Consider the following 284,074-nt stretch of genomic DNA (forward strand, 5'->3'; position numbering starts at 1 on the left):
CTTTCGGTGTTCACCTGTCTGCTGCCCCACCGAGGTCCTCACCTAAGTTCTTGGCAGCAGAATTTGTTTGCAACTTCGGTCTCTGGTGAGCTGGCACACAAACCATTCTTTCCCGCTCGCTGCAGCCCACTCATGCACAGTGAATTTCCACCTGCGGATCCAAACTCGACACTACCCACCAAGATAGATGCTGTGCCAATATCTGAGCTGGTGGCTGTGAGTGTCAGATCAAGTGATGGAATCTGTTTGTTAATGCTATACTGTTGCTGTCTCTCTCCTCCTCCTCCTGGGGCTGCTGTGGCTGAGCAGGTGGTAATTCTTGTGTGTCTGAAAACAAAAAAATCTAAGTCAGGGTGTGGAAAGGTGGGGCGTGTTGGAAAGCCGCTTGCTCTTCATGTCAGGTAGCAGGATGGGGCTGCTAGGAGTTGAGAAGTGGCATAAGGCAGGAACATATCATCATCCTCAATGTTCTCACCATTCTGGGTGCCATGGGCTTTGTCACAGCTGGCCCGAGGATGAAGAGAACTTCTCCAAAGAGCTCAGGATATGTAGGCATCCTTGTTCCTTACTTGTCCTGTAAGAGGGAGAGCAGAATGTCAGTGACAGTGTTGCTCTGTGTTTGGGTGATGTTCCTCTCACAGTTAAATAGCTGGAAGTATGTGGAAGCAACAGAAGCTACGTGTGAGGATGGCACCATTGAAGGTGAGGGTGAGGTGGAGTATTTTGATGTCAGGCATAAAACCTGAGGATTATGGGCTGGTGCTGGGTGAGTGAAGGGGCTGTGCATTGAGAAGCATGAGAAGATGGTGGTGTAGTGGGTAGGAGTTGTCATGTGCAGATACTTTCACTGACTTTGATCACCTGGATGAGGTTATTAAGCTTCTTGTAGCACTGCAGCCAGATCCTCGATGCCAGATGCTGGGAACTGATCTACCTGGCAACCTGCTCCTGATTCCTTCTGAGGGTGGTCCTTGACAGCCTCCTGGTCCCTTGCAGAACCATGGCGCCTCTCCTCCGGTCTGTAGTATAAAGGGTTAATGGATGGAATATGCTAATGGTGATGATGTACCACTGACACTAGTCAGTTATGTATTAGACTCGAGAGAGAGAGAGAGAGGGGTTAGAGTCATGCCTAGGAGTTATGTGTCTACTCTGTAACCTGTTTAGAAGTAGTACTAATAAACATGTGCTAAGCAGATACCAGAGTATGTCCATAATCTGTCTAAGAACTAAGTCCTATGCCTAGTGTCGAAGACAGAAGGACCAATCTCAGAACACTGTCCACTTCCACCACTAAGACTAGAGAAAAGGCATTAGCTATGTTCAGCAGCAGCCTCCTGTAACAGTGTAGCTTCCATGTAAGAAGTACAGAGTGCCTGTTAGACTCTCCCCTGATGAGCATTCACACGGCCAGTGACAAAAGACCCACTTAGCCCAATGAGTGGCTAGCTAGGCCATTTCAGAGGGCATTTAAGAATCAACCACATTTCTGTGGGTCTGGAAGCACATATAGGCTAGACCAGGTAAGGACAGCAGAAAGGCTGTAAAACCTGAGACTTCAGTGAGGGAAGATTGGGGGTATAAAGAGCAAGGTTTCCAGGAGGAGAGCGGGGTTTAGAAGGTGAGACTTCAGAAAGTATAAAGGGCGAGACTTCAGTGAGGACAGAGTGGGAATGTAAAGAGCGAGGCTTCAGTGAGGACAGAGTGGGAATGTAAAGAGCGAGGCTTCAGTGAGGACAGAGCAGGGTGTAAAGAGCGAGACTTCAGTGAGGATAGAGCGGGACTGTAAAGAGTGAGACTTCAGTGAGGACAGAGCAGCGCTGTAAAGAGCGAGACTTCAGTGAGGACAGAGCGGGGCTGTAAAGAGCGAGACTTCAGTGAGGACAGAGCAGGGCTGTAAAGAGCGAGACTTCAGTGAGGACAGAGCAGGGCTGTAAAGAGCGAGAATTCAGTGAGGATAGAGCGGGACTGTAAAGAGCGAGACTTCAGTGAGGACAGAGCAGGGCTGTAAAGAGCGAGGCTTCAGTGAGGACAGAGCAGGGCTGTAAAGAGCAAGACTTCAGTGAGGACAGAGTGGGGTGTAAAGTGAGACTTCAGTGAGGACAGAGTGGGGTGTAAAGAGTGAGACTTCAGTGAGGACAGAGCGGGGTGTAAAGAGCGAGACTTCAGTGAGGACAGAGCGCGGTGTAAAGAGCGAGACTTCAGTGAGGACAGAGCGGGCTGTAAAGAGCGAGGATTCAATGAGGACGAAGCGGGGTGTAAAGTGTGAGACTTCTGTGTGCACAGAGTAGTGTTATGAAAACATAATAATTCTCATAATATTATTGTGATTTATCGTAAAAGTGGGTTAATAGTGGGGATTGGATAGTTTCTCTCTGTGTGTGTGGGGGGGGGGGGATTTAATTGAATTGGAGACATATGGTCTGGAGGCTTTGACTCATCAAGATAAGCTAGGTTTGAAATGCTAAATATGTAAACATGGCTGAAGTTTTAGGTTGTGAGGTGTGGAGAATTTGCATTTTTAGATAAATCAGGGCAGTTTGAATTTCAAAGAGAGGGTAGGATGTTACACCTAGCCAGAGAAGCTAGGCCAAGCAGTGTGCCTATTTTTCCCAAAGGTTACTGACAATATTAGCATCATGAAAAGATTTATATTGTAAGAAAGGTAAAGTTCCAAAGATATATGGGAGCAATGGAATTTAAATTAAAAGGGAGAAACATGCATAAAGGTGAATGAGTCTATGTGTCAGCAAAGGCATTGTAAGATCTAACAGAAGTGTGAGAAGTCAGTATTTGTGCATAAAGCTGCTGTCTACAGAAACCGAAGCTAGAAAAAACCACTTTGAATTCTACTGTCCAGGGTCTTGTGTTGACATGTCTGGATCTGTTTAAAACCTTTTCTTTTACTGTTGCCTTAATGGGGGTGTAACTGAAAGCCAGATTAATTAGGTGTCTTAGGAGTTATTATAGCAGTAATTTGTAGACCTATGTAAGTGCTTGAAATCTTTTCTTTTGTTAATGTTTAATTTAGTTTTCCAAAAAAATCTCTGAAGTTGAACTTATTATTTCTGAGTTCAGGGCACGCATCGTGAAATAAATACAAATTGCAAAACCATTGTGATTAAGTTTCCCTCGTGGATTTGATCTGCCTGCACACATCACCTGCTGCGTCATAACAGCGGGGCTGTAAAGTGCAAAGCTTCAGTGAGAACAGAGAGGGGCTGTAAAGAGCGAGAATTCAGTAAGGACACAGCGGAGCTGTAAAGAGCAAGACTTCAAGGAAAGCAGTGTATACAGGAGGAGAGCGAGGGTATACAGGAGTAAGGTATACAGGAAGAATGTGGGGGTAAACAGGAGCGGAGGTATAGAGGAGTGGGGTTTTTTTTATTTATTCATTCATTCATGGGATATGGGCGTCACTGGCCGGGCCAACATTCCTTGCCCATCCTTAATTGCCCTTGGGAAGGCGATGATGAGTTGCCTTCTTGAACCGCTGCAGTCCATGTGGTATCGGTACAACCACAGTGCTGTTAGGAAGGGAGTTCCAGGATTTTGACCCAGCAACAGTGAAGGAACGGTGATATATTTCCAAGTCAGGATTGTGAGTGGCTTGGAGGGTAATTTCGAGGTGGCAGTGTCCCCATCTATCTGCTGCCCTTGTCCTTCTAGGTGGTAGTGGTCATGGGTTTGGAAGGTGCTGCCTAAGGAGCCTTGGTGAGTTCCTGCAGTGCATCTTGTAGATGGCACACTCTGCTGCCACTGTGTGTCGGTGATGGAGCGAGAGAATGTTTGTGGCTGGGGTGCCAATCAAACAGGCTGCTTTGTCCTAGATGGTGTCAAGCTTCTTGAGTGTTGTTGGAGCTGTACTCATCCAGGCAAGTGGAGAGTATTCCATCATACTCCTGACTTGTGCCTTGTAGATGGTGGAGAGGCTTTGGGGAGTCTGGAGGTGAGTTACTCGCCACAGGATTCCTAGCCTCTGACCTGTTCTTGTAGCCACAGTATTTATATGGCTAGCCCAGTTCAGTTTCTGGTCAATGGTAATCCCCAGGATGATTGTAGGGGATTCGGCGATGGTAATGCCATTGAATGTCAAGGGGTGATGGTTAGATTCTCTCTTGTTGGAGTTGGAATTGCCTGGCACTTGTGTGGCACAAATGTTACTTGCCACTTGTCAGCCCAAGCCTGGATATTATCCAGGTCTTGCTACATTTGGACATGGAGTGCTTCAGTAACTGAGGAGTCATGAATGGTGCTGAACATTGTGCCATCATTAGCGCGCATCCCCATTTCTGACCTTATGATGGAAGGAAGGTCAGTGATGAAGCAGCTGAAGATGGTTGGGCCTAAGGAACTCCTGCAGTGATGTCATGGAGCTGAGATGACTGACCTCCAACAACCACAACCATCTTCCTTTGTGCTAGGTATGACTCCAACCAGTGGAGAATTTTCCCCCTGATTCCCATTGACTCCAGTTTTGCTAGGATTCCTTGATGTCACACTTGGTCAAAAGCTGCCTTGATGTCAAGGGCAGTCATTCTCACCTCACCTTGGGAGTTTAGCTCTTTTGTCCATGTTTGAACTGAGGCTGCAATGAGGTCAGGAGCTGAGTGGCCCTGGCAGAACCCAAACTGGGCATCAGTGAGCAAGTTATTGCTAAGCAAGTGTCGCATGATAGCACTGTTGATGGCCCCTTCCATTACTTTACTGATGATGGAGAGTAGACTGATGAGGTGGTAATTAGCCGGGTTGGATTTGTCCTGCTTTTTGTGTACAGGACATACCTGGGCAATTTTGCACACAGCCAGGTAGATGCCAGTGTAGCTGTACTGGAACAGCTTGGCTAGGGGCGTGGCAAGTTCTGGAGCACAAATCTTCAGTACTATTGCCAGAATATTGTCAGGGCTCCATAGCCTTTGAGGTATCCAGTGCCTTCAGCCGTTTCTTGATATCACAGAGGAGGCCGAGATGGATCATCCACTCACAGTTCTGGCTGAAGATTATTGTGAATGCTTCATCCTTATCTTTTGCACTGCTGTGCTGGGGTCCTCCATCATTGACGATGGGGATATTTGTGGAGCCTCCTCCTCCAATGAGTTGTTTAATTTTCCACCACCATTCATGACTGAATGTGGCAGGACTGCAGTGCTTATATCTGATCCGTTGGTTGTGGGATCGCTTAGTTCTGTCTATCACTTGCTGTTTATGTGGTTTGGCACGCAAATAGTCCTGTTTTATAGCTTCACCAGGTTGACACCTCCTTTTTAGGTATGCCTGGTGCTGCTCCTGGCATGCCCTCCTGCACTCTTCATTGAACCAGGGTTGATCCCCTAGCTTGATGGTAATGGTAGAGTGGGGGATACGCCAGGCTATGAGGTTACAGATTGTGTTCGCGTACAATTCTGTTGCTGCTGATGGCCCACAGCACTGCATGGATGCCCAGTCTTGAGTTGCTAGATCTGTTCAAAATCTATCCCATTTAGCACGGTCGTAGTGCCACACAGCACGATAGAGGGTATCCTCAATGTGAAGGCAGGACTTAGTCTCCACAATGACTGTGCGGTGGTCACTCCTACTGATGCTGTCATGGGCAGATACATCTGCGGCAGACAGGTTGGTGAGGATGAGGTCAAGTATGTTTTTCCCTCTTGTTGGTTCCCTCACCACCTGCTGCAGACCCAGCCTGGCAGCTATGTCCTTTAGGGCTCAGTCAGATCGGTCAATAGCCACTCTCAGTGATGGACATTGAAGTCCCCCACCCAGAGTACATTCTGCGCCCTTGCCACCCTCAGTGTTTCCTCCAAGTGATGTTCAACATAGAGGAGCACTGATTCATCAGCTGAGGGAGGGCAGTACGTGGTAGTCAGCAGGAGGTTTCCTTGCCCATGTTTGACCTGTTGCCATGGGACTTCATGGAGTCTGGAGTCGATGTTGAGGACTCCCAGAGCAACTCCCTCCCGACTGTATACCACTGTGCCACCACCTCTGCTCTGACTGTGCTGCCCATGGGACAGGACATACCCAGGGATGGTGATGGTGGTGGTGGTGTCTAGGACATTATTTGTAAGGTATGATTTCGTGAGGATGACTAATCTGTGAAATTGCTCTCCCAGTTTTGGCACTAGCCCCCAGATGTTAGTAAGGAGGACCGGAGGACCTTGTAGGCCATTTCGTTTCTGGTGCCTAGGTCAATGGTGGGTGGTCCATCCAGTTTCATTCCTTTTTTGTGTCTTTGTAGCGGTTTGTTACAACTGAGTGGCTTCAAAGGGCCTTAAGAGTCAACCAATTACTGAGAGTCTGGAGTTACATGTAGGCTAGACCGGGTAAGGACTGCAGATTTCCTTCCCTTAAGGGCATTAGTGAACCAGATGGGCTTTTACAACAATCGACAATGGTTTCATGGTCATCATTAGACTTTCAATTTCAGATTTTTATTGAATTCAACTTTCACCACTTGCCGTGGTCAGATTTGTACCCAGGTCCCCAGAGCATTACCCTGGATTACTAATCCAGTGACAATACCACCACGCCACCGCCTCTCCTGGGTATACAGGACCAGGGGTATACAGAGCGGGGATATACAGGAGGAGAGTCGGAGTGGAAAGCAGGGTATACAGGTGCAGGGGTATACAGAAGCAGGGGAAACAGGAGGACAGCAGTAGTATACAGGAGCTGTGGAATACAGGACTGGGCTGTACAGGACCAGGGGTATACAGAGTGAGATTATACAGGAGGAGAGCAGGGGTATACAGGAGTGGGGTATACAGGAGGAGAGTGGCAGTATACAGGAGCTGGGTATATAGGACAGGGCTACACAGGAGTCGGGGTATATAGGAGCAGGGATATACAGGAGGAGAGTGCCAATATATAGGAGCAGGGGACTTACAGGAGCAGGGGTATACAGGAGCAGAGCGTGGGTATGCAGGAGCAGAGTGTGGGTATACAGGACCAGGCTACACAGGAGTGGTATACAGGAGGAGAGCAAGGGTATACAGGACCAGGGATATATAGAGCAGGGATATACAGGAGGAGAGCGTTAATACATAGGGGTGGATTAAACAGGAGCTGGGTATACAGGAGCAGGGTATATAGGAGTGGGGTATCCAGGGGCAGAGCGGGAGTATCCAGCAGTAGAGCTATACAGGGGCAGGGTATACAGGACGAGAGCAGGAGTATACAGGAGACAGTTATACAGGAGCAGGGTATACAGGAGGAGAGCAGGAGTATACAGGAATAGGGTATACAGGAGGAGAGCAGGAGTATACAGGAGGTAGGTATACAAGAGCAGGGTATACAAGAGGAGAGCTGGAGTATACAGGAATAGGGTATACAGGAGGAGAGCGGGGGAATTCAGGACCGGGCATACAGAAGCGGTGTATACAGGAGGAGAGTGGGGGTATACAGGAGCAGGGGTATACAGCAGTGAGGTATACAGGAGTGAGGGGTATACAGAAACGGGGTATACAGGAGGAGAGCAGGGGGTTTACAGGAGCAGGGGTATACAGCAGGGAGGTATACAGAAGCAGGGCTATACAGGAACGGGGTATACAGGAGGAGAGTGGGGTATACAAGACCGGGGGTATACAGGAGATGGGGTATACGAAGGAGAACAGGGGTACACAGGAGGAAAGTGGGGGTATACATGAGCAGGATATACAGGAGCAGGGTATACAGCAATGGGGTTTACAAGAGCAGGTGTATACAGGAGAGTTGGCGTACTCAGGAGATTGGGGTATACAGGAGAACATAAATTGAAACAATAAGAATATAAGCACAGACAGGACTAGAGGCATTAATTAAAATTTAGTTAGGAAAATAATTAATTAATTTGTTAATTAAAACATAATAAAGGTGGCTGGGTAGGTGTTGTCTTGCAGCCGTGGTATGTGGGGCTGGTGGATGCCTGTGTGATCCAAGGCAAACAAGTCTGCAATAAGTGTGTGCAGCCTGAGGAACTTCAACTCGAGCTAATGAGGTGCATGCTGAGCATCGGACACTGTGATGCATCGAGGGGAAAAGTTACCTGGACAGTTTGTTCCAGAATGCAGTCACATTCCTTAGGGTAGGGTCTTCTGATTTGGTCCGTGGTCAGGGAATGAGGGGCGTAACTATGAGTAAGGCAGGTATGGAGATCAAGAATGTTTAAGTGGAGAAGCCTCAGCCTTTGCAATTGTCCAACACATTCAAGGCTCTTGAAGCCTGTATGGATAAAAGCAGGGCTGAAGGGTGGATGACCATGGTACAGGAAACCATTCAAGAAGGGGGAGTAAATAAGAATTTAGTGGTAGTAGGGAACGGTATAGTCAGAGGGACAGACACAGTCCTCTGCAGCCGAGAGCATGAGTCCAGAAGGCTGTATTGCCTGCCCGGTGCCTGGGATTTTGGGCATCTGCTCTGGACTGGAGAGGAACTTGCAGTGGGAGGGGGAGGATCCAGTTGTTGTGGTCCATGTAGGTAGCAAAGACATAGATAGGACTACTAAAGAGGCTCTGCATAGGGAGTATGAGCAGCTAGCGGCTAAATTAATAGGCAAGACCTCAAAGGTAATAAACTCTGGATTATTACCTGAGCCATGAGCAAATTGGTGTAGGGTAAATAAGATTAGAGAGTTAAATGTGTGGCTCAAAGACTGGGGTGGGAGAAATGGGTTTTGATTCATGGGGCACTAGCACCAGTACTGTACCGTTGGAACAGTCTTCACCTGAAATGTGCTGGGACCAGTGTCCTGGTGAGTTGTATAAATAGGGCAGTAGAGAGGGCTTTAAACTTAATAGTGGGGGGGGGGAAGGGATCACATGATGAAGATGTGCTAAATTAAAGGGAAAGGACAAGGCAATAGAGCAAGGTAGCAATAAAGTAATGATAATCAGAGTGCGGCAGGAAGGGACAGGGCATAGGTACGCCAGCAGATAATGTCAGAGGTTGCAAAAATAGTAAAAAGACAAAACTAAAGGGTCTGTAGCTGAATGCAAGTAGCATTCATAAAACAGATGAATTGTCAGCTCAAGCATAAATAAATATGTATGACTTGATAGTCAATATAGAGACGTGGCTGCAAGATTGACGAAGGCTTCATCAATGACCTTCCCTCCATTCAGAAATGGGGATGTTTGCTGATGATTGCACAATGTTCAGCACCATTCATGACTACTCAGATACTGAAGCTCTCCATGAACATATGCAACAAGACCTGGACAACGGTCAGGCTTGGGCTGAGAAGTGGAAAGTGACATTCACATCACACAAGTGCCAGGCAATGACCATTTCCAACAAGAGAGAATCTAACCACTTCCCCACACATTCAATAGCATTACCATTGCTGATCCCCCTCTACCAACATCCTGGGGGTTAACATTGGCCAGAAACTGAACTGGACCAACCATATAAATACTGTGGGTACAAGAGCAGGTCAAAGATTGGGAATTCTATGGTGAATAACTCACCTCCTGACTCCCCAAAGCCTGTCCATCAACTACAAGGCTTAAATCAGGAATGTGATAGCATATTCTCCACTTACCCAGATTAGTGCAGTCCCAACAACGCACAAGAAGCTTGACACCTTCCAGGGCAAAGCAGCCCGGCAGATTGCACAACGTTCAATCACCCCATCCATAAACATTCACTCCCTCCACCACTGACGCACTGTGGCGGCAGTATGTACCATCTATATGATGCACTGCAGGAGCTCACCAAGGCTCCTTCAACAGCGCCTTACAAACCCGTGACCTCTATCACCTAGAAGGGCAAGGGCATCAGATAGATGGGAACACCACCATCAAGCCACACACCATCCTGACCTGGAACAGTATTGCCGTTCCTTTGCTGTTGCTGGGTCAAAAACCTGAAACTCCCTTCCTAACAGCACTTTGGGTTCACCTACATCACATGGACTGCAGCAGTTCAAGAAGGCAGCTCACCACAACCTTCTCAAGGGCAATTACAGTTTGGCAAGAAATGCTGGCCCAGTCAGTGATGCCCACACCATGTGAAAGAATAAATTTTTAAAATTCAAGGGTAAATGATATTTCAGAAGGGCAAGAAGCTAAGAAAAGGTGGATAACATTGGTACAGTAATGAGAGAAAACCTTAGTTCTAAAGATCAAGATGAAGAATCAATTGGGTAGAGATAAGAAATAACAAAGGTAAGAATTCGCTTGTGAAAGTAGTTTAAAGGTTCCCTAACAGTAATTACACTGCAGGACAGGCTATACAGGAAGAAATAATGGGGCACGGCAATAATCATGGGTGATTTTAATCTACATATAGATTGGACGAATCAGATTGACAAAGGTAGCCTGGAAGACAAGTTCATAGTGTGTTTTCTGGACAATTTCTTAGAGTAGCACGTTCTAGAGCCAACCAGAGAGTGGGCTATTCTGGACCTGGTAATGTGCAATGAGACAGGAATAATTAATGACCTCATAGTAAAGGAGCCCCTAGGTAGCAGTAAACATAACACAATTGAATTTTGCATTCAGTTTGAGCAAGAGAAGAGTGGGTCAAAGACTAGTGTTTAAAACTTATATTAAGGTAATTACAAGGGTTTGAAGAAAGAGCTGGCTAAAGTGAACATGTTGATTGACAGTTTTAAGATGCTGTTAAAGATTAGCTGCCTTTCATGTAGTTTCTGAAAAGGTGTTTGTTTTTATATCAGATTGACAACTTGAGTTTTGAATGGGTTTTTTTCTTTATCAAGTGTGTATGAATGAGATCTGTGTGAGATTGTTAGAAGTGTATATCTTTTTCATCTCCACAAGGCTCCACAGGTTTGCTCATGGTGGATACTGGGTGAGTGGCTGTGGAGGTGGCATGGGAGTGGAATGGGGCACATGAGATGGCATGGAGTGTATGATGGGGCATGGAGGTAGGTGGAGGTATGAGGAATGAGGGCTACAGGGTCTAACAGCCTTTTATAAAACTAGCCCAAAGTCTTAGAGAACTGAGGTGGGCCTTCTAGCCAACTCATCTTGGCACTAGCCTTCTTCTGAGCCACCTCTGGAGGCGGCAGGTATGATTCGATTATGCTTCTGCCCCGCATCACCCCCAAGTGAAAATTGTGCCGGGGGTGTCGCTTTCATGGGGACAGGTCTGCCAAGTTGGCAAATTTTCTGTCTCAAACTTCCCACCTCCATGGCGTGTCTCTGGATCATTAGTGCAGACCTTTGCATTACTAATCCAATAGAATGTTGCTGGGATGTTACCAGAGTCCATAATCAGTGCCGAACAGACCTGATTGAATGGTCTTGAAGAATTGACTAAGGTTGTCTACAGGGGAATGCCTATGCATGGGATTTATATGGACTTCCAGAAGGTGTTTGATAAAGTCCTCCATAAGAAATTGTTAGCTAAAGATGAAGCTCATGGAATTGACGGCAAATTATTGATCTGGTTAGGAAATTGGTTGAATTGGTGTCCTGCAAGGATCTGAACTGGGATCTTAACAATTTATCATATTAATTAGCGACTTAGATGTTGGGATGAAAAGTTACATATCCAAGTTTGCCAATGACACAAAGATAGGTGTGTTGATGGCAGTGTAGAAGGATGCATAAAATTACTAAGATATTAATAGATTGTGATTGAAATCCATTTACCATAACTTTGCACAATGTATTTCAACGATCACTCATGCTGGACCTAAAAAGGATAGAACAGGGTACTTTCTAAATGGTGAAAAGCCGGAAGCTTGAAATTTAGGGATCCATGTATGTAGATCATTACAATGTCAGTGGGCAAGTGCAGAAAATAATCAAAAAGGAATGCTGGCTTTTATATTTAGAGAATTGGAATACAAGGGGGTAGAAGTTAAGTTACAGTTATACAAAGGTCTGATTAGACTACTCCTGGAGTACTCTGAGTGCTTCCGGGCACCACACCTTAGGAAGGCTATACTGACCTTGAAAGAACTGCAAGTGTCGATCTACCAGAGTGATACCTGGACAAGGATTAAATTGAGGGGAAATTACACATACTAGGGTTGTATTCCACAGAATTTGGAAGGTTAAGGCATGATTTGATTAAAGTTTTCAAGATATTAATGAGAGTTAGGGCTAAGGGGAAAAAAATCTAATAATTAGAGCCAGATCTTTCAAGAGTGAACTCTTTACATACAAATATAGGTAGCAATTTGGAACTCTCTTCTGCAAAGGGAAATTGATCTAAATCAATTGTTAATTTTAAATCTGAGATCGACAGATTCTTGTGAATCAAAGGTTTTAGGGAACAATGGGACGAAGGTGGGTGTGTGGAGTTAGGTCGTAGATCAGCCATGATCTCAGTGAATTGCAGAACAGGTTTGAAGGGCTAAATGGACTACTGCTGTTTCTATAAATCCCCCATCCAAAACATATTTAAACCTTGAAAGAGTAGTTTGCATAAAGATACAGGTGAAGTAACTTACAAAAGAAACAATCAATGAAGATGAACATATTTGGTTGGCAATGTAAAATTGCACAAATTATCAGTGGGCTATGATGGAAAGCATTACACAATACAAATTAGATCTAAAATTGAGAATCTTGGTAGCAAATTATTTGTCATGCCACCATTCTATGCAAAAACAATGATTGGAATGACCTCAGGACAACCTGACGTGTTTCACAAACAATTAACTATTTTGGAAGTGCAGTAACAAGTGTATACTACTACACGGCTTTTTAAATTGAATATCAAAGCTTTCATAAATTATTTTTCTGTCATTTGACTCAGAAATGTTTTACTAACATAGAAATTACCAGCGAGAGCTACATTCCAGGATTTATGCTTTTAAAGTACCAGCATGCTCTCTGATGCTCCTCTAGGGTATTTCTGTGATTTTGTCTTTGTGGTTTTGGCCTTGAAACGTCACAAAAATCACTTCAATAAGCATGAATGCATTAGTGCCACTACTTGCTTCTGTTGGATGCTTCGGGTTTTTAACTCTTTAACATCTCAGAAACTGGAGTCACAAGGTTTACAAGATTCATTTACTTTCTAAGAGATATTTTCATAATCCTAAAGTACGTTGGTTTTCTGAATGCTTTTATCACTAAAGATTCATTTAAGAATCATCCATTTGTGTTTGTAAAACACCTTTAACAATGCCTCAAGGTGCTTCCAAGGGGTGGTGGGAGTTGGAAACAGAGTAAAAGAATAGAGGAATAGAAAAGGAGTCATGGTGCAAGACTTAAGACAAATTTTCTGTTGGGTTTTGAAGATGGAAAGAGCAGGGAGGAATCTGAGAAGCTTAGTAATAAAAAGTAGGCAAAATAGCAACATGGAAATTGTTAGATAAAGAAATGAATTGGTTCACCTTCTACAACCCTGGAAGTTGCAAGGTGCAACAATAATGGAGTTGTTGACTAATCACAACAATCAAGTAGTCTACAATTCACTCACACATGTTGCAAGAAAAACCCCAGCCACAAGGAGCCCTGGACTTTATCGGCATTCTAGGTCCTGTTGATGCTCTGACAAATAGTGAAAGATTGTTTCCACTGGTCGGTAAATGGTGAATAAGGGAAATTAGCACTTTGCACAGGGAGTTGCATACTGATTTTACAAGACAATCTCCAATTGAAGGAGGAGTTGCAGGGGGGTACCAGAATGGGATGGGAGCACCCTACAGTAGTGCCTGCTCCTCCAGCTCCACAGTAGAGGAAGTAGAAAAAAACCTTCCATAAAAGGCTTCCAACCTGATAGTCGCCCAACCTCGGACGGCCCGCTTCTACCTCCTACCCAAAATCCACAAACAGAACTGTCCTGGCAGACCGATCGTGTCAGCCTGTTCCTGCCCCACGGAACTCATTTCTCGTTATCTTGACTCCCTTCTCTCTCCCCTTGTCCAGTCCCTTCCCACCTACATCCGTGATTCCTCTGACACCTTACGTCACATCAACAATTTCCAGTTCCCTGGCCCCAACCACTTCCTCTTCACCATGGACGTCCAATCCCTCTACACCTCCATCTCCCACCAGGATGGTCTGAGGGCCCTTAGCTTCTTCCTCGAACAGAGGCCCCAACAATCCCCATCCACCATTACTCTCCTCCGTATGGCTGAACTTGTTCTCATACTGAACAATTTCTCCTTTAACTCCTCTCACTTCCTCCAAATAAACGGTGTGGCTACGGGTACCCGCATGGGCCCCAGCTATGCCTGTCTCTTTATGGGGTATGTGGAACATTCCTTGTTCCAGTCCTACTCCGGCCCCCTCCCACAACTCTTTCTTCGGTACATCGATGATTACTTCGGTGCTGCTTCATGCTCTTGTCGGGACCTGGAAAAATTTATTAATTTTGCTTCCAATCTCCACCCCTCCATCATTTTCACATGGTCCATCTCTGACACTTCCCTTCCCTTCCTTGACCTCTCTGTCTCAATTTCTGTGATAGACTGTCCACCAATATCCATTACAAGCCTACCGGCTCCCACAGCCACCTCGACTACAGCTCCTCACACCCCGCTTCCTGTAAGGACTCCATCCCACTCTCTCAGTTCCTTCGCCTCCGTCGCATCTGTTCTGATGATGCTACCCTTCAAAAACAGTTCCTCTGACATGTCCTCCTTCTTCCTTAACCGAGGTTTTCCACCCACGGTGGTCGACAGGGCCCTCAACCGTGTCCGGCTCATCTCCCGCGCATCCGCCCTCACGCCTTCTCCTCCCTCCCAGAAACATGATAGGGTCCTCCTTGTCCTCACTTATCACCCCACCAGCCTCCGCATTCAAAGGATCATCCTCCGCCATTTCCGCCAACTCTAGCATGATGCCACCACCAAACACATCTTCCCTTCACCCCGCCCTGGTGGCATTTCGTAGGGATCGTTCCCTCCGGGACACCCTGGTCCACTCCTCCATCACCCCCTACTCCTCAACCCCCTATGGCACCTCCCCATGCCCACGCAAAAGATGCAACACCTGCCCCTTCACTTCCTCTCTCCTCACCGTCCAAGGGCCCAAACACTCCTTTCAAGTGAAGCAGCATTTCACTTGCATTTCCCCTAACTTAGTCTACTGCATTCTTTGCTCCCAATGTGGTCTCCTCTACATTGGAGAGACCAAACGTAAACTGGGCGACCACTTTGCAGAACACCTGCGGTCTGTCCGCAAGAAAGACCCAAACCTCCCTGTCATTTGCCATTTTAACACTCCACCCTGCTCCCTTGCCCACATGTCTGTCCTTGGCTTGCTGCATTGTTCCAGTGAAGCCCAACACAAACTGGAGGAACAGCATCTCATTTTCCGACTAGGCACTTTATAGCCTTCCGGACTGAATATTGAATTCAACAACTTTACATCTTGAACTCCCTCCTCCATCCCCATCCCATTTCCGTTTCTTCCCCCTTCCTTTTGTTTTTTCCAATAATTTATATAGATTTTTCTTTTCCCACCTATTTCCATTATTTTTAAATCTATACCTTTAATGCCCTGTTAGTCTTTCCACCCCACCCCCACTAGAGCTGTACCTTGAGTATCCTGCCATCCATTCTTAATTAGCACATTCGTTTAGATAATATCACCACCTTCAACACCTCTTTGTTCTTTTGTCTGTGACATCTTTTGATTATCTGCTCCTATCACTGCTTGCTTGTCCCTACAACCACACCACCACACCCCCCCCCCCACCCCACTTCTCTCCCCCCACCTTAAACCAGCTTATATTTCACCCCTCTCCTAATATTACTCAGTTCTGTGAAGGGTCACGAGGACTCGAAACGTCAACTCTTTTCTTCTCTGCCAATGCTGCCAGATCTGCTGAGTTTTTCCAGGTAATTCTGTTTTTGTTTTAGAAAAAAACTTGCCTTACCATTTCTTTGATGGAAAGGGATGGCTGTTTAACAGGAAAAACTGAAACATAGCCCTTCTGTAAAATGCATACTGAAATTGATGTAACTCTGACTTCAGACAGCTACCAATTTATTTATGTCTAAAAATAGTGAGGACCAATATATTTTTGTCCAAATGAAATTTAATCTGCCACCATGCAGATTAGTTGCAGCACCTCACATCCAAAAATTGGTATACATTGCACCCATTTTACACACAAAAAATGGGAACAATGGATCCAATTTCTAAGCGGTGTATTCAAATAACTTTTGCTGAATTTGGTCCACGCCAAGTGTCAGGATCAGGCCCACCATGTAAACTGACCTTGACATCTCAGTCTATGCTCAAGCCCTTTTCTATCTGTCTTAACACTGTATTTCAAAAGCTGAAAAGTTAAGAAAATTATCTACCCGTTTAAACAGGAGCAGCATGCACTCCATCGGCAACCAGCTGAAATAAAAGAGCATAACATTTTAATATGCCTGAAATGCATTCTAGCACTTTGCCCATTCCAAGTGTTAGTCTATTATTCTATTAGTCCCAAATCATACTTCAATATTTGAATATTGGTTTTACATTACCTCACTGGGTCAGACAGTTAGACTCCTAAAAAAGTACTGTCAAATATAGGAAGCTGTCTAAAATTAGCAGTCAAATACAAGCAGTAAAAAACACACAAAACAGCACTGAGTCTTGAAGCTGTTGCACACCTTAAAGATCTTTGGAAGCACACAACATTCTTCACCCTAATAAGCATGTGCCTAGTTGGAGGCCGCATACTTCACAAAATGAAAATCACCTAACATGGAGATGTGGGTGAATTCACCTGTGCTTAGGTAGTGGGTTGAGTAGGGGTGAGGTGAGGAATGGAAAGAGAAAAAAATCAGCCTTGAGGATGTATCTTAACACAGAGTTTTGAAAGTTATATGGATTATCAATTTGGAACCAAACAACAGTTTTGAATAGAACGTGTTTATTTTGAAGATATATCTAAGATGAACTAGAAATGCATACAATTGTTACAAAATCCCCTCACACAAGTATTGAAAGAAGACATAACAGAAATAATGCAAAAGTTAGTTAACATCGGAACATAATGCATTGATTTGCAAATGTTATTGTAAACTAAAGGGTTATTTTACCACAAAATATGCTTGATACTTTTAGTACTTGCCAAGCACTTGAAATAGATGCTTTTCTTACTGTTACATTCATCCATTATTGATATGCCAGAAATTTGATTGCCCATCTAAGCTAAATATTCACATCATGTTTCAGAAAATTCAATGTCAATTAAAAGCAATTTATATAAGTCTTCTTAAAATTTAACAAACTCATTATTGATTATGAACTTGAGCAAATGCATAGATGTAACATTTCCTCCTTGGTTAGTGTTGAAGGATATGAATCATTACTAATAAACATTGTTGCATCTAATTTATTGATTTTACTTCATTTAGGAGGCACATTCAAGTTGAAGTACAAAATATTTACAGATATACTTTGCAATTCACTGACAATTCCCATCATACTCATTTGCCCACTGTCCAGTGGAAAACTAAGTCTTTGAATGGCTGCAAACATCCAATAAACCTGCTGAAAATCTGGATAATTTTAACTAGAGGTGGCAGGACGTATTCAGGGATAAATACCATTATAATATAAATAAAGCAGTGAAAGCAAGTATTTTTATAAGACTTTTTTTTTAAAAAGCTTAATATGAAGTAACTAGATAATCATTGTTAGTACAGGCAAAACATTTCTTTTCAACAAGCATATGAGGGGAAAAAACATACATTGTTACAATTATGAGGCTGATAAGATTGCTATATTTTGGAATTTTGCCTTTAAATTTAATGTAAATTGAACAGGGCTATGTGATCAGTTCTGAAGTCTGCCTGACCAATCAGAGTGGTCTGATTGTTAGAGATCGAAGGAAGGCTTAGATTGTTTTACTGGGAAGAAGTTGCAAGGTATATAAGCTTGGAGACAATGGCAGCAGCTTGTGTGTTAACAGTGGAGACTGTGGATTTCCAAAGATTCAGAAGAATATTCAGAATGTCCAGGTTGTAAACAGTTGTGCTTTAAACTATCCATTTACTTACAAGATGAAAGAAAGTTAACCTCTCAAGGATAGATAATTAGCATTTCTACCTAGATTACAAGGCCCACGTGATTCAAGTTGCCGTGAGGAAGGATGCATCAGAAGCCACCGAAAAGATCAGGTTACAGGTCTTCCTAGAATATCACAATCAGTGTTTTCAGTCTGTTTGGATCTGAGAGGGAGCAGCTAGAAACCAACAGGTTTCTATGATTCACCATGCAGGAATGTGGTTGGAAGCTTGTGCTCGGATTGAAAAGACCAAATTCGTGGGGAGTTAAAACAAGGTTGGAAGAGTCATCTAGCTTGGGCTGGAGGAAGAGTCTCAGAGAAGAAAACCTCACTGTGAAAGAAAGTTCTAAGATTGCAAGTTATCAGGCCGAGAAAAGAAAAGGATAAGAGAAAGCCCTCAGGAGCTAAGAATCACTTTGGGTTGATTCAGGGAAAATCGACTATCTACATTAAAGCACAGTGTAAATATACCTGTGAAGTGTCTTTTTTTGGTTGGCCTAAGAATAAGAAGGGGGATATTCTTTTACGTTGTTTAAATTATAAATTGCCTTCAAAAAGAAAATAGGGTTTAATCAATAGATTTTTTTAGTAATTCGTTACAGTATAAGCTTAGAAACTTGAAATCTTGCCATGCTATTCTTTAAGGTTGATTTTTTTTTGTTATCGGCCAATGGAGATTAGAACAACATTTGCAGGAATAATAAATTTGAAAACGTCAATGGTGATCATATTAAGAGTAGAAATCATGCTCATTTTTGTCACTTTCATCAGAGGAGGCAATTTGTTGTTGATCAGAGTCAGACTCAAACATTGGGCTCTTGACACTTTTTTCTCTGGGCTTTTGCTTTTTTTGTTGAATGATTGCACAATCTCCACTTTCAGCCACATGATGAGGCAAACGCTTATTAATGTTTGGCCGCAGGTAATTTTCATGTGTCCTTCTATCATCTACCCTTCTAGCAGAGGAGAGCATTACATCACAGTAGCTGAATGCTCTGAAATCCGACTGACTACCTAAATACCTGCGAGGGTTTTCTTCTACATCTGATCGATCAAAGTTGACAGTGTCCAAGAGATTACTTTTATGTAAAGTGCCATATAAAAGATTTTTTATGCGCCGATTTTCTTGTGTTGTTGATTCCCAAACAGTCTCGAGCTCAGATTCTACTTGTCTAAAGGAAACAGACAGTTAAATCTATTAGCTTTATTGAACATTCATCTGCATGACTAGGAATTAAATAATGTAAAGATTCATCTAGTACTAGTCCTTCAGTCTTCTTGGTACGAATTCTTCACATTGTTAGGAGGGTTCTACAATTAGTCTGTTTTGGACAAATGACCCATATGTGTGCTCAGAAACAAAGAAGAATTTAACAAATGCTACAAAAGGCCTTTTGAGAATTATTTTTTAAAAACTACTCAAAGCTGTTTTTCCAGAATGTTGCCATGTTTTGTCTATAGTATTAACACAGTCCATGGTTGAGCACAAAATTACCACAATGGAAGAGTTCAACTGAAATGAAAAGTTACTCTACAGATTTCAAGAGCAATAATAATTTACTGTAAAAGCTGGTTAGTATGAAGTGTTCCGACAAAAAAAGCACAAATCTGCATAATCTTTCCACTGGATGGAGTTGTCTTTCATGGTGATACCACACAATTTATAACTCATCACTTTGTACTGTTCTATAAGTTTAAATAGGGCTTTACTGATGACATTGATTAAATAAGTGGAACTTAGAAATACCATATTAGCTACTGTACACCAAAAAAATGAATTTCTCAATAAGAAATCAGAAAATGAAGGTTAAATTTAGATATAAACACTCTGGTTGTTGCAGGAATACTAGTTTGTTCTATGATCTAATATCCAGCTCATTTTAAGGAGGCAGAAAAAAATAACAGGTTTCCAGCATCTGATCATTATCCTGGGATCCCTCTTGGAAAGTACATGTATTCTTATAACAGGTGAAAATAGGCTCAGGCTTGGCTACAAAAGTGTAAGTACCCATCAAACTCATTGTCTTAACTGACACTTGCACAAAATATTGGATATCAGCAGTAGAAAACCACAACTAGCATTGAGGCAAAGGAAAGGTATTGCTAGGAGGAAATTAGGAGAGAAGTGGAGATGTTGAGAGAGGGAGCAAGGTGGTTGTAGAAGAGCCATCAATGGATGTGCAGTGAACGAGAAATAAATTGGTGTTGGAGAACTAGAGGTTGCATATAGGATTGCAGGCCTTGAGGGAGGGAGTAAAGCAGAGGCCATGGAAGGTCATTTCTCCAGGGGTTCTGCTGATTTTCCAAAGTTACAACGGGAGATCAGGAAAGCCACAGCAGAAATTCCAGGCGTGAGTAACGAAAGTCTTCTGTCCTAACTATAGTTTCTCATCTTTGGTAATACCCCGGTGAATCTATATTGTAAGGTCTTTAGTTTTAGTATATTTTCTATATGTGGCATCCAAAATAACACACACTACTCTAACTGTGGCTGAACCAATGTTTTCTTCAAATTTATTATCTCTTTGCTCTTCTATTCCATGTTCATAATTATAAAATCCAAAAACTTTTTGGCGGTAGGGTTTTATCTTATGGGGTGCATGATTTTATACTACAGATGCAGGAAATCTGAAATTAAAACAGAAAATTCTGGAAAAACTCAGCAGGTCTGGCAGCATCTGTGGAAAGAGAAACAGAGTTAATGTTTCGAGTCCATATGACTCTTCTTCAGAGCATTATAAATTACTGTTTATGCCTCAACTGGAGTATTGTGTCCAATTCTGGACAGCGCATCAGGAAAGATGTCGTGGCCTTGGAGAGGATGCAGAAGCTATATACCTAAATGATACCGTACATGAGGTACTTCAATTATGTGGCGAGATTAGAGAAGTGGGATTATTCTCCTTTGGGTAGAAAAGTTTAAGAGTAGCTTCACTAGAAATGTTGAAATTTGTGAGGGATTTTGATAGCGTTTTGATTGGCAGATTGGACAGTACCGGCGGACGCAGATTTAGAAAATTGGCAAAAGAACAAGGCGGGAGACAAGGAGAATTTTCTTTGTGCAGTGATTTATGATGATCTGAAATGTACTGTGTGAAAGCTGACTCAATAGCAACTTTCAAGACTTTACATTTAGGTAAGGCTGACTTCAATGTGATGAGACAGAGGCTGTCCACAGTAAACTGGGCAAATCTGTTAATAGGTATAAAGACAGGAGTTCAGTGGGAGGTGTTTAAGAAAGCATTTGTGATATAGAACCAATTTATACTCCTAAGGGGCAAGAGCTCTACTTGCCAAAAAAACCAAAGACTAAAGAGGGAAGAGACAGCTAAAAGAGAACTAAAAGGAAAAAAATACAAAAATGCATGAAGTAGCACAGATCTGACAAATGGGAGAAATACAAAGGACACCAACAGATATGGTACAGGCAGGCATTCAAGTGGGGGGATGAAATAGGAACATAGTGGTAAGGGACAGTATAATTATGGGGGTAAATGCTGTTGTCTACAGCCATGAGCATGAGTCCCGAAGGCTGTGTTGCCTGCCCGGCACCAGGGTTAACGACATCTCCTCAGGGCTGGAGAGAAACTTGGAGTGGGAGGGGAGGGATCCAGTTGTCATTGTCTGCATTGGTACCAACGACATTATAGGACTGGAAAGGAGGGCTGCAGAGAGGGCTTTAAACTAAATAGAGCTGGGGGGGGTTCTGGAGAGGGGATACATGGGATTACAAAGCAAAAGGATATGGCAGCATTGCAGGGCAGCTATTTAGGCAATGATACCCAGAGTGTGACGGGAAGGGACAGAGTGTACAAACACAAGAAAACAACTACAAATAGGGTCAAAGGTGGTAAAAATGGTAAAAAGTCTAAATTAATGGCTCTTTACTTAAATGCACGTAGTATTCAGAACAAAATAAATGAATTAACGGCACAAATAGAGATTAATGGGTATGGCCTTATAGCCATTATGGAGACATGGTTACAAGGAGATCAAAGCTGGGAACTAAATATTCAGGGGTATATGACTTTTCGGAAGGACAGGTAGGAAGGAAAGGGTGGTGGGGTAGCTTTGTTAGTACAAGATGGAATAAGTACGATAGCAAGAAATGATCTTGGATCGGAAGATGTAGAATCCATCTAGGTGGAGGTAAGAAATAACAAGGGGAAGACGACACTGGTGGGAGTAGTCTATAGGCCCCCTAACAGTAGCTATACTGTAGGACCGAGAATAAATTAGGAGATAATGATGGCATGTAAAAAAGGCAGTACATTAATCATGGGCGACTTTATCTTCATGTAGATTGGCAGAGGTAGCAAGAGTTCAGAGTGTATTCAAGACAGTTTCCTAGAACAATATGTCGTGGATCCAGCCAGGGATCAGACTATTTTGGATCTGGTAATGTATAATGAGGCAGGTTTAATAAATGATCTCAGAGTAAATATCCCCTAGGGAACAGTGACCATAACATGGTAGAATTTAGCATTCAGTTTGAGAGTGAGAAACTTGGGTCAGAAACAACTGTGGTAAACTTAAATAATGGTAATTACAAAGGAAGGAGGGCAGAGTTGGCTGGAGTGGACTGGGAAAGGAATTTAGCAGAAAAGACGGTTGATGAACAAAGGAAACGTTTAAGAAAATAGTTCATGACTCACAACAAAGGTATATCCCAGTGAGGAGGGAGGATTCTAGGAAGGGGATAAACAAACCATGGTTAACCAAGGAAGTTAAGGATAGTATCAAATTGAAAGAAAAAAACATACAACGTGGCAAAGATTAGTGGTAAACCAGAATTTTGGGAATGTTTTAAAAACCAACAAAAGATGACCAAAAAATAATAAAGAGGGATCAGTGCTGGGGCCACAATTATTTACAATATATATTAATGACTTAGATGAGGGAAGTGAATGTACTATCGCCAAGTTTGCGGATGACACAGATAGGTGGGAAGGCAAGCAGTGAGGGTGACACAGAGTCTACAGTCAGATATGGACAGGTTAAGTGAGTGGGCACAAACTTGGCAAATGGAATATAATGTGGGAAAATGTGAGGTTATGCACTTTGGCAGGAAGAATAGAGGAGCTGAATGTTATTTAAATGGAGAAAGGCTGCAGCACAGAGGGATTTGGGGGTCCTCGTGCATGAATCACAAAAAGCTACTTCAGCAGGTGATAAGGGAGGCAAATGGAATGTTGACCTGTATTTCAAAGGGAATGGAATGTAAAAACAGGGAAGTCTTGCTAAAACTTACAAGGCATTAGTAAGACCACACCTAGAATACTGCGAACAGTTTTGGTCCCCTTATCTAAGGAAAGATAGACTGGCATTGGAGGCAGTCCAGAGGAGGTTCACTAGGTTGATCCCAGGTATGGAGGAATTTTCTTATGAGGAGAGGTGAGTAGGTTGGGCCTGTACACATTGGAGTTTAGAAGAATGAGAGGTGACCTTATTGTAACATATAAGATTCTTAGGGGGTTTGACAGGGTAGATGCTGAGTGGTTATTTCGACTTGTGGGAGAGTCTAGGACCGGAGGGCAAAGTAAGGGGTCACCCATTTAAGACAGAGATGAGGAGGAATTTATTCTCTCAGAGGGTAGTGAATCTGTGGAATTCTTTACTGCAGAGGGCTGTAGAGGCGGGTCATTGAGTATATTCAAGGCTGAGATAGACAGGTTTTTAATCAGTAAGGGAATCAAGGGTTATGGGGAAAAGGCAGGAAAGTGGAGTTGAAGATTATCAGATCAGCCATGATCTCATTGAATGGTGGAACACACTCGATGGGCCGAACAGCCTACTTCTGCTCTTACATCTTATGATCTTATAGGTGTCAAAAAATAGTAAGAGCTGCAAAAAGGGAGAATGAAAAGAAACTTTCAAGGGTTATCAAAATCAATGCAACATATTCACAATTATATTCAGAAAGAGGGTGGTCATGAGCAAAATGGGCCCCTTGAAAACTGATAACGTGATATTGTCAATAAAAATAAGGAAATGGTGGACATGTTCAATAATTACCATGCATCAGTATTTACAATTGAATAATAAATCAGCATGTCATACATCTCAAGGAAACGGATAGTGAATCTAGGACAGGATCTCACCAAAATTAACAGAAGCAAACAAAAGTAATTAAGAAAATAATAGCACAAAGGATGTCATAATCTACCGAATTGTACATGTAACTCCATTATTTAAGAAAGGCGAGAGGGGAAAACCTGAGAATTAGAGACCAGTTAGCCTAACATATGTTGTTAGGAAATTACTAAAGTTTATATTTAAGTATAGAGTGACTGAGCATGGATCTTCAAAGGGCAGATCATGGCTGACAAACCTGATAGTCACCTCTTCAAGAAAATTCTTAAACTGTGGACAAGGGAATGTCTAAAGACTTCCAAAAGGCATTTGATAAGGTCACTTAAGAAATTATTAGCTAACGTTGAAGGAATGGGAAGCAAATTATTGATCTGGTTAGGAAACCAGCTGAGTGGCAGGAGACAGAGAGTAAGGGTAAAGGCAAGTACTCTAATTGACAGGATGTGACTAGTGGTGTCCCATAAGGATCAGTGTTGGGGCCTCAACTATTCACCATATTAATTAATGACTAAAGGGATGGAAAGCCACATATCCTAATCTGCTAATGACAAAAAGATAGGTGGCATTGTAAGAAGTTCAAATGGAAGCTTAAAATTACAAAGTGATATTGATAGATTAAATGAATGGGCAAAACTGTGGCAACTGAATTTGAATATCGGTCATCTGCTTTGGACCTAAAAAAGGATAGAACAGAGTACTTCCCAAATGGTAAAAAGCTAGAAGCAGTAGAGGTTCAATGAGACATAATCACAGAATTGTGACAGCACAGGAGATCGTCATTCAGCCTAGTGTGTCTGCACCGGAGACTCGGGGGCCCAGGAACATAGATCCTTAAAAATGTCATGGACAGGTATAGAAAATAATCAAAACAGCTAAAGGAATGCTGGCCTTTATATCTAGAGGGCTAGAAAACAAGGTAGGAAGGAAGTTATGCTACATTGATACAGAGTCTTGATTAGACCACACCTGGAGTGCTTTGAGCACTATACCTTAGGAAGGTTATATTGTTCTTGGAGAGTGTGCAGTATAGATTTACCAGAATTATGTCTGGGCTTCAAGGGTTAAATTAGGAGAAGGGATTCCAAAAAGCAGGGCTGTATTTCCTGGAATTTGGAAGAGTAACGGGTGATTTAAATGAAGTTTAAGATATTCAGGGAAACAGATGGACTAGATAGGGAAATCATTTCTGCTGTTTGGTGAGTTTAGGACCAAGGGGCCATAGTCTATAAGTTAGAGCCAGATCTTTCAGGGATCAACTTAGGAAACATTTCTGCGTCAAACAGCAATCAATTGTTAATTTAAAATCTGAGATTAACAGACTCTTGTGAACCAAAGGTTTTAAGGAATATGGGGCAAAGGTGGGTATATGGAGTTAGGTCATAGATCATCCATGATTCCATTAAATGGTATAACTGGCTCAAAGGGATAAATGGTCTAATTCCATTCCACATTCTATTTGCATTCAGACTTTCAGGGAATTATGTATTTTAGCCACAGCTGACAGCTCACAATTGAATCTGACAATTATACTTTATTACTTATACAAATATATAATCCAGCTTCTTGGAAAAATGCTCTACAAAGTATATAAATATTTTTCACTCTGCATTACAAATCAAGTATTTGTGTTTAATATTTCTATGCACTGTTCTTTTAAAAAATAACAGTACTAGTAAGTTTGTAGAGGTTAAAATGGCCTAAATACACAAATAACTTCAGTAACTCCCAAAGTGCTAAATATATCAAAAAATTATTGGTTATTATCCATTGTGCTGTTTTTAAACTTCATTTAATTCCTATAAACGGCTCTGCAGGCAGTGGCTGCTGCTTGAACTACTAAATGGTTCAGTAACTACAGCAACCTGGCAGCTTGGATTCAGCTCTGGAAATATTTTAACCGATTATCCCAGAAAAACAATGAAGAGCTATGAAAGATGATGGTGATTAGGTTTGTTTCATTGCTCGCTCTCTCCCTCCCTCTCACTCTGCAGATAATGGGACTGCACTGCACAGCTGCCAATAGAATGCAAATCGATGCTGACAAGTATTGCAGGAAACAGGATTGCATTTTCCTCACAATCATAACCTCTCTTATGCAAGGACGACTTCAGCTCTTAGTCTCAGCTTTCCTTTCCATATCCTAGACACTGCCAACATGTATTATATGAATGACGTTTGGTATTTGTCTCTCTTCCTCCTCACCCTATCCCAACTGAGAGGATTAACTGAATATTTTCATCATGCGGTGCTTCAATCAACATTACAGAGCTGACAACATTGAACAATCAGATAATTTTACTGAATCAGAGTATTATTAACTCAAAGGAAAATTCACCATTTCAAGCAACAGTATAAAACTTGAGCCTATAGGTCGGATTATGTTGTTGCTGCTCTTAGTTCACAAAATAATATAAATTATATTTCTAACAATCAATCAATCTATTTGGTGCCAGCAGGAAGCACCCAGAAACAAGTAGCTACAAATCTTGAAACAGGTAATGTAGTGGTTTCTGGCATCAAAGAAGGAAAATTTTATTCAAACCAAGATAACTGAATTTTGACTTCTGCCTCTTGTTTATGTGTGTTTATGTCAAATTTAATGTGTATAAGGTAAACCATCCAAAAAGGCGCCAGATGGGAACATTGGAATACAGGAGCTTGCAGCTGTGCATCTTTCTATCTACCAGTCTGCTCTAATTGGCTTGCTATGCCTATGACTGCTTTACCTTTGCTGTTCAAGCAATCCGTCAAGGGTTTCCTGCTTGTCCTTCAGTAGCTGCTGGAGATGCCGTATTTCCCGCTGGTACTGAGCAGTCCTTCTGGCAAAATCCTCCTCTTGTTTCTTCATACGGTTGTTGATGTCTCCTAGCTTCACTGCAGCTTTTGTTTTGTACATCTGTGTGAATTAATAGAATGATACTGTTACTGTCCTTTCACTGCTGTACAGTAAGTGCTTGCTTATACAATGATAAACTACTGGCTTGTGGATTACCCATGGAAAAACATTTTCCCAGTCTGAAATGAAAGCTTTTGAAGATGATAAAGACATGATCAGGTATGTTTTTTTTAATTTCAAATAGAATATTCACATGGAGGTGTTTAGCCAACAAAGGTTTCATAATGTAATTAAATCTGATATCTTTCTTTAAACTTATTTTCTTTAACCTTTTCAGGTTTAAACATTCTTGTTTTCCACAAACTGCTATATAGAAGCATTTATGGTGATTTGTTTGCCTTGCTGTATCTGTGATACAATATATGATTTTTCTACATTATATAGAAATGAAATTAGATGGAAGAGATGCATCAAAAATAAGATTCTTTAAAAACAATGTAATGCTGCTTTTATGCAGATTAAAGACTACTGATGAAAAGATATTAAAACCATTAGGACTACAGGTTAAAATATTAAAATATTTTAATTTCATAATAGCCTAATAGCTAAATCTACATTCTGCATAATTCATATATCCCATCAAGAATGCAACAAAATGCTAATACTTAGAATGTTTATTTATCACTTAAGAACTAACATAAAATCGTATTGTATTCAAACTCATGATAAATGCAGTAGATTGATGTAGCCCATGAGATCTGTCTCCAACAAAGTTGTTTCCACATATATGGAACTGACCCTATACAATTTGCTCTCCGGTGAGGTGCAGTCACCAAGTACTATCACAGACTACAAACAAACAATTATGCATTGTTATGTAATAAGGCAGCCACATAAAAATAATTAGAAACATGAAAATACCATGTTAACTTGTTTTGGATCTATTTTGGATCCTGAACTGTTCGCTAGCCTTGGTAAAGAAACAACTGTAAACAAGCTGAACTGAAATGTATCAACCAGAAGGTCAAAAGGCTATGAGCCAGTTTAACAGGTTTGCCTCGGTTGAGAGATTTCAGCTAGTTCTCAATTCAGGCATTGGTTGGAGCGCTACTTAGAAGGAAGAGATCTTTCAAAGGAGGGAACGAAATTAAGATCCAGCTTTAGGAGCTGCCTCCTGACGGTCAATGAAAAAGACTAAAGAGGAGTCAAAGATAATTTTATAGCTCTAACCTAGGGCTGATAGCAATCGAAGGCAGCAAAATGGTAAAAAAAAGACAGCAGTGACTTGATATAAAAAATACATATTCAGTAGTGATAAAGAATTTATAAAGCAACATTTCCAGTCTTGAGGACAATTCGCTGCTTCACAGCCAATGAAGTACATTTTTCAAGCGTGATCAATATTGTAGTGTAGAGAAACATAGCAGCCAATATGCGTGCAGCAGAGTCCCACAAACAGCAATGAGCTAGCTGACTGGATAATGTTTTTGGTGGCATTGGTTGAGGGATAAATGTTGCCAGTTTAACAGACTTGCCTAGGTTGAAAATTCAGGTAGTTGAGGGCACCTTTTCTTCCAACAGTGTCGTAGTGATCCGAAAAACAGCACCTGCAACTGTGCAGCACTCCCTCAATACTGCACTGAAATATGAGCCTAGATTTTGTGTTCCAAGTCTCTGGAGTGGGATTTGGACCCACAAACTTGCAACTCAAAGGTGAGAGTGCTACAACAGAGACATAGGAACATAGGAATTTGCAGGAACAGAAAATACCTTTTTTTTAAAATCATTCTGTGCACCCTGGGGTTTCACCAATACACTGTTACCTATATACCGCAAGTGATTTTCTTCCCAAATGCCCATCCAACTGTTTCTTAAAATTGTTACCAATCATAACTGTCTCCCTGAGCCAGTCCATTCCAAACAATGGGGCCAATTTTCTAATGCTCCTCCAGGCCCCACAAAAATAAGTTCCTACATCCTGGATGCCCAATGGCCCTCCCACTTCACTTCCCTGGAGCAGCTGTGTTCCATGATGGAGCTGCCAAATATCCCACATCAAAAGTACTAACAAATCACCAGTGAAATTCAAATGAGGACTGAACTTGAAAATGGACTGGCGTCAGTGGGTTTGCTCTACCTGCCTCCCAACCAATGGAAGGGATCACATCAAAATTCAACCGCTGTGTGAACTAGCTATACCAGATCTTTTTGTTCTTTGTGCTCCATTCCAAACCCTCTTGTCATAGGGTAAACAGTTTCTCAGGGCTCAATTTGTTAATATCTTTAAGGAACTTCAATATTTAAATAAGATACCCTCACAATCTTCTCTTCTAATGTGCAAATAAATTTGACTTCTTCAGTGTCTGTTATTGCTCAGGTGTCTGATGGCAAGAGTAGCCCTTTGCTGCTCTTGTTCCAATGCCATGATATCCTTCCTGTCATGGTGACTAGAACTACTTGCAGTATGAGGATGAACCAATGGCTTGGATGGGCTCAATATTACATTCTTCAATTTATGTTCTCAGCCAGTGCATTATACAATTCAAAGTCCTGTTCACCTAATCGAATGCTGCTCAACCGTGCAGATAGTTTCAATAATCTGTTCGACACTTTCACATCTTCCTTGTGCTGTTGACTAACATTATTTAGTTTACAGTTCCAATGTTCATTCCACACTGAATTTCATTTGTTATTTCTCAGTTCAATTTCTTAATCTATTCAGATTCCTCTGCACCTAATCTGCCAGTCCATAACTGTTTAGTTTCACCTTCCACACTTCAGTGTCTTCAGCAAATTTTGAAACCTTTGTCTTCATCTCCATTTAGAATCTCAGAATGGTTACAGCACCAAAGGAGGCCATTCAGTCTGCTAAATCTGTACTGCCTGTACATGTCAATTCACTCCATGTGATATCAAGAAACGGCTGAAGGCACTGGATACTGCAAAGGCTATGGGCCCCGACTCCAGTAATAGTACTGAAGACTTGTGCTCCAGAACACAAGTTGTTCCAGTACAACTATAGCATTGATAATGTGGAAAACTGCCCAGGTATGTCTTGTCCAAAAAAAAGCAGGACAAATCAAACCCAGACAATTACCACCTCATCAGTCTACTCGTAACCATCAGCAAAGTGATGGATGGGATCATCAACGGTGCTATCAAGTAACACTTACTCAGAAATAGCCTGCTCACTGACACTCAGTTTGGGTTCCGCCAAGGCCACTCAGCTCCTGACTTCATTACAACCTTAGTCCAAACATGGACAAAAGAGCTGAATTCAAGAGGTGAGGTGAGCGTGACTATCCTTGACATCAAGGCAGCATTCGACTGAGTGTGGCATCAAGGAGCCCTGGCAAAACTGGAGTCAAAGGGAATCAGGGGGCAGACTCTCCACTGGTTGGAGTCATACCTAGCACAAAGAAAGATGGTTGTGTTTCTTGGAGGTCATTCATTTTAGTCCCAGGACATCACAGCCGGTGTTCCTCAGGGTAGTGTCCTAGGCCCAACCATCTTCAGCTGCTTCATCAATGACCTTCCCTCCATCATAAGCTCAGAAGTGGAGATGTCCGCTGATGATAACGGGGCCAGCCATATAAATACTGTGGCTACAAGAGCAGGTCAGGTAATTCTGGAGCGAGTAACTCATGTCCTGACTCCCCAAAGCCTATCCACCAGCTAAAAGACACAAGTCAGGTGCGTTATGGAATACTCTCCACTTGTCTGGATGAGCGCAGCTCCAACAACATTCAAGAAACTCGACACAATCCAGGACAAAGCAGCCCACTTGATTGGCACTCCATCCACAATCTCCAACATCCACTCCCTCCACCACTGATGAACTGTGGCAGCAGTGTATACAATCTACAAGATACACTGCGGCGGCTCACCAAGGCTCCTTTGACAGCCCATTCCAAACCCATGACCTCTATCATCTAGAAGAACAAGGGCAGATACATGGGAACAGCATCACCAGCAAGTTCCCCTCCAAGCCTTACGCCATCCTGACTTGGAAATATATTGCTATTCCTTCACTGCTGCTGGGTCAAAATCCTGGAAGTCCCTCCCTAACAGCAATGTGGGTGTACCTACACCACATGGACTGAAGCGGTTTAAGAAGGTGGCTCACCATCACTTTCTCAAGGGCAATTAGGAATAGGCAATAAAAATGCTGGCCTAGCCAGTGACACCCATGTCCTATGAAAGAAAAAAAAAACTGGCTCTCTGCAACAGCAATTTTGCTAGTCCCCCTCCCCGCCCTTCCCCATGGCCCTGCAATTTTTTTTCTCTTCAGGTGCTTATCCAATTCTCTTTTCAAAGCCAGAACTGAATCAGCCTCCACCAGGCTTTCTGGCAGTACATTTCAAATCCTAACCATTCGCTATGTAAAAATGTTTTTCCTCATGTCACCATTGGCTCTTTTGCCAATCATCTTCAATCTGTGTCCTCTGGTTCTAGACTCTTCTGCCACCAGGAACAGTTTCTCTCTATCTGCTCTGTCTAAATCCCACATAATTTTGAATATCTCCATCAAATCTCCTCTCAACCTTCTCTTCTCAATCCCAGTTTCTCCAATCTATCCAATGACAGTCCTCATCCCTGGAACCATTCTTGTAAATCTTTTCTGAACCCTCTCTATAGCCTTCATATCCTTCATAGGAACATAGGAGCAGTAGGCCATTCTGCTTGTCAAACCTGCTCCAGCATTCGATTAGATCATGGCCGACCATCTACCTCAACGCCCCTTCCTGCACCATCTCTTGATGTCATTAGTACTCAGAAATCTATCGATTTCCGTCTTGAACATGCTCAATGATTGAGCTTCTATGGTGTCATGCCCAGAAATGGATACAGTACTCCAGTTGAGGCTGAACTAGCGTTTTAAAAAAGGATCATACCTTCTTGCTTTTGTACTCTATGCCTCTATTTATGGAGCTCAGAATACCATATGCCTTTTTAACCATATTCTCAACTTGCCCTGCAATCTTCAATAATTTGTGCACATGTAGAGTCATACCTCTGTTCTTGCACTCCTTTAGAACTGCACCCTCAATTTTGTATTGCCTCTTCTTATTCTTCCTACCAAATTGTATCATTTCACACTTCTCTGCATTAAATTTCATCTGCCACATTTCCATGCATTCCACCAGCCTATGTCCTCTTAAGGTCTATAGCTATGCCCCGCACAGTTCGCAATTGTTCCAAGTTTTCGATCATCTGGAAATTTTGAAATTTCACCCTGAACATTCAAGTCTAAGTTATTAATATATATCAAGAAAATCATAGATATAATATTGACCCCTGGGGAACCCCAGTGTATACTGTCCTCCAGTCTGAAAAACTACTGTTCACTACTACTCTCCATTTCCTACACTCAGCCAACTTCATATCCATGGTGGCAGTGTCCCTTTCATTCCATGGGCTTCAAATTTGCTGGGAAGTCCATTAAAGTAAAATTTCTGTTATCCAGGACTCTACCAACTGGAGTTCTCCATTAACTGGATTCCTAGGGTAGGATCTGTGTCTAGTGGTGTCAAACTCTCTGGTAGTTGTTATCGGCAGCCTGTCTTCGCTCTGGTCTCAACCTTGCCCTGCTCTGCAGCACCACGTTCCCTCGCACTGCTCACTAGATTTGTGTGCTCCTGAGCCTCTCTCGAAACCTCACCATCCATGCGATCACCCTGGAGCTTTCTGATTGGATGAAAACACAGAACCCACATTACATCTTACCATCTACAAGATGCACTGCAGGAACTCACCGAGCCTCCTTAGACAACACCCTCCAAACCTACGACCACAACCATCTAGAAGGGCAAGGGCAGCAGATACATGGGAACACCACCACCTGGCAGTTCCCCTCCAAGCCACTAACTTGGAAATATATCGCTGTTCCTTCACTGTCGCTGGGTCAAAATGCTGGAACTCCCTCCCTAACAGCACTGTGGGTGTACCTACACCACATGGACTGCAGTGGTTCAAGAAGGCAGCACACCATCACCTTCTCAAGGGCAATTGGGGATGGGCAATAAATGCTGGCCTAGCCAGCAATGCCCACATCCCATGAACGAATAAAAGCAAAGGATTCTTGGGATTTCCAACTGATTACTCAGCACCATCCTGAACCCTCCAACTTCTTTTATGCAACCTGCTTTAAACAATTTCAATAATTGACTGCCTATTCTGTGCTTTTTCTACCCTGTGGACAAACTAATGGTATTGCATCCATAGCCTTGTTCAAGCCTAGATAAACAATGACCATGGAATTCCCTAGATCCATGAACACCAAGACAGTGACTAGAAAAGGAAGCTTCATGGCCAGGATATTTGGCAAGTAGGCAGAACTCTTTTACTTAGACATGAAAAAAATCCAAGCTAACCCAGTGGGCCAGTTTCTTGTGATTAAGGATAATTGCAACCAATTATAAAGTGACAGAGCTAATTTTGCCTGACAAGTTTGCAATCAAAGCAGCAGAGTGAAACACGCAACAAGCTGGGTTGAAAGAAAGCTACTAATGCTCACCCCAGGGCCAAGCCTTGAACCCAAATGCAGGCAATCATTAAGGCCCCTAACTTTATAAACAGCCATAGAATTCCATGGCCTACTTTGGGTCATAGGAAATAGTAGTAGCTGGGCCCAGGGCACCCACCTTTAGAGGTCTGAACTGTGGCAATACCTGGCTAATCATTTCCTTCAGATCAGGAAAGTCTGTGCTAGCTTCTGAAACAATAACAATTACACATATTCAGACTTCAAGCACTTGGCATTGGCTCACAGAGGTCTCAGAAGCTAGTCAAAGATCTGTTGCAGCAGATCAGACCAATGTTTCCATTCCGGTCTAGCAAAGCAAACAGGTTCCAAATGATTGCATGGGTCCTGCTCAAGGCAAACACTGTTCCTATTACACTTGAAGCTCATGTCATAAAAGGTTAATCCCAATTTATATGAACATTCAAGCATGCAACAAATTGGCAAAACTTTTTTTCTAATTTGGGGGATTGCCTGATAGATAGTACAGTCATGTGAAGGTTACATTTCAATGCCTTTGCATATTTGAATAAAACAAAGCAACCGATTGTCTACCAAAGAAGTGCCATTAAAGGAAGCGCATTTACATTTGTTAAACAATGGTTCAACAGCTTAAGTCATTTTTACTAGACAAGGGCATGAATTGAATGTTTTACACTGCCAGCATCAATTCGGAATAATCATCAGAATATGAATCAAGTTGCAGAAAGCCATTTAGAATATAGGGGTTTGATGCAAGTATTTCTAAATATAAATAAATAGCAATATAGTTCATCTCTATCTACTTCCAATTTAATAATTTCTGCTTAATGTGGCGCATGTTAAGTGCCAGAATATCAGATCAGGCGCACCATATAAAAATACTGGTTGTTTGACTCTCCTGTTCTAATAAGAGGCAGAAAGGGTGCTTGAAAGAAAGACACAGAAAAGTTGCTTTACTAGGCGACTTTAATTAACCTCCTATAATTTAGGGAATCCTAAGTAGTTTTGAGTCACAGCTGGTAAATATAATGCATAAGCGTTTCATGATTCCATACATCAATGACCTGAATGGAAAAGAAAATCAGGACAGGTATTTGTGAGCTGTTGATTTGCCATCACCCGTTTCTCACGCAGTCACAAAAGTTACAATTACAATCGCTATGTCCAACCAATAGATAACAACAATCAACAAAGCCAACAGAGTATTGAATTATAGACAAAACAGTAGAACACAAGTCAAAGAAAATCATAATAAATTTCAATAGTGTGCAAGTCTTGAGCATTGTAACCAGCTCTGATGATCGGAGCACAAAGGAAAGTCAAGTGTTGGAGGCAATACCAAGAACAATCACAAGAAAGATCTCCTTGTGTTAGATATTAAAGTTATTAAGAGACACTGGAGGGTGTGAGGTAATGTATTTGAGGAGGGCAAACAAAGCAAGAGAATACTCAATAAACGGGAGGTTACTGAGAGGAGGTGAGGAACTGAGAGTCCACAGGTCCCTGATGGTGGCAGGACTGGTGGATAAAGTGGTAAAGAAAGCATATGGAATGCTTTCCTTTATTGGGTGAATACAAAAACAGGGATGTAATGATGGAACTGTATAAAATGTTGGTTAGGCCACAGCTGGAATTTTGTGTACAGTTCTGGTCACCACATTACAGGAAGTCTTCTCCCTGCCTGCCATAAGGATCAGCATTTCCATAAGCAACCAAACTCCAGAGCTATGGAAAACACTGAAGCCTGTAAACAAATTAGGATTCTGCACTTCTTGGATGGCTCTTTTCTGATTCTGGTATGCCTCAGCACCTGATTTGCCATGTGCTAAAATTGCCTGGCAACTTGTGACACTAACAGGCAGGAAGGACTTAAAGGGATCATACTGCACTTTGCTTTTTGTCATTCATTCAAGGGATGTGGGCTTTGGTGGCTGGGCCAGCATTTATTGCCAACCCCTAACTGCCCTTGAGAAGGTGGTGGTGAGCTGCCTTCTTGAACTACTGCAGTCCATGTAGTGTAGGTACACCCAAACTGCTGTTAGGAAGGGAGTTCCAAGATTTTGACCCAGCAACAGTGAAGGAACAGCGATATATTTTCAAGTCAGGATGGTGAGTGACTTGGAGGGGAACTTCTAAGTGGTGGTGTTCCCATGTATCTGCTGCCATTGTCCTTCTAGATGGTAGTGGCCATGGGTTTGGAAGGTGCTGCCTAAGGAGCATTGGTGAGTTCCTGCAGTGCATCTTGTAGATGGTACACACTGCTCCACAGTGCTTCGGTGGTGGAGGGAGTGGATGTTGGAAATGGTGTATGGGTACCAATCAAGCGGGTTGCTTTGTCCTGGATGGTGTCAAGCTTCGTGAGTGTTGTTGGAACTGCACTCATTCAGGCAAGTGGAGAGTATTCCACCACACTCCTGATTTGTGCCTTGTAGATGGTGGGTCAGGAGGTGAGTTACTCGCCGCAGGATTCCTAGCCTCTGACCTGCTCTTGTAGCCACAGTATTTATATGGCTAGTCCAGTTCAGTTTCTGGTCAATGGTAATCGCCAGGATGCTGATAGTGGGGGATTAAGCAATGATAATGCCATTGAATGTCAAGGGGCGATGGTTAGATTCTCTCTTGTTGGAGATGGTCATTGCCTGGCACTTGTGTGGCGCAAATGTTACTTGCCACTTGTCAGCCCAAGCCTGGATATTCTCCAGGTCTTGCTGCATTTGGACATGGACTGCTTCAGTATCTGAGGAGCTGCGGATGGTGCTGAACATAGTGCAATCATCAGCAAACATCCCCACTGCTGATCTTATGGTGAAAGGAAGGTCATTGATGACGCAGCTGAAGAAGGCTGTTGGTTAACTTCTGGGAGTTTTCAGATCTGTTTTCTGAGTGTAGAAAATTCACTTTGACTGTTGGTGATTTTGCTGGTGTTGCACTGCTACTGGCTGTCTTCTTTGCAGTCCTAGGTGGTCTAATGGGCCTGCCTTTGAGCTTGGAAGAGATAGGCAGCAAAGAGGTCGACACAAAGCAGTAATAGCTGCTACGTGAGGTCAGAGGAAAATGGCATTTTATGCAATGTGCCTTACGCACAGTGGGTATTCAGGAAGCACTTCTACATTAACTTTACTTAGGAGCAATTTACAAGGTGACTTTGCTTCGCAAGGATGCTATAACTGAGCTATGTAACCTGCTGCAGCTAGAACTTTAGCCTTGGAACCAGGGCATGGACAGCACTGCACCTGTGCCCGTCAAGGTCACCATGTCCCTTAACTATTATGACACACGCTCCTTTCAGGCTTTAGCAAGTGACGTCAGCAATAATTCCCAGTTTGCAGTATCAGAGAGGTCACTAATGCTCTCTACACCAAAGAGGAACACCTACATCTCACTAACCATGGAGAGAACAAAGCAGAATGAGAGCACTAGTCTATCTGCATGGCATGCTTCCCCAGGCTGCAAGGTACCATAGATTGCACCCAAATACCCTTGTCTGCTCTCCATCTAGAGCCTGCTCCAGACCCAATCCCCGACAACAATAATATGAAGGGCGCTGACACTAACAGTGGCCCAAGCTTGGGACTCCTTGAGATCAGTGGACTCTTCATGCTGCACCAGCATACCAAAATGAGGCCCAATGTCTGGAAAACTTTGGGCCTCACTAATCAAAGGCAATTAGGTGTGGGCAATAAATACTTGCCAGCAATACTCATTTCCATGAAAAATTTTTAAAACAGGTGTTGGGGGGCAGCAGGGGGAAACTCTAAAATTATTTAAAATCCAGTTGGATGCTTCAATAGGAGGGAACATTGTGGATGGATGGACTAAGATAGACCAAAAAGCCTTCCTCATCTGCAATTATCTGGTGATCTCAGTTTGAAAGGCCATAAAGATGGATAATCTGTCGGGTTAAAAAGCAAACTGAAAAACTTGAATAGGGGGCCCTCTGAAGTTTTGTTCAAAAATGTTATTCAGGCAGAGTAGGTGATGTTTTGATCTGGATTTAGCATGCGCGGTATCTTGATATGAACTGCTGGATGTACAGGTGCTGCCTGCTGGAGTAGTTCTTATTAGAACACAGCATTTGTTGTTAATTCCAAGGTTGTTTGAAAAAGCTCTGAGATTTCAATCTCCAGTTTCTTTCACAGGTTTTTGTCAAAGCAAAGAAATTCTCAAATGCTTGTAGACTGAAGGATGCACTTTCTACCTTTCAAGCCATGTTGATGCACAGTCTACGTGCTGGGAAGTTCTGCAAACTGCACATGCTTAGAATGCATAGCTTTGGTTGAAGGGTCCAAACTACTATTGTAAGGTAAAAATATTTTTTGTTTGAAACTGTATTTTGGACATAGAAATTGAACATTAGAAAAGATGTCAAATTTTGAATTATTTGATATGTCAAAAATATATGGCAAAATATTGCTATAATTGATCCAATTTTAAGTATTGTTTCAACATAAATGTTGATAAGATTTGTATATATAAAAGATTTTTAAATATATAGAAAAGGTTTAAAAATTAGGATATTTTACGTTTTCTTAGGAACTTAGCCACTCAAAATTATTTTATTTTTAATAAATCAACAGCTCTCTCAAATACTGCAAAAGTTGCAGTCATTCTCTAATTTAAGTTTAGAGATCAACAAAACAAGATATATCTAGTTATGAAATAAAACATTGCCCTTGTTTCTCATGCAAACTTTTCTCATTGTCTTTGCTGCTGCTGCTTTGAGGACTGACTAAAAATCTAACCTCACAATTCTTTTTGAGACTCCAAAATTTTAAATTAAACTTATATACTTTTTCACCAGGTGACTTAATCTGTTCTAATTCCAGGAATTAACCTGGATTTAAAACAAACTCTCACAATAAAGAATACTTGTAGCTAGACTATTAATCCAAAGTCACATTGGTTCAGCTTTGTTTGAGGATAATGTACCAAAACATCACTTGCTTGCACTATAACGCAACTGCTCTGCAACATTAAATGAGAAAACAAAAAATCATGCATAAAACTCTTAAAATATATAGCTCCCTTTCGCCAGTGCTAGGACAAAACTAATACATAAGACGAAAACTACACCTAGCTCAATTCAGTATGTATCGCAACACCCAAGTACTTTGTAAACCCACCTAATCTCAATTTAAGCGTTCAGACAGTAAGGATGCTTCCCTCACCACTTAGTAAGTATTTATATGTTTAACTTTTGTGAGAAACTTTTATCTATGCCTGTACTCACCATGCACAGGTAGACAAAACTGTTGCAGTTCGAACAAGCAAAAACCAGGAAATGAATGCAGCTCAGTCTAGCTGGAACCTAAATTGCAGGTGTCAGTAGCTGACTGGCAAAGACTGCATAACGGGCCTTTAAAATGCCCCAACTTGTCTTGTGGGAGTGTTGGGCAATAGCAACAACCATGACCCTTTATGTATTAGCATTTTTAAACAGTTAGCACAACCTGCACCTCCTTGTAGATCTTTGAAGAAAATTAGTATTTGCTTCCAATGCACATGAGCTCAACTGACAATTTTATATTTACGCATGGCTTGGTCCTGGACCACAAATTTTCATTCAAGGTGGCTATTTCGTTGTCATGTTTGATCATCAGTTCTATCTAGCTGCAGAAACTAATTTCTGTTCGCAGCTCCAGGAGGGAATAGATTTAAGGGTGCCGATTGGATTGCTTTGCACTGGAAGGTGTTGAGCTTCTTGAGTGTTGTTGCAGCCACACCCATCCAGGCAAGTGAGAGTATTCCATCACACTCTGGATTTGTACCTTGTAGATGGTGGGCTGGCTTCGGGGAGTTGGGAGATGAGCCATTTGGTGCAGAATACTAAGCCTCTGACTTATTCTATTCCAGTGACCTCCCCCACCCCAACCCAGTATGTTAATATTAGTGAACTAATAAAGAATTTACATGAACAGGCCATTTGGTCCAAATAGCCTACGCCAGTGTTTATCCTCCAAATGAGCCTCCTGCCGCCCTATCTCATCGAACTTTTCAGCATAACTTTCTGTTCTATCTTCTTTGTACTTATCTAGCTTCCCCCTACTTGATGGTGATGCCTTTGAATGCCACGGGAGGTAGTTTGATTCCCTCTTGTTGAGATGGTCATCATCCAGCACTTATGTGGCGCACATGTTTATTGCCACTCATCAGGCCAAGCCTGGATGTTGTTCAGATCTTGAAGCATGCAGGCATGGACTGCTTCATTATCTTAGGAATTGTGAACGGAGCTGAACACTATTCAATCATGCATGGACTGCCCCACCTCTAACCCTATGACAGAGGGAAGGTAATTGATGAAGCAGCTGCAAATAGACCATTGCCTTGAGGATATCCTAGGGCTGAGATGATTGGTATTCAACAACCACAACCATCTTATTTTGTTCCAGGCACAGCAATTTCCCCATATCTCTTATTAGGGTTTCTTGGTGCCACAATTGCTAAAATACTGCCTCTACATTAAGGGCAGTCACTCTCATCCCATCCCTGGGCTTCAGCTCATGTCTACGGTTGGACCAAGACTGTAATCAGATCTGAAGCCAAGTAGCCCAGGCAGAAAACAAATGGGTTTATAAAATCTTGCATCTAGTGTGTGTCCATCTAGACCAATTATTACAACTCATTATAAATGCAAAACAATCTTAAACCAATAGAAATATAGTCAGGCAGTTCATTTCAGAGCCTTACATTTGCAAACAATTTACTGACTTCTAATTGATCTATGGGATTTACAAGCACCTAAAAATACCAGGATCCCCACAGTTACTAGTTTAGCAATGGTCTTAAAGGGCATGCCAGGTAACCTAAACATCAAAATTGCACACAATTCTTGAGTTACATTACGAGAAACATGAAAATTCTTAAAGCCTTTTCAATTCCTTATTTATGGACAGACAGAAAGTAATCTAATAATAAACTATGTATTCATCGTTATTTGAAAGAAAGGTCAAGACATTCAGCTGACATGGTCAGAAACATACCTGCAGGTAAAATAGCAGCAGAAATTAACTTTTGCTTGAGAAACCAGCACTTTGCTATATTATATTAATGTACAGATAAAAATATTCAAATAGAATTGAAAAACTTGCTTCAGTTTGGAATTAGTCAATTTGAGCTGTGCGGACATATTTTCATCAAATTCAAGCCCAGATACAAATCAGTGAATTTTGAGTACCATTGTGTACACGATGCAAGTAAAACCCAGGCTCACTGGTAGGGAGCTATCTTTGAAGCAGCTGATTTCTTAAATACCAAAAATTATTATTTTTTTTAAATTCAAGCCATCATGTTTAGTATGAGTAAACTAAATAGTTTGTGAGGTCAACTTCATGTTTAGCATTACATTTACCTCAAGTTAGGGCATACTAATATAATTAAATAAAACTACTACATTCTAACTGTAATATTAGTCAGTAACCTGGTGCAATAAAAAACGATTTTGATGCTATAGCCTATCAGTGTCATAGCAGGACTTATTTTAACAATTAATAAACAATACAAGTTGTGTCACAGCTCTTGGGGAAAAAAATTAAGGGACACTTTGGTATGGTGGAACTTGGACAGTGCTAGTGAGGCTGAGAGAGTAGAGGGGACGGGGACGAAAAACATGATGCCGTCTGATTTGCAAATCATGCATCAAAAATAGGGGACATAACAGCATCCCGGCAGCAAACAACACAGGACATGGGACAAATGCCTAAAATCCAGGACGGCGGGATCTAGCTAAACCGTTGATTAATCCATCTTCTGATTAGCCACAAACATCCTGACAGGCTATGTTTATTTTGGCACAGGTAATATTTTAGGTAAATGGAAATATTGATATTTCTTCCAAATCAGGTTCTTCCACCATTTTCTTCAGAGAAAAGTATAATCAAAGAACAGAACAGTGTGCTGTGGTAGGGAACCAAGAACAGATCAAAGTTCAGAGCCATAGTTTCCAAATACAGTATACGTGCAGAATATATTGCTTACTTAAAAGGTTAAATGTGGATCAGTATCTATGATGAACCAATGAATATGAATCTATGTATTATTTCTCTAGAATGTAATTGTTTTTTTCTCTATTACATGGCTTTTTTCTTTCCCCAGTGTGTCTGATTTAAAGATGAGCTGCTCTCACATAGAAGGAGACAAAAGCATTTCAAGTGCTGATCTGGAATGTAAAATCTGTTACCAAAAGTACAACAGCCATAGCCGAAAGCCTAAGATTCTGGACTGTTTACACAGAGTATGTGCAAAATGTCTGAACAAAATCCTAGATATCAACGATGGCTTCCACTACATTAGTTGTCCCTTCTGTCGCCATGAGACAGAGGTCCATCCGGATGAAATTGCAAGTCTCCCTGATGATACAGACATTATGTGCAAACTTACAGCAAGAGACAAGACAACATGGAATTCAGGTTGCAAAGAGGTAGTGTTAACACCAAAGAATTTAACTTCCTCCAGTTCAACCCTTGGTTCTTCTAACTGCTTAGTTATTACTATAAGGGAGGTACAAAGGAATTCCCCGAGGACTCCAAGCAGACATACCACCTCTGACTATTATGCAGATCACAGTCTTGACACTATGTCTGTTACATCCCAAAGCAGAATCGATCAAGATGTGTTCTCTAAAATTTGTAACCGTGTGCCAAGAATACTCGTGTGGCTTTTGGGTTTCTTCTATTTCAGTTCATTGCCACTTGGAATTTATCTTCTGGTAATCCAAAAAGTGACTCTGGGAGTTGTGTGTGTCAGCCTTGTTCCTTCCAGTCTGACTGTTTGTTTGGTCTATGGTTTTTGTCAGTGCCTCTGTCAGGGTATATGTGATTGCTCATCCAGGAGCTAACAGGCATTACCTGATACTACAACAAAATTATAGATTTAGCCAGGACACCCTAACTAATTTGTCTGTGACTATAGGTATTCAGTTGACCAAGCATCCAGACTTCTGGGGAGATCGATCCAAATTTCAGTTATCTTTTGTGTGGAAAAATGCTTTCTGATTTCACTCCTAAATATCCCAGCTCTAATTTTAAAGAAAGAGATGCACTTATATAGCACCTTTCCTGGCCTTAAGATGTCCCCAAGAGATTTACAGCCAATTAAGTACTTTTTAAATACAGGCACTGTTGTAATGTAGAAAATACGACAGCCAATTTGCACATAGGAAGGCTCCATAAAATTATGCTCCCTGGTCTGGAATCCTCCATTGGAGGGTATTTCTCTTTATCTATCCTATCATTATCATTTTATCTTTTTCCCATTATTACCTTTATATCATTTTAAACACTTTGATTAGGTCGCCCCTCAATTTTCAAAACTCAAGGGAATATAACCCCAGTTCATGCAACCTATCCTCACAAATTAACCCTTTCAGCCCTACTATCAGTCTGTTGAATCTACACTGTGCCCCATCTAAAGCCAATATATCCTTCCTGAGGTGTGATGCACAAAACTGAATGCAATACTCGAGATGGGTTCTGTACAAGCATTACTTTCTTGCTTTTGTATTCCAAACCCCTTTGAGAAAAAGGTCAATATTCAGTTCACCTTTTTGATTATATTTTGTACCTGTTCACTAGCTTTCAGTGGTTTGTACACAATGGATACCTAAATCCCTATGTTCCTCTACAGCTCTCACTATTTTAAAAAAATTCGATTTGTCTTTCTCAGATCCAAGTTGGATGACCTCACACCCCCAATTGAATTCCATCTGCCATAGTTTGTCCCCTCACTTAGTCAGTCTATGACTTGTTGTAAGTTCCTGTGCCTCCTAACTTAAGAGTCATCTGCAAGCTTTGATATATAATGCTCTAATCCTTCATCCAAATCATTAATACACATGGTGAAATGCTGGGGCTGCAGTAGAGATCCATGGGGAACACCAACATGACATTCAACCGAAGAATTTTTCCTTTATCCCTACTCTCAGTTTCTACCTCCCAACTACCCAGCAGTGGAAACCAATAGGTCTGGGAGATTTGTTCATCTTAAATCCCATTATTTACCCCACTACCATTTTACATCTGTATTAAATCCATTAAGTTCCTTACCTTAATGCATTTTTAGGTTCCCACATACCCATGGCACTTTGTCCTTCTCCTCCATTGGGAAAATGAGCACAAAATACTCATTTAACAAGACTGCTTTCTTCTCAACATGGATGTGGCCTCTGAAGAAAAGGTCAATTTTTTAAAAATTATAACAGCCACAGCTGCTTGGCTGTGGTTGCAGAGGTGCAACCCCTTCATGGAACAGCCAGCCACGGCAACTGTGGCCCAGTGGCAATGATGGATGCGATGGGAGGTTCCTTGCCGGATTAATCGTGGCCCCCGTCCTTTCCCACCATGAGTCCTCCTTATATTGGCCATTTTTCGGGCCAATGTACAAATCCCACATGCTGACTCGGAATCATAGTCAGCACAGGAAAGAGGCCTTATTAAGCCCCTTAATTGCCCTCAATTGCCTACCCACCACTTGCGGCCTCTATAAAAATGGCTTGGGTCAAGATTGTGGCGTCAACGACAGCCGATGGTGCAAGATTGCAGGCCCGGCCACCTCTGATCCTGACCCCATGGCCTACTGAAAATCGAGCTGATAGTCTCACTTCCATCTGTGGTCCACATTCTCCTTAAGGGCGTGCTTCATTTTAATACTCAGATTTTAAAAAACTTGCAACTTTAGGTTAGGGTGTCAAAGGATATAGAACAAAAGGGGGTTAATGGAGTTGAGGTTGCAATCTAATATAATTGAGGGGAAGCTACAGCAAGCTCGAGTAACTGACTGGCCTATTCTGTTCCTGAGCCCTAATTTATTTAAATGAATTGTTTGCTTCAAATTAGGTTTTACATTTTATTTCTCCAATATTTCCACATGGTGTGCACTTACCATTGATCGAAAAAGTAGAAAAAATACTTTTTGAATTAATTTTCTAAATTAATTTCCTATGTTTTAGATTGGTAAAAGATTACCATGTTTAACAAGAATATTACATTCCATTTATACAAATTTCACAGAGATGCTACTGAATGAATGCCTGGAACATCTTTTCACTCCATGAACGAGGAAGATGGGTTGAGTTATGAGTAAGGTATTATGAAGGTGTTCCTCACAAGTGGGAAAAAAATAATATTGCAGTTGCCTATTTTGTACTTGATTTATACCATTAGCACTGGTATACACATTTACAAACTGCAAAATTAAGTAATCTGTGTGTGTGATTCAAATGGCAACACATTTTTGTTAATCAATTGATCAAATGTTAAGATTTGCAACCCAACAATACCAGACGTAATTATTTATCCCATGTAAGTAACTGATCTTCTATACTTTCTTTTACAATGTTTTGTGTCCCCAACATTTAATTCATCACATTTCTCTAGTTTAGGGAAATATTGATAGGGAGTCAACAAGTGATCTTTGATGCCTACTAAATAAATATACATTTTCAAGAAGTAAAAATAAACCTAGATATAAACAGTACAACAAAGCCATATCTCCTCCAGTTTATAACACAGCTTATTAGTCAGTCGATAGATTTTCATGCAACATCATAATCTTACACAGCACTTAATTTTTAAAAAGATTTTGTTAATAATCTTGTAAATGAATAGTTTTAGGATTATTAACATTTTCTGTAGGTTTAAACTTTTTCATGCAATACCTGCTTTTAATAGTGAATTTTCTCTAATAAAGAAAAATCAAACTGAAGAGGGCTTACTTGTGATGATTATATACATCATTTTCTAAAAAACAGCAAATGGCAATTTTTGAAATTCATTCACGGGATGTGGGTGTCACTGGTTAGGCCAGCATTTATTGTCCATCCCTAATTGCCCTTGAGAAGGCGGTGGTGAGCTGTCTTCTTGAACCACTGCAGTCCCTGTCATGTAAGTGCACCCACAGTGCTGTTAGGGAATAAGTTCCAGGATTTTGACCCAGCAACAGTGAAGGAACGGTGATATATTTCCAAGTCAGGATGGTGAGTGGCTTGGAGGGGAACTTCCAAGTGGTGGAGTTCCCATGTATCTGCTGCCCTTGTTCTTCTAGATGGTAGTGGTCGTGGGTTTGGAAGGTGCTGCCTAAGAAGCCTTGGTGAGTTTCTGCAGTGCATCGTGTAGATGATACACACTGTTACCACTGTTCATTGGTAGTGTAGGGAGTGAATGTTTGTGGAAGGGGTGCCAACCAAGCGGGCTGCTTTGTCCTGGATGGTGTCAAGCTTCTTGAGTGTTGTTGAAGCTGCACTCATCTAGCCACACAGACAGTATTCCATCACACTCCTGACTTGTGCCTTGTAGATGGTGAACAGGCTTTGGGAAGTCAAGAGGTGAGTTACTCGCTGCTGGATTCCTAGCCTCTGACCTGCTCTTGTAGCCACAGTATTTACATGGCTAGTCCAGTTCAGCTCCTGGTCAATGATAATTCCCAGGATGTTGATAGTGGGGGATTCAGTGAAGGTAATGCCATTGAATGTCAAGGGGCGATGGTTGGGTTCTCTAACCATTGTTTGGCACTTGTGTGGCACGAATGTTATTTGCCACTTGTCAGCCAAGCCTAGATATTGTCCAGGTCTTGCTGCATTTAGACATGGATTGCTTCAGTATCTAAGGAGTCGTGAATGGTGCTGAACATTGTGCAATCTTCAGCGAACTTCCCCACTTCTGACCTTATGTTGGAAGGTCATTGCTGAAGCAGCTGAAGATGGTTGGGCCTAGGGCACTGTCCTGTAGAACTCCTGCAGTGATGCCCTGGAACTGAGATAATTGACTGCCAACAACCACAACCATGATTATTTGGTCATTGAATACTCAAGCCCCAAATGGCATTTTTATACCACATATTGTCATGTGTTTGGGATACATATATCATTTACTTGACCAACATATTGAAAATCAAGTTACAAGCAATGTTCCCTTTGTAAGTTCTGCAGCAACCCAAAATTCCCAATGCAGCCTGCGGACAAGTCAGCCCCTATAAGTTCTTCTTCTTCTTTAATTCTCTGCCCGAAGGCAGGTCCGGCCCACAGCGCCGCAATCTCGACCATGGATTGGGCAAGGGTGCAGGACCAAATTCACACCTGCCAGGACAGGGATCAAATCCCGTGCTGCTGGCATCAAACTGATCCACACTGACCACCAAGCCAACTGGCCCTGCAAGGAGTCTGAGTTGCTGTGGCAACATACACTTTTACATGCCTGTTGTAGGCTGGAGCTATGGATAGTGATGGTAGAGGCTCCAATTTCTTTCCATCACATGGCTGGCCAGGAATCTCTCCCGCTCCTACTGCCTGCCATTGGCGTATGTTGAAAGGATTTACAAGTTGATACTCAACCTGTTCGGCCATATTATGAGCACACCTTCCTTGGTCATTAAGTCCTGGAGTAGGACTTGGACCTGGAGCTTCTGGTTCAGAGGTAGGGAAGCTACCTACTGTGCTACAAGACCACCTGTTCCCTTTAAGTTACCGCACGCCAAAAAAGAAATTAGAGGGAACACTGGTTGCAAATGTTAACTATTAAAAAGAGTGGTGTTGACAATCAATGCATCTGTCATGTTTCTAAGAAATACGTACATACTAAAATTTGCTCTTTTTATGGATTCAACACTTGTTTTGGAATTGCTCATCCGATTATGGCATAAAACAACTTAGAGATGAGAAAACAGAATAGATCTCTATTGATATACATTAGCACATTAATTAATATTTTAAAATATATACATATGAATATTTATGGACAGGAAAAGACCATTTTATACATCAAATCTTTGTTACACAACTGCAATGCCTTATGCATCACAATATGTACACTGCCCACCCTACCTGAAAACCATGTGATCCCCTAGGGAGCTGAAAAACCAAATAAAAAACCCGGCTCAATCTGGGACAAACAAATCTGGGAAATCCTCCCTGAACTCCTTCGGTGATCCAAACTAGTCCAAGATACCCCACTGACTCTGATTAATATCAAGCAGTAACTACCTTTTGTACAAGGCGATCTCTGGCCAGCCCGAAATAGTCCAAAAAGAATAAAAAAAGACTTGCATTTATATTACACTTCTCATGATCACAAGACACCCCAAAGTGCTTTATAACCAATGACGTACTTTTGAAGTGTAGTCACTATTGTAATATAGGAAATGTGACAGGCAATTTGTACATGTCTCCCACAAACAACAATGTGACCATGACCAGATAATCTTTTTGTGTAATGTTCACTGAGGGATATATACTGGTCAGGTCACGAGGGATAACTTCTCTGCTCTTCTTCGAAATAGTGCCTTGGGATCTTTTATGTCCTCCTGAGAGGGCAGATAGTGTTAATTGTTTATCAATTGTCTTTAATTAAATGCAGGTGAGGGGCATTAATTGGGGTTGAGTAAGGAAGTATATGCTCATCATGTTTCACTCTGTAAATAAAATGTAAGATTGAGTAAAGATTGGCTCCAGTATCATCCTTCACCAGCCGGCTTTGCAGAATAGTACAAACAGAACCTTGGTTTAACATCTCATCTGAATGCACCACCTCCAACAGGGTTCGAAATTCAAGGGGCCTGTGGGCAAAAACTTCAAAATATTGAAAGAACGGTCACCCCTGTACACATACTGTAACATTTCCAATCTGGAACTCCAAAATCAGGAAACACCAATTGTATGGAATTTTTACAGACTGCCCCAAAGTTCTCAGACTCGTCACTTGTGGCGCTGCAACAGTCCTGGACCCACTGGGTCAATGCCAGGAAGACAAGTGGCTACTTCATTGTGTTTCTGCTCCTTGCACTTTGTATCCAATCAAATATAACCAAATTGGCCCCTCTCGAAGAATCTTTGCACCCTTGCAACCAGGTGACTGTACTGTGGTGCTGTTTCTGCATCTTAATGTATTGCCCTCCTCAGGTCTGGGCTGTGTTATTTTCATCTCATTGTGAGCTGCTCTCTCACCCTGGTTTGTTACCAGGGTTTTGTAGGTTACAGAACATGAGATCAATATGGAATAAAAAGGACAGTAGCAACGTAGATACAAAATTGGCTGAGGGATAGGAAACAGAGAGTAATGGTTAATGGGTATTTTTCGGGCTGGAAGAAAGTTTGTAGTGGAGTACCCCAGGGGTTGTTATTGGGACCCTTGCTTTTCCTGATATATATAAATGATCTAGACCTTGGTGTGCAGGGGACAATTTCAAAGTTTGTAGATGACACAAAACTTGGGAGAATTGTAAACTGTGAGGAGGACAGTGTAGAACTTCAAAAGGACTTTAACACATTGGTGGAAGATGAAGTTCAATGTGGAGAAGTGCGAGGTGATAAACTTTGGTACAAAGAACATGGAGAGACAGTATAAAATAAAGGATACTTTTCTAAAGGGTCTGCGGAAGCAGAGAGACCTGGTTATATATGTACCATAAGTCATTAAAGGTGGCAGACAGATAGAGAGAGCTGTTACTAAAGCATACAGTATTGTAAGCTTCATTAATAGGGGCATAGAGTGCAAGAGCAGGGAGGTGAAGATGAACTTATATAAGACCACAGCTGGAGTATTGTGTATAGTTCTGGGCACATTGGAGAGAGTGCAGAAGAAGTTTACGAGAATGGTTCCAGGGATGAGACACTTCAGTTATGAGGAAAGATTGGAGAAGCTGGGACGGTTTTCCTTGGAAAGGAGAAGGGTAAGAGGAGACTTAATAGAAGTTTTCAAAACATGATGGGTCTGGACAGAGTAGATAGGGAGATAAAAACAAAAAGCTACTGCGGATGCTGGAAATCCAAAACAAAACAAAAACAGAATTACCTGGAAAAACTCAGCAAGTCTGGCAGCATCGGCGGAGAAGAAATCAGTCAACGTTTCGAGCCTCCATGGCCCTTCGGCAGAACTGCAGCATAGTTTCAACAAGGGAGAAATATAAATTGGTTTAAGGTGGGTGGGGGGCGGGGGGGAAGAGACACATTGAGGGTGTGGTGTGAGCAGATAATAATCAAAAGATGTCACAGACAAAAGGGTCAAAGAGGTGTTGAAGGTGGTGGTCTTTGTCTGAGAAAGGTGCTAATTAAGAATGGAATACAGGATATTCAAAGTACAGCTCTAGTGGGGGTGGGGTGGAAAGACTAAAGGTTTTAGTTTTAGATTTAAAAATAATGGAAATAGGTGGGGAAAGAAGAATCTATATAAATTATTGAAAAAAAAGCGGGTGGGGGGGGGGAAAATAAACGGGGTGGGGATGGGGGAGGGGGAGTTTAAGATCTAAAGTTGTTGAATTCAATATTCAGCCCAGAGGGCTGTAAAGTGCCTAGTCGGAAGATGAGGTGCTGTTCCTCCAGTTTGCGTTGGGCTTCACTGGAACAATGCAGCAAGCCAAGGACAGACATGTTGGCAAGAGAACAGGGTGGAGTGTTAAAATGGCAAGCGACAGGGAGGTTTGGGTCTTTCTTGCGGACAGACCGGTGTTCCGCAAAACGGTCGCCCAGTTTGCATTTGGTCTCTCCAATGTAGAGGAGACCGCATTGGGAGCAACGAATGCAGTAGACTAAGTTAGGGGAAATGCAAGTGAAATGCATTTCTATTCCGCTCGTAAATGGATCGAGAACCAGAAGGCACAGTTTTGAAGTGTTTTGCAAAAGAGGCAAATGTGAGGTGAGAAAAAACTTTTTCACACAGCAAGTAGTTAGGGTTTGGAATGTACTGGAAGTGTGGTGGAGGCAGGTTCAACTGAGGCATTCAATGGGGGGATTGGATGATTATTTAAATAGAAATAATGTGCAAGGTTATTGGGAAAAGGCAGGAGATTGGCACTAAGTTAAAATGCTTAGACAGTTGGTGCAGACATGATGGGGCAAATGGCCTCCTTCTACATCGTAACAATTCTGTGATTCTGTGATATCAGCCATCAGTCAAAGTGCTGCTTCCTCCATGACAATGCATGTGGGGAGAGAGCACATTCTTTGCAATTTTAAACATGTATGTGTTTGTGTTCGGGGCTTTCTCTCACTCACTCCAGGATTGCCATGAAAGTACTGATCTGCAAATAACTGAGGAATTTGGGTATTCTGAACCACTAGCTGCGATTCTTTTAGCTGCCTGCTCTCCTACCTACTTTTATTTCTTTTAAAGTTAAAAAATTTGTTTCCCCCAACAGCAGATGCCGTGATCAAGCCCATTCCACCAGCCCATCTATGTCCTCTTGAAGTCTATCACTATCCTCCTCACAGTTCATTATAGGTCCAAGTTTTGTCTCGTCTTCAAATTTTGAAAGTTGTTTCTGATAGTGAAGGATAGAGTTGAAGCCTAAGCTTTAATTTGTAGACATTAGGGATCTGTTGGCTCAGTTAGCTAGGTGGTTAGCGTGGGTTCAATTCCCAATCTGGCTCTGGTCGACTTGGGATCTGCCTCTGCATCCTGCCCAAGAGTGGAAGGCAATGGCAAACCACCGCTGAAAAAAAAAAACAGCCAAGGAAATGACTCAAGATGAAGCATCAGCAGACAATGAGTCAAGGTCCTGCCTTTGAGTAGCACATACATGAATGAATGAACATTGCAAATATGCACCACCAAGTCTAACAGCCACAGTTTAAACCTGCTATTTTAGCACAAGTGAATGCTCCAGTTAAGGTCCACCATCTGAATATAATTAAAGACTGACTTAATATACAATTAACACACTGCCACTCTCTGATTCCTATCACTCAGCCAATTTTGTATACAGTCTATCACTGTCTATTTTATTCCATGGGTTTCACCTTTGTTGGCAGACCTATTAAGTGGTACTTTATCAAAAGCCTTTTGGAAATCCATTTATACCACATCAACCTCATTACCCTCATCAATCCTCTCTCTCTCTGTTACCTCATTAAAAAACTTAGTAAAATTAGTTAAATATGATATGCCTTTTACAAATCTGTGCTTGCTTCCCTTAACTAATCGGTACTTCTCCAAATGACTATCAATGTTGTCTGGGCCTATAGTTGTTGGATTTATATTTACGTTCTCTTTGAACAAGGGTATAACATTTGCAATTCTTTAGTCCACTGGCACCACTCCCATCAAAGGAGGATTGGAAGATTACAGTCAGTAGCTCTACAATTTCCACCCTTACTTAGCTCAGCAACCTCGGATCCATCCTTACCAATGCTGGTGATTTATCAGCTTTAAGTACAGACAGTCTTCTACTGTCTCTTCTTTATCATGTTTAGCCCATCCAGTAAATCAACTTTCTCTTCTTTTACTATGACTTTGGCAGCATATTTTTCCTTGTTAAAGACAGATGCAAAGTACTCAGTTAGTACCTCAGCCATGATCTCTGCCTCAAAAGGTAGGTCTTCTTTTTGGTCGAAATTGGACCTACCCCACTTCTTACTACCCTCTCACTATTTATATGCCTATATAAGACTTTTGGATTATTTTTTTGTTGGCTGCCAGTCTCTTCTCGTACCTTCTTTTTGCCATTCTTATTTCCTTTTTCATTTCCCCTCTCAACTTTCTATATTCAGCGTTGTTCTCACTTATATCATCAATCTAGCATGTGTCACTGACATCCTTTTTCTGTTTCAATTTACTCTCAATCGCTTCAATCATTCAGGGGCTCAGGCTTTGGTTGCCCTAACTTTCCTCCTTGTGGGAATGTACCTTAACTGTACCTGAATCAATTCCTCTTTGAAGGAAAACCCATTGTTCAACTAAAGTTTTGCCTGCCAATCTTTGATTCAAATTTACCCAGGACAGGTTTCTTCTCAAACCACTCCCACTGAAATAAGCCCTTCTCTAATTAAGTATTTTTATTCTAGGTTGCATCTTGCCCTTTTCCGATGCTAATTTATACCTTATAATACTATGATCACAATCAAGGTTGACACTTCAGTGTTGTACTGAGGCAGTGCAGCATTGAAGGAGTGCTGCACTGCTGGAGGTGCTAGCTTTCAGATGAGGTGTTTATCTGAGGCCCAAACTGCCTTCTCAGGTGGACTAAAAGATTCCATGGCACTATTCCATAGAAGAGCAGGGGAGTTATCCTCAATGTGCTGGCCAATATTTATCCTTCCATCAACATCACAAGAACAGATTATCTGGTCATCACATTGCTGCTTGTAGGAGTTTGCTGTGTGCAACTTGAGTGCCACATTTCCTATGCTACAATAGTGACTACACTTCAAAAGTACTTCATTGGCTGCAAAGCGCTCTGAGACCTCCAGTGGTCATGAAATCACTAAATAAATGCATGTATTTTTCTTTCTAAACTGAGGTCCTGTCTGCTCTTCAAAGAAGAGCAGGGATGTTATCCCTGCTGTCTTGGCCAATATTTATCCCTCAATTATAACATCACCAAAACAGGTTATCTGGTCATTATTACATTGCTGCTTGTAGGGGTTTGCTGTGTGCAAATTGGGTGCTGAGTTTCCTACATTACAATAGTGGTTACACTTCAAAAAGTACTTCATTAGCTTCTGGCAGCCTAAATTTTATAGGCATTATAAAAATGCAAGTCTTTTTTATATTTGACAGCATAGCTCAGTGCTTTGCTTGTTCTTAAGCTTGGGAGGGTTCCAACTTTAACTATGTTACATTCATGAAACATCCGTAAATGTTAGGCAATAAATCAGTCATTTTCTTTTTTTTGTGTGTGATGCTCCTCAAACAGTGAGACACACTCTGGAAACTACCAAAAGAGGTACTCTTGGGGGGCCCTCAATCATTCAAACTAAAACAATGCTAACATTTCAGAAAACTTGATTAGTACATAGCAAAAGAAGTAACATCAGAGCAAGTCAATTTGAAAAAAGCTAATATGCAGAATTCTCTACATAAAAAACTGTTAGAACTGTAGAACCAGCATCAACCAGACAGAAATTTGAATATGTCCAAGATCCATTTGGATATCTGCATTTGACCAAAGGTCTCAGTTTGTAAATCTATGCAATAAGTTAAAATTAGGTACTTGAACAGCTGTGGAAAGTTTAACAGGAAAATTTATAAATGTAGAGAGGTTATCAGGAAACAAGAATGCAGCAGCATTCACATAACCAATTTACACCAGATGAGCTCAGGGAAACATGAAGGGCTCAAGTGCAATAGATTGATATGAAATGGAAAGAAATGCGGTCCAACTCACTGGCAGTACCATGCATTCTGCATTTAATTTTTATTCAGTCAAGACAATACATTCCAATGCTCTTGTGAAAGTCAGAAAGAATGACAACTCAAAATAACCTTTACTTCCCATCTTGCACTCAAGAATCAAACTAACTCAACTACAGGTTATAATAACTTTTGCTAATGAAACTGATAGCTTGTAAAGAAAAGAATGGGTTTTTCTTATGGAATCCTCAACTCTCAGTTGAGGACCAAGGCCGAGGGTAACACAAGACACTGGAATACCAACATGTGGCATAACAGTCATGGATCTATGTTCACAATGTCTACAATGCTGAGTTTCATAATCTTAGTTAGATCACCGTGGAGAAAAACAAAGGAACAAATGTGATAAAATTACTGTTTAGAATACCTTGAGATGAACTATTCTGTTAAGGTGAATGGGCCTTGACCATATTGGAACTGTAGTACAATTCAAGGAAGGAGTACTTCTTATATAAGTACTTGCCCACCCTGCCACTGTATTCTTCAAAGATAAATTTAAGATCATTTCTAAAAATTGTTAACTTTGCTGGTTTCTTTTGCCACATCATTTCAAGTCTTCATTTCTCTTTGTGGTGCTCTAGTGGCTCATGTTAATGTTGTAATTTGTGGAGGTGGTTCAGTAGAACAACAATATACAGGTCCTCCTCAATGTGATGAAGAAATGAGCTGGAATTATTTTGGCAGTGTAGGAAAGATAGAAATAAGGTTTCAGAATGGAAGAAAGCAGTTTCAAGGGGCCAGAGTCTTGGTTGGTGGGATAGGTTTCAACAAGGACTAGGATATAATTTTGCTGTTGAGGATGGGGTTATAGATGGTTAGAGCCTTGCTTGTGAAAGAGGGGACATTTCATACTCAGTACAGATGGGGAGATGAACTGGAGATTTGATTATGAAAAATTTGCTGGGATGTGATTGGAGTAAACTCACCAGTGTACAATGGGAGCCAGGTTAAAAAGATTTCCCCAGAATGGCAAGACATCAGCCAAACATCTGGACAGGTCCAAGCTAGCTTGAATGACTACTGAAGTGTAGTGGCACTTCATGTCGTAGAAGGCAATCTGAGCAGTGAAGTGGGGCCAGATTGAGGCACAGGCAACCTGTGAGCCAGCTTAGAAGGGCTAAGTGCCTGAGGTGATGATACTTTATGACAGGTTTACAAGAATGCATAGTACAGTATTCTCTGAACAAATTAAAAAATATTTATCTTGCCATATTATTTTTGTGTTGTCCTCGAAGGGCTATATTTTGTCAACTTTTAAGTTAACGGCACAAGGAGAGTGATAAATTGTCCCTCTACACTGCTACTTTCAAGGATGTTTTTATTTAAAAAAGGTCCAGATTTTGTGGTCACTGGCGAAGCAACAGTGCTCACCACTGACATCAAAAAATGCTGCCTGCAAAGACATAAACTCTGTGGCGTAGATTTCTTCTTTCCTGATGTTACTTTGAATCTGGTGCAAAGTCAAGGGGATCGCCAGACGCCAACAACAGTGAAGTCATCAACCAGGGTAAGCAACCGATCACATTAAAGCATTCTCACAGTCAGCAAACTACCATGTAAAATGCACTGAGTTTTTCACTTTTAGTTAAAAAAATTGGCAGAGAATGAAATAAATGATGGCTGCATGGATATATGGAATTAAAGTGAAGTGGAAATATTATAAACAAACTTTAAAATATTTTTTAAAACATGCGTTTTTTTAAATATCATAATGGGTAAATTTGACATTCCACAAATGTAAAATTCGCTTTTCAGGGACAGTGAGGTCGTACAGCAGTAATTATGAACTTGACACTTGATTTAAAACCCAGTTACAATGCGTAACTTATTCAAGAATTTTTACAGTGAGACTAATAGTGTAAAAGGGCAAATTTTCATCAGTTCAATGATTTCTACCTGATTGCAGTCTGGGGGTACTTCAATAACACACCCCATAGAGAGATGTAGAATCACTGGCAGCAACTTCTCAATCTCTGCATTTAACTGCACATGTACAGACTCCAGAGGTTGCTGTCCATTTCAGAGGAGTAATGACAGTAAAAACTGACAGTTTCAATGTCATTCCTACTGCAAAATCCAAGCCAAAGAGTAGATTAAAAAGTGCAAATATCTGATAGTATTAACATACTGTTTAAAGTTTATATTAACTCCTAAAATTCCAATCTAAATAATCTAATAATAACTTCATTGCAATTTCATCCAGAATGGTCACATTTTTCACCTGTTGTCAGAAGTAAAATTAACTGACAATTTATATGGAAATTATGCTTAGCATAAAGATTATTATAGATGGAAAAAGATATATCACATTAGTAACAATACAATGAAACTCAATGTCACATCCATTTGGGACACTATTTCCTCCCGTTAAGGAGCTCATCAGTGTAACTTTAAATTAACTTGTACTGTTGGATTGAAAACTGAAGGCAATCATACCTTTACTTGCTCCTCCAGCTTGCCCAAACGCACATTGCCTGCAACAATCCTGTTTAAAACTCCATGTTTCTCATTCGCTAGGCTTTTAGTCTGCAGCAGAAAGGGCAAAAGAAATTTTAAGGCTTGAGAACAAAAAGTTTTGAAAGAAAGGCAAAGAAGAGTGACGAGAGTGAAAAAGCCAAGGTTAAGGCAAGGAAAGTTATTTGAAAAACAGTCTACCATTTGTGCTAAAAACAAAAAGCTAAAAGCTACTGCGGATGCTGGAAATCCAAAACAAAACAAAAACAGAATTACCTGGAAAAACTCAGCAAGTCTGGCAGCATCGGCGGAGAAGAAATCAGTCAACATTTCGAGCCTTCATCGCCCTTCGGCAGAACTGCAGCATAGTTTCAACAAGGGAGAAATATAAATTGGTTTAAGGTGGGTGGGGGGGGGCGGGGAAGAGACACATTGAGGGTGTGGTGTGAGCAGATAATAATCAAAAGATGTCACAGACAAAAGGGTCAAAGAGGTGTTGAAGGTGGTGGCCATTCTCTCAGTTCCTTCGCCTCCGTCGCATCTGTTCTGATGACGCTACCTTCAAAAACAGCTCCTCTGACATGTCCTCCTTCTTCCTTAACCGAGGTTTTCCATCCACGGTCGTTGACAGGGCCCTCAACCGTGTCCGGCCCATATCCCGCGCATCCTCCCTCACGCCTTCTCCTCCTTCCCAGAAACATGATAGGGTCCCCCTTGTCCTCACTTATCACCCCACCAGCCTCCGCATTCAAAGGATCATCCTCCGCCATTTCCGCCAACTCCAGCATGATGCCACCACCAAACACATCTTCCCTTCACCCCCCTTGACGGCATTCCGTAGGGATCGTTCCCTCCGGGACACCCTGGTCCACTCCTCCATCACCCCCTACTCCTCAACCTCCACTTATGGCACCTCCCCATGCCCACGCAGAAGATGCAACACCTGCCCCTTCACTTCCTCTCTCCTCACCGTCCAAGGGCCCAAACACTCCTTTCAAGTGAAGCAGCATTTCACTTGCATTTCCCCTAACTTAGTCTACTGCATTCGTTGCTCCCAATGCGGTCTCCTCTACATTGGAGAGACCAAACGCAAACTGGGCGACCGTTTTGCGGAACACCTGCGGTCTGTCCGCAAGAAAGACCCAAACCTCCCTGTCGCTTGCCATTTTAACACTCCACCCTGTTCTCTTGCCAACATGTCTGTCCTTGGCTTGCTGCATTGTTCCAGTGAAGCCCAACGCAAACTGGAGGAACAGCACCTCATCTTCCGACTAGGCACTTTACAGCCCTCTGGGCTGAATATTGAATTCAACAACTTTAGATCTTAAACTCTCCCTCCCCCCATCCCCACCCCTTTTCTTTTCCCCCCCACCCACTTTTTTTTCAATAATTTATATAGATTCTTCTTTCCCCACCTATTTCCATTATTTTTAAATCTAAAACTAAAACCTTTAGTCTTTCCACCCCACCCCCACTAGAGCTGTACTTTGAATATCCTGTTTTCCATTCTTAATTAGCACTTTACTCAGACAAAGACCACCATCTTCAACGCCTCTTTGACCCTTTTGTCTGTGACATCTTTTGATTATTATCTGCTCACACCACACCCTCAATGTGTCTCTTCACCCCCCCCCCACCCCCCACCCATCTTAAACCAATTTATATTTCTCCCTTGTTGAAACTATGCTGCAGTTCTGCCGAAGGGCCATGGAGGCTCGAAACGTTGACTGATTTCTTCTCCGCCGATGCTGCCAGACTTGCTGAGTTTTTCCAGGTAATTCTGTTTTTGTTTTGTTTTACCATTTGTGCTAGCTGCTTGAGTCACAAAGACTAGGAGATTCACAGGTTTGCAAGCTATACAAACTATCTAATCTCAGGCAGGGCAGGGGTAAAAGTTAGGGAAGGATAAGAAAATCATCCGCATATCCCTTTCCATTCACTGTCCAATAACTCTTTCTCCAAGTTTGTGTGCGCACGTGCATGGGGAGAGGGGGGAGGGGCACAGTTGTTGCTCAATCAAGGGTCAGTCCCTCCTTTCTATAGCCTGTCAATATTCAATGTTAAGGCTCAAACATGAATTAAAAACTACGTTGAGGAGATACCTACTAAGAAATCAATTCAACCTCCTTGGAAGGGAAGGGGCGAAAAAGATAGCAAAAACTAAAATAGTTTTAATATTCGAACAAATCTAAATCATCCGTTTTTTTTTAAAAACTTAATTTTTCTTCAATAACTGGTTAGAATTTCTTCCAACTGCAAATCAATTATATTAAAAGTACCATAAGAAAACAGAGGTGTGATGTTCTATACGCTAACATTGAAGATAACTGAGCACGTCAGAGTACCAAAATTGATTTAAACAGGAAATTAGAGATGCATGTAACAAGAGTGCTACAGTAAACATGAGTGACTTTAATCTACATATAGACTGGTCAAACCAAATTAGCAATAATACTGTGGCGGATGAATTCCTGGAGTGTGTATGAGATGGTTTTTTCAACCAGTACATTAAGGAACCAACTAGGGAACAGACTATCCTAGATCTGGTATTATGTAATGAGAAAGGATTAATTAATAATCTTGTTGGGCGGGGTCCTTTAGGGAATAGTGACCATAACATGATGGAGTACTTCATTAGAATGGAAAGCGAAGTAATCTAACATGAAACTAGGGTTCTAAATCTAAACAAAGGAAACTACGAAGGTATGAGCGGTGGGTTGGCTACGATAGACTGGGGAAGTTCATTAAAAGACATGACGATGGATAGGCAATGGTTAATAAATAAGGAATGAATGCATTCATTGCAGCAGTTATATATTCCTTTCTGGAGTAAAAACACAACAGGAAAAGTAGCCCAACCATGGCGAACAAAAGAAATTAAGGAAAGTAATAGATCCAAAGAGAAGTCATATAAAGTTGCAAAAAAAGTAGCAAGCCTGAGGATTGGAGCAGTTCAGATGTCAGCAAAGGGGGACAAAGAGGTTGATCAAGAGGGGGAAAGTAGAGTATGAGTGTAAACTTGTAAGGGGTGTAAAAGCAGACTGTAAAAGCTTCTATAAGTATGTAAAAAGAAAAAGATGAGTGAATTCAAATGTAGGTCCCTTACCGTCCACAACAGGAGAATTTATAATGGAGAACAAGAAAATGGCAGAGCAGTTAAACAACTACTTTAGTTCTGTCTTCATGGAAGAAGACACAAATAACTTCCCAGAACTACTAGGGTCTAGTAAGGAGGAAGAATTGAAGGAAATTAGTACTCGTAAAAAAATAGAGGTGGAGAAATTAATGGAGCTGAAAGTCGATAAATCCCCAGGACCTGACAATATACATCTTAGGGTACTAAAGGAAGTGGCCATGGAAATAGTGGATGTATTGGTTGTCATCTTCCAAAATTCTATAGATTCTAGAATAGTCCCAGCAGATTGGAAGGTGGCAAATGTAACCCCACTATTTAAAAAAGGAAGGAGGGAGAAAACAAGGAATTACAAACCAGTTAGCCTAACATCAGCAGTAGGGAAAATGCTAGCGTCTATTATAAAGGATGAGATAACAAGACACTTAGAAAATATCAACAGGAATAAACAAAGTCAACATGGATTTATGACAGGGAAATCACGTTTGACGAACCTACTGGAGTTTTTTGAGGACGTAACTAGTAGAAAAGATATGGGAGAACCAGTGGATGTGGTGTATTTGGATTTTCAGAAAGCTTTTGGTAAAGTCCCACATAAGAGGTTAGTGTGCAAAATTAAAGCACATGGGATTGGGATAATATATCGGCATGGATTGAGAACTAGTTAGTAGACAGGAAACAGAGAGTAGGAATAAATGGGCCTTTTTTGGAGTGGCAGACGGTGACGATATATCAATGATTTGGATGAGAGAACCAAATGTAATATTTCCAAGTCTGCCAGTGACGCAAAACTAGGTAGGAATGTGAGTGATGAGGAAGATGTTAAGAGGCCTCAAGGTGATTTAGACAAGTTGAGTGACCGGGCAAATACATGGCAGTTGCTGTATAACGTGGTTAAGTGTGAAGTTATCCACTTCGGTGGGAAAAACAGAACGGCAAAGTGTTATTTAAATGGTGATAGATTGGGAAATGTTGATGTACAAAGGGACCTGGGTGTCCTTGTACGCCAGTCACTGAAAGCAAGCATGCAGGTGGAGGAAGCAGTGAGGAAAGCAAGTGGTATGTTGGCCTTCATTACAAGAGGATTTGAGTACAGCAGCAAGGAGGTCTTACTGCAGCTGTACAAGGCCTTGGTGAGACCACACATGGAGTATTGTGTGCAGTTTTGGTCTCCTTATCCAAGAAAAGATATACTTGCCAGAGAGGGAGTGCAGCAAAGGTTCACCAAACTTGTTCCTGGGATGGCAGGATGTCACATGAGGAGATATTGGGTCAACATGGCCTTTATTCACAGGAGTTTACAAGTATGAGAAGGGATCTCATTCAAACGTATAAAGTTCTGACAGGGATGGACAGACTGGATGCAGGGATGATGTTTCCCCTAGCTGGGGGTCCATTTTCCTCTCCCTTCAGTCTCAGGATACAGGGTAGGCCATTTAGGACTGAGATGAGGAGAAATTTCTTCATTCAGAGTGCGGTGGACCTGTGGAATTCTCTACCACAGAAGGTTGTGGAGGCCTAGTCACTGAACATATTTAAGAAGTGAATAGATATACTTCTAGACACTGAAGACGTCAAGGGGTATGGAGAGTGAGTGCGAGTACGGCATTGAGATAGAGGATTAGCCATTCAATATTCATATTGAATGGCGGAGGAGACTCATAGGTCTGAATGGCCTGCTCCTATTTTCTATGTTTCTATGATGACTGAAGGATCAGCAAAAGGCAAAATAGGGTTGGATTTTATGGCCCCAGCAGCATATTTGAAGGCTGGGGGACTGGGAGTGGGGGCGTGGTGGGGTACCTCATAAAATAAAATGGGTGGCCTTCCTAACATCTTACTGCCCACCTTGACTTGTCTCCCAAAACAAATATGGGTGGGGAAGACGTCATGCAGCCTTCTTGCCCTTGGGCCTATTAGCGGCTAATTAATAGCCCTCAAGGGATTCATTCTGCCTATGGCACTATTTTACATGCAGCAAGAGAAGCGGAGGCAAGGCTTTCAGCATGGGCTGCTGTCGGGCAGGAAGGCAGGGATGCCTCCTTTGGCCAGTCCCCTGTGCCCATTGGAGGCACTGCAAAATCATACCTTCCCCCCTTTATCCTTTCCCCTCCCCCAGCCTCTAAAACCTGGTCCCCCATCCCCTCACTGGGGTCTCCCAGGTTGGCGTGTCCAAATTCCTGGACTTACCTGGAAATCTGGGCTCCATGACACTTCTTTATGGAGGGCTGCCTGTAGTCCCAGCAGTGGCCACCACTTGATCCTGATGCTGCTGGGGCAACAGAGCTGCCGCCAGTCAGATTGGAAGTGCCACTCTGAATCAATTAAGGCTACTCCCAGCATATTATTATTGTGGGGCAGCAGGATTCTGAGTAGGCAGGCTCAAGCCTGACTTTTCTGTCGAGGGGGTGAGGAATACTCCCCATGCAAAATCCAGCCCGTAGTTTTGTAAGAGATATCTGCAGTGTATGGCTAGGTGTCTGAAAGAATGCATTCAAATGGTGGAATGCAAGAAAAAGGGGGGTGGGGGAAAAAGAGCAAATCAAAGTGAGAACAGTAAGAAGTTATTAGCTATCAGGTAGGGTATAGGAGTTACACAGGCTAGAGGAAGCACAACCATGGAGAGATTTGTAGATGTTACATTTGATTTCCTGAGGACAGAAATTAATGGTTAAGTGGGACCTTGTGCAAGAGGCTACTCATGTAATTTGAATTTTATGAAGTTGGTGTAGAGAGAATTGTAGTAATCTATCCTAAATGTGACGCTCCCCTGACATATAGGTACTGACAAGAACTGACTAAAATAGCTTCAGTCTATTTAATAATAATTCAAGCTGGTTTTGATGCTGCCTGGGGAGTCCAAAAGTACATGGTTCTCAAATCATGGATGATGGTAGGGGCAGGATTTGGCACTGTTGACACACACATGGAAGCTAGCCAGATAGCCAGCATACAAGTAAGGAGTAGGATGAAACAGAGGCATACCCATAGGAAATCATGCAGCCACAGTACAAAAAGCCACTGGAGAAAATGTCGAGATAGATGGAATTGAAATCAAGGAATAGTACCGTCAGCAAAGGAAAGGAGAGGGAACAGTGGCAAAGACAGCAGAGAAAAACAGTAGGTGTAAAACATGACAGCAGAGAATATTGTCTTAGAGGTAGCTCAGTAAAGCAACCTGCAATGCTTCAAAAGTAAAAAAAAATTGACTGTATTAGGTCACTGATGTTGACATCAAGGTGGGGCAGGTGTGAGAAGCCTGGTAGTGGGTCAGGAACAATGTCAGGAACATAAGGCCTTACTTAACAGCAGGGGCTCACTGGAATAATTCTAAGCCGAATAACAGCTGGCCAGGTTGACTGTCCAAGTGGTAGGTAGAGGCAGGGGGGCCCAACTCGGCAAGGAGACAGAGATTGGGGTTAGATGTTGGGGTATGGTGCAAGATCAGAGACATCATCTAAGCGGGGTGGGATGGCAAGGAGGGAGGAAAGGTTTCAGGATTGGGCCCATAATCAGGGCTGGGGGAGACTGAACTGATTCTGCTCCTTCTGGCCTACAAAGGGTACTTAAAGCAGTCAGCTTCTCCAGCCTCAGATCTGCCACCAGGTCACTCCTTAACATGCAGTTAAGTTTAAGTTGTGGCTCTGACAATGTCTTGATTTTTTTTTAAGTTTAAACACCAGGAATGGGGTCAGGTTGCTGAATTCCGATATCTTAATCACCGCTGATCCTCACCTGCCTGTTATCAAGATAACAATTGACAGGAGTATCACCACTAGAGGAAGAATCTTTGATATTACTCACCACATATACAAGCTGGTCACGTTCATGGGCTGCCTTTTCAGCAAGACTAATCAAGTTTGCCAGATACTGGTGAGCTGCTACTTCTTTCTCCATAGCTTCTTCCATCTGTGTTTTCAGAAGACCAACCTTTTTCTGTGCTAGCCTGTGAACCAGATTATTTTTGTTGGACTACCCATGTAAAATTCCATGATTGTATTTTTCACATGCAAATTTTTTACCCTTTCATATACCTGCAGCAAATAAGAAGTGTACATAGCCACATTTGAACCATAGAATATTAGTGGTGAAAAATGTAAATTAGATAATTATGCCTGTTTATTATTAATTTGGACAGAAATTTTCTCTGTCCTAATTTAACTGTCCAAATTAATAAAGGCAAGTGCTCAATTAACTTAAGTTGATATCTTCATGTTTGATAAATTCTGAAAATAAAAGTAATGATGAGTAAAAGGAACATGTTTGTATAACAATTTATCACGATTTCAGGATATCCAATGGTGCTTTCCATGTTTTAGTGCAGTTACTGACTCCTCATCATCTCCATCACGAATACCTCCCAGGTCCACCTCTGTAATATCACCCAACTCCATCCCTATCTCAGGCAACATTTTGCTAAAGCCCTCATTGATGCTGTTGTCACTACCAGACTCAATAATCAAATGTTCACCTTTCTAGTCTCACATCCTCCACCCAACATAGATTTCAGCTTATCCAATATTCTGCTCTTCATACCCATAAGACCATAAGACATAGGAGCAGAAATTAGGCCATTCGGCCCATCGAGTCTGCTCAGCCATTCAATCATGGATGATAAGTTTCTCAACCCCATTCTCCCGCCTTCTCCCCGTAACCTTTGATCCCCTTACCAATCAAGAACCTATCTATCTCGGTCTTAAATACACTCAATGACCTGGCCTCCACAGCCTTCTGTGGCAATGAATTCCATAGATTCACCACTCTCTGGCTAAAGAAGTTTCTCCTCATCTCTGTTCTAAAAGGCCTTCCCTTTACTCTGAGGCTGTGCCCTCGGGTCCTAGTCTCTCCTACTAATGGAAACATCTTCCCCACGTCCACTCTATCCAGGCCTTTCAGTATTCTGTATGTTTCAATCAGATCCCCCCATATCTTTCTAAACTCCATCGAGTATAGACCCAGAGTCCTCAAACGTTCCTCATATGTTAAGCCTTTCATTCCTGGGATCTCGTGAACCTCCTCTGGACCCTCTCCAGGGCCAGCACATCCTTCCTGAGATACGGGGCCCAAAATTGCTCACAATATTCTAAATGTGGTCTGACCAGAGCCTTATAAAGCCTCAGCAGCACAGCCCTGCTTTTATATTCTAGTCCTCTCGAAATAAATGCCAACATTGCATTTGCCTTCCTAACTACCGACTCAACCTTGATCCAACTTCCATTCGGCTATCTCACTTGGCTGTAAGCTCCTCAATCCCTCAAGTTTAAAATTTATTTTCTATGTTTAAATCCCACCATGACCTTGCCCCTCACAATCTCTATAACATCCTTCAGCCTTACAACCTCCCTGAACTCTGTTCCTCTGACTCTAGCTTCTTGTGCTTCCTTCCTCCCTTCACAGCAATGGCAACTGTGCTTTCAGCTGTCTAAGCCTCAGCATCAGGAATTTTCTCCTTTAGACGCTGCTAGTTTCCATCTTCGCTTCTTAGCGGACCCTCCTTCCACTTAAAAAACATAACTATTTAATAAAGATTTTGCCATCAATCCTAATCTTTCGTTCTTTCACTCGACGTTTGCTCTTCCTCATGCCTTTGTGATGCATTGTAGAAGTTTTTATTACATTAAAGACACTGCATAAATGCATTTGATTGTTCCTGCTTCTAACTCAGAACTGCTGCCAAAACCTTAAGCTTGACAATAACCGACAGGCAGTTTTTGAGAGGGGCAATAGCAGGCGTAAAATCCAGAAGAAATTTCGACATGTTGGTTTTGGCGCAATTTCAACATTACTTCCAATATATGACAGCTGAAGTGGTACATCCCACATGACATGATCTCAACTCGACTATTAAAAGGTTGATTCAAAGGTGGCATTTGGTAAAGTTAGAAGTTTATGCAAAGAGGTCATGAATATTAAAAGGTGAACTCAGAGGACAGTCAAGGACTACATCGCAGTTTAACTAAATATCACTCAATGTATTGCTGGGTGCAGTGAGGAACTGGAAGGAGATTATTGCCCCCAACAATGGGAGGAAGAACCTCCTGTTGTCACCAAGTAAGTATGGTTGAAGGTGGCTGAGGACATCAGCAACAGGACCATTATTTCCCATTCCTGGATCCAATGCAGGGAGCACTTTAACGACATAATCAAGTCAGAAAAGGCAAGTGCAGTTGCATCCTGTAGTGCACACTCTCTTTCACTCTGTTTTGTCAAGTATAATTGTAAAAAAATATATCTTTTTATTTTCTATTGGAATGTAAATTAAAATTACAATAGCTGCAGTTTGAAAGACATGTCCACTGGAACAGGATGGAAGATATATACAATGTTGCAGTCCTGGAACAGAGTGTGCCAAGAAAGACAGGGTGGTGCTGGAAAGGAGTCCTGGACCAAAGGAGCTGCCTGGCAACAACATTTTAATTGGTTCCTGACCAGGTGACCAGGATTTGTGAGAGAGCAGTGCAGCAGAAAGCTCCTAGCCTGAAAGGAAAAAGATCTAAAGCCTCCCTCTCCTGTGTGTGTAAGATTCCAGTAATTGTACAATTGTAGCTAGTTGGCTTTTTCCTGCTCTCTCTCTCTCTGAAGACCCCTGTCAAGAGGCAAAGAGGAAAATCACTGTTAGAGACATTGAAAAGCAAGTGCTCAACCAGTGAACTAAAGATTGAAAGTGCTGGAAGACCATCTTGTGTCATCAACAAAGAACTGAAAGGGATTTGGAAGACATTGATCAAAATCAACCCATTGAATCTTGTACTCCGGAACTGGTGCTATTGAATTGTTTTATCCCACTCTTAAAATCCATGTTTTTATGTATCTTGTGTCTTGTATGTGCGTGTATAGAGATTTAAGAAGGGGTACAGTTTAGGTTATAGAGTTAGAAATTAGCAGTTCATATTTCTTTCATTTACCACTGGTTAAAGACAATTTGTTCAATGAACAGTTATTTACTTATTAAGTTTAAAAACCTGGTGCTTGTATTCTGTTAACCTAAATTAAACAATTAGGTGGGTTGATCAAAGTTTTTCAAATTTGTCGCAGCTTGGGGAGCAGTGGGGCTTGATATCGGGGTGCAATATCCCCAGTGAGTCGTGACATACTCCATTATATTACGCCTTGGTGCCACTTCAGTTTCAAGAGCACCCATTGTTCAGTTTCTATGCATTTTTTTGCATCTTATTTATCCATCCAAGTCTACAACTCACCACAAACCTTATGCAATGTGATGCATCATCCTGATGGCTACCCTCATAGAATTCATTGATTCCATCTGAACATATATCCTTACAGCCACTCATAGGTCTCTTCTTCTCCCCATTGCAGGAGAAGAGAGAACAAAACACAAGGGAAAGGGAGAGCATTAGGCATGGCCTGCCACAGATTGTGCAGCTAACACAATGTAGATCAGTGACATCTCTGCATCCCTGGCAACTGGAGATGGAGAAACTGAGATTTTGCAGCTGCCTGGTGATACAATTAAATACCCCTGACCCACAGAGACTGAAACATGGTGACTTGATTTCAACAATAAGTGAAAAATGATAAGAGAAACTATACCATACTGGCTACATTGTTACATTACCAATAATAATTCATATCCTTTTCTTCTCATTTCCAGGGCCTTCATGTGTAAACAGTCACAATTCAATGGTTCCTGTTAGGCAGACACATGGGCTCTCACATGGTGAGTCATAGTTTGAGTGAGCGTGAACAAAACTGGTGGCAGGAAGAGTCTACATTGATGGACATACACCTCTTCAAGCTCTGCTCAGCTTGACAGAGATGCTAAACCCCAGGAGTCATTGATGAAAAGAGAATCAGAGAGGGGAAGCAGCAAATTTGTGATTTATTGGCAGACGTTGCGATACTCTCCAAAATAGCAGAGAGGATGGAGGAAAGCAGCACAAACATTTGTTGATGGATATCACAGAGTGTTACGATGATATTTGCCATGGAGAAAGCGCCTGCTTCCCTGGAACTTCAAGCACAGCTATGAAATCAGTTCAAGCAGACCATCACAATGATTATGTAGACTTGTCTCAGGTCAGCGGTTAAAGAAATGTCTGTTTGTCTATCCCAACTATCAAATTCCCTGTGACCACTGCATTTACATACTTTGCTGTGCCCCCCGATTCCCTCAAGGTGCTGTCACCTTCTGTAGTATTCATGCTGAAAAACAGTTTAATTTAAGGATGCCACACTCCTGGAGGACTCCTGAACTGCCTTCAACTTCCTACCATGCCAATGACCACGCACTTTGTAGGTGTGGGTTGACCTTGCCCTGGAATGTGAGTTCCAGGAAATTCTCAGCATCCAGCTTTCATATGGGGTTCTTAGTCATTTACAGTTACTTCAAAATAGGTACAAATAGCAACAGACAAACTATGGTGGTTGGGTTAGGAGGTGCATATTTGTAACGTGTATCTCTGTAAATAAAAGCCAATAAAAGTTTGTAAAGATTGGCTCCAGTCCTATGTTTCACCACCAGGCATTCAGGAATATAACAATGGGTGCCAGGATGAAATATTAATGAGCAGAAACAAGGTGCCCGGAGAAACAGGGAGAGGGAAATATCACAGGAGTAAAGAACAATTCAGAAATAGGAGGAATCAGTCAGGGGGCAAAAGCAAAGGAGGCTAAGATGGATTTCGAGTACATGTACGTAAATGCATGGAGAGCGGTTAATAAAGTTGGTGAGGTACAGGCAAAAGTCGCCACATGGGACTATGGTTTAGCAGCAAAACAAATATGGCTCAAAGAATGGCAGATTCAGAACTTGGAAATCTTGATTACACAGTATCTAGGAAAGATAGGGAAGGAACAAAAAGGAAGGACGAGATGGCAGTATTGATTAAAGAAATTATTATTGCACTGGAGAAGGATAATAGTTGAGCCAAAGTCAGAAATTAGAATTAAAGAACAAAAGAGGAGCTATTACGCTACTGGGTGCATACTATAGGCCACCAAATAGTGAGAAAGATATAGAGGGGCAAATTTGAAGGCAGATCACAGCAAGAACCATAGAGTAATGATAATGCAAATTTTCCTCACCCTATATTAGCGAGCTTGGATAATGTTTCCTAACATTGATTGGGATAGTGACAGTGTAATAGGTAGAGGGGAGGAATTTCTGAAGTGGGTACAAGAGACCTTTCTTAACCAGTGTGTTTTCATCCAATAAGTAAGGAAGCAATGTTGGATCTAGCTCTGGGGAATGAAGAGCGGCACATTTCAGTGGGAGAACATTTGGGGGAACAGTGATCATTGTTCCATCAAATTTAGAATATTTAAAGAAAAGGACAGGTACAAGCAAGCATTAAAGTGGGAATTCAACTGGTAAATCTTTTTCAAGTTTAATTTTGGAGTATGAATCAGATTCTGACCGAGAACTAACAACCCAGAATTAACAGCCTTTAAGTTAAGTAGCCTAGTTAAAAAAAAAAATTCTTTCGCGTTATCAACAGTCACAGATTGCAACTCTTTCGAGTACAATCACAGTTCTTGGTTTCCGGGAGTGGGACATGAACCCACAACCCTCTGATTCAGAGGCGAGGGTGCTATGAACTGAGCCACAGCTGACACCTCCATCAGGCACTGTCTTAGTGGCAGTTAACTGTCAATCACCTGAAAGCGATTTAGAATCGAGTGCTGGGAGTTGGGTAAGGAAGGGAAAGAGGTGCTTCTTTTGCTTTCTAATTTTCTCAGCCTTCAGGAAGTGGTCATACTCTGCTACAGGAGAAGCAGCTAGTTATTTGGTAAGTATTTGGTAAGTGACAAAAGTTTATTCTATTCCTAAGATTCAAATAGTCTAGCAACTGTGGTGAGGTTAATAAACATAGAAAAACAAGAGTTAACAAAGTGAGCGTTGATCCTATAGAATGAGAGTCTGGAGAACTGATAATGGAAAACAAGATGATGGCAGATAAATTGAACAGGTACTTTGTATCCTCTATAGTGAAAACTGGTGCATGTAACGTTCCAGAAGCAGCTATAAAACAGGAAATGAAAGTGGGAAGGAAGTCAAGAAAATTACAATCACCAGGGAAGTGGTACTGAGTAAATTATTGGAGCTGCGGGCTGAAAAGAGCCCGGGTCCTAGGGTCTTAAAAGAAATGCCCAGTGAGATAGATGATGCATTAGTTTTAATTTTCAAAAACTCCCTAGATTTGGGGAAGGTCCCATTAGGTTGGAAGATAGCAATTGTAACTCCATTATTCAAAAAGGGAGGGAGGCAGAAAGCACAAAACTACAGGTCAGTTAGCTTAACATCTGTCATAGGGAAAATATTAGAAGCTATTATTAAAGAAGTTATAGCAAGTCACATGGATAAGCTCAAGGTCATCAGGCAGAGTCAACATGGTTTTGTGAAAGGGAAATTGTGTTTAACCAACTTATTGGAGTTCTTTGAAGAAGTAACATGTGCTGTGGCTAAAGGGGAACTGGTGGATGTACTATACTTAGATTTCCAGAAGGTATTTGATAAAGTGCCACATCAAATTTACTGCGGAAAATAAAAGCTCATGGTATAGGGGGTAACATATTGGCATGGCTCGAAGATTGGCTGGCTAACAGGAAGCAGAGAGTAGGCATAAATGGGTCTTCTTCAGGTTGGCAAGATGTAACGAGTGGTGTGCCACAGGGATCAGTGCTGGGGCCTCAACTATTTACAATTTATATAAATGTCTTGGATGATGGGATTGAAGGAATGGTTGCCAAATTTGTTGATGACACAAAGATAGGTAGGAAAATAAGTTATGAAGAGAACATAAGGAGGCTACAAAAATGTATAGATAGGTTAAGTGAGTGGGCAAAGATCTGGCAAATGGAGTATAATGTGGGAAAATGTGAAATTGTCCATTTTGATAGGAAGAATAAAAGAGAAGCATATTATCTAAATGTTGAGAGATTGCAGAGTTCTGAGGTGCAGAGAGATCTGGGTGTCCTAGTTTATGAATCACAAAAGGCTAGAATGCAAATGCAGCAAGTAATTAGGAAAGCTAATAGAATATTATCATTTATTGCGAGGGGAATTGAATACAAAAGTAGGGAGGTTATACTTCACTTGTACAGGGCACTAGTAAGACCACATTTGAAGTACTGTGTACAGTGCCTTATTTAAGGAAGGATGTAAATGCATTGGAAGCAGTTCAGAGAAGGTTTACCAGACTAATATCTGGAATGGGTGGGTTGTCTTATGAGGAAAGGTTGGACAGACTAGGCTTGTATCTGCTGGGGTTTAGAAGAGTAAGAGGCGACTTGATTGAAACATATAAGATCCTGAGGGGGTCTTGACAGGGTGGATGTGGAGAGGATGTTTCCTCTTATGGAAAAATCTAGAACTAGGGGTCACTGTTTAAAAATAAGGGGTCACCCATTTAAAACAGATGAGGCAACATTTTTTCACTCAAAGAGGGTCATGAGTCTTTGGAACTCTCTTCCTGAAAAGGTGGTGGAAGCAGAGTCTTTGCATATTTTTAAAGCAGAGGTGGATAGATTCTTGGTAAGCAAGGGTGATAGGTTATCGGGGGTAAGTGGGATGCAGATTTCAGGTTATTGACATATCAGCCATGATCTTATTAAATGGTGGAGCAAGCTCGAGGGGCTGAACAGCCTACAGCTGCTCCTTGCTCGTAAAAAAAATTTAATCAGAAGTGGGTGTGTTAGGTCAGGTTGCAGCTTTGGTGGTTATAGCTGGCTAGCAACCTGGAGTCCATGAGTTCAAATCCTTTCATGGCATTTTGTACAAAATCCCAAATGGTTCAGTCGTATACTTCAGGGAATAGAACCTAACATTTTTATCCTATCGGGCATACGTGTGACTCTCAATGTCCTCTTTACATGGTTTAGCAAGCCACAAATTATACAAACAATAGGTGGTTGGTCAGGTCAGAACAGTACCACATAAAACCATAATGGCCTACAATATTATGTCAAGAAAGGCTACTTCGGCAAGGTGTAATAAGGTTACCTGCACAAATGAACAATACTCCATCTGGAGTGAGCACCTTTAGGGAAACAGAGGACATGTAAAAGATGAAACTGAGAAAACAAAATCGGATATACCAAGGATATAAAAATTTCATTTCAAAATATTTACCACATGAATTAGAATCAAAATTTAGAAATTTTAATTGTCTCAGTAGAATGCATTTATAGTTCAAAATAAATGTATTGGTTACCTATTTATCTATTGTACCTGTTTGACTTCTGTGATACTTGCAGCTCTGCTTCTAAAGCCTTATTGTCAGCTATTAATTCTGTCTTTTCAAAGAGTAGGCTCTTTTTCTCAGCTTGCAAAGATGCAATTCTTCCCATCAATTCCTCCATTTCGGCATGCTGTTTCTCTCGTTCCAGCTGCAGTTTTCTAACAGAAAGAAACAATAACCACACTACTGATAGTACCCTGGAGATTGAGGTAATAACTGATAGGCTGCCTCAGGTCACACACCAAAGCACATTTACTAAATACACAATTTGTGGCAGTTAAATGGCTGGGCCATAAAAATAAACATAGGTTCTTTAATTTTACTTTTTATCTGGGGTTTAAGTGCGAGCCTGATGGCAAATACCTTGAAAATGTGGCCACCAACGGTAAATACTTGTGTGGACTATCACTTAGTTGAACTATGCTCTTTTTTCAAGTTCCTTACTTAATTTCTTAAGCTTTAAAAATGCAAAAAATAAAAAAATACTTTTATTAATTTTCTTCAAATTTACCTGTGTTTGTTGGAATTCAGTTTTTCCTATGATTTTTTTCAACAAAAAAAAGATTCAATTTTTTAAAATTGATACTTCGAACTTGATTTCAGTGGTTCTACACAGGAATTTTCAGCTCCAAATTGTGCCCTAACCTAAGCTATTTCTCTGGTAATATTACTATGTCCCATTACAATTTTTGCTTTCAGCTCAATTCTTTTCCCTCAAAGTATTTTTTACATTTTTATACACACTACCCAAACCTGCAACCCTCTGCTCAATAGTCTTATTCATTTTACACCATCCCCTCTCTGATGTGCTTTTCTATTCCTTCCTCCACTTCCTGTTCTTTTTACATTCTATTCTGCTCCCTCATCACATTTTTTTTATTCATTCATGGGATGTGGGCTTCGCTGGCTGGGCCAACATTTATTGCCCATCCCTAGTTGCCTTGAGCTGCCTTCTTGAACCACTGCAGTCCATGTGGTGTAGGTACACCCACAGTGCTGTTAGAGAGGAATTTCCAGGATTTTAACCCAGCAACAGTGAAGGAACGGCAATATATTTCCAAGTCAGGATGGTGTGTGGCTTGGAGGGGAACTTCCCTGTGGTGTTCCCAAGTGCCTGCTGCCCATGATGGTAGCAGTCGTAGGTTTGGAAGGCGCTGCCTAAGGAGCCTTGGTGAGTTCCTGCAGTGCATCTTGTAGATGGTATACTCTGCTGCCACTGTGTGTTGGTGGTGGAGCAAGTGAATGTTTGTGGTTGTGGTGCAAATCAAGCAGGCTGCTTTGTCATGGATGGTGTCAAGCTTCTGGAGTGTTGTGAGTAGGCAAGTGGAGAGTATTCCATAACATTCCTGACTTGCGCCTTGTAGATGGTGGACAGGCTTTGGGGAGTCAGGTGATGAATTACTCATCACAGGATTCCTAACCTCTGACCTGCTCTTGCAGCCACAGTATTTATACGACTAGTTGAGTTCAGTATCTGGCCAATGTTAACCCCCCGGCTGTTGATAGTGGGGGATTCAGTGATGGTAATGCCATTGAACGTCAAGGGGCGATGGTTAGATTCTCTCTTATTGAAGATGGTCATTGCCTGGCACTTGTGTGGCATGAATGTTACTTGCCACTTGTCAACCATAGCCTGGATATTGTCCAGGTCTTGGTGCATTTGAGAGGAGTATGAGAGGAGTTGCAAATGCTGCTGAACATTATGCAATCATCAGCGAACATCCCCATTTCTGACCTTATGATGGAAGGAAGGTCATTGATGAAGCAACTGAAGACGGTTGGGCCAAGGACGCTACCCTGAGGAACTCCTGCAGTGATGTCCTGGAGCTGTGATGATTGACCGCCAACACCACAGCCATTTTCCTTTGTGCGAGCTACGACTCCAACCAGTGGAGAGTTTTCCCCGATTCCCATTGACTCCAGTTTTGCTAGGGCTCCTTGATGTCACACTCAGTCAAATGTGGCCTTAATGTCAAGGACAGTCACTCACCTCAACTCAGGAGTCTTTTGTCCATGTTTGAACAAAGGCTGTAATGAGGTCAGGAGTTGAGTGGCCCTGGCAGAACCCAAAATGGGCATCAGTGAACAGGTTATCGCTAAGCAAGTGCCGCTTGACAGCACTGTTGATGACCCCTTCCATTACTTTACTGATGGTCGAGAGTAGACTGATGAGGCACTAATTGGCCGGGTTGGATTAGTCCTGCTTTTTGTGTTCAGGGCATGCCTGGGCAATTTTCCACACAACCGGGTAGATGCCAGTGTTGTAGCTGTACTGGAACAGCTTGGCTAGGAGCGCAGCAAGTTGTGGAGCACAAGTCTTCAGCACTATTGCTGGAATGTTGTCAGGGCCCATGGTCTTTGCACTATCCAGTGCCTTCAGCCGTTTCTTGATATCATGTGGTGTGAATTGAACTGGCTGAAGACTGGCATCTATGATGCTGGGGACCTCCAGAAGAGGTCAAAATGGATCATCTGCTCGGCACTTCTGGCTGAAGATTGTAGCAAATGCTGCGGCCTTATCTTTTGCACTGATGTGCTGGGCTCCCCCATCATTTGAGGATGGGGATATTTGTGGAGCCTCCTCCTCCAGTGAGTTGTTTAATTGTCCACCACCATTCACGACTGGATGTGGCAGGAGTGCAGAGCTTAGATCTGATCCACTGATAGTGGGATCGCTTAGCTCTGTCTATCACTTGTTGCTTATTCTGTTTGGCACGCAAGTAGTCCTGTGTTATAGCTTCACCAGGTCGGCACCTCATTTTTAGGTATGCCTGTGCTGCTCCTGCACTCTTCATTAAACCAGGGTTGATCCCCTGGCTTGATGGTAATGGTAGAGTGAGGGATATGCCGGGCCATGAGGTTACATATTGTGTTCAAGTACAATTCTGCTGCTGTCGATGGCCCACAGCATCTCATGGATGCCCAGTCTTGAGTTGCTAGATCTGTTTGAAATCTATCCTATTTAGCACAGTGGTAGTGCCACACAACACAATGAAGGGTATCCTCAATGTGAAGGTGGGGCTTCAACTCCACAAGGTCTATGCGGTGGTCACTCCTACTGATACTGTCATGGACAGATGCATTTGCGGCAGGTAGGTTGGCGAGGATGAGGTCAAATACGTTTTTCCCTCTTGTTGGTTCCCTTACCACCTGCCACAAACTCAGTCTAGCAGCTATGTCCTTTAGGACTTGGCCAGTTCGGTCAGTAGTGGTGCTACCGAGCCACTATTAGTGATGGACATTGAAGTCCCCCACCCAGAGTGCATTTTGCACCCTTGCCACCCTCAGTGCTTCCTCCAAATGGTGTTCAGCTGAGGAAGGACGGTACGTGTTAATCAGCAGGAGGTTTTCTTGCCCACGTTTGACCTGAAGCCATGAGACTTCATGGGGTCCGGGGTCGATGTTGAGGAGTCCCAGGGCAACTCCCTCCCGACTGTATACCGTTGTGCCGCCACCTCTGCTGGGTCTGTCCTGCCGGTGGGATAGGACATACCCAGGGATGGTGATGGTGGTGTCTGGGATATACGGTATGATTCCGTGAGGATGACTATGTCAGGCTGTTGCATGACTAGTCTGTGAGACAGCTCTCCCAACTTTGGCTCTAGCCCCCAGATGTTAGGGGGTCGACAGGCTTGCCGTTGTCGTTTCCAGTGCCTAGGTTGAAGCCTGATGGTCCATCCGGTTTCATTCCTTTTTTGAGGCGGTTTGATACAACTGAGTGGCTTACTAGACTATTTCAGAGGGCATTTAAGAGTTATACACGTTGCTGTGGGTCAGATTTCCTTCCCCTAAAGGACATTAGTGAACCAGATGGGTTTTTACCATTGACAATGGTTTCATGGTCATCATTAGACTTTTAATTCCAAATTTTTATTGAGTTCCCATGGTTGGTTCAAACCCAGGACTCCAGAGCATTACTCTGGGACTTTGAATTACTAGTCCAACGACAATACCACTATGCTATCGCCTCCCCTCCATTTCGTTCACCTTGCCTCACCATATTTGTTTAAACACTTCTATGAAACAAAGTTCAATTAGGACTAAGATCCGATAATTGGATCAATCTCTTTGGCCATTAGATAGGTCAAGACTTCAGTACATTATCTAGGTTCATACTTCAGTGCAGTACTTTGGGAGTGTTGGTCAGAGGTGGCACTTTTCAGCTGACGAACAGATGGTAAATATGTTGCTCAGGTGTAAAGCTGGTATGTCAGATCAATTGCTCATCATAGAAACTGCCCAGCTTTCATTTCCATTTAAAGCCAAGGAAATGAAAAGCAGTTGACTTATATAATGGACAGTTAATCTGCAACATCAGTGGTAAGTAGAAAATCTGCCCTGAAATGTCAGAGGCCCTGTCTGCCTAATCTTGTGGTTCAAGTGGATGTAGAAGATTCCATTACACTCTTCAAAGAGACCAGGCAGTTCTTCTGGCCAGCATTCCTTCTTCCACCAATCAGAAGTCCAGGTACAATATTTCATAAAGTTTACCACTATCCACTTGAAATGTCACTTCTTCAAAAATTTCAAGGTTGATTAGACTGGATCTTCCTGTCAAAACGCATGTTTACTAAGCTATTATAAACACAAAATACTGCAGATGCTGGAAATCTAGAACAAAAACAAAAATACCTGGAAAAACTAAGCAGGTCTGACAGCATCTGCGGAGAGGGATACAGTTGACATTTCGAGTCCGTATGACCCTTCATCAGAACTAAGACATATAGAAATGAGATGAAATATAAGCTGGTAGAAGGGGGTGGGACAGGAGAGCTCAATAGGAGGCCAGTGGTAGGTGGAGGCCAAGAAGAGACTGCCAAAGATGTCATAGACAAAAGGATAAAGGGGTGTTGACAGTGGTGATATTATCTAAAGGATGTGCTAATGGGGACATTAAGGGAAGCAAGCTAATGGCAGATGGCCCTAGTGCACGTGGGGTGGGGGGAAGGGATCAAAATGGGCTAAAAGGTGGAGATGAAACAATAGATCAAAATAAATTTAAAAATAGAAGGGAAAAGAAAAAATATAGTTGTAAAAAAATTATAAATTATTGGAAAAAGGGGGATCGGAAAGGGGGTGGGGATGGAGGAGAGAGTTCATGATCTGAAATTGTTGAACTCAATATTAAGTCCGGAAGGCTGTAAAGTGACTACTTGGAAGATGGGGTGCTGTTCCTCCAGTTTGTGTTGAGCTTCACTGGAACAATGCAGCAGGCAAAGGACGGACAAGTGGGCATGAGAGCAGGGTGGTGTGTTGAAATGGCAAGCGACAGAGGTCTGGGTGATGCTTGTGGATAGACCGAAGGTGTTCCACAAAGCAGTCACCCAGTCTGCATTTGGTTTCTCCAATGTAGAGGAGACCGCATTGGGAGCAGCAAATGCAGTAGACTAAATTGAGGGAAGTGCAAGTGAAGCGCTGCTTCACTTGAAAGGAGTGTTTGGGCCCTTGGACGGTGAGGAGGGGCGAAGTAAAGGAGCAGGTGTTGCACCTTCTGCAGTTGCATGGGAAGGTGCCGTGGGAGGGTGTTGAAGTGTAGGGGGTGATGGAGGAGTGGACCAGGGTGTCCCGGAGGGAACAATCCCTGCGCAAAGCCGCCAGGGAGGCTGAAGGGAAGATGTGTTTGGTAGTGGCATCATGCTGGAGTTGGCAGAAATGGCAGAGGATGATCCTTTGAACGCGTAGGTTGGTGGTGTGATAAGTGAGGACAAGGGGGACCCTATCATGGTTCTGGGAGAGAGAGGAAGGTGTGACACTTCCCTTCCCTTCCTTGACCTCTCAGTCTCAATTTCTGGTGATAGACTGTCCACCAATATTCATTACAAGCCTACTGACTCCCACAGCTACCTCGACTGCAGCTCCTCACACCCTGCTTCCTGTAAGGACTCCATCCCATTCTCTCAGTTCCTTCGCCTCCGTCGCATCTGTTCTGATGATGCCACTTTCCAAAACAGTTCCTCTGACATGTCCTCCTTCTTCCTTAACCAAGGTTTTCCACCCACGGTGGTTGACAGGGCCCTCAACCGTGTCCGGCCCATCTCCCGCGCATCCGCCCTCACACCTTCTTCTCCCTCCCAGAAACATGATAGGGTCCCCCTTGCCCTCACTTATCACCCCACCAGCCTCCGTGTTCAAAAGATCATCCTCATCTATTTCCGCCACATACTCCAGCTGGAGCCAAACTAATATTCTGTGTTCAGCCTGTTTCAAGCCAGTCTTTAAGGTTCTCATATAGAAACAGAAATTAGGAGCAGGAGTAGGTCATTCATCCCTGCATCCAGTCTGTCCAGCCCTGTCAGAATTTTATACCTTTTAATAAGATCCCCTCTCATTCTTCTAAACTCCAGTGAATACAGGCCTAGTCGGCCCAATCTCTCCTCATACGTCAATCCTGCCATCCCAAGAATCAGTCTGGTGAACCTTCGCTGCACTCCCTCTATGGTGAGTATATCCTTTCTTAGGTAAGGAGACCAAAACTGCACACAATACTCTAGGTGTGGTCTCACCAAGGCCCTGTACAGCTGCAGTATGACATCCTTGCTTCTGTACTCAAGCCCCCTCGCAATGAAGGCCAACCTACCATTTGTGTTCCTAACTGCTTCCTGCATCTGCATGCTTGCTTTCAGCGATTGGTGTACAAGGACACCTAGGTCCCTTTGTACATCAACATTTACCAATCTATCACCATTTAAATAATATCCTGCCATTCTGCTTTTGCTACCGAAGTGGATAACTTCACACTTAGCCACGTTATACTGTATCTGCCATGTGCTTGCCCAATCACTCAACCTGTCTAAATCACCTTCAAGCCTCTTAACACCCTCCTCACCGCTCACATTCCCACCAGATTTCATGTTGTCAGCAAACATTACATTTGGTTCCCTCATCCAAATCATTGATATACACTGTGAATAGCTGGGGCCCAAGTACTGATTCCTGCGGTACCCCACTAGTCACCATCTGCACCTCCAAAAAAGACCCATTTATTCTTACTCTGTTTCCTTTCTGCTAACCAGTTCTCAATCCATGCCAACATATTACCCCCACACCTATGTGCTTTAATTTTACACACTAACCTCTTACGTGGGATTTTATCAAAAGGTTTCTGAACATCCAAATACACCACACATCCACTGGTTCTCCCCTATCTATTCTACCAGTTACGTCCTCAAAAAACTCCAGTAGGTTTGTCAAACATGATTTCCCTTTCACAAATCCATGTTGGCTTTGTCTAATCCCGTTGATATTTTCTAAGTGTCCTGTTATCATACCCTTTATAATAGACTCTAGCATTAACCCTACCACTGAGGTTAGGCTAACTGGTCAGTAATTCGCTGATTTCTCCCTCCCTCCTTTTTTACATAGTGGGGTTACATTTGCCACCCTCCAATCTGCTGGGACTGTTCCAGAATCTACAGAATTTTGGAAGATCAACACACCCACTATTTCCATAGCCGCCTCCTTCAGTACACTGGGATGTAGATTATCAGGCCCGGATATATCCGCTTTCAGTCCTATTAATTTCTCCAGGACTATTGTTTTAGTAATACTAATTTCCTTCAATTCCTCCTCACTAGACCCTTGGTTCCCTAGTATTTCTGGAAAGCTATTTGTGTTTTCCTCTGTGAAGACAGAACTAAAGTAGTTGTTTAATTGTTCTGTCATTTTCTTGTTCTCTATTATAAATTCTCCCGTTTCAGGCTGTAAGGGACCTACGTTTGTCTTCACTAATCTTTTTATTTTTACATGCTTATAGAAACCTTTACAGTCCACTTTTATGTTCCTTGCAAGTTTACTCTCATATTCTAATTTTCCCCTCTTAATCAAGCTCTTGGTCCTCCTTTGCTGAATTCTAAACTGCTCCCAATCCTCAGGCTTGCTACTTTTTCTAGCAGCTTTATATGTCTCCTCTTTGGATCTAATACCATCCTTAATTTCTTTTGTTAGCCATGGTTGGGCTGCTTTTCCTGTTGCGTTTTTGCGCCAGAAAGGAATATATAACTGTTGCAATGCATACATCCATTCCTTAAATATTAACCATTGCCTACCCACGGTCATGCCTTTTAATGAAGTTCCCCAATCTATTTTAGCCAACTCACGCCTCATACCTTCGTACTTTCTTTTGTTAAGATTTAGGACCCAAGTTTCAGGTCGGACTACTTCACTTTCCATCCTAATAAAGAATCCTATTATGTTATGGTCACTGTTCCCTAAAGGACCATGCACAACAAGATTATTAATTAACCCCTTCTCTTTGCACAATATCAAATCTAGGATAGCCTGTTACCTAGTCAGTTCCTCAACATATTGGTCTAAAACCATCTCGTACACACTCCAGGAATTCATCCACCACAGCATTATTGCTAATTTGGTTTGCCCAGTGTATACGTAGATTAAAGTCACCCATGATTGCTGTACCATCCTTGTTACATGCATCCCTAATTTCCTGTTTAATTCCATCCCCAATCTTATCTTTACTGTTTGTAGGCCTATAGACAACACCCAATAATGTTTTCCGCCCCTTGTTGCTTCTTCGCTCCACCCAGACTGATTCTGCATCTAGATTTTCTAAGCCAACATCCTCTCTCACCATCACACTGATTTCATCCTCAATTAACAATGCCATGCCACCCCCTTTTTCTTTTTGCCTGTCCGTCCAAAATAGAGTACCCTTGGATATTCAGTTCCCAGCCTTGGTCACCTTACAGCCACGTCTCTGTAATCGCAATCATATCTTACCCGTTTACATCTATTTGCACTGTTAATTCATCTACTTTATTGCGAATGTTCCATGCATTCAGATACAGTGCCTTTAGACTTGTCTTTTTAACATATTTACACATTTTTTTTGTACTATGGCCCTATTTGCTGCTAGCCTTGTTTCCTCTGCCTTCCATTTTTGCTTTCTACTTTTGTGTCTTTCATTCCTATCTTTGTTTCCCTCTCTTGTATCTCCCTGCTCAGGGTCCCATCCCCCTGCCAATCTAGTTTAAACCCTCCCTCACAGTACTAGTGAATACCCCTGTGAGGATATTGGTCCTGGTCTTGCTGGGGTGCAACCCGTCCAGCTTGTACAGGTCCCATCTTCCCCAGAATCAATCTCAATGCCTCAGGAATCTAAATTCCTCCCTCCTACATCATCTCTCCAGCTACTCATTCATATGGTCTATTCTCCTATTACTAATCTCACTAGCACTTTGCACTGGGAGTAATCCAGAGATTACTACCTTTGAAGTCCTGCTTTTTAAGTTATTTCCTAGCTCCCTTTATTCTGCTTTCAGGACCTCAAGCCTCTTTTTACCTATGTTGTTGGTATCAATATGGACCACGACCTATGGCTGTTCACCCTACCCCTTCAGAATGTCCTGCAGCCGCTAAGTGACATCCTTGATCCTGGCACCAGGGAGGCAACACACCATCCTGGTGTCACGTCTGTGGCTGCAGAAACATCTATCTGTTTCCCTTACGATAGAATCCCCTAACACTATTGCTCTCCCACACCATCCCCACCACTCCCGTGCACCTGAGCCACTTGTGGTGCCATGAACTTGACTCTTGCTGCATTCCCCTGAGAAACCATCTCCTCAACAATATCCAAAACAGAAAATTTGTTGGAGAGGGAGATGGTCCCGGGGACACCTGCACAACCTGCCTAGAGCTTTTGCTCTGTCTGCCAGTCATCCATTCCCTTTCTGCCTATACATTCTTTACTTGCGGTGTGACCACCTCACTGTATGTGCTATCCATGAATATCTCATTCTTGCGGATGCTCCACAGTGACTCCAGCCATAGCTCCAGCTCCAAACGTGGATTTTGACTAGCTGCAACTAGAGACACTTCCTGCATGCATGGTCACCCTAGACACTGGAAGTGTCCCTGACTTCCTACATCGCACAGAAGGGGCATTCCACTTGGCCGAGCTGCCCTGCCATCAATTATCCTTAAATTACTCTCTTTACTTTTACTTCCTCTAGTTTAGAGGATATTAGGACAGAAGAATACAGACCAGATCCTACTTATCAAGGCCGCCGCTCTTCTTACTGAGGAAAGTTGAAAATGAAAGATCACCTCCTTCCCTCTTCAGTGAACTCCCTCTTTCACCAAACTCCAACTGTAGCACTCTAATGCAGCCTGAAGCAGCACTCCAGTGCAGAAAAAAGCAGCACTATCGATGGCTTGTTTTATGCTGTCTGAATCTAGCTTCTGAAAACCTGTTTAAGCCAGTTAACTAATTAACTATCTGCAGCTGCAAGCATAGCCTGTATTACTCCTGTTTTAAAGCTAGACGAAAACTCACCTTCTCCAGACTCAAGGAGCAACTTTTAGTTAGTTGCTAAATTAAAGAAAGATTAGACTTTAGATAGAAATTAACCCTTAAAAGTCCCTCTCTCATCAAACTCCAACTGAAGCACTCTAATGCAGCCCAAAACAGCACTCCATATTTTCTGACTGACATTTTATTATTGAATTGCTGAACGAACATTTTACTGTTATAGTTTGTTTACAGTTATGCTTTTGTCTAGATCTCGCTGCTCCTCTGGCTACTCCTTTCACATTTGTTCTTATCTTTATCCAGTGATTCTATCCAATTCTTTCTGCAACGTATGTACAGTTCATTTTGCCTCTATTTCACTTTTGACTTGTTTGTTAATTGAGCTACGGTCAAGACCTGCTTAGTCTGAGGTCACTAGTTTTAGATATTTCTAGTAATATAACATTTGCTGACAACTCCAAGCAATGTGGACAGTTGGCAAATGTAAAGGGAATCAATACTATTCAAACTGATGTGAACAGATAAAGGAGATGGGCTAAGGAGAGGCAGATAGATTTTAAAAGTAGATTAATCAAGTTAATGCATAGTGGAAGGTGAAACAAGGCCACCTAACAGATACTATTTTAGAAGGAAGGATTTCGATATGATCAAAATATTTCAATGAATCTAGTCAATCTGAAGCAAAGTTATTCATCTTGAGTGCGTTGGATTTCAAGTTAAAAAGAGTTATTCTGACCTACGTTGGTAAGGCCACATTGAGAATACTTCACGCAATTTAAGACAACCGACCTTCAAAAAGTACAGACAAAAGCAATGGAATTGGGTATGGCAAGACCCTACATTTGAGTTTATTAACCTAGCTTCTATATTTGCAGGTATCAGCATACCTGCCATACATTCCTATCATTCCCTAGTTTTATTTAGGAATTTTGACACATCTTGTTTGAAATTCTATTTGAGCAGTTTAAATGTATTTTTTTAAAGATTTCGTATCACCACCGTACTTTGATCAATTCCATGTATCCTACGGCAATATGACAAAATGTCAACCTAAAATGGTTCTTCACACACCCCTCCCAATTCTATATGCAGACCTTAAAGATTTCTGGTTTATAAATGAAAATTTTAAGCATTTGAGCAATTGTTTTAAAAAGATATACCTTTTCAGGTCATTCACCATTGTCGTATGCTCATCAGCTCCCACTTTGGCATCATGGCTTGCTTTTAGTTGGTCATACTTTGAGCAAAGGTTGTTCAGCTCTTGTTGAGTCTCATGCAACTCTTCTTGTTGACTTTGATTCTCTGCTTCCAGCAACATCAGTTGTTTGGTCAATTTTGACACTAATATCAAAATAAGAAAATATAGATTGAAACTTTTTTTTAAAAAAAGGTAAACCATGTTTGATGGGAAACCAAAGTTGTGACCAATAGCCTGAAAAGCTCCAGAACATGATGGACCAAATCTGAAGCCAAAGCTGTAGGGATAATGGTGATGTATGTTGCAGTGTAGGATGCATCATATTTCTGAAATATTAGAACACTCAAATATGCAATGTAACTACATGTACCAAAGTCTGCTGTTGAACTGAGTTGGAAACTGTCAGGCATTGTTGAAGGAATATTTTAAAACATTATAAACAAAATAAAAAGTCAAGGGAAACAGCTAAGAAAACATGAAGGGAACATTTTCTTCATGTTAAAACGGCATTGGAGTATAATAAAACTGGCAGGTGGGGGTAATCTAGAGTCCACTCATTAACAATTATACTTCACCTCCCCTTTCCCTGAAGTAAGTCACATGATAGTATGGAAAAGTCTTCAAGAAATCCAAGTGGATGGTTGGGACAGTTATCACAATAAGAAAGAGTTCATTTAATTATCAGAATTCCTGCTTTATTTTGCTTGGGCTCACCTTCCTGCACATGTCTGTTATGACTGCTTTTTCCTTTGGCTTGCTGTATCTCAAGTTGCTCCATTAAGATTTGGTTTTCCTCCAAAACCAACTTTGCCTGATCCTGCAATTGATTCCTGGAAGGACAAACAAAATTGAAAGAACTGTGCTGCATCCAGCACCACGAGTTAGAAACTATACGCAACATTACTTGAAAAGAGATCACAAATTCTTTATTATTGCTGGAAAAAAATGCTGTTGAAGCTTTTCATCTTGCACTCATCAGGACAGATTCAAGAATGCCCAAATTTCAAAGGAAGCAGCAATTTATACTGGATGAGAAATGGATGCTGATTGGTTGGCAAGTCAACTCTGATTGGTCGAGATGTTGCCATAGAGAATGCATCAGGGAACTATTGTCCCCCACCCTGTTGTTTAATTTTAAAAAAAAGGTGCAATGCATGGACATGTTCCTTTTCCCTGCAGAAGATATATATGTAACTTTTACCAAGTATTAAGTGAGCCACATTACTGCCATTAAGTACTTATAAAGTACAGTCCTCATTACAGCCTTGGTTCAAACATTGACAAAAGAGCTGAACTCCAGAGGTGAGGGGAGAGTGACTGCCCTTGACATCAAGGCAGAATTTGACTGAGTGTGGCAAAGGTTACAGGGAGAAGGCAGGAGAATGGGGTTGAAAAACTTATCAGCCATGATTGAATGGCGGAGCAGACTCGATGGGCCGAATGGCCTAATTTCTGCTCCTATGTCTTATGGTCTTATGGCATCAAGGAGCCCTAGCAAAACTGGAGTCAACGGGAATCAGGGGGGAAACTCTCCACTGGTTGGAGTCATATCTAGCACAAAGGAGGATGGTTGTGTTTGCTGGAGGTCATCAGCTGCAGGACATCACTGCAGGAGTTCCTCAGGGTAGTGTCCTCAGCCCAACCATCTTCAGCTGCTTTATCAATGACCTTCCTTCCATCATAAGGTCAGAATTGGGGATGTTCGCTGATGATTGCATAATATTCAGCGCCATTCACCACTCCTCAGATACTGAAGCAGTCCATGTCCAAATGCAGCAAGACCTGGACAATACCAATGCTTGGGCTGACAAGTGGCAAGTAACATTCACACCACACAAGTATCAGGCAATGACCATCTCCAACAAGAGAGAATCCAACCATCGCCCCTTGATGTTCAATGGCATTACCATCACTGAATCCCCCACTATCAATATACTGGGGGTTACCATTGACCAGAAACTGAACTGGACTAGCCATATAAATACTGTGGCTACAAGAGCAGGTCAGAGACTAGGAATAGTGCAACAAGTAACCCACCTCCTGACTCCTCAAAGCCTGTCCACCATCTACAAGGTACAAGTCAGGGGTGTGATGGAATACTCCCCACTTGCCTGGACGAGTGTAGCTCCAACAACACTCAAGAAGCTTGTCACCGTCCAGGAAAAAAGCAGCCGGCTTGACTGGCATCATATCCACAAACATTCACTCCCTCCACCACCAACGCACAATAGCAGCAGTGTGTACCATCTACATGATGCACTGCAGGAATTCACCACGGCTCCTTCGACAGTACCTTCCAAAACCACAACCACTACCATCTAGAAGGACAACGGCAGCAGACACATGGGAACACCACCACTTGGCAGTTACCCTCCAAGCCACTCACCATCCTGACTTGAAAATATATCGCCATTCCTTCACTGTTGCTGGGTTAAAACCCTGGGACTCCCTTCCTAACAGCACTGTGGATGTACCTACACAACAGGTACTGCAGTGGTTCAAGAAGGCAGCTCACCACCACCTTCTCAAGGGCAACTAGGGATGGGCAATAAATGCTGGCCCAGCCAGCAAAGCCCACATCCCGTGAATGAATTTTTTTAAAAAGTCACTGTTGTAGTGTTGGGAATGACCAACCAATTCCAGGCAGCAAAGTCCCACACACAGCAATGCAATAATGACAAGATAATCTGTTCCAATGATTTGGCTTGAGAGATAAATATTGGCTCGGACACTGCGCAGAATTCCCCTGCCCTTCTTTGAAAAGGCAGATGAGATCTTGGTTTATCAGCTCATCCAAAAGACAGCACTTCCACCAGTACAACACCAGTACACCTCAGTATTGCACTGAAGTGTCAGATTACATTTTGTGCTTTGACCTCTGGAGTAGGACTCAGTTAAAATGTGAATTGTTAAATATTTACAGCTATATCAACTTGTCGAAACTTTCAGTTACAACTTTTAAATGGAGTTATTGCAAGATAAATTTTTTAGTTGTTGGCGTGAAAATATATTGGTCATGTTTGGAGGTCCTTGTATTTTATTGGATTGTGCTAACCACATTATCTTTCTGGTCAACCAGCTGAAAAGGAGAGCTATATTTGTTATCAGATGCGAAGGTGGTGATTTCTGACCTTGGTAACTGATTTGTCTTATTGCAGCACGTGGTTAAGTGGAACCTGTGTCGCTGGCTGGTTGCATGCTCATTAGGAAACCCAGCAGTGTGCAAGGCTAGCAGGCGTTCCAGTTAGCCTCCAGTTCTTAAAGGCACTCTGTCCCTTTTAGAGGTGAACTGCACAGACAGAAAGGAAGCTGCTGCTGACTGCCAGAACTGTCACTGGTTGCAATTGGAAGCAACAAAACTAGAGCACCAGTGCAGAGGGAGGCTCACAGATACAGCTTTGAAGGCCTTTGTCAATGGAGGTCAACAGAAGCAGAGAGGACGTGCGTCCACGGGGTCGGGGGGGCGGGAGGGGGTGGAGCCAGGAGGCCATCACGGAATGCCCTCGGAAGGAATAGAAGTAGATAGCAAAGAAGGTCAATGCAAGAAGCTTGGTGCCAAGATCTGGAGGCAATGCCAGAAAAAGTTCAATGACCTCTCACAGGTGGTTAATGTCAGTGAATGCATTTTCAAAGAACATTTCCTATACTGGTGTATACAACTTCTTACACTGCTCAATGCACCACACCTTCATCGCTCACCCATTAGCAATCACTAACATCCAGGATGCAGGCCTAACAGTGGCATACTCCGCCTCACCATCATACAACTTCCAGTGATACCCATCTCACACCCATCATTTGATTGCTCCACATTATCTCCAGCTCTTCAGCTATGGCAGGCACATCACCCAAATAAATGAAACACAATAAATGCTATTCATTTCCCTCTCTTGCAGGACAAGGTGGCACGAAATAAAATCAAACAGAGCAGAAGCAGCAAGAGATAGGCATACTTGCATCCCCTGAGCCCTATCCGGGAGACAGCGCTCCACATCATGGGTCTGGTTGCGACAGAGGCTGTTGCATCCAACGTTGCCAAGAATATTCGGGGTGATGGCATTTTTACTGCCTTATGCCACTTTTCAACCCTCACTAAATCCTCATTCTACTATCTGGCATGAAGCACAAGCAGCAGATACTTTCTACCCCACCCCTCCCCCTCTGACTTTCTGCTTTCAGATACCCAAGAACTGCCACAGCCTACTCACAGCACCCTCAGGAGAGAAAGAGAGCAGTAGACCTCTGAAGAAGAAGCAACGTCACTTGATCTTACACTCGCAGCCACCACTCATATACTGCCAGAGTAATAACATTAGAGGGTATTGAATCAGGATCAGCACATGGTGAGTTTCTGAGCACAAGTGGGTTGCAATCATGCCAGGAGGAAATGTTACTCCATGTGCAGCTCACCAGAAGACAAGTCCACACACAAGTCCTGCTACAGGGGACAAAGATAAGTTCAATGGACGCCAAACAGGATAACTCTGACAAGGATGCACACTGAGGTACTTGGCTCAACAGCCTCCTGCCAACACTAAGAGGAAGAAGAAGTCTGGCTCCAACATGGCAGAGGGCATTGCACAGATCTTGGAGCCCATCCTTTCCAGACTGGAAGTGGTAACCACCTCCATTACAGCATTTGAGGACCTAGCTGTGATGCAGCATCTTCTGGTCTCTGTCTCAGCTTCCACTGCAGCATAGGTAGAAGCACCCAATGTCTCAGTTTGCAGTGGAAGTTCAGACAGAGGTCATGAAATCCATGCTTGCTGCCATGCAGACTCCGATTGCTGCCATCATGCCTGTGGATCTCAGTGCTCAAAAGGGGCATGCAGGCTCCCACAGCAGTCCAGCAATCTGTGCTCCAACAGATTGCTGGGATTGGTGAGATGCTGCCCCCGGGGAATACCAGTGGCTGCATAGTGCACGAACCTGCTGCTCTCTCTCAGGATAACAGAATTAGTGCTCCCAGCTCTACCACTTGCTCAGCGCCCTTGTGGTTGCATCTCAGTAGACCAGACCGAATTGCTGTCATCCATGTCGAGGTAGTACAGCCCAAAGCCAGATCCTCAAAGTCCAGACTGCTTGAGGGCATTCTGCAAGGCCATCTGCAGTGTTCCCAGTGAAACTCAGCAGCCTTCCACAAATCACAATGCAGCCATTGGGTAGCACTGCATGGGAGTACTACAGTTAGCAAAGGCACCCACAAGTCAGGTCCTAAGGAAATGCACAGAAATGAACAGTTCATTTCTGAAATTATTGTTGGTTACTTTTATTACAGGATCTTGGCAAAAGGGTCATAAGGTGGAGCCATGGTGGTAAAGAGAAGTTCACCAATGAGAAGTAGAGTCTGAACAGTCCTTTCCAACACTTGGAGCAAACGGGTCCTGGATACATCCTCCCTGCCTCCTCATTTTCTTCTTCTCCTCCTCCCAAGGTGACCTTAGGATGTTTGGTGTCAAGGGTTCCATCCTCAGGATGGCAATGTTATAGAGTTTGCAACAGATTACCATGAACTGGGGGACATGTATTGGAGGGCTCCCTTTGAGTAGTTCAGACAGCAGAAGCATTGCTTCACCAGTGGTCTGCTCCACGATGTTCCTAGTAGCTCCATGGTTTTCATTATATACCCTTTATCCTTGCATGGTCAGGTGTAAGGTGGGGGGGTTCATCAGCCAGGTGTAGAAAGGGTATTCATTGTCTCAAAGCAACCATTCTCTTGGGCACGTTGGAGACCCAAGGATGGCAAGAATGACAGACGACCTCAGGATTAAGGCATCATGGCTGTTGCCAGAATGACAGGCATTCAGTGGCATAATGGTTCATGCATTTTGCATTGTTGCACACCAACTGGACACTGATGGAATGGTAATCCCTGCTGTTCCTGTTCCTCTCTCTTTTGACATGAGGGTCCACAGGCCCATGGGTGCATAGTCAATTATTTCCTGCACCACTGGGAATACTGCTATCCTAGCAAATCCACGTCCTCTCATCCTACTTCTCCCTGCGTAGAGGGAACGTGATCTAATTGCCTCTCTTCACATCCTCCTTCACCTCCGAGATGCAGCCATGGACGTCGTACTGCTACCGGCTGGAATGATCCGGTCGCGTCGAGTTTTCTTGCAACTGTGACCTTTGTGGCTGCTGACATCGCTGTTCTTGGCCTGCTGTGAGGCCCCAGGTGTTGTTGAAGCAGGAGACACAATTCAGTGACCACCTTTTTGTTGAAACTGACTCGCCTTAAGCATTGCTCCTGGGTGAGGTGGAAGTATGAGAAATACTCTGAGAACCCGTGGTAGATACAACCTTCTGTGGCGAGACTTCCTTCTCCTCTCTCTCCACAGAGCTTCTCATCTCTGCAGCCTCTACTCTATTTCTTGGTCATGTTGCAACTAAAGCCACCATACCTCTTGCAGACTTAGGGGACTAAATTCTCTGCCTTCCCTAATCACTTGCACCAGACATCCAAAAACAAGCCACAGTACTTCCACAAACTTCTCCGCAGCAGAATTAAATCAAAAGTACCTCACTTGCAAGTCGGATGGCTGGCCCTTTAATTAACACAAGTCAGGAACACTTTGTGCAGCTGAACACTTGTTCAGCTGTGAAGCATTAGTACAAAACAAAAACAGAATTACCTGGAAAAACTCAGCAGGTCTGGCAGCATCGGCGGAGAAGAAAAAAGTTGACGTTTCGAATCCTAATGACCCTTTAACAGAACTGAGTAATATTAGGAGAGGGGTGAAATATAAGCTGGTTTAAGGTGGGGGGAGCAAAGTGGGGGGTGGTTGTAGGGACAAGCAAGCAGTGATAGGAGCAGATAATCAAAAGATGTCACAGACAAAAGAACAAAGAGGTGTTGAAGGTGGTGATATTATCTAAACGAATGTGCCAATTAAGAATGGATGGCAGGACACTCAAGGTACAGCTCTAGTTGGGGTGGGGTGGAAAGACTAACAGGGCATTAAAGGTATAGATTTAAAAATAATGGAAATAGGTGGGAAAAGAAAAATCTATATAAATTATTGGAAAAAACAAAAGGAAGGGGGAAGAAACGGAAAGGGGGTGGGGATGGAGGAGGGAGTTCAAGATCTAAAGTTGTTGAATTCAATATTCAGTCCGGAAGGCTGTAAAGTGCCTAGTCGGAAGATGAGGTGCTGTTCCTCCAGTTTGCGTTGGGCTTCACTGGAACAATGCAGCAAGTCAAGGACAGACATGTGGGCAAGAGAGCAGGGTGAAGTGTTAAAATGGCAAGCGACAGGGAGGTTTGGGTCTTTCTTGCGGACAGACCGTAGGTGTTCTTCAAAGCAGTCGCCCAGTTTGCGTTTGGTCTCTCCAATGTAGAGGAGACAGCATTAGTACAGATGTTCGCTGGACATAATTTGTCCAAGTGTAAAAGATGATAGAGCAGCTGACGGACGTCATGATTTAACTACTCCTGACGCTTCTGGTGCACACATGGCACGTCGTGCAATAGCCCGTCACAGTATAGGGTGAGTGTGGGCCTTGCCAGAATTGATCAGCAGTGCAGTTCATGCCACTTTATGCCTTCTGGACTTCCATACTGCTGGTATCAGTGGCACTAGAAAGGCCCAGAATCTGTTAGAAAGCAACTTGGAATGTTACATTTATACAATTGTACTTTTGTACCAACAAACATTAACTTTTTTTTTGATTTAGAGACAATAGCCCTGATTTTAACCCTATCCACCCAGTAAGAACAGTACATTCCACGCAATAAAATCAGTATTCACCATGCTGTTTCCAAAATGTATATGTTGGTTGGTATTTTAATTGTATATTTTTTCCATTCTTATAGGCAAGCAAAGCCTAACAGAAACATAAAAGTCATGCTTCAATGAAGTAATCCAGACACAATTGCCATTTTAAATTAACAGTGATGAATTCTTGTCCAATCACAGAACCACCAGCAAAACCTGGCAGGATTACTGTGAATAATCAGTGTAGCACCTTGGATCAGGTGTTCTTTTTCTACTTAGTTTGATAGGAGGTTTTCCAGCCCACAGACTGTTGTCATTATCGCCCTCTGTAAATTTTACATGCTTATTATGGGGGCTTTCTTATTTGTCTATTCTGGATAAAAGAGCTGGAAGAGGAGCAGCAGCAAACCCAGCAACCATCCTAGCAGCCGAGCCCCTCTGAAGAGAATGTGTATAGTTTGCTCATAAGCAGTCATAACCAGCCAACAGGATTTACACACTGTGGAACCTTTTTGGATCTATTTGAGGAGCAGTGCATGAGAAGGCTGTGCTGCTGCAGACTAATGCAACCACCTGGAACAAGGCCTGCTGCCTCCTCGACAAAGTGGCAGCAAGATGTTGCCTTCTAAATCCATTCCCATCTTTCCCAGAAGTCCATGTTTGAATTCCTCCAATCAGATCCCTGCCACCATTTCAAAACAGCTCTTTATCAAAGTCACATATGACATCCTCAGTTACTGTGACAAAGGTAAACTTCCCCTCCTTGTTCTTTTCACCCTGTCTGCAGCCTTTGACACAGACCACACCACCCTCCTCCAATGCCTCTTCACTGTCGTCCTGCTGGGTGGGACAGCTCTCATTGGTTCCATTCCTATCTATCTAATCATAGCCAGAGAATCACTTGCATTGGCTTCTCTCCCTGCTCCCACACTGTTAACTCTGGTGTCCCATAAGGATCTTTCCTTGGCCACCTCCTATTTCTCATCCACATACTGCCCTTCAGCAACATCACTCAAAGGCACAGCGTTAGTTTTCACAGGTATCCTGAGGGCACCTACCCTGCCTCACCATCACCTCTCTCGATTCGTCCACTGTTTCTAAATTATTAGACTGTTTGTCCAACATCCAGCACTGGACAAGCAAAAATTTCCTCTCCAATTAATTACTGGGAAGACTAGAGCTTTCAGGCCCCGCTCCAAATTCCGTTCCCGAGCTTCCGACTCCATCCCTTTCCCTGGCAACAATCCAATATTAAGCCAGTCAGTTTGCAGCCTTGGTGTCACATGTGATGCTGAGATGAGCTTCTGACTTCATATTTGTGCCATCACTAAGACCACCTGTTTCTACCTCTGTAATATCGCCCAACTTCGCGCCATTTCAGCCCAGCTGCTGCTGAAACCCTCATTCATGCCTTAATTACCTCTAGACTCGGCTATTCCAAAACCCTCGTGGTTGGTCTCCCACATTCTACGCTCTGTAAACTTGAGGTCACCAAAACACTGCTGCTTGCGTCTTAACTTGCAGCAAGCCCACTCCTCTATCACCCCTGTGCTCGCTGACCTACTTTGGCTCTGAATCAAGCAAAGTCTTGACTTTAGAATTTTCATCCTTATTTTCAAATCCCTCCATGGTCCTGCCCTCTCTGGGGGATTTGCACCAAGTGCGGTAGCGGGCGGGTAAAATGACATTTTACCTGCCAGCCATAATGGCGGGTTTTCACGCCGTATCATCCCAAACCCGCCGCATTAGTTATGCATTCGGAGAAACAGGCCATTTCGATGGCGGGCGGGCTTTCATTCACCCACCACACCATCACCTCGCCACTTCATCATGCCGGGCACTATACTTAAAGTCCAGCCATGCACACACATCTCAGTGCTTCCAGCCCACAACTACTGCAGGGAATATATCCACGAAAGACAAAAAGATTGCAGCCCCAGGTTTAGTGGCACGTCACTGGAACATCTTTCGGATGTTGTGCGCTATGATGTCCTCTACCCCCACTCTGGCCGCAGGATGGGCAGTGGCGTGACCAACCAAGCTTGGGAGATGGTGGCAGTGGTGATCAGCACCAATGCTGCATAGAAAACGTTGGCCATCCAATGCATATAAAAGACGAACGATCTCATCCGTGCAGCCAGGGTACGGCAATGATCTCATCACTATACACTCACACACCCAAGCCCATCCTACATTCACTGGCATCTTGCTCATTGCCAGCTCAAGGGACATCATCACCCATTCTCACACACATACCCTCACATGTCCATCTGGCCTCATCTCACCTGGAGACTGCCTCCTCAGCCCTCACCATCTCGAGGCCACTTGCACAGATCAACATGTGCCCCCACATGCACCCTGGGCTACCCTCCTTCCCCTGAACAGTTCCTCATCCTGCAGCATCTTCCCTTGCCTGAGGCCACTTCTCCCCCTTCGTCAAGCAAGCCCTAGTCCTGCAGCCATTCAAAAGCCACCAACATATGGCTGATCTGGTAGGTAGAGACCTGCTGTGAGCCCACCCCCAAAAAGTGATGTGGTGCTGTCTGCGAAGCCTGGCACTGATGACTGTGCGTGCTGACCGAAGCAAGGTAGGCAAACAAACCTTGAAGTCCCGAGCGAAGTGCAGCCCACCAGGCGCACGTCGCCTTTGTGTTATTGTGAAACATGGCGACGTGTTTTCCCGCTGATGTGGGCAGACGATTCCAGTGGGCTAGCCTAATAATGATATGCAGATGTATTACAATGAGGCTCTTGACATTCGATGGTGGGAAACGCGGCCCATCATCAGCGGGCTGAGCGGACACTTGCAAACTAGTTTCAAGCCGTCATGAAATCAATCGCACCATATTGTTCACTCACGCCACCAAACACGCCCGACGCCAGCAGGCACGGAAAATCCCAGCCCCTATCTCTGTAATCTCCTGCAGTTCCACAAGCCTCTGTGATATCTCCGCTCCTCTAATTCTGGCCTCTTGTGCATCCCCAATTAAAACTGTTCCACCATCCATGGTTGTGCCTTCAGTCGCCTAGGCCCCAAGCTCTGGAAGTCCTTCCCTGGACCTCTCTACCTCACTTTCCTTCGTGAAGGCATTCTTTAAAACCATCCTCTTTTACCAAGTTTTTGGTCATCAGACCTAACATCTCCTCATGTGGCTCTTTGGCATACTTTGTTTTATAATGCTCCTGTGAAATGTCTTGGGACATTTCATTATGTTAAAGGTGCTATATAAATGTAAGTTGTTGGCTCTGGAGGTCACCGCAGTCCTGCATTTTTTCACCACTAGATCCTTTTAAGATGTTGCAGGGGACATATATGGCATAACACAGTTTGCAGTGTACAGCAGCTTCAAGCATGTGACCTGGACGCTGTGCATCAGGGCAAAGCAGTGCATCTCCTTCGCCAATGACTTTGACTGTCAACAGAACACGCCTCAAGATTTTGCTGCAATGGCTGGTATTTCTTGCATTCAGGCACAATTGACAGTGTATGTTAACCATGTCAGTATACATCATGGCAGGGGGATGGAAACCTGAGAGGGAGCTCAGATTGGAGGGAAGCAAAACTGGAATCAGGAAGTAGAAAAGTAGTAAGCAAAATTAAAAGATCGATGAAGCAAAGGCAAGCATCAAATGGGACCAGAATGCAGAAAAATGTTAAAAAGACAAAGTTAAGGACACTCTATCTGAACGCACCCAGCAGTTGCAATAAGGTAGATGATTTGAAGGCACTAATAGAGGTAAATGGGTATGATTTAATTGCCATTATATGGAGATGTGGTTACAGGGTGACCTAGACTGGAAACAGAATTTTCAAGGCTATTCATCATTTAGGGAAAATAGGCCAAAAGGAAAAAGAGATGGAGTAGCGCTGTTAATAAGGGACTAGATAAGGACATTAGTGAGACAGGATTTTAAATTGAAGGATTAAGATGTAGAATCAGTTTGGGTGGGGCTAAGAAATAGCAAGGGGGAGCAAACATTGGTGGGAGTTGTTTCTAGGCCACCAAACTGTAGTTGTAATGTTGGGCACAGTATAAATCAGGAAATCAGAGCTGCATGTAACATGGGAACTACAGTAATAATGGGCAACTTCAATTTACATATAGACTTGGCAAACCTACTTAGCACAATGCTGTGGAAGATAAATTCCTGGAGTCTCTACAAGATGGGTTTCTGGAGCAGAATGTTAAAGAACCAACTAGGACTGAGATGAGGAGGAATTTCTTCAGTCAGAGGGTGGTAAATCTTTGGAATTCTCTACCCCAGAGGACTGGGGAAGCTCAATCATTAAGCATGTTCAAGACAGAAATCAATAGATTTCTGGATACTAATGAGATCAAGGGATAGGGGGATAGGGCTTAAAAGTGGCGTTGAGGTAGATGATCAGCCATGATCTAACTGAATGGCGGAGCGGCCTCAATGGCAGAATGGCCTACTCCTGTTCCTATGTATGGCAACACATACAATAAGACTCTAGGTTCATGCCCCTATAATAAATATGCAGTGTGAAAGGTTGCTTCTGCAGGTATTAGTTTTAGAGGGTAAAGAGGGTTCAAGGAAGAAAAGGGAGAGCAACCAAAGAGTTATCCTGCCTGCCCACACAGACTATTGAATGTCTTGGAGTAATGGTCTGCAATTCTAGGGGCAAGAAAGGTAACATTTAGTGTCACTGCCAATTCCCTCCACATGGCTCAAAACATACTATTTTAAAGCTTCCTCCTATGGAGACACAGTAATCTTTCTCCTTCGCTGAATCTCATTCAGGAGGGTCTGTAAGTCAGTGTCATTGAAATTGTAGACTCTTTTCTGCCTTGCAATGCCTTTCTTTGGCTAATTCTACTAAATATTCTGGTGGAAGATTTATTTAAAAATGGCACAAAATACAAGAAAGCAACCAGCCAAGTTATCTGATTCCAGTCAACTCAGTGACCCAAGTATTCTGCTACTTACATCCTACTCCGAGCTATCAGCTACATTTTTCAGCCATACTTGTCTTTTGGAAGACTGTGTTCCAAGTTAAGAACATATTTAACAATACTCTATTATACAGGGCTTGTGCTACCAAACCACCAAGGCATGTATAGCTGAGCTAAGCCAACAAATTTTGATTTCAGAGTACTGAGGGTGTAAGTGCTGATTCAGGAGTACAAATCCAACACAATTAGCCTGGTGGATTTTCGGGTCTGTAATGCTAAACCCACTCAGAGTACTATTTTCTCCTAATCTGCAAGGCACTGTTAAAGGATTGACAAGCTATATTTACTGCAATTCAAAGCATCTGTTGTAGTTCTATTTAGCATGTCATACCAATCTCTGCTGCTTACAACACCACTCCTCTCACGTTGCTGATGAAGCAGTTTATTCTCCCTCAACACCTCTTCCACTCGAGCTCTGAAATTCTTCATTTCCTTCTGTGAGCGAATAAGAAAATGCAGAGATCAGCTGCAGCAATCAAGAATAACTAAAGACAGAAAAGCAACAAACTTTCTTTCAAATAAACATCTGCATTGATTCCAGAGTCAAAGTGCTTTCCTAGATTTTAAAGATTAAGTAGAGAAAAGATTTAATCAGTATCAAATATTTGGCAAAGTTAATGTTTGTTGACTTATAAGGATGCATATGATGATGGATTGTCCCATTGCTTTGATGGGTGAGTGCTTGAAAAAAAATACCAGTTTACAGTCTAGGTTGATGGTCTAAAGTCACACATAAGAGGACAAGTCTCATTTTGCATAACCAATTACAAATACTCCTTAAGAAGTCAGTGTTGGAGGGATGTTTGGAGGAATTGACTTTGCGCCATGCTCACTTGTCTCTGTTCTCTTCAAATGTCGAAATCACTTGATGACAAAGACTTCTCCATTTGGGTCTGTCCAACGTTGTTTTTTTCCCATCTATTGGGATCCATGTTTCAAGATCCGAGGTTGGCTTTCAGATTGTCTTTATATCTAAGTTTGGGATGTCCTGTAGTGCAGGTTCTCGCGATCAGCTGGCTGTACCTTTGGTACGCGAGAATCCTCCATATGAACCACATGACCGATCCAGCAAAGCTGAGCTCTGATGAGCATGCTCTTGATGCCAGGTATGCAGCATTTTGCAAGAACCTCAATGTTAGGGATATTGTCCTGCCACCTGATGTTACAAATAAATCGTAGACAATGAAGATGGAATGCTTCCAGTTGCTTTATGTTATGCCAATAGGTTATCAAAGTCTTGTACACATAAAGAAGTGATGTCAGAACCACTGCCTGGTAGACTTTGATCTTTGTTCTGAGACAAACTCCATGCTCTTTCCAAAGTCTGTGAGCGAGCCTGCCAAATGCTAAGCTTACTTTTGTCAGGCGCATGTTCATTATCCAGCATAATATTATTGGAGGGGATATCCCAAGATAGCAAAACATCTCTACTGAATGGAAGGGTGTGTTGTTGATAGTGACTGTGGGGTATTTACATTTATACAGAGCCTTTAACATATTACATTTCACAAAGGTGGAAACAACATCAAGAAGTAGTAAGAATCAGGCACAATGCCTGAATAGGTAGGTTGAGAGAAATTTTTTAATGAATGAAAGAGAGGTAACAAGGGAGGTTTCATATCCAGAATGGAGGATTCATAAGGTAAAAGGCTCTGCCACTGATGGTAGAATGGAGAGCGGTGCAGGGAAAGAGGCCAGAGTCAGAACAGCGAAGGACATGTGTAGCTCTGCAGAAGGTTACATTGATGGGTGGCACAAGACTGTGGAAAGAATTGTAAACAAAGACATTAATTAATGCTAATACTTAACATTCAATTCACTGGGGAACAGAAACCAAGAGAGGTTATTAGGGACAGAAGTATGGGGGAGTGGAACGTACCGTGAGACATGATGGGATGGCAATGCTCTGGAGATAATTGGAGGCTATGCAATATGGAACATCAGAAGCCACAAGTTAAATCTGGAGGTGACAAGGGCAACAGTGGGAGTGAAGAAAAGTATTACTGATGATCATATGAGGTGATGGAAAAAGCCATTGCAGATGGTGTGTTGGCTACTTAGGACAGGTGGGAGTGAAATCAATTGAGATTGATGTCACAGAAGTAAATCGGGGCAGAGAAGGTGGAAAAGGATGGAGTGATCTCCTGTGTCAAATATCACCGTGTGTAAGAGACAATGGGCTAATTTTCTTCATCCCTGGGAGCCGGGTTAGGAAGTGGGACTCGAGCAAAGTTGCAAAATAGCAAATTGGGTCATCAACCCAATGCATTCCCACTTCCGAGATATCTTGCTGGAGGTGGGGGTCAACGTAGCAGAGGTTACCGGCCTGGCAGTGGCATGTAACAAACTAAGCTCTTAATGAGCCAACTGGGGGAACATTGATAGCGCTGAAGAGATCCTCCCGTTCTTTGGCATGCTTTCCTTTCTTAGCCGAGGCATAAAATTTAAGAGCAGGGAGATCATGCTAGAACTTCAGAAAACATTAGTTTGACCACAGCTTGAGTATTGTGTACAGTTCTGGTCCCCAAATTACAAGATGAATATGATTTCGCTGGAGATGGTGCAGAGAAGATTTACTGGGGTGCTGCCAGGGCTGGAAAATGTTATCTTACGAGGAAAGATTGGATAGGCTGCAGTTGTTCTCATTGGAACAGAGGAGGCTGAGGGGTGACCAAACTAAGGTGTATAAAATTATGAGGGGCCTAGATAAAGATGAACTATTTACCTTAGCAGAAGGGTCAAAAATCAGGAGGCATAGATTTAAAGTACTTTGTAGAAGGAACAGAGGGGAGATGAGGAAACATTTTCCATCCAGAGAGTGGTATGAACCTGAAACTCAATGCTTAAAAGGGTGGTAGAGGAAGGAACACTCATCTCCTTTAAAAGTACTTGGACGTTGACTTAAAGAGCCGTGACATGTGTGCCTACGGACTTAGTGCAGGAAGGTGGTATTAGGCTGGGTACAACACGGACACAGGTGCCTCCTTCTGTGTTATAAATTTTCTAAGATTTTTTAAGACTCCAGCAACAGATGGGTCCCCTTATTAAGCTGGAGCCCAGCAGGTAGCTGGAGGCAGCCTTCCAGTGGCAGGCTGTGGGGCCTCAACACTTCAACTCAATCACCCCAGCACGGGTCTGCTGGGATGCAACTATCACAGCCACAAACCATCTAGTCTGACAGCTGTGGTTATGTATGATTTTTAATTTTTCACAATACTAAAGAAGTACATCTCCATTTTGAGACATCCTCTCGGTCTCTTACCTTCCTCAGCAGCACCCACCGCTCCATTTGGGACTGCCAGCTGGATATTCCTGTGATCCCTCCTGTTGGGCCTCGCGCTTCCATGGTCTGCCCACCATCCTTAATTGGATAGGGCTCCCAGAGGCAGCTTCCTATTTGGCCGCCTCCAGAAAGATTGCAATTAACATTGCACCACAGCCACTTCCAGGTCCCAACCCAGAATTGAGGCCGATGTCAGGAATGTGACCCAATCAGGTAAATTCAGCTTAATGTGTTACCATACCTGTCAAAATATAAATTGGAGCCCTGAATCTTAAAGCCAGTATAAATACCAAGGCACTGTGCTAGAGTAAAAGAATAGAAACTGTTGCACCTAGATTGTTCACAGCATTTTTCTGAACTTGCCTGGTAGGCAAGGCAGTATTAAAAGGACAGGAACCTATCCACCAGATTGGAGGGAGAGCAAAGTATAAGTCATCTTGAGCCATTCTGACATCACCTGGCACCTAGCAGAAGTCTTCATTCAAATCCCTTGCCCAACATATATGAGACTCGTGGAAGGCACATGGGGTTTCTAAAAGACAGGATGAAATCTTTAGGAAGTCTTATTAAATGATTTCTACTTTTGCCAGTATACCTCATGTGCTTGCATTGCAGTATCCTTTTCCCGTAATCGGTCTTCATAGGCCAAAAGAAGGGGTGACAAGTACTTCATGTCTACCTGAGAGACAAATAATATTTAATTTTACTATAAATTTAAAAAGGGCTTAAAATTATTAGAATTTCACACTGCAATACTGAAACGCATACAACAGAGAACATCTTAATTAAATTGCCTCTTCCAGGAGGTTACATGGCTACAGGTGGGGGTGGGTTGGGGGTGGTGTGGCTAAAGAAGTGTTTAGTCGTAATACTCCAACCTTCATGGTGTAGGGCAAGATTGATGGACTAGCTGGTCATTTCCTGACCATCAATTTTGTACGTTCATATTTCATATATACTGGGAAAGTACAAAGAGAACAAGCCACGTACCAGTTTGAAGTGAGCTGTTGCAATCTCCAAAGTAATAGATAAGTGTGCAAAGGTTAACCGATCTGGTTACAAATTACAGGGTTTAATATTAAGGAATAATATGCATTAATTCTAGGGATAGAATTCCACAACAGTTAGGGAATGAAAGCAGCGCAGTGCACGATTTGTACCTACTTGGATTAGCTACATCCCAAATAGACCCACTGCAACAGCTGGAGCTCATTGTGTATACAGAACAATCTCAATGTGATTTAACCCCACTCTGGATGCTGATGACAATACAATATTGTGGTATTGTGGAATGACCATGTTAGGATTTAAATCTTGCAAGTAATCAGTTTACTGTACCTCTACTATCGTTTCTTTGAGAAATGAAGGATCATATTCAGAACAATACTTTTATTCACACATTTAATCTTTTGTGTGCACAGGAATATTATGAAAGAGAGAGAGAAGGCATTTATTTACTGATAAATTGGTATAAAAAGCACCCTGACTCATACCTGGCAGGCCGAAAAGGTGTGTCATAGTTATACTTTATCATGTGGGCAGAGTATAAAATGAGAGGCTAATTGGTTTTCTCCTTTTTGCACTATCGTCCAAGTTAAATTTCAAACCTAATAAGCAATTTACAATACATGCATAAAAAGTACATTTAAAAAATGAGGTACTACTATGAAACAATGGTTTCATCCTGCATATGTTTTTATACAATTTTGTGTTATGTTAGTTCTAGGTCTCTGGTCCTGAAATAATCATAATAGTGATACTCATACTAATTTTAATACATTGAAAAGATAACCAGACAGTAGCTTTCAATAGGGTGGTGTTCTTTAGGTGTTTTTTTGTATAGGTTCATGGGATGTGGGCATCGCTGGCTAGGCCAGCATTTATTGCCAATCCCTAATTGCCCCTGAGAAGGTGGTGGGGAGCTGCCTTCTTGAACTGCTGCAGTCCATGTGGTGTAGGGATACCCACAGTGCTACTAGGGGGGGAATTCCAGGATTTTGACACAGTGACAGTGAAGGAACAACGATATATTTCCAAGTTGGGATGGTGACTGGCTTGGATGGGAACCTCCAGGTGGTGGTGTTCCCATGTATCTGCTGCCCTTGTCCTTCTAGATGGTAGTGTTTGTGGGTTTGGAAGGTGCTGTCTAAGGAGCCTTGGTGAGTTGCTGTAGTGCATCTGGGGATGGCACATACTGCTGCCACTGTGCGTCAGTGGTGAAGCAAGTGAATGTTTGTGGAAGGGGTGTCAATCAAGCAGCCTGCTTTGCCCTGGATGGTGCCAAGCTTCTTGAGTGTTGTTGGAGCTGCACTCATCCAGGCAAGTGGAGAGTATTCCATCACACACCTGACTTGTGCCTTGTTGATGTTGGACAAGCTTTGGGGAATCAGAAGGTGAGCTACTCGCTGCAGGGTTCCTAGCCTCTGGCATGCTCTTGTAGCCACAGTATTTATATGGCTAGTCCAGTTCAATTTCTGGTCAATAGTAACCTAGGGCAATGACAGCGGTGGATTCGGCGATAGTAATGCCATTGAATGTCAAGGGGCAATGGTTAGATTCTCTCTTGTTGGAGATGGTCATTGCCTGGCACTTGTGTGACGCGAATGTTACTTGCCGCTTGTCAGCCCAAGCCTGGATATTGTTCAGGTCATGCTGCATCTGGACATGGACTGCTTCAGTATCTGAGGAGTTGCAAATAGTGAACATTGTGCAATCATCCTTAGGGTTACATGATGAAGAGTAATGAGAAATCACCTAAATGCACACTTGATGAAGGGAAAGAGGATATCTGCAACACATTAGAAAATAGGCCACAGCTTTACATGGGGACTCATGGGACTCATCAATGTTATGTGGCCTACAACTTCCTGAAGTCCTTAGAATCCTTTTTTGATTCTAAAACATGGCCATGGCTAAAAATGCAAAGACACAAAATGATAATTTATAAATTGCTTATGTCAATTAAACTTTTTAGAAACCTAAAATGTTATTAACTTACGAGCCAGGGTGGTGGTGGCCCTGATGCTGGAAGGCCAGTACTACGTAATTCCTGAAATAAATGCAAGAATTAGTTATTCTCAGAACATTTATTCATAAGCAAGCAAATCGCCGAAGGTGGTGTCCATGGTACTTGAGAGGATATATTGTTTTGGAAGAAAATGGATATGGTTGAGCACTGGTTTATTGAAGTTGAGACAATGTGGTTTTGTTATTCATTCTGGAAGGCCTTTAGGAGCAATTAAGTGCCCTGTAGAGAGTAGTTGTGACAACTGTTAATAATGGCAAGGAAAGTATTCAGGTTTTTTGGTGATAGGATAACTTAGGTATAGCAGTGAAAGGAAATGGTAGTGTGCAGTTAAGAACAGAGGAAGTAGTTGGGTATTACTTAGGGAGATGGAAGTTGGAGAGGACCAGGGATATGTAGGATATGATAGCAAAATTCTGGGAAGGAAGAAGGAAGAAAGGTACGAGAGGAAGGACAAGAGAGGAAGGGAGCAGGAGAGGAGAACCAGGGCTTACAAGGTTGCAAGGGAAACGGAGGGGAAGGAGAGGGAATATGGGCAAGGGGGTGGAAGGGGAGAGGAGCGCAAAAGCAAGAGGAGGCACGAAGGCAGAAGGGGGCGCAAAGGCAGGAGGGGGCGCGAAAGCAGGGGTTTGGGGGTGAGAAAGCAGGGGTTAGGGGGCCGAAAGTAAGGGGGGGGGTGCGAAAGCAAGAAGGGATGCGAAAGCAAGAGGGGTGCAAAAGCAGGGGTTTGGGGAGCAAAATAAGGATGGGGGTGGAGGGGAACAGATTTTGGTGGCCAAGAGCAGCAGCGGGGAGCTGAAAACAGGAGGAGAGGTCCAAAACCAAGAGTGGGGAGGCCCGAAAGTGGGGGGCGGAGAAGCTGAAGTGGGAGATGGGCCAAAAAGGGGAAGGGATGGCGAAAGCCAGAGGGGAAGTGAAAGTGGGGGGCAAAGCAGGAGTGGAGGGTGAAAGTTGGGGGGGGGAGGGAGGGCAAAAGCTGGGGTGGGAGAGGCAGAAGACAGGGGATTGAGGAAAAAAGGAGGACGAAAGCAGGCAGGTTGAGGGTGAAAGCAGCGGGGGCAAGGGCAAAAGTGTTGGTGGGGGGATAAGGGCGAAAACGGGGGGAGGAAAGCAGGGGGATGGGGGGACAAAGACGTGAGATGGGCGACAGCAGCGGGAGGAGGCGAAAGCTGGAGGGGAGGTGAAAATGGGTGGCAAAGCAGGAGCGGAGAGTGAAAGTGGGAGGGGAGGGCGAAAGTGGGAGGGGGTGGAGTTGGGGGTGAGAAGTGAGGAGTCATTTGGAGTCCCATTGCTCCGGATAGACAGCCCATGAGTGATTAATCAGACTCCAGTTCTCCTGAAATCATCCCCACATCACCTTCCCAATTCCCCGTCTTCCCAACCCTTTGTTAGTGGACATCAGTGTCGTCTTGGCCATAATCCTGAAATAAATGACACCTTAAAAAAACCATGCAATGACGTCTTTAGCCAACAATAATTCCACTAATGCATACAAAACTGAACCATTCACCCTTATGCATTCCTTTAGTATCTGTCTTGCAGTGCCTGGCCTAGTGTCACTATGTAGAACTACCCCAGTGGATCCAGCATGTCTGGTAGAAGGCTACTGACTTTCCCCAGGGGAAGAGTGCAGAAGAACTGGCAGATGACTCTGAGTGTCCGGCCTCAGGCTGCATTACCTCAGCATGGGCGGCAGCAGTCAGGGCTGGCTAGCTGACAAGCAATAGCAGGGGCACTGGCAGTATGGAAGTGGTTGGAGCACAAATCCTGTCCTCCTAATAGAGGATACAAGATTCATGCACATGGGTGGAGCACAGATTGCTGAGAGCTTGCACTGGTATCTTCAGCCATGATGGCAACAATCTAATGCCCACCTGGACTTGCATGGCAACAAGCAGTGATCTCCATGACCTCAGTCTGAGCCTTCATGGAGTGAGCTACTCCAATGCTGGAAAGGATGGGTGCCAAGGTCTGCACGAAACCCCACGCCGAATTAGAGCCAGACTCCTCCATGCTTCTTAACAGTGACAGTAGGCTCTCTTGCAGGTCTGCCAATTCACCAAGCACCTCTACGTGCATGCCCATCAGTCTTCTCCCATAAACCATCCCATCAAAGTCCTCATCTGAGTCCTCTGCAGCAGAATTCATCTGTGACCTCACTCTCTGCTGAGTTAGTACATGCGCTATCCTTTCCCCCAGCCTGACTGCAGCCCACTTGTTCCAGGTGGCTCAACAAATACTGATCCTGCCTCTATATTACTCTCTAATGTAAGCATACTGCCAGTATCTGCACTGGTGACTGCGAGTGCCAGATCAAGTGATTGTATTTGAAATTGTGTGCAAAAGGGGAGATTGGGTTGAGAAAAAGGGGACTGGGTGGGACGCAAGAGTTCCATGGTCACACTATCTGTAACTTGCACTCATGCCAGATTATGGAATGAGTGTGAAGTGGGATTTGAGAAGGTGCATAGGACAGGAACATTCTGGGTATTACAAGCGATGCTAGTTGCAATCGTCTCAGTCACTGGCAACCCAATAATTCACAGCATCATCTCTTCCAAGCAATTCAGTAGCTGCCTGTCCCCTGCCAGTTCCCTGCTGCTGCCTCCTGTTGTGGCAACCTTATACTCTGAGAGATAGGGAAGAGTGTCAGTGAATATGTTTGGATGATTTGACTGTCATAGCTAAAAGGGTGTGGAAGCTGTAAAATGTGGTATGGGTGTGAGGGTGAGGTGAAACATCTGAATGTTAAGCATGACTCTTGATTGCTAGAAATTGCTGATGGGTGAGTGATGTGGGTTTGGTGCACTGAGCAGTGTGTGAAGTTGGTAGTGCGATGGTTAGGAAATGGCAGTTGAAGATGCATTCACTGACCTTGATCACTCGTATGAGGTCACTGAACTTTTTGCAGCACTGCAGCCAGGTTCTTAAGGCTGTAGTCCTTGAACTGACATTTGTGGCTTTCTGCTCCCATCCCCTTTCCAGTGCACCTGGAGGGTTTCCTGGCCTCCTGTGGAAACATGACCTCTCTTCTCCTTTCTACCTTCTTGACTGAGGCCTCTAACAACGCATCAGAGTCTCTGGCCTGTATTTTGATTGGTACTCTTATTCCTTCTCTGAAACACTTTGTTATAGTTCCTTCAGCTGCTGTAGTCTGAATGCACTTCCTCTTTAGGAGGTAGAGTACCTGAGCCGCCTGCTGAATATTCAGCCAGTCAGCAGTACGTTTAGTTCCCCGCTACATGCCACTTTGATTGAGGCTAGTAGACAGCAAAGATTGCGTGATGCCTGCATCACATCAGCTGGGTGCGGGGTAATCGCACATTGTGATCTCTGCAAACTAAAACTGGCACTTATTAAATTTGTAGCCCCAGAGTACAGAGCATTCTACCGGCCATGCACCAGTAGGAGATCCCCAACCCAAGAACTAGCTCACAACTTCCCCTATTCCCAGATTCACTGGAGCACCCATCAGAAATTACAAGAGAAAATTGAAACTGAGGTTCAAGTCTGAAGTTGCTTCAGGCAATGTTAAAATTTGTCTCTAGCAGAGAGAAAAGGTGCTGTTCCTTGAGCTTGTTTGGAACAGTGTGAGAGCAGAGAGATCAGAAAGAGAGTGGGATGCAGAATATAAGTGGTAGAATTTAACACATGTACGTGCAACAAAAATCATAATCTTAATTCTGGCCAGTAATGCAGGTAGCCCTCATTGACTAAATTTTAAATACTTTGAGTATATATAAATCAAATATATTCTTTGGAATATTTTAAGATTAAAATGAAATGTATGACAGAAAAAAGAGTAGCTTTGTAAATACAAATGCATGTGTACATCTTCCAGTAAAATCCAGAGTCTTAAAAGATAAATGCATCAACAGCAAAATGAGGAAAAATCTGTACAAAAACTGCTTTGAGATTGGTAGCATTTTCAAATACCAAAACTGTGGCCTTGCATAGCCATCGTTAACCCCACAGTAATCCTACTGAATTCAATTCAGCCAACTGTTGAGAAAAAGTCTTTAAAAGTTTGATCTTTCTGGTATCCAGTTTTGAGATTCTGACAACTTTACTTTGAGACTGTCTGGCTGAGTGAGACCTGCACATCAGGAGTAAGTAGCAATACTACTGCGCTAAACCAATCTAACAGCAACTACAAAATTTGTCATCATGCGAAAGTAGATTTTTATTACAGAAGCAGGCATCCATTCCACCACTTACAAAAACTTCCTCATCAAAATCTGAAGAGAAGAAACACTAGTTTCATATGGAGAGATCGGGGTAAAAAAGGGAGAAACTAATAGATTATATGCACACGTTTCCTGGTAGCTGTAAGCTGTGGCATGTAGTCAAAGACCAATTTAGATCTCTTTTAAGCGGATCAGTCCTGTTGATCTGAGTTAGTTTGTAAGATACAAATCTACACTGAGACAGATGTCAAAATTCACGGGGAGGTAAAGAAAAACTGGTAAGGGTACCAGTTCAGGTTATATTTCAATAGCTTTTATTGGTGGGTACACAATGCCTCTGGGGTGTGATGTCAAGGAGGCATGTCTGCATGGGAAAGAAAATGAGGATAAAATTGACAAAGTTTAGGAATATGTGCAATTGTTCATGATTAGAAACACTATTGCTCACTCCTGATGTACAGGTCTCATGCAGCCAGTATTTTTTGGTCAGGGAATATACCAGACCATTTGAGGCTGAATGTTACAGATACAAAACAATCTTAATGAAGTTACTGTCTGACACCTGTGTGCATTAACAAGCTGCTTTTGGATAAAGTGTGGGCAACAGCACAAATACATATTTATTTGATGAGCACATTTAAATGGCGGCGATGGCAGGGGTTGGGGAGAGGATTGACTTGGAAGTTACTGAACTCAAAACTGTGAAGAGTCAACATAAAAAAAAGGGAGAAAAAAGAGAGAAAGATTCAATTTTTAGTATTTGTTTTACCTCATTGTGTACAGGCCTGTATTTTGTTTGGTAGCGGTTTAGTTCTATATTTAAGCGATGGATGGTCATTTTCAAGGCATCATTTTCATCTACGAGTTCCTGAGCATGTTGCCTGAGTGAAAGTAGTTCTGTTTTTTCATCTAGAAATGGTAATTAGAAAGTTAAAAGGTGTTTTGAGACTTGTTCAAATTTTATTAACAAATTGTTTCAAAAATCTTTGCTGAAGATTAAAGTAAATTTCTATTATGTTCAAGAAAAGGTATAAATCAGCATCTACAGAATTAAAACACAACGTACTTCATAATTATGTTTCCAATAAATATTTTACTCTTGAATTTAGACTATTAATCTTTTAGCAGCTACTGTATTATCGAAGGAGGGATAATATTTCCAACCTTCCCTCGGTTGGCTATTCTCAGCTTCTTGTCGCTTATGATTCTCTTTTTCCAATCGCTCCACTTTAAGCTTCATTCCTTCCAGCTGTAGGGTCAGGCTGTGAGCCTGATAGGCAATGACCTGATTTTCAGAAACCAATGTCTGGTTTCTTTCTTTTAGTTCTTGTAACAGCTCCTTTCGGATCTCCATCAGCTCTCGGTTAGCTTTTACTGTTAAATCTGCAGTACCACAAATACCACAGCAATTCACGTTAAACACGCCAAAGCAAAGAATATCAATATCTCAGTCATGCAAGTTCATGGAAATAATGCAAATCCATATAAATAGAGCATCTGAAATTTTGGATGAAGCTAAATCACGTTCATAATTTACATAGCTTTTAGGTTATTTCTGTTGTACTGTAGATTTGTATGACCAAAGTATACCAGTGTGTCAAAATTGTTCTTAGTTTGAAATAAATACTATTTGCATTGCATTTTACATAATTCCAATATATTCCCTCCTTAAAACCTCTTAGTCCAAGCTTTTGTTCATCTTCTCTAATATTGCATTTTACTATTTCAATAAAGAAAAATGTTTAATGTCAATCTAAGTCAGCATAGCTAAAAATGTACAACTAAAATCCTACTTCGCGGGAATTATTTTGTCCTTAAATTGCATTTGAAAACCAACTTGTAATTTGTAGAAGATTGATTTGGGATTTATAATGAATAAAGAGTAAAAATCAGTTTTTTTTAAAAATCAGCCAATTAAACATGTCAAAATAGTTGCACGTAAGCCATTAACATTTGTTAATCATACAGATCCATAACCAATAGTCCTTTATAAGTTTTTTTATTAATTCACGGGATGTGGGCGTCACTGGCTAGGCCACCATTTATTGCCAATCCCCAATTGCCTTTGAGGTGGCGGTGGTGAGCTGCCTTCTTGAACCACTGCAGTCCACGTGGTGTAGGTACACCCACAGTGCTCTTAGGGAGGGAGTTCCAGCATTTGGACCCAGCGACAGTGAAGGAACAGCGATATATTTCCAAGTCAGGATGGTGAGTGGCTTGGAGGGGAACTTCCAAGTGGTGGTGTTCCCATGTATCTGCTGCCCTTGTCCTTTTAGATGGTAGCAGTCGTGGGTTTGGAAGGTGCTGCTAAAGGAACCTTGGTGAGTTTCTGTAGTGCATCTTGTAGATGGTACACACTGCTGCCACAGTTCATCAGTGGTGGAGGGGAGTGAATGTTTGTGGAAGGGGTGCCAATCAAGTGGGTGGCGTCGTCCTGGATGGTGTCAAACTTCTTGAGTGTTGTTGGAGCTGCGCTCATCCAAGCAAGTGGAGAGTTGTCATTTGTAAAGTTATTTAACATAATTCAATACATGACTAGTTATGACAGTGGAATTGTTTTTTTGGGGGTGGTGGTGCTGGTGGTGAGTACTTTAAACCAGTTGAATACTCAGCTACCAACTAGAAGATAATATGTTCCAATTCCAGGTCCATCTACTTTTAAACTTGCTCACTTCAACGGCTAGATTTCATTAATTTTTGAACAATTCTGACAAGAGAGACAAAATTTAGAAGCATATTCTATACTTCAAAAATGCATTCTTTTAGTGCCAGTTATAAAGTAGCATTGTCAGCAATTATGCAAGCATTCTTAGTACCCTCTCAGTTTGAAGAGAATGTGCAGCAGTAAACAAGCTACAAAAGTGGAGTTGAGTAAAAGAAAAATTCTAGTTATCCTAGCATGAATATCTGATTTATCTTCAGCACAAATGATTTAATATTTAAATTGCATTATTACAGAAAAACAGTCTGTGAAATGTCTATCAACTTCAAATGCTCAGATTTATGAAGGAGGCTTTAAATCCCATTCACTCCTGTGTTCGCTGATCTATTCTGGCTTCTAGATAAGCAATGCCTTGATTTTAAAACTCTAGTCCTCGTTTCCAAATCTCTCCAGGGCCTGGTTTTCCCTATCTTGTTAATCTCATCTAGCCCTACAACCCTCCAAGATGTCTGCACTTCTCTAATTTCAGCCTCTTGAAATTCCCAATTTTAATCGCTTCACAACTGTACCTTCTGCTGCCTTGGCTTATTAGTTCTAGAATTCCCTCCCTAAACCGCTAAACCCCTTGACCTTGTTTTTTTTCCTCCTTTAAGAGACTCTTTAAAACCTCTTTGTCCAAGCTTTTGGTCATCTTCCCTAATATCTCCTTATGAGCTCAGTGTCATATTTTGCTTTAGAATGTCTCTCCGAAATGCCTAGGGATATTTTAATATAATAAAGGCATTATATAAATACAACTTCTTGTTGTTCCAATTTCTGTCTATGATCTTTCAAGTGAGTTCCTCAGAGCAGTGTCCTAGGCACAACCAAAATAAGCTGCTTCATTAGTTACCTCCCCTCCAACATAAGGTCAAAAGTGGGGAAGCACATAGCGTTCAGTCCATTTGTGAATTTTCAGATAATGAAGCAGTCCGTACTTACATGTGGCAAGATCTGGACAACATTCAGGGTTAAGCTGAAGAATGGCAAGTAACATCTGCACCAAACAAAAGCCAGGTGACATCTCCAACAAGAGGGAGTCTAACCACCTCTCCCTGACTTTCAATTGCATTACCATAATTGAATTCCCCACTATCAACATCCGGGGTTTAATGCTGGCATTGCCAATGACATCCACATCCCATGAATGAATTTTTAAAAGTTCCTTAGTGATTGAAAACGAAATTGACATTTTAGAATCAGAGCATGCTGAGCCAGATACCAGGATATTCGTAAAGACAACTGGGCCTATCCATGTACAGAAGTATTACTTAATAACAAAAAGTCAATGAATCATAAAGATAAATTAAAGGTCATTTTAAAATACAATTTTTATCAGCTAAATTCTTAGTTAATTTGTATTAATGGATTACTATTTATTGACACGCGAACTAAGTACTCAAGATAACCTTCAGGGTTTTACAATGAGTGATAAGTCGCTATTACAAACAAGGTGATTTGAAACATGTTTCGTAATCAATAATACAAGTTTTAATAATCTCAATTTCCAATAATGAAGTTCAATTTTTTTCTCAAAACCTTAGGCCTGAATTTTTAGCTCGGCAGGCGGGTACAATTGGCGGGCCTGGGGTCGGCCAGGAAACAGACCGCCGGCCACGATCGGCCCCTGACCGTGATTTCACATTGGCTGGCCTATTAATGGCCAGCCAGCGAGAACTGCGCACTGAAAAGCTCAACACTGCCAGGGAGGGAGCGGGAGGAGGGTGACCGAGCATCACAATTAGGCACCTCAAAATATAGATGATAAAATTGCTGCCCACAGATTTTTATTTTATTTCATAACGGGAACCTCATCACGCCCTTGGATGAGGTTTCATGAAAAATATAAAGGCCGCCTGGCCGATTCGCCCGTCCGCCAACCATAAGGTTGGACGGACGAGGGAAAATAGCAGACAACTGCCCTCTTAATTGTCGGCAGGCGTGCTTCTGACTTCTGCACACACCCGCCGAGCGAAATATCGCTCAAGTGCACAATGACATCAGGACGCCCGACCGACGTCATCTCGCGCAATTTCATGCCTGATCAGGTCGGGTGTGCACCCACCCAATCAATGTAAGATTCAGCCCATAGCCTTCACAATCTCAGAGGACATACAGATTTCAGTAACTGAAATCTTACTTCAAGACTGAAAAGCTTCTTGCTCAATTCATATTTTATTTCTCATTAATATTGCTTAAGCAAAAATTATGCAAGTTCCTTTTACAAAAGCTTTACAACTGGACCCTAAAAATGTTGATATACAGGGTAGCTTTTGGGCATTAATTTGCATTCAGCTTAGAGCATTACGTTTCTTTTCAGTCATTCTTGAACAGAATTTAATCACAATTTATGTTTGGGTAGTGTCTACTTCAATTAAAATTTAGCAATTTATCTATAACTGTCAAAGCTCTGACATTATAAATTCTAAAAATAAGTACCATTTTTGGCCTGAGTTCCCTTATATAAGGAAAAGGCTTGGCTAGAAGGAAATCAGTTTGGATTAATCCATCCTATAACTGAGCATGAGATACAGGGATGGAAAGAGAAATTCAAGAAATCACTTCTAAAGTTCTCTGTGGTTGATGGAATGACCAATATCGGGAACTTGTACTAAGCACAGGGAATGGGACAACCTATTCCATCATCAGAAGTTAGTGGCAGCAAGGGCATCACAATTGGCCTCACTGTTCATAGCTGAAGGAGGGTAAATAAGGGTTCCCAGTTAATAATTGCAGTCTAGTTGTCCCTACCAAGATAAGGGCATATTTTCAAGACAAAATCAATATAAATGTTCATCCAACAATGGATCATAAGGCAACTGGTCTAATACTGTACATTTGATTATTCAAAGGCCTATTACTGTACATTTGATTATTTAAACTGCTCTCCCACCTGATTTGGTCTCCTCCGAAATTATTTCTATTTTTTCTTTTTTCTTTTTTTGAGTTACAGCAGATGACGTTCTGGGGCTTTCAACGCTCATGCTGTTCTTCAAACCTTAAGAACAGGGTGTTATTATCAAAAGCAGCAATTGCATCTTTGTTGTTCATACTGAAAATACCATTTTAAGACATCAGTGTACATAAGGCTCAGCAAACATGCAGCTATCAATCACATGTCAGTTTCAATTAGTATGTAAACCGATTCTTGATTTCTCTGCCCGAAGGCAGGTCTCACCCACAGCACCATGGCCTCCACCACAGGTACGGCGGCAGGCAGGTCCCAAATCCAACCCAGCTGGAATGGGAATCAAATCCTGTGCCGCTGGCACCAATCTGATCCAAACCGGCCATCCAGCCAACCGCCACCCCCCCCATGCAATTTTACATGCATGGTATGGGCTCCAATTTCTTTCCATCACATAGCTGAGGGAAATCTCCCCTGTCCCCATCCTCTAGCCAGGATACCAACTGGTATTTCAATCTTTATAAAAACTTGTATTTGCCCTGTCTGACTGCCTATTATGTCATATTGCAGTTTTCTGATTAATTAGTACAGGGTTTTCTTTTGATCGTCGCTTTAGTGTACGATTACTAATTTGTGACTGGTGCCAATAGCATAGGGGAGAATGTTTCCTATGGTGGGCAGGCTAGGCGGGAGCGGACGGGAGTGGGCGCAGAGCCGATCGACGCCCGCAATCGGCTGTGCGCCACCATTTTATGCGAGTGGACCGTAACAGCGTAACACGCGGCCAGTAGCTCTCAGCACTACCTGTGCGGGTGGAGGGAGGAGGAAGAGTCGGGGCCTGCGCTGTTTCGCACATGCACACAAAGAGCGCAGCTATCACCCTGAGACAGCTCCATGCCTCAGAGAGGTTGAATGGATTAGAAAACTTTTTAATAAATAAAGTAAAAATGTATTTGAACATGTTCGCTCATGTAACAGTGTCACATGAGCTCGGACATGTTTGTGAAGTTTGGAAAATTTATTTATTTATTTTCTGAAAGCTTCAGGAAACCTCATCCCAACCGTGGATGAGGTTTCCTGAAAAACGCGAGGACCACATGGGCTCTTCGCCTGCCCACCAACCTTAAGGTTGGATGGGTGGCATTCTTAACTAGTTTAATTACTTTTTTAATGGCCTTAATAGGCCGTTGACATATCGGCGGGCGCGCAGCCGCCTCCGGCACACGGCCGCCAAACGAAATACCGAGATGACGCACAATGACATTGGGATGCATACCCGGCGTCATCGCGCGTCATTTTACACGTCGGAGTGTCGGGCCCGCCCCTGCATGCCGCCCGGAAGATTCAGCCCACAATTTCTGGTATCAAACTAAAAAGCTTCTGTGTGAAACAGCTGATCAAACCAGGATTAAAAGGGAAAAATAGACACTGACTGACGGTATTACCTGCGACTGAGCTGAACTCTGGAATTGTCTGTTCCTTTTCAATTACTTGTCCCTGAAAACAAAATTAATAATATTTTATAAACTCCTCTTCACAAAACCAATTTGCTCCTTGAACTATTGCCACTTTAACCTGTTCTGCTTCCTCTGCAATACATCCTATGTGGCAGTATTATTTATTTTTCATAACTTTCAAACCACCTGAGATGGTCATGGACAGTGACATATTCTATCATTTTTGTTGTCTAATAACTTAGCAAAGAAATATTCTTTGAAGACCATATTACAGGCTTCTGCAAAGTTGTCATATGAAAGCTCAACTCACTCATATTGATTCTTTATTATTTAAAATAAGGGTTAACTCATTTATTACAAAATAGTTAGACGATAATAAAAGTCTTAGCAATTTCTGAGTGAACATGTGGTTCATTTTGCGTAAAGCTTTATGGTGATACAGATGACATGTTACAGCTGTAGCATGTGGGAAACACCAGTGTGATCCACTGCAACCACATCTGCAGTAAGTGGCTGCAGCTTGAGGAACCTCAGCTCAGAGTTAATCAGCTTGAGTCCAAGCTCTGGACACTGCGATGCATACGAGAGGGGGAAAATTACCTGGACACTTTGTTCCAGAAGGCAGTCACACCCTTTAGGTTAGGTACTTCAGATTTAGTCTATGGTCAGGGACAGGAAGCTATGTCTACGTGTGAGGCAGGTGTGGGGATCCAGAAGCTAGCAACAGGAGAACCTCAGCCCTTCCATTTGTCCAAGGTTTCATGTTCTTGCAACTTGTGTGAATGAGAGCAGGGACTGCTGGGAGGATAAGCAAACTGATCGCAGCATGCAGGTAAAGGGGGGCCATTGAACCGCGAGAGTAAAAAGGAATGTAGTTGTAATAGGGGACAGTATAGTTAGGAGGGTGGATAACTGTTCTCTGTAGTTGAGAGCATGAGTCCCGAAGGCTGTGTTGCCTGCCTGATGCTAGGGCTAAGGGCATCTGTTCGGGGTTGGAGAGGAACTTGCTGTGGGAGGGAGAGGATCCAACTGTTGTGGTTCATATAGGTACCACAACATAAGCAGGACTAATAAAGAGGTTCTGCTGATGGAATATGAGCAGGTAGGGGCTAAATTAGAAATAGAACCACAAAAGTAATGATCTCTGGATTACTACCTGAGCCACAAGAAAATTAGCATAGCATGAATAAGATGGGAGTTGAATGCGTGGCTCAAAGATTGGTGTGGGAGAAATGGATTTTGATTCATGGGGCACTAGCACCAGCACTGTGGAAAAAGGGAACTGTACTATTGGGATGGCCTTCACCTGACCCACAGTGGGGCCTGTGTCCTGGTGAATCATACAATTAGAGCTGTGGAGAGGGCTTTAAACTAAATAGTGGGGGCAGTGCTGGGTTCATATGAGAGGAGATTTGGAAAGTTAAAGAGAAAGGACAAAGTAATAGTGCATGATAACAATACAGGTAATGATAACCAGAATGTGACAGAAAAGGTCAGAACGTAAAAACATAAGAATGCACCAGTAAATAAGTTCAGAGCAGGGAAAATGGTAAAAAAATAGAATTAAAGGATCTTCAACTGAATGCACATAGCATTCATAACAAAATGGATGACCTGATAGCACAAATACAAATAAATGAGTATGATATGATAGCCATTACAGAGACATGTTTGCAAAGTGACCATGGCTGGGACCTGAATATTCAAAACAAAAACAGAATTACCTGGAAAAACTCAGCAGGTCTGGCAGCATCGGTGGAGAAGAAATCAGTTGACGTTTCGAGTCCTCACGACCCTTCGGCAGAACTGAAGTATAGTTAGGAGAGAGGTGAAATATAAGCTGGTCTAAGGTGGGGGGTGGGGGGAGAGAGAAGTTGAGGGTGGGGTGGTTGTGGGGATAAGAATACCGATGCTGCCAGACCTGCTGAGTTTTTCCAGGTAATTCTGTTTTTGTTTTGGATTTCCAGCATCCGCAGTAGCTTTTAGCTTTTTGTTTTTACCTGAATATTCAAGGTTATTTAACATTTCAGAAGGACAGGAAAAAAGGAAAAGGAGGTGGGGTAGCTCTGTTAGTAACGGATAAGATCAGTACAGTAGTGAGAAATGATCCTGGCTTGGAAGGTCAAGATGCAGAATCAGTTTGGGTGGAAACAAGAAATAGAAAGAGGAAGAAGTCACTGGTTAGAGTAGTTTATAGGCCCCCTAACAGTAACCACACTGTGGGACAGAGTATAGACAAAAAAATAATGGGGGCCTGTTGGAAACCTACTGCAATAACCGTGAGCAATTTTAATCTTCATATAAATTGGACAAATTAAGTTGGCAAAGGTAGCTTGGAGGATGAGTTCACAGAGTATATTTTGGACAGTATATGTTCTGGAATCAACCAGGGAGCATGCTATTTTAGACCGGGTAATGTGTAATGAGACAGAGTTAGTTAATGATCGCATAGTAAAGGATCCTCAAGGCAACAGTGATCATATAATAGAATTTCCCATTCAGTTTGAGGGTGAGTATCTTAAACTTAAATAAAGGCAATTACAAGGCTATGAAGACAATGTTAGCAAAAGTGGATTGGGAAAATAGGTTAAAAAGTAGAGAAGCAGTGGAAGACATCTAAGGAGATATTTCATACCTTTCAGCAAAGATATCCATTGACAAAGAAACACTCTGAGAAGGGTGTGCTATCCATTGTTAACTAAGAAAGTTAAGGACGGTATCAAATTAAAAAAGAAGGCATACAATGATATGAGGATCAGTGGTAGGCTGAAGGATTAGGAAAATTTTATAAACCAGCAAAATACAACTAAAACAAAAGGGAGAAATTAGAGAATGATAGAAAACTAGCAAGAAGTTTAAAAACAGATATTAAAAGTTTCTATAAGTATATAAAAAGAAAAATTAGTGGCTAAAGTAAGCTTTGGTCCCTTAGAGGATGAGACTGGGTAATTACTAATAAGAAAGAAGGAAATGGCAGAGACTTTGAACAAGTATTTTGCATCTGTCTTCACAGTAGAAGAAAAAAAGCATCACAAGAATAGGGGAGAGAGGAACTTAAAACAATCAATATCACTAAAGAAAAATTACTAGGAAAACTAATTGAATTAAATGCTGACAAGTCCTCTGGACCTGATAGCCAGCAGCCTAGCGCTTTATAAGAAGTGGTTGCAAAGATAGTGGATGCATTGGCTATAATCTTTCAAAATTCCCTAGATTCTGGAAAAGTCCCAGCAGATTGGAAAATCGCAAATGTAACATCTCTATTCAAGAAAGAAGGAAGACAGAAAGCAGGGAACTACAAGCCAGTTAGCCTAACATGTGTCATTGGGAAAATGCTACAGAATCCATTATTAAGGAAGCAGTAGCAGGACACTTAGAAATCATAATATAACTAGGCAGAGTCAACATGGTTTTATGAAAGGGAAATCGTGTTTGACAAATTTATTAGAGTTTGTCGAGGATGTAACAAGCAGGGTGAATAAAGGAGAAGCAGCAGCAGATGTGGAGTACTTGGATTTCTAAAAGGCATTCAATGATACCACATAAAAGGTTAATACACAAGATAAGAACTAATGGTGTTGGGGGTAATATATTTGCATGGGTAGAGAATTAGCCAACTAACTGGAAATAGAGTATCAGGGTAAAGGGGTCATTTTCAGGTTGGCAAAGCATAACTAATGGAATGCCCCAGGGGTCGGTGCTGGGACCTCAACTATTTACAATCTATATCAATGACTTGAATGGTATGAATTGTAGCCAATGTTGCTGATGATACAAAGATAGGTAGGAAAGCAAGTTGTCAGAAGGACACAAAGAGTTTGCAAAGGGATATAGGCAGATGAAGTGAATGGACAAAAAATTGGCAGATGGAGTATAATATGGGAACATGTGAGGTTGTCCACTTTGGCAGGACGGAAAAGTAGAATATTATTTAAATGGAGAGAGAGAGAGCAGGATGCTGTGGTATAGGGGGATCTGAGTGTCCTTGTACATGAACCACAAAAAGTTAGCCAATAGGTACAGCAGGTAATTAGGAAGGCAAATGGAATGTTGGTTCTTATTGGAAAGGGGGTGGAGCATAAAAATAGGGAAGTTTTGCTACAACTGTACAGGGCATCGGTGAGACCATGCCTGGCTTACACAGTAGATGCTGAGTGGATGTTTCCCCTTGTGGGGGAATCTAGAATTAGGGGGCACAGTTTAAAAATAAGGTCTCCTGTTTAGAATTGACATGAGGAGGAATTTCTTCTCTCAGGGGGTCGTTAATTTTTGGAGTTCAGAGAGCAGTGGAGGCTGGGTCATTGAATATATTCAAGGCTAATTTAGAGAGATTTTTGATCTACAAGGGAGTCAGAGATTGTGGGGGTGTCAGCAGGAAAGTGGAGTTAAGGCCATAATCAGATCAGGCATGATCTTATTGAATGGCATAACAGGCTCAAGGAGTCAACTGGCTTATTCCTGCTTCTATTTCTTATCTTCTTATGTTTCTTACCATTGTCTTCCTTCGAAAAAGTGGTTAATGTTTTTGTTTTTCTTACCTTAGGTATTTGAACTGGAGATTGTTCTGGAAGAGGAAAAAGAAAGATTTTCAAAACATCTAACAAACTGCCTATGGTCAGTTGATAAATATGAGTTTTTTGTGCGCAAGATGGTGATGAAGTTGGGTGAGAGAGTTCATAAACTCACTTGACAGCCCTACTCACTAGCCAAAGATTGCAACAATACTAACAGTTGAGTGGGAAATGTAGACATAGCAATTTACATTTATGAATGTGACACAAAAGTGTGGCCATATATCATGACAAGAAGCAGCAAGGCTTGTAGGTGCAAACCCTGTGCAAGCATTTTCACAGAATCATAGAGTCTCACAGTGCAGAAGAGGCCCTTCAGCCCATCGAGTCTGCACCGACACGAGAGAAACACCTGACCTACTTGTCTAATCCCCTTTACCAGCACTTGGCCCATGGCCTTGAATGCTATGACGTGACAAGTGCTCATCCAGGTACTTTTTAAAGGATGTGAGGCAACCCGCCTCCACCACCCTCCCAGGCAGCGCATTCCAGACCGTCACCACCCTCTGGGTAAAAAGGTTTTTCCTCACATCCCCCCTAAACCTCCTGCCCCTCACCTTGAACTTGTGTCCCCTCATGACTGACCCTCCAACTAAGGGGAACAGATGCTCCCTATCCACCCTGTCCATGCCCCTCAAAATCTTGTACACCTTGATCAGGTCGCCCCTCAGTCTTCTCTGCTCCAAAGAAAACAACCCAAGTCTATCCAACCTCTCTCCATAACTTAAATGTTTCATCCCAGGCAACATCCTGGTGAATCTCCTCTGCACCCCCTCCAGTGCAGTCACATCCTTCCTATAATGTGGCGATCAGAACTGCACACAGTACTCCAGCTGTGGCCTCACCAAGGTTCTATACAACTCCAACATGACCTCCCTATTTTTGTAATCTATGCCTCGATTGATAAAGGCACATGTCCCATATGCCTTTTTCACCACCCCACTAACATGTCCCTCCGCCTTCAGAGATCTATGGACACACACGCCAAGGTTCCTCAGAACTTAATAGTGTCATGTCGTTCATTGAATACTTCCCTGTCAAATTACTCCTTCCAAAGTGTATCACCTCACATTTTTCAGGGTTAAATTCCATCTGTCCATTTGACCATCCCGTTTATGTCTTCCTGTAGCCCAAGACACTCAGCCTCACTGTTAACCACGCGGCCAATCTTTGTGTCATCCGCAAACTTACTAATCCTACCCCCCACATAGTCATCAATGTCGTTTATATAAATGACGAATAATAGGGGACCCAGCACAGATCCCTATGGCACGCCACTGGACGCTGGCTTCCAGTCACTAAAGCAGCCTTCTTTTATCACCCTCTGTCTCCTACAACTAAGCCAATTTTGAATCCACCTTATCAAATTACCCTGTATCCCATATGCATTTGCCTTCTTTATAAGCCTCCCATGTGGGACCTTGTAAAAGACTTTGCTGAAATCCACATAAACTACATCAACTGCACTACCCTCATCTACACACCTGGTCACCTCCTCAAAAATTCTATCAAATTTGTTAGGCATGACCTCCCTCTGACAAAGCCATGCTGACTATCCCTGATCAAACCTTGCCTCTCCAATGGAGATAGATTCTCTCCTCAGAATTTTCTCCAATAGTTTCCCTACCACTGACGTGAGACTCACTAGTCTGTAGTTCCCTGACTTATTTCTACAACCCTTAAATACTGGAACCACGTTAGCTGTTCTCCAGTCCTCTGGCACCTCCCCCGCGGCCAGAGAGGAATTAAAAATTTGGGTCAGAGCCCCTGCGATCTCCTCCCTTGCCTCCCTCAGCAGTCTGGGACATAAATCAACCGGACCTGCAGATTTGTCCACTTTTAAGCCTTCCAACACCTCCAATACCTTGTCACTCCCTATATCAATTTGCTCAAGAACCTCGCAGTCCCTCTCTCCAAGTTCCATACATTCATCCTCATTCTCTTGGGTGAAGACGGATGTGAAGTATTCGTTCAACACTCTACCGATGTCCTCTAGCTCCACCCATAGATTGCCCCCTTGGTCCCTTATGGGCCCTACTCTTTTCCTGGTTATCCTCTTCCCATTGATATACATATAGAATATCTTGGGATTTTCCCTACTTCTACTGGCTAGAGCATTCTCATATCCCCTCTTTTCTCTCCTAATTGCTTCCTTAAGCTCCACCCTGCACTTTCTGTACTCCACTAATGCCTCCACTGATTTGCTCCCCTTGTACCTGCTAAAAGCTTCTCTTTTCCTTCTCATCGTATCCTGAATATCTCTGGTCATCCACGGTTCTCTGGGCTTGTTACTCCTTCCTATCACCCTCCCCATTTCCTTTTTGAATGCCCCCCACTGCTCTTTTGTAGATTTCCCCACAGGTAGCTGTTCCCAGTCTACCTTGGCCAGATCCTGCCTTATTTTACTAAAATCCGCTCTCCCCAATCCAAAACGCTTTTTTTGCAACGTGTATTTCTTTGTCCATAACAAGCTTAAATTGTACCATGTTGTGGTCGCTATCACTAAAATGCTCTCCCACCACCACCTCAGCCACCTGTCCGGCTTCATTCCCCAGAATTAGGTCCAGCACTGCGCCGTCCCTTGTTGGACCCTCTACATATTGACCTAAAAAGTTCTTCTGTACACATTTCAAGAAATCCACTCCATCCAAGCCCTTAACACTATGTCTATCCCAATTAATGTTGGGAAAGTTGAAATCACCTAATATAATTACCCTATTGTTATTGTTTTTACACACCTCCGCGAATTGTGCACATATTTGCTCCTCAATTTCCCGCTGACGATCTGGGGTCTATAATAAACATCTAACAATGTAGCTGCCCCTTTTTTATTCCTAAGCTGTACCCACAAAGCTTCATTTGATGCTCCCTCCAAGATATCATCTCTCCTTACTGCAGTAACTGACTCCTTAACTAATAATGCAATGTCTCCTCCTCTTTTACCTCCTCCCCTGTCTTGCCTGAAGATTCTATATCCCGGAATGTTGAGCTGCCAATCCTACCCCTCCCTCAACCGCGTCTCTGTGATGACTACTATATCACAATTCCACGTCAATCCTCACCCTTAACTCATCCGTTCTACCTGTAATACTCCTGGCATTAAAGTAGAGGCCATCCAGCCTTGCCTTACTCCCTTGAAACTTAATGCAGCTGTACTCCCTCTGACTTGACTGTTTTACTGTATTCTGATGTGTCCCTATTCTGCTAACATTCTATGTCCCCTCCCCCTGCCGAATTAGTTCGAACTCCTCCCAACAGCACTAGCAAACCCGCCCGCAAGGATGTTAGTCCCGCTCTGGTTCAGATGTAGATCGTCCCGCTTGATCAGGTCCCACATTCCCCAGAAAAGGTCCCAGTGATCCAGGAATCTAAAACCCTCCCACCTGCACCAACTATTAAGCCACGTATTCATCTGCGCTATTCTCCTATTTCTGTGCTCACTAGCACGTGGCACTGGGAGTAATCTAGAGATTACAACCCGAGAGGTCCTGCTTTTTAGTCTACTGCCTAACTCCCTGAATTCTTGATGCAAGACCTCATTCCTCTTTCTACCTATGTCATTGGTACCAACATGTACCATGACCTCTGCCTTATCACCCTCCCCCTTCAGGATGCCCTGCAGCCGTTCAGTGACATCCCAGACCCTGGCACCAGGGAGGCAACACACCATCCTGGAGTCACACTGACGGCCACAATAGCGCTTATCTGTTCCCCTGACTATAGAATCCACTGTTACTATTGCTCTTCCTCCCCTCCTGTACAGACAGGTTGCTTGTGGTGCCAGAAGCTTGGCTCTGTCTGCACTCCCTGGAGGAACCAGCACCCTCATCAGCCTCCAAAATGAAATACTGATTTGCAAGCGGGACCCCAGGGGACTCCTAAACTACCTGCCTGTTTCTCTTGGACTGCCTGGTGGCCACCCATTCCCTTCCTTCCTCATGTCCCTTCGGCTGCAGTGTGACCACCTCTCTAAACGTGCTATCCGCGATGCTCTCAGGGTCGCGGATGCTCCACAGTGTCCCCAGCCGCGTTTCCAGCTCTGAAACCCGAGCTTCCAGGAGCTGCAGCTGGACACACTTCCTGCACACATGCTGGTCCTGGGCACTGGAAATGTTCCCGGCTTCCCACATGGAGCACGAGGATCACACCATGGCTTTCAGCTCTCCTGCCATGACTTATCCCTTTAAATTAAAATACTTATATTTAAAACTGACTTAAAAAATAAATGTGGGTCTATAGGAGCATAAAATGAGAAAAATGCAAAACAATACCATCAGTTTTTCAGATCTCTCTGTTATAAAGACCTGACTACATTAATTATTTATTTTATAAATTTGCCAATGATTGTAAAGTCAGCAATTATCCTCTAGGAGATTACAAATGGTCACTGTATTCTAACAATATGCAATGATCACACAGCTATAATAATGTTAATAGCATTCAGCACAAAGTCATTAGCTAATGATGCGTATAGATGAGGAACATAAATGCGATCAATGAGATTAAAATTACTTTGTGTCAATTTGCCAGTCAGAATATAAAGCTATTAACTCTTTAAAATTAATCTACTGTGGAAGGATGTTGCATGTATCCTAAAAATATACAAAACCTAGCACAACATAAGCTGCTCAGGATTAATGAAAGCGAAGTGTTTTCTTAGAGTTATTTTTAAACAAGCTTGAATACCATCTTTATGAGCCAAAAATAATAAAATCTAATAATTTTACCCACATAAAAATTGAACAATTTTTTTTTAAATGAGGCTGAATTTAAGGGATACATTTGATCTAACAATTTCTTTTTACTACATCATCACCACTTGAAGTCCAAGTAAATGAACTCAGAGAAAATTAATTTTGCAGCTTTAGAATGGGTATTATGATCGAAATGATGCTTTTGAGTTCATTGTTTTCATTTTGTTCAAGGTTACAACTATCTGACAACAAATGGGTACTTTGCATTGTAAAACATAGTAGCTGAATATTCCCTCAATAGCGCCAACCTATTTCTGTCTGTAAAACTATCCTTATTTTCATAAATAATAATCAATAAGATGCAAGCCTGAAGATCAATCTGTAAAGGAAATACGTACATAACACTTGCAATTCAACACTTCGAAAAAAAAAAGATGACAGGGAGTTCCAGGAAGAAACATCATTGTAACAAATTAAAATGAGAGGTTAGACTTATCATAAGAGCTGGATGAGAGCATCAAGAAAAAATAATAATAGCTTAAAGTGAGATGATTAGCAGCACTAGAACAAATCCCTTATATAAATGGAGTGAATCACTGAAAGGCATTACCACAATGGATTGTAAAAAGGAGGAATGTTGTGACTGGCAATAAGCACAGGTTTCTGTGAATCATTGTGAGAAACTACAGTGTTAAAAGTATGTTGGAAAAAAATCGCTAGTTAAAATAAGCATTTAAGTCAGCTAGGTGTCTGACAATTCTCCCTATATGAATGCCATTTCTTTATCCAAATCCCAAGAACTTTGATAGTGGTCACAACAAGAATTTGTATTTGTATAGCTCTTTAACATAAAGATCATCCCACAGGCACAAAAAAAACAAACACCAAGCCAGGGAGAGGTTTGGAGGGCTAGCCAAACAGTTGGTTGAAGAGATAGTTTTGAGAAGGTTTACAAAAGGAGGAATGAGAGGCAAGGTGCTGGGGAGGTATAGGGAGAGAATTGCATGAGTAGGAAGACAAAGATTCACCTACTGATGGGAGGAGTGAAAGGAATGGGAGATCCACTAAAGGAATGGAGTGTTTAGGGAGGAAAGATACAGAGCTGGGGGAGTTTGCAAAGGTGGGGTGGACTAAAGCCAGAGGGATTTAAAGACAAAGACAAAGATTTAAATTTCAGTGGGGCAGAAAGCCAATTTAGATCTGTGAGAACAAGGATGATAGAGAAGTGGGACATGGTATCTTGCATGTAGTAAGTTGAGGTTTATTGGAGGAAGGGAGGTCAGAACGGAGAGTGCTAGGATAGTTAAATCTAGAGGTGACAAAAGCACCTTGAAGTTTTTTGCAGTAGAGGGACAGGGTTTGAGATGAGTATACTGAAATGAAAGCACTCTTTGAAACAAAGCTCAAGGTCAAGCAAGAGCCAAAGTTGTGAACTATCTATCTGACCTTGAGACAGTGGTTGATAGGTGGAAAGGAATTAATGCCAAGCAACTTACATCAAGGCTTAAATTATCCCACATTTGTGTAGGGTGTCTGGTGAATTTTAACAGGCTAAAAACACCTAGTTTGCAAAACTTCCTACTGCTGGTCCAACTAAAAATTTCTGAAACGTCAAAAAATTTGTATGCTATAAACTGTTCAGCCACTTAATTTACTATTTGTGTGTATATATACTATATATATCTCCCCTAGAATGTACAATTTAGACTGAATAAATTATGCTTACAATTGCCACCAGAGAAGCATAAAATACAATGTTTCACACAGCTTAAGTGATATTGTTACAGCAGCAAATTTTGGATTACTTCATCTAACCTCCTATTGAATATGAAGCATTTAGGGATGTTTCTGATGGATATAATAAATCAGTTTGACTATCACAGGCAATAAGTTAAGTAGCAGACCTGATTATTGTATCTCAGGGCTATCACCTAAAGTGTCTTTATACCCACAAGCCCAAAAGCATGGTCCAAAATGTTTTCAAAGTCGGTAATAAAGTAATTAATGTTGTTTACCTCTCACTTGCCCAGGTTTTGGTTCATGCATCAGGGTGACAGATGCTAAATCATAGGAAGAAATGTCAGTAATTTCACTGCTCACAGATATTGGGATTTCCTCCTAAATAAATAGCACATAAAAGAGAAAGTTAAACAGCCAGGTTCAGTATTAATTTCTCAAAAATTAAGAATCATATCAAAATCTCAAGAACTCCAGACTTTGCTTTAATAAGATTGATTCAAAAGTATCCCATCTCTCCAAATGACAGTACTTTAGGTAAAATAAAATTCCAGAAAAACTCCAAAACACACAGGTTGATTTTAAAACTGAACAGTTCAAGCAAATATATGGAATTTACAATATTTCTCATCTAAATGCTTTCTTCTTACCAGAGGTGGCAAATTATATTTCATTTTACTACTACTGACCTCTTACCAACAAGCTATAACTGGACACTTTGCAGTAAAACTCATGGTGAGACGAATGGCGGTCACCATTATTGAAGTATAAATCGGACAGAAACTTCCAGCGTCTGCACATGTGCAATTAAATGCAAAAATCAAGTAGTTGCTTCCCAAGATGCTCAGCTAACCCAGAAATAGTGAAAGAATGGCATCTCGCCAAGAGACTTGCCATTAAAATACATGGAATGGTGTAATGTTGATGTATTTATTTTATATTCACACATTAAACTCTTCAGAGAAAATTAAGGTTTGTCCACTCCAGTATAAGTTACATTTAATGGCATGGTAAGTTTTAATTACTGCCGAACAGCCTTTTGGCACTGAAAATTAACATTAACAAATGTGGAATCTCAAGCTTCAGAATTTAATTATTGTTGGAGATATGATAAAAAAATAACTTTTTAAACTTTTTCATTTCTTCTCTTATTTATATCTTTCTTCATCTAATCTTCCTTTCCCTCTCTTAGTTTGCTTTTGTATCTGATTTCACATGAAATTAGATAATCTAATCCAGTCTTCCTGGTTCAGACTCTGCACTGCTCATTACCAATTATTCAGTCTGACTAGTTTAGTGGGTACACAGTTGCTTGCCCAGGTCCCAAGTGCTCAGTAGATGGTGGTGTGCCTTTTAGATGGTTGGAAATCCCGTAAAGACAAAATCTATGGGCAAGCATTAAGTACAATAAACGGCTGGTATCATTTGTTCCCCACTGAGCAAAATCCAGGCCTTAATAAACTTAATTAAATCAAAAATGCTTTCAAATAAGAAAAAATGGCTTTGTATTTATATCATACCCATTAGAAGCATTTCAAATTTCTTCACATATAATTAAGTTACAGTTGTGTAGGCAAACACAGCAACCATTTTGTACACAGCAAGGTCCAACAAACAGCAAAGCGATTCATGAGCAGTTGATCTATTTCTGGCGGTGTTAGCTGAAAAAAGAGCAAGTTGGCAGGACACCAAGACAACTCCTTGCTCCTCTTCGATTAGTGTCTTGGAATCTTTTAATCCACCTGAACTATCAGATCTGGGACACAGAACATTAATTTAACATCTCACTTACAGAAAATATACAGAAATGCAAAGAGGTTGTCACACAGAAACAAATCATTTGGTCCAGTCTGTCTGAGTGTTTACCCTTCATGCACACAAATAGCCCTAATCACATTTACCCATTGTCCCCATAATTCCTCAATTCCCTTTCCAATTTAATGTTGAATTTTGACATAGTTTCAGTCTGATTAACCACAGAAGTGAATCCCATAGCCTTACAACTTTCTGTATGAAGATGTTTCTCATACCCGCTGTTCTAAATATCTTACATTTAATTTTCCATCCGAGACCCCTCAAATACTGGAAAATCTGTTTCCCAGTCCCTGTCCCATCCTTTCATAATTATAAATGCTTTTATATGTTGCTCTGTAATCTGCATTGTATGAAAGAAAAAAGACCCAGTTTATCAGGTCTTTCTTTCTATTTGTATCGTGTCATACCAGGCAGCATCTAAATTAATCTGCACTGCACCTTTCTAAAGCCTCAATATCCTTCATGCAGCCCAAAACTACACCCACCATCTCTCACTGAGGTCTTATTAAGGTTTCATACAGGTTTATCATTACCTATTGGTTTTTATATTCCACATATTTGGGATAGAATTCAATTAGTTTTATTTGCCATCTTAGAAACCTGGGGTGAACTTGCACCCCATGCCCCTATAATTTCCACAGCACAAAGCCTACTTCCATTCAGAGTATAATTACTGCTGTTATTTTTTTCATCAAAATCATCACCTCACAATTACATTGAATTTGACATGCCACCTTTTAGCCCATTCTTCCATCTTTCAATATACCTTGGTAGTTTTCCAAAATCTAAATAGTTAACTAACTCTCCTGTTTCAGTGTCACCCACAAATTCGGACACCATCCCAAAAGGCCTATATCCAAAATCATCTATGCACATGGTGAATAGAAATGGCACCAGAACTGACCCTGTGAGACACTACTAACCATGTCTGACCACTCAAAAAACCTGTCCTTAATTTTTACTCTCTTTTTTCCCTTCTAATCATTTCTAAGCAGTTTGCATCAGTCCCCCTAATTTCAGACTTAATCTTCGCCAATAATCTCCCATGTGGTACCTTGTCAAAAGATTTCCTAAAGTCCACATACAGTACATCCACTATATTTCTACCTTCTATTATGCCTGCCAGGTCCTTGAAGATCTCTGAGGTTTGTCAAGCCCCAACACCTCTTTTGGAATCTGTGCTGGTTGCTTTGAACCATTTTCTTTTTATCTAGATTCATCCTTAACTAAAAACTTTTGCCCACCACAGGTGTTAAGCTATTCCACCTATAATGACTCAAATTAGCTTTGTATCCGTTTTTAAAAATGCGTACTACATTGGGTGACTCTCTAGGCCTCTGGTACCCATCCACACTCCATACAGCCTTGAAACATAACTTAATGGGCCTCTGCGATTTTCTTCCTTAACTTTTTCTAGAAGCTAGGATATATCCCATCAAGCTCCAGTACTTTGTCTTTCCTCAGCTTAACTAACATTTAAAATTTTCCAATCATCCATCACAAATTGCTCGCCTCATTGTCAAACACTTTAGGCTTCATCTCCTCTCCAATGTCCTTCTCTTTAGTGAAGACCAAAGCCAAGTACCTATTAAATACCTCTGCCATTTTTTGAACATACAAATTGGCAAACCTCTTGTCTCAGGAGACAGACTGAAAATACCTGGAATGTTTTTAAATCTTTTCCTTAAATTCCCTCTTAGTTTTCCTTTTCTCATTTGAACCTCTTTGCTCAATCAGATTCTCCTTTAGTTTGCCATAATTTATCTTACAGTCTTCATAAGCTAACATATTCAATTTCAGTTGTTTTCTAACCTCTTTATTTATTCAGGGACAACATGGAGGGAGGAGGGCAGGGAGGGGGCGGGAGGAGGGTGGGAGGAGGGGAGGAAGGGGGCGGGAGGAGGGGGCGGATGGGAGGGAGAAGGGCGGGGAGGAGGAGCGAGAAGGGCAGGGAGGGATGGGGAGGGGGAGAGAGAAGGACTGAGAGGGAGAGAGGGGTGGGCACGTAGAGGGAGAGGGGGGAGTGGGCGGGCGGGCGAGAGAGCGGGCGGGCGGGCGAGAGAGCGGGCGGGCGGGCGAGAGAGCGGGCGGGCGGGCGAGAGAGCGGGCGGGCGGGCGAGAGAGCGGGCGGGCGGGCGAGAGAGCGGGCGGGCGGGCGAGCGAGCGGGCGAGAGAGCGGGCGGGCGGGCGAGAGAGCGGGCGGGCGGGCGAGAGAGCGGGCGGGCGGGCGAGAGAGCGGGCGGGCGGGCGAGAGAGCGGGCGGGCGGGCGAGAGAGCGGGCGGGCGGGCGAGAGAGCGGGCGGGCGGGCGAGAGAGCGGGCGGGCGGGCGAGAGAGCGGGCGGGCGGGCGAGAGAGCGGGCGGGCGAGAGAGCGGGCGGGCGGGCGAGCGGGCGGGCGGGCGGGCGAGCGAGCGGGCGGGCGGGCGAGCGAGCGGGCGGGCGGGCGAGAGAGCGGGCGGGCGGGCGAGAGAGCGGGCGGGCGGGCGAGAGAGCGGGCGGGCGGGCGAGAGAGCGGGCGGGCGGGCGAGAGAGCGGGCGGGCGGGCGGGCGAGAGAGCGGGCGGGCGAGAGAGCGGGCGGGCGGGCGAGAGAGCGGGCGGGTGGGCGAGAGAGTGGGCGGGCGGGCGGGCGGGCGAGAGAGCGGGCGGGCGAGAGAGAGGGCAGGTGCAGCGGCTGCTGGGCGGTGTGGGGGAGGGGCAGGGCGGGAGCAGTGTGCAGTGGGGAGGGAAGATCTTACACTCAATTTTAAAATACCCATTAATGTCTCCTAAAGATATTAATTGGGCAAATAACCACCAATAACTAAAGTACCAAGGAGGCTACTCTCAGGCATCCAAACACACTTCCTTAAGACTGCAGTGTGCATTTGGAACTGGGTTGCAGACATAATGAAAATTCATTAATTTTAAGTCTCCATTTGTTCCCAAGTCACATATTCTTATGAACTGAAACTTCCCACCACTCCCGTAACTTTGATAGTGGAGAAAGGTGTTGCAGAAACGTCCTCAGAAAGCTGTCAATATAAGCAGGTCACAGTAAATATTTTGGCAGTGTAGGTACAGCACCACCCAATGGCTGTAGAAAAACTTTTTCCTGCAAGTTAATTTACTGCATAATAAGCAACCTTTACTACTTAAATAAAATGGACGACTGTTTTTTTAAAGTTGTCAGACACCCATTTTAACCACGTCATTAAATACAAGATTTATGTCATAAACATCCTGTAGTTGACATTGTATGTGGTTCCTTCTCCTCAAGTGCTATTCCCCTCCTTTTTTAAATTATCATTGCCATCTCACTCAAAAAACTCAGTTCTTGCAAACTACTACTGTATTGCCAACCTGTTTGCTCTCCCAAATCTTTGAATGTGTTTATCACATCCCAAATCCATGTTCAACTTTCTTACAACACCCTGTTTGAATCTCTCCAATCAGATTTCTGCCCCTGCCAGAGCACTGTAACAGGGTGAGGGTGAGATGGGGGTGAGGGTGAGGTGGGGGGGGCCGGAGGTCAGGTGGGGATCCAGGGGTTCAGGGGTTAGAGGGTCCGAGATTTTGGCGGGGGGTGTTGGGGGTGTTCTGAGGTCAGGGGGGTCCGAGGTCTGGGGCAGTGTCCATGGTCTGGGGATGGTGGGGCGTCCCAAGTCTGGGGGGGGTGGGGGGGAGTCCCTTGGGGTCAGTCTGGGTCTTTACAATAGTTACCCAGAAGTTAGAAGAGGTTTTAATTCTCATAACTTTTTCTGGGTAACTATTGGTATAACCCGATTTAAATCGCATTTTCAAATGGTTCCCTGCGCAGCACAATTGACCAGAGGAAGCTAGCACTTCTGGGCAATTGCCATGAAAGCCCTTACTTGGTAACTTGCCAGAGGGATTCCCTAGTGCATCTTTGGGGTAGCCCCTAAATCCGACACTGGGGGGTATGGAAGTTACAGGCCAATGTTCTAGAAAACTGCCTTCAATGCATTCCATGAACTTGTCTTCCAAACTACCTTTGCCAATTTGATTTTCAATGTCTATATAAAGACTAAAGTCCCCACGCCCCCGTAATTATTGCAGTAACATGCTCCTCTAACTTGCCGATTTATACGATACCCAATACTCTAACTACTGTAATACTGTTGGGAAACGTAAGTTAGTACATGAAGACTTGAGGGGAGGCGAACTTATATGGCTGGACAAGGTTACAGAAGTAAGGAACAACAAAGCCATGAAGGGATTTGAACACAAGAATGAGATTTTTAAATGTGAGCACTGCCGGACTGGGGTCTCACTGAAAGTCAGCAAGGTCTGAGTTGGGGCAAGTGGGACTTGGAGCAGGATAGGATAGTAATGTTTTAAATGAGCTGAAGCTGGCTAGGGGAACATTGCAATAGTTGATTTGTGAGGATTAGAAAAGATCTGTATAAGAAGACCTGTATAAGAGTTTCAGCAGGAGCTGACACAAGTGAGGCAGAAGTGGACAATGCTACAGAGATGCAAGTAAGCAACAGGCTTTGTAATGGACAGGATGAGGGTCAAAGACCCAACTTAGGTGTTGAACAGAACAACAAACATGAACAGTATAGATAGTGGCTGGGGAGAGAGATGGAATCGGTGACAAGGGTAGAAAATGTTTCTGTTGGGGGAATGAAGGCAATGGCCCAGGTTTTTTGGTCACTGGCAAAGCAACAGCACTTGAAGAAATAAAAACGGAAAATGGTGGGAAAACTCAGTTTCTCTCTCCACAGGTGCTGCCAGACCTGCTGAGTTTTTCCAGCATTTTCTGTTTTTATTTTAGATTTCCAGCATTTGCAGAATTTTGCTTTTATTTCAGCACTTGAAGAAAGCTGTCCACAATGATCTTGATCTCTGTGGCACAGACATCCCCTTTTCTGACAGCAGTTAAAACCTGGCACAAAGTCAAGGGATCTCGAGCAGCAGCAGCGATGTCAGCAAGCAGCCGATCACATTGACGTATCCTCACAGGCAGCAAATTAGGAAGTTAAAAGCATTAATCTCTTTACCTTTAATTTAAAGTTTCAGATAGCACAGCAAATGATAATGATTATTTTAGCTTCTATCTAAATTCAAAGATAAATAAACTAAAAAAAACTAAAAATTTGGAATTTTTTAAATCATAATGGAGAAATTTGACATTCCACAAATATAAAAATAGCTTTTCATGGCCACAACGTGTTTAGCAGCAATTGTGAAGCCAGCACGTTGTTAAAAACCTAGTTGCACCTCATTCATCAAGGTGTAACTTTTCGAAGGATTTTCATAACTAGACTAACAACGTGCGAGTCGAACTTCTCATCAATTCAAGGATTTTTGCATTGATTGCAGTCTGGGGCCTCTCAACAGCATACCCTTTGGAGGAGCACTGACAGTAACTTTTGGACTTCTGCATTATTCTGCACATGTCTGGGCTTCCAAGGGTGCTGTCATTTTCAGTGGAGTAATGCTGTTGGAGAGGATGGCATGTTCCAGTCAAATCTTGTGATGGATAGCCGAACAGGCTCTTGTTACGAGGCTATGCCTTTTGATTTTCAAAAATATGATTTTTCAACTTTCGACTGACTGCCTTCCAGATGAAGGTGAAAAATCACCCTCAAGGGAGTGTTTTTTTGTTTGGGGAGGCAACGGCGTAGTGGTATTGTCGCTGGACTAGTAATCCAGAGACCCAGGATAATGCTCTGGAGACCCAGGTTCGAAACCCACCACACAGATGGTGAAATTTAAATTCAAAAAAAGTCTGGAATTAAAAGTCTGATAATGACCATGAAACCATTGTCGATTATTGTAAAAACCTATCTGGTTCATTAATGTCCTTTAGGGAAGGAAATCTGCTGTCCTTACCTGGGCTGGCCTACATGTGACTCCAGACCCACAGCAATGTGGTTGACTCTTAAATGCCCTCTGAACAAGGGCAATTTGGGATGGGCCTTGCCAGCAATGCCCACATCCCATGAATGAATGAATGCCTTTTGATTTTTGAAAATATGATTTTTCAACTTTCAACTGACTACATTCCACTCTCAAGGGAGTTTTTTTTTGTTTGGGGAGGCAATGGCATAGTGGTATTGTCGCTGCGAAGAGAGAGACATTTCCTATAATTCAAAGACCCATTGAAACTTGTCACTAAGGAAGAGATATTAAAATGCAAAGTGCTGGATATTGAAACAATGGCTACCATAGACTTACCCACCCAAAACCCTTTGGAAATACACAATAGGTGAAGTATTTCAGACCAGGCTGCAGTCACTGCAGAGAGAGGATTGCAAGAAAGTTTTTGGCAGAAAAAATACAGGCTGAAAGCTGGGCTTTCTCCCTTTCTCTCTTTTGGGAACAAGTGTATCACCCTGTTGAGAAGCCAACTTTACTAGAAACCTACCAGCGAACCGAGATCACATAATAATTGCAATATCTTCTCCATCTGACCGTACTCACGAAACTAGCTAATCCTAAAAGCTCACAACGTTTAAAAATCCATGCCTCCAGGACACTTAACCGTACGTCCTTTTAACTTTTTTTATTAGACCCTCACTTCCTTTGATACCTGTGTGTGACGTCACGTTTTTATTTTTTTTTCCCTTGGGTTTAGTGGTTAATACATTTGCTCTTTCTTTGACTCAAGAAAACCTTGTTTGATTGGCTTCTTATTGCTCACAGCTTAAATAGTTAATTACATTTGGATTTGGAAAAGGCATATCCTCCTGAAAGAGAAACTTAAACCATTGTTATTACCAACCAAGGAGGTTGAATAGAGGAGAGCCGGTTCACCCCTTCTCACTTGATCGTAACACTGTGCACCAGATATGCTCAATTCAGTTCCCCATGGACTTGAAGAAGTGAAGGTGGGCAACACCAGGATTTACTATGAAATTCTGCAGAATTACATATCTTCCTGATATTTTAGGGTTGTCCCATTTCTAAACTGAAAGCTGTGTTACAGTATTCAATTATATATTGAGATTCAAAACCATCCTTACCATGAAAAGGATGCTGACTTTTCACAATATAATTTAAATGCAACAATATATCAAATGCAAACCTTTACCTGTTTCTCCTTGTAAGGGATAGCATACATGGGCTCTTTATTTTCCACTTCCTCCTCTTTTTCTAGAACATAGTAATGTGATTGATCTGCTTTATCTGACAACTGTTCCATGTCTAAGTCATCTTCTTCTTCTTCATGATATTCTTCATCAGAATCAGAAGGCAGTGGTAATTGAGGCCTGCCCCTAACAATATTTTGCCTTTCATTCCTTTTCAAAGAGAACAGAAATCAATGATGGAAACCAGTAACAGATTTTCCACAATTGTTTAAAATGTACTTAACAGATGTACTGGGAAATAACATGCAAAAATGAATTCTATACCAAAGTTTGATATTCAGAATCATATGTCAGTTTCAAGAGTTTTGAATAAAAATGATGCAACAAGAATCCTTCAGCTAGTAAGCAAGTTGTAGCTTTAATCAGCTTCTCAGCCATGGCACATAAAGTATTCAAGAGATTATTTTTATTTCAGCAGTTGCAAGCAAAAATGCATTGAAGAGAGTATATTAGCAAGGGAAGGACTACTGTTAACCTGAGGTACTTCCACCTATGTAACTGAAAAAAATTCTTCCAGTTCTACCCAACTTACTGTTGAGGTTCCTCTTACCTGGACGATGTAAAACTATATGTTCTTTGTAATCAGTTACCCACTAAAGGAATCAAGGAAAAGTTTGGTTTGAAATATGTGACTTTCGAGAAAGCAATCTAATTAATTACAGGAAAAAATGCATTCTACGGTTTTTCATTAAAAGAGGATTTTAGCCCTCACTTAGCCAAATTGATTTCCTTCATATGGAAAACAGCTATTTGAGTCTATCTTACCAACCTGTAAAAATGTTAGCAAAGAGACAACCAGAAATTGCCTTTCTTCATAGAGAGAAACAAATGTGAAACACAGTATCGAGGTGAAATAATCCCAGATAACAGGTTTTTTTTCTTTGGAAATTTTTTTTAAATCTTACGTCGGTACACTAACACAAAATGAAAAGTACTTCTCCTGCCTGGTCACTCATTTAAATATTTAAATCTAATATCTAGGATAAGTTCAATAAGTGAAATATTCTAGCGGGTGATAACTCAAGGCAGACTCAATGCACACAGCATTGAGACTGAAGATTAGGCTAAAGTTCAATGTTGAAAGTTTTTTTTGCTCAATGCAGAAATAGGAGTGAATGGGAATCTAGCACGTGACAGAAATGTTACAAGAAGGCTCATGCAGACAATAAGAGGTTACACATTGAGAGGGAATAACAGGAAATTGTTTCTAATGAAGAGATTTTTTAAGATACTTAAAAGGTATTGAAAAATTAATTTTACAAACAGAAGAATTGGATTTAAGAATTGAAATAATTTTAAACTAACCCACATGATAGGAAACTGACAGGATTGGACCAGGCGCCTGTTTTACATGAACTGATTTTGCTTTCCATTAACTTTAGTGCAAGTAAAATTAAGCGAAGTGTAAAACCGGCCCGATTTTATCAATTTCCTGCTAGGCTGATTAGGTTAAAATTATGCACAAGTACTTGCATTTAGATAGCAAATGTTAAAATAGGACAAGGAAGTGACTCAAGGATTTGACTTATAATATATTCCAAATCATGAGACTAACAGCGGATGACAATAGTTAAAGCCTTCAGTATAAGATCTTTTCATGGAATCCAAGGAGCTTGGTACATCCATGTCATTAGATTTCAAACAAAATGACATTTCAGTATTGAACAACACAGCTGGTTACACAGGTTTCCTCAAATTGAAGGAGTTCTTATAACACCTAAGACCAAAAATATGCGCATTTCACTTGTATGGACCCTATTGCTGAGATGTATATACTTGATCCCTTCGTTAATGTATTTCAATTCTTGCACTAACACTCCGTAGGAAACTGCTCCACCCAAAAGTTTACGTAAAAATGGAATCTGACCCAGGACACCAGTGAGCTAAGAACCTCGAAGGTTTACACTACAATTCAAGCTCAGTCTTAAGGAAAAAAATCCTCAGGCCATCCCTTAAAAAGTCTTTGGTGCATAGGGTGAGAGCATGGCCAGGGACACTAACCATCAGAGTTCCAACATCCCTTGCCACTCAGTCGAAAGAAGGATCAGTGCCTAGTCAGACCATCTGGGAGTCCAGGTCAGAATTATGGTCTGGACCCCTGCAAAAGAACTTGAACTTCTTTTTCAAAACAATGCTTGTGTGCAGCCCTAGGGGGCATTGGGAACAGTTATGTGATGATTCCTGGGAGGGATCCAGCTTACGCACCTCATTGCACCACTCTTCCACCAGACTTTCTGACCTCCTTGACAGGTAATCACCCGTATTCACGGAAGTGGTGTGGATATTCAACACTGACATGAAAAGCAAGTACTTCCCCTGGCCCCAGGAACATTGGCAGAATCAGCAATTGAGACCCTGGATATGTATCTCTTGACATATTGCAAGGTTAAACCAGTTTTGGAACAAAGAGTTTCCAAGGATCTAGCAATTAATAAAGCAGGAAAAATAGTTCAGTTTTGAGTGTATTTGTGCACACATAATGAGAACTAGCAACCGTAATAAACCATGATACAAAAGAGGACATTTGTGTTTCCACACATCAGTGTGGATTAGGATGGAAATAGTTGAGATTAATTTTAACCTGAAAAGACAAAGAGGATAAAGAATAGGGGATATTTTGAGCTGGTAATCAGATTTCTCACCTCTCTTTAAAAAAACACAGACATTTGTAACAATTGTACTGAATAAACCACTCAATTAAGATGCAATGAATTAACTGTACAATACCTTAACCCCAGGTCAGCCACAGTGGCATAAGGTTCAAGAAAGCTCCTTTGGTCAGAATGTGTGCTATCACTTTCAGAATAGGACCTCTGACGAAGCCCTGTCAAATGTGGTTGTGGAATGGCAACTGTATGACCAGTCAAGCAAGAGGTTAAAATTACCGCTGCCAACGCTGACCTGAAATAGTAAATGAGTTGAATTTACAATAGAAACAATACACACTGTACAATTGAATATTTTTCAAAGAAGATAATTTTAAAATCTCTATAAGATTAGCCAAAAAGTTGCATTTTTTTTGCTCTATAAACTCATACATTTTGCAAACTGAAATCTTGCACATTTTACTCTCAGATTTCCGTTATTCAAAGAAGTCTTTCCAGCTTGGAAACATACCAGATGATAATGACAATCACAATTATGTTTCCCAGCCCCACTGTCTCTGTCCTTCAAAACGCCCTTCAGCAGTGAGTTCCTCTACTTTCTTATAGTGAGGATCCATTAGGGAACTAACACTCAATGACAATTTAGAATTCATTGTGAAATTTGGCTAACAATTATCTATCTCTACTAAGATTCCATTCTCTTTTACAGAATTTCCATGCCTTAGATTTGTTAGAAGTATAAAAAGTTAATCTACCCAGGAATTGATATTTTTCCAACGCTTCTGTACAATATACATCAGCAGGTTACAACAACTTCTCCAGATAGCATCCTCAGTTATTCGAGAGTCGCTGAGCCACAGCTTATGCCATGATTTTACCATGGGACAGGGCAAGGATGCAGGTCCAAAGTCTACCTTAGAATCGGGATCTAAAGTTATTCTGAATCACACGCTAGCAGTCTAGCCAACTGAGCTAACCGGACCCCCAGGTAACAACTAAGATGTTCATATTATAAATGCTCCAAATGAGCATCAGTATCTAACAAATTAACAAACATTTTTCATATAATCTAAACAACACATATCAATTTCAAGTAAATTGTCATTTCAGATAAATTAGCAATGATATATATTGACCAGGATATCAAATAAATATGTTGTAATACAAGCCAGCAATATCACCATGCATAGTAAAAAGAGGTTGAAAAACATGTAGTTTTGAAAGTGAACAAATAATTAACATAAACTTTAGGTGAAACTCCTGTGTGAACCAAGTCTATTAGATTAATATTTTTAGGACAACAAGCATTCAAAAATATAAATAAAACTGAGAATCCAGTGTACCTTGGCCTCTCTGGAGAAGGCTCTGGGCTACGAGGGGGAGGAGTGCGGGGTACAGCAGCTCTGGGAGCTATGGTGGCTGCAGGAACCAAGCCATGAGCTATGTGTTTCTAGGTAAATGGTCAAAAGCTTGGTTAGTCAAGGCAACAAAAATACAGGGAAAATATGCAAAACTAATGAAATTAAGGTTACAGTACTGGATCAATATTAACAGAATTTTTTAATATATATTTGTTCACAAGATGTGGGCGTTGCTGGCTAGGCCAGCATTTATTGCCCATCCCTAACTGCCCTTGAGAGGGTGGTGGTGTGCTGCCTTCTTGAACCCTTGTAGTCCATGTATTGTACAGGCACCCACAGTGCTGTTAGGAAGGGAGTTCCAGGACTGACCTGCAACAGTGAGGGAACGGCGATATAGTTCCAAGTCAGGATAAGAACAGGAGCAGGCCATTCAGCCCACAAGCCTGCTCCACCATGCAATAATATCATGGCTGATATGAATGTGGCCTTAACTCCACTTTCCTGCCTGCTCCTGATAACCCTTGACTCTCATCAAAATGCAGTCTAACTCACTGGAGACAAGAATTCTAAACACTAACGCCCCTCTAAGAGAAGAGATTCCTCCTTATCTCCAGCTTAAGATGAAGACCCCTTATTTTTAAACTGTGTCCCCTAGCTCTAGATTTCCCCACGAGAGAAAACATCTTCTCAGCATCTACCATGTGAAGCCCCCTCAGAATCTTATATGTTACAATAAGATCACCTGTCGTTCTTCTAAGCTCCATTGAGTATAGGCACAACCTGCTCAGCCTTTCCTCATAAGACAAACCATCATCCCAAGAATCAGCCTAGTGAACCTCATCTGAACTGCCTCCAAATGCAAGTATATCTCTCCTTAAGTAAGGTGTCAAAAGGCCACATCCAGCACTTCCGACCCGGCTGGCTCCATTGCCGAGATAGGCATCTCCTACTCCTCTGCAATTTTCATGCAGTCGGGCCAGATTTTTAAAGGGTCATGGTCCATGGCCCCTTAGAGGAGTCGTGAACCCTAGTCTGTATGAGGGGACTTTTTAAAAGGTAAGTTGAAAAGGTCCTCCGCTTGCCCCCTATAGCCAAGGTCTACCTTTCCACCAACCCCTATGGCCCCTCATGCCCCCTATACCAAGCTCTGCCTTTCCACCCACACCCCCATTGCCCCTCATGCCCCATGCCAAGTTATGGCACTTCCATGCCCATTGGCCCACTATACACTGTCTAGAACCAATGAACTCTATAGTGATAGTAGGAAGTGTAAATAAAAACTTTGAAAAAAAAGTAATTCATTCATAACTTTCTCCTATGTTGAAAAAAAGTCATTTCACTACAAGCTAATAAAAGTGTCAATCATCCAGACTCTTTAAAGTATCAATAACAAAAGCCACAAATACCTGAAATCACCTAATGTTGTGTAAATAAACATTGTGAAATTAACAGCAGATATCAGACAGCCTGAGCTGTAAAATCAAGCACTGTTTTCTCTGGGGTGCCTGTGTTTCAACAAGAGTGATAGTTGTCTGGGCTCTCAGCCAAGCATACATAATAAGGCTTGGCTGAGAGCCCAGAAAACCATTAAGCTTATTGAAACAGCTGCTTATTGTAGAGACCTTGCAACAACAGCATTGGCATGTTTTTAGGAGGCAACTATCAGAACCCGACTTACAGCAACTTCTTCTTCAGTTTGCTGTAAAGGCAAGTCCAACCCACAGCGTCACAACCTCCACCACGGGCAAGACAAGGAGGCAGATCCCGAATCTACCCAAGCCAGTAAAGGGGATTGAACCACGTGCTGTTGGCACTAATCTGATCCACACCAAATGGCCAGCCATTTGAGGCAACTGGCTCATCAAGGGGTCTGAATTGCTGTAGCAATATGCACTTCTACATGCATATTGTAGTCCAAAGCTATGAATAGTAGTGGTAGAGGCTCTAATTTTCTTCCCATCACATAGCTGACCAGGAATCTCTCCCGCTCTTACTGCCTGCCAATGGCATATGTTGGAAGAACTTACAGGTTGATGTTGAACCTGGTTGGCTGTGTTATGAACACACTTTCCTTGGCCATCAAGTCCTGGAGAGGGACTTCAAACCGGAGCTTCTGGCTCAGAGGCAGGGGCTCTACCCACTGTGCCACAAGACCTCCTTACAGCAACTCCCAAGACAAAAAAAAGTGGGGAAGATGCTTCCATTAGTAGGAGAGACTAGGACGCGAGGGCACAGCCTCATAGTAAAGGGAAGACCTTTTAGAACAAAGATGAGGAGAAACTTCTTTAGCCAGAGAGTGGTGAATCTATGGAATTCATTGCCACGGAAGGCTGTGGAGGCCAGGTCACTGAGTGTATTTAAGACCAAGATAGATAGGTTCTTGATTGGTAAGGGGATCAAAGGTTACGGGGAGAAGGCGGGAGAATGGGGTTGAGAAACTTATCAGCCATGATTGAATGGCCGAACAGACTCGATGGGCCGAATGGCCTAATTTCTGCTCCTATGTCTTATGGTCTTATGAAAGTGTCATTGATGAACCAAGTCAAGCATTGTACTCATAGTTTAAACAGCTGATTTCAGTAAAACATGCAGTAAAAATGTTCATGTTCAAGTCATGGAAATCAACAAAGTCAATTGAAGAGGTACTATAGATTTATATTTCCTATGCAATTATCAACAATAATGGACTACTATTTAGATAATGGTACTTGTTGGAATCTCAACTAAGAATCATTAAAAGGTCACTCTGCAGTAAAATAGTAACCAACTTTCTACTCTTCTTTTGATGGTTAGCTAAAGACACAATTCTAAACAACCAACATGCATCCATTGGTCAAATACAGGTACCTGCATCAATTGTACTGTAAATTACAAAAATATTATACAGAAAATTTTGGTTACTATTCAAATTAAAAATACACATCTTAAATTGAAGTTTGCATAGAAATATTTTATTTACATATCTATATAAAAATTGTCTCAAATGACCATTTGCTAAAGTAGATATTTGTGAATACCAGTGAAATCTCTTCTTTTTCATTGGCTAAGTGCCATTTCTTCTTCCTCAAAATCAATTGTATTTCTCCTTTCTAACTGGTTATTTTCTACTTTTGTGATTCCCTAGTCATATGATATAGAAATCTTTCTCTTCTGCAAAATGGATTTATCCTCTGCAGGAAATGTAACAGCCCAATCATTTTTTTCTACAAAAATAAACCTTCAGATTATAGCCAACAAGACAGTTGCACACTTACAATATGCCACTAAAAATAAACCACAATATCATGAAGAGCAAACTTCAATAATTCACAAAAGAATTTTTCCCAGAAACATGCCCATTCCACCTCCAAATCACTTCAAAGATTATTTTCCCTCCTCGCCCATCAAAGTAAGGAACCAAGACCCAAAATACACCAGGTCCATCAACATCAAACTCCAGCCCACATTTTAAAGCCAAACATTAAGAATTCATATGCAGAGCACAAAGGCATGAGCATGCTCATGAATTCATCACTCCTGCCTTCCATTGTCTGCTCCTTTGGCTCTCTACTCGGTGTTACCCATAGCTACTTTCCTGCTCACCTCCTCTTGTAGTCTAATCCAATTTAGAGAAACTACCAGAAGAAAATGCACCAGTTACCAAGCACTAAAGGAAAAGGATGCAAATGACAGACATTACCTTAATGTTTGAATATAGACAGCTCTTCAAAGTTATGAACAGATGAAGTAACTCATTTGGTTCAGTTAGTTTATCTCCCATATAATCTTCCTATCATGGAACTAATTATTTTGAATGACAGCTGACATTTTGCTTCTCAGCATTCTAGGTATTACTCACACCCTCTGTGAAGAAGTGCTTTCTGACATTAACTTTGAACTTGTCTTTTATCAGTTGTACAGGATTAACTTTTTTCAATCTATTACATATCTTCTATATTTCAATAAGGTCCCATTTCATTCACCTCCCTTAAGGTTGAACCATCTAAATGTTTCTAAGCTTTCCACCCCACTAACTAGGGCTCAGCCTTGTGGCCCTTCTCTGCACTGCTTCCAAGGATTGGAAGTTTTCTTTGCCATTCAGTGAGCAGGATGGATTACAGAGCACGATACAATTTCAGCATGACTGCCTCAACCTCATACTTAACTGATTTGGCAATATAGTTCAACATTCCGCTGCTGTTAATTGCTGATCTACAATGTCCAGAAATAGTCAGACAAGTTTAATATAATTCCCGCATCTCTTTCATCCCCTTCCCTGGTTAATTAAATAATATCTCAGTAATTTTTCTTTCAACGTGCTAACATAAGTTGCATTTATTTGCATTGAATTTCAGCTGCCACAGTTCCACCCACTTTCAAATATTATCTAGGTCTTCCCATAATTCCTTAGCTGCTGCACAAGACTCCATTGTTCCATCCTTGTTGATGAACCAAAGAGTTACTTCCGTATTTGTAATACAGTATAGATATTCTCTAAAACAAAGGATGATTTCTAGAATTCTGCAAAATTTTAAAATTCTGGAAAAATAGAACTAAAAACACATAAATCCAGTGTTATAAACAAGTCAATGGAGAAAGATCCTTCTCAGCTCAGGATACAAACCCTCAAGTGTTACGGTAATGATTAATGTTGAAATGTTCGTGCAATGGAAGAACTAACAAACAGGAAAGGATTAAAGCAAAATACTGCAGATGCTGGAAAACTAAATAAAAACAAAGTGCTGAAAATATTCATATCATGTCTGGCAGCATCTGTGAAGAGAGAAACAGAGTTGACGTTTTGAGTTGAATATGGAGTCATATTCGACCAAAATATCCAATCTGTTTCTCTCTCCACAGATGCTGCCAAACAGAAAAGGGTCTTGGTGACAAATGGGTTCACAACCTAGTACCCCTGTCAAGAATTAAGCACTAGCTACATGTAGAACCAGATCATCAGCAAACTAACTTGACATCCAGCAATTATAGTGGCTTTAGGCTTTGGTAGTCAACTTTAAATGAATCCTCTTAATTTATCTAAGATAAATCTCATAAATATGCTTGGCTAAGCTGACTTTAAGGTATAAAAACCATGCTTTCCCCCACCCTATCTTATACAGGAGAACGATCCCAAGAATATTCTAAATAAATGTTAGGAAACTGTCTAGAAAGAATAGATAACTAAAAGGTTGTAAAGAATTTTGAAAGCAGACCTGCAAATGCAGAGATTGTTTAAGAGTTTAATCAAACATGAAACTTGTAAATTATTTCACAATTTCTAGTTAATAGCTTAAGTCTTTATACACAGAAAATGTACAGTAACAATGTACTGTACAGAGAGATAATGTACATGCAGATTAGATACTAGGACAAGACAACGACCAAAGAAAGGAGGCAAGTACCAAGGAGGTGACAATGATTCACCAAGAACATCTCAAAATAAGAAGCTAGGCACCCCAGAGGAAAGCAATGCTACAGCAGCCATTCTACTAAAATAAAGAGTTCATGTACATTATGTTCCTATCTCAAAGTAATAGCTGAATGCTGAAATTAGTCAGCTACATGTTGAATATAAAGTGCACACTTAACCATGTTGCAAATGTAGACATTAGTTCTGTCAGTAAGCAAAATTCCAGTTAAGGCTGAAATATTCTGACAGACGTAAAGGGCAAATACTTATCGTAAGTCTCAATGCTTCAAACGTGATTTTAATAGTCTCATTATAAGAGATGTTGTTAAACAAAATAGCATTAGTTGATGCATCTGCATCCAATTTCATCCATGAAGGTTGACATGTAATGTTATACTGCTTTCCAGCTGAAATTAATTTAGGTTTGTGGAACTGTTAATACAATTTGGATTGGGGAGATAACAAAGTTGAGTCAGTTTGGCATCTTATAAATCTCAGACAAGAATGGTAAATATCAAACCTAATTCTCCTTAGTGAAAGTATAGGAAAGGGGAAAATATTCACCAAATACCTTTTATTAATATTCTGTACATATTTTATGGATTTACTAATTATTAATCTTGCATTTACCTAGTTGTTACTCACAACTCATCCCTCTAATCTCTAATATAGAGATTTTACCAAGTGCAGAGAAAAGAACAACTTTCAGTTCCCAAACAATTATTACACACAGAGAAACATCTCAGTACTTATACGATGATGGCAAGCAGGGGATGAAAGGAGACGGCGAGAGTAAGGCGGAAACAAAAGCATGCCCAAAAATCAGGGTCTTAAGAAAGTCTTTGAAAGCAAGGAGAAAATGTTAATCTAGGGGTGCTGAGTTTGAAAGTTTTAGTGGGTGGAGGTGGTTGAAGATATAGCCACCACTGGTGGAATGGGAACAAGAAGTGGGCTAGTGTTGGAAGGCTGGAGAAATAAACTGAGAAAGAGAGAAAGGGAGACACAAAGACACAGAAAGAATGATAAATAAAACAAGAGTAAAGAACAAGAGTAACAATAAAACAAGAGTATAGCAAAGGGAGGAAAAGGATAAGGGAGTCTGTGAGAATAGCACCAATAAGAGAATAAAAAGCTAACAGAAAAAGATAGGAAACTGTAAAAGGAGAAAGTAACGCAAAGGTAGGCAGACCACAGAGCATCTTTCCACAGCAACTAAATTTCTAGACAGTACAATATAACTGGCATCTCCAAATGAGCCCACATACTGCACTGACTGACAAGCAGCATCAACAGAGCTAGTCTGATCTGAGCCTCAAATTCCCAATGGTTGTATTGATGGATAAACAAGGTCATCAGCTAGTTCTCAAGCTTTCCTCCCTTTAACCATCTGATATTTCACACCAATACATTCTACTTTGCAGATCCACAGCTACCCACGCTAAGAATATTGTGCCCGTCATCAGTTGATTCTCTAAGCTCATCACTCCCATATTCACAGTTTTGATGGTGAATTTAACTATCTAAACCTGAAACGGTACACCTTTTAAGACTCTAACCATCCAGTACTGCCCTCATACAATTCTTGACAATTAGCTCTTGAATCTAGGAACATCCTAAATTGCAACCATGCACTCTAAATAACTCAAAAACAACTGGTACTCATAATGCATGTTTAACATAACGAAACATTCCAAGGTGCTTCAAGTGTGCATTATAAAGCAAAATTTAACTTGATTTGCATATGATTATATAAGGGCAAATGAAGTGTGCCTTTAAGGAGCATCTTAAAAAAGAAACATAGAGGCATAGAGAGGGAATTACACAGCTTTGGGCCTTGGCATGAGAAGGCACAGCCACTTATGGTGGAGCAAATGAAATCAGGGAAGCTCAAGAGCCCAAAATTTGAGGAGTGCAGGTACCTCAGAGGGTGATGTAGTTGGAAGAGAGTACAGAGATAGGCAGGGGCAAAACGTGGAAAGGATTATAATTTTAAAATAGCTGTGTTTGTTGCCAACGCCGTGCATGTGCAGTTCTAGCGTTTTACTATGGGTGGGAGTTAGTAGCATAGGGAGGGGTTATGGTTGGGAAACCAGGAAGCACAGATTTCTTTGACTGTCTTTGAGTTCCTGACTGCGTACTTCCCTCCAGCAGCAACACTGATATCACAACCTTTCCCAGGGTCTTCCATACCCCCCACACAGCCCAGACCTTTGGGAGGCGGGGAGTGGGGAGTTTTTCCAGGCAAGGGGAGTGGGTTTTGTGTCCATGCGAGGGATCTCATCTGAGTTTCCATACTCCCTTTACCCATTGATCTATTTTTCTTGAATTTATAGCTCTCCATGTCTAATCCTGTTCTAACCCTGCTGAGAAGGCAGTTTTATGATGGAAAGGCCTAATTGCCTGAGGACAATTGTTAACCAACTCCCATCTCCTTCCAGACCATAACTCCACTACCGATACCAAACTATTATTTCCCTGACCCTGGATCCCTGTTACATTGTCCCACCAGCCCCACTGGTATGGCATAATTGGAATTCTGCGCGTGCATAGTTGGGTATTGGTGGCCATCTTGCGTTGGCAACAAAGTGTTTTAAAATAGAGACGCTGCTTAACCAGGAGCTAATAGGAGTCAGCAAGCACAGGGCTGATGGGCGAACAGTATTTGGTGAGAGTTAGGACTCAAGCTTCAGGGTTTTGGGTGTCATGTTTCTGGAGGGTAGAACATGGGAGGCCAGCCAGGAGTACGTTGGATAGTCAAATCTAGAGGTAATAAAGGCATGGATGAGGGTTTGAACAGATGAGATGAGGTGGGGCTGAGTCAGGCGACATTACAGAGATGGAAATAGACGTTTTTGGTGTTAGTGTGGATATGTGGTCGGAAGCTCATCTCGGCTATAATATGCCATCAAGGTTGCAAACAGCCTAGTTCAGCCTCAGGCAGTTGCCAGCGAGAGGGATGAAGCTGGCAGCTGGGGTATGGAGTTTGGAACAAGAACCAAAGACAATGGCTTTGAAGAAATTGGAAGAAATTTCTGCTTATCCAGTATTAGATGTCAGATAAGCAGTCTGACGATTTAGAGACAATGGAGGGGTCGAAAGAAGTGGTGGCAAGGTAGAGTTGGGTATTGTCGGTCTACATGTGGAAACTTAGGCTGTGTTTTCAGGTGATGTCACCAAGGGGCAGTATGTAGATAAGAAATAGGAGGAGGTCAAGGAGGTATCCTTGGGTGACAGCAGAGGTAACAATGTGGGTGGCAAGTGGTTCTCTGGCTACAATTAGATATGGAAACAAGTGAGTGCATGCCCATCCAACTGAATAAGGGCAGAGAGGCGTTGGAGGAAGATGGTGTGGTTAATCTTTTTTTTAAAAAGCGGTTTGATACAACTGAATGCCATTTCAGGGGGTTTTTAAGAGTCAACCACATTGCTGTAGGTCTGGAGTCACATGCAGGCCAGGCAAGGTAAGGACAGCAGATTTCCTTCCCTGAAGGACATTAGTGAACTAGATGGGTTTTTTGTGACAATCGACAATGGTTTCATGGACATCATTAGACTTTAATTCCAGATTTTTAATTGAGTTCAAATTTCATCATCTGTCATGGTGGGATTCAAACCCAGGTCCCCAGTGACAATACCACTATGCTACCACCTCCCCTCTAAGCATGTTAAAAGCTGCTGACAGGTTGAGAAGGATGAGGAGATAGTTTATCTTTGTCACAATCACAAAGGATGCAATTAGTGGCTTTGATACAAGTTGCTTCAGCTCTGTGGCACACTCGAAAACCACACTGGAGGGATTCGAACATGGAGTTCTGGGAAAGATGGGCATGAATTTGGGAGGCAACATTTCAAGGACTTTGGGGAGAAAAGGGAAGTTGGGGATGGTATTTAAAAACAGAGGGGTCAAGGGCTGTTCTTTTTTTGAGAGGGGTTGACAACAGCAGTTTTGAAGTAATTCTCAGCACCCAACTCACTCTGACCCAATTCCATCCACTTTAGACCAACACGTTCTCGTGTTGTGTTACTAAGCTGAGCTTTCATTGCTCCAAGACAATCTCATAATCATGCAATGCAAATTGTGCTAATTCCTATAACGCAAGAGAAATATATATTTTCAATTTCCATTGATATTGGATCCTGTCTCGAATTTACTTATCTGGTCATGAAGATTCCTGAATGAGAGAAACTATTACGATTGAATAAAATCTACAGCACCCAATTATAATACTATCCGGAGTGACTGTGTTTAAGTTAGAAACAGCTATTGGCAACGACGTTGTCATGAAACATATCCATTATGTTAAACTGAGTGAGGAGTAATACGATCCCACTTACAAACGCCATTTTATCCTTTCTTCCGCCCCTGAATGGCATTTTGATTTGCAGTTGAAAACTCGGGTCCTCTGTGGTAAACTCACCGGTAAAACAATATTTACAAAACAAAATAAGATCTCCCACCAAACCCCTCCCAGGGACGCTTTGCGCCCGCGGCTACCCCTAAACAAAATCTCATTCCATTGGGTCAGGGGAGGCAACGCCATCCAATCGCAGTGGGCGTTGATTATCTTAGCAACAGGGGGCCGTTTGAAATCTAGGTCCTTCTTTGTGATTGGAGAAGGAGACGCCCCGCCCACTCTTCATAACGATTGGCTTGTATTGGGGAGGCTCGTGAACCAAGGAACGTGGCTTCTTATTTTGTTACTCATCTCCCTCTGTTGCCTTCCTGAGTTTGCCATGCAGGGAGACAGAGTCAAGGCCGGGCCCTTGGACTATCTGAGAGCAGTGCCTGTGTTATAAAGTTGGTTTGCCAGGCAACTTTTCCTGGTGGACATGTTTAACATTATTTGCAAGACAGCAGCAACTACAAGTGTCCATCAAACTCTATAACTAGAGAAGAACTCTTCCCCCAAGAGGTTCCCCATGTGGTTAACTCATTGGCTTATACAGATCATGTGATCTTACAACACAGGATTATTCTTAAAGCTACAGTCCTATGTTTATCAGAGCTATAATTACTACAGCTTGTTAACTTGTTTAATATGGTGACCATTAGTTCGGTATTTCCAAGGATTGTGTATTATGATTGTTGATAAGGTCTTCGTAAATGCCTGGAATAAGTTAGATGAGAAAGACAAAGATAGACTTTGAAGAACGACTTGCAGGTAATAAAAAGGTGAACAAACATCCTGGAGGGAGGTGCGGAGAGGGATGGTGATCGCTGATCTGCTCGTTGAGACCACAAAAGCAGGGGTGGGGGGGTTTGAATGGGAGGGGAAGGAAATTGATAAGATTAGTCCCTATCAAGGGTGTTGGGTGGGAAGGGTCCACAAGAGAACGGCTGGAGTTGCTCTCTGTAATGAGGCAGTGATGAGTGCCTTAGGGGACACCAAGAGAGAAATGGCTAATAAGATTCTACCTTTAGGCAAGGCTAATTTCAATGTGATGAAACAATGGTTTGTCCCACAGGAAACAGCAAATCCTTAAATGGGTAAAATGACAGTAGATCAGTGGAAGGGGTTCAAAAAAGAATCTGTGATACAGAACCATTTTATGTCCCTAAAGGACAAGAGTTATACTTGCCAAGAGACAGCCTAAAACAACTAAAGGAGTAAAAGATGTCATAAAATGAAAAGATAAAGCATGCAAAAATAGCACCGATCCTGGAAAAAGAGCAGCAAAGGATGTCAAAGCAGATAGGGGTGCATGAAAAGAAACCTGCAAGAAATGAAAATAAAATGGCAGATATGTTAAATAATTACTTTGTATAAGTGCTCACGGCAGAGGAAGAGGTCTGCCTGCCGGACATCCCCAAGAAGAAGGTGAGAACATTGCAGATGGCCTAACTGTAATCCTGGAAAGCTCTCTGGATTCAGGAATCATTCCTTTAGATTGGAAAGTTGTATATGTTACTCTGCTATTTAAGAAAGATGAGAAAGGGAAAATAGAATTATAGACCAGGTATCCTTGCATCTGTTATTGGGAAATTACTAGCCTATTAATAAGGATAGAGTGACTCAACAGCTTGAACCTTTTCAGCTGATCAGAGAAAGGCAACATAAATTGCAAAGGGGAATCATGCCTGACAAATCAATTTTTTTGAGAGGTGATTAAACTAATGAACTGGGGCATGTCTATGGATGTTACTTATAAAGACTTCTAGAAGGCATTTGAAAGTCCCTGATGAGAGATTGTTAGCTAAAGTTGAAGTTCATGGAATTGAAAGCAAATTATTGACCTGGTTAGGAAATTGGTTAAGTGCCAGGAGACAGAGCATGGATAATGGGCAGGTACTCTAAATGGGAGGATGTGATTCATGATGTCCTGCAAGGATCTGTGTTGAGGCCTCAACTAGTCGCTATTTGTTCATGACTTAGATGATAGAATAGAAAGCCACACAACCAGATTTACCAAAGGTACAAAGATAGGCAGTATTGTAAGCAGTGTAGATAGATGTAAAATTACAAATTAAAATATATTGATAGATTAAGTGAAAGAGCAATATTGTGGCAAATGGATTTTAATGTAGGCAAATGTGAGGTAATCCAATTTGAACCTAAAAAGGATAGAACAGGGTACTTTAGTGAAAAGCTAGAAACAGTGGGGCCCAAAGAAACCTGGGGGTCCGGGTTCACAGATTATAAAAATGCCATGAAGAGGTACAAAAAATAATCTATAACGCTAATGGAATATTGGCTTTAATAATCTAAAGGAATAGAATACAAGGGACTTGAAGTCACGTTCCAGCTATTCAAAGCTCTGGTTATACCACCCTCTGAGTACTGTGAGCAGTTCTGGGCACGACACCCGAGGAAGGGTATATTTGGCCTTGAAGAGCATGCAGTGTAGATTTACTAGAATGATACCTAGTCAGACCCCAAAGTTAAACTAGCAGGAGACTAGGATTGTATTCCTTGGAATCCTGAAGGTTAAGGGATGATTTGATGGAAATTTTCAAGATATCAAGGAGGACGGATAGGATAGTTTGGGGTAAATTAGTTTCACTAATTTGGGAATCTAGGGCTATGGAGCATCGTCAGAAAGTTACAGCTAGACTTATCAGGAGTGAAATTAAGAAGCACTTCTTTACTAATTTGGCCATTTGTCCTGCATCCCAGCTTGCATGGCCGCAATGGTAGACCCACTGTCAAGGTCTAACCCCTCCACACACCCTCCAACAGCTTTTAAAAGGTTTGCCTGTCCCCCCTGCTCTCGCAGCTTCCCCAGCACCACACCCCCCCCTTACCCCCCCCCCCCACCCCCATCCCTGTGCCCCTTAATTTATAGACTTGGTCACCCTGAAACTTTCTTCTGCAATTAGCAACTAATGCTAGATCAATTGCTCATTTTAAACCTAAGAATGATAGATTTTTGTTAGCCAAAGGTATCAAGGGCTAAGGGACAAATGCAGGTATATGGAATTAGATCGCAGATTAGCTATGATCTCATTGAATGGCAGAGCAGGTTTGAGGGGATAAATGCCTATCCTATGTTCCATTCAGGGAAGCTTTAAGATTATCTAAGAGGGAGTCAAGTCTGGGACAATGGCGGGAGAGTAGAAAGTTTGAGGAGTACTGAAGTGTTGGAGTAGGGATTTGGGAGATTAGAGAGCCTGAGAAGGGAGAAATAACAGGATGCATAATGGCAGGAGAAAGGGGTCTAAAGACAGGTAAAGAAAAGAAAAAAATGGGGAAAGTCGAAGTCTTTGGCTTGGGTCTTGAGCATATAGGCGAATGGAAACGAGGAATCTCAAATTACATAGGTATTGTTACATAACAAGATTGTGATAGACATGTCCTGGTACTAAACAGGGAATAGAGAGGAGACAATAGGACGCTGTCCAAAGATAGTCAGAGATCCCATGATGGGATAAAGTTGCATCGAGAAATGGATGTCCCGGGTTGGAGATCAGTGCAGAGGGTGAGTGAATCAGAAGCTATTTGAAGGGTAGAGTGTCGGAGAATGCGTTGCTGGAGGTATTTCCGTAGGAAAGAACCAGGCGGTCGGCAGAAAAACTGTGGCATAATTGGAGGTCACCATAAGATTCAGGGGTGGCAGGGAAATGGATTACAGCCCAGGAGGATGAATTTCTGACCAGATGGTTGAATCTGAAAAACCAATATAAAAGTCAAAAGCTCAGCGGGTAATGGCAGCAGTGGGGGTGCCAGAAGAGCTGTCCCACAGATGAGTCAAGCAACAGCCTGATAAAGCCGCACTCAGAATCATACCTTAAAGCCAATGTCCCAGATTTCTCAATTACCGTTCCTGAGTATTGTTAGGGGGGAATATAGGGGTACATTAAGAACTTATTGAAAGGGAATGGACCGCTTAAAATATCCAAGCAGCCAGTGCCTACAAGTACAGTTAAAGGCCAGGCTGGACAGAGAGGAATCTGAACCTTGCACACCCTCAGAGCCTGTGACCATCAGCAAGGCCAGGCCGAACAGAAAGGAATGCAAATATGATAGATTGGGTGTCTTAGGAGTCAGACTGGAGCCTTAGGTTGAAAAACAACCAAGATTGGGTCTGTTTATAGCAGATAGGGAAAGAACAGATGGTCCTAGTTGAGGTGGGAGGGAAGGTCTCCGCCGGGGGTGAAAATAGGGACAGATGATGCCTGTACCTTGGTACCTTTGTTACTAGAGAGATGTCTGTTTAATGTAAATCTATATGTTAACGAGATCGGAATCTGGAAACTGTTCTTGTACGTGATTAATAATGTATAAATATGGTGAACATTTGTAGTTTAGCAGAGTGCTGTCTCAAGCTGCATTGGGATGGTTCTCTCCTTGCAATTGCTCGAATAAATGATCGTGACCTGTACCTGAGACTCCTGTGGTCCATTTGTCAAAGTGACCACAAGAGTTTGGCGTAGTCGGCAGGATACTTGGATCGGATCCTCGGGACAGCTCTGCAAAGTGGGTGAGTGTATTTATTTACCACCCGTAGTTAGTACAGTAAGCCTACCTGAGAACGGTCCAGTCAAGTATCAAAGAATCGGGAGGAGGACTCCGGACAGGAGATAGGAGGCGCCAGGGTAGGAGGCAGAGCCGTGAAGGTGGGCTAGCAGTGCCAAAGCCGCGCAGGAAGACCAGACCCCAGTTAAGAGGAGGCGGAGATGTGCTGGCGGGTTATGGTTTGAAATATAACCTTAGCCAAAGCCGCGCATGGAGACCAGACGCCAGTGCAATAAGTGAAACCACACATACCGGAAGTAACCAAGTTGTTAGGGCCGTGCGAATGCACCGCGCAGAGATAGATGGGGATAAGAACAGAATGCCATCAAGGAAACAGAATAGCACTATGAAACTCGACTGGGGACCTGCGGACTCCATTACGAGGTTCATAGCGGAACAGCAGTCAAACCTAATTACAAAAATGCAGAAGGAGGGGTGGAATCCACAGGGAATACCCAGAGAACAAAAACAGTGGTGGGTAGAACTAAAAGGATAAGGAAAAGAAAGGGCTGATGGTTACTATTACCTTGTATAATTGATCTAAGTTACAAGAGCTGCTTGTGCTGAAGAGAGAGAAAGAGAGAGAAAAGGGGGTACTCCAAGGGAGTTAATAAGCACTGACAGGCAGGAGCAGGGGAAATGTGAGCTTTCGTCAGTTTGATGGTCCCTATAGGTGGAGCCTTCAAGATCCCTTTATTTCCCCCACTGCTGTTTGAAGTTTCGTTTAGAATATGAGAATTTTAAGTCGTTAAGTTAAGGATACAGGAATATAAATACATACCTCTAAATATATAAAACAAAAACAGAATTACCTGGAAAAACTCAGCAGGTCTGGCAGCATCGGCGGAGAAGAAATCAGTTAACGTTTCGAGCCTTCATGGCCCTTCGGCAGAAGTTCTCCTCTAAATATATGTTTGTTTGTGTGCAAGGAAGCATTTGTATGTGAGCTTTAATGTGTTTTCTTCCGTAAATTGTCATTTGTGTGTGTAGTTCAGCACTTTAGGGTTGAAAGCCCCATGATGGATTAAAGGAAAAGTATACTAAAACATTCCAAAGTTTTGAGTATAAGGTTTGAGTTGAGATTTCTAGCAAAAAAAATTGCAATTTGAAGGTATCATAAAGCTAAACAGGGTTAGATGGACCAACCTTTGTACCACCCCCTTGCAGACTAGTATCACCAGCTTCCAAGCTGATTGGGGTTGATACATACAAGTTACATTAACTCATATGAGTTAGTATTCTAAAATTCTGAGGGGAAAAATTACCTGAAGTTCTAGGGAATGGGATTCTAGGAAAACCAAAAGGCATAAACACACGGTCTAGGTGGTCCCAATGGATAAAAAGGGGTTTCTTTTGAAGAGATGAATTAAATATGAAAGGAAATCTGCATCCCAACAGCACTGTTTTTTGAAGTTGGGACAAGGCTTGAGGTGTAAAGTGCAGTGTAGTTTAGAAGATTACTTTTGAATCACTAGGATGCTATCTAAGATAAAGAATGTGTCGATAAACATATGGGAATTATAACTTGGATACAAATCAATACACATAAGAAAGACGTAGTTTTAATTTTGATAGCGTAAATTACATTTCTTACAAAGTTTAAAATATGAGGTTTGGTCCTGATAATTTCTCAAAAGGGAATTTTCATTTTAAAAGGTTTGACAACAATTGGCACTAATTCAGATGCTGCAAGTTTTTGTATTTGTAAGTCTGTTCCCAAAATATGAAGTTAAGCTCAAGACCTTGACAAAATTTGGCAGAAATCCAATTTTTGGCCGAGTTAATGAATCTGGGATAATTCTAAAAGAAACGGGTCAGACACAATTTAGTGGGTTACTTTTGAAACAATAAAATGTTGTTTGAGAAGAAGATAAGGAACATGTCAATGCCTGATTTCTGTTTTAAAACTGTTACGAGAAAATTTTATTTAACTTAAAGTCTGTCCAGGCAACCTGAACAAGATAACTTGGTAGCTGCTGCATTTGTAAAATGTTATGAGGCAAATAGGAGAAAGAGTTAGGGAAAGAGGACACCATATATGAACTGTTTTAAGGGAACTGAATTTGAGAATCTGGCCATCAACTGAGACATTGGAAACACACAGGGGGAGATAAGCAAAGATCTAGAGACAGAGATCCTTGTTGACACAGAATAGTTAATACAACCTAAAGAGCAAGGAAACATTATAAACTATCAAGGCAATATAGAAACTGACCTCAAAAGAATCTTAGAATGATCATGGTCAGGGGAAAAAAAACTTAGAGGTAAAACTATGTGGAATCTGTAGTTCAGAAATTGAAATGTAAGGAGAAATAATACTTAACAACAATTTACCACAAGATGGATACAGGTAAAGGGAAAGCTGGAAAAAGGCTAAATAGATGTATTACTGATTGTATTAATGTGCCTGCGAGCTACAAAAAGTAAGACCACAGGATTAACACTATGATGACAGACAGAGTTAAGCGGCTCCCAGAGAGAACCGTCACTGGAAGTGAAGATACTGAGTCATTGAAAGATAGGATAAGAAGGTGCAATGTAGAGTTGTGTCAGCAGTTTAAGGAATTGAGGTCCGACGTGGGACAGCAGCAGGAGACAGTAGACTGGAAGGAGTAGAGGGTGCCTATCCAGATGGATTCAGATCAGGGAACTCATTTCACAGGAAGATTCATTAAAGAAATGTATACATTTAAATATGAACAGAAATTCCACATTCCCTACCAGCCACAGAGCTCGGGAATGGTGGAAAGGATGAACCAAACTTAAAAAAAACATCCATCACAAAAGCAATTCAAGAGACAGGGAACAGCCCAATATTCTAATTAGGGCTACCCCAAGCAGGACCGCCGGGTTCATCCCATTTGAAATAATGACAAGGAGAGCAATGCAGTTACCCGAAGGAATCATAGTAGGAGTGGGAGATGTAGGACCACTAAAAGGAAGGACGCGAGACTATGTGAGGGAAATAAACAACCAATTGCATGAGTTAAGGAAGGAAGTCAGAGACCAACAGGCGATTAAGGATATGGAAACAGGCAAATCCAAAAAGTAACAATGGACCCCCGACCCCCAAGTGGGAAATAGGTGATGGTCAAGGTGAGCCCGGAGCGAACAGGCATGGACCATACAAGGTAATTATGACAGGTGATACATGCGCACTTGTAGATATGAAAACGGGAAGTAAATGGAGGCATTACACACAGTTAAAGATATATGACAATTGACCAAGCGGTAACCCGGAGAATGGGAGCCGATGTTAATGTCTCCACAGATCTACGATCCTGGTCGCGGGCGTATCAGTGCTGGCAACAAGGTCGGGGATCATCACTGCTCATCCCGCACCGCAGGAGGAACTTTGGTACAGCACGTACAGTGCCGAATGCGACACGCAATGGGGAATGATAAATATAACAGTAGGAGAACACGTGCTTTCGAATTGTAGTAAGGGTTTGCTTCAGATCAGGCGCGGGAGGTCCACCGCTATCCAGCCACCTCCCACGTCTACTTCCACAGTCCGAGTAGAGATAATTGAAGCCCCTCAAACCACACCGACTGACCCACCTTGTCCAACTATGCATCCAGGACCGACGAATGGTTTGGTACTGGTTAATCAGAAGTTTTGTATGATAATGTACACCACGAGCTGGTACCCGTAGTCTTGAACATATCCGGAATTGCCCCGCCCCAGTGGTGCTCAACCCATATTTGAGCACTATATACGGCTTGAATGGGCCAGCTGATGACTGAAGCATCTCAGTTCAACAGCGAGATGCGATCTGGCTTGGGAGGGAACCGCGTTAAGCGCAGCCTGATAAATGATGCCGCTACGATATTCAGTACAAGGACATCAGTGGTTAATTCAGAACCTGGCAACTGTTGACCAGAAAGTCCGGACCCTGAGCTTTAAGCTTAAGGAGATTTTAGAGCAGGATCAGGGAATTCGTAACACCCAATTAAATACAGACCAGGACGTGACACGGTTAATCCAAAGCCTGGCTACCGTGCTCGAAAAACATGCGGAGACTATCAACAAACTAATTGAAATAAGGAAAAATATTTCAGATGAAGTGAGCAGAAATGATGTTTGCAGCACCTATGGATCCTGGGCACTGGAACAAGCCCGAGAGAATTTAAGACAGATTAATGAAGGGGTAGTTCCTTTATGGGTAACTAATGAGCATTTATTTAATCTTTCACGACACAAGGATCATGACTTGACGGTTGCCAGCTCAGAGGTTTAACACGTGTATATAGAATGAATGTTGAATGTATAGTGAATAGCAATATGCTAATAGGCATTGTATTAGTAATACCTGTCATACCTATGTCAACACCCGGCAGGACATTATATAAAGTAAAAAATATTGGGGTTATACGGGGGGATTACTATATTAAGTACCACGATATTCCACCATACGCAGTAGACATAGAAGGAAATATAGTTAGCACCACATTAGAAGGGTGTAGTATAGAGGCCACCGCAGTAGTATATGCACACCCAATATATGAGACGGAGGAAGCGAAGTGTGGATTTAAAGCAGCAGCAAACTGTACAATGGAAACTATATGGGCTGCAAAAGAACGGACCCATTTTGCATATACAGGGAATGGGAGATATTGTATCACCACGTGGCAGGAAAGAATCCAGTACAGGGGTAACCGGATGTGCCCCATCCACAAGCATTCGGTGTGTCCACTCCCACAGGTGCTGGCAAGGATGGGGAAGGTGGAACTGGTTGAAATATACAAGAGAGGAACGACTACTATTCAGGTCGTGGAAAACCTTAAAGATAACCTGACACGGTATCTGTACCATTTCTAAGAAATTCCCTTATTACCAGAGCACCTAACCGCGATTCGGAGGCAGGCTCAACAGACATACAGAACTTACTATACCCTGCAGCAACAGGTTAGAACCTTAAAGGAGGACATCGAACAAATAGATTCTTCCACATGGTGGGAGGACCTGTGGAACTGGGGCTCAAACGTACAGATACACGCCTGGATTCGGATTATCTTCCATGCCCTAGTTATATTTCAACTGATACTGATTATCTATCTAACATACTTGATTCATTGCACCCGGAAGTCACAAAAAATGTGGCCCTGGGGGAGTTTTAACAGGTGGAGAAGGAATTTGGCAAGTCAGAGGTTTAAATTAAAGGACCAGATGATACAGATGGTCTGACCAGTACTTTTTACGTACCTGGCCAGTATCAATGGGTGGCGTACGTAAAGAGGGCGGACAGTACCACTGTAGTTGGCTACCTTGGGCTAGGCCAAGGGCTAAAAGGGGGGACTGTTAGGGGGGAATATAGGGGTACATTAAGAAATTATTGAAATGGAATGGATTACTTAAAATATCCAAGCAGCCAGTGCCTACAAGTACAGTTAAAGGCCAGGCTGGACAGAGAGGAATCTGAACCTTGCACACCCTCAGAGCCTGTGACCATCAGCAAGGCCAGACCGAACAGAAAGGAATGCAAATATGATAGATTGGGTGGCTTAGGAGTCAGACTGGAGCCTTAGGTTGAAAAACAACCAAGATTGGGTCCGTTTATAGCAGATAGGGAAAGAACAGATGGTCCTAGTTGAGGTAGGAGGGAAGGTCTCTGCCGGGGGTGAAAATAGGGACAGATGATGCCTGTACCTTGGTACCTTTGTTACTAGAGAGATGTCTGTTTAATGTAAACCTATATGTTGACGAGATTGGAATCTGGAAACTGTTCTTGTACGTGATCAATGTATAAATATGGTGAACACTTGTAGTTTAGCAGAGTGCTATCTCAAGCTGCATTGGGATGGTTCTCTCCTTGCAATTGCTCGAATAAACAATCGTGACCTGTAACTGAGACTCCTGTGGTCCGTTTGTCAAAGTGACCACAACAGTTTATCCTGACCATTGGCAGAATAGACCCATCACAGGTGGCAACACAGTGGTATGCAGTGAGGGTGTCCTCAGCATTGACTTGTTTAACATTTATTTCTTTCACTGAATGTAGGCATCACTGGATAAGCCCACATTTATTGACCATCCCAATTGCCCTTGAGAAGGTGGTGGTGAGCTGCCTTCTTGAACCGCAGCAGTCCATGTGGTGTAGGTACACCCAGAGTGCTGTTCGGAAGGGAGTTCCAGGATTTGACCCTGCAACAGTGAAGAAACGATGATATATTTCCAAGTCAGGATGGTGTGTTGCTTGGAAGGGAACTTGCCGGTGGTGGTGTTCCCATGCATTTGCTGCCCTTGTCTTTCTCGGTGGTAGAGGTCATGAGTTTGGAAGGTGCTGGCGTAGGAGCCTTGGTGAGTTGCTGCAGTACATCTTGTAGATGGTACATACTGCTGCCGCTGTGCATCAGTGGTGGCAGGAGTGAATGCTTAAGGTAGTGTGTCGAACTTCTGGGGTGTTGTTGGAGCTGCACTCATTCAGGCAAGTGGAGAGTACTCCATGACTTGTGCCGCATGACAAACAGGCTTTGGGGAGTCAGGAGATGAGTTACTTGCCACAGAATTCCCAAACTCTGACCTGCCCTTATAACTACAGTATTTATGCAGCTGGTCCAGTTCAGTTTCTGGTCAATGATAAGGTGGGGGGGCCCAGGATGTTGATAGTGGGGGATTCAGCAATGGTAATGCCATTGAATTTTAAGGGGAATTAGTTAAATTCTCTCTTATTCAAATATGGTCATTTCCTTGCACTTGTGTGGCATGAATATAACTTGACACTAATCAGCCCAAACCTAAATCTTGTCCAGGTCTTATTGTATATGGGCACGGTCTGCTTCAGTATCTGAGGAATCGTGTACGAATAGCGTGCTGCAAACATCCCCACTTCTGAATTTTTTAATTCTTTCATGGGATGTGGGCATTGCTGGCTAGGCCAGCATTTATTGCCCATCCCTATTTACCCTTGAGAGGGTGGTGGTGAGCTGCCTTCTTGAACAACTGCAGTCTTTGCCATGTAGGTACACCCACACTGCTGTTAGGGAAGGAGTTTCAGGATTTTGGCCCAGCGACAGTGAAGGAATGGCGATATGTTTCCAAGTTAGGATGGTGTTTGGCTTGGAAGGGAACATACAGGTGGTGGTGTTCCCATGTATCTGCTACCCTTGTCCTTCTAGGTGGTAGAGCTCGCAGGTTTGGAAGGTGCTGTCAAAGGAGCCTTGGTGAGTTGCTGCATTATATCTTGCAGATGGTACACACTGCTGCCACTATGCAACGGTGGTGGAGGGAGTGAATGTTTGTGGATGGGGTGCCAATCAAGCGGGCTGCTTTGTCCTGAATGGTGCTTAGCTTCTTGAGTGTTGTTGGAGCTGCACTCATTCAGGCAAGTGGAGAATATTCCATCACACTCCTGACATGTGCCTTCTGGATACTAGGCAGGTTTTGAGGAATAAGGAGGTGAGTTACTCTCCTCAGAGTTCCCAGCCTCTGACCTGCTCTTGTAATCACAGTATTTATATGGCTGGTCCAGTTCAATTTCTGGTCAAGGATAACCCCCAAGATGTTGAAAGTGGGAGATTGAGCAATGGTAATGTCATTGAATGTCAAGGGGAGATGGTTAGATTCTCTCTTGTCGAGATGGTCATTTTCTGGCACTTGTGTAGCGTGAATGTTACTTGCCACTTACCAGCCCCATGTTGTCCAGGTCTTGCTGCATATGGGCATAGACTACTTCAGTGTCCGAGGAGTCGCAAATGGTGCTGAACATTGTGCAATCAGCAACGAACATTGCCAGTTCTGACCTTACGATGGAAGGAAGGTCATTGATGAAGCAGCTGAAGATGATTAGGCCTAGGACACTACCCTGAGAAACTCCTGCAGAGTGAGATGACAGACCTCCAACAACCACAACCATCTTCCTTTGTGCTTGGTATGACTCCAACCAGTGGAGAATTCTTCCCCTGATTCTCATTGACTCCAGTTTTGCTAGGGCTCCTTGACGCCACACTCAATCAAATATTGCCTTGATGTCAAGGGCAGTCACTCTCACCTCACTTCTTGAGTTCAGATTTTTTGTCCATGTTTGGCTGTAATGAGCTGAGTGTCCATGGCAGAACCCAAACTAAGCGTCAGCAAGCAGGTTATGCTATGTGAGTGCCACTTGATAGCACTGTTGGTGACACTTTCCATCACTTTGCTGATGATCGAGAGTAGACTGATGGGGCAGTAATTGGCCTGACTGGATTTGTCCTGCTTTTTGTGGGCAGGACAGGCCTAGGCAGTTTTCCACATTGCCAGGTAGATGCCAATATTGTAGCTGTACTGGAACAGCTTGGCTAAGGACGCAGCTAGTCCTGGAGCACAAGCCTTCGGTATTATTGCTGGAATGTTGTCAGGGCCCATAGCCTTTGCAGCATCCAGTGCCTTCGGACATTTCTTGATATCATGTGGAGTGAATCGAATTGGCTGAAGACTGGCATCTGTGATGCTGAGGACCTCAGGAGGAGGCTGAGATGGATCATCCACCTGGGACTTTGGCTGAAGATTGGTGCAAATGCTTTAGCCTTGTCTTTTGCACTGATGTTCTGGGCTCCCCCATCATTGTAGATGCTGATATTTGTGCAGCCTCCTCCTGTTAGTTGTTTAATTGCCCATCACCATTCACGACTGGATGTGGCAGGATTGCAGAGCTTAGATCTGATTTGTTGGTTGTGGGATTGCTTAGCTCTGTCTATCACTACTTTCGTTGTTTGGCAAGTCCTGTGTTGTAGCTTCACCAGGTTTACACCTCATGTTTGGTATGCCTGGTGCTGCTCCTGGCATGTCGTCCTGCACCCTTCATTGAACCAGGGTTGATCCCCCTGCTTGATAGTAATGGTAGAATGGGGGGTGTGCCAGGCCATGAGGTTACAGATTGTGGCTGTATACAATTCTGCTGTTGCTCATGGTCCACAGCGCCTCCTGGATGCCCAGTTTTGAGTTGCTAGATCTGTTCGAAATCTATCCCATTTAGCATGGTAGTGCCACATAACACAATGGAGGGTTCTGTGCCCTTGCCACCCTCCCAGGTCAACTCCCTGACACCACCTCTGGTGATGGTGGTGTCTGGACATTGTCTGTAAGGTTTGATTCCATGAGTATGACTATGTCAAGCTGTTGCTTGACTAGTCCACAGGACAGCTCTCCCAATTTTGGCACAAGCCCCAAGATATTAGTAAGGAAGCCTTTGTAGGTTCAGCAGGCCTGGTTTTGCTGTTGTCATTTCTGGTGCCTAGGTCAATGCTGGGTGATCCATCCAGTTTCATTCCTGTTTGTAGCGGATTTGGTACAACTGAGCGGCTGTTTCAGTCGGCATTTAAGAGGCAACCACATTGCTGTGGGTCTGGAATCATATGTAGGCCAGACCAGGTAAGGACAGCAGATTTCCTTCCCTGAAGGGCATTAGTGAACCAGATGGGTTTTTACAACAATCAACAATGGTTTCATGGTCACTATTACTGAGACTAGCTTTTTAATTCCAGATTTATTAACTGAATTTAAATCCCACTAGCTGCCACAGTGGGATTCAAACCCATGTTCCCAGAACATTTGCCTGGGCCTCTGGATTATTAGGCTGGCATCATTACCACTCTCCTTATGATGCAGGGAAGGTCATTGATGATCCTGATCAGATCATTTCGAACTGTATATCACGCAAACTCATGAACGGGCCTAAGGCCGCCACTTCCAGCCCTGAAAAAGTGCCCTGTCTACCTCAAATTACCCTGGAAAGGCAAGTTATCTCAAAAATTTGAACAACAGGTGAAGCTAGCTGTTTCACACTGCTACTATGCAGTAGCAGCGCGAGTGGTATTCGCCACTAACAAGGTGCTGCCGTCAAGCCAAAAAGACATTCTGCCTAACACACAAATGAGTAATGTGGTATATGAATTTCAGTGCCAGTGTGATGCTAGGTCTATAGGCCATACATCCCAAAGACTGGCGGATCATATCAAACAACATGTCTCAGCTACTATTCGCAGCCAGCAATGTACAGACTGTACACAACCAGCCGTGCTTGCAAAACTCAAAACACAGTGTCCAACATTAGATGTGATTCTATGATTGGACAACATTTGCTAAATAATCCTCAATGTACTAAAAATTACGCTGACAACCAATTTAAGATGGCCGGTCGGGCTCACAGTGTGGCACATTTGTGTACACAAATGTAAGCTACATATATTAATACACAGGACCCTATTCTTTGCAGACAGGAAGAACATGTACATACATTGCACCTGTTTCAGCGAAATAAAATAAGTGACAGCCATTCGCTGACTCATTCCTCATTGTCAAGCTGCCTGGTTTAAATTTCAAACAATGCTTGGCAGTTAACTGTCTGTCACCATCACTGGTGCATTATCCATGGCAGCACCTCTAATAATTAGAGTCCACTTGCCAACCAACTAGTACACTCTTCTCGTACAGTATAAATTGTTGTTTTCCCCTTAGATTGGTATTCTCAAAGTGTCCTGATGAGTGCAAGACAAAAAGCTTCAACATGTCTCTTTTTTCAGCAATAATTAGTCCTCTGTTGTAGCTCACCAGGTTGCCACCTCATTTTTAGGTATGTCCGGTGCTGCTTCTGGAATGCCCTTCTGCCCTCCTCATTGAACCAAGTTTGATTCCCTCAGCTTGATGGTAATGCTAGATTGGGGGATATGCCAGGTCATGAGGTTACAGATTGTAGTTGTATACAATTCTGTTGATGCTGATGGCCCACAACGCCTCATGGCTGCCCAGTTTTGAGATCTGTTTGAAACCTCTATCCCAAATTAGCATATTGGTAGTGCCTCACAACATGATGGAGGGTATTCTCAATGTGAAATGGGACTTCATTTCCACAAGGGCTGAGCCTTTCTACCATTCCTACCAATACCATCATGGGCAGGTGCATCTATGACAGATAGATTGGTGAGGATGATGTCAAGTAGGTTTTTCCCTCTTGTTGGCTCCCTCACCACCTGTCACAGACCCAGTCTAGCAGCTATGTCCTTCAGGACTCAGCCAGCTTGATCAGTAGTGGTGCCAAGCTACCTTTTGTGATGGAGATTGAAGTCCCCCAACCAGAGTACATTCTGTGCCCTTACCACCCTCAGTGCTTCCTCCAATTGGTGTTCAATATGGAGGAGTACTGATTCATCTGCTGAAGTGGAGGGTGGAAGGAGTGATATTTAGCAGGAGGTTTCCGTGCCCACGTTTGACCTGATGCCATGAGACTGCATGGAGTCCAGGAGTCAATGCTGAGGACACCCGGGGCAACCCCATCCTGTCTGTATACCATTGTGTTGGTGGGACAGCAGATATCCAGGGATGGTGATAGTGGTGTCTGGGACATTGTAAGGTATGATTTGTTGAGTATGACTATGTCAGGCTGTTGCTTGACTAGTCTGGGACAGTTCACCCACTTTTGGCACAAGCCCCAGATGTTAGTAAAGAGAACTTTGCAGGGCTGGGAGTGGCATTGTCATTTCCAGTGCCTAGGGCTTCATTCCTTTTTGGCTTTTTAATGGCTTGATACAACTGAGTGGCTTGCAAGGCCATTTAAGAGCCAACCACATTGCTGTGGGTCTGGGTCACATGCAGGCCAGACGAGGTAAGGACAGCAGATTCCTTCCCTATAGGACATTAGTGAACCAGATGGGTTTTTACAACAATCAACAATGGTTTCATGATCACCAATACTGAAATCTGATGCCCTCCCTCCAACATCAATTCTTGCCGGGTGGTTAACAGTGAGGTTGAGTGTCGAGCTGCAGGAAGATATAGACGGGATGGTCAAATGGGCAGATAAGTGGCAGATGGAATTTAACCTGAAAAGTGTGAGGTGATACACTTTGGAAGGAGTAATTTGACAAGGAAGTATTCAATGAACAGCATGACACTAGGAAGTTCTGAGGAACAAAGGGACCTTGGCGTGTGTGTCCATAGATCTCTGAAGGCAGAGGGGCCATGTTAGTGGGGTGGTGAAAAAAGCATATGGGACACCAGCCTTTATCAATCAAGGCATAGATTACAAAAGTAGGGAGATCATGTTGGAGTTGTATAGAACCTTGGTGAGGCCACAGCTGGAGTACTGTGTGCAGTTCTGGTCGCCACATTATAGGAATGATGTGATTGCACTGGAGGAGGTGCAGAGGAGATTCACCAGGATGTTGCTTGGAATAAAACATTTAAGTTATGAAGAGAGGTTGGATAGACTTGGGTTGTTTTCGTTGGAGCAGACAAGACTGAGAGGCAACCTGATCGAGGTGTACAAGATTATGAGGGGCATGGACAGGGTGGATAGGGAGCAGCTGTTCCCCTTAGTTGAAGGGTCAGTCACAAGGGGACATAAGTTCAAGGTGAGGGGCAGGAGGTTTAGGGAGGATGTGAGGAAAAGCTTTTTTACCCAGAGGGTGGTGACGGTCTGGAATGCACTGCCTGGGAGGGTGGTGGAGGTGGGTTGCCTCACATCCTTTAAAAAGTACCTGGATGAGCACTTGGCATGTCATAACATTCAAGGCTATGGGCCAAGTGCTGGTAAATGGGATTAGGTAGGTAGGTCAGGTATTTTTCACGTGTCGTTCAGACTCGATGGGCTGAAGGGCCTCTTCTGCATTCTGTGATTCTGTGTTCAATCCTCCTATTCCTATGCTCACTAGCACATGGCACTGGAAGTAATCCAGAGATCACTGCTCTTGAAGTCCTGCTTTTTAATTTCCATCCTAACTCCCTAACCTGTGCTCTCAGGACCTCATCCCCCTTCCTACCAATGCCATTGATACCAATGTGGACCATAACCTCTGACTATTCACCCTCCCCCGGAAGTATGTCCTGCAGCCGCTCTGTGACACCCTTGACCCTGGCGCCAGGAGGCAACGCACTATCCTGGAGTCACGTTTACTACCGCGGAAATGCCCGTCTGATCCCCTGACTAAGGAACTCTCTATCACAATTGATCTCCCACTCTTCTTCCTCCCCTCCTGTGCAGCTGAGCTACCCATGGTGCCACAGACTTGACTCTGTCTGCACTCCTCTGAGGAACCATTGCCTTCGCCAGTATCCAAAATGGAAAACCGATTAGCAGGCAGGATAGACTCAGGGGACTCCTGCACCACCTGCGTGGATCTCTTGAACTTCCTGGCGGCCACCCATTCCCTCTCTGCCTGCATGCTCTTAACCTATGGTGTCACCACCTCCCTAAATGTGCTATCCACGTAGTTCTCTGCCTTGTGGATGCACAACAGTGACTGCAGCTGCCGCTCAAGTTCCGAAACCCAGAACTCAAGCTTCTGCAGCCGATGACACTTCCTGCAGATGTATTCATCTAGGGCACATATTGTGTCCTTGACCTCCGATATACCACAGGATGCACATTCCACTCAGCCAAGCTGACCTGCCATACCCTAACTTTAATAACCATTCATTACAATCAGAATAAGTAGAATAACTTACCAGTTACTGCCAATCAGCTTCTTCACCTGTAGCATGGTTAGAGCCAGGTACTGGAGGCTGAGGAAAGGTAGAAAGAGAAAGGAGCACCTCCTTCCCCTCTTCACCAAACTCCCTCACTCACCAAACTCCACTTTAATGCAGCCCATAGCAGCACTCAGAATCACAGAATTGTTACGGTGTAGAAGGAGGCCATTCGGCCCATCATGTCTGCACCGGCCCTCTGAGCATTTTGACTTAGTACCAATCTCCTGCCTTTTCCCCCGTAACCCTGCACATTGTTTCTATTTAGATAATCATCCAATTCCTTCTTGAATGCCTCAATTGAACCTACCTCCACCACACTTCCAGGCAGGATATTCTAAACCCTAGCTACTCATTGTGTGAAAAAGTTTTTTCTCGCTTTGCATTTGGTCCTTTTGCAAAGCACTTTAAAACTTTGTCCTCTGGTTCTCGATCCATTTACGAGCGGGAACAGTTTCTCTCTATCTACTCTGTCCAGGCCCCTCATTATTTTGAAAACTTCTACCAAGTCTCCCCTCAGCCTTCTCCTCTTCAAGGAAAACAGTCCCAACTTCTCCAATGTTTCCTCATAACTGAAGTGTCTCATCCCTGGAACCATTCTCGTAAACCTCTTCTGCACTCTCTCCAATGGGTACACATCCTTCATATAGTGTGGCGCCCAGAACTGTACACAATACTCCAGCTGAGGTCTAACCAGTGTCTTATATAAGTTCATCATCCCTGCTCTTGTACTCTATGCCCCTATTGATGAAGTCTAGAATACTGTATGCTTTAAAAACAGCTCTCCCTACCGGTTCTGCCACCTTTAATGACTTATGCACATATACACCCAGGTCTCTCTGCTCCTGCACACCCTTTAGAATAGTATCCTTTATTTTATACTGTCTCTACATGTTCTTTGTACCAAAGTGTATCACCTCACACTCCTCTGCATTGAACTTCATCTGCCATCTATCTGCCTACTCCACTAATGTGTCAATGTCCTTTTGAAGTTCTACACTGTCCTCCTTACAGTTTACAATTCTCCCAAGTTCTGTGTTGTGCACAAACTTTGAAATTGTCCCCTGCACACCATGATCTAGATCATTTATATATATCAGGAAGAGCAAGGGTCCTAATACCAACCCCTGGGGAACTCCACTACAAACCTTTTTCCAGCCCAAAAAATACCTATTAAACATTACTCTCTGTTTCCTATCCCTCAGCCAATTTTGTATCCATGTTGCTACTGTCCCTTTTATTCCATGACCTATAACTTTCCTCACAAGTGTGTTGTGTGGCACTGTATCGAATGCCTTTTGGAAGTCCATATACACATCAACAGCCTTGTTCTTAGCAACCATCCCTGTTACCTCTTCAAAAACTCCAGCAATTTAGTTAGACATGATTTTCCTTTAACAAATCCATGCTGACTCTTCCCAATCAATCCAAATTTTTCCATGTGACTATTCATTTTATCCCGAATAATTGTTTCTAGATGTTTCCCCACCACCAATGTTAAACTGACTGGTCTGTAATTGCAGGGCATATCTTTACAGCTTTTTTTGAACAAGGGCGCAATTCTCCAGTCCTCCAGCACCTCCCCCGAATCCAGGGAACATTGAAAGATTATTGCCAGTGCCTCTGCAATTTCCACTCTCACTTCCTTCAATATTCTTGGATTCATCTCATCCGGTCCCGGTGCCTTATCAACTTTAAGTACTGACAGCTTATCCAATATCTCCTCCTTATCAATTTTAAACCCTTCTAGTGACTGAGTTTCCTCCTCTGTCACCATGGCCTGGGCAGCATCTACTTCGTAGGTAAAGACAGATGCAAAGTATTCATTTAACACCTCAGCCATGCCTCTTGCCTCTATGTGTAAATCCCCTTTTTGGTCCCTAATCGATCCTACCCCTCCTTTTACCACCCTTTTATTATTGATGTGCTTATAGAATACTTTGGGGTTTCCTTTTATGTTAGCTGCTAGTCTTTTTTCATAATCCCTCTTCTCATATTTACTTTTTCACATCCCTTTCGAACCTTCTGTATTCAGCTTGGTTCTCAATTGTATTTGCTACCTGACACCTTTCGTAAACACACTGTTTCTTCTTTAAGAAAATCTCCATCCCCTTTGTCATCCAGGGAACTCTGGGCTTGTTTGTCCTACCCTTCCCTTTTGAGGGAACATACATTGACTGTGCCCAAACCATCTCCTCTTTGAAGATAGCCCATTGTTCAGCTACTGTTTTTCCCGCCAACCTTTGGTTCCAGTCTATCCGGCCCAGCTCCGTTCTTGCCCCATTGAAGTCTGCTCTCTGCCAGTTGATTATTCTTACTCTGGGTTGACCAATGTCCTTTTCCACCATAATCCTAAACCTTATGAAAAAATGATCACTGTCCCCTAAATGTTCCCCCACTGTCACTTGATTTCCTTGGCCAACCTCATTCCCAAGAACCAGGTCTAGCAGTGCCTCTTTTCTTGTTGGACTGGACACATGCTGCTGTGGGAAATTCTCCTGAACTCATTCTAGGAACGCTTGTCCCTCACTGCCCTTTACACTACCACTATCCCAGTCTATATACGGGTAATTAAAGTTCCCCATTATAACTGCTCTATGATGTTTACATGTCTCTGTAATTTCTTTGCAGATTTGTCCCTCTATATCCTTCCCACTAGCCGGTGGTCTATACTTTACACCAAGCAATGTAATTGCGCCCTTCTTATTCCTTAGCTCTAGCCAAATCGATTCTGTCCTTGAATTCTCCTACACATCCTCTTTCTCCAGTCCTGCAATACTCTCCTTAACCAAAAACGCCACCCCTCCTCCTTTTTTCCCTTTCCTATCTTTTCTGAACACTTTGTAACCAGGAATATTTAGCACCCAGATCTGCCCTTCCTTGAGCCAGGTCTGTTATCACCACAACATCATAATCCCACAAGGCAATCTGTACCTGTAACTCCCCAATTTTATTAACCACACTCCGTGCATTCACAAACATGTAGCTTAACCCTGAATTAGACTTCATTACTTGCTCCCTTACTCTGACTCCATCTATTAACTTACTATTCTCTATTTTGGTGCTTTCTGCCTCTTGCAACATTCTGTGCATCCTGGTATTACTTTCTAATATTCTCTCCTGGTTCCCACACCCCCGCTGAGTTAGTTTAAACCCTCCCCAACAGCACTAGCAAAACGACCCTCGAGGAACTCAGTCCCGACTCTGTTCAGATGCAACCCATCCAGCTTGTACAGCTTATTTCATCTCTTGTCTATTTTTACTTAGTTCTATTGAAGAGTCATACAGACTCGAAATGTTAACTGTGTTCCTCTCCGCAGATGCTGCCAGACCTGCTGCGTTTTTCCAGGTATTTTTAAATTTTTGTTTCAGCTTGTACAGGTGCCATCTTCACCAGAGCCAGTCCCAGTGTCCCAGGAATCTAAAGCCCTCCTTCCTGCACCATCTTCCCAGCCACGCATTCATCTGTCTTATCTTCCTATTTCTGTACTCACTTGTACGTGGCACTGGGAGTAATCCGGAGATTACTACTTTAGAGGTCCTGCTTGCTAATTTTCTACCTAGCTCCCTAAATTCCGATTGCAGGACCACATCCCCCTTCTTACCTATGTTGTTACTACCAATGTGGACCACGACCTCTGGCTGTTCGCCCTCCCCACAAGAATGTCCTGTAGCTGTTCTGTGACATCCTCGACCCTAGCACCAGGGAGGCAAAGAACCATCCTGCAGTCATGTTGACGGCCGCAGAAACGCCTGTCTGTTCCCCTAACTAAAGAATCCCCTATCAGTACTGCCCTTCCGCTCTTCTTCCTCCCCTCCTCTACAGCTGGGCCACCTATGGTGCCATGGGCTTGACTCTTGCTGCACTCCTCCAAGGATCCATCGCCCTCACCGATATCCAGAATGGAAAACCAGTTAGTGAGCTCTGGGGACTCCTGCACCACCTGTCTGTTTCTCTTGGACTGCTTGCCCCTAGCTTGCAGTGTGACCACCACTCTGAACATGCTATCCAGGTAGTTCTCTGCCTCACGGATGCACCTCAATGACTCCAGCCGCTGCTCAAGCTCGGAAACGCGGGACTCAAGCTTGTGCAGCCGGTGACACTTCCTGCAAATGGGTGCTTTTGGGTCACGAGAAGTGCCCACGACTCCCCACATGCCACAGGATGGGCATTCTGCTTGGGCTGAGCTGTCCTGCTATGCCTTAACCTTAAACTTTTAAAATCGCTTAAACTTTTGAATCCTACTTAATAAACCTTACCAAATAGTACAGTTCCTTCTTCATTCTAAACCTTAGGAATAGAATAAACCTTTAACATTTACTAGATACTCACCAGATACTTACCGGACGGTTATCTTCTTCTTCAACCAACCAAACTGTTTCTTTCCTGTGATGTCAGAATTTGGGGGTTTGTTTCACTCTCCTTTTGAGCTCAGCGCGGGACGGTTCCGAGCGGCTGACAGGTCTGCCTCTCCGACTGCTCTCCCCAAGGGTGAGTGATGTAGGCCGTGCTCCCTGGGCTGTATTTATTCTCACCCTGCTCTGTGTATCTCCTGCAGGTCCACCTCTCTGACTGCTCTTCCTGCAGGTCAGTGAGGGGGGTTTGCACTCCAGTGTAGACAAGGTAGCACTGAAGATGGCCCCTTTTCATACTCCCTGATTCAAGCTTCTGAAAACCAGTTCAAGCCAGTTATCTAATTAACCAGCTGTAGCTGCTCAGGGCAGGGGGGATCAGCATGTCAGTGCAAGTGACAAAATTGAAGTGTGTGCAGCCATCTTCAGCAAGAAGTGTCGAGTGGATTATCCATCTTGGTCGCCTCCTGAGGTCCATAACATCAGAGATGCTAGCCTTCAGCCAATTTTAATCTCTCTACAAGATATCAAGAAAGGGTTTAACGCACTGGATACAGCAAAGACTATGCACTCTGATAATATGCTGTCTGTAGTGTTGAAGACTTGTGCTCCAGTACTAGTTGGATCTCTTGCCAAGTTTTCCAGTACAGTTACAACACTGGCATCTACCCAGGAAAATTGCCCAGGTATATCCTATTTGCAAAAAGCAGGACAAATCCTATCTGGGCAATTACCAACCCATCATTCAACACTCAGTCATCAGCAAGGTGATGGAAGGCATCATCCACCAATAATGCTATCAAGCAGCAATTACTCAGCAATAAATTTTTCACTGATGCTCAGTTTGGGTTTTGCCAGGACCACTTGGCTCCATCTTTTTCACAGCCTAGATCCAAACATGGATAACAGGGCTGAATTCCAGAGGTGAAGTGAGACTGGTTGCTCTTGACATCAAGACAGCATTTGACCAAGTGTGGCATAAGCAGCCCTGAAGCCAATGGGAATCAGTGGGAAAACTCTGCACTGGCTTGAGTCAGCACAAAGGAAGATGGTTATGGCTGTAAGAAGCCAATCATGTTAGCCCCAGTACATCATTACAGGAGTTCCTCAGGGTAGTGTTTAAGGCCCAAGCATCTTCAATTGCTTCATCAATGACCTTCCCTCCATCATTAGAACAAATGTGGGGATGTTCGCTGATGATTGTACAATGTTCAGTTCCATTTGTGACTCCTCAGATAATGAAACAGTCTATGCCCAAATGCAGCAAGACCTGGACAACATTCAGGCTTTGGTTGATAAGTGGCAAGTGACATGTGTGCCACACAAATGCCAGGCAATGACCATTTCAAAAAGAGAGAACCTAATCGTGTCCCCTTGACAGTTGATAATATCATCACTGAATCCCCACTGTAAATATCCTGGGGTCACCTTTGACCAGAATCTTACCTGGCCTAGCCATATGAATACTGTGGCTACAAGAGCAGGTATGAGTCTGGGAATTCTATGGTGAACAATTCACCTCCTGATTTCTCCAAGTCTGTCCATCATCTAGAAGACACAAGTTAGGAGTTGGAATACTCTCCACTTGCTGAATCAGTGCAGCCCAACAACACTCACGGAACTCAACATCATCCAGACAAAATAGCTTGCTTGATCAGCACCCCATCCACCACCTTAACATTCACTCTCTTCACCACCAGCACATTGTGGCAACAGTGCGTACTGCAACAACTCACCAACAACTCCACAGCCCCTTCCAAACCTCTAACCTCTATTGTCTAGAAGGACATGGGGCAACTGGCGTGTGGGAACACCTTCACCTGCAAGTTCCCCTCCAAGTCACACACCTTCCTGACTTGGAACTATAATCACCATTCCATCACTGTCGCTGGATCAAAAACTCCTCTTAACAATGAATTCAAAAAAGTGGCCCTTTCAAGGGCAATTAAGGATGGACAATAACTCGCCAGCCATACCTACATCCATGAACAAATTGAAAGTATTCTCTATAAGATCACCAAGGGCCACCTCCTTTCCAAGTTGAGGTTATAATACAGGCCTCGGATATTTTGGAGAGGAGGGAATGTTGTAGTTCTTCCCTGCACCGCCTGGAGAACATTGCTTTCTCACTTGTTTCCTGACGACAGGAACTGGGCGCTGCATTTAAGGTACGCTCTGACCAGGGCACCATACAGTCTGGTCATTACTGATTTATATGCTACCCCTTTGGCTGGTCACTGCAGTATCCTATTAATTCTGTTGATTCATGCGAAACAAAATGTATTTACCAGTTGAGTAAATCTCCCACAGGCATCAACCAACAAAATGAGAATGTAAACGCTACCGAAAAGTAATAGGGAATTAAAGTTTCACAGTTTCCTTCGGGCGAGGTTAAGTCAACAAAAGTCGGGAGGAGATGACCAGGCGCGAGTGCAGAAAGGCAGGAAGGTAAAGGCGTTTAATCTGAGAGTGGTATTTGCAGGTACAACTAACTACAGCTTTCGTTAAACGCGGGATTTATTTATGAAGTGGGATCTGTGTAAACTTTCCCCCTCGGCTGTGTTCCACAGGGACTGAACGCTGACATTGTGGTGATTCTAGGAGCCGCTTTATTGTTCGTTCCACCGACTGGCTTAAGTTGCAAAGTTTCTCGTATCTGAGAGAGCCGAGAAACGCATTTGTTTCCCCGGAGGGCCACTGTGAAGGAGGCTTGCTGTGGTTCGGGGGAAGTTTTTGCTCAGTATCGAGTTTCGGTCGGGTGCTTAGGTGTCAGATTTCCAACAATTGTGGTGCGGTCAACATTTCACTGAAAACCATCAGTGCTCGCAGGAGAAGATTTAAACCGTCTCGTCTCCCCTCCGAAAAATTCCCCTGGTCAGAGCTTTCTACTTGGGTAGGTGATTAGATCAGCAACCTGAGAGACAAATGTCCCGAACTAAGGAAAGACGTGACTTTTTAACAGTTTTCTTAATACGATATAGATAGAAAATCACTTCTTCCTGCTTGTTGATAGTTTGTTTTAAGAATAAAACACCAATGATAAAGATCAGCCTTTAAGATTCGTTAACGTTACAATTCATATTTTTGGCATTAACTAAAATAAACACATTTAACACCCTCGCCACCTCAAAAAGTATTTTATTGTCATTCTCATTTTAATATTGGAAATGCGCAGATTTTTAACACCTTAATCTGGGGGAGAATAGATAGCACAAACCTTCAGTCTGTACAATATGTGAGGGATAACGAATCTTTGCAATTCTCTACCCCAAAGCGTTAATGGATGCTTCATTGTTTAAGGCTGAGATAGACAGATCTTTGGTCCCTCAAAGAATCAAGGGATATGGAGAGCGATGGAAAGTGGAGTTGAGATGAGCCATGATCAGATTGAATGATGGAGCAGGGTGGAGGGTCCCTATGGTCTACTCCCTATTTCTTATGCTCTTGTGTAACCATGAAGTGTATTCTGAGCAGCCTGTTACATTGTCCATATGTTATGTGCAGATTTAAACACTAGTTGCTGAAGGAGGTTGATTGGAGCATAATATAGACTACGAATGAGTGTCACCCTTGGCTCAGTTGTTAGCACTCTCACTTCTGAGGCAGAAGATTGTGTGTTGGAAGTCCCATTCCAGAGACTTGAGCACAAAAATCTAAGCTGACACACTCCTGTGCAGTACTTAGGGTGAGGGAGTGCTACATTATTGGAGGTGCCATCTTTCAGATGGGATATTCTGTACTGAAAGTTGATAAGGCACCAGGACCAGATGAGACACATCCAAGGATACTGAGGGAAGAGAGAGTGGAAATTACAGAGGCATTCCCCATAATTTTTCAGTCTTGGACTTGAGTGGTGCCAGAGGACTGGAGAATTGCAAGTGCTACACCCTTGTTCAATAAAGGGTGTGAAGATAAGCCCAGCAACTACAGGCCAGTCAGTTTTACTTTGATAGTGGGGAATCTTTTAGAAACAATAATTAGGGACAAAATTAGTAGTCACGTGGATAAATGCGTGTTAATTAAGGAAAGCCAGCATGGATTTCTTAAGGGAATATCATGTTTAATTAACTTGGCTGGAGTTTTTTGAAGAGGTAACAGAGAGTGTTGATGTTGATGCAGTGTACATGAACTTCTAAAAGGCATTTGATACAGTGCCACACAACGGACTTGTAAGAAAAATTATTGCTCATGAATTAAATGGGAAAGTAGCAACATAGATACAAAATTGGCTGAGTGACAGGAAACAGAGTACTGGTAGTTAATGGATGTTTTTCAGGCTGGAGGAAGGTTTGTAGTGGAGTTCCCCGGGGTCAGTGTTGGGACCCTTGCTTTTCCTGATATGTATTAATGACCAAACCTTGGTATACGGGGCACAATTTTGAAATTTGTAGATGATATGAAATTTGCAAGCATTGTGAACTCTGAGGAGGATAGTGTAGAACTTCAAAAGGACATAGACAAATTGGTGGAATGGGTGGACAGGTTGCAGATGAAATTCAGTGTGGAGAAATGATTCATTTTGGTATGAAGAACATGGAGAAACAATGTAAAATGAAGGATGCAACTCTAAACAGAGTGCAGGAGCAGAGGGACCTTGTATATGGGCATAAGTCATTGAAGGTGGCAGGACAGATTGACAGTGCGGTTAATAAATCATAACAGTATCCTGGACTTTATTAATAGGGGCATAGAGTACAAGAGCAAGGAGGTTATGTTGAATTTGTATAAGACACTAGTCCCGCCTCAGCTGGAACTTAAGGAAGAATGCGAAGGCATTGGAGATAGTGCAGAAAGGATCCATGAGAATAGTTCCAGGAATGAGGGACTTCAGTTATGAAGATAGATTGGAGAAGTTAGGACTATTTTTCTTGGAGAAGAGAAGTCTGAGAAGAGATTTGTTAGAGGTATTCAAAATCATTAGGGGCCTGGACAGTGTAGATAGGGAGAAACTGTTCCTACTTGTGAAAGGATCAAGAATGAGTAGGAACAGATTTAAAGTAATTTGCAAAAGAAGCAAAAGGGATATGAGAAAAACCTTTTTCATACAGTGAGTGGTTAAGGTCTGGAATGCATTGCCTGTTCAATTGAGGCATTTGAAAGAGAATTAGACTGTTATTGAAGAGAAAGAATGTGCAGGGTTATGGGGAGAAGACAGGGGAATGGCACTAAGTGAATTGCTCTTTTGGAGAGCCAGTGTAGACATAATGGGTCAAATGGCCTCCTCCTGCACCATAATAATTCTATGATATTAAACAGAGGCACTGCCTGCCCTCTCAGTGGATGTAGAAGATCCCTTGGCACAATTTCTAATGCCTGGTGACCTGGCCAATATTTATGCTTCAATCAACATCTCAAGAACAGATTCTTATCATTAGCACTTTGCTATTGTATCTTGCTGTGTGCAAATTTACTGCTATGCTTCCTACATTACAGCAGTGATGACACTTCAAAAGTACTTAATAAAAGCACTGTACAGACAATTGTCCTGAGGCCATGAAAGATGTTAAAAAGTCCTTTTATGGTCTAGCAATTGAACCACACACAATTTGGGAGACGAAAGAGGCAAGTGGTAGGGTGACAGGAAATTGGTCCGTTGCCTCCATTTTATTATTACTGACAAACTACAGGCGCCAGTCATGGAGGAGCAATAGGCTTGCCAACCCTCTTGGATTGCCCTGAAATGTCCAGGAGTTGATGATTAACCTCCTGGACATGGCTATGAGCGATGCAGGAGAAAAATCATATGGACATTTAAAAAAGTTTTTTTTCAATTTCTTTGAACATTTATTAGTCACTAAAATATTGTAGATTGGAAAAGGGGGAGGTGATGCCATAGTGGTATTGTCACTAAAGTAGTAATCCAGAGACCCAGGATAACGCTCTGGGGACCCGGGTTTGAATCCCGCCACAGCAGATGGTGGAATTTGAATTCAGTAAAATTCTGGAATTAAAAGTCTAATGATGACCATGAAACCGTTGTTCATTGTTGTAAAAACCCATCTGGTTCACTCATGTCCTATCCTAAGGAAATCTGTTGTCCTTACCTGGTCTGGCCTATATGTGACTTGAGACCCACAGAAATGTGGTTGACTCTTAAATGCCCTCAGCAATGAGGGATTGGCAATAAATGCTGGCCTAGCCAGCGATGCCCACATCCAGTGAATTTAAAAAAACAGCTGTTTAACTGGGTGGGGAAGTTGGAGGCAGAATATCATTGATGAAACTTCCAGGAATACGACCAACAGGAGTTAACAAGTCTCATGAGCAATCACAGGGTTGAATAGTTGACAGCAGTGGCCTGCGAATTTAATGTGGAACTGGGCAGAGCAGGTGTTTTTGTGCAGCTACGTACACTTGCCATAAAATGGTACACAAAAAATATTAAACTTGCCACTGGCAGCCTCCAGTAGTCCCCTTAAGGACTGCTGTTTTGGATTTGTTTTAAGCACTTGCTGCTATCAATCAGAAACAAATTTTCCAGGGTCCACAAAGAGACATTAAGCTCCCTATTTGTCTAGCTCCCTACACAGAAGACTTTACCAGTTAGATGGGCAACACACTTCCAATAATGAATGGGTGTGCATGTCGTCTACATATTGAACCATTAAGTAAAACTACACAGCAACGATTTATAGGTCAGTATATCTGAAACAGATCACTACTCGACCAATGCAGCTTCTCCATCTTTGTGTTTGTAGCCACCAGATAATTAGGTGAAACATTGCTCCTGCTTTTCTGTGGTAGTGTTCTCTCCAGGCTACACAGTTGTTAGGGCACTTAACAAACAGAGAATTTGGTATGTTTATAATTTTATGTTGGCAAGGACATTTCAATTGAAAACTTTGGCAAGGCTGATATAGTGATCGACTATTGATAAAATAGTCATTGAGAGCTAACTGGATGCCAGAAGATCTGATATCAGATTTGTTTCTAACCCACTACTGGCTTAGAAACAAATCTACAGTTGGAGCTTCATATTAATCTTTCAACTACAGTGTTGGGTTCAGTATTGGGTTAACTGTTGAAAGTAATGCACATTGAGGATATTCTGGGGCAAGCATGTAAACGGTAGAGACTGGAATAAGTTGGTTAAACTGTTCAGAACCTAAAACTTCTTTATGGACTTGTTAATTGTTATAGAATTAGTAACTAGCTTTCAGGATCTAACCAGGTTTTGAGTTTTACTTTCTTTCAAATGTTCTTTCAGGTATTTTGCATGAAGCTGACTTCCAGTGTGATTCTTGTTGCCATTATTTTAATTTCTGGGACTCTGTAGAAATCTTCAAGAACTATCAGTTGCTCTCTGATCACAACTTCCTCAACATTGGCGTGGTAAATGCCCTTACTAGAAATGGTATGCTCATACCTTAATTTTTAAGACAAATTGCAGAATATTTGGTGTTTTTAAAAGAAGATGCCCCAACCAACAAGCTACCCAGAAAACAGGGCTGAGAAAAATTTAACAAGAGGTGAGAGAGATCACCCCAACAAGGAGCGCCATCATGATCACCATCGCCACAATGAACGTACCTATCCTCGCAGGGATCAGGATGGTGACAGCAGGAACCACAGAGAAAGAGATTACTCTAAACAAAACTGGGATCGAGACAGAGACAGGAGGAAGGAACGATCAGAAGAGAAAAGATCTCATGCTAGAGGTGGCCATAGTAATGGGCATCATACAAGAGAGGACCGAGATAGGAAAGAGAGGGAATACTATAAAAGGGAGAATCGAGACCATCACTACAACCGAGAAAGAAAACATCATTCTCACACTGATGAAAATTCAACGAACAGTAATCAGCAGACTTACAGAAATGAAAAAGAAATTTCTTTATCACATAATGAGAGAATTTCCTACAGGCGTAACAAGTAAGATGGGAATATAAATTCAGGACAGAAAATAATAAGTAATGAAAATTATGTTTTATTAATGTTCAGCAAAGTATATTTCATAAGGTAGAACTCACAAGTGGAGTTGATTCTGTTTTTACTTGGCATACACGCACACAAATATTCTCAGTAGGAGTAGCTGTTCAGTATTCAGCATTGCTGTGACCAAAAGTAGCTCATCTTCCACTGCCACTCAGTACATTCAGTACAATCCCTGAATCAAACCTTGGTCCTTTCTGATCCATCTGGCTCAGACAGATGGTTTTGTCTCTGGTGGATTCATCTCTGCATTCCTTAAAAATGTGTGGGAAAATGGGAATAAAACTTGAGATTCAAATGCAGTTCAGGTTGATAAAAGGGGGAAAATGTTTTTTGATCACTAAAAGTCCAAAGACCACTGAATTAGATCGGTCTGAATTTAATTTAAGTCAGCACAAGTCCATGTAAGAGCCAGTGTTAAATTAGTATTTTCCCACAAATGATGTGGTTGGGAAACAAAAATATCAGACTGGGAAGGAGTTGTTCTGAGCTTGTGTTTGGCAGATTGTTGGAACCGAATGGTGGGCCGTTATACAAGAGTGAGGCCGAAAGTATTAAATTTGACACTCTTTTAATTAAATGGAAAAATGTTAATCTCTTAAGGACAAAACTAAATTCTAGACGTTTTAAAGCAATTCATGTCAAAATCTAAATATGGTCAAGCCTTACAGTCTTAGCTTATGGAACTGTATCTCAGCATAATTTATCTGTATGAGTGTATTTCTCCAGGTACTATGTGGCAAAACATTTATTCCACTTTTTTAATAGCAATGCTGAAACTACACCACCAGAATACGTAATAACCGAAGAGATGAATTACTTTGAGCCAGAAGATTCAGGAGGGATTTTAAATTGCTACAGCTGTCACTACCTCTGTACAAATCGAGGTAAGTGGCAAAATCAGATTTAATATAATAAATATTAAATGTTTGCATATAAGCAAAAATACTGCAGATCCTGGCAAACTGAAATAAAATTATAAAATGCTGGAAATACCCAGCAGGTCAGGCAATATGTGTGGAGACAGAAACAGAGTTAACATTTCAGGACGATGACCCTTCATTAGATATGTTTCATGTGATACAGTCTTTCTGCCCATCCTCATTTTTGGGCTTGTATGGTATGTGCAATGGCCAGAGGTTGTGTCCTGATGTCCGACCATCTGCAGTCTTGAGCCCATGCGGGTGGCAAGTGTGACCATGGCGGAAGACAATTAAGGGGTCGCCGCCAGGCCCACTGTCCAATTAAGGAAGATGAGCTGGCTCTCCACACTGCTGGACTAATTAGAGGGCCGACAGCTCTACACCACAACAGTGCCACTGAGAGAGGTGGCCGCTGCTGAGGCTGCAAGGAGAATGAGAGGAAGCTTTTGACACACCCTTGCAGGGGAGATAAAAAACCTGTTCCATTGCTGCAGGCCAAGAGGCTCCAGCAATCAGAAGGGTAACCCTTCTAGTGTCAGTGTTGGGGCTGCGAGGGTGGCTTTTGCCACTGGGGGGGGTTTTCCTTGGGCCATGGCCAATGGTTTCCCCTCCCATGGGAAGCCATTTGGAGACCCCCTCCATGCAGCTGACGGCCTCCCCATGCACAGGGAACTGCTCCACCGTCAGCAAAATACCATTGGACCCGGAGAATGGCCATCAGTTGACCATTAAGTATGTAAATTGGCTGCCGGTCAGCAGCGGCTGAATGCTGCCATTCTTGACACAGGGAAAGAGGTCTGGAGGCGGGACTGCATTGTGGAGCTCTCCTGATGCAGCTCCCAGAGCCCACCACCCAGAAACCAGTAAAATCTCAGCCATTATGTTTGTTTTTCTGCCTTTGCTTCTTGGAAAGTGAATAAAACTGTAAATCCCACACACTGAAATTGTACTCGGAAAATAAATTTGGCAATTATTTTCAGCTATATCATATGCAAAGTTTGTAGAGCAATACATAAATTATATTGGTGACTATATTTAACATTACTGTTTCTGGAGAATAATATCTACCTCCTATTCAGTATAATACAATTAAGAATCCTCAAATTATATACAACATTATAGTATTTTGGTTATTGTAGATCCAGCGGTTTATTTAATTTTTGCACATTGCATTTTTAGCATAGAGACAGGCAAGCTACAATACTGATCCTAAACAATTCCTAACAGATAACAGTTAAAATTTCTGCTTATAACGATTCTCCAAAGAGTTGAGAATGGTTATTTTGCCTTGGCTGTGAGGCAAGTGTCATCTTGGTTCAGTGGTACAACTCTTTACTCTGAGGCAGATTGTGTTTTTGGATTATATGCCCTAGGCTGACAGTTCAGCAAAGTACTGTGGGAATGCTGTGTTATTGAAGTTTCCACCTTTTGGATGTTAGACAGAGGCTCCAGCAGCTTGTTCCAAGCCAGTATAAAACTTCCCATAGTTTTTATTAAAGAAGGAGCAGATCCGTTTTTTTAATGTCTTGGACAACATTTAATTCCCCAATCGTCATTATCAAAAAACCAGATTAACTTGTCATTTGTACGATCTTGCTCTGTGCAAATTGGCGAGCTCAATTGCCTGTAAAGACACCAATCTACACTTTAAAAGTATTTCAGTTATTATAAAGCACTTTGGGTGACATGAGAATGAGAAAGGTACTAGATAACTGCAAGTTCTTGGCTAATACAGTCATCAGTTCTAACAGAAAATAAAAATAGAAATTCATGTAAAATTTTTGTTCAAATCTCTTTTATAAAAAGTTTTACATGGCCTACTGATTAAACAATGTTATCAATGCAGGCCTCTGTTTATTTCAAAAGAAAGAACAAAATTATATTTATATAGCACCTTTTATAACTCAGGATGCCCCAAAGTACATAACAGACTTTTGAAGCACTGTTTGTAATGTAGTAAAATGGTTTAGTTGAATACAGAAACAGCATACAACAATGACATGGTTGAGCTAAACAATATACATTTCATGTGATACAGTCTTTCTGCCCATCCTCATTTTTGGGCTTGTATGGTATGTGCAATAACCATGACAAGCATCACATTTCTATACTGGTTGGACCAGCCCTTAAAACCTTCCTTTCACTTATAATGTACCTGAAATATTAAGTTTATTCTCTCTGCAGATGAAACCTCCCCATTTATGTAATTAGAGCAGTATAGCCAGGCCTCGTGGTCTTTTAAATGTTTTCAATAAGACCTATCTTAGAATCATTCAAAAAGCTATGTCCAACAGGAACAAAAAACCTTAAGAAAAGAAATTCAGAAATGACAAGTTATTCTGGTTTTTTGATAATGATGTTTGGGGAACGAAATGTTGTCCAAGACATTTAAATAAAACTCCTCTTCTGCTCTTTAATAAATATATAAAAGTAACATTTTAATATATATATGTATACTTAAATCTGTTTGTTCATGTTTTGATCCCATCAGTAGGAATCATTGATATAATAGGTCAAAGATGTAATTGAAACTGTTAAGCAATACTGGAAAAAATTAGGAGGCATGCAGACTCTCGAACCTTTTACATTGGCAGGAGCATCACATTCACAGTGAATAGACTAAAAGATGTGTTTTAAACGCCAAATTCTTATTACATATCATGACAAAGTGAATCACGATTTCCCCCCACAAGATTTATATTATGATTTTCACATAATACTCACAATATTATGTGGGTGGAATGTATAATACAGTAGGTTTGAACCACAAAGATATGTGAAACTCAGTGCCTGCTTTTAGTTGCTGCATTGAGACAGAGCAAACCAGCAGGACTAGAAAGAATGCAGCTTTTCTGGTCTAACTGGTTGCGTGTACCCGTCATGCAATCCTCTTGTATTACAGCACAAGCATTTAAGCTTTCTTTTCTTCCTGTTATGCAGAACCTGTTCAAGGTGGACAATAGTGAGGCAATATTGTGCAGCATGAACATACTCTTGACTACAGAGAAGGAAACACTGGTCTGGGAGAATGTTGGCCACATTCTTTTTTATATTCGATCACGGGATGTGGGCATCATTGGCTAGGCCAGCATTTACTGCCCATCCCTAATTGCCCTTGTTCAGAGGCATTTTTTTAAGAGTCAACCACATTGCTGTGGGTCTGAAGTCACATGTAGGCCAGACGTTCCTTCCCTAAAGGACAACAATCGACAATGGTTTCATGGTCTTCCAGATTCCAGATTTTTATTGAATTCAAATTTCACCATCTGTCGTGGTGGGATTCAAACCCAAGTCCCCAGAAGAGTCATACTGACTCGAAACATTAACTCTGTCTTTCTCTCCATAGATGATGTCAGACCTGTTGAGTTTATCCAGCATTTTTTGTTTTTGTCCCCAGAGCATTACCCTGGGTCTCTGGATTACTAGCCCAGCGACCATACCACTATGCCAACACCTCCCCCCCTCTTTCTCCTCTATTCCCTGCCCCCTCCAACCCAAACTTCCAGATCCTTTGCCAAGGGATTGAAAAAAATTGAAAATGCTGGAAACACTCAGCAGGTCAGTCAAAAACAGGGCGACCATCCATCCCAGATTCTCCAGATCGTCCTATAATTCGGCTGGTTTGCCCAAGTCCCAGGTTGCTTGAGGCTGGGACTGTTTTCCTGATGTTGGAATTGTACTGTTCCTCGATGTTCTCTCTGGTGGCCTGAAAAGCTCTCACAGCACCCGGCCCACTCTCAGTTGTGGCAGTAGGTAGCAGCCCTGCCTCTGAACCAGAAATACTGGGTTCAAATCCCGCTTTAGAGTCCAGAGTTAAAAGTCAGAGGTCCAGTGGTGGAATAAAGTTGACATAGATAGGGTGGTGTCGGCACAAGACTGCGAGCTCCCTCCTGAGTCCTATCAAATCTCATCCATCACATAGACCATCTACTTCCACATCCATAACATTATCTACCTCCACCCATACATTACTACAACCCTCAGCCATGCTTTTACCGCCTCCACACGAATTTATTCTGATACTCTGCTTGCTGGTCTTTTATCTCCAAACTTTATAGTGGTAGTTGTAGTAGGCATCTCGGGAGATGACAGACTGAACCTGGGGTGTATGTTATTTCTGGAATGAACATCGTCTGTTGTAGCTGTGAGTAGCAATCCCACAATTGGCAGAGATGAATAGCGTGGTGTAACGTTGACTGATGTTTTTTCCTTCTGCCAGGCTCTCTTTTCCACCATCTGGTCATTTCTTTTGTCCTCAGCTTTTTCCACAACCTTCCTGACTGCCCGTCTCCAGGCACTTAATGTATTGACTCTGATCTCAGTCAAGTTGAGGTCTCACTTACATGTGGCCTTATGGGTGACCTGTTGGTCTCGTGCTGATAGCAAGCTCACCATAGGGCACAACTTTGGGAATGTGGCCGTCAGCCATTCAGCACATGTGACCCAGCCAACGGAGTCGTCACTGACTCAAGAGGGCAAACTCTTCGGCACTCTGACCTGCCAGGGGATGCCCAGTATTCATCTGAGGCAGCGGAAGCTGTTCAGCAGCTTTTCTCAGCTTGCATAAGTTGTCCATGCCGCGCCACTCTAAAGGAGTATGCTGAGAACACAAGCCTGGTACATGTGGGACTTTGTATTTTTGGTTAGTTTGCTGTTGTTCCATACTCACCTTCTCAACTTTGAAAAGTTTTCCATCTCCATCCTCTGCAAGCTTCATCTAATATATATATTTTTAAAAACTCTGGTGCCTGTATCGTGTCCTACACCATGTCCAACTTGCCCACTATCTCTGTTCTCACTGACCTCCATTGGTTAGTGGTTCCCACTGCTTTAAATTGCAAATTCTCATCCTTGTCTTTAAATTTCTTTAGGACTTTGTCCTTCCTTATCTCAGTGATCACTTTCAGTGCACCAAATGCCCTTCCCAAATTCTTTGACTCTCAACCCCTTTGTGCATCCACCCTTCCCTTAGACTCACCATTGACAGCAATGCCTTCCAATACCTAGACACCACTGCCCCCAGCCCCTCTCAACCTACTTAAAATTCACCTCAAGCTTTTGATCATCTCCTTTGGTTCAGTGTCCCAATTGTTTCCTTCTGCGAGGAGCACTTTTGCTATGTGAAATGGAAGTTTGGGTGGTTAACAAGAAATTCAATTAGCTACTGTGTATAATACTAATCAGTTATAAATGCAAATGTATTACTTGATTAGTGCAGCTCTGGCTTCGCTGTCAACAGATTTTAGTGAGATATGATAGAGAACATACTTATGCACAGATGATGGAAGCTGCACTGATTTAGTTTTGTTTTAATAAGCATAATGCTTTCTTTTTGCTGTTAACAGAACTAGAGAATTTTGATGAAGACCAGGAGTAAAAGATCCTTTATTTAAATTGCCATCTTTACCTAATATGACTGAAATTTACATCACCATCTACTACTGGCTTTACTGATTTTAAAGTATTAATCATGATTAATCGTACTTGCTATTTAAAATTTAAATAAAACTTCCGTGTCCCCATAATCAAGTTTTTTTTCTAAAAGTTAAACTTGCTATAATCGTACCTCAGCTTATAAATTGCTCCTTTACAGTTGATATCATTCTTGTTACCCTTCTCGGTACCTTTTAAACTCATTTCCTTTTTGAAGTGGACAAACCGGAAGTACTGCATGGATTTTTCAGAAGCCTTGTTTGGAGACATTGGTATGGGTTCCACTGCATATCACACTCGGATAACAAAAATATAAATGCCTAAGCATTGGGACTAGGATGTAGGCCATCTGGCCCAGGGAATTTGACAATGTTCAGTACTCCTAACTCATCATGTAACTCTTCATCTTTAATTTCAAAGTATTCTGATATCAATGTCAACACCAACAACAACTTATATTTCTATAGCATCTTTTAATGCAATAAAACATCGCAAGCAATGTTCCCATTAATTTCCCTTCACTGTGACCTGTTCCTTGCACTGCACCTTTAAGATTACCGCACATGCACACATCTTAATGCAACCACCTTGTGTGAAGCCTTTTTGTCCCCTGTGCGGTAAGTCCTGGACTGCTGTGCAACCTAGAGGGAATATTGATCTTGAGGTGCTTCATAGGAGCATTATAAGAACATAAGAAATAGGAGCAGGAGTAAGCCTATCGGCCCCTCAAGCCTGCCCCGCCATTCAATAAGATCATGGCTGATCTGTCTCCGACCTCAACTCTTCTTTCATGCCAGTTCCTCATAGCCCTCAACTCTCTGATATTTAAAAAATCTATCTGTCTCCTCTTTAGATACTTTCAGTGATCTAGCCTCCACAACTCTGAGATAGAGAATTCCAGAAATTCACTATCCTGAAAAAAAATTCCTTCAGGGACCAAAACTGTACACAGTACCCCAGGTGCGGCCTCACCAACACCCTGTACAGTTGTACGCAGACTTCCCTATTTTTAAACTCCAACCCCCTAGCAATACAGGCCAAAATTCCAATTGCCTTCTTAATTACTTGCTGCACCTGCATGCCAACTCTGTGTTTCATGCACAAGAACGCTCAGATCCCTCTGTGCTGCACTTTTTTGGAGTCTCTCTCCATTTAAATAATAATCTGCCTTTTGATTTTTCTTACCAAAGTGACCTCAACCTTTCCTACATTAAACTCCATCTGCCAAGCTTTTGCCCACTCACTCAACCTGTATATATCCCCTTGCAGATTCCTTATGTCCTCATCACAACATGCCCTCCCACCTATTTTTGTATCAGCAGTAAATTTGGATACATTACACTCTGCCCCCTCCTCCAAGGCATTAATATAGATAGTAAATAATTGAGGCCCTAGGACTGATCCTTGTAGCGCTCCACTGGTTACGTCTTTCCAACCTGAAAAAGACCCATTAATCCTTACTGTCTTCTGTATGTTAACCAATCCTTAATCCATGCTAATACATTACCTCCTCCAATACCATGAGCCCTTGTGCAATAATCTTTTATGTGGCACCTTAGTGAATGCCTTCTGGAAATCCAAATACACTACATCTACCGGTTAGTGGTTTTCCGATCCACTGGGACCCTCCCAGAATCCAGTGAGTTCTGAAATATTTCGACCAGTGCCTCTACCATGTCTGCAGCCACTTCCTTCAAAACTCTTGGATGCAGGCCATCAGGTCCTGGCAACTTGTCTGCCTTTATTCCCATTAGTTTCTTAAATACTTTGTCCCTCGTGATAGAGACTGTTACAAGACCTTCCCTCCCATTACTCCTTGCTTATCTGATATCTTTGGAATGTTTATAGTGTCCTCCACCGTGAAGACTGATGAAAAATATTGGTTTAAATTATCTGCCATTTCCCTGTTCCCCATTGTCAATTCTCCAGTCGCACCCTCCAAGGATCCCACACTCACTTTAGCCACTGTCTTTTTATATACCAGTAGAAGCTCTTGCTGTTTGTTTTCATATTTCTTGCCAATTTACTTTCATGATCAATTTTCGTCCTCTTCATTAGCTTTTTAATCATCCACTGCTGGTTCCTAAAACATTCCCAATCCTCTGGCCTACCACTAGTTTTTGCCGCTTTGTATGCCTTAGTTTTGAACTGGATACTCTCCTTGAACATCTTTGTTAACCACAGGTGGTTCATCCTGCTCATCGAGTCCTTCTTTTTGACCAGGATAAATTTTCGCTGAGCATTATGAAATACCTGCTTAAATGTCTGCCACTGCTCATCCACTGACCTTCCCCTTAGTCTATTTTCCCAGCCGACTTCAGACAATCCTTTCTTCATACCTCTGTAATTGCCCTTATTTAAGTTGAGGACACTGGTTTGAGATCAGAGTTGCTCGCCCTCAAACTGAATTTGAAATTCTACCATGTTGTGATTGCTACCCCCTAGAGGATCCTTAACTATGAGATCTCTTATTAATCCTACCTCAATACACATTACTAGATCTAAAATAGCCTGTTCCCGGGTAGGTCCTGCAACGTATTGCTCTAACAAAGCTACCTCACCACTTTTTCCGGAACATCGAATATCCTTGAATATTGAGTTCCCAGTCTTGGTCACCCTGCATCCATGTCTCTGTAATAGCTATCAAATATATCCATTTATTTCTACTTGTGCCGTCAACTCATCTATCTTGTTACAAATGCTGCGTGCATTCAGATAAAGAGCCTTAAGCTTTGACTTTTTACCATTATTATTCATTCTGTTTCTAATTTCTGCTGCACTCTTCTGCTTATATTCTGCCCCTTCCTGTCACACTTTGATTATCGTACGGCTCTTCACTATCCTGCACCTCTGCTTTCTCGTTTATTTTTGATTTTCTAGACTTCCCTTCAATTGAACCCTCCCCCCCTTAATTAGTTTAAAGCCCTATCTACAACCCTAATTATACAATTCACCAGGACATTGGTCCCAGCATGGTTCAAATGAAGCCCATCTCAACGGAACAGCTCTCTCCTTCCCCAATGCCAGTGCCCCATGAATCGGAACCCATTTCTCCCACGCCATTCTTTGAGCCACGCACTTACCCCTCTAATTTTATCTACAGGTAGTAATCCGCTGATTATTTTGTGGTTCTGCTTTTTAATTTAGCCCTGAGCTACTCATAGTCCCTCAGCAGAACCTCTTTCCTAGTCTTACCTATGTCATTGGTACCTACATGGACCACCACAACTGGATCCTTCCCCTCGCACTCCAAGTTCTTCTGCAGCCCAGAAGAGATGTCCTTAACCTTGGCACCAAGTAGGCAACACAGCCTTTGGGACTCTCCGTCTTTGCTGCAGAAAACAGTATCTATTCCCCTAACAATGCTACCCCCTATTACTACTATATTTCTCTTTTCTCACCCCACTTGAATGGCACTCTGTACCACGGCGCTGTCGTCAGTTCGCTCATCCTCTTGCAATCTCTGCCCTCGTCCACACCGGGAGCAAGAACCTCGTCCCCCTATTGGACAAGGGCACTGGCTCAGGCTCCTCCAAAGCTAAATTCTGGATTCATATGCCTGCCTCACTCACAGTCACACCCTCCTGTCCCTGACCAGAGACCAAATTTGATGTAATTAATCTAAGGGATGTGACTGCCTCCTGAAATAGTGACCAGGTAACTCTCCCCCTCTCTGATGTGTCGCAGTGTCCATAACTCGGACTCCAGCTCATCAACTCTCAGCCGAAGTTCCTTGAGCAGCCAACACTTGCTGCAGTTTTGGTCACCGTAGATCGCACCGGCGTTCACCAGAGCCCACATGCTACAGCTGCAACATATTACCTGCCCAGCCATCTCTATTCTATTTAATGAATTAATTTGGATGTTAAATATTTTAAAAGTGAATTTCTTAACTGTGTTCTTCAGCTGTAATAACGTCTCCTGATTTAAATCACTTGGCCAATCAAAAGAGACACGGAAGAGATACCCACCAATCACCTACCTGTTTTTCTGTGACATCTCACACTGGCTCTGTCAGGTAGAAACAGTTTGAAGGGGCTCTCTGCCGCTAGTTTTTATCTCCCACCGCCACTGCCCTTCTCATGCAGGTCCACTCCCTGTGTGCTCCCGGCTCTCCTCTCGCTGTTTTAAACTGAAAACTGCGGCTCTCCTCTCGCTGTTTTAAACTGTGAAAACTGCGGCTCTCCTCTCGCTGTTTTAAACTGTGAAAACTGCGGCTCTCCTCTCGCTGTTTTAAACTGTGAAAACTGCGGCTCTCTTCTCGCTGTTTTAAACTGTGAAAACCACAGCTCTATTCTCGCTATTTTAAACTGTGAAAACCACAGCTCTATTCTCGCTATTTTAAACTGTAAAACTCCCTCAGTCACCAGTCTCCAACTGAAGCACTCTACTACAGCCAAACACAGCACTCCAGTGCAGCCAAAGTCAGCACTATAAGATAGCTTACTTTTATACTCTCTGAACCTAGCCTCCGAAAACCTGATTAAGTCAGTTACCTAATTAACTAGTTGCTGCTGCAAACAGAGCCTGTTTGAGCCCTGTTTTAAGGCTGGACTAAAACTCACCTTCTTCCAAACCAAACAGCAATTTTTAGTTAATTGCTAAATTAAAGAAAGACTAGACTTTAGATAGAATTTAACCCTTAAATTTCCTGTGGCAGCAATCTCCAACCGAAGCTCTCAAACAAAGTTTGACACATAATGCAATATTAGGGCAGGAGACCAAAAACTTGGTCAAAGGAAGTAGATTTTAAGGAGTGTCTTGAAGGAGGAAAGAGAGGTAGAAAGGCAGATTGGATTAGGGAGGGTATTACAGAGTTTAGGGCCTTTGCAGCTGAAGACGCAGCAACCAGTAATGGAGTAATGAAAACTGGGGGTTCTCACATGGTCAGAATTGGAAGTGCACAGATATCATGGAGTATTGTAGGGCTGGAGGAGATTACAGAGCCAGGGAAATGAGAGGCCACAGAGGAAATAGAAAACATGGAGAAATTTAAAATCAAAGAGTGCCTTACCAGGAGGCAATGTAAGTCAGTGAGTACAGATGTGTTGATTGAAAGGGATTTGGTACAAGTTAGGACATGGGAAGCAAAGTTTGGATTACCTCAAGTTTACAAAAGATAAAATGTGGGAGACTGACTAGGACTGCGTTGAAATAGTCAAGTCTAGAGGTAACAGAGTGTGGATGAGGGCTTCAGCAGCAGATTAGCTAAGGCAGGGCAGAGTTGGACGATGTTATGGAGGTGCATATTGACTGTTATAGTGGTGCTGCGGATATGTGGTCAGAAGCTATTCTCAGGATCGAATACGAACCAAGATTACAAACAGTCTGGTTCAGTCTCAGTGCCAGCAAGAGAGACAAGGTCAGTGGCTAGGGAACAGAGTTTGTGGCATGGACCAAAGACAGTGGCTTCAATATTTCCAGTACTGGATGTTGGACAAACAGTCTGACCAATTTGGAGACAATGGAGTGGTCAAGAGAGACCATGTTGAGGTAGAGCTGGGTCTTGTTGGTGTACTTGTGGAAACTGCATCTGTCTTTTCAAATAGTGTCACTGAGGGGCAGTATGTAGATGAGAAATAGGAGGGAGCCAAAGTTAGATCCCTGTTCCATAACTGCATACAAAATCAGTACTTTCCTTTATTAATATTTCTGGAATATAACCAGTAAGTAATTACTTTTATCTTTTAAAAGATCTAACTTTTTACTGTTGCACTGTGGAGAAAAACCTGAATGTGTTTTGTTCTGTTCTTTCCTGATGCCCTTTTTGTACGCTCTTCATGCATGATGATTTCAGCTGTATCAAAGTAAAATGTTCAAATTGAAGCTGCTAATTAGAATTACTAAATGCGCTTGCACAGGAAACTGATCTCTATATTCCTTGATATCTTGGGCATAGAGGCTGGTGCTAGATGAGATAAAGTAAACTGGCAGAGAGGGCCAGCAGGAGAGGTTGCAGTAGCTGTCTCCAGAAACCCAGTTTTTATTACCTAGAAGATAAAAGTGCCTTAAAATTACCAGTCCTGAATTCTGAATTCTAGCAATTACATTTCACAGATTGCTCTGGTAATGTAGGAGTTTTTCAGTTATTGCTTGCTGAACCAGAAGTACCAGAGCTTTATAGAACTAAGACACCCCTCATTTGCTGATTAAACCGGCACAGTTTCTCTCTCAAATAATAGTGCGCTCAGTATTTGAAATTCAAGAGACAGCTGCCTCCATACGGAGGTTGTTAAATCACCCAACATGGTAAGACTATATAATTCTGCTCCACATTTACACCATTGCACTTTATGTGAAAGATGCACATTTGGTCATGAAGCAAAATAAGTGAATATTGCAAACACATTCTCCAGTGTTGGAAACATTTTTCTATTTTGTCAAACTGTCCAAGTTATTTCTGCAGATGAAAGAGTTAAGGGCTTACATCTTGGTGATTAGTTGTTAATAGTTGGCTGTGTTTTGGTTGTTTTGTTGCAGGTCTCTGTCAGTTGGTGGAGGTGCTTCTGAACCTATTAATTCTGATATGTGGGGCAATCTCCTACAGTGGCACTGGGGGCTACACAGATCTCTCCAGCCTGGGAAGTCTCTACTACTACACATTTGGATCAGCCTATAGTGGATTTCAAGGAGCAGAGGCTGAAAAAGTAAAGGAGTTGGATGTTGCATTTTACCAACTAAAGTTGCCTACAGTCATTGGCATCATGGCATATGGTGGGGCTTTGATGTCCTTTGCATGCCTTATGCTGGTTTTAGGCCTGGCTCGGCTACCTTGGCGATTTCCCTTCTTGCTGATTATTGAATGTGCTCTGGATATAGCGATAGGGCTTGCCTATATTCCTGCTGTTTATTTTTATTTTCAACACCTGATTAAGAGCTACAATTCAGAAGTGTGTAAAGAGAGGGAAGCAATGTACAAAAGTAAAGGGTATGATGGGTTTAACTGTAGTTTGCATGGTGCTGACATTGTTGGTGGTCTGTGTGCCTGCCTTGCTATCATAGTATACTTGCTCAATGCAGTAGCAGCAATTCTGGCATTTCGAAAGGTTAGAAGACTAAAAGGCATGAGAGAAGAGGTCTGTATAAAATCTACAATTGTTTAAGGTTTAATTAATCTCTAAGTTCATCTACAATTCCCTGACATAGAAGTAAGGAATCAGCTGTTTGCTCTATTCTGTTTATTCTGATAGATGAAACTTCATATGTTTGTAACATACAGTTGTGAACTACAGTGGGTGGAGCTTAGACAATGAGAATATAAACACCTAGAAATGGTCTTAAAGGAACAGTGCAGTAGTTGTTTCATAGGGTTTGACTTTTGTAGGTTTTCAATAGGGCCAAGAAGCATCAGAATTTAATGCATTACTCAACAAGTAGCAAACTTGATAAATGTTACTAAGGTTCTTAAGGCTGCAGCAGTCAAATGTAGCTGGTTATAAATTATTACATCATAACTGATTCCTTTACCTTCAGAGAGGGATCATAAAAGTCACTTCTACTTTTGAATTGACCTATCTTGCACTCAGATGGCCAAAAGAGACAGTGCGCATAAACTGATGTTCTGGTTGGATGTAGTGAGGAATTCACTGGTGATGGTGCTTGCCTATATTCCTGCTCTTCATTTTTATTTTCATCACCTGATTGAGACTTAGCTGACTTACATTTCACATTTCTTTCTTGAGGCAATTAACAGACCTTTTACCCTGAAAGAGTTGGTTAAGTGACAGTCTGAGGAGGTAGGTCAAAGGTGCACATTAGTCCACAGTTAATTGCACATCAACTGAACAGGCTTTAAACATTATTATGGAGATTAAGGTTTTAAGAAAGCACATATGAATCAAACTCATTATCAGATGGGTCATTTCAGTAGTTTCCTTTTCATAGTAACGGGCAGATTTTGGGCAGTTTTTCACCTTAAACTAATTCTGTTAATCTGAGGGATGTTCTCAGTTAACCAACTGAAAAATAAGACAGAACATTTTTTTAAGCAAAGAAAAAGGTGGCCCAGTGAGTTAAGCACATTATCCATCTGTTCCACTCTGGAATTTGGACTTGAACCCTGAATGATGGAATCAAAGTCTCCTGTTGAATGTAAGAGAACTATGGAACAGTAATTTAGATGATATCAACCCTACTGGTGTGAGCCACAGCACAAAAGTGACCTTAAATCATGAGACCAAGAAGCTGCTTGATAATAGAAATGGAAATCTCATTCTGTGGGATGTTCTGAAATTAGCTTTAAAGATAAAGATAAAGGGAAGTGAGCAAATAGAAACTGTTACCTTATCTCAGAGTACTTCATGCTGGGTACTACAAAAATAAGAAAAGTGTCCCATTCCTCTCTTCACACACGAGTGAAAAAAAACTCCAATTGTTGGATAAATACAGTAGCATGTATGCATTAAGCATAATCAAAATTCTGAACAAATCCAAAATTGAGTGTGTTCTAATTATTCCACCTCTTTTAGCTATCCACTTTAAAACTAGTGAAGAATTACATTTTGAGCTTCTAATGTAAATTCAGCTGTGCTGTGCTTTGAGAATATATTTTAAGGCTTGACTACTTTATACATTTATACCATGTATTTCTGAACAGTATTTTTATATCAATTTGATTGATTAATATTAAAAGCAATGTCTTATTTAAACTATATACTATGTAAAATTAGTGTTTTTGTTCATGTTACTAGAGATGATAGCAGAATGGGACCAAATTGCATGGAAGTAAAATTGTAGCATCTTCAGATATGTGCTAATAAATTATTCTGAAACCTCATGTTTAAAACTTTGAAAGCTTTCTTAAATTTCAGATTTTCACATACCATACAAAATTTCTTTGGTATCTGGACAAACACCGAAACGCAGGCACCTGGTAATTCCCCTGAACAGCAAACTGCTATTGCGAGTGGCTCTCTAATTAGCTCTTTTCTTCTCCACTGATGCTGCCAGACCTGCTGAGTTTTTCCAGGTAATTCTGTTTTTGTTTTGGATTTCCAGCATCCGCAGTAGCTTTTTGTTTTTATCTCTAATTGTTTATTCCCTTCCTGATTAAGGAAGTGACTGGTGCCAGGACTGGTACCTTAGAGGATCAAGTACAGTTTCAGACCTTTCCATTCAAGCCTGCTGTATATTAAAGACCTGTAACCAACAAAGACATGATCAGTTGCAGTTTGACGCTTTATTGACATAGGCATTTTATTATATTCTCATTTACCTGCTAGCAGTCTTAACAGGGTAAACAAATCTAGATTTATTACAACAGAACTATGGTAGTCTCTCAGGCACAGTATGAGCACTGCCAAATTCGACACAGTTGAACACTTTGCATGATTCTTTTGCAATTTCACTTAAAGGGGGAGGAGTATATTCAACTGAAAGATTTCTCCATAATCCTAGGCGTAATGAAGAGAGGTGCAGACTTGCCTGTGCCTCCAAACACTGCTTCTTGCTACATTTCATTATTTAGAAATACTGGTTACATACAGCCTAGATGCAGACATTTTGAATTTCCCCATTGGAGACACAGAAGTGGAATTTGACAATCTCAAGCAAAAAATTGACACTCATTGCCCATTCTGTCTGATGCTTTGCAGATTTGTGCAGAAGGTACAAATCTTATACTCCAGTAAATATTTGAAGGGAGTCATATTTTTCATAAATGTTTGTCTTCTGCTGCTATTAAACACAAAGGAAGGTTCCACTTTAATTTGCAAAAATTTGTGTCAAAGCGTACAATTGTGAACACATTCTACTTGGGGCAGGGGAGGGAATGGGTTTGAACCTTTTGCTACAAAATATACATTGCTGTTATTCACTGGTAACCCACAAGGAAGTTCTACCTCCTGGATCTACAGATGTAGATGTAAAGTGAGGCCAAATGATCTTCCACTTCCTTTGATCTTCATGTAGGACGATGGGAAACAGGAGCGGGGGTGGGGCCAGACCTAGGTGACTCATCTTGAGACTGAGCATCTTTCAGTTGTACTATTGTAATGGTATGCATCTCCAAAACTATCATTAGAGGCAATCTGAAATGAGGCATTTTGTGTAGATCTGCCCCTCCTGAGATGGGAAAGGCTCAAAACAAAATTAGTGCACTTTGGTTAACCGTAATCCTGGGATCAGTTTGGATTCAGAAAGGACTCCCTCAGTTTGCAGTTTAATCTTGTACCCCATTTCTCAGCAACTTCCCTTTGGAGCAGAACATGAAAACTAAATTGCTTTGGATTCTAAATCTTGATTGTGTTTACTTTAAAACTGTTGTATAATTAATCTTCTAATTAAAGTTGGCAAAGTACTTGTAGGACAATGGGTCAATAGAATAGTTATGGTAATGAGTGATGCAACAGTGACATCAGTCATGTGCTAGAGGCTGTACAGCAGATGGAATAGTCAGCACTCAAGCGAGATGTGCCTACTTAGTAGCTCATCATCTATATAGTGTACATTGTGTAAATAAACTAGTTTGAAGTAACTACCTGAGACAGAGTATAGTCTGTCCAGATAAGGTGGGCCACTCAGCCAGTATGCGAAACAGTATTGAACACACAAAACTGGTTCACCTTCTGATACCAGTAGAATCCTCCCTTTAAAATTCCTTTGATTTTCATGCACTTTGATAAAGTGATATTGATTTGATAAGTCAATTGCCAGGAAATTCAAACTGTGGGAGGGTTATTTGAGTTTCTTGTCCTACATGCATCTGATTTTCACCTTGTTTTTTGGGTTTGTTGTGAAAATCATTTCATTGATATGCAATTTGGAATGTGTGTTGAAACAGCACAAGGGCATGTGAAAAATGATGCCTACTTAATATTGATCTATATGATAGGCTAACACCAACAGTAGACCAGCATTATCAAACCTCATTAAAGGTAACATGGATCCATTGAAAGAAAAATCTCATCTGACATACACAGTTGCCAAGTCAATGCTGAATTGTTTCATTTAGTCAGTGGAATATTCATTTGATCCAGCCTTGACATCCAATCGTACTTTTAGTAACTCCAGTGTTTTGCTGCCATTTACATGATGGGCAGATAATTTATCACTTGGAGTAAAGTTGTTTGTGATATCTGATCTAACTTTACTTTCTTATTCATTTCCATTTCATGGTTATACCTTTGCAGAATCATTTAAAGTCACAATTTAGCTTCACTTTACCTAGATGCATTTTATATCATCAATTAATTCCTTCCTTGTTTGCCTCCTTAAGTTTCACCAAACCTTCCTTGTATTCCATCCCTTGGGGTCAAGTCTCTTTTCCTGATTTACTTTTCAACTACATTTTTAATGTCATAGTGACTAAAACTGGATTGATTAGTGACTGCATCACAATGATTTTCTTACTTATGCATCAGTTGTGAAAGGAATCCAAGCATTTCTTTGGAACATTGCAAAAGCTGCATGCAATCAGACATAGGCTTCACAGATGGTGAAAAACAGCTGTCTAACGTGATTATTCTGTGACATTTCTAAGGAAATTGGAATGCAGAAAGAATCATAAAGTGTTCTTGCTTTGTTAATCAATGTGAACTACTCTTGGTGATAGCTGTCTTAAAATGATGTCAAGCAACAGTACAGCTGAGAAGATGTTATCAGACAGATAAGGATTCAGATATGGAGCTATCGTTGTTCACACCTGAAGCTTGACTCAAACTGGATGCTGCCTGATCTGCTTCATATTTGTGGCACTTCCTGATTTTTGTTTCAGGTTTTCCGCAGCGGCATTATTTTGCTTTATGTTCAGAAGCAGGATCTGTTTTCTGGGCAATTGACGGGATTTATTTATGCATTTTTAAAAATTTGGGCTAACCTTCAAATGGTCTGCTTTTACATCAAGGAAAAAAACCAAAGACTTAGGAGTTTTCAGTTCAGTGTTGCTGTGCCCTATACAATAATGAGCCATTAAAGGCTTTGAGAGGAATTATCTGTCATTCAGACCCAGATTTTGCAGTTAAAATGATGGCAAAACTGTCAGTGTTCGTCGTTATTACTCTATAACACTGATAGCTATGGGCATCTACACATGCGCAGTTAAATCCATTACAGGGTGTGCTGTTGAAGTCGTTGCAAGTGGAAATCAATTAGAAATTATTCATTTGAAACATAGAATTGTAGTTGGCTGATCAAGTCTGAACTTGCCCTTTCGAAGAACAATCCAGTTAGTTCCAATCCCCAACTCTTTTCCCCCATAACCCTGCAATTCTTTTTTCCCTCAAGTATTTATCCAATTCTCTTTTGAAGTCTACTATTGAATCTGTATCCACCACCCATCACGCAGATCATAACAGCATGCTGTGTAAATAAATTTTTCCTCATGCCCTGTCTCCTCTTTTGCATGAATTAATTTTTACACAAGATAGCAAGGAAGCTGCCATTCTGCACCAGTCAGAGTACCCACTAATGTTTCAAGCTGCAAGCAGAGTCAGTAGGTGGGTACTTGGAGACAAGGAATGCTTACTAAGGATGTGGCTGATGCCACCTATGAGGAGGCCTGCCACTGATGCACAGACAAGGTGGTTTCGCGAGTGGTAATTGAGCAAGCCGTTGGCATATGAAAATGCAATTCAGATGCTTGCACAGATCTGGCGGCACCCTTTAATATGTACCAGCAAGGGCTGTCCTGAATACTCATGGTGTGCTGTGCCTCCTTAACATGACGCAGCAGAGAGGACTGGAACTGCAGGAGGGGAAGGAGCTTGAACAAAGCAGGGACTGAGTTCCTTGCGGGGCGTTTTGCTAGTGCTGTTGGGAGGGCTTTAAACTAACTCGGCAGAGGTGTGGGAACCAAGAGAAAATATTAGGAATACCAGGGTGCACAAAATACTGGGAGGGACAGATAGCACTAGTATAGAGAATAGTAAGTTAATAGGTGAAGTCAGGGCGAGGGAGAAAGTAACAAAATCGAAATCAGGGTTACGAGGCATGTATGTGAATGCACGGAGTATAGTAAATAAGGTTGGGGAGTTACAGGCGCAGATTGCCATGTAGAAATATGATGTTGTGGTGATAACAGAGACCTGGCACAAGGAAGGGCAGAATTGGGTATTAAATATTCCTGGGTACAAGGTGTTCAGAAAAGATAGGAAAGAACAAGGACAGAATCAATTTGGCTAGAGCTAAGGAACAAAAAAGGTGCATTTACATTGCTCGGTGTAGTCTATAGACTGCCAACTAGTGAGAAAGATGTAGAAGAACAAATCTGCATGGAAATTGCAGAGAGATGCAAGCATTATTGTTATAATGGGTGACTTTTATTACCCGAATGTAGACTGGGACAGTGGTACTGTAAAGGGTGGAGAGGGACAAAAGTTCCTAGATTGTGTTCAGGAAACTTTTCTACAACAGTATGTGTCCAATCCAACAAGAAAATATACACTGTTGTACCTGGTTCTTGGAAATGAGGTGGGCCATCAAGTAGATCAAGTGTCAGTGGGGGAGCATTTAGGAGACAGTGATCATTGTATTGTATGTTTTAGGGTGATGATAGAAAAGGACAATAGGGGCAATCCAGAGTAAGAATAATTAACTGGACAAGAGCCAACTTTGATGGGGCAAGAACGGAGCTGAGCCAGATAAACTAGAACGAAAGATTGGTGGAAAAAGCTGCCTTCAAAAAAGAATTGGTTTGGGCACAGTCAAGGTATATTCCATTGAAAGGGCAAAGTAGGGCAAACAAATCCAGAGCCCCCTGGATGAAAAAGAGATAGAAATTAAAGATAAAGAAGAAAAAGTGTGCTTAAGACAGGTGTCAAGTAGAAAATACAATTGAGAACCAAGAGGAATACAGAAGGTTCAGAGGGGAAGTGCAAAAGCATATTAGAGAAACGAAGAGGAATTAGGAGAAAAAGCTGGCAGCCAACATAAGGGGGAATCCCAAAGTCTTCTATAGACATATAAATAGTAAAAGGGTAGTAAAAAGAGTAGGGACGATTAGGGAGCTAAAAGGGAATTTACACATGGACGAAGGGGTCGTGGCTGAGGTATTAAATGAGTACTTTGCATCCACCTTTACTAAGGAGGTAGATTCTACCCAGGCCATGGTGACAGACAACGAAACTCTGGGTTCAAAATTGATAAGGAGGAAGTGTTGAACAGGCTGTCGTTACTTAAAAGTTGACAAGGCACCAGGACTGGATGACATGCATCCAAGGATATTGAAGGAAGTGAGAGTAGAAATTTCAGGGGCACTGGCCATAATTTTTCAGTCTTCCGTAGACTCGGGAGATGCCAGAGGACTGGAGAATTGCAAACGTTACTCTTCTGTTCAAAAAAGGTTGTAAGGATAAGCCCAGCAATTACAGACCAGTCAGTTTAACTTCAGTGGTGGGCAAGATTCTAGAAACAATTTTTTGGGATAGAATTAGTAGTCACATGGAAAAAATATGGGTGATAAGGAAGAACCAGCATGGGTTTCTAAAGCGGAAATCGTGTTTAACTAACTTGCTGGAGTTTTTTGAAGAGGTAACAGAAAAAGCGCAATGAGGGTAATGCTGTTGATGTGGTGTACACGGACTTTCAAAAGGCATTTGATACAGTGCCACGCAACAGACTTGAGAGAAAAGTTATTGCTCATGGAATAAAAAGGACAGTAGCAACATGGATACAAAATTTGCTGAAAAATGGGAAGCAGAGAGTAATGGACAATGGATTTTTTCAGGCAGGAAGAAGGGTTGTAGTGAAGTTCCCCAGGGGTTGGTATTGGGACCCTTGCTTTTCCTGATATATATTAATGATCTAGATCTTGGTATGCAGGGGACAATTTTAAAGTTTGCGGATGATACGAAGCTTGAGAGTGTTGTAAACTGCAAGGAGGACAGAGTAGAACTTCAAAAGGACATAGACAATTTGGTGGAGCGGGCAGACAGTTGGCAGATGAAGTTCAGTGCAGAGAAGTGTGATGCAATGCATTTTGGTAGGAAGAACATGGACAGCCAATATAAAATAAGCAGTGAAATTTTGTAGGGGTTGCAGGAGCAGAAAGACTTGGGTGTATATGTGCATAGATCATTGAAGGTGATAGGACAGGTGGAGAGAGGTTCTTGATTGGTAAGGGGATCAAAGGTTACGGGGCGAAGGCGGGAGAATGGGGTTGAGAAACTTATCAGCCATGATTGAATGGCGGAGCAGACTCGATGGGCCAAATGGCCTAATTTCTGCTCCTATGTCTTATGGTCTTATGGAGAAGAGTTAATAAAGCATATAGTATCCTGGGCTTTATTAATAGGGGCATAGAATACAAGAGCAGGGAGGTTATGCTGAATTTATATAAGATGCTCATTAGACCTCAGCTGGAGTATTGTGTACAGTTCTGGGCACCACGTTATAGGAAGGATGTGAACACATTAGAGAGATTGCAGAAGAGGTTTACAAGGATGGTTCCAGGGATGAGAAACTTCGGCTATGAGGATAGATTGGAGAGACTGGGACTGCTCCTTGGAGAGAAGGAGAAGAGGAGATTTGATAGAGACATTCCCAAAATCATGAGGGGTCCGGACAGAGTAGATGGGGAGAAGATGTTCACGCTCGTAAAAGGATCGAGAATGAAAGGGCACAGATTTAAAGTGAATCACAGAAAAAGCAAATGTGATGTGAGGGAAAACTTTTTCACACAATGAGTGGTTCGAGTCTGGAATGCAGTGCCTGGAAGTGTGGTGGAGGCAAATTCAATTGAGGCATTCGATAATTGTTTCTATTCAAATAATGTGCAGGAATACAAGGAAAAGGCAGGGCAATGGCACTAGGTCACAATGCTCATTTGGAGAGCTGGTGTAGACACGATGGGCCAAATGGCCTCCTCCTGTGCCGTTAAAATTCTGAGATTCTGTGATGTGGTCAGAGTCCCAGCAGCTGCACACCTAGCTGGAGACCATGCAGCCATGTTACTCACCAGTGTGAACCTAGCACACCCCCACCCTTACCCCACAACCCACAACACAAAGCATTCCCACAGTCCATAATCCTTCAACTTCACTCACACCCACTGCTCCTCTGGTACTCCTGTCATACCATTTACCTCAAGGCTGATGTTCAATTGGCAGGTGACAGGAGACAATTGAAATGGAGACTTGAAACAACATTTATGTAAATAAACATTGAAAATAGGTTTGACACATCAGTACACTTTTAACCACCTAAGTGATTTACCGAGTGAAAATATTACTTCCACATGGTGTTGCCCTGTGACTTCAGCAGAGCTAAAGGTAGGTTGGTCATTCCACTGCTCTGACTGCTGAGCTTTTTGTGAATGACATCTTCTGGATTTTGCAGCCCATGAAGGCCCCACCAAAGACTGTCCCACCTGTATGTGCGTTGTGACAGAGTCAGCTTATGGGGTAAGGTGAGGGGAGTCTGGCAAGGACGGAGGAGTGGGCTTGCCTTGAGCAGAGTCTCCGCTTCCATCTGTCCTTTCCCCATCCTCGCTCATGATCCACTCATACTTACCAACTAGCCAAGAGCTGGACAGTTCTTTTCTGCACTTCAGTGAGACGCTGAATGGCTTTACTCCATTCTATATAAAGTGACATTTTGAGTGTGCAGGCCACTGGTGAGGGCAAGCATGCACTCAGTTGCCTGCTGCATCGGATTCTCCATGCAGATGGCCATTCTTTCCATTGATGTGGCAATCAGCACAAAAAGACCCAATCAGGCACTCACATTAGAGATAGACCTGTCCAATCTCTCTCCAATGATGTACAGTCCCTCTAGAAATGCTGACAGAACCTCACATATTTTTGGTTGCTGCTCCAGGATTGCCCTCTTGGTTGGTGACCTCCGAGGCTCTGCCTCTGCATCAGCTGAACAGAACTTGCAGTGTGCTTGCCCTCTGCTGTTCCTGTCTCCAACACCTGCTCCTGCTGACTTATGATGTGCCGTTCACCATATGTGAATGTAACTACTTTCCTTGGAGGCCCCACCTTGGTGTGTTTATTTGAGCTAGTGAAGGATACGCATGAGTTCTATGCCAGTAAGCCCTCTTCTGAGATCTCCTCGGTCTCCTCCTGAGCTATCTCCTGCATTATGCTTTAAGGACCCATGGAAAATGAAAGACCTAAATTAGACCTGATAAGGCAAAAGATTTCAAAGTTCTTATTATCCAGATGATCATATTTCAGTTACTTCAACATGAGTGTTTTATTGTGTGCAATCCGTGAGATTCTGTCCCCAGGTACCTGGGAGACCCCAACTCTCCATCTCTAATGGCCATGCACACTACCAGTCTGCTAATTTCTAGTGCGTCACCCACTGCAGCAATCAGGGTGGTGTTTACTCGAGGCCCACAACCCCCTGGACTTCTGTATTATCTTCTGCAAGAGAAAAAGAAGAGTTGAGTGTGAGAAATGGAATGTGACAAGAGGATGGAGGGATGATAACTGTGAGGGATGGGTGTGAGTTGGTACAAAGATGAGAGTTAGTAGTGTGCAGAAGACTTCCTTCACTGTACCATTGATGGCCTTGCCTTCAGTTGTCCAGGTCTGAAGCTCCAGAATAATCTCCCTAAACCTCTCTGCCTCTCCACCTCTTCTTCCTTCTTTAAAACTACCTCTTTGACCAAGCACCTGGTCATTTATCCTAATATCAATTTATATGGTTCAGTGTGAAATTTTGTTTGATAATATTCTTAACCTTTTAGTGTGTTAAAGATGCTCTATAAATGCAAGTTATTGCTGAAACATTCAAACTCCTGTAATCAATGCACAAAACAATCACAAGGTTGACTCCTAGGATCAGAGGACCGGAAGATGTCCCTTGCTTATAGAGTTATGAAGAAAATTAAGAAAAACTTATATTCTTGAGCATTGAAAGAGCCCCTCATAGATATATAAAAGACCAGGTGGAATAAAAAACGTTAATCTTGAGCAGTGTTTCAAATTAAACCACAACTGTAGGACAAGGAACAATAAGATATAAACTGGTAAAAGGCAAGTTCAGGACTAAAGTTGAGAAGCACTTTCTTCGCACAGTGAAAAATATCCATCCCCACCCCCTTTCCGATCCCCTTTTTTTCCAATAATTTATATAGATTTTTCTTTTCCCATCTATTTCCATTATTTTTAAATGTATTTCCATCCATTGTTTTATCTCTACCTTTTAGCCTATTTCGATCCCTTCCCCCCCCCACCTCACCCCCACTAGGGCTATCTGTACCTTGCTCGTTCTGCTTTCTACCCTTAATGTCACCTATTAGCACATTTCTTAGCTAATATCACCACCTTCAACACCTCTTTGTCCTTTTGTCTATGACATCTTTTGGCAATCTTCACCTATCACTGGCCCTCTATCCAGCTCTACCTGACCCACCCCCTTAAACCAGCTTATATTTCACCTCTTCTATTTTTCCTTAGTTCTGTTGAAGAGTCATACGGACTCGAAATGTTAACTGTATTCCTCTCCGCAGATGCTGTCAGATCTGTCGAGTTTTTCCAGGTATTTTTATTTTTGTTTTTGTTTTGGATTTCCAGCATCCGCAGTTTTTTGCTTTTATCTTAGTGAATAATATCTGGTTTGGTCTTCCTGGTAGGGAAATGAATCAAAAACATGGGGCCATTCAGAGAGACATTGCTGGGAAGATTGCAACCTTCCATGGATCAGTGGGCTGATTGAGTTGAATGCCATCCTTTCTCTAGACTTATCTAAGTGATCTGAACCACAAACATATCCAGTACACATCCAATACTATTTTAATAGAAAAGACCAAAAGAGCCACAATCAGTTAACTTACTTTATAAAAATCAAAATGGCCTATATTAGGTACGAGTAAAATGTTTGCAAGCATTCTTTAGTTATAGAAAATGGAAAGAAATCTTCAACTGTCATACTTCACGTACTGTTATAGCTCTCATGTCTCAATGAAAGGATTGGTACAAATTGCATGAACAGGAATGAGCATCATGTGGGCCCTGGTAACCAACATATCTGAAGCCACAATTTTCCTTGGCAGCCGCAGTGTTAACATGAATTAAATACTGTAAATATACTTAATGTAGACACACAATCAAAAATTATGGAACACAACAGCTCCCACCCCACATCCTTTATATGTGAAATACAATTGAATCGTTTTTAATGGAATTTTAAAGCTGTGTTGATATTTTGGGTTTTGTTCAACTATTTCTAGGGTTGGGCAAAATCTATATTAAGTTACATCAGTGGTAGGTCACACCCAAAGGAAACTCTTAAGAATAATTGTTTCTAGCAGTTAACGAACATGCAATTTTCAAAAGACATTCGGTACGCAAAAAGTTTTATGTGCTCTGTTTGATTTCAGCGGTGTGCTGATGGCAAAACACTGAAACAGGTGAGATGAGTAAAATGTGTAGTAGGTCAATAAAGGAGGTTATCAAGGAACATAGCCATTTTTAAAGAGACAGCATCTACCTGCACAAGAGACCTGTGCTTTCTTTTCTCAAATTAGTTTTTGAGTTTTTGCTAAAACAATCAATATTCATTTATGACTAGACATAATATGCTTTTAGGCCTACTTAGTTCTGTCCATGTCTATTCTTGCATCACCTTTAACAGGACTGTCCACAACCAACTGAGACATGGGCAAATAAATCTACTTCAAGTAACTAGTGCTCCATGCCGAGGTCACTTAGCCAAATAAAAAAACAAGAGGGACAAATATCCTTTCTTTCAATGGTGGGTTACAAAAGGGAGAAGAGTATAAGAACATAGGAAATGAAAGATAATTAACTTCATTGTACCCAAATTGATCACTCACCAATTATTCCTTTCTTGTCAGGTATAGTTCAGATGCTGGAGGCCATGTTAAATATGCTGGTGTTGGTGTGTGTAGTGGCATCATACATTATTCTCTCAGGATACAGCAGTAATGGTGGACTGGCAACAAGTTTCTTCAGTATCAACAGCGACTATTCTCCACTAGAAGGGGAGCAACTGAAGCAAGTACAGAAGCTTGATCGGGAGTTTATTTTAATGCGAGCACCTGAACTCTACATTGGCATTGGAGTGACTGTCACTATGTTTGCCATCACCCTGGGTATTATGATTAAGAATGCTCAACTTTTACTTAAAATGTCCCTGAAGTGGTTGATTTTTGAAGTCATATTCAATGTATTAGCTTCCTTGGGTTATGCAGCAGCAGTTGGTCTTTACTTGTATTTTATCCTCCAGGTTAACAGTACAGATGTTTGTAAGGAGAGAGAACTTCTTTATGCAAGGTATGGTCTCAACTGGATGAATTGTGATTTATCTGGGTCTGATGCAGCAGCAGCCTGCTTTGGAATACTACTTGCTATATTTTATTGTGCCAGTGCAGTATTGGCAGTACAATTTTATCGAAAGGTGGGGCAACAAAACAGAAATAATTAAGGTTCTTAAGATAGTTTACTCTATACATGAATAGTCAAAAGGACATAGTTCATAGATAGCTTAGTAAATAAAGGCACTGCATGTTGTGGTGCTAAGCTGTACAGAGCCAAAAAAGCCCATATTTGATCTTAGGTTAATGCTGAATTACCAGCCTAGGAAGCAGTACGCACTACAGTTACCTCAGTGTTACTTGAGGGAGGAAAAGGAAACAGTTTTTATTCTTGTCTAATCATTCAATATTGCTGAAATTTGCATACATATGGAATCAAATGAGGACAAGTTCAAAAATTATGCCTGCATTTGGTTAAATAATCTGGCAAAACACAATGGACAAATTTATGTATCAAGAATGTCAAATTGGCTATACAGCTTCGCCCCAGCTTGAATCTACATTCTAGAGGAGATGACAAAAATAGAAAGGTGAGGTCAAGGTGGTGGGGGTGGTGGGGGTGGGGGCGGTGGGGGGCGTGAGGGATGAAGGGATGGCTGTTGGGATGGGTTTTGGTAGTGAAAATTATAAATGATAACAAAGAGCGACTTTGTCACAATAAATGTGACAATAAATGTTTCTTTAATAGAAAGTCTAGAAATTTTGGAATGAGAGGCAATTTTAAGAATGTAAACATAGGTAAGCTGGTATCTTCAGTATGGTACAAACACTAGGCCATTTCTTTAACATTCTTCAAACTAATAATAAAGTTGAGAGCAATACAAATGGAAACTAGGAAAATCAACCAAGCATGTTTGCTTCAGCAGAAATGATCAGAGTTTAGCCTACATAACAATGTAAAAAATAGAAGTAGACCATACTGCCTCCAATGCAAGTTTATCCTTCCTTAGCTATGGAGCCCAAAACTGCACACAATTGTAGCAAGATTTCCATATTTTTGTACTCTAATCACCTTGTTATAAAGGTCGACATGATATTTGCCTTCCTAATTGCTAGCAGAACTATAGGCTCCTCAAGCTCCCAGGTAATTCAAAAAAGGAGCAAGGCTTGAACATATTCCTTTTGTTTACAGAGAATGGGTCCCTGTGAAACAGCAAGCATATATGAGCCACAATATGAGTAACAAGCTCAACTGATTATATTAAATTGGTTAGTGTAGCACACTCAAGATTGTTTAGCAAGTGCTGCCATCTAACAGTAAACATTTTGTTGTCTGTTGTTCAAATTGTGTGGCTATGGCTAATCCTGATCAGATCATTGTTCACTGCGTATTGCACAACCTTGCAAATGGGCCAAAGGCTACCACTTTCCAACCTGAAAAGTATCCGGTCTACCTCAAATTACCCTGGAAAGGCAAAGTATCTCAAAAATTTGATCAACAGGTTCAGCAAGCCGTTTCATGCAGGTGGTGAGGGAACCAACAAGTGGTAAAAACATACTTGATCTCATCTTCACCAACCTGCCTGCCACAGATGCATCTGTCCACGACAGTATCATTAGGAGTGACCATCGCACAGTCCATGTGGGGACAAAGTTCTGCCTTCACATTGAGGATATCCTCCATCGTGTTGTGTGGCACTACCACTGTGCTAAATGGGATAGATGTCAAACAGATCTAGCATCTCAAGACTGGGCATCCATGAGGTGCTGTGGGCCATCGGCAGCAGCAGAATTGTACTCGAACACAATCTGTAACTTCATGGCCTGGCATACCCCCCACTCTACCATTACCATCAAGCCAGGGGATCAACCTTGGTTCAATGAAGAGTGCAGGAGGGCATACCCAGAGCAGCACCAAGCATACCTAAAAATGAGGTGTCAACCTGGTGAAGCTATAACACAGGACTACTTGCGTGCCAAACAGCATAAGCAGAAAGTGAGAGGCAGAGCGAAGCGATCCCACAACCAACAGATCAGATCTAAGCTCTGCAGTCCTGCCACATCCAATTGTGAATGGTGGTGGACAATTAAACAACTCACTGGAGGAGGAGGCTCCTCAAATATCCCCATCCTCAATGATAGAGGAGCCCAGCATAGCAGTGCAAAAGATAAGGCTGAAGCATTCGCGACAATCTTCAGCCAGAAGTGCCGAGTGGATGATCCATCTCGGCCTCCTCCGGAGGTCCCCAGCATCACAGATGCCAGACTTTAGCCAATTCGATTTACTTTACGTGGTATCAAGAAATGGCTGAAGGCACTGAATACTGCAAAGGCTATGGGTCTTGACAATATTCCAGCAATAGTACTGAAGGCTTGTGCTCCAGAACTTGCCGTGCCCCTAGCCAAGCTGTTCCAGTACAGCTACAACACTGGCATCTACCTGGCTATGTGGAAAATTGCCCAGGAATGTGCTGTACACAAAAAGCAGGACAAATCCAACCCAGCCAATTACCGCCCCATCAGTCTACTCTCGATCATCAGTAAAGTAATGCAAGGGGTCATCAACAGTGCTATCAAGTGGCACTTGCTTAGCAATAACCTGCTTACTGATGCCCAGTTTGGGTTCTGCCAGGTTTGGAGTCATACCTAGCACAAAGGAAGATGGCTGTGGTTGTTGGAGGTCAGTCATCTCAGCTCCAGGACATCACTGCAGGAGTTCCTCAGGGTAGTGTCCTAGGCCCAACCATCTTCAGCTGCTTCATCAGTGACCTTCCTTCCATCATAAGGTCAGAAGTGGGGATGCTCGCTGATGATTGCACCATTTAGCACCATTCGCGACTCCTCAGATACTGCAGCAGTCCATGTCCAAATGCAGCAAGACCTGGACAATATCCAGGCTTGGGCTGACAAGTGGCAAGTAACATTTGGGCCACACAAGTGTCAGGCAATGACCATCTCCAACAAGAGCAAATCCAACCGATGCTCCTTGATGTTCAATGGCATTACCATCACTGAATCCCCCATTATCAACATCCTGTGGGTTACCACTGACCAGAAACTGAACTGGACTAGCCATATAAATACTGTGGCTACAAGAGCAGGTCAGAGGCTAGGAATCGTGAGGATGAATAACTCACCTCCTGATTCCTCAAAGCCTGTTCACGATCTACAAGGCACAAGTCAGGAATGTGATGGAATACTCCCCCAACTTGCCTGGATGAGTGCAGCTCCTACAACATTGAAGAAGCTGGACACCAACCAGGACAAAGCAGCCTGCTTGATTGGCACCACATCCACAAACATTCACTCCCTCCACCACCGACGCATAGTGATAGCAGTGTGTACCATCTACAAGATGCACTGCAGGAATTCACCAAGGCCCCTTCGACAGCACCTTCCAAACCCATGACCACTACCACCTAGAAGGACAAGGGCAGCAGATAGACGGGAACACCACCACCTGGAAGTTCCCCTCCAAGCCACTCACCACCCTGACTTGGAAATATGTTGCCGTTCCTTCACTGTCGCTGGGTCAAAATCCTGGAACTCCCTTCCTAACAGCACTGTGGGTGTACCTACACCACATGGACTGCAGCGGTTCAAGGCAGCTCACCACCACCTTCTCAAGGGCAACTAGGGATGGGCATTAAATGCTGGCCCAGCCAGCGAAGCCCACATCCCATGAACGAATTAAAAAAAAACTTTGCAACAGCTATGCAAGTGGTATTTTCCACTAATGGGATACTGCTAATAGAGTTACCTGGGAGCTTGGGGAGCCTATAGTTCAGCAAGCAATTAGGAAGGCAAATAGCATGTCGACCTTTATTACAAGGTGATTGGAATACAAGAAGATGGAAATCTTGCTACAATTGCACAGGACTTTGGTGAGGCCACTCCTAGAGCGCTGTGTGCAATTTTGGTCTCCATATCAGCATTAGTCCAAAAAGGCATTCTGCCCACCACACAATTGAGCAATTTGTGTATGAATTTCAGTACCAGTGTGACATCAGGTATGTGGACTATACATCCTAAAGATTCGCTGATTGGACCAAATAGCATGTTCCTTCGGTCATATGTAATAGGCAGAGTACAGACCATACTCAGCCAGCCTGTGCTTGCAAAATCCAAAACATCTACCGTAAGATGTGATTCCGTGATTGGGCAGCACTTGCTGAACAGCCCTCAGTGTGCTAATAGCTTCGCTAACAACAAATTTAAGGTAATCAGTCAAGCTCGTAATGTGGCTCATTCACGTTTGCTAGAAGTGACATACATTTATATACAGAGACATGTTCTCTGCAAACAAAAGGAATATGTTCGAGCCTTGCACATTTTTGAATTACCCAGGAGCCCGAGCAGCCTACAGTTCCCCATTGCTTTCTCCATGGCAACACCTCAGCCAATCAGAGTTGATTTGCCAACAACTAAGCATCCTTTTCTCCTGTGGTATATATTGTCCTGATTGTTTGAAATTTGGCATTCTTGCATTTGTCCTGATGAGTACAAGATGAAAAGTTTTGGCAACAGGTCTCTCTTTTCAGCAATATTGACTAAACACTATTTTTGTAGGCAACTTACATATGAGTTTCCCCCATTTTACTTATAAAATGACCACTGCTGGTCACTGCTTTCTTCAATTAACGAATTACTGCAGTGAACTAGGATACTCTTTAATAGCTTCAATTGACTGCAAGTCTGAGCAGATCAATTAAATGAAGCAGCAGCAGGAGAAACTGACCTGGGTCAGGCTTCAGTGTACCGCTGATCACTGCAAATCAGGTGATTAATGCTGGATTAATATGATTATGAGGGCCTGTATACCCAAATATCCGGGTACAATGGACGCAATTGGCATAAACTTGTAATTCTGGCCAGGGACATGGCCAGTTTTGTGGGTGGGGACTGCTTCAGGTGAAAGACTTGAATAGGTGTAAAGTTTGGAAACTCCAGCATAACGTGGAGTTTATAGTATAAAGATCAGAACTGTACACAGAACTCTAAGTGAGAACTGGTCCTATACAAGTTTAATACTTCTGAATTCTTTACTCTTAGAAATAAATCCCAGTGCTTAGTTAGGACATTTACTTGCTTTACGAACTGCGGTGATGCTTTTAATGATTCGTTCAATGTATCTCAAGATCCCTTAGCTCTTCTTGTTTCTTATTTCCAAAGTATAAGTGGTGTCAAAGTCACATCCTATGCCTGTAAAACTTATTAGGAAGATGGACACTTTACCTTATTTTTTAAAAAAGCAGCATGGAATGGACAATATACCTAAACAAAATTGACTCCAGGGGAGTCAGGTGATTTCTTTGGTGGTTTCTGTACAGACAAGGATTAACTCATGTCTCAACATACCTCTGTAAAGTCAGTAAAATGTAAATGTCTATGTGGAGGATCTTCTATTGAAGACGATCAGGATGCAACAATATCACTTGGGGAATTTACAGGTACTGTTGTCTGGATAGTTACAGAAACTCAAATATAATAGTCACTCCAGGCTTAGTGTCTGCAAACTTGAAATCTAACAAAGTGGGCTGTGAAGGAACCATTTATCACAAGTCAGTGTGAAAGGCTGCCATTCATTCCCCATTGTGACATTGGCTTATGACAACAAATCATTTATGTGGACAATGGAATATGTTTGCTACTGTCGTCACATGACTGAAACTGATTGGAATTAGCCAATATCTTATTAATCCAAAAGGACAGCCCAAAACGTCAATCTGGGATATGAAAGCTATAGGGAAGCCACCTCTCGCCCAGCACAAGGGAGGACCCTGCCTCAAAAGAAATGGGCAGAGAGTTGGGGCTAAAAGGTGTGGCTACGGGTACCCACATGGGCCCCAGTTATGCCTGTCTCTTTATGGGGTATGTGGAACATTCCTTGTTCAAATCCTACTCAGGTCCCCTCCCACAACTCTTTCTTCGGTACATTGATGACTGTTTTGGTGCCGCTTCATGCTCTCGTCTGGACCTGGAAAAATTTCTCAATTTTGCTTCCAATTTCCACACCTCCATCACTTTCACATGGTCCATCTCCGACACTTCGCTTCCCTTCCTTGACCTCCCTGTCTTAATTTCTGGTGGTAGACTGTCCACCAATATTCATTACAAGCCCACCGACTCCCACAGCTACCTTGACTACAGCTCCTCACACCCTGCTTCCTGTAAGGACTCCATCCCATTCTCTCAGTTCCTTCACCTCCGTCGCATCTGTTCCAATGATGACACTTTCCAAAACAATGCTTCTGACATGTTTTCCTTCTTCCTTAACCGAAGTTTCCCACCCACGGTGGTTGACAGGGCCCTCAACCGTGTTCGACCCATCTCCCGCACCTCTGCCCTCATACCTTCCTTTCCCTCCCAGAACCATGGTAAGGTCCTCCTTGTCCTCACTTTTCACCCCACCAGCCTCTGCATTCAAAGGATCATCCTCCGCCATTTTCGCCAACTCCAGCATGATGCCACCACCAAACACATCTTCCCTTCACCCCCAGTCAGCATTCCGTAGGGACCGTTCCCTCTGGGACATCCTGGTCCACTCCTCCAATCCCCAACACCTCAACCCCCTCCTAGGGCACCTTCCCATGCAATCGCAGAAGGTGCAACACCTGCCCCTTTACTTACCCCCTCCTCACCATCCAAGGGCCCAAACACCTTTCAGGTGAAGCAGCACCTCCTTCAATTTGGTCTACAGCATTCACTGCTCCCAATGCAGTGTCCTATCCACTGGAGAGATCGCTTTGAGGAACAACTTAGATCTGTCTGCAAGCATGACCCAGACCTTTCCGTCGCTTGCCATTTCAACACACCACCCTGCTCTCATGCCCACATGTCCATCTTTGGCCTGCTGCATTGTTCCAGTGAAGTTCAACGCAAACTGGAGGAACAGCACCTCATTTTCCAATTAGGCACTTTACAGCCTTCCGCACTTAACATTGAGTTCAACAACTTCAGATCATGAACTGTCTCCTCCATCCCTGCCCCCTTTTTGATCCCCCCTTTTTTATTTATTTCCCCCCCACTTATTTTCATTATTATTTTTTAAATTTATTTTCATTTTTATTCATTGTTTTATCCCTAGCTTTTAGCCTTTTCGATCTTTTTTCCCACCACCATCCCCTAAACACACCCCACCCCTACCAGGGCCATCTGTCACTTTTCAGAGTGCTCACCGTGGTCCTGCCATTAACACATTCTGCTTTCCACTCTTAATGTTACCATTAGCACCTCATTTAGCCAGAACCACCACTACTAACAACCCTTTGACCTTTTGTTTATGACACCTTTCGCAATCTCTCCTTTGCCTCCACCTATCGCTGGCCTTCTATCCAGCTTCACCTGTTTCGCACCCGCCCCCCGCACCCCCCCCGCCTTAAACTGTATATATTTCACCATATTTCTACTGCCCTTTAGCTCTGAAGTCATTTGGATTCAAAACATTAACTGTCTTTCTCTGCACAGATGCTGTCAGACCTGAGTTTTTCCAGCATTTTTTGGTTTTTGTTTCAGATTTCCAGAACCCGCAGTATTTTGCCTTTATCAGAGAGTTGGGGCTTATCTGTTTTACAGTTCATTACAGAGGCTTAACCAACTTCAACAGGAAGCCAGAAGCTCACTGTAGTTTGGGGTGAACCTGTGTGAATCCATCACCAGAAACCCATGACCTTCATTTTTCCTCCAGTGCATCAAGAAAAAAATCCTTGAGGCCTACAACATTTCAACTACCATCTTGTGGACTGATGACCTTTTTTAAAAAACTCTTAAGATAACTAAGCGCACGCTACTTTTTAAAAAATCTTATTTTCTTGTGCGTATGTATTTGGTATGAATGAAGAGTGGGTGTTGAGTTTACATCTTGGGTGCTGTAAAAAATGAACACTTATCCTTTCTTTTGGGTTAAACTTACAAGAAAGACTGTGTCTGCTCTTAAAAGTCACAGCACTCAATGTGTTAAAACATTTCTCTAAAATACAACTTGTGATTAGCTGAGAGGTGAGGAAAGGGGAAAATTGTCCTATGTCTCTTCCGATCTGTAACAATGGTGTTTCTATGCTTCCTACCAAAGTGCTTCATTACCTACAATTACATAGGAAATGTGGCATTGAAACAGGCCATTCAGCCCAATCAGTCCATGCTACATTTATGCTCCACATGAACCTTCTTTCCTCATCATTCATCATTGCCCTCTATTTACTTTTCTTTCATGCTCATCTCGTTTCCCCTTAAATGCATCTATACTATTCATTTCAACCATTCTGTGGTAGCAAGTTCCACAATCTCACCACTCTTTAGGTAAAGAATTAGTTCTGAATTCCCTATTGGATTTTTTGATGACTATCTTATATTGATGGCCTCAAGTTATGCTCTTCCTTGCAAGTGGAAACATTCTCTCTGCATCCACTCTATCAAAAGCTTTTATAATTTTAAAGAAGGTCTGGCAGCATCAGATCTGACAAAAATTAGAAATCCAAAGGTTTTGAGCAAGTGAAAAGGAAAGTGAAGGAAAAAACAGACAAGCTCTGCAATAGGGTATAGGGCAGGACAGATTAAATGACAAAAAATTACATGGTACAAAAGCTGAAGGGAGTGGTAATGGGACAAGTAAAGGAATAAAGATGGGGCGAGATGAGGAGTGAATAGTAGGATAGCAGTTGTCCCAGTGCACAGTAAAGGGATTAAGAAAGAACAGAAAAAAATGAATCAGCAAAAAAACACAAAGCAAAATAGGTTAAGGCTGTGATCTAAAATTGTTGAATTCAATGTTGAGTCTAGAAGGCTATAAAGTGTCCAACCGAAAGTAAGGTGCTGTTACTTGACCTTGTGTAAGATTCACTGAAACACTGTAGCAGGCCAAGAACAGAAAAGTCAGAGTGGGAGCAAAGTAGAGAAGCTCAAGGTCACACATATGGACTGAATGGAAGTGTTCTGCAATGTAGCTACCCAGTCCATGTTTGGTCGTCCCCCCACCCCCAGATAGAGGAGCAAAGGGGCAAAATAAAGGTTGGGATATTCAAATGGGTTAAGGTAGATGCTGAAATTTTGTTTAAAAACTTTTAAAAATGACAAAATCTAGTTTAAAAATACTATAACCTTGTAATTAATCACAATGGAGACATTGAACAACATTGCACAATTATAAAATTATTTTTTTCAGGGTCAAATCAGTTGTTCAGCAGTAGTTATTACTTAGATCACCGTTAAACACTCAGTTACACCTCAATGAACAGGCCTCAACTTTTTTTTGAGTGCTTTTAACAGTGACAGGAGAGTGGAAAAGGGGAACTTCTCACCTTATCAATTGCTTTCATGGATTTATGATTCAAGTCGAGTGGGGGCATCTACAGCACAGCCTATGATGGATCAATATATAAGATTGCAACTCCTGGATGTGTGTGTTAATCTGCGCTTCCGCTAAACCTTGAAGCTGCAATCAGATTCAGAAGGGTAATGAAGGCAAACACTGACAGTTCATCATCAGAAACTCCGCAAATTCCAGCCACTGTAAATTATGAACAATAGACCTAGCATTGATGTTGCTCTTATACCTTCCTCTAATTTACCCTTTACCCCTACCCTCTGCTTTCTAGCTCTTTTAGCAAATTTGCTATTCATTTAGCTATTTGTTGGCTGACTTCACAATCCCTAACATTTATCAGGAGCTTACCAAGTGGTACCTTATCAAAAGCCTTTTGAAGATCCAGGCATATAATATCTATAACCATTGTCTGCTCATCCATTACCTCTTCAATGAATTCTATCAGGTTAGTTAAGCATCACTTATGCTTTAGGAATCCTTGCCATTTTAATTTTTTTAAATTTCTAATGCTCTTCAATCATTTTTTAAGTACAGGTATAGATTCCAGAATGTTTCCTACCACTGACGCTGATTGGTCTATAGATTCCAGGTTTTGTTCCCTCTCCCCTTTTGTATATAGGATCAGCATTGGCTGTCCAACAGTCCTCTGGCAGTAGCTCCTCCTCTCTGGAATTTTGGTAGTATTCCTGCAATCTCTTTCCCAGATTCCTTGAGTATGCATGGATGCATACCATCTGAATTTGGGATCTTATTCTGTTTTAGTTTTGCTAGCTTATCAATTATTTTCTCCCTTTCTATCCCAACTTTATTTATATTCTTAAGTTCATACCCTGGCAAAGTGTTTATTTTGTTAGGAGCAGGCTACCTGCACTTAGCTAAATGGGGGTGTACACTTGGGAGAGAAATAGCAAGCTTTATTGCCTGGAAAGACATAGTAAGAGATTAGTAGAAAATAATTCAATTTCAGGTGGCAACCTGAAGAAATCTGTACAAGTCTGGCACCATTCGACATCCAACTCCTAAATTAAGTTTGAATAAAATTTCATAGCCATATGTTGTATGCAGTATAAATCTTTATTGCTACTTTGGCTTGACAGATAATCAAAAATACAGATGGATCCTCCAGAATCTATAGCAGCATCTTTAAGAAACATATTCTGGTAACTAAGGGAATTATTAATCCTCATAAACCCAGTCTTCAGTTCTCCAAAGTGCCTCAGACTTGTACAATGATATGCACGGAGAAACAAAGTACATTAATAACTGAACAGAATTTCATTACTACATTTTATGCACAATTTTGCATGCTAAAATACACATACATTAAAATATTTTCTATACTTCAGTCCTGATAGAATCATGTGCAATATGAACACTGCATGAATTAAAATTACATAAATTATAAGTTCACAGTAACATTAAATGCATGCCCCACTTGTGTAAGTTTCCAGGATAATAATCACATCAAGGCAAGTTGTACCGAAAAAATGAAGGAAAATATTTTTGTCACTGAATGTAGTTTTGGATGTCTCCTACAAAAGAAATCTTTAAAATGTATCTGGTACATTTAGCACTATACAAATAAATACAAACAATGTGAAAAATTAAATCACCTCAACTTGTGCTGTGCTCAACCTGTAAAAATAAATGTATAAGAACTGCTGTATCCCTTTGGTGTGTATCTAACAGTCTGAGTATTTAAACTGTTGTTCCAAAGGTGCAGTTTAACAGGGGTGCTGGTCTACAAACGGCATTTGATTTAATGACATGTTGAAATCAATTCAGAGATGCGTTATAATGGTCAGCAGGCTACATTAAAAATTAGGAACTCCACAACTTAGAAGCAGAAACCCAACAATGTAGACATTTATAATTCTGAAAACTGAAGAGCAAGTGGAATCGAAAAGGTTTTTGTACTCCAGGTTAAAAAAATTGTCCTACAAGTCGTTAATGATGAAACAAACATGTTAAATGCCGAAATAGCTATTTAAACAGTTTGAATAACCTAGGCTTTAACCTGGGAGGAAAAACCTTTTGTTTTTTGCATTATGTTAATTATTGATGTTTCTATAAATCTTCTGCAGCTTAGTCATTGTTTTCTTTTAAACACTCAATAACACATTTTCAAATGTTGCACCATGAAAAATACAGCAGTTTTGGACTAATTTGTTGAATATGTTCCTATCTTCCCCTCCTGAAGGCAGTATAATTGCATGGGTATTAACAGCTCTCTGTTACCTTGTCCAAATGGCATCCTTTTCACAGTAGGTTATTCCATCATATGGAAGAGCGGGGGAGAGCTAGATTGAAAGTTGGATACCGCAAAGGAGTCCGTCCTGTCCTCAACAGAGGACTCCATATATGCAATTTCCATCCAGGTGTAGTGGCTCGTGCTCAGGAATAGGAGTCCTGGCTAATTATTTTCCCTCTCCATAGCCCAAGTGCACAGGTCTCTAGCTGAGCATGGTCAAGCAGCATAAATTAGTGATTGAACATGGTACCTTACTGATCTTTATCAGGTCAGTAGCAAATGAGCATGATGCTATATACTGCATAAATTTGTATATTTAGTAGGGATGTGCAAAGCACTTTTGGTCACTCAAGTCAGAGGACTGACATGTTTTCAACCATCAAAACTTTCAAGTGCTTCAATTTAGCATAATATTACATTTAGCACAATAACACTGAATGATAACCAGTTTCCTTATACTCTCTCGGCTGCTTTGTCCGTGGTCATCTCTAACAAGTGCATAGACCTCAAGGATTCCTTTGTCAACCAAGATTAAACCAGGTGTTCAGCTGCCTCTGCTGGTTCCCCCACCTCCTCCCATCCACTGTCAAACCTCCCACTACCCTACCCGAGTCCACATTTTCTCTAGTTTCTCTCCCATCGCACCTAATGCTCTTTCTGTACTTATCTTGCCCATGAGATCCAGTTCCTGCTCCCTGGGCTCCCACTCCAACTAAACCACTGGTAACTTAAATTCTCTCCCTGGCCACATGAAATTTTAAATAATTCCCTTTTGATAGATACTATACCCCATCACCCCCACTTTCAAAACCATCTATATCAAACTCTCTTCATAAAAACCTTCCTTCGATTTCTCTATCCTTGAAAACCACTGACCCATTTCCAATTGCCTTCTGCCCTCCAAAATTTGTGAGCGTGTTGTCACCTCATGTTTATCCTCCTCAACCCTTCCAGAAGCCTTTCTTTGTCCAACTTTGGCCTTCTGTATCCATCTTTACCCCCAACACTGGCAGCCAAGACTTAATCTATGTAGGCCTCACACTCTGATTTCCCTTTCTAAACCTCTTCCTTTTAAATTCTTCTTAAAATCCATTTCTTTAGCCAAGCTTTTGGTCACATGTTCTAATATCTCTTTCTTTGGCTTGGTGACCATTTTTTCCAATTACACCTTTGTGAACGCCTTGGATTGTTTTTCTATGTTAAAAGCAATATGTAAATGGTAAGTTGTAATTAAGCCAAATCAACTTGATTTAATAAAACGCTCATTATTACCCACTAATAAATTAATAAAAACAAATGATTACTCTCTCTGCAACTGCCAAGTCTAAGACATATTAGTGATACTAGTTGGCTTGCTTGATGACAATCGTCAAGGAAAAGTAAACAAATCTGCCCAGTCTCAATATCAAACTTTCTGGAAAACAATACTAGGAATCATAGTTGTTGTGTAACTGCCAGATATTGTGAATAAAGATCAAAACCAACAGTAGTTCCTAAATTAAATGTATATTTTTTAATAATTAAAAAATCAAACCTGAATCATCAGGATAGTCAGTCTGGAAGGGGTTAAGTTACAGAGAATTTTCTAATTCCTTTGATTGCCTTTCAAGCTGCAGGAGGGATATATACACATATATAATGACTATTAGTGGGAAGAAATACAAGGAAGAAAATGGCTCGACAAAAAAGGAATGTTTAAAGTGGTTAGGTATAGTAAAAGAGGCAACTGCTAAACAGGTGCAATTTTCAATCAAATCATCTCCTGCAAGTTAGCAAGGTATTTTGAAACTTATTTATGAGGCATATTTTATTTGTCAAAAAAATGATTATTTTGGAAGTCTACAAATCTCTTCTCATCCTGTTACCCTGTAAATTTCTATAAATTTGAGGAAAAAGGAGTGAAACCAATTGCCAAAAATGTAGATAATCTGTAGCTCTATTAGCCTAAAGCTGATATGAACCAGTGACTGTGGTGATGTCCCCATTACCACAAAATCATATAACAGAAAAGGGAAGTTACTGCCATGCACAAAAATAAGTTAGAGTAAATATCACATATTTAATGCCACTGACAAGATCCAAAGGCACTTTTGAGCCAGATATATTCAACTTTGGCTGCTCTGAGATACTTAGAGATCCTGACTTCCAATTTGAAGCTCCAATGAGCATCGTATATGTTTAATGTACACTTTTGATGATTGTACTAGCAACAACTTACATTTATATACCACCTTTAACATAGTAAGACGTACCAGTTGATAAAGTTCCTCCAGATTCAGGAGTCACACAAGCGCAACAAAATCAGGTGGGTGGATAGAGGTACCAATGACATACAATGAATTAATAAAAAATGAAGTAAATTTGACATATTTAGTTACAGCAATTTCACTTACACCAATATATTTGCTAGTTGTTCCGTAGCTGCAAAAAAGTTAATTTACAAAATTTGCTTCAATACTTTTGTTGTTCAACAAAAACTTGTCAATTACAAGCACTTTTAAGATTCCTCCTTAAATGAATGCCCTGTTTGAAAGACGTTATAATTACTTGGAGCCTTCAGTTATTTTTTGAGAGGTTAACTTAACAATTAGACTCAAATTGTATTGAAATGCACTTGGTGTAAAAAGAAGTTCAGAATAAAACACATTTTTCCCAAAGAGTTAGTTTAATTTAAAAAATCTTACTTGTTGGCTCCTTCAGATACTACATTTTTTGCTCTATACACATTTTCAGCATTCTTGATGGGAGACATTTTGATTAAGAAATGGAAATTGCAGACTTCTGTTTCACTTTACAAAATATGGAAATACAGTGTTGTAAGAGCTTGATATGATGGCATTTGATTTTGAGAAGGCTAAATCAGCTTTATAAAATAACCATTAAACTACTGACTATTTGCAAGGAATTATTTTAAACAAATCAGTAGCTTGAAAATCATTATTTTCTGGAATATTGAATTCCAACCCAAATTGTTTGGATTGTTGATATACAACATAATGGAACTTTCCCCTCAGCAACATTTGGTCCATGGTATTTCTAGGTTAGTTACTAGTTGTGTCATTGTCTTTGCTCCCTAGCTCCTTAAATGCAGTTCCTCCAACATATCCTTTGGAATTAGTAGCACTTCTACTCTCCAGTTTACAACACAAATTTACCTTCAAGGAGCTAGGTGAAGTCACCAAACTTCATCAGAGCATAAAGTGTCATTAAAAACTGAGATTAACAAGCACACCATCCTATGGTTAATTATTTGAATTACTTTAACTTTGCATATCTATAAAGTATGGTTTTAAGAGCGATGTAATCCTATCAGAAATTATCTTGAAAAGTCTTTGTAAAGGGAGAACATACTCTTACCCAATTTGATTGTCTTAATTGGAAAAATTTACCAAGGTGTTGCCAACTGCAAGTTTTTTTTAAAACCAGAAATGTACAGCTCAACAAAGAGGCAATTTTTAATTAACATGTTGGAACAGTTAAGATTGAGGAAAGTGCTACTGTATTTACAATAAAATGCTTTTGAATTGGCTACATTCTCTCAGAGAAGATTAGTAAATTGGTGTGACTAAGTCACAATTAATTTCACCACTCCTAGGAGTTATTTGTTTTTCCTTTAACAGTTGTACAGAAAATTTGATCAAGCAGAATGGTGGAAATTTCATCACACAGTGAAAACTAAGACAGGACAAAGGCTATTTCTCAACTTTTGATCCTTCTCTGCAAAATAAAAACTCTATATCTTGCACATTTTTCCAACCAATTTTTACATGCACGATTCTCTAAAGGCAAAAGTTTCCAAATTGGTATCCAGGCAAGAACAGGGCTAAAACCTGATTAACAAGAAGAACCTAATTTAAATTTTGTATGATCTGGGCGGGAGAAACATCTACCAAGTTCAGATAAAGTCATGATGAAGGAACAAAGATTAAAATAATTGCCTTTGGAGCCAGCATTGCTGAATAAAGCCTCAAAATGAAAAGCGGCTTTCTTCCAACCTGAAAGTTGTTCAAAGGACAAAATAATACTTTGAAATCATTAGTCCTTTACTGAATTCCAGTGCCACTGTACCATTCAATTTTATAGTACGATAAAGGAAATATGCTTATTTAAAAATTTCGAATGACAAAATTAATCTGTGCTGCCTTCCTGCTGTGTTTACACAGGAGAACGTTTGCATGTATGACATACTATTTAATATGGTACCTTATAAATCAATAATCAATATATAATTATATGGACATATTCAGTGTCATTTATATGAATATGGCGCAATATGTACAAATTAGCCTTCTCTGATATAATAGGATTTGCTGCATAAAAAAATTAGAAATTTCATTATACTTTGTATTTACACTGAGTTTTGGGATATGCTGTCTCATTAAACGCTATTAAAATTAATCATGTTTGTTTAGTTTGTTTTATAAATCAGTGCTAAAAGTTTTGTTTCTACCTGCATACTGTAATGGGAAACTTCTTGAAAATGAACTTTTGATATTTTGATGCCATCAGGTCCATGGCACTGTGAAATACTTCAGGCTGCAGTTTCTCAAATGTGGTCAGAGCTACTCTCTGTGTACATTTAAGACTCACCAAAAAAACCCCAAAATTACTTCACTGTACAGGCGAAAATATTTGTACTTGTACAGAATTATCTCATCACTTGTCATTTTTGTCTCGATATGGGTAAAATATAGCTACAAGAAGGACCCAGTTGAAGTTTTAGTGTTTTTCCAGCAAACTTCAATTGTGTGCATTTTTTTAAATCATGTCCATCTAATCCATTAAATAAAATATTTAATCTTTTATACATATAAATTTAAATTATTCTATACCAATAGTACCCAGATAATTCACCACATGCCAGACAGAGTAGATCCTGTACAGGTCAAGGGGTCATGCTAGATACATCATTCAGTGCTAGCAGTCCCTACACATAAAATCTACATTAAAAAAATCTCAGTGCTCACAACCAGTAATGTAGAGGAACAAAAGCTTAATTCATTACCAAGGAAGACTTGGCATTCACTTGTTCATTTAAATGATCTTGAATTAACATCTATGCCCCTATCTGCAAAGTCACATCATTCCCAGCCTATATTTAACTCCAAATTGCAAGACTGCACTGCATATTTTGTACTGCAAGGTCATTTCTAAGTCTTTAAGCCAAATATATTCATTTGAATTGGTCCAATTGTCTTATATCTGCTATAGACAGACTCATGGAATTAGACACATTGTGCTATTTTAAAATGACAAAAGATAGATATAAAAGAACCATAACTAAACGAACAGGTTTCAAGCTTTTCAATTTATTTTTCTTAAATTTTGTCTCATCATTTTTCTTCTGCATTTGCTTGTAGCCCTCCAATATCTTTTTTTCAAATGGTTGCTCATGTATGAGTTTATGTGATTTTACTCTGGGGGCAAGGGAAGGAGTCATTGCAACTGAGGCATATTCAGTTGCCACATGACAGTAAGGGCAGTTGGTCAGTGATCAGAAGTGAGAACCACAGGTCAATTTTTCTTTCTCAGTTTAGGACACTGAGGCCAACTGTAACACACTGCATCACCAGCCTAACTGATCTACCTTTTGAACAGACATTTCAGACCAAATTTGGAACCTTAATGGTCCACAAAGGTGGGGCTATCACGAGAAGCACATTTGTGTACAGTCATTGAGCAACCCTTTCTTCCCAGCTCATTCCAACTCCATTGGAGCTTCTTTTAGCATTGTGTCTTGAGGTTGTTTCTCTGGGGTTTGGGAGAGGAAGAAGAGGTGCAATATTGAATTTATAATCTCTACATGCTGAGGAGACCATGCATTTACCAAGTTCCTTATAATTTTTCCTACTATTCTTACCCCATGTCATGAGCCGATCACTGAGTGTTGAATTTTCACTAGTTTGGATAAACTAAATATCTGAACAATCTGTATAATGTAAAATGCTGGGTCAAATCATTCAAGAGTTCTTCGGTCTTCATTCTAATATATACTGAGCTCCTGGGTCCCTTGTCCAACATGTGCACCCAAAAAAAAAAATCAATACAACTTCCATTGTTGTAAAATGTCCCAAAGCACTCGATAGGAATGTTGTCAAGCAAAATTTGACACCGAGTCACAAAGATATTAGGATGTGACCAAAAGCTTGCTCAACATAGGAGTGTCTTAAAGCAGGAGAAAGAGTGGTAATGGGCGTAGTAAAAGAACAAAGGTTGTATCCAGATGCGGGGTGAATAGCTATACAGCAGAGGCATTGAGGTTAGGGAGGGTATTCTAGAGCATAACAGTCTCAGCAGCTGGAGGCATAGTTGCCACCAGTGGAGCAAAACTGACGATGTGCAAGAGGCCAGAATGGAGCAGAACAGAGATCATGGAGGAGAACAGAGAGCATGGAGGGTTTTAGTGCTAGAGAAAGTTAGAGAGATAGGGGTAAGGCCATAGTCAATTTGAAAACAAGGATCAGAATTTTAAAACTGAGGACTTACCAGGATGGAAGCTTATGTAGGTCAGTGAGCACAAGGGTGATGTGTGAACAGGGCTTGGTGCAAGTTACGATACTCTCAGCAGAGTCTGGATGAACTCAACATTAGAGATGGTACAAGGTGGGAGGCCAGCCAGGAGAGTGTTGGATTTGTCAAGTCTAGATGTGGCAAAAAGGTATGAAGGTTTCAGCAACCAATGAGTTGAGGCGGTGGGGAGATGGGCGATGTTATGGAGGTGGTCTTCTCTACATTGGCGGACCAAATGTGCACTGGGTGACAGCTGTGCAAAACACCACCTTTCAGACAACAAGCATGACCCTGAGCTTCCTGCCGCTTGTCATTTTAATTCTCCACCTTATTCCCACTCTGACTTTCTGTCCATGGCCTACTCCAGTGCTCCAATGAAGCTCCACGCAAGCTCGAGGAACAGCACCTCATCTTTCGTCTCAGCACTCTACAGCCCTCTGGGCTTAATATTGAGTTAACAACTGTTGATCATAGCCTCTGTCTCCATTTTGTTCTTTATGTTTTTCATTTTTTTTGCTAGCTTGTTTCTTTCTTTATCCCTTCATGTTGCATTCAGATGGATGCTGTGTAGTGTCATTCATGCCTCATCTGGACACAACCTTTGTTTCTATACTATACCCATTACCACTCTCTTTGGCTTTTGCATCGTAAAATCTTTTGTTAGGATGGAGGGCAGGTGAGATTGACTATCACTGACCTTCCCTTTTGTTCTTCCTGCCCTCTCTCCCTTTCTATTGGCTTAAAAACTCTTACATTTCTATATTCCTTCTGTTCTGATGAAAGGTCATTGACTTGAAATGTTAACTTTGTTTCTCTCCACAGATGTTGCCTGACTTACTGAGTAATTCCAGCAGTTTTTGTTTTTATTTCAGATTTCCAGCATCTGCAGTATTTTGCTTTTGTATTACAGAGGTGGAAGTAGGTGGCCTTGGTGATGGAAAGGATATGGGCTCAGAAGCTCGGCTAAGAATCAACATGGGATGCTCAAGGTTGGGAACAGTCTAGTTCAGTTCTCAGACAGTGGCCAGGGAGAGGGACAGAGTTGGTGGCTGGGGAACGGAGTTTTGACAGGCACCAAAGACAATGGTTTTGGTCTTCTCAATATTTAATTAGGGGAAGCTTCTGCCTATCCCCAATGTTGGACAAGCAGCATAAGAAGCCAGAGGTAGCAAAGGGATAGAGACAGCTGATGATGAAGTAGAGCTGGGTATCATCAGTGTACATGTAGAGCCGAACATGTATTTGGATGATGTCGAAGAGGGGCAGCTTGTGCATGAACAATGAGGGGCCATGGATAGATCCTCAGGGAACTCCAGAGGTAAGGGTGTGAGAGCAGGAAGAGAAGCCATTGCAGGTGATTCTCTGGGTAATACTCAATAGCGGGAAACAGAATGAGATGAGGGCAGTCCCACTCAACTGGACAATGGAGTAGATGCTTGGGAAGAGAATGGTGTGGTCAAACCATGTCAAAGGCAGCAGGCAGGTCAAGTAGAATGAGGAAAAATACTGTGAGACACAGTCACAAAGGGATCATCTGTGATTTTAATAAGAGCTGTTTACTTGCTGCGGCAGGAGTAAAAACCTCTGTGATTCTAAGTGCATACATGGAGTTGTGCGAAAGACTGGCACAGATTTAGGAGGCACCATTATGATCAAGGAGCTAAAGAGAAAGGGGAAGTTGAAAATGGGATGGTAGTTTGCAAGAAGAGAGGGGTTACGGTGAGTTTCCTGAGAAGGGAGTTGATGACGTTAGATTTGAAGGTAGTTGGGTGGTCAAAAGTTTGATGGGAATAGGGTCAACGGGGGTTCTCATGGTGAATGAACTTGGAGAGGGCATGAGGAGAAATAGGAAAGAAAGTAAAGAAAGATTCAAGTCAGGGCTAGGAAAGGAGAGAACTGTGAAGGGAAGACTAGCTTGGTGCATTAGGAGAAATGATGGAAGCAGATAGGCAGGTAAACGAATGGTCTCAATTTTAGAGACAAATTCGTCCAAGAGCCCCTTGCACATGTTTTTGGAGGGGACGGAGGAGTCAGGGTGAGGGGCTTAAGAAGATGGCTGATAGTGCAGAAAAGGAGCGGTGGTTTATCTGGGCATTCCAGGATGATCCTAGAATAGAGAGCAGTTTTGGCAGAGTAGTGCAAGACCATTAGTTCTTTCTGTGGTCCAGCTAGATCTGGCAATGAACAGCTAGACCGGTTATCCTCCATAAATGTTCACGCATACATCCCTTTGACTTAATGGAACAGAAGGGGGGACAGCATCGGCGGGGGAATGACCAGGGTGAGAATGCACAATGATTTTAATGGGGACAAGGGCATCAAAAGGTGAAGGTGTGAATGAGTGGTGATTGGTAGCTGCAGAAATGTCATAACAAATGGAGGATTAATGGTCAGGTAGTTACTCTATGAATTTTAAGCTACCAAGAAAAACAAAGCAACAGTCAGAAATCAGCAAGGATGTCATTCAGTTTGTCTAGTTTCTTGCAATGGTTATACTGAAATTATCAGCAATGGAGCAGGAGCTGCGACACTGCCCACCCCTTCATGTTTCTGGAAAGGTAAGCATTTTGGCAGGCCAAAAGATGATTGCATGGTACTCTGGCTAAAACTTTGCACATGAATAATACTGCATCCATTTATGAGACATCACTCGCACTTATCAGTAAGGCTAACAAGTATTTGGCTAACCACAAGAAAATCCAACTCTAAATCAGGGATGTAGCTGACAATGATTTTAAAATTTTATCTTTAACCCTCTGTTTAATATTTTCTGGGTTTTACAAGGCAAGTAAGGTGAACATGTTGACACATTTTCTTCCAGCTGTGGGACTCCTACCTTTAACTAAGCTGATTATGAAAACAACTAAATACTCCAGAATCTGTGATTTTTGGCCAATGTCATGATTCAATTCCTAGTTAAGCCTCCTGCACATTTTTCTGTCTGACCTGATGAACCTTCTTTATTCTGATTTTGTTGAGTCTGGCCCACCTCTTTCCTCTGGGAATTAGCTAATTAGGCATTGTAATGTCTTAGCATCATAGTTTGCAAATTTCAGACTGATTTTGTTAGCATGCTCCTATTGCTTCTTATCATTCAGAAGGACCTCTGCAGGTCCCCTGCACCAACCCCACTCATTCTAGTCATACCCTAAAGCAACTCTTAATTCCCCAACTCACTCATCTCTACCATTTAATTAATGTTAACCTAAATGCAGGTGACACTGAAGACTCCAAATCAAATATTCTTGCCAGTTTACAACTCAACTAAATTAAATTAAAACCAGAATTTTGGTTATATCAATATTAGTCATTTAGTAAGGGTATCACATTGTGCTAATTTAGTTAATTTGTTTGATATCATTTTACACAGGCAAAACCTATATGACTTAGCATTTTCTTTGCAAGTACCAATGCTCAAAGTTTCCTCCCTTCCACAAACTAATGAAATATATTTCAGAAGTTATTAAAGATATTCTTAAATAGATAACGCACATGTGTCTAATTCTCTGAGCAGTCCTACTGGATTCCTGACATGTAACAATGGAAAACAAGTTTTTATAAACATGCAAATTAAGCATGAAATAGCCAAATCTCATCATCAACTACAATTCAGAATGTATTTATCCAGGAAATTTGTGAGCACAAGCAAAAGCCAGCTGGACTCAATGCAACATAAAGACATAGACACCAACAGTTTTCATAAAGCACAACACTGCCTGAAGGCAAACTTCACTCAGAATTTTCTTTGCACTTGCATCAAGTTTGCATTTTTTAAATTTGAAGTTGCAGTATTACTGTACTTTAACATAAAATCTAATTTTATGAACCTCTAAGGTCATCTTTTTTAAACAAGGATGCCTGAAAAGATTGCATTGCTCAAACCAGGTGCAAGCCTTATTAGACACCCAACTATTTGGAGTGCTTAGCAGCAAAGATTATAAACAGAGCAGATATGACCATGTAAACCTGACTGACATTACAATTGAATGTCTCAAAAAAACTAGGACATTTTGCGGTCACTTTGCTTTTTGTATTACTGATTTAAAAATCAAGAGATTTTAGGTTGCTTGATTTTAGCTCAAAGGAAAATTTGGTCAGTGCAAAAAAACTTGAAACCACTAAAACTGTATTCCCTTACTTAGAAATGCTGCTATTATTTTTAAACTGTCAAAATGTATTTAGATGTACTCCATTTAATTGAAAAAGCTTTGTAAACATTTTACACAGGCGGTAGTATGTAAAATTGGATGCCATAGAGCTTTTACCATTTTTAAATACAATTTGTTCATGTCACAAGAAGATAACAGAGCTTTAATTTAAAAATGAAAACCAAAAACCATCACAAGATAACTTAAAAATCTTATGAGTTCAATGTCAATACCACACAGTCGATTTTGGTTTGACATATGCTGAAGCATGTTGAAATCTATTTTGGTTTATGTACAATTTAAATAATATTCTTTAGAGTTGGCATGATTATCTTTTGTACAAGAGATATCTAATATAGTATTATTCTAACGCTCATTTTGACAACATATGAATAGTAGACATTTCATTGCCAGAAGATTGTGCTACAGAGCTGTGTCATAGACCTCCTGTTGGGTAAATCTATTGTCTCTCTCAGATTCAGCTTCTGAAACAGGATCCTGATGCTGTTTCATTTGCTCTTTCACCTCCTCTTCCAGGTCTGGTGGCACAATTAATTGGTCGTCTGGGTCTGGCTGTGCAGGTGCTGCAAAATATCCACATTTTTTCTTTGGTGCCTCTGTAGCCACTTCAATAATATTGTGGCTTTTTTCAAGAGGGACCACAGATCCATTTGAAAATTTCTTACCCTGTAGGTTTGATGCAGACGAGGACTTCTTCAGATCACTTCCTTCCTTGTTAATTGTTGACAATGACCCACTGTTCATACCATTTTGTCTCTGTACTTTTAAGTACGTTCCTGGACTGTCATCCTCAGACATACTAACAAACAATCCCTCATCACGGGCTTGTGAAACAGTGGAGTTCCCTGGAGCTTTGAACTGGAAACAATGGATGTCCACCTCTACTTCTAGTTTGCTGCCGTTTGAAATAACCCCTTCTACTGGTTGGTCATCATCACTATCAAGGCCATTATCTGAGTGGTTGCTGGAGAATGTTGCACTGGAAAGTTGCCGTTGGAAAACACTAGTGGAAGAGCTTGGATGGAGGCTGCAGCGGCGTTCGGAACGAGGGACTGCACCAGTCTCTAGGCTTATGGCTGGCTGCTCGTCTGATGCTGTAGATCCGACTTCACTGCTCACTTCAGAAGCAGACATCTCGCTGTTAAATTCAGATGCTATACCACTACTAGATGATGGGGTAACAGAATAGTGAGCACTATCTTTTACTAACATGTTAACAGGGGCAAATACGCCTGGACTAGGTAAGGGAACTCCATGTACCTCACATGTACAGTTGTCTTCCCCAATACTCAAGTACACTACAACAGCCCCAACATTGTCATGACAACCATAGCTCTGGGTAAGCGTGCACAGTTTCTTAGCTGCAGCTAAAGGATCAGGAACATTCCGAACAGCTTCAATTGCCTCAGCATAGGACAAATTTTCCCAGAGTGTCTTGTTGCCCAAGATAAGAAATTCATCCTGAGCAGTAAGTGATATAGTGTGAACGTGGGGTCTTGGAAGGACCCATGGGAAGAGGTAAGTGCAGCCCAACAGACGTGTACAACAAGTAACGCCATTTACTTTATTGTCCTAGGGAAAATAAACAAATATATATTAGCTACTGAATTTTTACTATTAATAAAACAGGATAACAAAATAAACCACACAATTCATAGAATATTAAGAACTGCAAAACTGTGTTGGCATTATATAATACATTTGGAAAGAAGCATTAAAATATGTTATACAGATTCTAAAATTAGCAAATGGGATATTTGCATCTGTTGTCACAGGTAAAAAAACAAATTAAATTCTGGAGCCTACCTCAGTTATAATGGCTTTTTGTTGTTTCACTCTTTCCAGTTCCTCAACACATTGTTCAAGACTGAAAACTTTTGAAAGTGGCAGTGGCTGCCCATCTCTGCATAATACCACTTGGCTATTGCCCACATTGGCCACCGTAAGAGTGAAATAGCTGCTTTGGTCACTAGGATCACGGCGAATGTGACACAATACAGCCGAAGAACCCAACTTCTGCCCCACCATTCCAAGTTTTCTTAAAAAAGAAAGGAAGTGAGTAAACTGTTAGTAGGACAACAGCACTAATTTCTGCAATCGATCTGCTATCTTGAAATGACCTGAAATGTAGCTTTGGGTTCAGTAATGCATTGTTTATTTGATTATGAGATATATCATACAAAATCAATATGAAATAATCTTTAAATTCGACAATAAAGAAATAATGAGACATGATCTCGAAAAGGTTGATAAACAGTAATGATATTTCACTGTCTCTCTCAAATAACTAAACTGATTAAAAGTTAGTGTCAATTTGTAATACACTGGTAAGGTACACTGGAGTATCAAAAGAGGTGGGAAACATCAACAGGTGGTGCAATAAAGTTGGAAGATCAATATCCCATTTTGCTGATCTCTACTGCTAGCTTTACTCACTCTGAAAGCTCCCTATTTCCATTTGCCACCTCCACACATAGAAAAAAGAAACAGCCATTGCCAGGACATAGCTTCCCAGTGATAAGTTTCAGAACAACATAATCACAGCCTGCATCAAGGAGCAAGTTTCTTGCCTACCACTGTCACCTGATGAAATGGTGCTCAGGGTGAAGGAAGGGGAATTTGCTATCTGGTTTTAGATTGTGCTTCAAAGAATATATCAAGTAGTTAAGGCCTGGGTTTTCATCTTCGAGACAGGTAGCAGGAGTCGGGTAAATATATGTTTTTGCGTGCCCGCCTCAGGAGAAAATGCTCGCAAAGATGGGATCTTCATTGCTGGGGGGCAGATGCAGGCTATGGTCGAGCCAGCTGACCCGGGAAAGAGGTCTGAGGCAGCCACAGGGTGCTGAGGCGAGCTATTTAAAAGGCCCACCTGAGTGCTGTGGGACTTCTTCCCAGTTATAATGAAAAAAGGCCCTCTAGCCTTCACACCCACACACACTCCCCCATTATGCATTCTTGACCGAGAGCGCAGAAGTCCTTTAGACTGTTGAAACATCTGAGCCCCAGTGAAAACAGCACTGGCTGATCTCTGCTGTAAATTGCACAAGGTTCACGTACACAAGGTTAAGTGGTTTTAAACGTTTGTAGTTTCTGCTATTGATACTTAAAAGGGTCTGGCTGATTGACACTATTTCCCTGTAGTAAAAGGATTTCTTTTAAACATAATGGAAAATTATGAATGAATAACTTTTTTGAAGCATTTTTGTCACCATAGGGTTCACTAGTTCTATAAAGTGTATAGTGGGTCAATGGGCATGGAAGTACCACAGCTTGGCATAGGGGGCATGAGGGGCCATGGGAGGGTTGGGTGAAGTGACATTGCCTGGCATGGGGGCATGAGGAGGACCTTTTGAACTTACCTTTCAAAAGGTTCCCTCATGCAGACTGTGGTTCACAACACCTGGGAGGTGCTGTGAACCATGACTCCTTAAATAGTTAGCCCGACTCCATGAAAATTGCGGAGGAGTAAGACATGACTATCTCTGCAATGGAGCCAGCCTGTTCAGCACTGCAGAGTGCAGGCTCCAGACCTGAACCAGCCTGCACCTTTAAAGGCCCTGGTGAATATCTGAAAGCCTAGGAATGGGTTGGGTATCCTGGAATCAGGGCCCGTCTGCTATTTTTGAAGGGCTCCCGAGTCATCCCAACTTATCAGAAGTCCAGGCCTATATTTCTATATCATTACTTGACTGTTGAATCAAGATCCCACTACATCTCATGCCAATCTGAAAGCATATTTTTCCCAGCTTTGCTCCCTGTTCCCTTATTGTCCCAACCACTCACTTCTAAACATTGTCCTGTGCTGTTAGAAAAGTGATTCCTTTACATATCAGGTGAAACAGTGTTTCTAAAAAAAAGTTAATCTAAGTTACAACCTCCTCTTCAGACACGTTGAACTGTGTTGGCCACATTTGATATCCTTATCAACAGGTGCATGACAATAAGCTGGCTCTTATGCCATATTTTTATAATACTCATTGATATACTACAACAGATTTGTCTTCCATTGTATTTCATTACATGACTGGCTCTAATTGCTGCCCTGCGCCTGCCACGGCTCTGTGGAAATATGTTATCTCATTAGCGTTACCCAACCTACATCTTTGGTACATGGTACGTAAATTAACTGGCTTTTAAGAACACCAGGTTCAATTGTGAAGATTATGGATGATCATGATGTTTCATGATAAGAAAGGCTTCTCCATTTAGATATATGGTACAGTTGGAAACTGGTTGCATAAACTGCAGCTTTCTTACCTGTGAGAGACAAGGAATGTGTGGGTCATATATACACTGTCCACGTTGGATTGCTGCAATTCTTCTACCAACACGTCACCCACAGTGCACTGCAACAAACGAGGGATTTCCACATTCCTGTCTCCATCAAATACTCCATACAATGCTTCCAGGTTATCGCCAAAGCTATCTAGGGCAAGAACTGAAAGACAGAGTCTGGAAAATCCAAAATATATGTATAAGAATGAGCAGGAATTTAGTACCAATCCATGAGGAAACAGTGAAAAGCCAGCACTTCTCACATGCTGACATATTGCAACATAAATGTGATTTGACATTAACTTGAACTGGTCATAGCTCCCGTTTCTCTCAAAGACATTCGGACTTCGATTTGTTCTACTCAAGCTCTGCTCAAATACGATACAGCACATTTACAAAGAATCACAGAAACAAACCATCTGGTGTTTATACTCCACATGGGTCTTCTACTCTTCCATTTACTTCATCTTAGCCTTTCAGCATATCTTTCTCTTCCCTTTTTGTCATGTACTTGTCTAGTTTTATTTTGAAAACATCTAAGCTATGTGCCTCATCCATTTCCTGGTAGCAATGTCCACATTCTAAACACACTCCCAGAAAAGCCATTTCTCCTCATTTCCTTATTTGATTTATTAATAAATTTCCTGTATTTATGGCTTCCAGTTTTGGATTCTCCCACAACTGGAAACACTCTCTCCACATCTACCCAACCCATCTAGTCCAACCCATTCATAATTTTGAAGATGTCCAATAGGTCTCATTTAAGTCTTTTCTGAAGAAAATACTCCCAACTGGTTCAGATAGTGCATAAAAGATTTACAAGAATGTAAATCTTTCTTTCAGTGCTCTTATGTCTTTTTCATAACATAGAGACCAGAATTGTGCATTGTGGTGTGGTTGGTATCCTATACAAGTTTAACGTAACTTAATTGTTTTTGAATTGCACATCCCAGAAATATATCCCAGGCTTTGTTACCATTTGTGCCAGCTATGTGAAAGAGCAGTCCAAGTTAATCTTACCCCTCCAGTATTTTCCCCACAATCCTGCAAATTAGTCCTCTTCAAGTGCATCTAACTGCCTTTAAAAGTTACAACGGAGTCTGATTCCACCACATTTTCAGGCAGTGCATTCCTGATCTTAAAAATCCTCTGTGTGAAAAAATTTCTCATCATTTCCCCTCTAGTTATTTTCCCAATTATTTTTAATTTATGACCTCTGGTTACTGACTCACTTGCCAACAGAAATAGTTTCTCTCTACTTGTTCTATCAAAACTCCTCATAATTTTGAAAACCTCTATTAGATTTCCCCTTATCCTTTTCTGCTCCAAATACAATCCCAACTCCTCCAATCTCTACACATAACTGAACTCCCTCAATCCTGGTATCATCTTTGTAAACTTCCGCTGTACTTACTCCAGGGACTTGATATTCCTAAAATGTGGTGCCCAGAATTGTACAAAATACTCCAGCTGTGTCCTAATCAGTGATTTGTAAAAGTTTACCATGACTTCCTTATTTTTGTATTCAATGTCCCTATTTACAAAGTTAAATATGCTGTACACTTAACTGCCTTATCAACTTGCCCTGTCACCTACAAGGATACGTGGAAACACACCCCTAGATTCCTCTGATCCTGCACACCCATCAAAATGGTGCCATTTAGATTGCAGTACCTCTCTATGTTGTTCCACCCAGAGTGCATCCTTTTTACTTATCCACATTAAATTCCATTCGCCACACGTCTACCTATTTCACCAGATGTCTATATCCTCCTGAGGTCTGCTATTATCCTGTCTGCTGTTTAGTGGGTGTCAAATTTGTTTTATCTGGGGAGCCCACTGTGTCCTTAGTCAGAAAAACACCTGTTCACTACTCTCTGCTTCCTATCCCTTAGCCAATTTCATACAGGTTACTGTCATCCCTTTAATACCGTGTGCTTCTATTTTCTGAATACGTCTATTATGCACAGCTTCATCAAATGCCTTTTAAAATTCCATTTAAGTATCTAAGCACTACGCTTCATCAACCCCCCTCTGTATTTCATCAAAGAACTTAATCAATTTAGCCAAATATGATATACTTTTATCAAATCCATTTTGGCTACGCTCATTAGCCCTTGCTTCTCCAAGTGAGAATTAATTTTGTCTCTGACAATGATCTCTAGTAATTTTCCCACCAATGATGTTAGATTGATTGCCCTCCTATTAGCAGGTTTATCTCTCTCTGCTTTCTTAAATAGAGGTGTAACATTTGCAATTGTCCTTTTCAAAAAATTTTCCAATGTCTCACAGGCAGAGAAAACAGTAGCAGAGTGGGGTAATATATTCTGTCTGAAAAACACTGGAAGATAAAGTCTCTGTTCGTCAGCTGAAAAAGTTGTATGTATACAGCAAAAATTGAATTTGAATACCTCCAAAGGAAAAAGAAGCAAAAGTTAATTTAGCAGTGTATTTTTTTTAAAGTTTCAAAGAAAATTGTTCAAACTCATTTTTTAATGATTTACAGTGCCACAAAATAGGGATTCTGTTTTGACTTCTCCTGTGCAAGGGTTGGATACAAAAAAATCTTAAAATAATGCCATTTTAAAATCTGACTCTGAAGAGTAACCTATTGGAGAATGATTGGAGAAAAGTGCTTTAGATTTCAACTAAGTTAGTGACTTAACAACTTTTATATATGCTTTTAAGATCCTTTCACAAACCTTACTATAAGCAACTGTCATTATTTCCCAGCCATTCTAATAACTGGTCCACATTTCTTTTTCTGCGACTACTTTTCTGTTGTCTCTGGAGATTTGTGTTATCATGATTTCATTACCAAATTTTCTCATGTTGTAATTGTGCTTTTTCCTTTTAATTTTTTATGTACCCAGAGAAGAGCTATATTTAGATTTTAGTGGACCAGTTACGATCTGCAATATGGTATGCCTGACACAATACCGGAGGTGCCTGCTTTTAACACTGTTTAAAAGTATATACTGATAAAAATACCTTCATCAAAATGGATAAGGTCAAAGAAATGGCACAATTAATGTTACAAGAAATTGAGAGACAGGCTTAAGTAAAATTTCTTCATGAAGTTGACTGTTGGAGCATGGAATGCTTTTTCACATGAAATGGTTAAGGCAGAGGCCATTGCAATCTTTAGATGAAAAATGAATAGATATTTGAGGCAGAAAAAGAGGGAAAAGAGTGGGATAGTAGGATCAGTTTTGGATTACCCAAGCAAAGTGTGGCACAGGTATTATGGGACAAACAGCTTCTTTGCGATGTAAACTTCAATGGTTTTAAAGTGATTACTTTTTAAATTAACGTGTAATAGCTTTCTGGTCATTGTTCAGATGCCACAGAGTTTCATTGTAGAGTTCTTGATATAGCTGCTGTCAGAACCAATGCTCCCAGGTGCACAACAAACCAAATACTTCATGCACGAAACAACCAGGCCACAGAGTCTTAAAGGGATCCCACAGTGCAACAAAGAGAAATTAGAGGGAATATTGATCAGAACCATTATAATGTATTCTGACAATAGTTTCAGTAGCATTAATTATCTGTTTTTCCCAAAATACAGAGTCCCCGTTCCACATCACAACAGGAGTATGACAAATAATTTACAGTCTTGTTACATAATCTACAGCTAGCAATTCTCAAGTGCATAATGAGTTAACAAGGTGACTGGTATGTGGTACATGTATCTTACCTTTGTAACCTTTAAGATTCAGTTAACAAGTACTACTTACAATTTGCACTTACATTGTACCTTTAATGTAAGTAGAAGTTACAAGGCACCTTGTAAAGCAGAGAACAGATAGAGCAATTGTATAATTAGGAGAGGTGAAAGCGTACAGTCAAAATTATAGATTTTAAAGAGGGTTTGAAAGAGATAGAAGTGAAAATAGCAGGATGAAGGGTTTAAGGGAGGCATTTACAGAGAAAAAGACTTTGATGACTAAAACTTCTGTCACCAAGCAAAGCATTTCTTGAGGTTGTAGAGGCTTGATGATCTGACAACACAAATTTGGTGAAGTAAGGCTGGGTGTCATCAGTATACATATAGAAACTGACCTTATGCTAAAGATAACATCTCCATGAGCCTGCACGTAAATGAATGAGGATGAAAGATGAAGGATAAGGGGATTTGGAGAACTCCAGGGCTGACCAATGCTAGATAAGTAACACTGGAAATAGGCATGGGCAGTTTCTTATATGGGAAGAAGATGGAAAAGTCAACCAAGTAAAATGCCACGGAAGGTGACAAAGAGGGATTAAAATTTGCAGTGTATCATTGGGAAAATGAACCAACAATATTTAGTTCAACAAAGCTAACAGTAACCAGGCCCAATGCTACTTTACTTACTTGTTTCTGTGTCCTGCCATTTCAGAGTAGCCATGACTCCAGAATGTCGGAGCTCCTGCTGGATCGCTAGTCGGTACAGGCTTCTGATCAATTTTCAGGGTGGTGATATGACTGTAATCAAAGAAAACATACAGAATGTGTCATTTTATTTTGATTTTCAACATTTCTGTCATTTCCTTTGTAACATTTGATTCATACAATGCTTTTGTATTTGGGAGAGCAGTTCAGTAGAATTTTTACTTCCCCATTTGCAGTGCTGGTGCTACCTATGATGTAGCCAAAGACATGGTATGTTTCATTCCAAATGATCAAACTGGTTGCCAAGCACAGATGTGTCAACCTAATGTTTCTCAAAAAAATGCAACAAGGATCTTCTCATTTCACAATGAGGAAAAATAAAATTCTTCAGTGCAACTCTGCTTTAATGCTACAGTTATAGCAAAAGTCTTCAGGTGTTTCTGGTTCAACTCTAAATACAAATTAGATGAAGAGAGGATTTTTTTCTACAGGTTTAAGGAAAATAACTACTAAGAGAACAGTATCAAACTCAGCTGAAAGCAATAAAAGCTGCGACCAAAGCAGTTAAAAAGACACAGGCAAGAGAAGACAGCGAAGAGGCGTGGCAAGAAAAGCAAGGTCTGTGTCTTTAGTCTGATGGTCATTAAAGATTGTACAGAGTTATTGAAGGATCTGTCAAGCCCATTCTGGGTGGACTCAATATGTGGCAGAAGTTTTAATAGCTACTTTACATCAATGTTCACTACGGAAGATGGTACTGAACTATGAATAATACAACATAGGGCTCATCATCACTTCTTGGTTATTTAATCAATCCTGCCTTCTCCCCCCATCACAGATCTCTCCCTTTTGTTTTTTCCTCTGTTCCCTTTTCTCTGGTTCTATCCTTGATTGAAACCTTTTCATCCCTAGTATCTTCCAATGTTGTTGAAAAGTCATCAACCTGAAACATTGGTTTCATTGGACTTTTGTTTTCAGGTTGGGACTCCAGCGCCAGGATCAAATCAGAGTCCTGACCTCACAGTTTGTAAGAAATATTAACCCGACACAGCTTTCAAAGGAATTAAAGGCAAAAAGGCAGCTCACTGTCTAATTCAGGATGGCCCAGGACCCTCCATCACTTGGAGAGTGGAAACCTGTCGATGAAGGTAAAGAAGGAGGTCACATCAAGATGGTGTTCTAAGGACTTCCATTTTCACAGCTGCCAAGCTGCCATTGTGATGGGGGAACCCTTCCACTGAGCAGGCTGTGGTCATTTTTTGACATCTACATTGGGGTGAGGGGCTTTTAAATGTTTCTGGAGTGCTTCCCCCCCTCTACTTTTTTGATCTGCTGGGTGGCCACCTCCTTTCACTGGCCATGTTTTGGCCACCATAGGGGTTCACCTGCTGACTGGAAATTCTAGTCAGCATGGGACAGCAGCCTTAATAGGCCCCATAATTGCCTTGATTGGCTACCCACCGCTTGCAGGCTAGTGGCTACTTTGCCCATTTGAAAATGGTTCAGAGGCGGAACTCGGCGACAGGAAATTCCGGGCCTGCCTGCCTCTGAAAATTCAGCCCATTTAGTCAGTTTCTCTCTTCACACATGCTATCTGGCCTGCTAAATGTTTCCAGCATTTCTTAAAATTTATTGTTTAAACTATACTTGTATTGACACCATATTTGAACAGGTGGGTATCTACCTGAATATCTCCAGGGTCTTGTGGTCAAGGACCAGGTTTGTGTTGCCAGCCAAGTCCAGTTCCTGCAGGGTGGCTGGTAGGGTCTCAGGCATCAAGATCTCTGTAAGCTCATTACAGCTGAGGTCAACTAGCTAAAACATGACATGGACAATTGATAAATTAATGATAACACAGATACCAGCTGCAAGTGAACAATAATGTTTGTTTAATCATTTACCAACTGAGCAAGAGATTGAATGACTAACAGATAAACTCGACAATTATTTCATATAGTTTTAAGTCAAACTACCTACAGATAAAGCAAAGGTAACAAAGTCCAACTAGATAAGGAATATTGACTGGAAGCCCACATTATTTTAAGCTCAAAGTTTTACTGCAGTAGCTGCTTGCTGCCATCTAAAAACTGCAAAAATGAGAGGTGCAAAGTTTTGTTTCAAATTTTCACTCTGTGCCAAATTAGATGATAATGCAGATGCAAATTGCATAATATGAGAGATTAAAAGCACAGACTAATTATGATTTACTGTGAGCCATTGGCTACAGAGCTCTTTGCCTAAGGCTCACAGTGTTTTTCAGACCAGCACTCAAATTTTCGTTAATGGCTAGATTTTACAGCCCTGCAACAAAAATAAAATCTACATATATGAAGTTGTTTAAAATTGCAAATCCCAATTTAAAATCTACTTGCATCACATGTTGCATAAGGATACATGAGAACTTAGCCTAATTACGTCTGAGGAAAAACAGCTAGAATAAGGAAATCAAAAGTGTGTTTTAGGGTGCATTAGCAGCAATTTATTAGAAGCATCCACGAAGGTGCCATGTGCAAACAATACCACAGGCCTACCATTGGAAGGCAATATGAGCATACAGCATATATATGAAATGTGATAAATGATTATTGAGTGATAGCATAAATAATAAATGGAGAAATGAAGGAGATAATAATGGTGGCTTTGTATCAAAAGATATTCGGTTCTGGAAAATAAACAGTGGGGGAAATACAACATACATAAAACACCACCATCAGAATCACTCAGACCATATTTTGCACCTTAATTTCAGGTAAGTGCAGGATTTCTGGAAAGACGGCAATACTGTTGGAATGAACGATGAGCGTGTGCAATCGCTTGCAATTGGTGATGGTGGTAGGAACAGCCTTCAGTTTGTTTCCACTTAGATTCAGCTCCTCTAGTAGCTCAAGCTTTGACAGCTTACTGAAGGAGAAGTGTAAACTAATTAGCATACCAGAAGAGATAAAATGTAATTACACCATTAAAACAAATATTTGAAATTATTAAATTATATAGTACGTGCGATTAACAAATTGTCTTTTCTCATATGATACCTTGCTTCGAATCCAACACAGACCAATGAATGAATATCTCCTCTCTCTGAAGGTCCATGTGTGAAACTATGTGGGTGTCATTCAGTGAAATTAATGTGGGTAGTCTTGCTCAATTGCTAGTGAGATCGGCCCTTATTGTCAAACTCTGCAGAATTATAGGTGGCTTCTGCTAAGTCAGCAACCTTAATCACAGAGTGTAAAGGATTGATGAGGGTCTTAAAAGATCTATAATCTGTACCTGAGCACACAGTTACTAACGTGAGATTTTCCATTACTTAAAAAGTATAAAAATTGTACTGTCCAAGAACCAACAGCTAAAAGCTGTGTACACCAAAACAATAGTGTTCATCACGTTACAGTGTGTATGTGGGTTGTGTGTGGGGTATGTGGGTGCATGATATATGAAACAGCATTGTGTGTGCGCATGATATATGGAACAGGTACAATACAGTCTGATGAAAATAATTTAATGTTGATCTAGTTTTAACTTCAGTCAAGGAAAAACTCAAAGGTAAATCTTATCTGCCAAAGAGCGATTCATCAGTGTATTTAAGAATCAAATAAACAGAGGGCAAGACAGTCAAGTCAGAAGCTGACTTCATTCATTATTACATAAAATTACTTAGAATTTGCACCTCAAAAACAGGTCTTTTAGCTCAGTCATTCTATGCTCCACACTAGCCTTCTCCCACCCCGCTTCATCTAACCCTATCTGCATAACCTTCTATTCTTTTCTCCCTCATTTGCTTCCCCTTAATGTCCACACATGCACGTTCTAGGAAGAGTCACTTGACAGCAAAATAGTTTTCCCAAATAGAGTTAAAACAACCAGTTTTGAATAGAATTGATCATTGAGCTGCAACATTTATAGTTATAAATGACCTATCGACTCCTCCAAATTATTCTTTATCGTTGGATAACTTTCAAAATATAGGTAAAATTTAGAATTCAATAAATTATAGTTGGGAACAGTTACTGACTCTGTGCTATACAAAGAGAAATAGTGTTTTACCTGGCTGGAAATGACTGAAGCCGGTTGTAAGCCATATGAAGGACCCGAAGACGCGGGTGTCCAGTCAGCACTGGAACACACTTATCAGTCAGGTTGTTCCCAGTTAAATAAAGCTCTTGCAACATACTGAGGCTGTCTTCAGTATCACTGCTAGGAGGCAGTGATTCCAGATTGTTTGCAGATACATTTAGACATCGCAAGCTAAAAGGAACAAAAATAATTTTTTTCAATAAATTGAAATATTTCTCCATGCGCTTTTTTAAAAAAAAAACTTTATTCTTGGGTATGGGCATTTCTGGCAAGGCCAACATTTATTATCCATCCTGAGTAATCTGTGAGAAAGTGCTGGTGGCCTTTTTCATGAACCACTGCAGTCCACAATGCTGATCGGTAGGGAGTTCCAAAAATTTGACCTAGCAACAATGAAGGAATGGCAATATAAGTCCAAATCAGATTTGGAGGAGAGTTTGAAAGTGATGATGTTACCATGCATCTGCTGCCTTTGTCCTGGGTGGCAGAGTACATGGGTTTAGGAGGTGTTGCTCAAGAAACCTTAGTAAGTCTCTGCAGAATAGAACACTGCAGCCACTTTATGCTAGTGGGTATAGGAAGTGGATATTTAAGTTAAAAGCAAAAAACTGGAAATCCAAAACAAAAACAAAAATAAAAATACCTGGAAAAACTCAGCAGGTCTGACAGCATCTGCGGAGAGGAATACAGTTAACGTTTCGAGTCCGTATGACTCTTCAACAGAACTAAGGAAAAATAGAAGAGAGGTGAAATATAAGCTGGTTTAAAGGGGGGGGTGGGACAAGTAGAGCTGGATAGAGGGCCAGTGATAGGTAGAGATTTCCAAAAGATGTCATAGACAAAAGGACAAAGAGGTGTTGACTGTGGTGATATTAGCTAAGAAATGTGCTAATAGGTAACATTAAGGGTAGAAAGCAGGACGAGCAAGGTACAGATAGCCCTAGTGGGGGTGGGGTGGGATGAAGGAATCGAAATAGGCTAAAAGGTAGAGATAAAACAATGAATATACATTTAAAAATAATGGAAATAGGTGGGAAAAGAAAAATCTGTATAAATTATTGAAAAAAGGGGGGATCGGAAAGGGGGTGGGGATGGAGGAGAGAGTTCATGATCTAAAATTGTTGAACTCAATATTCAGTCCGGAAGGCTGTAAAGTGCCTAGTTGGAAGATGAGGTGCTGTTCCTCCAGTTTGCATTGAGCTTCACTGGAACATTGCAGCAGGCCAAGGACGGACATGTGGGCATGAGAGCAGGGTGGAGACCTCCCTGTTGCTTGCCATTTCAACACTCTACCCTGCTCTCAATGATGGAGGGATGATCATGGATGAAGGGCCTGGGACACTGTCCTGGGCAATACCCTGGAGCTGTGGCGAGTGGCCTCCAACAACCACAACCATCTTACATTTCATGTTCATTTCAAATGAGTTAAAAATCATAAGAACATACCCCACAATATTTACAGGTTAGCTTGCACTAATTTATCACAAATATCATTGAAATTTATTACCATAATTAAATATTTGACTTAATATGTTGAGGGTAGGGGGCAAGTGATCATCGTTAAAATAATACAAGTAGCATAGATTTCTTATAATCAAACAGGTAGTGTGCATTAGAATGATTTACAAACGAAGCTTTAAATACATCTATCCTATACTCACTAAACATATGATTGTGTGGCATTTCTATTAGCATTCAGTGAAACAAAGATTGGTATTATTGCCCAGCAAATTGCATTGTTCAATGTGGCTGTTCACAAAATCAAAGAATTTGAAAAGAGCCTGCCTGCACACACAGGGGAGACAATGGTGTAAGCGGCATTGTCGCTGGACTAGTAATCCAGGGACCCAGGGTAACGCTCTGGGGACCCCAGAGTTCGAATCCCGCCACGACAGATTGTGGAATTTGAAGTCTAATGATGACCATGAAACCATTGTCGATTGTTGTAAAAACCCATATGCTTCACTGATGTCCTCTAGGGAAGGAAATCTGCTGTCCTTACCTGATCTGGCCTACATGTGACTCCAAACCCACAACAATGTGGTTGACTCTTAAAATGCTCTCTGAACAAGAGCAATTAGGGATGGGCAATAAAAGTTGGCCTAGCCAGCGACACCCACATCCCATAAATGAATTTTTTAAAAAAACACACCACCAAAATAAATGGCTGAACATAGTAAGAAATTATTCAATGGAACAAATCTTGCAGTTGATACTGAAACATTAAATTTCTAAAGATTCATTTCTGTGACTTATGATATTAAAAGCTTCATGTTTTCCCCGCTTGGGAGAACACTGTATAATGTATATAACATAGTGACATTTTTGTTTATGGTGAAATTTATTTACATTTGATTACCTCATTGGTCTCGGCAGGCAATGCATCTCCTGTGGTTAGGAGGACAGATAGGTAACCTTCTTGTAACAAGCTACGAAGAGTGAGAATTACCCTACAACACCACCCCCCTTCATAATTTCCCTCTTATTCCTTGATGAAAGATCCAGCAGTGGTAAAATATGTTGAACATTATTGGAGTCACTGGAGGCAGTTTTAGGTGTGGAGAAATAGTGAAACCCTCATCCATGCCTTTGTTACCTCCCGACTTGACTATTCCTTAAAACCCACCTCTTTGACCAAGCTCTGAGCTTACAGCACCCCATTCTCTCAGGTCCATCCCTAACATTGCTGACAAGAATGGTGCTGTTGTTGCCTGGCGTGCCTACCTCTACCAAACAGAGGCCAAACGCAAACTCTGACACCCTCTCCTATCTCCCTCTGGACCATGACCAAACCACCATACATCAAGCCTTTGTTTCCAGGCCTGTCACAGACCTCATCTCCTCTGGAGATCTTCCCTCCAAGATCTCCAAAAGCTCACAGTCCCACAACCCTGGATAACCCACTTCTACCTCCTTCCCAATATCCACAAATAGAACTTCCCAGACTGATCATTTCAGTCTGCTCCTGCCCCAAGTGAACTGGTTTCTTCCTATCTCTATTTTGTCTGCCCTTGTAGGCCCAGTCTCTTCCCATCTATATTCATGACTCTTCTGATGTGTCGGTTTAAGTTTCCACTTTCTTGGCCCTAATCATCTCCTATTTGCCATGGATATCCAATCCCTCTACACCTTCATCCCCTGCCAGGATGGTCTGAGAGCTCTTCACTTCCTTGAATGGCGACCCAACAAGTCTCCATCCATCACCACCCTCCTCCACCTGGCTGAACTTGTTCTCACATTGAACAACTTCTTCTTCAACTCCATTCTCACCCTCCAAATAAAAGGCGTTGCTATGGGCATCCACATGGGTTCTAGCTATACCTGCCATTTTGTGTGATATGTGGAACATTCTTTGTTTCAGTCCTACTCGGGCCCACTCCCTCACCTCTTTTTTCCGGACACAGATGTCTGTATCAGTGTTGTTTCCTGCTGTCAACCTGAAATAGAAATTTCATCAACTTTGCTTCCAATTTCTACCTTCCTCTTGCCTTCAAATAATCTATCACTAACTCCCTCCTTCCTTGACTTCTGTCTCGGGATAGACTATCAACCAATATTCACTATAAGCCCACTGACACACACAGCTGCCTTGACTACATTTCCTCACACCTTGCTTCTTGTAATGATTCTGTTCCATTCTCCCAGTTTCTCCAACTCCGTTGCATCTGTTCTGACAATGCAACCTTCCATAATATCACTTTTCATATATATCTTTCTTTTTCCTCAACCATGAATTTCCGCCCCCCTCACTGTGGTTAACTGGGTCTTCACAACAGTCTTCCTTTAATTTCATGCACTCTGCTCTCCCCCCCTCGCTTCCTGAACCATGACAACATTTCCCTTGCCCACACTTTCCTCCCTACCAGCCTTCAAATTCAAGAGTCACCTTCTGTCACCTCCAAACACATATTCCTCCCCCCTTTCTGCATTCCAAAGGGACCATTCCCTCCACAATACTCTAGTCCACTCTTCAGATGCCTCCAATAGCCTCTTCCCATGGCATCTTTTCATGCAAGCGCAGGAGATGTTCTTTTATCTCCTCCCTTCTCACCATTCAAGGCCTCAAACACTCCTTCTAAATAAAACAATGATTTACTTGTACTTCTTTCAACTTAAGTATCCTGTGTTCAGTGCTTGCGATGTGGTTTCTTCTATCTATATTGGGGATACCAAAAGCAGATTAGATGTCCACTTTGGAATACTCAGTTCCATCCGCAAGCCTAATTCTGAGCTGCAATTCTTGACTTGCTCCTACTCTGACCCTTCTGTCCTCGGCCTGCTGTAGCGTTCCAATAAAGCTCAATATAAGCTCAAGGAACAGCACCTCCTCTTTTGACTAGGCAATTTTAATTGCTCCATCATTAGTGGCCAAGCCTTCAGTTACCAAGGCCCTAAACTCTAGAATCCTTCCCTAAACATCCTCAACTCTCTTTCCTCTTAAGTTTATCCTTAAAGCCTGCCTCTTTGATCAAGCTTTTGGTCATCTGTTCTAATATCTCATGTGGCTCGGTGCCAATTCTTGCTTTATAATGCTTCCAAGAAGCTACTTCATTACATTAAAGATGTTCCACAATTCAGCTACCTGGTTAGGAATGTGCCTTTGTAGACGTGAGGTGAGGATAAGATTGGTTTCTGATGGGATGCCCCTGCAGTTAAATGGCAAGCGAGTGCTCACAGTTGAGTCTTACATGTGAATAATAGCTACATCAAGGTATCAGAGGGCATTCAGTACCCATAGAAAGAAATATTAGGGAGCATGCTGTCGATGCTGCCAAGGATGGGAGTGGAGAAATGAAAAAACTAAAGAATTAGTGCTGGTAAATATAAAATGGCCAACATTATAAAAAAAATTATGATACCTATTATACCTTATAAGAAAAGTCTTGCACCTAGAACATACCCATCATTCCATGTCTTTTAAAGGTGTTACATTTGAAAGTGTCACATCAAGAGGGCAAAATTAGTTTTTGACTGAAATGCCAACCTACCTTTTAAATCGTCAAATATTTGATTAACTAAGCACGAACCAAAGGCAGCTAAATAAAATTAGTAACTACTAAATAGGATTGAGAAAGCAGCAGAAAATTGCATTCTTACAGTATTAATTCCAAACTGGCAAGTAGCAGGAGCTGACCAATGAAATTGCTCCAAATTTTTTCTAAAGATGGTTAGAGTCACCTTGTGGAATTTCTTTTCCCAGCTGAAAACATACGGGTGGAAATAGAATTTTTATGTAAAAATTAAGAAAATAAAAAATCTAACAATTTTGAATAAAATTGTGAATACAGTTGCCTGCATGCTGCTGGAAAATATTCTCTTGGAGACTCCACTCCCTGTATCACAAACCAATTTTGCAGTACATGGCTAGAGACAAAATTATTGCGTTGGGTTTGTTTCTTGCCAAATGAAGTATGCCTTCTTCCAAGTTGAGTTAACATTGCTGGCAAGACGAGGTAACAATATTAGATATAAAAACTTCAAGACAAAATAAAGCATGAACTTTTGGGCATTACTTAATGCAAATAACTATAAAGTGGACTCGAAACGTCGACTCTTTTCTTCTCCACCGATGCTGCCAGACCTGCTGAGTTTTTCCTGGTAATTCTATTTTTGTTTAACTATAAAGTAGTTTACACTGTGTTCGAGAGACTGTTTTTTCCCAGACCTCCATTTATCCTTTGCACCCATTCTCATAAACATGGATAGATTTTTACTCTGGATTTGCAGATCTTGATTTAGGGTAAGGAATTCAATTGTTAGTAAACCTGGTCAGTAATTAAACAGATTACTACTTTGTCCCCAATTCTTACACTACTTCACTGTACAAACAAATTATATAGCCATAAAGCCCTGATGCAATTGAGGAGAAAATTAAGCAGAGGGGGTGGAAGGGGAAACAACTGAAAAGCAACTTGGATCACGGTAGGCTGAACTTACTCAGGGTGCTGTTTTTAACCAGCCATTTGCCTTCCAAGTACTTGCTCATGCAGCCAAAGTACTTCCTGGCCCGCTTACTTTACCAGCTCATCAGTACACTCCCCAACCTGCTGAACCATAGTAGTTTCTCAGTCAATTCTCAGATGGCTAGGTGCCCCTTGCCTTCTTCACAATGGAGGGGAGGAGATGAAAGAGCGAACAGGATGAGAAGCAACAGGGTAACAAGGGGTAGGAATCAGGGATTGACTGGAAATTACATATTCACACAAATACTGCATCTACACACAAATCAAAGTCGATATATACTTTGATGCAGATGCAAACAGTCAATAACAGAAAAAGAAAGCCAGTCACTGACCTGAAGCCTAAAATTTATAATCAGTTCCAACTACCCTCTGATTGAGTTCAACAGTTTGTAAGTAGCTAGAGCCTACTTAAGGTAATGACTTTAAAACACATGAATCAAGTTAGCAGCTAAACACCAGAGCTGTGCTTCAGAACAAAACCGCACAGCAGAAATATCACATGAGATCTACTAGATATATATAATTTTACAAAATATAAAGGTTATCCAACTGTAGAGAAATGAACTATAGCCATTTCTGTATTGTGTTTTTACAAAAGAAAAGACACTATTCTTTTAATATATAGTACAATCTCATTTTCATTATTCATGCACTTCCCGTTGCTACATATTATCCAAGTCAAAAAATTGAAATTGCATAAAGGTGAAATATGTTAGTGAAAGAATTATCAATGTAATTAAATGAGACAAGATTAGACCCAAGAATATATTTACTCAGAAGATTAGAAACATAGAAAGGGAAGATGAATTAATTAATTAAAAATTTCTTATTAATTTATTTTATTAAAATCAGGGTTATATTTAGAAATACATGGACCGAAATGATGGTGGTAGTAGTGTAGCCCTCTAGAGCCCTCTACATTGCATCAGTGAGTGACAGGACCTGCAATCCTCGCATGCACTTTTGATCTCAGCCAAACCATTATTGTTCACCAATAGCTTCTCAAAGTGAGTTATTGAAGGACTAGTTCATGGTCCATGGTACTAAATGACCCAATGAATCATTGCCTTCAAAAAAGGCATGACAGGAGAGAAAAGAAATTCTCTTCCAGTTTCTCACAGACTGTATTTTTATTTAGTTTTGCATCTCTTCATTGTGGCACATATGATATAAGTCAGAAGTTTCTTAATCATAACAAACAAACCATTAGTACACGTAATATTCTGAAACAGTTTGTGAAATAATCATTTCCATGCTTTATGGTTGATAAATCAGTTTTTCAAAGGTGTTTAAATGTGCATTATTGTTTGCACTACATTAAACCTTATCAGCTACTTCAAATAAACTTACTGTAGTGGTCACTGAGCTTTACATATGAGTGTGAATGTAGTTTGTGATTTATGTTTTCTAGATTTGAGAAACAAAAACGTCCAATGAGTAAGCTGTTTGATATTACTGTATTCATGCAACTGGTATGGCAATATTGTGAGGGAAATAAATTGCCATCACATACCACATGGTCTAAAATTTACATTGCTAGCTCTGGGAAAACAAATCAACCAAATTATGGCACAAGACAGATGTAGCACCCACTTCCATTATTTCAAAAATCCTTTCCAAGCCACCAAAGAATACACCACACTTGAATGAAGGAAATGAACAAGGCCCCAAAACTTCTATTCGTATACACTTCTTTCAAGTTTCTCCTTATGACAGCAAATATGTTAAAATAGTATAAAATAATATGAAATATCAGATGCATAATTAATACTGTATTCAATTATCTTCATTGATTCTGGACTTCAGCCACAAATCCCTCTACAGCACAATCACTTAACATAATTCATAACATGTCTCACTTACTTCAAAGCCTTGAGGAAAAGAAACTCTGGAAGTTCATTTAGTTGATTATGTTGTACATCAAAAACCTCCAGAGGTGTGTGTTCCAGGTGACTAGGGAGACTCTGAAGATGGTTGTGTCCAGCTAATAGCTTCTGTAGGCTCAAGCTGCACAATAATCTGAGGTAAACAAATAGGCAAAAATATTTTTCAGATATAATAGACAAGATACATACAACTATATTTTTCATGAGACAGTCTTACCACGTTCTGTTTTCTCCCCTCTTACGCAGAAGGATTTATGTTGTGGTATGGTTACATGGGCAGTGGCAGCACTCTATACCCTGTCCAAACAGACATTATTCATATGAGCTCAAATAATTATTAACCCTTGCCAAAGTATGAGTTTAATCCTGTCCTCATCTCAGGTCTAAAAGCGATGGTCACTGGCTAGTCAAGAGGAACAGGAATCTTGGCTGATTTTTCTTTCTGTTAACCCAGGTGCACAGAGGCCAATTACAGTAACCCAATTGCTGTCTCAGCTAAGATGAGCTAACTCAGCATACAAACTAGGAATTGAGCCAGAGATTTAGGTTTAGGCTAAGTAATACACTAGGTAGTCTATTCAAAAGCATCAGGGTAACCAAGCTAAAAATGGCATTCTAAAGTTTCAATGACTAATCAACAACCAAATGCACAGCATTTGGCTCTGCACAATAGGCAAAATAAAACAAATGAAGTCTTAGCTGCAAAGTGAAGGTAACAAAGATTCACAAACTGCTTTACTAAATAGAGTTATATATCAGTTACTTGGAGAATAACAAAAAAAGCTTCCAAGATCCAGTCACCAGCTTGCTACAATGTGTTCTCGAAATAAATTTCACGACATAATTCACATATAAATAATTTATCATTTCATCCCAAAGAATCCAAAACTTATCCTTAAACCTTTTCATTCTACCTTCCAATCATTCAAGTGTTTCCCAGCCATTTGCAGATTCAGAGGATTTAATCCTTAATACACCCTCCCCCACTGGAAGACAGCACCACACACCTTGGTATTCCAGGACAAGGTCTAATGCTGGACTGAGGTGAAGCACTGCAAAAGCATACATAAGCAAATAGCTCCAATCCTCCTTGTCTTCTGTTGTCAGTTTCAGCTGTTCTGTAAGCTAAATTTAAAGGAATTCAGGAATATTCTTTCAGACAAGCTTTTAAGTAGTTAAGAAATCGGAGCAGGAGTAGGCCTTACGACTACTTTCCGTCATTTAATAAGATCATGGCTGAACTTCTACATCAACTTTACTTTCCCACCCTATCCTTGATTCCTTTAGTTCCCAAAACTTAATCAACCTCAGTTCTGAAGATGCTCAGCAATTGAGCATCCATAGCCCTCTAGGATAGAGATGTTCAAAAGTGTCAGCCCTGGCTCAGTGATAACACCCTCAGCTCTAGGTCAAATGACTGTGGCTTCAAGCTCCACACCAGACTTGAGCATATAATTTTGGCTGGAAATACAGTGCAATACTGAGTGAGTGTTGCACCGTCTACGCTGTCATCTATCAGCTGAGGCTTAAAACTGATATCTCACCTATCCTCCCAAGCAGCATAAAAGATTCCATGGCACTATTCAATGAAGAGCTGCAGAATTCTACAGATGTCCTAGCCAATATTTATCCCTCAACAAAAACAAAAAAAGTGTGACTAGTCATTTATTTCAATTGTAAGATCTTGTTGATTACAAATTAGTTGCCTCAATTCCTACATTAGGAACAGTGGATACATTTTAAAAGTATGAAGCATTTTGGGGTGTCTCGAGGTCACGAAAGGTTCCACTTAAATGCAAGTGCACCGGCTTCTCCGATTTCCCACTTACTCCCACCTGCATTTAGAGAAAAAAACTAAAGAGGGACAGCAACAGATAACTAGGAGAATAACAAAGAAAGAGAAAGAAGGTTATAATAGATGTAGACAGAGAATAACAGAGAAACAAAGAAACAGCAGGGGTAGCAGACAAATTATGAGAAAAAGAATGAAAGAGAAAAGGAGAGAATAACATTAAGGGAACCACAAACAGACCTCACAAATCTCCAAACCTCTTGCCTGTGTAGCAGGAATGCCCAGAACAGGCATAAATGCATCACTCAATTTACTTTAGTGCCTAGTCATATTGAAATTTCTCCAAGTGTTTCAATCAATGAATCATCTTTGAAGTGCAGGAACTTAAATGCAAAATTGGAAAACGTTCTGCACCAAATAGCGTATTTGTAGCAATGAGATGAATAATCCAATTATCAGTTGTTTCATGGCATTGGTTGAAGAAGGATTTTTTGCCATGAAAGTCTTTGCTCTTAAGAATTCTGAGAGATTTTAATGGGTAGATAGGACCTTGGTTAATTGCTTCAATAAAAGGACAGCACCTCCAAATGAGGTAGAACTCCCGGTGTATTTGCCAGCCTTGATTACGAGCAAGAGGCTTATATGATCAATCCCTACAACGGTCTGAAATAAAGATACCAGTGTTGTCAATGGTGCTAAACTAATGCAAGTGCTCCTCCACAAGCAGCATCCATGAAACCAGTCAGGGGATCTCAGCTTTTCAGGACCTGAACCCTCCCCCTAAATACTTGGTCTCCATGCCTGCTTCAACTGATAAATGAAGTGCAAAAGATAATGATAGAATCTTAAAGAGGGGGAAAAGTAGCAACATCAGCTTAGTGCAGGCAATACAAGTTCTATGCCATAAACAGTCCAGGAATATCATGTGAGGTCTATTGTCCTTTCCCACCTCATAGGTAATTCTGTAATCAGGTTATGACTAACATCCAGAAGTTCAAGTTTCTTGGCATCACAGACCCAGTCAGGTACAGATTCCAGTCTGTTCCTATTGAGATAAAATAAAATAATTTGAACACAATCTAATAAACTTCTGATATTTACTTGAAAAATCATATTTTGCAAAAGCAAAAATAGTTCATCCACATGCTTCTGTGACCATTAAGTTTACTGGTGCAGTGTGAGAAAAAAACTATTGTATTAACTGTATATGTAAATACAGACAGGTATACGCCTACCTTGAGAGATCAAGGTGAACCAGTTGACCAGGAAGTGGATAGATGCTCAGTGTTGTCAACTCTAAATAAACACCCAAAATAAGCTATTAAAACAGGTTATTTTAATAGAAATTCCAGTCAACCTCAATGAAAATACAAGTTAAATATATCACTGCTTACTACACCACAGCAGTTCATTGGAAAAGCATGCACAATGCATTGTGCCTACCTTGCCGTGGGCCCTACACCAACTATTCCACTTTATGAAGTCTAGCTGTTTGCCCAAATATATATTACACATTATAAATTCTCAGTTGCTGTACTGAACTCAAGTCCCATATATTTCCACTTGTTTTCACAGAATCACAGAATTTTAATGTCACAGAAGGAGGCCATTTGGTCCATCGTTTCTGCACTGGTTCTCCAGATGAGCATCTTGACCTAGTGCCACTGCCCTGCCTTTTCCCCGTACCCTTGCACATTGTTTCTATTGAAATAATCATCTAATGCCCTCCTGAATGCCTCGATTGAAACTGCCTCCACCACACTTCCAGGTATTGCATTCCAGATCCGAACCACTCTAGTGGGGGTAGGGCCATCTGCCACTAGCTTGCCCTGCTTGCTACCCTTTATGTCCCCATTAGTACTTTCCTTAGATATCACCACCGTCAACATCCCTTTGTCCTTTTGTCTATGACATCTTTGGCAATCTCTCCTTTGTCTCCACCTATCACTGACCCTCTATCCAGCTTTACCTGTCCCATCCCCCTCTACCAGCTTATATTTCACCTCATTTCTATATTCCCTCAGTTCTGATGAAGAGTCATACGGACTCGAAACGTTAAATGTATTCCTCTCCGCAGATGCTGTCGGAGCTGCTGAGTTTTTCCAGGTATTTTTGTTTTTGTTCAGATTTTCAGCATCCGCAGTATTTTGCTTTTATCTTAGTGCGTCTTTTCTTGTTGGATTGGACACATCCTGCTGTAGAAAAGTTTCCTGAACACAATTTAGGAACTTTTGCCCCTCTCCACCCTTTACACTACCACTGTCCCAGTCTACATTCGGGTAATTAAAGTCCCCCTTTATAACTACTCTGTAATGCTTGCATCTCTCTGCAATTTCCCTGCAGATATGTTCTTCTATGTGCTTCTCACTAGTTGGCAGTCTATGGACTACACCAAGCAATGTAATTACATCCTTTTGTTCTTTCTCTCTAGCCAAATTGATTCTGTCCTTGAACCCTCTGGGACATCCTCTTTCTCGAGCACTGCAATGCTCTCTTTAACCAGTACCACCACCCCTCCTTTCCTATCTCTTCTGAACATCTTATACCCAGGAATATTTAGCATCCAGTTCTGCCCTTCTTTTGAGCCAGGTCTCAGTTATTGCCACAACATCATATTTCCACATGGCAATCTGCGGCTGTAACTGCCCAAACTTATTTACTATATTCCATGCATTCACATACATGCACAGTAACCCTGATTTAGATTTTGTTAATTTCTCCCTTACCCCAACTTTACCTATTAACTTACTACTCTCTATACTAGAGCTATCTGTCCCTCCCAGTATTTTGTGCATCCTGGTATTCCTCTCTAATATTTTCTCTTGGTTGCCACACGCCTGCCGCGTTAGTTTAAAGCCCTCTGAACAAAACACCCCGCAAGGAACTCACTCCCAGCTCTGTTCAAGTGCAACCTGTCTGGCTTATACAGGTGCCATCTGCCCCAGAGCCAGTCCCAGAAATCTAAAGCCCTCTCTCCTGCACCATCTTTCCAGCTATGCATTCATCTGCCTTATCCTCCTATTTCTGTACTCATTGGCATGTGGCACTGGGAGTAATTCAGAGATTACTACATTTGAGATCCTGCTTGCTAAATTTCTACTTAGCTCCCTAAATTCCGATTGCAGGGCTACATTCCCCTTCCTACCTAAGTCATTGGTACCAATGTGGACTACGGCCTCTGGCTGATCACCCTCCCCCAGAGGAATGCCCTGCAGCCGCTCTGTGACACCCTTGACCCTGGTACCAGGGAGGCAACATACCATTCTGGAGTCACGTCTATGGCCACAGGAATGCCTGTCTGTTCTCCTAACCAATGAATCCTCTATCACTATAGCTCTTCCTTTCTTCTTCCTGTCCTCCTGTACACCCTTGGTAATCTCCAAGCCCTGCAATGCTCTCTTCTCTTCAGCCATGTCCCTTTCAGCCCTTTTCCAGCACAATGCTTCTATTGATCCTTGCTGAAAAATAGTGCTAAGTGACAGCAATCTTTACTAACATCATCATACTCGAGAGTCCAAAAGAGTCAGATTTTTAAACACAAATTAAAGGGTTTTTTTTTGTCAAACTATCCCAATGTGGGGAACTCAAAGTGCCAATAAATCTGAAGCTCAGTTGGGTCACAAACATTGACCCAGAGGTCCGAAAATCCAAACTGCAATAATTCAGAACAAGAGCAAGTTCAGACTTTAGAAAAAATTACAAATAGTAGAAAGTGACCAAACAGTTAAAAATTTATTGACTTACGGTTGGAACCAACATACAACGTCCTCAAAGAGAAACCACTTAACGTGAGGATGGTCAGACTGTTGCGTTCACAATGCAGATGCTCAATACTTGCAATTACACTTAAGTCAAGGTCAGTCAGGAGATTGTCTCGTAGATCCAGGTAAGTTATATGATTAATAGCTTCTAGGTTGCCCATTACTACTGACCTAATTGAATTCAACCTAGTAAGCAGAAAGAAACAAAATGTAAATGAGAGCCCAAAATGACAAACAACATGTTTAAAAGGGCTGGTAAAGCTAGAAACATGAAATTTAAATTCTAGGCCTGTTACATACACCAACAATCAGGATTATTTAACAGATATAAATATGATTAAATTACAACCAACATGAACTTGACCAGGTGAAATTATATTTTACTGATTTACAAGAATTGTTCAAGGCATGACAAAGTCAGTAGGAACAATTATCTAACATATGGCACCCTACTTTAATTAAGTGGCAGATCAAACATCTCTCAAGGACCTTGTAAAACTAAGTGATGTAAAGTGGATCAAGAACTGGTGAAGAATCTGAAGGTACTTATAAATTGCCATTTTTCAGCTGCAAAAAAAATGACAGGTGAATTTTCCATAAGTTAATGTTTAGACTTGCATTTTCCTTTTGTTAATGACTTGGATGAGGAGGAATAAAGGAGAAATACCAACAATGTTTTAATTCATAAACTTTCATTATCCTAACTTTGTAAAGTTGGTGGATTTCAGGTCTGAGCCAAATGAGGTGCAGCTATAAGACACAAGATTATTGAAAACTCCTGATAAACTACTGCTGTGCTGCTATGTGTAGTTCAAATATTTTCCAAAATGAATAACAATCAAGCAGGACATAGGCAGGAAGAGTGAAAACTAGTTAGGGAAAAAATAACTACATTTATAGACAAGTGCCTTGTGACACCCAAAGGACATTTCAAATTGCTTCTTCTAATCAGCATGGGCAGGTGATCTGTGCATAGCAAATGTCTCACAAACAGCAAATGAGAAAAATGATCAGTAAGTCTGTTTTTGAAGAATCAAATTGGTGACATGAGGAGAAATGTCTCCTCTTTTAATAATATCACGGAATCTTTTACATCCAACTGAACCACAGACAAAACCAAAAGACCCTCGAGTAGGAATTGTGGCCCTTTGCTCATTAACTTGGGTTAGTTGGTAGAACTGAGTTAGAAGCTTATAGGTTCAAACACTTCCTCCAGGACCTGAGCCTCAATTTAATGCTTAATTAAAAACAACACCTTGTCCAATGCAGCGCTCAAGTTATTGAGATCTCAGGTCCTGCTGAGCCAAATTGACAAGCAAAGAGCTACATCCCTTGTTGGAAAAAGTGCAAATTCCAAGATTTACAATGGCAAATACATTTTTAAAGAAAAACATATCTACCATCTAAATAAACATTTTTACCACTTATATTAGATTCTCATTAACATTATGACATGCATGAGTTAAGACTGAAGTTTATCAGCAGAGACTTATGAGGTCAACTTCACAGGTTGCTTGAAAACATTCAGAAATGGCTATATCATTGTTGTGCAAAGATCCAACAAGGAATATACATCAAGGTGCCCTCAGAGTTTCAAATCTTGCAATTATTCAGCTGAATGATGTCTATGAGGTTTAAACCTAGATGTCACTGAATTCCTGCACTTAAAAATAAGTATTCCGATATAGCTATGGTCTGCTGATCAAGAAAGACATCAATTTTGAACATCTGAACCTTTGGGTTATTACAGGTACTACATACATGCAAATTAGTAATAATGGTGATGATGAACAATTCCCATCAATGATGCGGATTGTGCTTTTGCCTGCCTGATACCACATTTACAGAAAAGATCTAACAAGGGTTTTTCCTGAGCAAGAAAGCAATCACTCATTTACATGTCACCTGATCAAAAAAATCATTTGGAGAACTGAGTTTTCAAAAGCAAATCAATGGAACTCTGTTCATCTTACAGCAAGGCTTTGTCCAAGATGCAAAGTATCCTATGTGATGTGTGGGGTGGGTTTCTAGCGTGGAAGCTTGCGTAATTATTATATATGATTTCTTAACATAATTTCTCCCTCTGCTCCTCTCTGAAAGAAATATTTAATTGCAGGATAGTTTGATGATTGTTTAAACCTAAAGTTTTCTGGCAGTGTTCAGAACATGTAAAATGGAGCTAACAAGTTATCTCAGCTATACATCTAAAGTCACAACTCAGTTATTCTGAGTTGGCAACTAGTTGCTTTTGGAATGACGTAGCACCCCCTCCAACAGCACAAAGTTCTAAAGTGTCTTCTGCACATCAAAATACCATGCAATTTTAGTGAAGTAGAATTCCTGTAGAAGGTGATAGGAGCAGGTTGGCAAAAGCAGTTAATAAAGCAGATGGGATCCTGAGCTTTATACAGCAGAGGCACAGAGTACAAGAGCCAGGAAGTTATGCTAAATATATGTGGAACACTAGTTCAGCTAAAGCTGAAGTATTGCATCCAATTCTGGGCACCACACTTTGGTAAGGATGTGAAGGCTTTTCAGACAGTACAGAAAGGATTTACTAAATTAGTTCCAGGGGTGAGGGATTGCAGTTATGTAGATATATTGGAGAGGCTGGGACTGTTCTCACAGCAGAAAACCCAAGAAGAGATTTGATGGAGATGCTAAAAATCATGAAAGATTCAGTAGGATAAAATAAAACTGTTTCTAATAGCTGAAGGGTCATTAACCAGAGAGTACAGATTTAAAGCGGTAAAAGGGCCAGAGGCGACATAAGGAAGCCTTTTTACACAATGAAACCTTTTTACACAATGAATGGTTAGGATTTGGGATGCGTTGGCTGATTGACTAGTGGATACAGATTCAATAGTAGCCTTCAAAATGAAGGGAGAAAAAATTGCAGAATATGGAAAAAGAGCAGGGAGGTGGAACTAATAGAATTGTTCTTCAAAAGATCCAGCACAGACTCTGGGCTGAATGGCCTCCTTCTGTGCTATACAATTCTATGATACCGAGCATCAGTTACGTCTAGCATTTATTTTCAATAAGTTCCCTTTGTGAAAAAGAAATATGGGAATACATTCATCATTACTCATTTTTAAAATGAAGACCACATAGATATCTATGATTTAATATTGAGAAAGATGAGAAAAAAGGGATCAACTACAGAATGCAACCATTAAATGTAAAAAAAGGTTTTCAAGATTAAAAAAAGCTCACTTCAAGAAAAGTTTGGAATTCAATCAAGTTTCAAAAGCCTTAAAGAAAAGAGCATTCATTGATTAGTTAAACTTTCATTACTACACAAAAATGGACACTAAAAAACAAGTAATTTCGTATTGAGAGATACTAAATGTAAAGGTGCATAGATAAATAGTGAGGAAATAAAGTATGGGCTGCACAAAGATTCTAAGCAATTGATAATTAATTTACTGGAATTCCTTTATTTCTTTGTGCCACTCGGAAATTCCAATTACTTAGATGCCAATTTGATCATACCTAGAAATCAGGGAATGTAGAAAAATCCAAATTTTAATTTTGAACAAAAAGACAAAATAAATGGTACAAATGGTATAAATGCATTATATTCTAGAGGAAAGAGGAAAACAGGATTTCAATAAACTTAATAAAACCAGGGAAAAGCTGTTGGAAAGATCAACTGAGAAGGTTGCAAGAAAAAAGCACCGATCAAATACCCAGTAACACCAAAACTTAGCATTATAGAATCATAGAATGGCTATAGCACATAGGAGGCCATTCAGGTATGTCATTGCTCATGCCAGCTCTCTGCAAAAGCAACACCATTAGCCCCACTCCCCTAACCCTTCCTGCAGCCCTGCAGGTTCTCTATCTTCAGGTGCTTATTCAATTCCCTTTGAAAGTCACAACTGAAGCTCCACAACACTCGCAGGGCAATGCATTCCAGATCCTAACTACCCACTGTGTGAAAGAACTTTTCCTCATGTCTTCTTTGGTTCTTTTGGCAATCATGTTAAATCAATATCTTCTGCTCCCATTGGCAGAAGATTTGAGAACCAATTTCTCTCCATCTACTCTGTCTAGATCCCTCATGATTTTGAATACCTCCACCAAATCTCCTCCCAACCTCCTTGAGAACACCCCCAGCTTCCCCCATCTATCCACATAGCCGAAGGCCCTCATCCCTGGAACCATTCCAATAATCTTTTCTAACCTTCTCTAAAACCAACACATCCTTCCTAAAGTGCTGCATGCAGAATTGGATGCAATATCCCAGTTGAGGGCAAACCAGTGTTTCGTAAAATGTTTAGCATGACCTCTTTGCCTTTTTTTAAAATTCATTCATGGCATGTGGGCACCACTGGCTAGGTCAGCATTTATTGCCTATCCCTAATTGCCCTTGTTCAGAGGGCATTTAAAAGTCAACCACATTGCTGGCCTAGCACGTGACGCCCACATCCCATGAATACTTATACTACTTATAAAGTCCAAGATCCCATAAATTCTTTTAACCAGCTTCTTAACTTGCAATGCCACCTTCAACAATTTATGGACATATACCCCTAGGTCTCTGTTCCTGCACCCTCTTCAGAATTGTAACCTTCAGTTAATATTGCCTCTCCTTGTTCTTGCTATCAAAATGTATCACTTCACACTTCTCTATATTAAATTTAATCTGCCACATCCTCTGCCACATCCATTCTAGCATCCTTTGTGTCCTCGAAGTCAATCACTACCCTCCTCACAGCTCACAATACTTCGAATGATCTGCAAATTTTGAAATTGCATCCCATACTATTAAGTCTAGGTCATTTATATGTATATCAAGAAAAGCAGTAGCAACCCCTGGGGAACCCCACTATACATTATCTTTCAGTACAAAAGCTACCTACCGTTCACCACTGCTCTCTCTTTCATGTCACTCAGCCCAATTTTGTATACACGCTGCCCTGCCCCTTTTTCCATAGCTTCAACTTGCAAGTGAGCCTAATATGTGGCTATTGTCTTCTGAAAGTCTATATACACTACATCAACCACATTACCCTCATTAACCCTCTCTGCTACCTCATCAAAAAACTCAATCATGTCAATTAAACATGATTTGCCTCTAACAATTTCTTTATATGTGGTGTTCCCATGTGTCTGCTGCCTTCGTCCAGGTGGTGGAAGTTGTGGGTTTGGAATGTGCTGATGAAGGAACATTGGTGTGTTGCTGCAGTGCATCGTGTATATAGAATATACTGCTGCCACTGTGATTTGGCGGTGTAGGGAGTGAATGGTGGTGGATGCGGTGTCAATCAAGCAGGCTGGTTTGTCCTGAATTGTGTTGAGCTCCTTCAGTGTTGGTGGAGCCACTCTCATCCAGGGAAGTGGAGAGTATTACACTCATACTCAAACACTTGTGCCTTGTAGATACTGGTCAGGCTTTGGGGAGTCAGGTGGTAAGTTACTCGCCACAGAATTCCCAGCCTTGCCCTTGTAGCTACAGAATTTATGTGGCTGGTCTAGTTCAGTTTCTGGTCAATGGTAACTCCAGGAGGATGATGTTGGGGGATTCAGCAAGGGTAATTCCATTGAATGTCAAGGGGAGATGGTTAGATTCACTATTATTGAAAATAGTCATTGCCTGGTACTTGCCACATATCAGCCCAATCCTGGTCTTCCTGCATACGGATATGGACTGCTTCAGTATCCAAGGGTCATGAATGGTACTGAACACTGTTCAATCAGCAAACATCCCCACATCTGATATTGTGATGGAGGGAAGGTCACTGATGAAGTAGCTGAATATGGTTGCCCTAGGACACTACCTTGAGGAACTTCTGCAGCGACGTCCTGGGGCTGAAATGATTGGCTTCCAACAATCACAATTATCTTCCTTTGTGCTAGCTGTGACCCAACCAGTGGAACCTTTTCCCCTGATTTCTATTGACTTCAATGTTGTTTGGGCTCCTTGATGCCATATTCGGTCAAATTGTGCCTTGATGCTAAAGGCAACCACTCTCACCTCACCTCGAGTTCAGTTCTTCTGTTCATGGTTGGACCCATGCTATGATGGGGTCAGGAGCCGAGTGGCCCTGTCGGGACCCAAAATGAGAATTGGTGAGCAGGTTATTGCTGCGTAAGTTTGCTATATTGTACTGCTGATGACAGAGTAGACAGATCGGGCAATAATTGGCAGGATTGGATTTGTCCAGTTTCTTGTGCCACCTTCATGGGTGCTTTTCCATGTTGTCGGATAGCTTCCAGAATTATAGCTGTATTGGAACAGCTTGGCTAGGGTGAAACTAGTTCTGGAGCATAAGTTTCTGGGGCTACAGCCGGGATGTTGCCAGGGCTTGCAACCTTTGTTGTGTCCAGTGCCTTCAGCTGTTTCTTGACATCACGTGGAGTGAATCGAATTGGCTGAAGACTGGCATCTGTGATGCTGAGGCCTCAGGAGGAGGAGGAGATAGATCATCCACTTTGCACTTCTGGTTGAAGATAGTTGCAAAAGCTTTAGTCTAGTCTTTTGCACTGATAGGCATGTTTGTTGAACCTCCTCCTCCGATTAGTTGGTTTAACCGTCTACTATCATTCACATCTGGGATGTGATAAAACTGCAGAGCTTTGACCTGATCCGTTGGTTATGGGGTTGTTTAGCTCTGTCTATTGGTGCTGCTTCACCAGGTTAGTACTTCATTATTAGGTATACATAGTGCTGCTCGCGGCATGTTCTCCTGCACTCCTCATTGAACCAGGGTTAATCCCGTTGCTTGCTGGTAATGGTCAAGTGAACAATATGCCAGGCCATGAGGGTACAGCTTGTGGTTGAATGGATATCCAGTTTTGAACTGCTGGACCTGTTCTGAATCTATCCCATTTAGCACGGTGCTGGCTTTCCTTAGTTAGCCAATAGTAGTCCGAATGCTGTGAACTTTGGCCTGGTTTATCATTTCTAAAAGCCTGTAAATGCTGGGTTTATCCTCACATCCTTTTTTTGAACAAGGGTTTAACATTGGGAATTCCCCAGTTCTCTGCCAAGTCTTTGGCCATAATTTTCTTAGTGTTGATCTAACAACTTTAAGTACAGACAGCTACTACCTCCTGTATTAATTTTTATTCCCTCCAGTATCCCAACTATGTCATCTTTCACTATGACTTTCGTAGCATCTTCTTCCTTGGTAAAAACAGATGCAAAGTACTCACTTAGTACCTCAGTCATGCCATCTGCCTCCGTGCATGGATTGCCCTTTTGGTCCTTAATCAGCCCCAACCCTTCTCTTAAACATAAAATAAGAAATAGGAGTAGGCCATTCAGCCCTTTGAGCCTGCTCCACCATTCAATGAGATCACGGCTGATCTTCTACTTCAACACCATTTTCCAGCACTATTCCTGTACCCCTTGATGTTTTTAATATGTAGAATTCTATTGATCTCAGTCATGGACATACACAACAACTGAGCCCCATAGCCCTTTGGGCAGTGAATTCTTACTACCCTTTACTTACTACCCTTACTCTTACAACCCTTTTGCTGTTCTTATACCTATTGAAGACTTTTGCATTCCCTTTTATGTTAGCTGCCAGCCTTTTCTCATACTCTGTCTTTGCCCCTCTCATTTACTTTTTCATTTCAGTGAAATTTCTATATTCAGTCTGGTTCTGACTTGCATTATCAACCTGACTGCCATCATATGCTTTGTCTACTTCACCTTACTCCATATCCTTTTGGTCATCCAGGGGGCTCTGGCTTTATTTGTCCTATCTTTCCTCCTTGTGGGAAGGTACCTTGACTGAACCAGCTCCTCTTTAAAGGCAGCCCATTCTTCTATTACAGTTTTGCCTGCCAATCTTTGATTCCAATTAACCTGGAACAGATTCATTTTCACCCTGCTAAAATTGGCCCTCTTCCAATTAAATATTTTTACTCTTAGGTTGCTCCTTGACGCTTTCCATGGCTAACCTAAATTTTATAATACTATGATCACTGTTCCCGAAATGTTCCTCTACAGACACTTGATCACGCGATCCATCTCATTCCCCAGAATCAGTTCCAGAAATCCCTCCTTCCTCATTGGGTCAGAAACATACTGATCAAGAAAATTCTTCTGAACACACAACAGAAGCACTCGAATTCCTATGCTCTTTACATTATTACTATCCCAGTCTATATTAGGATAATGGAAGTCACTCTTGTGTTCTTATATTTTCAATAGTTTTTGCGTCTCTGTAATTTCCCTGCAAATTTGCTCCCCACTGGTTGGTGGCCTACAGAGTACACCCAGTAGTGTAATAGCGTTTCTACTGTTTCTTAACTCTAGCCAAATAGATTCTGTCTTGACTCCTCCAGGGCATCCTCTCTCCTCAGCACTGTAATATTCTCCTTAATCAATACTGCCACTCTTCCTTCATTCTTCCCTTCCCTATCTATCTTGAACACTTTATATCCTGGAATAGTTAGTACCCAGTCCTGCCCCTTATGAACCAGGTCTCTGTTATCATCACAAAGTCATATTCCCATGAGGTTAACTGCTTCTGCAGCTCACCAGCTTTATCTTTTTTTGTGTTTACATACATGAAATTGTATTTAAAAAGTGTCTTTAACAAGGAAGGAAGGTCCAAAGAGAAGGATGGAAAATATTTGTATTAGCTATGCTTGAGGCGCACGACTTTTGAGCATTAAGAAAATAAAAATGATTTAAAAAAGACATACATCCTGAATTTTGGGTATTGTATTTGATTCCTCCATTTCTATTATAAAACTATTCATCCATCCTTTCAGTTGCTCTTTCAAGATAGTTATTTGCTGAGGGCCATGCTGCCATCTACTGGTTGCTTGTCATGCCACAATGAATAGCTCATGTCGCTGGAAAGCAAAACATTTGCATATCTGCTGTAGTTAACAGTAACTCGGCTCAGGAACATTCAACCACAACAAATTGCATTTATATAGTGCCTTTAACATAGTAAAAATCTCCCAAGGTGCTTCAAGGAGCATTATCAAACAAGATTTGACACTAAGCCATGTAAGGAGATAATATCGCAGGAGGGGCATGTTTTAAACTGCTTCTTGAAGAAGGGAGATAGAGAAGCTGAGGGGTTTAGAGTAAAGCTTAAGGGTTGGCAGCTTGAAGCACGACTGCCAATGGTGGAACGATTAAAATCAGCAATGTGCAAGAGGTCAGAATTGGAAGAGTGCAAAGATCTTGGAGGGTTGTAGTTTGAAAAGATGAACTCTACATATATAGCAATTTGTAGTGATACTCAACCCAAATTTCAAACAGTCAATCTATTCTCCAAAACAGTTCTGCCACTGGACAATGTTGTATTGTTCATTTGTTGTCACCATATCCTTAGTGGGACTGTTGCCATCGTCTTGCTTCTTCCCTGGCTTTCTTCAAGCCTTCCTCAGTCCACGTCTCAATGTTATCCACCCATCCAATTTTTCTTCTTCCTTCTCTGTTTTTACCCTCAATTTCTCCTTCAATTGTTGCCAGGACAAGGTTGTAGGATCTTTGTTTCCAATGTCTGTACATGGCTATCTTCCTCTCTCTAACTGTATCTGTAATCCTCTTGATTCCTGAATTTTTACTCTTGATCTAACCCACTCAATTGTCTTTCTGTCCATCCAGCAGATTCTGAGCACCCTCTGCCATACCCACACTTCAGTCATTGAAAGTCGTTGGTCACACTTCTTGCCATGGCTAATCTAACCTGGATTTCATTCTTGGGTGTATCATAGAGTGAAGGCACTTGAATTTGTCCACTGCCTCTATCTTAGTGCTTCCAATCTTGATTTTTCCATTGCTATTTAGAGCAAAACATTGGTCTTTGAGGTCTTTCCCTCATTTATGTTCAGTCCCGAAAGACTCACTGTGCCTTTTGACTAGGCTGCCAAAGTCTCTAGCTCTTCCTTTGTTCCGGTTATGAGTCTGATGTCATCTGTGATTCGATGATCCCACATGCTATGACATCCTATGATGCAGCCACATCTCTCTGGTAACTCTTCCTGCATCACCCTCATTATCGTCTCTCATCAAATCAAATACACCAAATACATCTCAAAGTGCTTCACAAACAAATTACTCATAAGACCAGTAATTATCATGTCATAACATAGGTAAATGTGGCAGCTCTTCTGTGCCAAAAATATTCTGCAATTACAAGATGAAAGACCAATTACACCAATAACTTGCATTTATATTTTGCCTTTACAGAGAAATACATTCCAAGGCACTTCACAGAAATGTGGTCAGACAAAAACTGAGAGTAAACAAAGGTGATGATATTACAATGGTTGACTAAAAGTCTCATCAAGGAGGTACACTATATAAAATGAACAGGAGATAAAAAGGTGGAGAAATTTAGGGAGAGTAGCAGCAGAGCATAGAGCTAAATATTTGAATGCACGCACACCAATGGTGGGGCAAAAGGAGTGGGGAATAAACAAGATGCCCAAATGGAAGGAATGCAGAATTCTCGGAGGGTGTAGGAGTGGAAAATGCTGCAGAAATTGGGAGTGATGAGGTGATAATGGGATTTAAACATAAGAATGAGAATTTTAAATATGAAGTGTTGGGGAACTGGGAGCCAACATAGGTTAGCGAGCACGTGTGAGATGGCTGAGTGGGACTTGTTGTAGTATAGGTTATGGGCAGATGTTTGGATGAGCTGAAGCTTAAAGAGGCTAGAGGATGGGAGGCTGGCCAGAGGATTAGTGGAATAGTACAATATGGAGGTAACAACAGCATGGGTTAGGGTTTCAGCAGCAGGTGCACTGAGACAGGAGTAAAGACAGGCGATGTTATGGGATGTAGTAGGCAGTCTTTGTGATGGACAGGATGTGGTGTCAATAGCTCAGCTCAGGGTAAAATAGGATGCCCAAGTTGTGAACAATTTTGTTCACAGTCTCAGGGAGGTGAATGGAATTGGTAACAAGAGTTAAGAAGATGGGGGCGGAAGACAATGGCTCCCATCTTCCCAATGTTTAAGGAAAGCAAAATTGTGGTTCAGTTAGCATGCGACGTTGGACAAGTTGTCTCACAACATGAAGGCAGTAGAGGGGACACAAGAGTTGGAGTTGGGTATTATCAGCATACATATGGAACCTGAACCCGAGTCTTCAGATTCTGTCACCAAGGGACAGATGTAGATGTTAAAGGGTGTGGGGGCTAAAGTTAGATCATCATGGGGTTCCAGAGGCAATGTGGGGGCAACTGGAAGGGAAGCCACTACTGGAGGTGCTTTGGCTACAAATGCATAGATAAATGCAGAATCAAGTGAGGAACAGAGATTTTGGTGAAGGCAAACGCTAAGAGGCACAGTAAGTTATGTAGGCGAGAAGATTTCAGGGATAAAGAACTTTAGCTATGAGGATAGATTGGTGAGGTTGGGACTGTTTTCCTTGGAGAAAAGAAGGCTAAGAGGTGACTTGATAGAGGTATTCAAGATCCTGAGGGGTATGGATGGGGTAAATAGTGAGAAACTGTTCCCACTTAAGAGATCATCAAGAACTAGAAGGCACAGATTCAAATTAATTGGCAAAAGGAATAAAAGTGATGTGAGGAAACTTTTTTTCACCCAGAGGATGGTCGGAGCCTGGAACGACCTTCCTGAAGGGTGGTGGAGGCAGCATCGACCGAGGTATTCAAAAGGGAATTGGATTGCTATCTGAAAAGAGAGAATGTGCAAGGTTACGGGGATAAGGCAGGGGAGTGGGCTAGGTAGAATGCTCTTTCAGAGAGCCAGTGCAGACTCAATGGGTCGAACGGCCTTCTTCTGCACTGTAAAGATTCTGTGATTCTGGGAGCAGATAGTTATCGAAGTACATAAATAAAGTGCATCTATGTGACATATATAATCAGTGTGGGGAAATGTGAAGTTATCCAGTTTTGGATCCAAGAAAGATAAATTGGATTTTTTTTTTTTTAAAATGGTTTGCGACCAAAAGCTATGGAAGATCAAAGGAATTTATGCAAGTCACTGAAAGTGGGTGGGCATTATAAAAATGTAATCACAAAGGCGAATGAAACATTGGTCTTTTTCCCAAAGGAGCTTGAATACAAAAGTGAGGAAGTGATGCTTCAGTTGTAGAAAGTTTCGGTCAGACCCCATCCGGAGTACTGAACTCAGTTTTGGACATCAAATTTCAGGAAAGTTATTATAAAAGCAAAATACTGGAAATGCTGAGAATCTGAAACAAGAACAGAAAATGCTGGAAATACTCAACAGGTAAGGCAGCATCTGTGGAGTGAAAAAGAATTAACATTTCACATCAATGGTTTTTCATCAGAACGGATGAAAGCACATCAACATTAACTCCATTTTTCTCTCCACAAATACTACCTGATCTGTTAAGTATTTCTAACATTTTCTGTTTCTATTTCAGGAAACCTATATTGTCCTTGGAAGGAATACTTGCATTTCACCAGAATTATGTCGAAACTTGAAGGGTTAAATTATGAAGATGGGTCAAGTCAATTTGACTTGTATTACCTTGACTTTGTCGCCAATATTTTTCTATTCATTCACAGGATGTGGGCTTCACTGGCTGGGTCAACATTTATTGCCCATCCCAAGTTGCCCTTAAGGTGGTGGTGAGCTGCCTTCTTGAACCGCTACAGTCCTTGTGGCATTGGTACATCCACAGTGCTGTTAGGGAGGGAGTTCCGAGGTTTTGACCCAGCGATAGTGAAGGAACAGCAATATATTTCCAAGTCAGGATGGCGGGTGACTTGTAGGGGAACTCCCAGATGGTGGTGTTCCCATCTATCTGCTGCCCTTGTCCTTCTAGATGTTAGCGGATGTGAGTTTGGAAGGTGCTGCCTAAGGAGCCTTGGTGAGTTTCTGTAATGCATCTTATAGATGGTACACACTGCTGCCACTGTGCGGCGATGGTGGAGGGAGTGAATGTTTGTGGATGTGGTGCCAATCAATCGGGCTGCTTTGTCCTGGACATTATCAAGCTTCTTGAGTGTTGTTGGAGCTGCACTCATCCAGGCAAGTGGGGCGCAGTCCATCACACTTGTGACTTATAGATGGTGGCGAGGCTTTGGGGAGTAAAGGGGAGAGTTACTCAATCGCAGGATTCCTAGCCTCTGACCTGCTCTTGTAGCCACAGTATTTATATGGTTGGTCCAGTTCAGTTTCTGGTCAATGGTAATCCCCAGGATGTCGATCGTGGGGGGATTCAGTGATGGCAATGCCATTTAACGTCAAGGGGCGATGGTTAGATTCTCTCTTGTTGGAGATGGTCATTGCCTGACACTTGTGTGGCCCGAATGTTACTTGCCACTTGTCAGCCCAAGCCCGGATATTGACCAGTTCTTGCTGCATTTAGACATGGACTGCTTCAGTATCTGAGGAGTTGTGAATGGTGCTGAACATTGTGCGATCATCAGCGAACATCTCCACTTCTGGCCTTATGGTGGCAGGAAGGTCATTGACGAAGCAGCTGAAGATGGTTGGGCCGAGGACACGACCCGGAGGAACTCCTGCAGTGACGTCCTGGAGCTGAGATGACTGACCGCCTACAACCACAACCATCTTCCTTTTCACTAAGTATGACTCCAGCCATTGAAGAGCTTTCCCCCTGATTACCATTGACTCCAGTTTTGCCAGGGCTCCTTGATGTTACACTCAGTCAAATACAGCCTTGATATCAAGGGCAGTCACTTTCACCTCACCTCGGGAGTTCAGATTTTTTGTCCATGTTCGAACCAAGGCTGTAATTAGGTCAGGAGCCGAGTAACCCTGACGAAACCCAAACTGGGCGTCAATGAGCAGGTTATTGCTAAGCAAGTGCCGCTTGATAGCACTGTTGATGACCCCTTCCAATATTTTACTGATGACTGAGAGTAGATTGATGGGGCGGTAATTGGCTGGGTTGAATTTGCCCTCCTTTTCGTGTACAGGGCATACCTGGGCAATTTTCCACATAGCCGGGTAGATGCCAGTGTAGTAACTGTACTGGAACAGTTCTGGAGACAAGTCTTCAGTACTATTGCCAGAATATTGTCAGGGCCTTCAGCCGATTCTTGATATCACTCTTGATATGGAGTGAGTCGAATTGGCTTAAGACTGGCATCTGTGATGGTGGGGGCCTCTGGAGGAGGCCGAGAAGAATCATCCACCTGGCACTTCTGGCTGAAGGTTGGATCAAATGCTCCAGCCATACCTTTTGCACTGATGTGCTGGGCTCCCCCATCATTGAGGATGGGGATATTTGTAGGGCCTCCTCCTCCAGTGAGTTGTTTAATTGTCCACCACCATTCACGACTGGATGTCTTCCTTTTTCCTCATCCGAGGATTCCCAACTAGAGCAGTTGACAGGGCCCTCCAACATGTCCAATCCATTTCATGCGCCTCTGTTCTCAGCCCTTCCCCTCCCTCCCAGAACCATGATAGGTTTCCCCTTGCCTTCACCTTCCACCCCACCAGCCTCTGTATTCGATGGGTCATCCTCCGCCATTTCTGGCAGCTCCAGCATGATGCTATCCCCAAACACATCTTCCCCTGTCCTCCCCTTTCAGCATTCCGTAGCGACCATTCCCTCCATGACGCCCAAGTCCTCTCATCAGTCACCCTTAACACCCCGTCCCTTCCCTATGGCACCTTTCGTGCAAGGGTAGGAAATGCAGCACCTGCCCTTTCACCTCCTCCCGTCTCACTGTCCAAGGCCCCAATCACTTCTTCTAAGTGAAACAGTGATTTACTTGCACTTCTTTCAACTTAGAATACTTTTTATTCGTTCATGGGATGTGGGCGTCGTTGGCTAGGCCAGCATTTATTGCCCATCCCTAATTGCCCTTGAGGCGGTGGTGATGAGCTGCCTTCTTGAACTGCTGCATTCCATGTAGTGTAGGAATACCCACAGTGCTGTTAGGAAGGAAGTTCCTAACTGTATTCGCTGCTCACGATGTGGTCTCCTCTACCTTAGAGAGGCCAAGCGCAGACTGGGTGACTGTTTTGAGTAACACCTCTGTTAAGTCTGCATGCATGATCCCGAGCTTCCAGTTGTTGTCATTTTAATTCTCTACCTCACTCCCATGCTGACCTTTCTGTCTATGACCTGCAACAGTCTTCTAGTGAAGCTCAACGCAAGCTCATGGAACAGCATCTCATCTTTCATCTCGGCACTCTACAGCCTTCTGGACTCAACGCTGAGTTCAACAATTTTAGATCATAACCACTGCCTTCATCCTGTTCTATGTTATGTTCCCCCTTTTTTGTTTTTCTGTATCAGTCTTTGTCTTGTTTCTTTCTTTATCCCTTTATGTTGCATTCAGTTGTCTTTTACGTAGCAATTCACACCTCATTTGGTCATAACCATACCCCTATATCAATTACCACTCTCTTTGGCTCTTGCTTCATGAAATCTTTTTTATTTAATCTCATCCACCGTCCACCCTATTACAGACCTTCTCTTTTGTTCCCCCTGCTTTCTCCCCCTTCCACTGGCTTAAAACTCTCATATTTCTATCTTTCTTCGATCCTGATGAAAGGTAATTTGGTCTGAAATGTTAACTCTGCTTCTCTCCACAGATGCTGCCTAACCCACTCAGTTTTTCCAGTTTTTTTGTTCTTGTGTTCACAAACACACTCAGGAATACTAAACATACCAGAAAATAATATGTTCTACAAGATCACAGTTAATCAGCACAAATAGCTCATATTTCAAGAACTTCAGGACAGTTCCAGTTGTCAGTAAGGGAAAATATTTTTCCTCATTAAAAAATAACTATATTTTAATTATAAGGAGACAAACTCACTGTGAATTCAGCGAGGGAATATTAACAGAAGCCTTTTTAGTTTGAGTGAATTTTGCCATGTTTCTTCTCATCAGTATTATGTTCTTATCAATGCTAAACTCAACAGATCAAATGTGTAATGTTGTACTCGTTAGGCTTATTTGCTGCAAAATGCTTGCATAAACAAGCAGCACAACAACATTGCAGAGATCCATGTCAAGTAGGTGGATTTATAGAGCTATTGCTGCAGTTTTTAGTGTTACCTTACCTAAGGTCCATCTGTTTAATGTGAGTCATTCGACCCAGTGTTTCCATTACCAGTGTCTGTAAATGGTTTCCAGCCATGCTGAGCTTATCCATGGCTGTTAAAATTTCGCACACTGATGGGATCACTTTGAAGTCATTGAAGGACAAGCCAAGATGGGTCAGCTGTTGCAGATTTCCCAATTCTGAAGGCAAGCTCTGGAGACAATTCCCATCCAGAATAAACGTCTGAAGACTTGGAATGGAAAGAAATCATAATAAGTTTCGCCTATAAGTTCTGTGCATACAATGTCTTCATTTTTGTTTATAAGTGCTACATGCCCACTTCTAACAAAAAACATTACACAGCTTTTTGGGCATAAAAGGAAGGGGGAATACCGGACATGCCAAACTTAATTTACAGATTCCTGACTTGGATCTTTAAAATATTGTGCAGCTTGTAAAGGTGAAAGAGGACACTATCATATAAATATCTATTAATGTAATACAAACTGAAGGAAAATGAAGAGAGGTCTTTCAGATAATGAAAGGGTTTCACAGGGTAAACATAAAGAAAATATTTCCACTTGTGAGGGTGTCCAAAAACTAGAGGTCATAAACATAAGATAGTCGCTAATAAATCCAGTAAGAAACTCAGGAGAAACTTGTGGTAATAATGTGTAGCGTGCTACCATAGGAAGTAGTTGAGGCAAATACAACAGATGTAATCAAGGGGGTTAGATAAGGACAAGGGAGAAAAGAATAGAACGATAGAGTTAGATGAAGAGGGTTAGGTGGAAGTGCATGTGGAGAAAAAAAATATTGGAATAGACAAGTTGAGCCAAATAGCATATTTGTATTGCAGACTCTGTAACCACGTAATCCAAATTAATTAAAAAGCTAAACACCAGTAATAGCATTTCTGCAGGACTTCCTCAATCCATTAGGATTTGCGGAATTATGGGAGAAAATTAGTCAAAGAATATCAAAACCACTAGGTCCAATTTAAATTAGAACATAATTTACAGCAAAGCTTTGCTTCAGGTTCTATGAACATCAAAGAAAAGATATAAAATAGTGGTGAAAAAAGTGAAGTAAAAGGATGTGAAACAGGTAAATTGGGCAGCTGATGTAAATGTATGTTATTATGTTTGAAATAGAATCTGTGAAAACATGATGCATTTGCAAGTTTGGGAAGATATAGTGAGAAATAAAAATGAATTACATCCGCCAGCTCAACTAAGATGAGAACTACTGTACGAAACAAATTCTTTACATTTTTACTAGTCTGTCATATTATAATACTTACTTTTGCAGGTTTCCGATCTCCTCAGGGATGTTTTGAATCCTGTTACAGGAGAGATTGACTTCCGTAAGAGTTGAAATTTCACACAAAGATGCTGGAAATGTTGTCAGTTTATTATTCGACAGGTTCAGGCTTTTCAGCTGAGTAAACCTACATTAAAAGAAGTTAAACAGCTTAGTCACTAGAGTTTTGGTTGAATTTCATTGAATAGGCTTATTCATGTTATCTTGCGCCTGCACATATTTCTTGCTTTGTAAGCCCCAATTCCTGTACCTGCCACTTCTTTATCACAGTCCCTTAATTCCAATCCACGTTGTTGATTGTTCAAAGCAGAAAAAGACAGGTAACATGCAATTCAAAAGTGAGAAATATGGTTAGAAAATTACCAGTGAGATACATACATACAAACATACGAGTTAGGAACAGGAGTAGGCCATTTGGCTCCTCGAGCCTACTCCACCATTCTATAAGAACATAACTGATCTGATTTTAACCTCAACTTCAGATTCCTGCCTAACCCCAATAACCTTTCACCCCTTGCTTATCAAGAATCTATCTACCTCTGCCTTAAAGATATTCAAGGACTCTGCCTCAACCACCTTTTCAGGAAGAGAATTCCGAAGTCTCACAATCCTTGGACTAAAAAAAATCCTTATTTCTGTCCTAAATGGGCCACCCCTTATTTTTAACAGTGACCACGAGTTCTAGCTTCTCTCAAGAGGAAACATCCTTTCCACAATCACCTTGTTAAGTTCCCTCAGGATCTTATATGATTCAATCAAGTCACCTCTTACTCTTCTAAACACCAGTGGATACAAGCCTAGCTTGTCCAGCTTTTCCTCATAAGGCAACTCGCCCACTCCAGGTATTAATCTAGTAAACCTTCTCTGAGCTGTTTCTAATGCATTTACATCTATCCTTAAATAAGCAGACCAATACTGTACACAGTACTCCAGATATGGCCTCACCAATGCCTTGGATAACTGAAGAATAACCTCCTTATTCTTGTATTCAATTCCCCTTGCAATAAACGATAACATTCTATTAGTTTTGCTAATTGTTTGCTGTACTTGCATACTAACCTTTGTGATTCATGCACTAGGACACTCAGATCCCTCAATCTCAGAGCTCTGCAATCGCTCACTGTTTCGATAAAATTCTTTAGTTATTCGTCCTGCCAAAATGAACCACCTCACATTTTCCTACATTATAATCCATTTGCCAGATCTTTGCCCACTCACCTAACCTATCTATCTATATCCTTTTGAGGCTCCTTATCTCCTCTTCACAACTTACTTTCCTACCTATCTTTGTGTCATCAGCAAATTTAGCATCCGTACTATCAGTCCCTTCATCCACATCATTTATATAAATTGTAAAGAGTTGAGGTCCCGGCACTGATCCCGGTAGCACTTTTAAGAACTTATGAATGGGCAGTCAGAAGAACCTACCAATATAACTGAATCATTAACAGTTTGGCAGTTAATTAGGGATTCCTTGGTACTACCTCATTAACACGTTGCTTTATCGAGGAGCTATTCAATTAAGATATTTCTGTTGATGCTGTACAGCTAAAATTGTTTGATAAAATACATTTATGACCACTGGAAAAAAGTTTATTATAATAGATAAGACAGGTATTATGCTGGACAGACAGCTGATTATATTCAAATAACAAAAAGGTCTTATTAATAGTTTGAAAGGGGCCTGTACATGAATATCATTCCTTAACACAGTGGGCTGAGACCATTACTGTTCATGGCTGACTTAGATGGAACCACTCAAATTCCCCAGTGGCATAAATAATGTGCACAATTTAAACAAAATCAACAGTTTGTAGGCCAATTTAGACAAGGTTGCACTGTTTAGATATCGAGTACAAAACAAAAAGTATCCCTTACTTAGGCTACATAAGGCTCCACTGCAAGCAAACTTAAACAAAATCCTCTGGATTTGGTTGTCACTGTTTATTGCTCATACTTAGTTGCCGTTGAGAAGACGATGATGGGCCATTTTCTTCAACCCATGTGGCAAAGATGTTCCCACAACGTTGCTCTGTGACAGTTTTATCCAACTGAGTGATTTGCTGGGCCAGTTCAAAGGCCATTTAACAGTCAACCATGTTGGCATGGGGTTGGAATCACATTTTGGCTAAATCAGTTACATATACCAGGTTTCTTTCCCCAAAAGACTTTTGTGAACCAGTTGGGTATTTATGATAATCTGACAGCTTCATAGCCATGTTTAGTGGCACCAGCTTTATATTTCCATTTGGTTAAAATGCTGAATTCAAACTGATGTATCAGTAACATTAGTTCAAATTCCAACACAAGCACTATGCTACCATATGGCTACTTGGTGTATTGTGTCCAATTTTAGATTTCATACAACAATCCGACATGGCCCGAACACTGCCTTAGGCTGATGCAGTTCGGCATCCTTTATGACCCTAAGCCAAACTTCCAACCACATGTACTCTTGTATTACCAAGACCACCAACTTCCCATTTGCTGCTGAAGCTCTCATGATGCTTTTGACTGCAGACTTGACAATTCCAATTCTCTCCTGGCCAGCCTCCCTCTATGAACCTGAGCTCATCAAATACTCTGCTGCCTGTATTCTAACATGCCCCAAATCCCATTCATTGATCACAATGACCTTTAGTTCACAAACCTGTCGAATTTAAAATCCTCACCCTCACATTCAAATTCTTCCATGTCTTATCTCTGTAACCTCTTCCATCCTCTCCCAGCTCTACAATCATCCGAAAGCTTGGCAGTCCAATTCTGACCTCATATGCATCCCCAATTTCCTTCCCCCACATCACTGGTGGTTGCGCCTTCAGCCAGCTGGGCCATAAGCTTTCGATTTCTCTTTGTAAGCCTCTCCTCCTTTAAGACTCTACTTAAAACTTACTTCTTTTAAACCAAGTACTTGGTCACCCAATCACGATGTCTGTTTCTTTGGCGCGGTGTCAATTCCTTTATCTGGTAATGCTTTTGTGAGTACCCTTCAGATGTTTAGTACCTTAAAAGCAATATATATATATTATATCAGGACTTGGAGTTCCTGAACTCCTGCTCTCCAACGGGGTAAATGCAGTTTTCATAACAAATGGGCAACCCATATTCTGCAATGATGTCCCCTAAGTTCTAGAGTCCCTCATGAGGTGAAATATCGTCTCAGCATCAACTATGTTAAGCCCCCTTCGAATCTTAGATGTTTCAATAAAATCATCTCTCATCTTCTAAATTCCATTAAGTATTTGCCCAACCTTTCCTCAAAGCAATCCTTCCCCCCAGCAATCAAACTAGTCAGCTTTCTCTAAACTGGCTCCAATAGGAGTATATCCCTCCCTCCTTAAATAAGGGGCCAAAACTGTACGCAGTACTTTAGGAGTGGTCTTACCAACACTCTGTAGAGTTGTAGCAAGACTTCCCTACTTCTATACACCAACCCCTTGTAATAAAGGCCAACATTCCATTTGCCTTCTGTTATGAGACAGCCTTTTGGTAAAGCTGAGTTATTTAAAAATCCCAGAGGGAAACTTTAAACAACTGCCATAACCTATATTTTATGTAGTATGTTTGAGATGCAGCTCTAAATTCAGGAATCAGTTCTCGAGACATTTTATATCAAAGTACATGAGGCATTTATTAACTTTACTGAAGTTAAATATTACACATGGCTACAAATTACTCCTATAACTTTTAACAAATTCCCAAACTAATCTCCACTAAGGCAACAACAACCTTTAGACTTTAAGCGGACACCAGGCAAAGAATTTTCACCTTACAAATTCAAAATGAGGTTTCCTTTCACTATGGTTCCTTTGCAGACACAGGCTTACAGGCTTTGATCTTACATTGTCTCTGCCGTGCACACACAAAACTGCCCTCTGATATACCTAGCACATCTCATTGAATGTAAATTCTCATTGTATCACCAGCCCCTTTGAACTCCATCTCTTCTAACAATAAAACCCCTTTCATAGTACCAATTTTATTAGTAATATAAACATTGCTTGGTCTCTGCTGACTAGGTGCCATATTTTACACACTTTCTTGAATGCTCCATTCAACAAATTGCAAATGCACTCTACCTCGCTTACATCTCAAAACTAGTATACAGCAAAGCACCCAGACTAGCTGGCTTTAATCCAATTAAGACACACCCACAGGCCAAACCTCTACTTTAAAACAAAAATTCCCAATAATGTTATACATATTAATAGCTTCATGACTCTTCCTAATTACTTGCTGTACCTGCATGCTAACTTTTTTATTTTACATACGAGGATACCCAGATCCCTCTGTACCGCAGCTGTCTGTAGTTTCTCCCCATTGTTTTTCTATTTCTCCTACCAAAGTGGATAACTTGGCATTTTCCCACTTTATACTCCATCTGCCAAATTTTTGTCCACTCACATAACCTACATATGCCTTTATAGACTCTTTGTATCCACCTCACAACTTGCTTTCCCACCTATCTTTGCATTGTCGGCAAAAAAAAGGGACCTCATCAGCCTGTACACTGCAGCCCCCTGCTCCCAGTAATAGTGTGCCTCTGGCTCTCTCTCTCTCTCTACTCTGAGAAGTAATCTATTCATGAAAAATCATTTGTTTTAAGCCCTTTTAGTCTGGCTTAGGCTTCCAGCTGATTTACGTTGAAGTTAGCTCTATTTGGAGGACTGCTACTGAGGGAATATCTTCTCCTAGCAGTCACTAGGAAAGCAATCAAAATATTATCTTTGGTTCATCCTCATATTCCATGTTGCTTACATCTCTTCATTTCCCTTCTTACTGTTGCTCTACTAAAACACTTAACTTACTGTTATGTCTTATGTCTCCCATTAGAGATTTTACTTCTTTGACCTTCGGCTCAACTCTTCTGTTTCTGTATATTTTGTACGTATCCCAGTGAACTCCTTCACCTTTTTCTCTACAGGATTTATATATGTTATTCTTCCTTGGTTTTGAAAAATTTGATAATTCATTTAACCCTGACTGAAGCCTTGCTTTTTTCCTCCTTTGTTAGCCGGAATACCTGTCAGTTGCAGGCAGCAATTATACCCCACTGCGGTTTCTCCTCCTTGCAGCTGACAAGCTCCTGACACTGCATGGGACCCATGTAGCATTTGGAAAAAAAAATTACTGAAGTGCTACCGACTAATTGTAGTTTAAAGTATTTTAATTGGCTACTCACTACTGCCAGACAGGTAGCTGTTGCCTCTGGAAGTCCACCTCCAGGAATAGCTTGTACAGGAGGGAACAAGATATGTTTCTTTGTTTTTTCTTTCAGTTATAAGCCCCTCCCAGGACACTGCATGGTTAGACAGTGGCTGAATGGTATACAAAGCTTTATTGTTGTCTGGATGGGTTAAATCATATGGTCTTAGTTAAGTCTACAGATTCCCTCTGTGCCTCTCTTGGCATTTTTCAAAGAGCTGACCTGCCTCATCCTACTCTCTCATTGATCTTCCCACAAGGCCGCCAGCTGGGGGTTGACTTTGCCAATCACCTCCCTGTCCAACTCACCCTTCCCAATGCTAAGCCTATGGCCTCTGGCAGAGATCCAGCTATTACCGTCCGTCTCTGCTTCTCCCTCCAAAATTTCCATTCACTCACGAACAAAGTTCTTGCAATCCATGAGTTTACTATAGGTGATTTCATGAACATCATTGGCCTGGGCAGAAACCTGGCTGAAGAGTGATGACACCTTCCCCCACCCGTCACCACTTACCTTGTCCAGACCATTGCATTGGTAGTGTGGCTCTTATAAGTAAATCTCACCTTACCCTGTGTCCCCTTACTCCTCCCAGCAATTTCTCCTCCTCTGAGCATCTAACCTTGTTTCACCCCTCTCACCACTTATTTAAAATACTGGTTCCATACCCCTCACACCCAAGTGCCATGCCAATTTTCTTAATGAGCATTTTTACTGCTTTTCTCCCTCAGTCTCTGCTTCGAGCAACTTCTCATCCTCAGTAATTTTAACTTTTATCTCAATTCATCATGTTCTCTCCCCTCCGAGTTCATGTCCTCCTATCGATCCCTTAATGTAAACACTCCAAACCATATTCACAGCCACCCACTTGGCCATGCCATCTCACGTGGCTTCAATACCCTCATAGTATAAATCACAGATAAGACCATCTCTGATCACTTCCTTGTATCACTCTCCACCCACATCCCACATATCCCTCTGAACCCCACTTCTGGAAAAAAAACTCTTCTGCATTCACTTTGAGTGGCACTCTCAAATTCCCAATTCTCTTGTCAAAGTGTCAGATATTAAGTCTGCTGAGCAGCTTGCTGATGAAGGCAATAATGCTCAAGTTAAAGCTGGTATATCCCACTACTAATTTATTCATTTAATCACCAACTTTAATCTCATGGTTTATTTTTTTAAAAAGATATAAAGGAAAGATGATCTCAAGCCACAGAAAATAACAATCTGGTCTAATATTTGTACAACGTAATATTGGTGATCCTGCGACAACAGATTGTGCAGCAGTGTTGACTAAAATGATTGGGTAGGGCAGGCAGCTATAAGTTTATAAGGATTACAGGTTCCCAATAAAAGACTTATTGGGATGTTTCAGGTAATCTTTAGTGAGAATCGCAATGAGAACATATTTCCAAAACTGTTTAAAATTGCATTGTAGTTTTACTATTACTAGGCTGACCAATTTATCCTTCTGAAATCATAAAGCGTTCAATTTTTAGACCGATTGTTTCATATATTTTTGCATGACAATTCTTGTCCAGTTACATTTTTGCCACTTGCAACCAAAATATTGGAAATAATGTGACAATAATTCAAAAATGTGCAAAATTAGGTGAGTGTAGATAACTGAAAGCTGTGGGGCTGGAGGAGATTTTAGTTGCCCTATGTTTGCAGCTGTCCATTCAGCTGCCAAGGCCCTAAGCTCTAGAATTCCCTCTCAAAGATCTCCATCTCTATCTCTGCTTTCTCCTTTGAACTATCTCTAAGGCCAATCTTTTGTTGATCAGCCCTAATAGGGAAGGGTGAGCCATGGAGGGATTTGCAAAGGAGGACGAGAATATTAAAATTGACGCATTGCTTAACTCTGAGGCAATATAGGTCAGTGAGTACAAATATAAAATAAAAATGTTCTGCAGGACTATGTGCCCAGTTCTCAAAGAAATTGCTTCATGCAAGCACTGGAACCCAGACTTGACAACACTTTCACCAAGTGAATGTAAATTGGCAAGAATAAGTGTTTCAAGAAAATGAAGTCTGTGTTACCATTGCAGGAATCATGTGCTTTTCAAGCGTTAAGTATGATTAAGTATTCACAAATTATGGCAACAAATTTCTAATGTTTCTGCATTTCTGGACATCATTTCATTACTGAATATTTAAACTTTCTTGCATTTGTTCTTTAAACAGATGATAATAAGGTATCCCAGGTCGGTTGCTATGCTTTTACGCAAATATATGTAACTATGGGTGATTAAAGTTTTGTGTTTCACAGAAGTCAACCCTGAAACAAAGAATGAATTAATGGCTGAGCTTCACTTATTGTGCTTCATCTCAGTGACTACTATGCAGCTACCTTGAGTACTTGCAATGTGCTAAATAGGAAGACGACAAAAAGCACCATAACTCATAAAATGAAACCTTTTGAATTCAACACTAGAATTGTGCCTTCCAAACTTTTTGAAGTGTAAATTCAAAAGGAATCCTGTGGCCTTAAAATATTGAGTACAAATTTACTCCCATTTTGAACTGGTGTTAATATGTAAAAACATATTTATGTTTGTTAGCTCTTTTGAATGAGGGGGTGGGGCTTTTCAATGAGTGGCAGACAATCTGAATGAAAGCTCCAAAGATAGGGCGGAAAAGATGGAAGAATTTTGAATGTTATGCAAAAGTAAGTACAAATCATTTACAACTGAATTTTCTTGATCTTCTGTGCCAGAAGTCAATATTACCCCAGTTTCTGGGCACAAATTCAGGGCTAATAAATGTCAAGTATGAAGCTAGTCTACAGCTGTATGCAGAATAAACTTTTGCTTCAGACAGAGACTGCAGAAATTATTTAATCAGTCAACTGTGATCTGTCAAAGACACTTCCTCTCAATTTCAGGGCTGGGGGGTGCTGGGGTGGGGTGGGGTGGGAAAATTCCAACAGGTAACAGAACAGAGTCCTTCAGTAAGCAATGGAAACCATTTTTCACAATGTTTTTTTTTAAATGTTCTCTCATGCTATTTTTTAAAAAAAATTAGTTATGTAGCATTCCAGTTACTATGCACAGGAGAACTGTTTCTCAATTCAAATGCTCCAATCACTAAACATTGTCATACTACCTGTGCGAGAGGAACTTCAGTCAACTCCAGGAAGGCATCTTCTAAAGAAAATGTATAAAACCCATAACCTGACAAAGCAACACAAAACTATAACTAAGATAAGAGCAAAATACTGCAGATGCTAGAAATCTGAAACAAAAACAGAAAATGCTGGGAAAAGACAGCAGGTCTAACAGCATCTTTAGAGAGAAAGAGAGAGTTAATGTTTTGAGTCCGTCAGAGTCACACGGACTCGAAACTTTAACTCTGTCTTTCTCGCCACAGACGCTGTTGGACCTGCTGAGTTTTTCCAGCATTTTCTGTTTTTGTTACAAACTATAACTACCTGGTTTTCTAATGGTCACAGCAGCAAAGGAAAAGAAAAAAAGTATAAAGCTAAAAGAATAAAATAATCCAATCCTTTACTGAGAGGATAACAATAACTTCTAGTTAACTGAAAATAAAATCTACTTCACAAAACATAGCCACTCAGCAGGAAGCATGTAGATCTTGATATACATCTTAAATAGTAAAATGCTCAAATTAAGAAATTTAACTCCAGTCACCTACATGTGCTGCATGTTGGTGAAAAATCAAAGGATATGATTTCTGCAATGGTCCTTGAAAAGTGTGGCAAGGGACTGGATGCAATTTAGATAAAGAACAAGGTTAAATATGTAATCTGAGCACTAAATGCAACCAATATTGCTGAGTTTGTCCCAGGTGTATGAAGTTTTCAAAAATATAACTCTTCCCCCAAACATTAACATCTGTACATTTTTTTATTTAATCTGTTCAGCTAACGGAGATAAAACATCATTACAAAAGAAAAATACTGCAAATGCTGGAAATTTGAAATAAAAACAGAAAATGCTGCAGCTCAGGCAACATTTATCGAGAGAGAATTATTTCAGGTCAATGACCATTCATCAGATCCACCTCCAAATCATAAATAATCTAGATAATCGGGTACAAGTCTTTCCAAGTGAGCTCGAGTATCTCAGGTATTTCAATAATGTCTTTTCATCTTGGAAAATTGATGGTTAACTACAAATTGTATATACTGAATTTCCTAATGCATTACACACAATGAGGTTATGTTGTTGGAAAAAGGTGGGTTGTTATGGCTGGCAGTGAATGAATCTGGAAAGAAATTTGTACAACATGCCCCCAGAAATAGTGTATTTTGATTAGCATTTTCCTCACCCCCAGCAGGTAGATAATTAAAATCAATCTGTTCCCTCACAAATACCACGTGGGTAAATAAGCAATTCTTTCTGGGCAAGCGCTTCAATGGCCATCTGTTTAGGGTTGGATTTTACACTGGATACCAAGAATATACAAAACTTTAAGAAAACACTAAACTTTAAGAAAACACTAAACACTATCTTCCTTTATCAAATATCTGCAACACAGTAGTGTTATCAAAATAGGCTTAAATGTTCATAATCCCCCTAATTTTAAATAGTGTAATGGTAGTTTCTGACATTCTGTTCGGACTTAGAAAGCTAAAACAACTCTAATTCAACAAATCAAAAAATGTAGCACTCAATTAATTAGAGCACATTACAAATTTAAATACCTGTTATTCCCCATTAATCAGATTGCACAACTGTACCTGTATTCAACCATCTTGCTTGCCAATTGTAGCTAGCAAATGCGTTTTTGCCTTCAAAGATACCTCAGAAAAAGCGGAGTTGATTCTTTAGCTTATTCTGATGTAATACATTCAAACAAGTTCCAATTAACTTTAAAAACTAATTGGCTGTGATTATCCATGAATGAGATCAGGGTTTACAAACAGCAGGTTTCAACATGCTCTGTTATGTCCTGCATGCAGTTGAGGTTCAAGCTTCTTACATAAGTCTCAATGGAAAACATTCTCTCAAGCATTTCAAACAGAAAAGACAATTCTGAGAAAAGCCCAATTATTTTCTTAAATTATGTAATTTTTAATGCCTATTATAGTTTCAGTTGTAAGTACTCAGATTAGTGGAGAAACTAAGATGTCAAATAAAGGTCTCCAAATAACATTTCGAATAATTTTCCTGATCATGCTCAATTTGTTTTCATGCGGCCAAATTTTTACTGAGGGTGCATACCTAAAATGTTAGCTCTCCTTTTATCTCAGGAGATGCTGTCTGACCTCCTTATTGGTTTCAGGATTTTGTTTTTCTTTGATTCCCGAAATCTGTAGTGTACCTGATTATCTAGATTATTTATGATTTCTGTGCAATTTAAATGTAACTACCCAAAATTAATAGAACCATAAAAACTCAGCATGGTCCCAAACTGATTCCAACTTCAAATTCTCAATTATGACAATAGGAAGACAAAACTAAAACCAGATTACGTTTTTTTAGACATAGAAAACTGTGCCATATACTCTCTTAAATGTTTAATTTTTCACACCACCCAAAGCACTGTATTTGCCATTCTCCCAAAGCACTTGTTTTCCATCTTGGTTCTCAGTTTCAAATGCATTTAAAGTCATGAAGGCTCCTATAATGCCTTTCCATTATATCTCTGAATTATCTGAATTGTAGCGTGTGGGTTGCATTTTTCAGTCAAGTGTAGAAAATTCTCATATTTTTGAAGTTATTGCATAGGAAAATAGGGATGCTATTACAATCCCTGTGGAGACATTTAAAGAGATATTTGAAATCTGCGTTATTTACTGAAGGGATGAAGTTACAAGATTCCACAGTTTAAACAAATGAATTTTACTACACAAGACTCAAGCAAAGCAAAAACTACTAAATAAACAGTGTCTTAGGTGATTACTTATACTTTGCATCGAAAAGCACAATAAAACACAATCACATATACTTTAGACTAAAATTCTCAACTAAATCTCCCCTTTTATATTTTGACTTCCTCCAGTAAGTCTTTGGCTCCCTATCAAGTTCTTGAAGGTTATCCACTTTCTTAGGACAAACTCCAAACTTTTCCACAGCTCCCTCATAAGGTTTGGGACTTTTCAGCCAAAGCCTGAATGTTACTCATAATTCCTGCACAGTGATTTTAACAAAAAATTAGAAACACCTCTCGTTTCTAATAATCTATTCTCTTTTGGTAGTACAGAATTTGAGAATTGCTAAAAAAGACATTTTGCTGAAGCTTTTCGTCTTGCACTCATCAGGGCAATCGCAAGAATGCCAATGTCGGAAGCAACAACTTTATACTGTATGGGAAGACTGCTGATTGGTTGGCAAGTAGACTCTGTTTGGTACAGGTGTTGCCATGGAGAATGCAACAGTTAATGGTGATCTACAGTTAACTGCCAAGGATTGTTTGAAATTTAAACTAGGCAGCTTGACTCTGGTCAAAGTATTGTCCTGAGGAATGAACCAGCGAATGGCTATCATTTATTCTGTTTAGCTTAAACAGACACAACGTGTGTACATATCCTTTCTATATGTGGAGAACAGGGCCCTGTGTATTAATATACGTAGCTTCCAGTACATGCAAATGCACCACACTGCAAGCCCAACTGACAATCTTAAATTAGTTGCCAGTGTAATTTTTAGTACACTGAAGAATATTTAGCAAATGTTGCCTGATCGCAGAATCACATCTAATGTTGGATACTGTGTTTTGAGTTTTGCAAGCACGGACTAGTTGGGTATAGTCTGTAGCTTGCCCATTGCGAACAGCGGAAGGGACACGCTGTTTGATATGATCTGACAGTCTTTGGGATGTACGGCCTACATGCTTAGCAACTACTGGCACTGAAATTCATGGACCACATCAGGTCTGGCAGCTGAAGCTCTGAAGAAGTCATACAGACTCAAAATGTTAACTCTGTTTCTCTCTCCATAGATGCCGCCAGACCTGCTGAATTCTTCCAGCATTTTCTGTTTTTATTTAATATTTTCAGCATCCGCAGTATTTTGCTTTTAATCAATTTAAGGTTTTCAGTCGGGCTCACAATGTGGCGCATTTGCGTGTACTGGAAGCTACATCTATTAATACACAGGGCTCTGTTCTTTACAGACCAAAAGAACATATACACACATTGTGCCTGTTTCAGCTAAACAAAATAAGTGATAGCCATTCATTGGTTCAATCCTCAGATCAATGCCTTGACCAATCAGAGTTAAGCTGCCTGGTTTAAATTTCAAACAATGCTTGGCAGTTCACTGTCAGTTACTATTAACTGGTGCATTCTCCATGGTAATGCCCTTACCAATCAGAGATTACTTGCCAACCAATCAGCACTCTCTTCTCATATAGTGTAAAGTTGTTTCTTCCCTTAGCATCGGTATTCTTGCGATTGTCTTGATGAGTACAAGATGAAAAGCTTCAACAAATGTCTTTTTTCAGCCAAACTCTATTTTCCTGTCCATAGCTCTTGGTAAATTATTTTCCTCGGTTCTTTGAACTCAAGCCTAAACCTCAGCTCCAACCTCAAAGACCTTCTGGCTTCTCCAAGCTGGACTGCTCGTCTCTCGGAGGGAAACATACAGATAAACCCCCCCACAAAAGGTCAGTTCCTGCAAGGCATCTCCATGGCAACATGGCATAAGACCATAAGACATAGGAACAGAAATTAGGCCATTCAGCCCATCGAGTCTGCTCTGCCATTCAATCATGGATGATAAGTTTCTCAACCCCATTCTCCTGCCTTCTCCCCGTAACCTTTGATCCCCTTACCAATCAAGAACCTATCTATCTCGGTCTTAAATACACTCAATGACCTGGCTTCCACAGCCTTTTGTGGCAACGAATTCCATAGAATCACCACTCTCTGGCTAAAGAAGTTTCTCCTCATCTCTGTTCTAAAAGGTCTTCCCTTTACTCTGAGGCTGTGCCCTCGGGTCCTAGTCTCTCCTACTAATGGAAACCTCTTCCCCACGTCCACTCTATCCAGGCCTTTCAGTATTCTGTAAGTTCAATCAGATCCCCCTCATCCTTCTAAACTCCATCGAGTATAGACCCAGAGTCCTCAAACGTTCCTCATATGTTAAGCCTTTCATTCCTGGGATCATTGTCGTGAACCTCCTCTGGACCCTCTCCAGGGCCAGCACATCCTTCCTGAGATACGGGGCCCAAAATTGCTCACAATATTCTAAATGTGGTCTGACCAGAGCCTTATAAAGCCTCAGCAGCACATCCCTGCTTTTATATTCTAGTCCTCTCAAAATAAATGCCAACATTGCATTTGCCTTCCTAACTACCAACTCAACCGGCAAGTTAACCTTAAGAGAATCCTGGACTAGGACTCCCAAGTCCCTTTGCACTCCAGATTTCTGAATTCTCTCCCCATTTAGAAAATAGTCTATGCCTCTATTCTTCCTACCAAAGTGCATGACCTCACACTTCCCCACATTGTATTCCATCTGCCACTTCTTTGCCCATTCTCCTAACCTGTCCAAATCCTTCTGCAGCCTCCCCGCCTCCTCAATACTACCTGTCCCTCCACCTATCTTTGTATCATCTGCAAACTTAGCCAGGATGCCCTCAGTTCCTTCATCTAGATCATTAATGTATAAAGTGAAAAGTTGTGGTCCCAACACTGACCCCTGCGGAACTCCACTAGTCACCGGTCGCCATCCTGAGAAGGACCCCCTTATCCCCACTCTCTGCCTCCTGCCAGACAGCCAATCTTCTATCCATGCTAGTACCTTGCCTCTAACACCATGGGCTCTTATCATACTGAGCAGCTTCCTGTGCGGCACCTTGTCAAAGGCCTTCTGGAAGTCCAAGTAGATAACATCCATTGGCTCTCCTTTGTCTAACCTACTCGTTACCTCCTCAAAGAATTTAACAGATTTGTCAGGCATGACCTCCCCTTGATGAAACCATGCTGACTTTGCCCGATTTTACCATGCACTTCCAAGTATTCTGAAATCTCATCCTTAATAATGGACTCTAAAATCTTACCAACGACTGAGGTCAGGCTAATCGGTCTGTAATTTCCCGTCTTTTGCCTCACTCCCTTCTTAAACAGGGGGGTTACATTAGTGATTTTCCAGTCCTCTGGGACCCTCCCTGACTCCAGTGATTCCTGAAAGATCACCACTAACGCCTCCATTATCTCTTCAGCTATCTCCTTCAGAACTCTGGGGTGTAATCCATCTGGTCCAGGTGATTTATCCACCTTCAGACCTTTCAGTTTTCCTAGCACCTTCTCCTTGGTAATGGCCACCATACTCACCTCTGCCCCCTGACTCTCTTGAACTTTGGGAATGTCACTCATGTCTTCCGCTGTGAAGACTGACGCAAAGTACCTATTCAGTTCCTCCGTCATTTCTTTGTTCCCCACTACTACTTCTCCAGCGTCATTTTCCAGCGGCCCAATGTCCACTTTTGCCTCTCTGTTACCCTTTATATATCTAAAAAAACTCTTGCAATCTTCTTTTATATTACTGGCTAGTTTACCCTCATATTTAATCTTCTCCCTCCTTATTTCTTTTTTAGTTGTCCTCTGTTGGTCTTTGTAGGCTTCCCAATCTCCTGGTTTCCCACTGCTCTTCGCCGCATTGTATGCTTAGGCATACCTGGGATGCTCCAAATAGAAATGTATATAAATTAACTCTTTACTTCAAAACCAATCCTCTTTACCCAGAGGTCTCCATGAATAATTAACCTCTCTAACAAAGGCAGGACATTGCAGCTCAGGCACACTGACTCCAGTTTTCCAGCTAAGTGAGCCCACCTGCAATTTTGTAGCTCTC

General features: G+C 41.6%; 4 protein-coding genes across 8 annotated transcripts in view; 2 read left to right on the forward strand and 2 right to left on the reverse strand.

The window, feature by feature from the left end:
- Positions 1–275: 275 nt before the first annotated feature.
- Positions 276–146,732, reverse strand: cep89 (centrosomal protein 89). Of its 2 annotated transcripts, XM_078544414.1 has the most exons (21): positions 146,578–146,732; positions 136,836–136,942; positions 135,614–135,787; positions 132,829–133,036; positions 124,252–124,354; positions 117,510–117,535; positions 112,960–113,011; positions 111,500–111,604; positions 107,070–107,288; positions 106,675–106,814; positions 101,692–101,742; positions 99,289–99,372; positions 95,742–95,845; positions 83,431–83,546; positions 82,679–82,859; positions 71,239–71,406; positions 62,853–62,994; positions 55,898–55,987; positions 26,736–26,905; positions 476–574; positions 276–327 (listed from the first exon to the last, which is right to left on the reverse strand). In XM_078544414.1, exons 1-20 carry the CDS (start codon positions 146,614–146,616, stop codon positions 499–501), a joined length of 2,355 nt encoding a protein of 784 aa, XP_078400540.1. In that variant the 5' UTR covers positions 146,617–146,732; the 3' UTR covers positions 276–327; positions 476–498. The 2 variants fall into 2 exon arrangements, with proteins under 2 accessions (XP_078400540.1, XP_078400539.1); XM_078544413.1 differs by lacking the exons at positions 276–327; positions 476–574 and adding an exon at positions 16,757–19,088.
- LOC144681382 (E3 ubiquitin-protein ligase RNF182) lies at positions 37,593–42,214 on the forward strand. The gene is made up of 2 exons (XM_078542977.1): positions 37,593–37,653; positions 41,442–42,214. The coding sequence occupies exon 2, from the start codon at positions 41,458–41,460 to the stop codon at positions 42,181–42,183; it is 726 nt and encodes a 241-aa protein (XP_078399103.1). The 5' UTR covers positions 37,593–37,653; positions 41,442–41,457; the 3' UTR covers positions 42,184–42,214.
- A 24,366-nt stretch (positions 146,733–171,098) lies between the features above and the next one.
- On the forward strand, positions 171,099–204,035 carry LOC144682086 (MARVEL domain-containing protein 3-like). Of its 4 annotated transcripts, XM_078544410.1 has the most exons (5): positions 171,124–171,438; positions 176,198–176,862; positions 177,691–177,809; positions 189,759–189,925; positions 203,026–204,035. In XM_078544410.1, the coding sequence occupies exons 2-5, from the start codon at positions 176,405–176,407 to the stop codon at positions 203,029–203,031; spliced, it is 750 nt and encodes a 249-aa protein (XP_078400536.1). In that variant the 5' UTR covers positions 171,124–171,438; positions 176,198–176,404; the 3' UTR covers positions 203,032–204,035. The 4 variants fall into 4 exon arrangements, with proteins under 4 accessions (XP_078400533.1, XP_078400536.1, XP_078400535.1 ...); XM_078544407.1 differs by lacking the exon at positions 203,026–204,035 and having other exon boundaries at positions 171,099–171,158; positions 189,759–191,931; XM_078544409.1 differs by lacking the exon at positions 189,759–189,925.
- Positions 204,036–225,701: 21,666 nt separating this feature from the next.
- phlpp2 (PH domain and leucine rich repeat protein phosphatase 2) overlaps positions 225,702–284,074 on the reverse strand; it is a 151,346-nt gene continuing 92,973 nt past the window's right edge. Inside the window, exons 7-19 of the mRNA XM_078544411.1 lie at positions 269,082–269,228; positions 267,798–268,028; positions 251,807–252,009; positions 249,298–249,358; positions 249,012–249,107; positions 246,248–246,403; positions 238,392–238,592; positions 237,086–237,248; positions 236,032–236,162; positions 234,330–234,440; positions 229,955–230,149; positions 227,504–227,735; positions 225,702–227,269 (exon numbers count right to left, since the gene is read on the reverse strand). Of these exons, the coding sequence (XP_078400537.1) occupies positions 226,100–227,269; positions 227,504–227,735; positions 229,955–230,149; positions 234,330–234,440; positions 236,032–236,162; positions 237,086–237,248; positions 238,392–238,592; positions 246,248–246,403; positions 249,012–249,107; positions 249,298–249,358; positions 251,807–252,009; positions 267,798–268,028; positions 269,082–269,228 (3,097 nt within the window). The 3' untranslated portion in view covers positions 225,702–226,099. The remainder of the gene's footprint in view (positions 227,270–227,503; positions 227,736–229,954; positions 230,150–234,329; positions 234,441–236,031; positions 236,163–237,085; positions 237,249–238,391; positions 238,593–246,247; positions 246,404–249,011; positions 249,108–249,297; positions 249,359–251,806; positions 252,010–267,797; positions 268,029–269,081; positions 269,229–284,074) is intronic.

Source organism: Cetorhinus maximus, chromosome 6, assembly GCF_964194155.1.
Source record: "Cetorhinus maximus chromosome 6, sCetMax3.hap1.1, whole genome shotgun sequence".
In the NCBI taxonomy this organism is placed as follows: Eukaryota; Metazoa; Chordata; class Chondrichthyes; order Lamniformes; family Cetorhinidae; genus Cetorhinus; species Cetorhinus maximus.

Bases quoted from the DNA above. Each gene is read 5' to 3' on its own strand.
- cep89 (XM_078544413.1), bottom strand. From the start codon at position 146,616: ATGCCATTCAGGGGCGGAAGAAAGGATAAAATGGCGTTT. The intron at 101,743-106,674 runs GTAAAACAAATA...CATTTATTTCAG, and splicing joins ACAGGCCTGTACACAATGAG to GAATTACGTAGTACTGGCCT. The intron at 55,988-62,852 runs GTGAGTAATATC...TTTCTGCTGCAG, and splicing joins GTGACCAGCTTGTATATGTG to ACTAAAAGCCTAGCGAATGA.
- LOC144681382 (XM_078542977.1), top strand. From the start codon at position 41,458: ATGAGCTGCTCTCACATAGAAGGAGACAAAAGCATTTCAAGTGCTGAT.
- LOC144682086 (XM_078544407.1), top strand. From the start codon at position 176,405: ATGCCCCAACCAACAAGCTACCCAGAAAACAGGGCTGAGAAAAATTTA. The intron at 176,863-177,690 runs GTAAGATGGGAA...CTTTTTTAATAG, and splicing joins ATTTCCTACAGGCGTAACAA to CAATGCTGAAACTACACCAC. The intron at 177,810-189,758 runs GTAAGTGGCAAA...GTTTTGTTGCAG, and splicing joins CTACCTCTGTACAAATCGAG to GTCTCTGTCAGTTGGTGGAG.